We start from the raw sequence: 202127 nt of genomic DNA on the forward strand, positions 1-202127 counted from the left end.
ACATAATACTGTAACACCGGGAGCTGGCAGCATGTTCATGTAACTTTGTCTTACCATGTTTAATCTCTCGCCGTTTCCGTGGGGAGGAACACATGAATATATCCTAATTTTGAGGTTTCACTTTTTGTGTAGTATTCTTCGCAGTTAAAGAAGAACTGCTCTCTTGACATAAATTAGTTTTAGCATAACTCAACTCAACGCAAAAGTAGGGCGTCAATACAAATAAACGCAAGTTAATGGACGAGTCAAGTAACCATTAAGTCACGTGACTGGGCTAGCGTACTAAAGTTGAAGTGATTGTTGTCACTTGTAGTAACCATCTCTGAGAATAGTGTTCCTGCTAGCCTGTACCACGTTCATGTAGACGTGCTATTTATGACACTCATGTTTCACCTCAGATCGTATAAATCTTTCGCCTTTTACTAAAGATTTCCGTGGGGAGGAACACAATGAGTAGAACTTAATTTTTTGTTGTCCTGTATTATAACAGGGCTCACAATACAGTTAATAAAAGATATAGCAATTTGAATGTGTTTTTATATTAAAGCGAAAATATAAATACAATTTATACGAGAAACTTTAAACTTTAGTAATTTAAGCGTAATACGTTTTTGTAGTTTTAACTTCTTTTTTTTTTTTACTGTAGTACAGTTCAGTTCTACAAAGTACGGACGTTTCGATACCAATAAATAAACGTTGAACGCAGGGTAATTTAGTCACGTGTTAAAACCTAGGTATAAACACTTAAACAGATCCAGTATATAGGCTATGCAGCTACAATAAGATGATCTTGTCTACAAATCAGTCAGTTTTTGTTTTGAGTAATTGTTTTGAGAGCTGCCTGTGTTTGACTGGAAGTATAGTTAATGTGTGTTGATTTTTATTTAGTAGCCTATACCTGTACCCGGGATTACAATTAATCATGGAGATTCCTAAACTGACGTTTCAAACTGTACATTCCTAAACCCTGGGTTAACATTATTATTTGCAGTGTAAGTGTCATTGATTGGATATACGCAGTAAGCGCCGACCCGTTTACATAATAGCTCTAATATTGCAGATCCTCGTTTTGCCGACTTGGCAAGCATCCTGTTAAAGGGTTAGTTCACCCAAAAATGAAAATTCTGTCATTAATTACTCACCCTAATGTTGTTCCAAACCTGTAAGAGCTTCATTCATCTTCGGAACACAAATTAAGATACTTTTGACTCCTCAATAGACAGTACCACCACTGTCAAGGTGCAGAAAGGTATTAAAGACATCGTTAAAAGTCAATGTGACTACAGTGGTTCAACCTTAACTTTATGAAGCAACGAGAACACTTTTATGAATGCGACTTCATTCAACAATCTTTTCTCTTTCCTGTCATTTTCCTTGCGCAGTTGCCGCAGTAAGTACGGTGAAGGCTTCCGTGTTTATGTCTGAATGCTGGCTCAGTATTGGCCAATGCTGATCATGTGAGCAGCACGACACATGCGAGTGATGCTGACACAGGAGCTAGCCAATAATGATTCTGCGTTCTGATGTAGTACACGGAAACCCAATCCGATCTCACAGCAATTCATACGTATTTTACGAGGTGGCTAATTCGTACAAATTCATACGACCTCACTTGTACGAATTCATACGTTTTTTGCTAAATTGTACGCATTTTACGCATTGATGAATTAGTACGAATTCGTATGAATGACCTACCCCAAACCCCGCTCCTAAACCTACCCATCATTGGGGTTTAGACAAATCGTACAAATTCGTACCAGTGAGGTCACATGAATTAGCCACCTCGTAAAATACATACGAATTGGTCGTGAGATAGGGTTGGGAAACCTGCACTGTGCTTACTGCGGCAACTGCGCAAGGATATTGACAGGAAAGAGAAGAGATTGTTGAATGAAGTCACATTCGTAAAAGTATTCTCGTCGCTTCATAAAATTAAAGGGTCATAAACTGCCTTGTTTTATTGTTTTATAATGTTTCCTGGGGTTCACTTATAATGTATAATGAACGCTCCGTTTTAAGGGGCGTGTCTGCTGTGAGACTTCAGTGTAAACGCCCACTGCTGTGATTGGCTGACATCTTTGCATATCTAAATATCCAAGTATTACTCTCTCTTTTAGCGCGTTTTTACTATTACAGTTCTAAGGTTAACTAATCGTGAAAAGTGTTGCATTACATTTAGATCTATGACATTATATTCAGATCGTGGCATGAAAAGTTGCAGAGATGAACACTGTGTAGTCGATCACAGACATGTTGAGCGCATGAAAGCAGTGATCTCGTCATTGCAACTTAATTTCTGTACACTAACAAATGCTTTTATATTCACTAACAGTGCAAACGCGATATAACTAAGAGATTCGTTGAATAAAACTTTGAAAACTTTGACTCGTTGAAAAAAGTTTTGCGCGTCAGTCACTGATAAACTCACGCTGTTTGATTGACAGCTTCAGCACGCGCTGCTCCAACAATTGCAAAGGGGGCTTTCTTTGAGCTTTCTTTATATAATTTAATCATCGTTAAATAAGATTATTTTCATCCTACTAAGAGAAACAACGCAAGTTGACGTTTACTCAGGGGTTTGATTTACTGACACACAGACAAAGATCATCAGACTGTACATGAATCATTAATATCATGTTGTCGCATTACTGTCTAGTCCAGGCACTGCACAATATTTTGTAATCCTCAACGGCATGTTTATTGCTTTGTAGCTGTTACTTAGGCTATGTTACCTATTATATTGTGTGTCATGTGCGAATGGTGGGTGGGGCTAAACAGGCAGGGATGAAGTAGGCGTTGATCTTCCTCTGCGGAGGCGGTGCTTGCCTCCCTTTGACGTCATAGATCCCCACTTTGTAAATCTGGGTCTGGTGTCAATTAAAGCTTTTATTGGACTAACAAGGAAGTTTTCAGCTCTAAAACTTACAGGATATTCTTATAGTATGAAGACCTCTTATATGTCAAAAGCTCAAGGAAAATTTGATTTCTCAGTTCATCACCCCTTTAAAGTTGAACTACTGTAGTCACGTTGACTATTTTAACGATGTCTTTAGTACCTTTCTGGACCTTGACAATGCTTCTACAGATGTTAAGAGAGAGTAAGAACATGTGGTATTTTATATACAACTGGTTTCTAACTTGCCACTTTTATATAATTTTGAATGTAGCAGATAAGAAGTTTCAAATGTGTAAGCTAAATTTTCATTTAAACAGAAGTCATATAATGTGCTTTACTTTGTAATGTGTAAATACAGTATCTGCCAGTATTTTTTATTTTTAAGCAAAGATGGATTCACTATCATGTATTTATTAAAGCACCTGTGAAAATAACCACTCATCGTCCATATCAGCATGAAAACTGTGACTTTAAATATATTTGTGTCTATTGAAATTGACGTTTTATCAGACACATATGTGCCTCATTATTTGAATATCTCAGAATGAATGTCTTTTCTCTTTGTCCTGTAGATTCAAGTATAGCATTTAGGTATAAAATAGCCATACTTCCTTGCCAATGCAACAAAGCTTTTAAAATCGGTTCATGCACCCTTATTTTTCTGCTAGTCTATTTATGTTGTTGCTTCTCTTCTCTTCTCTTCTCTTCTCTTCTCTTCTCTTCTCTTCTCTTCTCTTCTCTTCTCTTCTCTTCTCTTCTCTTCTCTTCTCTTCTCTTCCCTTCCCTTCTCCTTTCTTCTGCTTCATGATCTTTTCTTTCTGCTGTGTCTTCAAGTGTCTTCAAAATGTCTTTCTTGGATTGGTCAGGTCTTCGACTGCTGAAGTTTAAAAGATTCTTTTGGAGCAGTGCAAGTATATATAACCCTTACTCTATCAAGTTTCTGAAAATGGCAGATACAGAGTGATTTTTAGTAGTGTGAATGTAGACAAAGGTGTGTCTATCTAGGGCGAAATTGTCTGATAAAGATTTATCAGAGTAGGCAGTGAATGTTGGACAGAGGTGAGCTTGCTGACACGAGTATGTGTCAAAACAGGAAATCGGCACACTTCAAAAAACTCAAATGACATTGACTATTTGACATTGGTAAAACACCAGCACTCTTAAGATCTTTTAAGCATGTGTCTTCTTTGATGTGACTGCAACAAAAAACAGAATTAAGTGTAGGGTTCTGCAGATCATTAGGTTCATATAGCTTTATTCATATTTCAAATGTACACAGTTCCAACTAAAAACAGTAAATTCAGATTGTTGTATACAAATTCAAATAGCACAGTGTTCATACATGTAATTTGCTGGGCAACCATGACGTTGCATTTTGGGTTGAAACCACAATGTTCAAAGCAGCCCTCTGTAATTCAGGACATCACAGCACTGCCCCCAAAGGGAGGTGCATGTACAAAGTTAAGGAATAGGGAGGAGGAGCCCAATGAGGTCAAAATAAAAACAGCAAAAAGAGTGAATAAGACATAGTAGTAGAAACAGAAGCAGAACAGACAAATAGAAAAGAAAGCAAGACATGGCTGAAAAAGACATGGCCACGGAAGGACATCAGAGTACAAAAGGAGAAGGACCAGTGGACACAAAACCCGGCCAATCTGGGTGGAAGGTAAGAGAGTGTCGAGAGGTTTGTTTAATTTTCTGAACGACTGTAGCTTAATATTCATGTATTGTCTTTTAACATTGAATAAAATTGTTTAGCGTTAATGTGGGTCTCTGTGTCAGTGTTTAATAGCTTGTAAAGTAGCTTGTAAATTTGTGCATAGCATTTGAATGTTGGTTCAGATCAATGTTCATGTGGTTGATAGCATGTAGACTGATAGTAACCAGATGTTCACCACACTTTGTGATACCAGGCCTGCATCTGCTGCATGGTTTACACAGAGATAGAAAGTTGTAAATTAGTTTTGTTGATTTTAGATGCATTTAGAAATGTGCTCAAAAGTATAGAATATCCTTTGAAAGCAACCACCTGGATTGAAAGAACCACGTGATGATTGTTTAACGGGAAATAGCTTGATAAATGACTTTCTGAAAAAAATCCACTTAAAGGTGCTACAGAGGATCTTTTCGTCGACCGAGAAATCAAAGACTGTTACTGAGTTTTTGAAATGAGTGCATGCGTAAGAACAACCTTTCGTGGGAACGCCTCCCAAAACTCGTGCATGAGTATTGGAACACGAGTGTTTACCACCGGCATTCGCTGTATCGTGTTATGTCGTGTCGTGTTATCGTGTTATTCATTATATCGGACTCACCGCAGGTAACTCATAATCTGCAGTTGTTACTCCTGTCTCCTGACAAAAACATTGCATGCAGCGCCTGTGGAGTGTGGAAAGTTACTGGAGCGCGCAGCTGCGCTCGTCTCTCACAAGGAACGTCACGGCAGTGATTGACAAGCCAGAGGGCCAATCCGCGCACGTCTCACACAAGGAACATCACGGCAATGATTGACAAGCCAGAGGGCCAATCGTTTACGCGATGATCGCGTAAACGATTGGCTGATGTTTTTAAGGACCTACCTCGTGCATAGATGATGTATATTAATATTATTCCTTTCAGTTCACCTAATAAATAGTCTTTTATCAGTTAGTAAAGACCGTTTCAAGTAATATTGCAAAAATGTATAAAACAAAACATCCTCTTTACCACCTTTAATATATTTCAAATTTAAAGGTTCTTTAAGCGATGGGCGGAGTAACTTCCTGTTGACATTCGAAGTGTTGTCAAACAAAACAGAGGCTAGCTAGACCCTCCCTCCTCCTCCTCCCCCCCTCCCCTCCTCCCCTCCGTGCTTCCTGAAACAGTCATGAACGCGCATTTAAAATCATTCTTGTTGGTTATTGGCTGGAGCGTGTTTAATATGTTTCATGGTCCAGGCTGCACCAGGTTGTTTTTGTTGCCGTTTTCGGAGCTTGTGGTGAGTACAGAGACCGCATTTTTTTTTACAGTGTGTTCAGGGGACAGGCAGCTAGCGGATAGTGAGATGTTTGCTGTATGTGACAAAAAATGTTTTGGCCTAAAAACGCGTGACATCATTTAGAGTGCCTTTAAGTTTTTTTTAAATCTATTTGTGTTGGGACTGCATGAATATTTTTTGTTAACAATAACTGGGCAGTGGATCTGTAATTCCTAGCATGTTAAAGCTAAAGTTTTGCTAAAGTTCATTGAAAGTAGAGGAATATTCTTTTTTCTGACCTTTCTGCTGTTACAGCAATTCCAATGTCCCATAGCAGATCCACACTTTCCCAGGGAAGATATGAAGCAGATATGGAAGGAATGTCAGTATGAGAGCTTCTGGTATCGAGGTAAATAAATATGTATTCATTTGCTATCCCTAAAGGTGATAGTTCACCCAAAAATGACAATGCCATCATCATTAACTCACCCTGATGTTGCTTCACACTTGTATGACTTTCTTTTTTTTTTTTTTTTTCTTCTGTGAAACACAAAAGTTTTGGTTACCATTGACTTTGTATGGGAAACCCAAAACTAGACATTTTTCAAAATATCGTCTTTTGTGTTGCACAGGAGAAAGAAAGGGTGAGTAAATGATGACAGAATTTGAATGAATTTTTTATGGAAATAGACCCGATATTATGTTTTTGCTCAGTTCAGTTAGACCATGTGTGTGATGTTTTAGGTGATGTGCATTATACTTTAAAAATGTGTATTTAGGTCAAAACATAGGAGAGGTTTCCCTCTGAATTATCTTCGCAGGTTGTTTGCTTTGGTAAAAAGAGACTTGACAGGTGTGTACATGTATTTCCAAGAATGTTTGTCCAAAAAAGGGCTAATGGAGTAAAACAGAGGTGCCTTTATTATCCAGTGCTTATGTTTTAACATGGCTGGAATTTGGTTTAACCATAGCAATGTTTGTGTTGGGGGAAACATAAGCCTCAAGTTTAGTCTGACAGTTGTTTGCCACTGACAGTGATCTGTGACCCAGTTGTCCAATGTAACCAAATGTGCATTAGAAGGTACAAATTTAAGATATAAGATATTGATCATTATCTTATAGTCTCATTTTCCATTGTCAGTGCACTTACAAGCACCATTTTATATTGTAGTAAGAGCAGAAATCATGGGTTTAGATTTGGTATGTTGAATCTGGAATTGTAATGAGTAGCCTTTTAACCTCTGACCTGTTAATGTCTCCACAGCTCTTCCGCTCTCTACCGGGAGCATGGCTGTGACTGGTGGCCTCATATACAGCGGTAAGATTCAGTCTACATAATGAGAAAAAGCATTCATTACACAAAGTGTTGAGTTTTAGCCATGTATAGAGTTCATTTTAGATGCTGAAAGGGTTAAGACTGTAATACTGACACATGTAGGCTAACAACCAGTGTTAGCCTATTATAGGTAACAAAAACTAAACCATAAAAAAAATACTTAAAATAAAAGTTAACTGAAAAGAAATAAAGTATATACAAAACTACACTTTTTTTGGATAGTGGCCAAGTAACTAATTATTTTTATTTTATAATTTTTTTTTTTATTATTTGAACAACTTTTACCAAAGATTTTAGCGCATACGCGAGGTGAAAAGACGCGAGTGTAACATTTCTGTCTAGCACATGCTTGCACAGAAAAACAATGGAAAAGCAGCGCAGTGGAATTGTAACATGCATTATATAAACAGCCCCTATAAAGTCTTTAAATAACTGATTTTATTTTGATGAATTTAAAGCAGAATCCAGTTTGTAATTTACTGTTTTTATAGGTATCTGGAAACAGTCCAAGCGATTTGGGTATTTCCCTAAACTGCTTTGTAAGTGCCTATTTAATAATAATGTAATTTCCCACCTCATATGGATGCTTTGTATCATCATTGACATAATATAGTGGCAATATAAAGTTGGAATACAAACCCAGCAATCCACTTTCCTTTGCAGTGGCGGGTATTGTGGGTTATGCAGTAGGCAAAGCTTCATATGTTGGGACCTGCAGAGAGAAGTTCAATAATAAACTGGGACCAGAGTTCACAAAAGGCTTTGGTCCTTCTGGATTTGGACCTGGTGGCTCTAGACATGGACATAAGTAAGTATCAAGTGGATTATTCATGTTATATACTTTTTGCATGCAGGGAACTGAAATCAATTGTTTGTTCATGTTTTCCTTTATACAGACACTGCATCCATGTGTGTGAAAAGTGCAAGCAACAAGAAGCACAAGCTGCAACAGCGCCTGATGCACCCACTCAGAGCTAAGGTGAAAAAAAAAAAACAGAACACGCCCAAACACACCCCTCTACCTAAACACAAAAGCTCCACCTGCACTCTACCAGCTGCTATTCATTTACATTTTAAACCACGCCCACAAAACGCTCCTTTAAGGTGCCCTAGATTCAAAAATTTAATTTACCTCAGAGTCGGCATAGTTAAATAACAAGAGTTCAGTACATGGAAATGACATACAGTGAGTCTCAAACTCCATTGTTTCCTCCATCTTATATAAATCTCATTTGTTTAAAAGACCTCTGAAGAACAGGCGAATCTCAACATAACACCCCCAATATTTGCATAAATGCCAGCCCATGTTCCCAACATTATGAAAGGCATTAGACAAGGGCGTCTGGATGTGCATAACTGAATCAACAGACTAGGTAAGCAAGCAAGGACAATAGCAAAAAATGGCAGATGGAGCAATAATAACTGACATGATCCATGATTGCATGATATTTTTAGTGATATTTGTGAATTGTCTCTCTAAATGTTTCATTAGCATGTTTGCTAATGTACTGTTAAATGTGGTTAAAGTTACCATCGTTTGTTACTGTATTCACGGAGACAAGAGCCGTCTGTATTTTCATTTTTAAACACTTGCAGTCTGTATAATTCATAAACACATCTTCATTCTTTATAAATCTCTCCAACAGTGTAGCATTAGCCGTTAGCCACGGAGCATAGCCTCAAAATCATTCAGAATCAATGTAAACATCAAAATAAACACTGTACTTGGGTGATACATGCTGCATGACAAACACTTTATAAAGATCCATTCTGAGGGTTATATTAGCTGTTTGAACTTTTTTATGTTGTTTAAGGCAACCCCGAGCTCTTGGGGCGTGGAGCACCAGATTTAAAGGGCCACACACCCTGAATCGGCTCATTTCTAATTATGCCCCAAAATTTAAAAAAATTAATTAAAAAAATCTATGGGGTATTTTGAGCTGAAACTTCACAGACATATTCAGGGGACACCTTAGACTTATATTACATCTTTTTTTAAAAAAAAGTTCTAGGGCACCTTTAATGTGGCGTTGTTCATGAGGACAAATATGTGTAATCATGGCTAAAGGTAAATCTCTTCGTTTTTCTGTTGCAGGGTTAGCAGGACACAGCTCATCACTCTATGTATATTTTATAATAAAAACAAATAAAAATAATTTTTTTCTCTTTTGAAAATGACGCAACAGAAATCAGCTGAAATTATCCTGAATGGACCTTAAAACTAACCAGCAGGGGGCGCCAAGACACTGCAATGGACAAATTTGACAACCTTTGTACACGGTTTATTTATTAAAATAAGCCATAGGTGTGTCAAATGGCAGGCAGCGGTGTTTTGGCACTAATAGTTGTGTTTGTGCATGAAGTGGATTTGAGGAAACAATGTAACAATAAGGAATGTATGCTGTTGTATATGTTATCAAGTAGTGTCAGATCTGGTACTAATGAATCCACCTCATAATAAGTATAACGCTCTTTAAGTTATTATACTTTTATATACCAATATTTGCTCAACTTTTCTGAGCTTTTGTTTATAATGTAGAGAGGGAGTGGAGGTTTCTGATCAATTTTATGACAGTAAACATATCTTTTATGAGCCGGATCATAATATTGTATCTCGCTCTTTAAAAAACAAATATATATATATATATATATTTACCTTCACAAACATGGATCAAAGTACAGTGAATGAATTACAGATGTCACAGGCTTTATTTGAAATTGAATAGCCGAATTTAATTAAAAAATTAAAAAAGAAAGACTTTAAACCTCAGAACAAGCATATCTCTATCTCTTATCTCCAGCTCAGAGGACATGACTGTAATAACTGTAACGTCAGTGAATGATGTCATTATCATCATGGGTCCAAGAATAAAAATCTCTACTGTCACAACCAACAACATGAACATAATCGTCACTTGTGACCAGACTGGATAATCAACCTCAATACTTTTATTACATGCCCATTTTCCTGGGTTTATATTAAAGGATATTATATTTAAAATACTTGTATTTATTAAATCTCAAGCGTATTTGGACAGAACTTCCTAATCAATAAAACACTGATGCTTTGTTAAAATGATTTAGCTTAAAGATAAACATTTGTTTCCAAACCACATATGCCATCAAAAGCAATTAGAGTAAATGTTTTTTTAATTCTAACAAGCTTGCATTCATTTGCCAAACTAAGTTTTGCTCCTTAAAATACATTCATCTTCAGTTCAGCATTTCATTGCAGCTTTTGGTCTGATCTGGCAGAATGAGGCATGACAACTTCACTGAAGTCACTGCGTATAGATCTTGAGCTCTTCAGAAAGTTGATTCTCCAGGTCACTCTTACTCATCCCAAGCATCTCCATACTTGTTCTTTTTAACTGGAGAGGAAAGAAAGAAACCGGTTTATGGTCTAAACGATACAAGACATTGAGATTATAAAATAACTGCTAACACTTTACAATAAGGTTCGATTAAAGGTGCTCTAAGCGATTTCACGCGTTTTTAGGCCAAAACATTTTTTGTCACATACAGCAAACATCTTCTCACTATCCGTTAGCTGCCTTTCCCCTGAACACACTGTAAAAAAAAAAAAAAAAAAAAAACAGTCTCTGTAGTCGCCACAAGCTCCAAAATCGACAACAAAAACTACCTGGTGCAGCCTGGACCACGAAACATAATAAACATGCTCCAGCCAATAACCAACAAGAATTATTTTAAATGCGCATTCATTACTGTTTCAGGAAGCACGGAGGGGAGGGGGAGGAGGAGAAGGAGGGAGGGTCTAGCTAGCCTAGTTGAGGAATTAACTAACATTAATAAGCAAAACATTTGTTACAGTATATATTAATTTTGTTAAAGTTAGTTAATAAAAATACAACTCTTCATTGTCAATTCATATTATCTCAGGTCTATTAAATAATATAGATACAAATTTTGATTTTGAATTATGTATTGGTAAATGTCTACATTTAGACGTATTGTTCATTGTTAGTTCATGTTAACTAATAAAGTGAAACCTTACTGAAAAGTCTACCAAATAATAATTAACGGCAATGTTCATATAGATGCCACATCATTATGCAACGCCTCAATGGTCATGTCAGTGGAAGTATCAACTATTGGCCATTCATCAATTGGCAACCCAACACAGTACATTATTTCAAGGATGCTTTGACATTTAAGTTAAATATTTAACAAGATAAGCCCAACATTTTTGCCCTCACAAATCATTGTTTCTATAGACTTATTAAAATTTTAGGGAAATCAGTTACTGAAGCTCACCTTCTTTAGGTGCCGCCACCTCTCTTTGTGGTTTCATCAGTGTTTCAGCTTTCTGTGTGAGAGTGACCTCATAGTTCTCTCTGTTTTTGTTACGCAGTTCCTCATACAACACCGGCCTTTTCTTGGGCACATCCTCATCTGGATAAAGCGCTTTGGGATAAATGCAAACTACTGGTTAAACATCTACCAATCAGATGACAAATCCTTATTCAATGACGAATGTCCTTTTTCTTGACCAATTGTACACAAACTTAAATTTGTTTAGCAATGTTTGTATGATTGTACATCTATACATCTACATATATATGTTGTTCTGGTCTTCATGTGCAAGAGTGGCAGTACCTTGAGGAGAAATATCATCCCTGATGTTAACAGGACCAGAATCGCTGAATCCAGAACTAAAAGGAGTGGGGTCATATGATTGTGAGGGGCTGCTGTAGGTATAGTCACTTGTGTAATTGCTGTAGTTTTCAGGCATAGAACTGACGTCCTTTGCAGGTTGAGAAACAGACTCAGACTGTTGAGATTCTGATGGGTTTTGATCTGCAAATTCTGACTGGTTTATCCTTTAAAAAAATAATTTTAATTTTATTATTATTATTATTATTATTATTGTTGTGTAAAAATTACTTGTCTTAAAAGTTAATTATTTAAAGGGTTAGTTCACCCAAAAATGAAAATAATGTCCTTTATTACTCACCCTCCTGCCATTCTACACCTGTAAGACCTCCATTAATCTTCAGGAACACAATTTTTTATTTTTGTTGAAATCCAATGGCTCCGTGAGGCCTCCATAGCCAGCAATGACATTTCCTCTCTCAAGATCCATAAAGGTACTAAAAACATATTTAAATCAGTTCATGTGAGTACAGTGGTTCAATATAAATATTATAAAGTGACAAGAATATTTTTGGTGCACCAAAAAAACAAAATAACGACTTGTATAGCAATGGGCGATTTCAAAACACTGCTTCAGGAAGCTTCAGAGCATTATGAATCTTTTGTGTCGAATCATGATTTGGATGATTTCATGATCATGAAATCAAACCGCCAAACTGCTGAAATCACGTGGCGCTCCGAACTGCAAATTCGATACAAAAGATTCATTACATCTTTGCTTTATAATATTAATATTGAACCACTGGAACCACATGAACTGATTTAAATGTTTTTAGTACATTAATGGATCTTGAGAGAGGAAATGTCATTGCTGGCTATGGAGGCCTCACTGAGTCATCGGATTTCAACAAAAATATCTTAATTTGTATTCTGAAGATTAACGAAGGTCTTACAGGTGTAAAACAACATGAGGGCGAGTAATAAATGACAGAATTTTCATTTTTGGGGTGAACTAACCCTTTAAATATTAATGTATATTTGTTTTAAAGGATATTTTAGATAAAATTATCTATTTACAGAAACAGCTAAAATACAAAAACAAGTTATATTATATAAAACTAAAAATATAGAAACTAATATATGTTAAGAAAAAAAGTGTGAAATGCTGTGCATGTATCATGTTCTTACACAGAAGGCATGTGACGTCCTTGTCGTAGTGCCTCTCCCAGTGGGGAGTTCTCCAGTTTCCTAAACTTTTCTTGACAGACCTTCATGTAAGACATTTTCCCACCAATGTATCCAAATATGCCAGCAACTGCATAAAAAAAACAACAACAAAAAAAACACATACATTAAGAAAATGTTGCCTCCATCTCCATAACCTTGGTTTTAGTTGTCTTACTAAAATTTGTGCTGTCTGTTGTTCTTGATACTCACTGGCAACTTTGGGAAGAGAGCCAAATCGGGGTGATGGACTAAGTATTCCTGGGGATAAACAACAAGATTTTTTTAATTTTATTTATTTATTTATTTATTTCACCTTTTTACAGTTTAAAGGGATTGTTCACGCAAAAATGAAAATACTGTCAATTTATTCACCCTCATGTCATTCCTAACCTTTGCTTCCATTTACCATTTTTGATGTGCTCAATGTATGTACGTTGAGCAATGTTTACTTTATATGTGAATAAAAACGTAAATCTGTTCATCATATAAAGAGATCGTGCCTCTGTAGAAGACTTGGAATTAGACCACTCAATTCATATTTGGGGTGGACGATCTGATGATTATATATTGTGATCTTGAATACGCCCACGATCTACCTTTCAAGCGAATCAGAGATCATGATCTGTTATGCCCTCCTAATAATGTTCCCCTGTGGTGAAAATCAAGTTTTTAAATGTTGTTTATATGTCTGTGAGACAACTGACTCCGACATGGCGGACAGGAACATGGTGTGTGTAACATTACACATTATTAGCCGTTTGATAACAGTCAAGCAAAAGGCATATCATATTAATTACAGTTATGTGTCTGACGTTGTAAAAAACGTTACCTTTGTGCAGCGTTTACCTCAATAAGTTGACCGAGTGGATCTCTGAGCTTGTGCAAGTGATCAGAGGTGGGGCTAGTTAGCATATTCAAAGACCCACGTATACTAAATGAGGCGAGGATGTAGAGTTACAGTACATTCAAGCTATTTTAAAGCATGAAGTATTTGCTTTTCACAGGATAAATGTTTAATTATGTAGTTTTGGTGATCAAAGATGAGTTTTAAGGGATAAAATTATTGACTACGGAGGACTTTAAAATACAGCAGTGACTGCCTACTACATGGCTGTGCAGACTGGCCAAATTTTATCATGTGTCTGTATCATGTGTCTTTCATGCGTGGTGGTGACACATTTGAAAAACAATTCAACAGCAGTAGGGCTGTGTGATGAATCAAATTTTAGTTTCGGTTTTGATTCTGGCTATGATAATTTTGTCGCATGCCGCTCCTTTCCTTTAAAGCGCGTGCTTTCACCCCTCCTTAAAATTCTAAACGTCACTTAACGTCTAAATCAGTCAAATCATGTAACACGACTGCTGTAAAATGCAGTCTACTGCGGGACATGCTTTATTTTAAAAAGAGTTATTAAAAGTGCATTAAACTGTTAAAGAGACTGATCCCCACATGCTTTCTGTGCACGAGCTGTGAGGCGGAGTGGAACACAGTTGAGCGAAGTACACTTGGGGTTTCAGGTGCACACCAAAACGGTCATACATATACACAAATATATGTCAAAATGTCTGCCTTGGTGCATATTTACATAAAGACAGTCAGTTATGTCTTAAGTGAATAACAGTTGGGAAAGAAATCAGATGTGTGTGCCATTATATTAGATCCATGCATTCAGTCTTAAAGCCTAATGCAAATACCTGCGCCTGTCTATGTCATTAAAGGGTTAGTTCACCCAAAAATGAAAGTAATGTCATTTATTTCTCACCCTCATGTCGTTCTACACCTGTAAGATCTTTGTTCATCTTCGGAGCACAAATTAATGGCTCAGTGAGGCCTCCATAGCCAGCAATGATATTTCCGCTCTCAAGATCCATAAAGGTACTAAAATCATATTTAAATCAGTTCATGCGAGTACAGTGGTTCTATCTTAATATTATAAAGCGACGAGAATATTTTTATGCGCCAAAAAAAACAAAACAACCCCCCGACTTGTTAACAATATCTAGTGATGGCCGATTTCAATACAGTACTTCGGAGCGTTATGAATCTTTTGAGTCAAATCAGTGATTCAGATGGCATATCAACCCGCCAAACTGCTGAAATCACGTGACTTTGGTGACTTTGGCGATTTGATTCGTAAAGCTTAGAAGCTTCATGGAGCAGTGTTATGAAGTCAGCCATCACTAGATATTGTTAAAAAGTCATTATTTTGTTTTTTTTGGCGCACAAAAAAGGTAGAACCACTGGACTCACATGAACTGATTTAAATATGTTTTTAGTACATTAGTACAAATGTCATTGCTGGCTATGGAGGCCTCACTGAGCCATCAGATTTAATAAAAATATCTTAATTTGTGTTCTGAAGATGAACGAAGGTCTTATGAGTGTTGAACAACATGAAGGTGAGTAATTACATTATTTTCATTTTTGGGTGAACTAACCCTTTAATGTTAAACAAAAGACAAAATCATTCACTTGACTGAATAACTTTAGTAGTTTTAATAAGAATCAATGTATATTTGATTCATACAGTGAAGACTATGCAGTGTTTTAAAGTTTAACTCAGGATTTAATTACTATTTTGAAAACTGTTTAATGCAATACTGCGTTTTAAATTTTGCAAATAGATAAGTCCACAATACATAGTCGCGATTTGTTATACGATCGTGATGTATAATTTTGGGAAGATCGTCCACCCCTAATTCATGTGGATTTCTTTATGGAATTTTCTTTATTCATATGGAAATCTTTATAAATATTTTGAAGCATCAAAGTTTTGGTGAAATTAACTTTTAATGTAGGGACAGAATTCCATCAGGTTTCATTAAAATATCTTAATTTGTGTTTTAAAGATGCATAAAATTTGGAACAACAAATATGAATGAGAATTTCAATTTTTTAGTTGAACTATCCCTTAAATTTCCATGACTTCTCCATAACTTCTATAGTTTTGCACGGCAATGGGAACCATGAGTAAAAAGAAACAAATATCGGACTTAAACTTACCTCTTGATACCATTACCTGAGTGATTCCAATTGCAATGGCAGAAAATGGCAAGGCTGCAAATAATAAGAGAGCAGACATGTTCATAAGACTCTTTCTAAAGTATTTTCTCATCAGAGACAAAGACAAAGCATCTTGAGACTATACCTTGCAAAGTGAATAAAATGAAGTAACTCTAAAATGGTTTGCAGATTAACAGTCAAGGTATACTACTCACATCTGTACCAGAAGCTTTCTGAATTGCACTCTCTGAAGACACGCCTCTCTTCTTCATTGGGAATATAGGCAGCCCCGAATGGACCCTAAAAACACAAAACTATGCGTGAGGAAAATCTCTAAAAGTTCCATATCAACGGTCTATTGATCCTGTAAACAGAAAACGGAACACACACTTTGCTTTTGAAGTACTTTTTCATGAGATACAGCAGCAGAGACGGAATATTTGGTTTATAAACAGTGTCAGGTGAATTTACTGCCTACCTTACTGGACCCATGTGGGACTTGAGCAGCCTGATTGAATCCAGACGATGCTTGCGACATGACTGATTCAAAAGGCACAGTGCGACAACTAAAACAATATTGTTTGTGCAGTATCCATAGGATTACGCGGATTACTAGTCAACAAGACCAACGACACACTTTATAACATGACCTCCAGTCGACTCTTATCAGCAACAAAGCTAACCCGGAAGTGCAGGAGTTAAGCCGGAAGCACCAAAACAAAAATCGCAAAACAACTCAAAATATTTGGAAAGATGTTGTTTATAACGTTTTTCATTTTATTTTTTGTTTTCTGTATAAATGTTCATTTGACGAAGAATACGTTATTGTAAATTCTACGTCAACAAATGCAAATATACTGTACGAACACAGTTTTTAACTAAATAAAAGATTATATAAGAACAATAGCATAATCTAAATATTTATTTTCCTGTGCGAGTGGATTTAACTGTATATGTTAACTGTTTTCATAAGATTTAATTAAGATTTTGTCTACATGTAATATCAAAGTGAATATTAACAAAATAAAACGTCTGTTCATGTTTATTATTATTATTATTATGAATAAAAGAGAGAAAAACAGGAAAAGTCTCAAAACATGTATGTAACGTTACATGTAAACGTGTAAAAGTAACTTATAAAAGTAATTTTAGCTTATCTGAATAAATACTAATATTGTATTCTGAACAGAGAAAGAAAAGAGATTAGATTGGAACTGAACAGACATAGATTTTTGCGAAATGATTTAGACAACTTGAGAGAAATCATAAAATTACCCTTAATATGAGTTTTAATCGCTTTTAGTGTTATGTCAATAGCCAATTGCATCACCAATGACTGACCTCAAAACGAAAAACCAAACCTCATAAACAACGAACAGCAAAGGGGTTTGATATAAAAGTATTGATTTTTCTAGTCTATGTACTTAAATACTCAGTGTACGAATTTTGACATTTTATATTTTGACAAACCGAGGGAATTATCACAGAATCTTGTGCTACAGCCAATCCAGTAGCAGTATGTATTGATTGATGGCTCAATCAGCGAATAGAATGGTGTATTTGTTAAGCATGTGAATACAGTGCATTCATCGCTTCGAGTGCGGGGCGGGGCTTAGCTCCGCAATCTTGACACCGCAGCTCCCCTATCAGAAGAGCGGATTGTCAAAGCCGTTAGCCAGCGCTGCTCCAATCTGATGGACAGGGAGGTGGGCACGTTGTCATTCGTCGAGTTTTTAGGTGTTTTGCGAAAAAAGACCGAGAAGATTAGCTATAAGATAGAACGTTAGAGGTCAGTGGATGTAAAATGTTGTTTTTGTAAGGCTCGAGTTGGTCTCGTCATCTTTTGGAGAGAAGAGTCATCGGGGTTTCAGTGCTAGCGCGAGCAGGCTAACTGACGAGGAAAAGCGCAGCTGCTCTAAAAAGGTAAGAAGGGCCGAATTCTCTTTGACTAACCTTAAATAACCGACGTCTAATTTAAGACCGAGAGAGCCAACTCTCACTTTCAACTCTCATCTGTTGTCTTAACAGATGCACTTTCCTTCGCGGGATATTATCAGTTGGTAGTCAAGTTATGTTATGTTGACCTGTATTTGAAGCGAAGATGAGTGGAGTCAGTGGCTGTGTCACAAAACCCAGTGAGTTGCCTACCTAGACAGTGTTTTTAGACATCATTGGTGACGTACATGAGTTAACCAAAGCATATGAAGCATAATGCACAGGCCACTATGGGACTTTTTGGAGTTTTGTGAGACAACACTGCGTTTAACCAATCAGAAAAACCTTGTCTTTTGGGAAACATGTATAAAAGCTTGACTGAAGGGAGACAGTTGCAAAATTGTAGTTTGGTGGAAACATCAGTCATCATGTAAAGATCTGCGGTATTCGTTACAGGATATTACTAAGCTGGGTTTAAAACCCACCAAGTCGTGTTCATTGACAACTCTCGACTTGTTTGAAACCACCAGATTAACATAAACGATCTTTTAATTTGCATTCTCTTTCATTTCCTTTAGTAGAACAAGTACGAAATTGTAGTTAAAACCCCCAAAAGCTGTAAGTGATGGAGTTATTCATCTGCAGAATTGGCTTTGTTCAGTACAGACTACCTCTTTTCTCTTTATCTTGTCCATCTAATAAAATCTGTCACTTGAAAGGCTCACTGATGTTTATTGCGTGCCTTATGCAAACATGTGCATGAGTCATAAATGATGTTAACAACTCTAGTGTCCCAGCCAGCCTCTCAGCATTTGGTGAGAGAGCAGCATGTTCAGCAGCGAGCAGAGAAGAGTTCACAGTCCTGATGATCACAGCTTTGAGAGGAGTGTGAACTCTTCCTGCTTAGTGGTGAACATGCTGCTCTGAGTGTCATGGCAGTAGTGTGTCTCATGTAAACAGTAGAGAGGATGTTGCACTGGTGTTAAATACTACTTCTTTCAGTTAATGTTTCTAAATCTTGATGCACAGAGATGTATTCTAATCTGAAATCTCTGCATGCTCCAAGTGAAATCTGGCATCAGAACTCTTTTAAATAAAGTTGTCACCATATAATTATAGTCCATACCAGTAGCAGTGAAATTTCATTATTTTTGATGCCAAAAAATAATAGAATTGAAAAAGTATTAGAATAAATATTTATAAATTAAATGTAAACAATGTTTTTTTTTTTTTTTTTTTTTTTTTTTAAAATTAAGTAATTATAATTAATTAATATAATAATACACACTTAGAAGTGGGGTCAGTAAGAATTTAAAAAAAGATTATTATGCTTTTATACAGTAAGGATGCATTGAATTGATTAAAAGTGGCGGTACTAAATTACAAAATGGCAGTTAAGACATTTACATTGTTACAATACAAAAGAAAAAGAAAATTCAGCTTTGCCATTACAGGAATTAATTGAATTTTAAAATAGGTAAAAATAGAAAACAGGCACATAAACTTTGGAAAAACAATATTTTTGGCAGTCAGACGGGTATGTCGCAGTTGTTTTGATAAAATAAAATAAAAACAAGAAACATTTCTAGTTTCAACATTACTTGTTCTTTAGCTGTTCCATTTTGAAAGGAAAAATATATCAGCTATATGAAAAGTGACCCACATTTGGTTTTTGACTACTGAAAATGTGTACTAATTAACAATTTACTACAATTTAGAGCCATATTGAGATCCTAGTATCTCTGCAATTGAACCACATACTGTAGGCCCTTAAATAAATTAAAAATGTATGCTTGCCAAATGAAAAGTGTTGAAAACCAAAATATAAAAGGATATTAATACTTCTTGAGTTACAGACATGCAAAAAACAAAAAGAAGCCTTTTCCCATTTCTGAACTGTCACCGTTGGCATATAATGCAACAAAGATTGCCAAAGTCAACGGATTGTACTAATAGACCTACCAATCTTAGTGTACACATAAAATGTTGCCATCTTTCTAAAGTAATTTTTACCCTCCTATAATTTGCATGAAAATTGTATTTTTTTTTTTACCCCCTTCTACAAAATAGTGGATTATTCAATAAATATTAATCCATGACAATTAATATTTTGAGTTTCATCCCTATTTATATCCGTCTTTCTTCAGAAACATTATTAACAAAATCAACGATTTGAGCCAAGGACGTTTTGGAAATTTGATTGATTTGACACAAAATGATCCAATAATATTTTACAATTTTGTTTTTACTGCATTTTTGATCAAACAAATGTAGCCTAGGTAAGCATAAGAGGCAAAAAAAAAAAAAAAAAAATCGTACTGACCCCAAACATCTGAACAGCAGCGTATATAATTGTGTGTGTGTGTGTGTGTGTGTGTATGTAATATATAGGTACATTTTGAAATATAAATATATTGTTACAAACCTTATCAGTAAATAATGGTAACCTAAATAATGTAAGAAAGTGAAATATTAGTTATAAAACCTTTGTTTTATATTTCCCCATAAAGATGCGTCATGTACCGCTCTGCGCTTTGCAAGGGATGTAGGACACGAGCAGGAAAGAAGAGAACATCTCTTTTCTCTTATCTTCATGTTCTCTACTGATTTTCCAAAGCAACTGACACTTGTTATAAAAGGTCTGAAGAGCAAATTTTATCTTCTGCTGGGTCAAGACATTTAGGCTGTTTGATTTTTGCACTGCCAGAGAAAGCGAAACTAAAATACTAACTGCTAACTGTACTTTGCTATTTGCATTGATAGCCTAGTAAATTACCTTGTTTAAGATGTGTTCTCAATAATTGCCTCTTTACTGTAACTAATGCCCCTTGCTAATTAGTTCCAAATAAATGACAGAGATATACAGTGCAAAATAATCATAATCCCATGGGATCATTTTGTCATTTAGGAGGGAGGGGAAAGGGATGAATTTGTTTACGGCGACTCCACCCTAATTTTAATCTAAATGTGCCTGAGGTGGCAGTGTATTTACGCCCTCATGAACACCCTCTTCTTGTTTAATACATTATTAAGGGCTTAATAACCGCAGCTGCAATTAGAAAACATGATATAGGCCAGTTTACACTACAGCCATGTTTTGCTTGTTTGCATGACATGTTCCTCACATCTTTTTCTCGTGAGAACCTTGTTGCTTTACTTTTTTGTCATGTAAGAATGAAACAAGAAACCAGAACAGTGATTCTTTTGATTTTCTAGTCATCTGTTGTTTGGTGCAGTATAAAGGGTCTTGTAGGAGTGTGGCCGGACAGTCTGGTGTAGGTGGCAAATTAATGCATGTGGGCATTTTGGAACTCAGACCTTACAGAGCTGGATTTTACCACAAATGAAAGGGGCATTTTAATGGCCCATCTTTTTTCCCAGTAGAAATGAAATAATCAGACATCTTTTTGCCCCTGGCCACTTGTGCCCTTCAGCAGTGTTACGTAACTGCATTTGCTAAGTGAACTTACACTGAGTCTTGTATTCGGCGGACCGGCGAATGCTGCGGATGACTGTCATGACCATATTTTCTATACGCCTACTGTGCTTAGAGCTCGCAGTTGTGACACCGCAGATCTGCTGTCAGCTGTCTTGCTGAGATTGCCAAGAAAATTAACACAGCATTCTTCTAGATAAAAGACTCTGTTATAAGTGCGGAAAAATGACGTTACGGTTATTTGTAAAAATGTAATCTGTTAGGGACAAATTCATAGATGGATAAGCTGGCAAGATTGACAGCTGGGTTTTGCATTGCACATGCACTTTACCATGTGATTATCTGCATGCATTTGCTCAGTTGAAAAAAAAAAAAAAATCTGCAGAAATTGGTCATAAAGTTCTGGTCTGATTTATCAGTTGGCCTGGAGCATCGGTCCACCTTATTGTTGAGCCCTGATGTGATATGCTGAAGTTTGCATTGGGTGCTGGTGTGAAGTACTGCAGTAGGGGAAACTCTATCAGCACGCAAAGGGGAACAGAGTGCATTATTAATGCCCAAGCTGCCGGTTCTGTCTGACCCTGACCAGTCATTTTCCTCTCTGCCAAACAGAGTGGCATCCCCCCCCCACCCCCCCATAATTAATCCCCGTGGCTCATGTTTTGATCTCATGCATGCTTGCATGATCTCTGCTGTCTGGTTCTTTCTCCATAGTTAAGACAAGGACATGGGATTACTCTTACTAATATCAGTATATGAGAGAGAGAGATTTACAAAGATAGATAAAAGCAGACTGAACTGTTTCTCTCCCTAATGCAGTCAGCAGTTGTTGCCAACCTATAATCTGTCTGTCAGTCTACATGTTTTTTGTTTTTGTTTTGTTAATCATAAAATGACTTGCACAACTCTCTGGCTAAAAGCAAAGCCGTAGCCATAGTCTAAATCAGAGAATCTAAAAGTTTAATCTTGGTATAGGAGAGTTTCAGGGTTGAAGGTCAGAGCAGTGACCTAGTTGGCTGGTTCATTTTCTTCAACCAGCTTGGCCTTAGCAACATAGCATTTTGTTTGCATATGCGTGTCTGAACGTTGGTCTATAAAGGTTTCTTATCAGCTCTTATGGGAAGAATGAGTTTGTTTTATGTTCTCTGGAGCTCATTTGCATTATCATTTAAGGTGCTGTATGGAAGAAAATGACTGATGTTGTCATTTATGAGCTCATTTTTATCTCCTGCAGATGTCTATTATTAAAGGGTTAGTTCAACCAAAAATGAAAAATCTGTCATTAATTACTCACCCTCATGTGGTTTCAAACCTACAAGACCTTCATTTATCTTCGGAACACAAATTAAGAATTTTTTGATGAAATCCGAGAGGTTTTTTTCTCCCATAGAAAGCAACGAAATGACCACATTCAAGGTCCAGAAATGTAGTTAAGACATTGTTAACATAGTCAACTTGACTACAGTGTTTTCACATTTGAGTCCTCTTTAAAAGGACCAAACTCAGACCCCTTTAAGTGGACCAAGTGGTAAACCAAGTGAAAAAGGAGCCAGTTGAACCATACTCAGACCACCTCCTGAAATGGTCTCGGTTCGGTTAGTTTTTAAGGGGTCTTAGATCGTTTGGAGTGTTCACTTATAGGCCAAAGATCATGCGAACCACGCTCAGACCCCTGAAAAGGACCAAGTGTGAAAACACCCTTAATGTTGTGAAGCGACGAGAATGCTTTTTGTGCACAAAAACAAAACAAAATTAATAACTTCATTCAACAATTTATTTTGTACCCAGTCAGTCTCCTGCACAGTTGACATAGCGAATGCAGTGCAAGCGCTTCCATGTTTGCGTCCGAACGCTGGCTCAGTATTGACATAGAACACGGAAGCTCTGCAGTGTTTTTTCAATGTAAACTGTGTGGGAGAATGACAGGGTAGAAAGGAAATTGTTGAATAAAATCATTATTTTTGTTAATTTTTGTTCCTGTTTTTTTATGCTTTGTGGAAAAAATAAATAGAATGTGCCCATCACTATTCACTGCATTCAGGAAAAAAGGAAATGACTAAAATTTAGCTGTCTGATCTCACATGTTTTGTCACACCTCTAAGTCAGTGTATATCTTAATCAACACTTCCTGTTCTGTCACCTCTTTAAAAACGGATAGACCTGTTTTTATTTGTCAGACACTGCTCTTCCCCATTCTTGGGCGCGTGTATAGATGGGAGTTTGACAGAAAGATTTCCCCTCTAGGCAGTGATCTGCTGTCCAGATCAGTCAGCGGGACTCTTGTCATTATTGCACCACATGCAGTCATCATTGAAATTTACATGCCCCTGAAAAAAAATAAAACAAACAACACTGTCTTTACTATGCTGTACTTGAGATTTTTATATCACTATAAAAATATTGATTGCTCTTGCATTTCCTTGTGTGCAGATATAACTTGTAATGTTACATTTATGTTGTGTATCTAGTATATCTGATTAATCTCATATAGGATGTGTCATTTATAACGGGGTTACAGTTTACTAGTATTCATTCACTCTTCAGCTTCACCTCATTCCTTTTTAGATGTTTATATTTTTCTAGTTATATTTTCATATTTTGATAGACATATTTTCATGTCATATTTTTATTTGTTAACATTAATTTTCAGAACAGTGTTTTAATTAAAATATTTTCATTATCACCATGATGGATATGCCCTCACCAAAATACTCGTTTTTGAGACCTCGAAATGAAAAATATACAAAAATGCCCATACCCTCAAACATTGTGTCTTCATGGCAGACTACTACCCAACAGCCCGTGCATCACTGCGTCACCAGAGTGTGGACTTGGAGGAGAACTGCAAGGCTTAGAATGGCATTTCACCCAAGGAAATAAAATCACCACCTTCCAAACTGGTATATTGTGGTTGTGTGTATATCTGTCTAGGCTAGCAGTCTATAGTCAAAAAGTGTGGATGAGTACACTTATTTTTAGGTGTTCCTACACTGTTGTTCTGTGGTGTGTGTTCTTTTCTTCAAGTTAACTCTCTGGACACTCTGTCTTTCCTCTGTTACTGCTTGGCTTCAGGCTCTGGCCCTTGGCCTTGCCAAAGAAAACAAGCCCCTCCTTGTCCTGGGAAAGTAGCTCTATGTGTCTGTGTGTTCTGTTGGGGTTTTTATCACTCATAAAGTCTGTCTTAATGACTTGAAAGAAAAGTGTATATGTAAGTGTGAGACGTGAATGCTTCTGTGTGAGAATATTTGCGGGGCTTAGACGTGAAGCCTTTTGTAAATATGTGTGTGTGTGTGTGTGTGTGTGTGTGTATGTGTATATATAGGCTATATATAGTGGGTATATGTGTATATATATATATATATAGTGAGATATTTGAAGGTGAAGCTTGGCGAGTGTCTAGTTCTTTTCTCTCTCTTTTTTTTTTTTTTGTGGCTGTTTTGGGTGTAACAGGAAGTTAGATGAACTATTCGTATCTCGCGTGTGTCCTAAGAAGGGGAAGATTGGTTGTGAGTGTGTGTGTGTGTGTGTCATTGTACTTGGCTGATAGTTGCTACTGCAGCCTGCTTTCTTTAATCATCTGCTTCAGGAAGTACTCTAATATAAATTAGTAATTGATTATTCAGATTAAACAAAGTTAAAAAGTTATGGCATCTTTTAGTAATTCACAATTTTATTGTTACTAGATGTAACAGATCTGGGGTCTCATTTGTAAAGCGTGCGTACACACAAAACGGGGGTGGAAACGTGCGTACGCCAATTCAGGATTTTTGCAGCCGGTATCGACTAACAATTTCTTATCATGATCGGCAGATGGCGATCCCAATCATTCAGGCTGTATATAAGTGATCGGGTATACTTCACTTTCTGCGCCTGGATGCATCGTGTCTGCTCATCTTTCAGCGTATACTCAACCGCGGATGACTGAGTTCGATACATGCGCAGTACAATTTTTTTCTATACTCTACCCAACATTCATGTCATCAATGGGACATTCGCTGGGCAGGATTGGAGAAGAAAAATAGTGCATCCACCATTGCAACATAGTTACACCAAGAGAACAAGAATCAAAAACGATGGAGAAATGATATGCTTCTAAGTTTACTCGTCTTGTTTTTGAATTGCTCTTTCCACACTCTTCTGACTGCTAAATCTGTGTCTTTGTTCATATGGACATCTGACAAAAGCGTGCACCCTTACTTTTCTGAGAAAAGCTCAGGAAAATATGGAAAATCTCCATATAAGTGCCTTTTGTGCATTTGCAAGTGTTTTTTTTTTTCTACTTGTTGTTTTGCAGTTTTTGTAAGCAAAGGTTTATTTATTATTTATTCAACATTAGGGCTGGGGGATATATCGCATGTGATTGTCATGCGCATTTTGTCAGTAAAGCCGGTTCCCTGATTACCGCTAAATCGCCATCACCTTCTTTCAAATGGAGCGGCATTTAATAGACAGAGCCGTAGTTCACTGACAAGCTGCGCAATACCGCGTTCATATCGCAGATGAATCGCTTTCGATAATGAACGCGATATTGCATGGCTTGTCAGTGATCTACGGCTCTGTCTATTAAATGCCGCTCCATTTGAAAGCAGGTGATGGTGATTTAGCGGTAATCAGGGAACCGGCTTTACTGACGAAATGCGTGTGACAATCGCATGCGATATATCCCCCAGCCCTATTCAACATTATTATTTTTTTGACACTTCAATTCCAATATCTAAATATTCTTAAGAGTTAAGTTCATTGTCATTTGAAAGTGTGTAGACCTACTTGCATTATTATGCTGTTATATTATGAATATATATTCAGTAGCATAAAATGGTCTTACAATGACAATAATATCGCATATCGCAATAATTTCTGGGGCAATGTATCGCAATATCGCTAGACATTGGAAAACACTGTGTCATTATCGCAACACAATCAAATCTACCGGAAGGCAAGCCTGCAACCTTTGGCCAAAAAAGCGTAACGCTAATGCTAACGCTCCGCCCCCGGCGGTGTACAGGGAAGGAGACCAGAGGCCGTTTTTTTGAATGGATGTCAATGGATGAGAGGCTTCACTGTGCTGATTAAACAGCTTTTGTGGGGAAATAGCTAATCATTTAATTAATCGACAGCCTGTTTGCTAATCAGCTTCAGCATGTTTTACACTAAACAGTACTTTCTTTGGGAGCTATATGTAGATTTTAGCTTGAATAAATATTTATTTTTTCAAGACAAGGCAGACTAGGGAATGTTGCAACTGATGTCACTGCAGTTACACGATAGGCTGAGAGGTGCCGCACGTGATAAAGTTAGCCGTTACGCTTTCTCCAGTGGTAAGAGATACAGACCCTCTTATCTCCAAATTATTATATACAATCTCTGACACAATCGAATCTCAAAAGTCCTATAACTTTAGCCAAGCAGCATGTCATGTCGCTCTGTCAGGATTTTCTTAATATGTTCTCATCGTTACGTTGTGTGTGGGCTCGTTTAAATGGAGACAACCTGCTCTAAATAAAGATGTGCAATTTACTATGGCTTACTAATGTTTTGCAGAGTAACAAAGAAGAACGTCATCTGTATACTGTTTACAAGTGTAGCATGTACTGGTGTCAGTCGATGGCGGTTTTACATAATCAGATTGCGATCGCATCATGAGATCGGCCAAATTTAGTGACTACCGATTGAGTCATAGTGCGATTATAGGCCGATCGATCGGAGCATCCCTAATTCTAATAAACACAGATGGTTATGTCATGAATGCCTGATTATGGCATGTGTATATGTGTGAGTGTTTGCAGAGATTCTCCACAAGATTGTTTCATATCATGGGTTTTAAAAGACAGACAGAGAAAAAGCACAAGTTGTTTCTCTTGGGTTTGCTGTGTGGTGTGTGTTTGGCTCTTTTAATGTACGGTGTAAATACGCACATTTATCCGCCCCAGTGATTGAGCCGTGGTGTCATTGAGCGCAGCAAGAGCCCTGAGTAGTAATTATAGCTAATGAGACGCAGGTAGTCTGCCTAACACTTAACACTCTTATAAATAAGTCTTTGGCAGCCCATGTGTTTTTTGTTTTAGCTGTGGCGGACCTTTCTGTGCTTGTGTATAGGGGATAGTGTGCAACCAAGTTTACGTAACCGCCGTTTGGACGAATGGATGAATGGCTGGGTGGAGGGAGGAATGGTGGAAGATAATCTGTAACTTACCACCTAGGAAGAGTCCTGCAGTCTTGGCTCAGGTTTAGTCAGATGCCGCCAGACCTGGTTTGGGTGGCCCATTGTCCTCAAGCACACATTTTTTATGTTTGAGAGGAAAAGACAGGAATGCAATTTCCATTTTCACATGTCTAAAATTGCTGTGCTGTACTATACTTGTCATGTAGCACATGTCCATGTGACACATTTGAGCAAGTGGGTTTGTTTCTGATCCCTTTATGCTTGTTGAATGTTTTTCCTGCTCATTTGCTGCCTAATGAACTAATAACAACTTTTTTTTTTTTTCCTTTTTTCCCCCCTCAGATTGACGTGACCCAACCTTGCTGGCTCACCGCTCAGTTTGACACAACCCTCCCTCCCTAAGCTCTATGGCCCTCGGGTATGTCTGCCCCACCTTTTCTTCTGGCTTTGTGTCTACTGACTGTATATTTTGTGTTCTCGGGCTGCTATTAACCTTGTCTTTCTCAATATTTCTGAAACTATAATATAAATATAAAATATTAAACCTGAATCCATTTCATTATCTCATAACTAATGACAAAGTACATGATTTCATTAGCAGCATTTGAAATAGGATATGCGGATGGTTACATGCTGGGAGTTTTTGTGGACTGTGGCTTGAGCAGAATCTTGTTGAGTAAAGTCAAAATTGCAGTATTACTGTTACATCATACTGCTTTACAGATTGCTTCATCAAAAAACACAATCGTCTGAGTCTGTGCAGATGGTCTCGCTGTAAAGAGCAGGACAAAAAAATTCCTTTGGGAAGTCTGAATAATCAAACAACGGTAGCCACAGTGCAGTTGTGTGGTGGTCATCATTAGTCAGATGTGAGTCAGAGGCTTGAGAACTGCTGGTCATAGCCTGGATTTTGAGGTTGGTTCCTTGACATTTGCAGGTTTGACCCCAGGTAGTGACGACCCATGGGCTGGAGTTAATAAGATCCCTCTCCAGTATTTTATCATTGAGCTCTTCTGTAAGGCCAGGCAACTGTCTGTCCGGTCAGGGGAATGCAGGTTTTAATAATGAAGATAATAACGATGGTTTAATAATGTAACGGTGTTGCGGTTGAACACCAGTAACACCGACGATCGCAGCAAGCCTAGTATCCAGTTGATGCCTGTTCATACCAAGAGTGTTTGGTGCAAAATTGGTGTGGTAACATTTAATTAGAATGAATGGCTGTTAATGCAACTGCTCAGACTCACACAAACATTTGCATACCATTAATGCAACAGAATTTATTGGTGTTCTTAGCTGTATTACATCGCACTGGGAAGAAGTCTGGACAACCAGTAAGATTTGTGCTTTTGGTCACATGCCCAGAATGCTGCTGTTACATAAAATTACGACTTGGTGGCGCTTACGAACAGACTGATTTGCTAAGCAACAGTGAATAGCAGAGGAAGAATCTGGAACCCGCTCTCTTGTCTCTGTAATTGGTTTGATAAACACCATAGTGAATACAAAAATTAAAAGAGCTGTTTGAAAATGTGTAAATACTGTTTGACTGTTCCTTTCTTCTCCATGACAAGTGAGTGTTAGAACTTGAGTGTCAGAGTGTCAGAAGCACTTTGTGTAATGGTGTAACAGGGGTATTTGCTGTGCCGGTAAACTTGACAACCATGTCACTGCGGTGGCTGAATAGCACCGGCGGTAATACGCCTAAACACTTTTTTTTTTTTTTTTTTTTTTTTTTTTTTTTTTGTATTTGAATGTTATTTTACGTGAATATTATGACATGAGTGAAGCACAAAACTTTGTTTACAAAAGAAATAATAGGTTAGCAATTGACTGTTACAGTGACGTCATGGAAAGATTTGGATTTATGATGAATGAGAGGTACGTGATCTCCTAATTATAAGCTTTGATGGCTTTGTATTCTGTTTTGCGATCTGGAAACTCTATTTTCAGCGAATTTAACAATATTCCAATAGTTATTTTACTGGACATTGAATCTCTTGTTTCATTTCCCAAATCTTCACTCACGTTTCTCCCATTTTCGCAGGGGATTATAAACGTTTCTTCTCTTGGTTCACTTTTAATTAGACCTATTATATTTGCATTCTTTACTGTAGTAAAGTAGAAAAAAATGTGCATGTTATTAGACTTGGTAAGGCACGTCAAGTTTATCTGTATAGCGCATTTCACACACGCCGGTGATTTTAGATATGCTTTCTCTTGCAGCGCAAAATCAAACATAGCCTAAATGTCTTGACCCTGCAGAAGATAAAATTCGCTCTTCATACCTTTTACAACAAGTGTCAGTTGCTTTGGAACCTAAGTAGAAAATATAAAGATATTAGAATAGGGAGATCTTTCCTGTTCGTGTGCTACATCCCTCTCAAAGCAGTAGGCTATATGACGCATCTTTGTAACGCATTATTTACTGATATTAATTTCAGTGTTTTACTGGCTGTAGTGTGTTGTTCCACTGACGGAAGTGCTAAAATAAATATACACCCCCAACCACTGTACCACCGCTGGTAGTTGGTTCATTACCATGGTGGTAAAAAAACTGCCACTGTTACAGCCTTATCATCTACCCTTTTTTTATGCATTGATCTGAAAATTCTCATTCGGACCAAATACATGTGCCTGACTATTCGTGTTGGTGTGAACAGGACTTTTTGTAATGTTAATGATGAAATGTGTAATTGCTCCACCAAAGATAATTGCAAAAATAATGGTTGATTTTTTTTTAGCAGGTTTTCAGAACACTGCGAGTCTACCATTGGTCAGACAAACAGATAATCCCACCACCAAACTCACATCTGTGATTCATTTTAATGAAGCTACACAGGCTAAATTTTTACACTTTTGGGGGGGGTCAACCTACAATTGGCTTATTCACAGTTGTCTTTGCAATCAAGAATATCACATCAATACTATTTAAAAAGCAATTTGTTGCAAGCTGGATGCCCCAGTAAGATACGGAAGCTAGAGATAGTTCTCATCAGTGTTGAAACTGTGTGGGATGTTTCACCAACAGATTAGCCCTGAGTCAGCCAGTGAGGTGAATGAGGTTAGTTTGTTTAGCGTTGAGTAAAGGCCTAGTTAGAAATACTCAGTGTGTGAGAGAACAGCAAGTAACAGCTTCCTGTCATCTGTTGAACATGCGAAAGTCATGTAAGACTGATGCTGGACTACTGTCAATCATTTGCTTCAAAGATGTCGGTGTTATATTTGGATGCACAGAGTTGTTCTACGTGTGTTTTCCTGTCTTGAGTAGTTCAGTTAATCCACTGTAAGTCACTTTGGGGTTAAGGGGATATACCGGTCTAACAAGTTTGATCCTTGACCTCTTATATGTATTTCTCACATTCTTGACTGATGACGACTCAGGCCCCTCAGAAAAAAACAAACAAAATGTCAATCAGCACCAAAACCAATAAGACCATGAACAGAGCTGCAGGTGAACAAGAAGAAACTGAGGGGGTGTAAATAAAACACAAAAGAAAAGAATCGTTAGATAACATTTTGTGGCCGAAAACTGCATCCTGTGCAAGACAGGAAACATGAATCAGGAACAGTCTGCAATGACACGGTTTTGAGCAAAAGCCTGTTTCCTAAGAAAAGAGATCTCGAGCAGAGATGCGTGTTCATACAATAGCAGGACTTGATGTGGTGCCTCGCTGGTGTAGATCGTAGATCACTGCATCGTCACACAGTTCGAAAGCTGATCCTGAACCAATCGATATCTAGAGAGAGTCTCAGTGTTGCCTCTTTCTGACGTTAAAGCACTGATTCAGGAGCAGTTTTGTATTCAGTTTACCGTGAAAGCTGGTTTTCCTGTTTAGCCCATATGGGTCTTTGTGTTGCTGTACCAGAGACGTGTTGAGCATTGTTCATGCTGTTTCCCCTCTGACATTCCTGTGCTGATTTGAATCTGGGGCCTCTGTCTTTCTTTCTCTCTCTCTCCCTCTCTCTCTTTTGTTTCCCCTCTCCAGCAAGCTCGGCTCGATTGCAGGCTCCTAAGGGCCGAGTACAAGCACATGGGTGCACTGTGACAGCCATCGGTGCTGACGTGAGCCTTGGTGAAGCTGGACTTCACTTTTGCCACCGTTTTCATATTTAAAGTGTTGTGACAGATCACTGTAGCATCTCAGTTCCAGCGGCATGTTGAACCGATCATCTTTTCCTCCTAGTAGTAAACATGAATTAACATTAGAAGATATGCTGTTTCAACCACAAAAAGACATCAATACATACCATTTGTCAAGTCCACCGGTTAATTTATTAACTCTGTCTGGTTTGTTTGTCGGACAGAATGACATGAATTCATTGTCATGATTTGTCAGATCGCCTGTCAATCAAACTTGCGGCAAAGGGTGAAATCGGATCTCTTTCGTGGCTTTTTGCGCTTAAATGGTCAAATACATACACAATTATTTCGAAATATCAGTCTTGGCATGTATTCATGTAAACATAGTCAGTTAAGCCTGAAGTGAACTTAAAGGGGTGGTTGCATGCGATTTCACTTTTTTAACTTTAGTTAGTGTGTAATGTTGCTGCTTGAGCATAAACAGTATCTGCAAAGTTACAGCGCTGAAAGTTCAATGCACACGGAGATATTGTCTTTTAAAGTTATGGCAGTTTATTGCCTACAAAAACGGGTGGTTTGGACTACAACGAGCTTCTTCCCGGGTTGGTGACATCATAAACCCTTGCTATTAACATAAACACTGCCCCTGGGAACACGCAACAAAGTGGGCGAGGCCATGTGGCACAGCATAATGAAAGCGGAAGAGTTGTTTACACCGAACGCGAGCTGTGCGACGCGACGCATCAAAAGATATAGAACCCATTATTATCTGTGATATTTTCTACACTGGATGCGGTGCTGAAGACAGCTTCCTGAATCTACACGAGTTTAATGCTGGATTTACACAAAGACTTTTACTGAAAGATGAAGCAGTTCCCACTTTAAAAGCAGAAGCTGCTGTTTATCAGCCCCAAACTGTAAGTACGTTTTATTGTTTGTCTTTTAAACGTAATGTTATAGTTCTGTTGCTATTTTTAATGCATCTAGGACGTATACAAAGAGCAACTCGTTTTTGCTAGCCAGTTAGCTAAATTCTAGTGCAACAAACTTCTATGTTCATAGACAGTTGTTCATGCTATAAATTAAACGCTACCTTTACAAAAATGCGACTACTCAGGCATGTATTTACTACAGTAAAGCTTTAATCAGGATAAAACTGTATATTGAAAGCTAACAAACAGCAGTGACAGCTTATCTAAACACTTTGACACAAATACTATACCATTCATAAACATCCTTCAAAAGCCGCGATTGCAGAGGTTCTACTTTTTCCTCTTCATCTGGGTCTGATTTGGCTCAATTTGATACAGCAATGTAGGCGCTATTATTTACTTTCCACCTAAGCGCGTAACTACGAATGGTAAGGGGCGTGGCGTTTCCAGACGCTTCAGCGAATCACGACAGACTGGGCCAGTAACCAACCTGCTGACCAATCTGAACACATTGCGTATGTCGGAGGGAGTGGCTTCATAGAAGCAGGAAGTCAAACGAGCCGTTCATATGACAGTGGAAACAGAGGTGTAGAATTAAGATAAAATATATGAAAAATACAGCATTTTTAAAAAAACGAAGCATTAAGACATGTTAAACTGTGCCCCCAAAACAGTCAAGCCTAGAAAAAAAGCATGTAACCACCCCTTTAAACAGTTGGGGGTGGGAGGGAGGGAATCTGACGTGAAACATTATATTGGATCTGTGCATTAGGTCTTATTGTAATAAACCTGCTGCTGTTTGTGTCACTAATGTTATTCAAACAGCAAAAGAAAATAGGTAATCACTCCCTTTTCGTGACTGAATAACTTTTGTAGCTTTAATAATTAATTTGTAATTAATACACTAAAGCCTATGCAGTGATTATTTTTACATTTGATTATTCAATTTCTGTATTATTTAACTGAATGCATCTGTTAAATAGATGTAAAAAAAAAAAAAAAATGTAAAGCAATGTTAATTTGATTTTGTTTCTTTCTTATATTGTATTTTTTCTACTGTTTGTTATTTGTGTCTTTGTTCTTATTTTTAATATTGTGATTTTTATTAATATAGTAATTTATTATTAAAATAATTTTTAATAATTGAATCGTTAACCTCTAAATCATAATCAAATCGAATTGTGAGGCAAGTGAAGATTCACACCTCTAATAACCATGCAATACAAAACATACGACCCCAGTGGATGAGGGTGTACTCACACTTGGCCCTCTGAACCGTGCCCGAGCCTGGTTCATTTGACAGGTGTGATCGCTCCATTCCGTGCCCGGGCGCTGTTTATTTAGCTGGCCCTGGCCTGCTTGGAACAGGTGGGTCAGAGTGTGGTTTGGTTGGGCTCGAGCGCGGATCGTATGCAGTGTGAGCGCTAACCGTGCTTGAACACAGAACAGCTACTACTTTTGTGTGTGCTACTGTTATCATTATGATGGCAAACAACTTTATTACTACTTTGATAGAAAACTTATCAATTCATGTAATTAATTCTAGTGTATTTGGGTTTATAACGGGACTGCTTCTCACCTTTGATGAACAGGAATTGTAGTTTGCGAGCAAGCTGTAAATTCCTCCATTAACGTCAACTGCCTTCATAATAATCCTCTGATATGTGCAAGAGAAAATCACTGCGCGGCATAAATGATAAATATATTAGGCAGTATCTTAGCAAAAGTGCATTTCTTTCTGTTTTCTTCCATTAAAAAAGTTGCATCGTATATGACGTAAGCGTAGGGTTGCAAAATTCCGGGAATTTTTAAACTTTCCTTTGGAATTAATGGGAATAAATGGGAATTAACAGGAATATATGGGAATTAATGGGAATAAACAGCAAATTTGCAAAATTGCAGGTTAGCCTATAACAGGGTACTTAAATGTAGTTGAAAAAACATCTTGCAGCATAAGTTTGGTTAAAACAACCAGATTTAATGCAATTTTTACCCTGACATTCACACAGCACACAACTTACTGCAGGGCAATTGAGGCCACACCCCCTGCATGTGCTGTGCATTGCCCCAGTCCATAATGTGCGCATTTTAACAAAAATACAGAAAAAACAGTAATATTGTGAAATATAACAAAAATTTATTTCTGTAATGCAAAGCTGAATTTTCAGCATCATTACTCCAGTCTTCAGTGTCACATGATACTTCAGAAGTTATTCTAATATGCTAATTTGATACTCAGTTATCAATGTTGGAAACAGTTGTGCTGCTTAATATTTTTTATAACCTGTGATACTTTTTTCAGGATTCTTTGATGAATAAAAATGTAAAGAACAGCATTTATTTAAAATAGAAATATTTTGTAACAATATACACTACCAGTCAAATTTTTGGGGTCAGTAATTTGTTCCCTTTTTTTTTTTTTTTTTTTTTTGAAAGAAATTAATACTTTTATTCAGCAAGGTTGTGTAAAATTGATTAAAAAAAAAGTGATATTGTTAGAAAAGATTTCTATTGTGAATAAATGCTGTACTTTTTAACTTTTTATTCATCATTGAATCCTTAAAGTATTACAGGTTCCAAAAAAATATTAAGCAGGACAAATGTTTCCAACATTGACAATAACTGAGTATCAAATCAGCATATTAGAATGATTTCTGAAGGATCATGTGACACTGCAATAAATAACACATAACAACTGCTGCAATAAAATATTTATTTTACATATTTGCTAAATTGGAATTAATTGAATGCGAAAAAGAAATTTCATGTTATGACCAAACAAAATGTTTATATTTATGTTTGTATATGATACATTTTATATATATATTATACATTTATATAAATTTCCCAAAATTTCGAATTAATTCCCATAAATTCCCGTAAATTCGTGTTAAGTTTCCAAATTGGAATATTTCCAAAATTCCCCAGGTTAAGTTCCCGTGGAAATGTTTCCGGAAATTTACCGGAAACTTTCCGCCCCTTTGCAACCCTACGTAAGCGTGCTCTTGCCCGGAACGTTAAAGGCAATGTGTGTGCAGGCCAGCAGGGGAGTTGGGAGGGGGGACAAACGTGCTCGGTTCAAGGCAATCGTGCCTTATGTGAGTACACCCTGAAGTAAAATGAGGTGTGTGTGTGTGTGTGTGTGTGTGTGTGTGTGTGTGAACTGTCAGCATGCTGTTAAAAAAAAATGTTGTGAAGCATGATGTAAGCGCATAATGAAACTCATGCGAAAGTGATGTAGAGGATGGTCACTTCTCACAAGAGTTTCACAATGCGTTTATGCTTTATAGTTTGTTTTTTTTTTCTCATCTATTTTTTCACTTCAGAAGACAATTCATCAACTGGGGCTGTGTGTATTACCCTTGTGTTAGCTTTGCATGGTTTTTGAAGCGTCCACTTTGATGGACCATCCACTTGCATTATATGGACTCAGATGGGTTATTTTTCTAAAAGTCTCTGTTTGTGTTCCACAGAAGATAGAAAGTTATATACATCTGGGGCAGCATGAGGGTGAGTAAATGGTGAGTGAATTTTCATTTTTGGGTGGAGTATCTATTTAAAGACAACATGTAAGCAATTCCTAATAGTTAACTTTTTAATGTGATCCATTTGTGGTGGAACCTATGGATGTCAGTTTACATAAATTCCCATAATTGATCTTTGTTTAAATTAACGATCAAGCTTAATGATCAGTCTTCAGTGATCAAGCTTAGGAGAGAATTGACTAACCCGGAAATGCAGAAGATGGAGCAAAACAAAACGGTGGTCATGAATTATAAGTCTAAAAGGAGGAGTTTTGTGAGCGAAATCCAGTCATTTTAATAGGAATTGGCGAGGTGAAGCATTATACATGATGGACTTCTGGTGGCAAAGACATTGGTAAAATCTGATGCATCATGCTTCTCTCTCTAATAATTTCTGAGCTTAGTTTTTAACACTCCATCAATATTTCTCCAAATGTGCATGCTTTTAAGCTAAAAACCCTGATGGATGTTGTTTTGTAAAAGGTACGTTTTTCATATTCATAAGTCCTGACACATAGGCTATTAACAAATTACGTTCACTATAAGAGTAAAACAGAGATCAAAATGTGAATCTTGATTCTTAGATCTTTTTAATGATGTATAGTTTGTCAACTGCACATTAGGTTATATTATATAACAAATATGAAAGCCTATATGAAATGCCATAGAGGTAACATAAATGTTCAGACGCTTTGCATCACAGAAATACATTATTTTAAAGTATATATTTTAAAATATTTTATATATTTTAAAAACATAATAGTAATGCGTCCAATCTTTTGACTGGTACTGTAATTTAAACTATAATAGGCCTATACAAAATTTTCATCACATGATGTGCAATAATACGTGCATGCATGAGATCACAAAATCATGTTGTTGTTTTTTTGTCAAGAGTGGACATTATATTTTCGTTAATACAGCTGACAGAGGGTTTTTTCACTTAGCCTACCTGACTGAAAGGGCTCATTATGCGTGTATTTATGCAGTTCATTATGCGGCTCTTTGTCTTTTCAGATGTGAATCACTGCATTATTCATGAAGATTCACACCTCCATGCATACTGTGTCTTGACAAAAAGTGTCTTACAAAATTTAAATCAATGTATTGTTTTAACGAGTAGGCAGGGTAATTTTTACATAATTTAAAGCAAAAATAGTCTATAACCTCCAATCCCCAGAAGTCTTGTGAACACACATCATATTAAAGCTGCAAGCAGTGATGAAAGGGCCTTCGCACCCGAGCAAACCGCCACCCGTTGGCCTTAGAAAAACAGTAAACCGTGGGCAACATGCAAGCGAGTAAACACAGGACAATTATGGCCAAGTCACTTCAAAGTGCCACACTTCCTGCTGCCAACAGGTGGCGCTTTGACCATAACCAAATATTGTGATATAGATGTGTTCAGGCCAGGACTTTTATCACACATGTGAAGTTTGGGGCAGATCGGACATTGTATGCCAGAGTTACAACAGCTTCCTCTTTCATGGCGAAACATCAGACTTTGTCAGGCCGCCACGGACACACGCTTCAGCGAAAACTCAAGATATTTAACATTGCTAAGGCCTTAAGATTAGACTGAAAAATTAAGCTCAGTATCGTTTCGAGAGAGAATTGCGATGCATTCAGAAAATCTCAGAATCGATCCAGAAGCATTTCTCAGTTTGTGATGCATCGATTTACTGTGGCAGCCCTAGATTTTAAGCAGACAGAAACCTTATAAAACAGTTTTGAAAAGTACATGTGATCTGGGAACTTTATACAGTGCATGCCTTTAGAAAGTCTATCCCTCGCAGCCTTGTTTTCCTCTGTGTCAAATTCAATATGGCGTCTAACCTGACTAAGGACACAATGCTCATTCTGGCAGTGTCTGCTCAGCCAGTTTTATATAACATTACAATTCAATTTTATAAAATGATGATGATCCATGAAAAAAAAGGAGTTTTGGAGAGCACTTATTTAGTATTGCATAGTAGCCAGCAGAATTGCTTTGGATGTCATTTGTCATTATTCCTGTAACATTCATCATATTTTGTCACATCCGGTCTTGCTTTCTTACACCTGGGAAATTGTGCAGAGCAGCAGTAAATGTGACCGTAACTTTACTGTCAACCACTGCCCTCTCTTTTCAGCTTAGTCATAATTCTCTAGTGTACTTCAGTGTGTATGTTTTCTTGATCAGATTGGGGTCACCAGCACACAGTGGCTTCATATCATCTATTGATAGGTGACCCATATTCATCAGTTCATATTTTCACTTCTCTCTTTAATATCCTGTCCCCTGTTGTCTTCTCTGTCCCAAATGGTGCCATTGGCCTTTACAATCCTCCTCAACGTTGACACTATGCTGCATGGACATTTGTGAAATTATGGGTACACTGTAAATTCTATCAAGTACAGTTTAATTAAAAAAAAAAAAATTTGGAAACTAATTTCCTTAATTTTGCAAAGCAAACTTAAAGGGTGGGTTGAAGATAAGCAATCAGCTATAAGTAAAGAAAGCAACATTTCTTCAAGTAAAGCAAAATTGTTTTAACTAGTACAGAAGGCAGTCAGCACAAGTTTGAAATTCTCAACTGTTTGTTTTAGTAGTAAAGTGTTTAAGTACATCACAATTATAAAACTGTTTCTATGAGACTCATATATTTATAGACCTGACTAAAGAGCTTCTGACTACAATTACAGCTTTGTCATAAAATAGACTTCATCCACAACTCTAGAATGATTGTCCTTGATGAGTCATGTTTTCAGTTAAAACAGGCCAACATCAATTTGACTGAAGTTTGCATCTGCATCCGAATCCCAAAAGAAACAAAAACAGGGAAAGTGTTAATTTGTTCTTCAATAAAATGACTGGAAATGTTTTAAATAATTCTATATTGAATGCATACAGTGATGAGGGGCTGTTGAGATAAAATACAAAAATGTCTTTTATAATTTCTTTTGCGTGATTCAAAACAAATTGATTCCTCTTTCGCGTCTCTGTGTCATTTAATTACTCACCCACATGTCATTTCAAACCTGTAAAATTTTATTCATCTTCGGAGCACAAATAAAAATCTTTTTAATGAAATCTAGAGCATGTCCCTCCATTGACAGTCTACGCATCTACCACTTTCAAGCCCAGAAAGGTAGTAAAGACATCATAAAAGTAATCCATGTGACTCCAGTGGTTTAACCTCAATTTTATGAAGCGACGTGAGTGCTTTTTTGCACCAAAAATGAAAAAAAATTACTTTTTCTTTTCTTTTTTTTTTTTTTATATTGATCTCCCGCGCATGTTCACAAGAGCATCATGACGCATGCTGTTGTGGTGACGTGAGAGCAGATGTTGTTGCGTGATTGCATGTTGGAAATTAATATTTTGTAAATGTTTTTTTTTTGTTTTTGTTTTTTGTTTTTTTGTTTTTGTGCAAACTACTTGCATTGCTTCATAATATTGAGGTTAAACAACTGGAGTCACAAATTTCTTTAGGGCTGTCACGATTCCTTGATTTAAATTTGAGTAATCGATTTAAAAAAAATCCTCGATTTGTAATTTAGCCCTGTCAAGTAACCAGCAAAATACTGGAAGTTGTGTATTCCATGAACGAGAATCCATAATTTGCATTATTAGACCATTTTCTAAGGCTGCACAATGTATTAAATTATATATATATATATATATATATATATATATATATATACATATATATATATATATATATATATATATATATATATATATATATATATATATACATACATACATACATACATAAATACATAAATAAATACATACATACATAAATACATACATACATACATAAATACATACATACAGACATACATATATACATACATACATACATACATACATACATACATACATACATACATATATGTATATATGTATGTATGTATATATATATATATATATATATATATATATATAATATATATAATATATATAATATATATATATATATTAACTGATTACTTGATTACCAAAATAATCATTAAAGACTGCTCTAGATTAATTGAATTATATCTTTACTACCTTTCTGAGGCTTGAAAGTGGTAGTTGCATGAGCTTTCAATGGAGTTACAGAAAGATCTCAGATTTCATTAAAAAGATATTCATTTGTGTTCCGAAGATGGATAAAAGTCCTACGGGTTTGGATTGACATGAAAGCGCATAATTAATGACAGAATTTTCATGTTTGGTGAACTAACCCTTTAAAGTGACAGCAGCTTATAAATAACTGCTGCTGTCTATGCCATTAATGTTAATCAAACAACAAAACACAGCTTTAACAAAGATAAATCTATAACTTATACAGTGAAAACTATAGTGTTATTTTATTTTACATTTTATTACATTTCTGTACCTAAATACTGTTAGACCTTACTTTATTTGTAACTTTGTTATATTTAGGGCTGGGTATCGTTCAAAAATTTGATACCGAGACGATACCGATACCTAAACGATACCTTTTTCGATACAAATTTTATAAAATCTGTTTAAACAAGATTACATAACCTCCAAAAAAATCTTGGTTTTATATTTTAACTTTTTTTCAGACTCAAAGACTCATCTCCTGAGCCACTGCGGGGAATAAAAAAAGAACAAATTAACAAAATTTACCCAACACAATAAATCAGTGCAAATAGTTTTAATAAAGTTTAGTTTTCAATTAAAAAATTCAGTATGTGAGGCTCTTTTTAAATCACTCAGCAATTGTTCTTCTTCAAAAAATTAATTATTATTAATAATTAATACCCCTTTTTCAGCCTTGTTCGCGTTCTGGAGCCAGAGGCAGAGCCTGTGCTCGTGCAGGCGAACGAGCCTGTCACGAACCGGTCGCGTGTTTCCATAGACTTGAGGGACGAACGCTGATGTAAAGCTGCTGTGTTGTACCTGTCCTGTGTTGTACCTGTACCTGCAGGCAGTGCGACACTTTTGTTTTCTGTTAACAGTATCTGTAGTGAACCGGCTGCTCACATAAACAGCCGTTTCTCACCCGTCCATTCAGAGATAAACTGAAAACGAAACCGTTGATTCAATCGCCCTCTCGCACATAGGGTCTCTCTCGCGCATATAGTTTTATATATTTAGATATAAATAATAATGTAGCACAACGTTACTTGCTCCTCAACGAGACGAGCGAAAGCTTCTCCGCTTCTCTACTCGGCTCCATTCTGAGGTACCGAAATTTGGTACCGAATGACAAGACACTTTTCGACACTCGATAGTATCGAGGCAGTTCGATCGGTACCTAAAAAGTATCGAGTTCGGTACCCAGCCCTAGTTATATTGTATTTATCTACGCTTGTAACTAGTGTATTTGTTCTTATTTTTTACTGACTGTTCACTTGTCTTTAATAATGTTTGAACTTTATCAGTTAATTGGTATCTTGCTCCATTTGGGACTGGGTCTTCTTCAGAATATCATCACTGTAAATGTAGGCGACTCTGTTTGAACTTGTTTTTATTTAACTTTATAATGCACACATAGACCTTTGACATTTCATGCAAACAGGACCTTGAGTTTAGTTCAGTGTTACGGTGAAAGGTCCTGCTTTGTGTTGTTTCATCATCGAGGTTGGCAGCGTTTTAGGGCCATCAGATATGGGTTTTCTGTTGTGTCAGTGACAGGGGGGGCGTGTTATGAAGTAATGAGTGAGTTAGTAACTTTCAAGAAAAATCTGATTCTCCTACATCACTGTTTAAGAACGGCTGTGTCGTCACCTGTTTGGTTTATCTCCTGTTTTCTACGTCTACGCTTCCCTGTTTATAGACCAAATTGGTTGTTTGATACTATCACTAGTTTATTTAGTTTGTCTACAGTTTCAAGCAATGTGTAAATATATGCATCAAAGAGTTTTATTTCTTTTGAAAGCCATGAACATTTTCATCAGATTTTTTTATAACACACATTTTTGCTGTGTTTAAAAGTATCATGTTTAAAAGCATTCTCAGGCTAATTTGACAGCAATCATTTTATGTAACTCATTTAAATACACACAAATAAATAATTTTCACACTTTTTGCATACTGTAGCTTGACTAGGAAATAATGTGCAATAGGAATATTTTGTACACATTTTTACTTTGATTTTTGGCCAACATCTCATCTCAAAGCATCTCATATTTCAACAATGGTAAAAGTTATATACAGTGGTCAGCGTAAATGAGTACACCCCCTTTGAAAAGTAACATTTTAAACAATATCTCAATGAACACAAAAACAATTTCCAAAATGTTGACAAGACTAAGTTTAATATAACATCTGTTTAACTTATAACATGAAAGTAATGTTAATAATATAACTTAGATTACACATTTTTCAGTTTTACTCAAATTAGGGTGATGCAAAAATGAGTACACCCCACAACAAAAACTACATCTAGTACTTTGTATGGCCTCCATGATTTTTAATAACAACACCAGGTCTTTTAGGCATGGAATTAACAAGTTGGCGACATTTTCTTCAAGAATGCCCTCTTTCAGAGACTGGATGCTGGATGGAGAGTGATGCTCAACTTGTCTCTTCAGCATCCCCATAGGTGTTAGATTGGGTTCAGATCAGGAGCCACTGAAATATTTTCACCCTGTTCTTCTTCAGAAATCCAACAGTGGCCTTAGATGAGTGTTTAGGATCTTTGTCATGTTGGAAAAGTGCACGACGACCAAGGGCCCGGAGTGATGGTAACAATTTCTCTTTCAGTAAAGAGCAGTACATCTGTGAATTCATGATGCCATCAATGAAATGCAGCTCCCGACACCAGCAGCACTCATGCAGCCCCACAAAAGGACTCTGCCACCACCATGTTTCAATGAAGGCACCATGCATTGCATGCATTTTTCACCTTTGTGACGCCATACAGTTTTGAAGCCATCAGTTCCAAAAACATTTATCTTGGTCTCATCATTCCAGAGTATAGAGTCACAGTAGTCTTCATCTTTGTCAGAATGGGCCCTGGCAAACTCTAGGCGGGCTTTTTTGTGCCTGGGCTTTTGGAGAGGCTTCTCTCGTGGACTGCACCAATGCATGCCATTCCTCTGCAGTGTACGCTGTGTTGTGTCATGGGAAATAGTCACCCCAGTTTGGCTTTCTACTTCTTTAGGTAACTGCAGTGAACTTGCATGCCGATTTTCTTCAGCCCTTCTCACCAGAAGATGCCGTGGACGACCTGGACGTCTCTGTGAGATGGTTGCGGTTCCATCTTTTAAATATGTTTGTACCACTTTTGATACAGTATTCTAAATGATAAGTAAAGCTTTGCTGATCTTCTTGTAGCCTTCAACTTTCTGGTGTAAAGAAATTATTTTCTTTCTCCGGTCTTGTGACATTTCGCTTCCATGTGGTGCCATTGCTGACAGCATGAAATGGGAAGGGGTTTTAACATCCTTTTATAGTCAACTGTCTGCTGGACACCTGTGTAATGAATAATTAGACTCACCTGTGGTTGAATTCTTGTTAAATTAGACATTTGTAGTCTAAAATTTAGCTTTGCTCCAGGGTCTTTCAGTGGGGTGTACTCATTTTTGCATCACCCTAATTTGAGTAAAACTTTTAAAATGTTGTTCTCTAATTTTTAAAAATTTGTTCTCTAAGTTATATTTTTAACCTTTCTTTCATCTTATAAGTTAAACAGATGTTATATTAAACTTAGTCTTGTCAACATTTTGGAAATTGTTTTTGTGTTCATTGAGATATTGTTAGTTACTTTTCAAAGGGGGTGTACTCATTTATGCTGAGCACTGTAATTATTAATTCATCAACAAAAGTAAATATTTCTTTCTTTTTTTAGATTATCATTATTTTTAAAATGTTATGATAGATTATTATATTTTAAGATTCATATTACGATTTAAATCTTAAAAATAAGCCCTTGGGAGATTAAAGTGCTCGTAGTTGAAGAAACTTTCCATTGTGAAGTAGCCTTGGGTTTTTGTTTTGTGGTTTGGAGAGACATGCACAGTAGAACCAGTGTTTCTTCTCTTTCTCACAAAATTATATACATCTCTATACATTTCAATTCAAGTCAATTTCAAGTCAAGAATTATTGCTCTATTGGCATGACTGTAAATTATACAATATTACCAAAGCTTTTATACATGGTATGCGTAAAAAAAAAAAAAAAGAAAAAAGAAAAAAAGTGCCACCCTGTACTGAGGTATTCCAGTATTGCTTTCGGCCTCCCCTAGAGGGCAGACTTGTAAAGATATCTGAAGTATGGACACACACACACACACACACACACACACACACACAAGGAGAGTTGGATCAGTCAGAACTTATTCTACTGCGTGCTACTTAAAGCTTATGTAACACTATTAATTTGTTGGTCACTAAATATCAAAAGGTGTTTTTGCCAGAAACATTGACAACACTAACATAGAGATTAAGAGACTATTTTGAGCCACTAATAACAATCTGTGTGCATTTGTTTTGTCTACTCGCACATTTAAGGAACTGAAACATTACATGGTTCGCTTGACATGTTCACACGGAGCTTAAGGGTGTGAGCGTTTCCTGAGAATCATTTGTGAACACTTTTTTTTGGTTCTGTCTATGTGAGCAATGAGTCTTATGAACGAATGAGGTTATATTAGGCCACAGTAGGAACAGAGAACTTTCTGTATGGTGCTGAGGTCATTTCCTCCTCCTGGAGCTCCTTTCCACCCTCCAGGTGGCACTGTAGATGTTTTGCATTTTGAGAATTGTTGTTATTTTGACTAGGGCTTAATTGTACTTCACATATAATATAATATAATATAATATAATATAATATAATATAATATAATATAATATAATATAATATAATATAATATAATATAATACACACTTTTACAGTTTGAACCAATTACAGCATTTATAATTTGTTTTGTTTTTGAATAAAGTCTCTTATTTTGACCTAGGCTGCATTTGTTTGATCAAAAATACATAAAACAATACCGTGAAATACTACAATTGAAAATATGTTTTTTGTTTTAATGTACTTTAAAATATTTCATGACCATGATGGTGTGTGTTATTATCTGATAATTTTAAAAGTTATTCAAACTATCATTCTTTTTACATATCAGGATCTCCCACAACTCCAAGCTCTTCCAAAAGTATGTTATAATGTCAGTGGTGCTGTCGGTGTATTGAATGGAGGTTCAAACAGTAAGAGTTACTGCCATTATTACGACGTCCATTGTCAGCAAAAGCAGCCTGCTCATTTGAATATGTTACAGTGAGTCAGCACAAAGGCCTGCCATATGCAAAATGCCTCCCAACATGAACATTTCCATTGATTTACCTCCGGACTCCTTACATTTGTCCAGCCAAGTAGAAAACTCTTGTATCTTGAATAATTCTCTTGAATCACTGCATACTTTTCCAATATGCACTTTATTTGTCCTAATACTCTTTATTATTATTAGCATGTCTGTGTTTTTATCAAAGTGAAGTTATATATGTGTGTATTGGTGAGCCATCAAGCAGATCAAACATGCCACATAAACTAGTTCACCCACTGCCCTGCTGCAAACTGGAAGTGAAACCAGCAGTCAGTGTGCGTGGGTGTGAGACACTTTGTCTGTTTGACAGCATGCCTTCTGAGCTATTTTTTTTTTTTTTTAAGGGAAATATGTAAGGGAAGTTATAGATAGTGCGTATGTGTGTGAGAGAAGGGGGTGTGAAGAGCAGCTCTAAAAGGTTTAAAACCGGATAAAACTTATCAGAGCACAGCAGCACACTGCCAGATGCCACGCCTTCTCATTTTTTGTTATGCACTCCCTCGCCATCACAGACGGATGAGTCTTCCTCCCTCCCTCCCTTCCTTAAGAAAGGAGAGATGTCTGGGCGTGGTTGTTAGCTGCTGTGTTTTGATTGGCCGCTCTCCCAGGCGTTCGTTATCTCCCGTTTGACACGTCCTGGCTCCGCCCAGATAATGCACTCTAGCTGAATGGCTCCACCTACTATCACCACATCAAAGTGTTCAGTCTATCCTGCATGAACAGACAGGTAGTAAGGTTGGTCTCTCGCTGTGTAAAAGCTCAAGTGAACTTTGGGTTTCATTTTTGAGAAGTACTCACAGCTGGCCTGTGGCATGTGGAGTACGGGCAGGTTGAAGAACACAGCGGCTGGATCTACAGGTGCTCGCTTGTACCTCATTCCAGGTTTTGTCGTCTTGGATCTACCACCAACAGCTTCTGTATCACGACAAGAGATCATATGCACTTCATCTGGGTGGCTGTGTATATAGACACTTGGTTTTAACTGACATGACAAAGAGGAACCTGCAGTGAAGTCAGAGTTTGACAAGCTGTGGTTTTGCCTGGGTGGAGACTTTCTACAGTCGTCTGTCCAGTCACAGACGGCCTGATTTCTCAGAGGTGATGGTGGGCGGCAGGGCCGTCACTGTGCACCCGCACAGGCGCCTGGAGTGAAAGTGTCACTGTGCAAACATGGAATTCCTCAAGAGCCTCGTTCCCACGGTCATCTCCGGGGACGGCGGACTGCCGGCGACGGACGCGGGGGGAGTTTGGCCGAGGGAGACGGGCCCTCGCTTGCTGAGGATGAAACGGCTGGTTTCGCAGGCCAATGAGGAGGAATATGACGGATCCACTCCAACCAGCCGACCGGCTGTCCGTCTTCAACGACATCGTGCCAAAGGTACCAACAGTAAAGATGAAGGGATGGGTATTTCAAACATGGTTCTAACTCTAGTAAAGAGAGGACTGTTTGATTAGGAGGTGTGTGCACGAGGTGTGTTTGTTTGCACTTTTTGTTTATAGTTGGACTCTGATATAAGATTAATCACAGACAAGAGAGAACAAGCAAATGCTTTGTGTAACCAAACCGTTTGCAAAGTCTTAAGTTGAATTAGTTGAGAATTATATAAAAGAGTTTGTACAAAATCAAAAATAGAAAATTGAAATCAAAATCAAAATTGAATACTATTGGAAATGTTTCAAGCATTACAAATGCAGAAAGAAAGTAAAATGCTGCTATTTATATCCCCATTATTCTGTCCTTTTTTTTTTTTTTTTTGCATCCAAATTGATCTGAAGCAGGGAGATCTAGATAACTGAGTGTTAAATTTCATGACTGCATTATTTCTTAATTTCATCACACTGACTTTACTGGCACAGAAACATGGTAGTGTTTTTTTTGTTTTTTTTTGTTTTTTACAACATGACTACAATGATGTATGTGTCAATGTGAGTCATTGTTAGTTTCAATTCCCAATCCTGAGCTATGACAGCAAGACTTAAAATAATGTTATGCATGAAGTCACCATATCATTACTTTTTGAAGATTTATACTACAAATAAATGCTTTTCTTTTGATGTTTATATTCCTTAAAAAAAATCTTAAAACCCAAAATATTTTTGCACAAAAATAATAAATAGCACAGCTGTTTTCAACATTGATAATAATAGGAAATGTTTATTTAGCACCAAATCAGAATATTAATGATGTCTGAAGGATCATGTGACCGTAAAAATTCAGATTTGCCATCAGAGGATGAAAAACACTTAAAAAAAAAAGTAGTATATATTCAATTAAAAAAACGTTATTTTAAATTGCAACAAAATGTTTAATCAATTAAAGGCAACTCTGTTGAGCATTTGAGACTTCTTTCAAAAACATTAAAATCTTACTGACCCCAAACTTTTGAACAGCAATGTTTGTAGATTAGTATTGATGTCTAGGTGTTGCTAACTTGAGAAATACAGTACAGTTAAAATTTTTCATTTCAAGTGCTGATAGCTATAATGAAAATATTTTAATTAAAACACTGTTATGAAAATTTGTTGACAAATAAAAATGACAATATGTATATCCAAATATGAAAATAAGACTAGAAATATAACACTGCTAGATTATCAATTATGTATCATTGTTTTTGAGGAAAAAAAAAAAATAGCTGCATGAGGTGAAGTTGAAGAGTGAATGAACACCACTTAACTGAAACTTGCACATCCTATATGAGATTAATCAGATACCCTAATACGCAACATAAACGTAACATTACAACTTGTATCTGCACAAGTGAATTTGAACTAAGTTATTTACTTTGTCTAAATGTGTAACTCCCCTTGTGGATGCGCTCTTCCTGTAACCACGCGCTAAAACACGGGGAACTAAAGCACAAAGAATTCACAACATTCTACTGTTCTCATTATAAAAATATGTATATGGCAGATTGGCTGCTCAACTTGCACGTAACTGTATTTTCATCTACTTTATCATATGATTCCAGACATCCCTGCATAAAGCCATGATGAGAAACGATTTTAATCATTGTCATTAAATTTAAACATTGTTGACAAAATATGAGGAGAAAAATAACATTGGTAGATTATTAATACTATCATCAATGTTTTTCAAAAAGAAACATCTAAAAGAAATATGACTGTCTCAGATAACCCAATCATAGTCAATAATGTTGAGTGTTGCACCTGAGCTGAAACTGAAAAGTTACTGAACACTGGTAAACTGAAGCTATCCGCTTAAGTCGTGACGTAAGGAACGCCATTTCTGGGTCCAAGCCTCAACTCGTTTCACTTGAGAATGTCATTGACGGCCATTTATGAGCGTTATTTATTCATATTAAACTTCAAACATTTTAAAAAGTTAAACATTTTAAATGCTTACAGTCTACACAACAGTTTCTGTGCTCACAGCATCACAGATGTTAATATTTTAACGATTTATTAAAGATGAATCACTGTCTGGCCATCTGGAATTTTGGTTATGATTATAATTTTTTTTTAGTAGTATTACACCACATTGTGTGTGTATATTAGCACCGTTTGTTGTTTTTCTTGTGGTATGAGATAGAGCGTTTTGAGCCGGAAGCGCTGCCGCGTGACGTCAGACTTGACTTAACCGGATTTGCTAAGCGTTTTAATAAGCTCAACCACACGCATCCTGTATGAGATTAATCAGATATATACAACAAAAAAGTGATATTACAATTCAAATCTGCACAAAAGGATGTGGATGCACATGTGAACTTGACCATGTTCGTCTGAATGTGTAACTCCCGTTGTGGATGCGCTTTTCCTGTAACAACAATGCGGAAACACTGGAAAATAAATCACAAAGAATTTACAACATTCTATTACAATAGTGTTCTCATTATAATGTTATGTGGGCTATATGGCGCATTGATGTTTCACATCTTGCATTTAACTGTATTTTCATGATCAAAGTGATTCCAGGCATCACTACACGCTTTCAAATCCATAGTTTCACTTTATTTCGCCCGTTTGAAAGGTATGCTATCCTAATGCTAACCAATCAGACCTCAGGTACCGCCCCAAAATGGTGCAATAAACAATCAGAAAAAATGAAAATGATAATTCTTTTTAGGGCTGAAACGATTCATCGAGTTACTCGATTAACTCGATTACAAAAATTCCTCGAGGCAAAAACTCTGCCTCGAAGCCTCGTTAAATTCCTATGACGCGCACTATACACGCAGGGATCTGATTCACACGGACCGTTGTTCAGTGTTCAGGAAGCACACCATAGAGCATGACATTTTGAATTTAGTTGGCGCGATGGCGGAGAGTAAAGATAGATATGATGTTTAGCTTTGATGTTTTTAAGTAGTAAACGTATTCACGTTTAATTGTAAGAGAGTATAGCCTAAAAAAAAGAACCCCTTCACACACACACGCATGCACCCTCGTCTCTCTCACGCACCAGTCAGACCAATCGCAGCAATGCATCACATATGCTTAAACTTTTTATGTAGCCACGCAACAATAATTTCAGCATGCATTCACTGTATACACAGGGACGTGATGTTGTGACGCGATTTTTTTGAACCGATGCTTCACCTAAAATGCACCGCAATGCAAGTGATGCAAGCCAAATGCACCGTTCTATTGAAAATGATTGTATGTAGGCTATTTCTGCCGTACCAAACTGCAATGAAGCAACTGGTCTGACTGGGGCGTCACTCTTCCTCACACACGGCATGTGTTTTTGTTCTCAGGTGGGTAATTTGCAGAAGGTGCAATCCTTTTTTTGTAATGTTGTATTAAGACGACAAAACTAAGGCCAAATGGCCTTTACTATTTAAGTTTGTATTCATAGTTTTACATGTTATACATGTTTTACAGTAAGTTGACTTAACTGTATTGTTATATAATTGTTGGCACTGGCACTTATAAACACTAAATGGGTAAAAAATTGCAATTAAAAGGCTTAGTTTTGGAGCCAAATGTTGGAGTTGGAATCAATACCTCTGTTTTTTTTTTTTGAAATAAAAGCCAAATGCTTGATCATTTTACAGCCACATAATTTTCACTATGCATTATTTGTTTTGGTTGTTAAAAAAAAATATTCGATTAATCGATCGATTAAGTGCTAGATTAATCAATTACAAAAAGAATCGATAGCTGCAGCCCTAATTCTTTTAAATTAATAAAGGTTTTCATGATCGCTTATTGCTGTCACGTTCGAGTACTCATGCACATCCCTACAGCATTTCAAATCATGTTATACATGATTCATTGTTGCATACTATTCTAAAGAAATATAGACTTATCTTTCATCTAAATGCAGCTGTAACCAAGCTCTTCCCACCAACCACCATGTCATATATAGACAACTTTTCATGGTTCTTTCATCTAGTCAATTCCCAATGGAGAAAGTCACACCCTATCTTTTTTCCCGTCACATATCCTGTTTAATTTGGACATCTATCAGATTATGAAGTAAAATTGCCAGTGTTGTTTCATTTTGACATTTTGAGCTATGTCGGCTGATTTACTAGAAGAGAAATCAAGGTTGACCCTAGACCCGGCCTGTGTTGAAAGGGAAGTTGTTTCTCCTGTGAAGAGAACTGATAGTTAAGTTGTCCTACAGTGCTGCATTTAATCAGGGAAGACTGTGTTTGTTTATGCTCTCATAACTTGGCTGCAGGAAGAAGATGAATGCATTTGTGACCATAAATGTATTGAAATGCCTCCCCTTCAGGGTCATGTGGGGATACATGAGGATCTTTGTGTGTCATTCATGGCTAATCCAGCTACGACCACTCTTCTTGGTATGTCAGCTTCTTGGCTACAGGAAAACAGTGTGGGGAGTGTGATGTTGCATCACTGCATGTGACTCTGCATTCAAAATGCAAATTGTCCACCACGCATTCAAATATGATGGAAAACACTAGTTCAAACTGGACTAAAAGGTTTTTTTTCTTCTCCCTGTATCCTTCGAAGGCTGAGATTCTCAGTGTGTGTTGATAAATGAAAATACAGAGGTAGTATTCTGTGTGTGTGTGTGTTAGTCTGTGTTTACATTGCAACCAAACCACACCTTGATCTCTCCAAATTGATGAGTCTTGAGTGTTCAGGCGAGGATTTGGGTAATGTTCCTGCCAGGACATGTTCATGTACCTGAGTTCCCTATATTTTTCAAAGTAAATAGGGCTGAAATTCAGTATCACTTAATCTGTTGAATTAATATTTGATGTTCTGCAGCTTTCTTAATGCTGCCCTTCAAAAAATGTGAAAATAAATATATATACTACCGTTTATATGTTTGGTGTTGGTAGGATTTGAAGAATTTTTTTTTTAAGAAGTTTCTTATGAACACCAGAGCTGCATCTATTTGATCAAAAATACAGTAAAAAAAAGTAATACTGTGAAGTATCATAAAATTTAACAACTGTTTTCTACTATAATATATTGTAAAATGTAATTTATTCCAGTGATGACAAAGCAGCCATTACTCGTCTTCAGTGTAATTCTAATATGCTAATTTACTGCTTAAGAATTTGTTTTTTATTACAAATATTAAAATAAAGTTGTGCTGCTAATATTTTTGTGGAAACTGATTTTTTTTTTTGATGAATAGAAAGTTGAAATCCTTTGTAACACTATAAATGTCTTTAAGTCTCTTTACTGTCTTTTAAAAGTATTTATTTCAAAAAAAAAAAAAAACTACTGACGCCAAAATGTAAAATTTAAAAATGTACAATTTACAGTAATTTATCAATTTAGGAAATTAATGTAAAAACAGTTAAAATAACTAAACATAAAAAGGTGTTGACTAGTTATTTTTCATTTTTTTATTGTAAATGACTGTTCTATAAATACATAATTAAGTTGCATTTAGGATTTCAAGTTTCATTTTGGTTATTTAAAACTTAAATTGGATGTTTAACAGTGATTATTGTTTTAATCATAATACACTCCCTTTCTGTGGTGCTGCATTTTTATGTACACACACACACACACACACACACACACACACACACACACACACACACACACACACACAAAGTATTTGCAGTTTAATGACTACAGTATTTAATCACTTGCTGTCAGGATGAGCTGTTTTGAAAATTGAGAATACAAGTTCTCTGCACAGTGCAAAGTCCTGATAATTGATTTTGAAATGGTGGCTTTGTCAGTCATTTTCATTAACAATTTTATTGAATTAGTTGTTACACAATCACCTCTGATTATTGTACCATGATGTAAGATGAACGAAGCACGGGTGTGGAACTAGATGTTGAGTAATTAATGACAGAATTTTCATTTTTGGATGAACTAACCCTTTAACCACCTGTAGTTGAACCCTAAAGCTGTAGAAGCATATTTTCATTAATCACTTTGAATGAATGGATTTTGAATAAGTCAGCATTACCATATATTTTTCTTTGGTTTAGCATTTTCTGTTTGGTTAGGTAGTGGCCGTCCCCAGCTCAACCTGTTTCTTCACCTGTAAAGCAGCTTTACAGACACAATCACAACTGCCCTGTTCAGTGCTCTTCTGCTGCTGCTAATATTATGGGTGTTTTGATTGTGCTTCTGTTTCTGTTTCTGCTCGTGATGTTGCTGTGTGCACATGAGCCGTATGCAGGAAGAGGAAAGATATGGCGACTCTGCAGTATGTTTATGTCTAATATTGGTCCCCTCAAGGGCTTTGCAGGGCTGGAATCTTTGATCACACACTCAAACAGACACAGTAGTACTTCAGCCACACACCTCCTCTCTCTACATCTCTCTATCACCGCAGTCATGTGATCAGACTTCACTTCATTAAACTACAATGGAAGTTTATCTTGGAAAAGTGAGTGTTTGTGCATGTGGTGTTTTCTTTCAGGCATGTGATTCATAATCAGGACTGGAAGAGCAGAAATTCAAGTTAAAAACAGGCCACACAACAGTTCATAAAGTTAAACACTGTAGTTGACAAAGCTGACAAAATATAAAAACTTTCATCAGCGCTGGATTGTATTTATCTCCCTCCTTTCATTTTGTCTTTCACTCTTGCACTCCCTTTTGATTGTTTGCTCTTTCACTCCCTTTTATTCATTTGTTCTGTTGCTTTGTGTTTATTTGTTTTTTTCAGTGCTGCTTTATTTCTTTCACTTTCTTGTTATTTTTTCACATTTTACTTTCTCTTTATATATTATTCATTCCCTTTAGGGAAATTCACTTTTCCTTTTTTGATTTTATTTATTTATTTATTTTTTTTGATCATTCCTTTTGATTTTTTTTCTTTCATTTCACATATTTGTTTGCTTTCTCTTTTGCTCCCTTTCGTTCATTAGCCCTCTTTCATTTGATTGTTAATTTTTTTAATGTCATATGTTAGTTCACTCTTCCCTTCTTTCATTTGCTCCCCTTTCACTTATTTGTTCTTTTGCTTGCTTTCGTTTGTCCGTTCATTGCTGTTTTTCTCTCGTTTTCTTGTTTTACTTTTGCTCATTCCTTCCTTCATTTGTTCCTACTTTCATCCGTTTGGTCTCACTTGTTTTTGTTTCTTTCCTTGTTCATTCTTCATTTTCTTTAATTTTCTCGTTCTTTTCTTGCGTGTCTCTTTTGTCCTTCTTTCCTTCCTTTGTTTCTTTTTGTTTGTTCTTTCTTTCTCTCTCATGACTCAGCATACTGTATTTAGCCGTGTTTTGTCAGTTTTTGGGATGGAGGGTGTTATGGAGATCTGGTGCTGATGTGTGTGAGTGTCTCTGCTGACTCAGAGGTGCGATCAGTGGAAATGTTAGGCTAGCACGCCCACTGTCCCTCTCTCTCTCTCTCTCTCTGAACACACTGGGTTTCACCACTTTGCAATAATGTCTCTTTCTCTGCGGAGTGTGTGTTTGTTGCTTTGGTGCTGACAGGTGCGCTTGTGCTTGGCAAGGTGTGTAGTGTCCTGCGGTCTTTAGCTTGCGCTGCTGATATGGTGTTGTGATTCAGCTAAAATGTTTTAGTTTGGGACTGACTTCTAAACACCCAGCAGTTCATGCGCAGACTTTAGTGCTAATTCATGAATACTCGAAAACAATGTACTTTTGTGGCAAAATCAGGTTTGGCAACATGTTGAAGTTAATAGAGTTAATAGAGTTTTCAGATAGGTCTAACATTCAGGTACAGCAATACTACAGCAATTAAATCAAATGTTTGATTGTATAAATTAAATACAGATTAAAGCTACTGAAGTTATTCTGTGAAGAGCAATGAGTGATTTTCGTGTTTTTTTTTTTTTTTTATTGTTTTTTTTTTGATTAAAATCAATGATACGAGGACACTCACTGAGATGGGCATTTTGACATAATTTTGTGCATTTTATAAGCCATGACCAGTTTGACAGGTGACTTTATATCAGTTGGCGTTCTGGATATGAATTCACAGAATACCGTCTCTAAGGCCCCGTTTACACTAGTGCAATTTTGTTTTAAAACGCCGCTTTAAAATGAAAACGATCCTCATCTACACTGGCATTTCCAGTGTTTCAGAAACAATCTCCGTCTACACTACATGGCCAAAAACACGTCACATGACTGTTAATGCACACTGGGCATGTGCGTACAAGTGTAAACAGTTGCCACTTGCGTATAGGCAGCTGCAGTATGAAAAAAAAAAAGTGTTTAACTGCACAATGGCTGCTAAAAATTACAATAAAGCCAGCAAAGATTGCAGTTCAGTTTCCATGTTATTGTTTACACGGTCGTCAAGGATACGCAGAGCGAACGCGGGCAACCACGCCATTCTTTTCAAAAGTCTCCGTTTGCAAAACGGAGCTAAAACGGGCTCTGCAGCGTTTTCCAAAGACTGGTCAACAACAGCCGTAACCGTGGCAAGACTTATGCGTTTTAAAACGAAAACGCACTAGTGTAAACAGGGTCTCAGAGAGCACGGGAGTTCTGAATGGATTGAAATGGCATGTCTTGCAAATGATAAACTTTAGTAACGATGCATCTCTGGCCCGATTGGGCAAGTGACAGTTCTCTCCCAAAACGTGAGGGAAGGTCCTGTAACGCAGTGTGCTGCTCGCTTGTACAGACGCGATGTGATTATGTGATGTCATTTGTGCATTTTGAAAGAAAGAGAATCTCTTGTCGATATTTGTGAAATTAAGTCTCACAAAAAAAATAGTGAAATGTTCTGATCATCAGTGTGGATCAATTTCCTCATTCAGCCCACAAGCAATAGTGTATAAATTTTTGCGGGAATTTCCTGCATTATAAGGGCAAAACTTGCGAGAATGAGTAAAAATATGCACAATACCCGCAATCCTGTGTCCGCATACTGTGATCACAGGTTTGGATAGACATTTTGACCAGAGAGAGCAATGTAGACCAACAGTACAACCCACTGATACCATTGACTGTATCACTACCTCATTTTCATTTATGAAAAATTTAATTTGGTGTCTGTGCTAAGTACATTACTCAAATGGACACCTTACAATTCATACACTTTTAATTACACAGTTTATTTTCATAGGCATCATTACACATAAGATGACCTTCAATTACAACATCTGAACATTGAATTGTTCCTTACAGGAATTGTACTGTTTGCCAAGGGATTCATTTCACCTCTAGTAAACCAACATAAACTTGTTAAGATCTTTAACAAGGAAATGTCTCAGACGATAATAAGCCTGGATAGGTTCATGTTCATGCTGTAGCTTTTTTGCCCAGCTGTCTTTTCTTTGTTGTCTGCACTTTGCATCATGGGTGATGCAGTTTTACACAAGGGAACCTTTTTTGCACTGCCTTCCACTAGAACCTTCAGCACATAGTATAACCTCAGATTGAATAACTGTTCATATTGATCGGTCTCTCTTTTTTCCTCATCCCTCTCTTTTTTTTTTCCCTCTTCATCACTTATCCTCTCTCCACCTTGTTCCTTTTTTGGCTTTCCTTTTCCCTATGCTGGGTGCTATAATTCACAGTACAGGAAATGCACTCTCACTGTGGCCTCAGGGGATTGAAGGGCCTTCACAGACTGTCTGTCTGTCAGCGTATGCCCTGCTCACGGTCCAAAAGCACTTACCGTTTGTGCTCTCCTGAAACATCAGCAGTTGATCTCTGAACAGAGTGCCTGTTTTATCTTGCCTTTATGCATTAGATTTAAATGAGGATGAATTTTGTTGATCTAGAGCAGAATCTGGTTTAGATACTGTATGTCTGGGGTTGAGTTTGTGTTGATGTGTTTCTGATCTGGATCAAAATATGGTGTAGTAGAGCTACACAATTAATCATTAAAATATTTCAATGTTGATTCAAACACTCACTTATTCCTAAATGACAACGATTCAACTGTCTTTTAAAGGGTTAGTTCACCCAAAAATGAAATTTCTGTCATTGAGTACCCACCCTCATGTTGTTCCAAACCCATAAGACCTTCGTTCATCTTCAGAACACAAATAAAAAAAGATATTTAAGATATTTTTGATGAAATCCGAGAGCTGACATAGAACCAGGAAGCGCTACACTGTGTGTACAATTTCAACAGCATAGGAGACCGACAGGGAAGAGAAGAAATTGTTGAATGAAGTCGTTATTTTTATTTTGTTTTTGCGCACAAAATAATCTTCCCACTTTATAACATTAAGGTTGAACCACTGTAGTCTCATGGACTATTTTAATGATGTCTTTACTACCTTTCTGGGCCTTGAAATTGGTTATGACATTGTTTTGTATAGGGAGGTCAGAAGCTATCAGTGTTTGAAACAACATGAGGGTGAATAATTAATGACAAAACATGTGAACTAGTGAACTAACCTTTTAAACCTTTGACAAAATTACATTTGAACATTCAAACCTGCATTTGCACTGCACAGAGAGAGCAGTTGTCATGTATAGGTATGAAACTGCTTCACAAACAACACAGTATTATGTAAATAACATAAAAGTTTGTCGTTTAGATATAAACACTTATGTCTAAGGTAGTGATCAAAATGGACCAAATCACCTTTTGAAAGTAACTTGACGCTTCAAATAAAAATTGTATTAATTGATTGTAACCATTTCATTGTAACACCAGTAGGTGGCGAAAAGTGACTAAAAAACACTGATTCATCCAGTAATTAATACAAGTGAAGTATTTATAAGTCAGTCATTGAATTGTTCATTCAATCCGATTTTGTTTTAATAATTCATTTAAATTAATTAAACATTTTAAATAGACTGCAGCAATTAACATTTTGTCAGAACTTCTATAATACATTCTTTTGTATAGTTGTCTGTTCAGAATCGTGGGAGAATTGTGATCTTTAGTTATTGTAGTTATTGTACAACTGGGATGCAGTTTGAGTATTAGGGCTGGGCGATGTATCGAATGCTTTTGTCACGCGCATTTCTTCAGTAAAGCCGGTTCCCTGATTACCGCTAAATCGCCATCACCTGCTTTCAAATGAAGCGGCATTTAATAGACAGAGCCGTAGTTCACTGATAAGGCACGCAATATCGCGTTCAATATCGACGGCGATACATATCGATATTGAACGCGATATTGCGTGTCTTATCAGTGAACTACGGCTCTGTCTATTAAATGCCGCTTCATTTGAAAGCAGGTGATGGCGATTTAGCGGTAATCAGGGAACCGGCTTTACTGAAGAAATGCGCGTGACAAAAGCATTCGATACATCGCCCAGCCCTATTGAGTATATTTCTGATCTGGATCAGAATCTGGTTTAGTTAAGGTATACCTGGGATGGGGTTTGAGTTTGTCTTTCTGATCTGAATCAGAAATTGCTTTAGCTACTGTAAATCTGATATTTGATTAGAATCATATGTGGTTCAGAATCAGTTACTGTAAGTCTAGGGTTTGTTTGAATGGATATATTTATGATCTTGATCAGAAGAGTTGTTTGACACCGCATGGTTTTTCTGTATATTAAAGTACTTGGTAACAGTCGCACCCTGTTGACAATAGATCAGCATTCCTGCTGTGTTGAGCAGGATCCTACTGTTTACCCTAAACTGTGTGTTTGTTTGAGAGAAAGAGAGAGATGGCAGTCTTTGGCCATCATGTGATTCTGGACTGACTTATTTAACTGGGTGTGGTGCATGCAGGAACAGCCAATTCGCAAACCTAGCTTACACAAAAGTGAAGAGATACGCTGCTTTGTTAATGCAGAGGGACAAAAACCGATAGTAGGCTATTAGTTGGAATGAGCATTACTTTAATGTCACGCAGCATTCTTGTTGCATTGCCATGTTCTGCCGTCATTCACCTGTTCTCAGATCAGATAGACAGTGAGGTCACTTTCACAGGAAGTTTTTAAAACAAACATTCCGATCAGTTTTTCCTGACTCTCAGCACCACAGATTTAAAGTCTATAAGATTGTGTGGAAATGGAAAACCGAGAACTGACCTTCTGAGATTTTACAAGTCTCTTTGGTCTTTTGATTTCTCACTTGTATGAAATCTTTTACTCATTCAGCCAGGATATTGGAGCAATTCTGATAAGCGTATCCATGAGAATAACTGCATATAATGTGTTTGTTTGTGCATGTGCGTATGTTTATGTTTGTGTGTGAGTGGAAACCCTGCGCTGCAGACACAATACGGGCTTTTGTACCCAGTGTTTGTTTACAATGCTGCCTTCTCGCTTTGCATAACTCCAGCAGGGAGGGACAGTCAAGTGATGGAGAGAGCGGGTGAAGGAGACGGATAGAGAGAAAGAGATATGGGGGGAGGGAGAGAAAGAGAGATTGTGAGTGGTATCAGTGGAATCTGTTTGTGTGCACTCTTTTATCTCGTCTCAGGCCTCTGGTCAGATGATGTCATGCACTAATGTCTTTATGAACGGAGGTGACGGGGCTTTGGAGGCAAGGACTTTTTTTTTTTAACTGGGTATCGCCAACTACCTTACATTACCTTTACACAATGTGGTGCTAATGACACAATTCGGTACTGCTGTCTCATAACTGGATCATGATTGAAACTGTGCCGAAAGCGCCGATATCTGGTATCAGTTTCAGTCTGTTTTTTCACTGTTGTCCCATATGGCACATCATAGAAGTGGCTCTGGGAAATGCAGGTTGCAGAGGTTCTGCTTATAGATGACCTTATTCTTCATTGAACTGCTCTTGAATGGATCTAAATTGCAATTCAGAGTTCTAAAAAAATGCATTTATTAGTATTACTGTGTACTGCAGTGGTATTTTAGCATTATTTTAATCCTCTTATAGTATTTGTTACTATTTAAGTTAGCTTTCATTTTTATATTTTCAGTTTTCATTTTAATTTTAAGTTTTAGTAATTATGTAATGTGCTTTAGACATTTTGTTAGTTTCTGTTTTTTAATATTTCTATTCAGCTTTTTATTTGTTTATTTCACTTTTTCATCCAAGTTATATTTTTTATGTTAGCTTTATTTCGATTTTTGAAAATGGTGTATAATTTTTATAATTGTTATTTAGCTTAAACAATATTTGTTAGTTAACAATAACACGAGTTCCATGCTGTTGGATGGATGTTTCACTTATTTCCATTTTATATCGCCAATATAACGATAACCAGGGTTATTATGTTTATTTTGCACTTCAACATTTGAATAATAGTATGTAACATGGACGAGACATTTGAAATGTGAAACATGGAGACATTTTAAGGTGATGATGCAAAGGAATTGTTGAATCAGTTTTGCATTGATTCATTGAAATTGTTTGAACTGATTCACAAAAATGTATCACTCAACTCTTGTAATTTTTTGTTTTAAATGTTGCTACTGAAGTTTAAATCACAGTTAGTAAAACCTGTCTTAGCACACTTTTGCTCATGAGTCATGAGAAATAATCTAATTTAAATTAGAACAAAATGACCCCATAAAAAAAATCATTGAAAGCATAGAGATATTCACAGTGTTGCATAATTTTCTACTGGCACCAAAATCAATGCAAGTATATTGTGAGAATTTAGTGTATCGCCCAGCTCAGGTAGCAGTGCAAAAACAAAGCAGTCAGTTTTGTCCATCATGATAGCTATATAATGTTTTTTTTTTTTTGTTTTTTTTTTAATGAAATTGTGTTATTGTGAAAGTATGATTAGCTTACACTATTTGTTTTAACCATGTCATGTAAGATCAGGATGTGAGTCAGCTCTGTCTGTCTGATCTCTCAGTGCTGCTCTCTCATTCTTCAATTAATAGACCCGGACTGCCGCACCCTCTTCTGCAAGCAGGGCATCGGTTACCTCATAGGTCAGGCATCGCTCACTCCAGCTGTGTGTGTGGATGTCAGTGCGTCAATGTAAATTGCAGGGGTATGATTTTTCCAAGCAGTCACACGCCTGCGTAATGTATACTTTTTGAACTTGGGGGAAAATTCCAGTATTTTTAGACGAGCAGTTTCCTTTTTGGAGTGGAACTGGATGTTTAATTGCCGTCTTACTGACAAACATAGCTATGTAAGCTGCGTCTGAAACTTATTGTAAAAGTGCCCAGTCGTTTTGTGAATGAAGGAACCACTAAAGCATGGTTTCCCAAATTGATTTGCAAGGGAACTGCAGGGGATTTGAGAGTTGTTGAAAAGCTAATAATTAATTAAACCAAATTAAACATTAAAATGAACAAATGGGGCTACACAATTAATTGAAGTAAAACTAAAATAGTGATATGTCTTCATCAAATCGTAATTATCAAATGTCTTATCCGAAGGACGGTGCTTGTTACAGTACTGTGTCCCTGTCACTATACTGGGGCGTTAGGACCCACACAGACCTCAGGGTGAGCACCCCCTGCTGGCCTCACTAACAACCTAGTTTTCCCAGGAGGCCTCCCATCCAGGCAGAGTCCTGCACGTGGGCAACTGCTAATATTCAATTTAACTGGTGGAAAAACATTTACGTGGTCATTTGCGTTCTCGGTGCAGGTCGGGAAACAATTGGCGCGGCCACGGGCAGACTGCAGGTCCAATACCCAAGACTATTTTGACTCAATTCGGGACCCACTGGTAGGCAGCTGCTTTCATATGGGTCCCGGGCTTATTTGTGTTCACGCTGTGTAGTCTAAAGAACGCCAAATGTTTCTAATTACAACGTGATTTACAGTGTTGAGAAAAGTCTTTGCACGCTGCAGCTGAAGTGATTGACAGCTTCAGTCATTAAGGGAGTGCTCTTTGCTCGCTTTCTGTATATCTATTTGTAATTTGAATAGGTTTTATTTTTTCATGAGGACCAACGGCCACGTATAGCCTACACTGCAGAGTTTCAGGATGGACAGCTGCATTTAAATGCAGAGTGAAATCCGCTGAAATATCACTGATATTATGACAGTAAAGGCTCATATTTGGTTATATGTTCTTTTTAATTTATGGAGACCTCTAAGCATCTGTATAGCCTGTGGTGTGATTTGAACAAATGTGCAGAATTATACACATTTGTTCAAAATAGCCTGTATGGGAAGAAAGTTTTATATTGTTTACACGACAGATGCACATTCTCATCTTTTTTTTTTTTCTTTTAATTATTACCATGTTAGGCTGTGTGTCTATTTTTCAACTCTGAATGCATAATGTTGGTTTGATTGCTTGTGTTACATGAGAAAATAAATAATTTTTATTACTACCTGATGTACTAGATTTAGTGCGGGTGCGGTTCGGATCGCAGCCTTTGTCAAATGGGTTGGGTCGGGTACGGAATTAAATTAGTGTTGCTGTCGGATAACAGTTCGGGTGTTCTGTTAAGTACTGCGGGTCTGGGTTTACCAAACGGGTAACATTCGGGAACCCTTGTCCTTAAGGTTCAGACTGGTTTCCAGGCACCATAACATTATGTCTTTATCTAAAACACAGTAAAGTGAGCTGTAGAGATTGCCAAACAAAGATTTTAATCAGTGGCGTGTTGAAGGATTGTTAGTACACATCGGCTGTGCCTTGTTTCCTTCCATATACTGCTTTTCAGCCGTAGTGTTTGAGTCAATGGTACCTACATCACCTCTGTCTCACACACCCCCTCTAGATTCCAGTCTCTCTCTCTTTGTCCCTCCCTCTCTCACTTTACTGCAGTTGGTGGTGACAAACAGGAAGTGTGCTTTTTCACAAGCCTCTGAGGAAAAGGATGGAGAAAGAGAGGAGAGAATGAGAAAGAGCAAGGCGGGAGTCGTAATGACATGTATTTGAAGCGCTGGAGTGGATCCAGAGCGGGCTAGCAGCGTGCTGATGACATCACCCTCCCCTCCTTATATTCTGCCATTGAAACAAACACTCTCTTCACAGAGCAAGAGAATAAGAGAGGGAGGGAGATTGAGAGAGAGAGCCAGTAGTGAGTGAATGAGAGCGGCTGTTTATCCGCTGGGCTCTAGGACCCAGCGCAGACAGGAAGAGTTACGCGAGCGAGAGAGCGTTGCTACTCTCTGCTGAGAGGCCATCCTCACCATTCCCTCTTTCACTCAGACACTCACACATTCCCGGAACAAAGTTTCCCCGTGCTGCATTTCAGGCTGGACGGAGCGGATGATACTGCCGCATGCTGTCTGAGGACACAACTTAGTCTGGTTTTTGTTGATTTTCTTGCCGCAGTTCATCTTACTGAGGTGCTTCCACTCTGCTGGATCCTTATGGGCCTCTCAGAGCCCCGCAGCTGATCTGAGAGTGTGTGTGTATGTACACACACACGTGTGTCGGTGCGCGTTCAGCAGCATGCGCTTCTTCACAAGCCCAGGCAGAGACTGAAACTTTGCCTGCCTGCAGGCGAGACGGGATGCGCGGGTGAGTGTGACGGACGTTTGGAGCACAGAGCCAGCGGGACTGGCTGGAGAAACCAGTGCCTTCTTTTTACCCACAGTCCTCTGGTGGCGTCATGCTGAGTCTGCAGGATTCTGTGTTCTTTGAGATCAGTATCAAGTCTCTGCTCAAGTCCTGGAGTGGGAACTGTGAGTAACACACACTGATGAATACACTGTGTGCTTTATGAAGATGAAGTGTCCAGCTTTTGCGTATATAGTCCAGGATATACGTGCATGATGGTTCCTTAAAAATGCTGCGACAGGCCCGCATACGCACCCTCCTTTCTGCATAGATGCAGATTAGTGCGGATCGATGTTGGTGAATGTTGCTAGTACCTGAAATTAGGTTCGCTTTTGAGTTGCGTGATTGGAGCGGAGCACATAATTGACTTAAAGGATGGGTCAACAAACATTTTACAGGGTCAATGATATGTTTTGACCTTTTTCAACGTGTAGCTTGAGCTGTACCACTTGATGTGGTCAAACACCATTCACATTTTTTCTTGGGTCCAAAGGCACTTCCCAATTGTGTGTGTGTGTGTGTGTGTGTGTGTGTGTGTGTGTGTGTGTGTGTGTGTGTGTGTGTGTGTGTGTGTGTGTGTGTGTGTGTGTGTGTGTGTGTGTGTGTGTGTGTGTGTGTGTGTGTGTGTGTGTGTGTGTGTGTGTGTGTGTGTGCGACTGCTGACTCTTGAGTTGTGCACTGTGGCTCCGTCATTGTCTCTTGCTCCTCGCCAGGTTCTTCACCTTGTTCTCTGTCCTCCCTTCATCTGAGGTCCTCTTTGAAGGTCTTGGGTTTCACATGATGATGGGCTGACCGCGTAGGAAGCTACGTGTAGGATAATGGTAGAAGAGCCAGTGAAGAGTCTGATCAATGAAAGGAAACATTAGCAGTCCCAATGGAGAAAAAGAGCAATGCGATCGTATTCATACACACATAATGATATAGACACACAAACATCTATATGCATACATAGGCACCTAATGTATTTCCTGGGTATATATTTTGTTTTGTTTGTTTTTAGGACTTTACTAGAGTCTACTGGACCTATTGAGATTTGATTTGTATACGAGTTTTGTATTATGAGAATATTAGAGAATTAGACCTACATGTTTAGTATGTCTGCAAAGTCATAAATTTGATTATTGTGAAATCAGATTATTGTTTTTGGAATTAAATATAATGATTTGCACAATCACATTAGTTATAGGCTATTCTAAATATTTCATTTTATTTTATTAATGAAATTAGACTTTAATTTTTCCACTTTGCCTCTATTATGAACACACAGTTCTCAATGTAGCATAATTTTCATTTTATTTTATTATTTTTAGTTTATTTTATCTCTAAAATTATTTTTTTCACTTTGCACCTGCTATGAACACGCACTTCTCAGTTTTATTTTAGTTCTTTTTATTTTAGAATTTTCATTTTTATTAATTTTTAGTTTATTTTATCCCTAACGTTGCCAGTTTTTTTTTCAATTTTTTTTTTTTCACTTTGTGTCTGTTATGAACACGCAGTTTTCCCACTTTGAATCACACACAGATGCCCAAGCAATCCATCAGTCCTTTTTGTGAGCTTTTGTTTTATAAAATGCAGATGCTTCATTTTATGATGTAGAGTTCTGTTGGTCACTGTTGACTAGGGTTAAGTACATCAGCTAGTAACGTCCAGCATTGTTGGAGAAATGTCACTCGGATTGGCATGCAGTAAGTCTCTCCCGCTTTCGCTCCCTCCTCTCTCCAGTCTTGTGTGTTGTTGCCAATTCCTGTGCGTTGGGCCTCTCTGTTCAAACAATGAGGAGCGAGACCTAGTTTCAAGAGCTGGCAACATCCAACTGAGTCAGTAGACTCTTCCAATCATCCCACTGCCCATCTCTGGTTAGAAGTCAAAGACATAACTTTGTCTCCAAATAACAGTTACTAAACAGAGTAAACTGCAGGTGAAATGTGTGTTATATGTAGGTCTGCAGATAGACTCGATTGGTGGAATCTGGGCATGTTGAGACACTGGCTCTAATAAAGTGTCAACATTATTCCTGCAAAGCAGATTAATCTCTGCCTCTTTCAAATACACAAACACAGCTCCTTTACACTCCACCATGCATGAAGCAGGTGGAAGCCCACCATGGAGAAAATAGGGAAAAGTTTCAGTTGAAACGGCTGCATTTTTTTATTTATTTATTTTGCATACAGAATGTGTCAGAACACATACATTTCTGTTGCATTCTCTGTGTTTCCACGAGGGCCGCTACTGTACTACTGTCAATGACGAAGTAAAGCCAACTGTCCACTATCTCTTACAAACAACAGAGTGGAAGTCATTCATTTCCACTGGAATTTTTGTCTGACTTGAGGTTTCTTCATTGTAAAAATTAAATATACATTTATCCTTATTAAAGTTACAAAAGTTAACAGTCAAGAGTAGTGAGCGATTTTTTTTATTATTTTTTTTATTATTATTATTATTATTTATTTTTTTTTTATTTATTTTGTTGTTGTTTGATTAACATTAAAACAAAACGGCAGCGGAGCAGGAATATTAGGCTGCTGTCACTTTAAGAGCTGCACAGGTCCAATATACAACTTTACATTAATTTAAGACTTAACTATGTTTACAAGGATACTTGCCAAGATGGGCATTTTGATGTCATTTTTTTGTGATTTAGAAGAAGTGAAAGAGAACTTGATTCAGTATTTGTGTGGTGTCTAAGACACTGCTTTCCAGGCGAACACTTTGGATGTGTGCACACAAAACTTCTCACACAGTGAGTACAAATGAGTTTTCTTTTGCGTCGTCTTCCGCTTGAATATTAAAATTAGCAAAGCTTAAAAACACATGACAAGAATAAAGTTTCATGAAGATGCACCACTGGCCTAATCGGGACAGTGACCGTTCCATCAGTTGTCCCAAGCGTCGTTCACGTCGTGCAGTCCTTATTGTTGAGCCCTTTTGTATTTTGTACAGATTTAATTTTAGCAATTATTTAATTATTTTTCCCAGAGAAGAATGATTGATCATGCAACAGACATTATACAACTCAGTGCCTTCATGCAGTTAATTAATAATCTGTTTGTTATATCGGCCTATTTCACGCTATAGCCGATATGCTTGATGGCCAATTAATATCGGTGGTTGATATAACGTTGCATCTCTATTTTAAATATTTGAACTTTTGCGGCAAGACCATATGTGACCACCTGAATGGATGTGATGTATCTAATCAAAACTAGTAGCACAAGGTGAAAATTACCAAAATTTTTCACTAAATGTTGTTCTTTAAACACTATTTTTGTAAAATGAACAATTATGTATAATTAGTTCAGAAATATTTTTTATAAATAAGTCATTATTTATGTTGGTTAGCCCTAGAAAATGTGCTATTTTTGGTCATTTTATTTTGTGTGGATATATTCATGCATTATTCATTCTTACCATGGTGAATAAGTGGAGGTCAATGGCTGAAAGTTCACTATGACTACCACTGTGGTGAGAAAAGCAGCAATCATATAAAAATGTTGGGGATTTACATGTTTATAGCTAACTACCTGAATCATAACACGTCTGGTTTAATGGGATATGATGGCAGACATTTGAAGGTAACTCTTTCTCCCTGTTGAGTGTTTATGACTGCATTAGTGCAAGAATGCAGGTTAAATATGTACAGCGCAGTGCATTGGACAAGCATTCATTTTCCTGTATTTGCATTCTTGTACTTTAGATTAATTTGGTCGTGTGGAGTGCAGAATACAGTATACACACTAGGGCTGCACGATTGGAAAAAAAAACTGACATTAGATTTATAGATTTTTTTTTTATTTTTTTTTTTAACTGCCTATTTTGGGGCATCATTATAAATGCGCCGATTCAGGCTGCTGGCCCTTTAATTGCTCGTGCTCCCCCACGCTCGCGCTTGCCTTGAACAGCATAAACAAAGTTTACACAGCTAATATAACCCTCAAAATGTATCTTTACAAAGTGTTCATCATGCAACATGTCTAATCGCGTAAGTATGGTATTTATTTGAATGTTTACATTTGATTCTGAATGAGTTTGAGGCTGTGCTCCGTGGCTAAAGCTAACATTACACACTGTTGGAGAGATTTATAAAGAATGAAGTTGTTTATGAATTATACAGACTGCAAGTGTTAAAAAATGAAAATAACGACGGCTCTTGTCTCCGTGAATACAGTAAGAAAGATGGTAACTTTAACCACATTTAACAGTACATTAGCAACATGCCAACGAAACATTTAGAACATTTAGTTACATAACAGTCGGTGTTATGTTGAGATTCGCCTGTTCCTCGGAGGTTGTTTAAACAAATGAGATTTATATAAGAAGGAGGAAACAATGGTGTTTAAAACTCACTGTATGTCATTTCCATGTACTGAACTCTTGTTATTTAACTATGCCAAGGTAAATTAAATTTTTCATTCGATGGCACCTTTAAATAATCAGTGCTTTATATATTTCATGTAAGTCTAACAGTACAGAAATTGAATAATCAATTAAGTAAAAAAACACTGCATAGTCTTCACTATATATAAATTAAATATAATTAATCTGTGTTAAAACTACAAAAGTGATTTTTCTCTTTGTCTTTTGTTGTTTGATAAACATTCATGACACAGAAAGCAGCAGGGGCTTCTGTCACTTTAAGACCGAATGCATGGATCCAAAATACTGTTACATAGCCGGTTTTCTTTCTCAATTGTTTAGTTCACCTAAGCCATAATCCATTGTGTTTACGAGGATAGGCAATCTTTTACATGCATTTTAACCATTTTTTTGCATGTATGTGTCCGTTCAGGCACAAATAGACGTGGAAGAGAACTGCATGCGGTGTTCACGTGCATCTGCATGGCTCTGGGTGCGCGCACTTAAAACAGCTGCACGTTCAGAATTGAGTTCTGTTTCGCGTCTCCATGCGCTCAAATGGTTTAAAAATCACTTGGATGTTTAAACTGACAAGACCTAAAACACGTTGAAATGATAAACTTTCATTGTATGATGGTCAAACTTTGCAATTAATCTGAGAATCAACGTGCATTTTAAACCGTGTATGTGCACATCGCGATTTCGCTGCAAAAACGATACATCGTGCAGCCCTAATACACACTGTATACATCTTCACAATTTGGAGCAAAAAAATGTACAACAGTCTTTGTGTGTATGTGGCGTGCAGGTTGCTCTGGCCTCACCTGTGATGATGCAGTAACTTTTCATTCTCGAGCCCAGTCTTTAAAACCTAAACTGCGTCAAGCACACCGTCACACACTGCAGTGAGTAAGTGTATCAAGACCAGTGATAGCTGCTGTCTGTGCAGATGATGATGTCATTCAATTTATTTGATCTCTGTGTGTGATCTGCCTGCTCTCTCTTAGACAGACCGCGTCCACATGACTCTCCTGGAAATCATATTCATGTGTGTGTGACTGTGTTTGTATCTCACTTACCCAATTAAAGCCATATTTGAATGGGACTAGTTTCCCTGAGGAGCACAGGTAAATTTTGTGTTTTGTAGACATAAAACTCCCAGATACATACTAAATTAGTTTAGAATTGTCTGGGTTTATTTTTGAGCAAGTTATTATTATCTTATTTAATTTATTTTTAGCTTATGAAACCAAAACATCCACAATGCGTTGAAAGAAATTATTTGCTAAATAATTTCAATTGTGAAAACAAAAAGTACGGCAAAATATTAGGTAAGGTTAATGTGCTTTTTTTTTTTTTTTTTTTTAGGTAGCTTTGACCTAAAATATATAGTTGGCTTAATTTTGATCTTTTGAGCAAATTGCTCTTATGACTTCCTTTTTTTTGTGTGTGTGTCATTATCAGTGTTGGGGGTAACGCATTATAAGTAACATGAGTTGCATAATCAGATTACTTTTTCCAAGTAACTAGTAAAGTAACACATTACTTTTAAATAGTTATTTTTCAAATAAGTAGTGCAAGTTACTTTGTTTTCATATTTATTGACTGACAGCTCTCCTGTCCCCATGTTGAGAGAAATCGGGAGTGAGGTGCAGAGGCATTTTGTGAACACTATTAGAGATCGACCGATATATTGATTTTACCGATATTTTCCCCAATATTCATATGCATTTTACCATAATTGGATATTGGTTTTGTAATATCGGATTTACCGATTACCGCCATCTTGTGGGTGTTTTGAGAATTGCGGGCAGGATCGCCATTACAGCGCATCTGAGGGGAGATGAGACAATAGCGTGCACAGGTAATGTATACTTACCTGCTTTGCTGTAATTAGTAAACTTTATTTAACATAACAGCCATTAATACACAAATTACAGTAGATGTGTTACATAAATGCCTGAAATGCCACCCACGTATAATAACAGCCGCCCAAGTATATTATTATTTTTATCCTCTTATACTTTTATATCCGCACAAGATAATGAAACCATCCACGATCGATAAACAAGTCGTTTCATACCTGCTCGTTATGTGTGCGTCAGAACTGTTTACTCCCGCTGACATTCCCACAGGCGCTGCATTTTGCAAAGTCACAAGGGGGCGCTGCTGCGCGTTCTACAAGCTTGTGCAACAGCGCTTCAGTCTGCTTCAAAGTGATTCTCAATCAATGAAAAGCGCAGATTTATGCCAAGCGATTGCTAATGAACTCAAGTTGATGAATTATTACAAAGTCTACTTTATGGCCTTTTATATAAAATGTTTTAGACGATTGTAAGAATTTGAAGGATCAGCCTGCAATTGTACAGACATTTCAAAATAAGAGTACCTGTGTATTTCGGACTTGTTTATAATTTAAAGTCACACGCTAAGTTTTTTTCTTTTTCTTTTGGGCATTATTGGTATTTTGGTTACACAATAAATTGTATTTAATTTGATTTCCATTTAATTCATAGTAAATTATTGTAGTCTCCCCCACAGGAAGAAAAGACTAAGAACATTATTTGACACATAATTATTCATTTTATAAATTTTACTAGTAAAATCTGTGTCCCATTCACTGAGAGAAACACTATATGACAGCAAGGAGAACATAGGAAAATGTGAACCATTTAAATGTTGTAATTTTGCATAATTTACAATGCATAATAATGCATAATATTAGTATGTAATTAAATGTAATATGTTATTTAATTAAAATTAATTTCAATAAATAAAAATACTATTAAAAATCACACATTATTTGTTTGTCACATGTAGTAGACCATTTTTGTGCCATGGGTAATAGGAGAATTTTTTCCGAGCTACCACCGCAAGTATATTTCAAACCTGTGAGAAGCACTGGGTATCGGTTCTAAAAATAAATCGATCGATCACTAAACATGATGGTTATTGTTAGGGGTGCAACGGATCAAAAAACTCACGGTTCGGATCGTTTCTCGGATCAGAGTCACGGATCGGATAATTTTTCGGATCAGCAAAAACAAAGACAAGACAAGACAAATAAACATAAGTTTTGTCTTTTTGTTTATTAACACTTTTAAATTATTAAATTAAAATATATAAATATATAAAAAATATATAAAATGTGATGAAGTGAGCGGTTATCGTCACATAGCTCTCCGTTCCCCTGGACGTCCACCCGTCTGTCGTGAGCGCAACAGAGGATGCTCGGGATAGTTCATCCACAACTTTTTTCTTCTCCTGCTCATAAAGATCTGGCACAATATTTTCGCTGAAGTGGGTGCGCGACGGGATGTTGTAACGTGGCTTAAGCACTTTCAGCATGTGTTTAAAGCCCTCGTTTTGCACAACCGAATATGGCCTCATGTCTGCACCTATAAACACACCGATAGCGTTTGTGATGGCTTTAGCCCGGTCTGATTGTGCAACAAGGGGCTGCTTAAATGCTGCGGTGATAAGCGGTTGTTGAGCAGCCTTCGTTTTCACTCCTGTCAGTGAAACACCGGTGTGATGTCGCTTCAAATGCGTGGCCATATGCTTGATGTGTTTCCACTGTGATATGGCTTTCTTGTGCCACAGTGCCTACACACTGTCACGGTTTTATCCACTAACCTCTTTCCTTCATCATTATATTTGACAGGGAAGCCAAAATGCTCCCATACAGGGGATTTAAATGACGCGGGGCAAAAGCTCCTCCGTTCCTCCGCTCGCCATGACCACGCTGTGTTTGGACTGAATATGCGCACAACTTTTTTTTTCATTAATCAATCCGCGGATCACGTGTGTGCCGAACCGAAGATATTGATCCGAACGGATCACGGATCAATGATGATCCGTTGCACCACTAGTTATTGTAGTTCTAGACTAAATGTGAACATGCATTTTCAAAATGAAAAATAAAAAAAACAGTAAAACACAAACTAATTACGCAATTACGCAAACCTGAACTAATTGACAACACATTGCTTTGTATTTAATCTCACTTTATTAACCATTGTCTTTGCTGCTGACCTTCGATGATCCAATTCAACCATACTAATCAAAAATTACTTTAGATAAACATCACATTTTTCTTTCTTTCTTTCTTGAAGAGTGCTGAACGTTCTTGTCTGTGCTGCACCCCCTCTACTGTACAGGTGTGAATTTGCATTTCTTTCAGCCTGAGGCTTATTCATTTCACTTGAAAGGACATTTACATTTGCTAAAAATAGAATAACTTTTTTTTCTTCTATTAAAAACAAGCAAGCAAGCCCAGATGAGAAAAACGAACGCAAAAGTAATGTAATGCATTACTTTCCATAAAAAGCCATAATGCAATAAGTTACTTTTTTATGGAGTAACGCAATATTGTAATACATTACAGTAACTTTCCCTAACACTGGTTATTATATTATACTAATCATTTTGTATTGTTATTAAATACAATACAAAAATATAGCTGCAAGCAGCGATGACGGGCCCGAGCCGGTTGCGCCACCAACCTGGTGGCTTCAGCGCAACTGTGCACAGCGGGCAATAGGCATTTAAAACGGGTAAACATAAAAGGACTATGTCAAAGTCATTTGAATACACCACTTTTGCTGCAGCAGTTGGTGCCCAAATGATCACAAACCACAACAGCCACATCCATGAGATCATTTAAATTTAGATTAATTTCATGTCATAGAATGTCATAGGTCAATTTCAATTTATAATTTTCATTTTATAATTTTATTTTTTCATCATATACCACACATATTTAAATAAAATTAAAGCATGCTTTTGGTGCATAAGATTGGTGCACAAACAATAGCTCAGGGAGATCAAGAAACACATGAAGAGAAATGTTAGGATAATACAACATCAGCATTAAAGGGTTAAATACCTTGATTTTAATATTTTTAAATACCTTGTTTTTAATGTTTTTAATACCTTTATGGATTCCTGAGAGGAGACGGTGACTTTGCTCTCAATAGAGGCCTCACTAAGACATCGGATTTCATCAAAAAATATCTTGATTTGTGTTCCGAAGATGACTAGAAATGTCATGAAAATTCAGAAAGTTTGACTCAAAGGTCATTTAGAAACTAATCTCATCCGAACGGTGGTTGGTTCAGGCAATTTTTGCAGCGAGTGGGAGTGCTAAAGCACTCAGTGCCCAGCTGTGTGAGTTCACATGCAGTCAGGGAATCATGTCTTGTGTAGCTCAGAGTATCAGAATGTCCTAGTGAACAACAAACAGACTCTGCATTAATGGATCCCTGTGTATGACTCCATTCCATGTGACTCTCTGCCTCACTCTGAGATACAAATGTGTGCTATGGGGTCAGCAATGCAGCCCAGTGTGTCACAAATTATCCGGCGTATCCACCAGAGGAATAAAGAGAAAGATGAACTGACCGAGACTTGCATTTTTCCTCCTCACTACTTTTGCTCATCCTTTCTGCATCACTGAGTGGAAAAGTACAAACAATGTTAGAGTGCCTGCCAGCAGGCCCTTCGGCCAATCAGATGTGGATCTGGGGACCCTGTTTCACTACTGGCCAATGAAAGCTGGCAGTGTGACATCATGGGGAGGCGTTGCTAAACAGGAAACAAAGAGTGAGTGTTTGTACATAGACAAACACACAAACAGCTCTGGGGACGGAGTTATGCATGCGTCCCTCTTTTATCCCCAGAGTGTGTGAATGTTTGTGTTTTATTATTGAGATGTGGGAGTTGCTAGGTGTGACTCTCTGTGAAATTTAATGAGTTTTTCAGAGGAGAACACAGATTTTTTTTAATTCATCCTCCTATTATTGTTTGAACTTCTCTTGCCTCATCATGGTTTCTCCAGCAACCTGTGGGAAGCAAGGGCAGGGATTTCCTGAGCGTGCTTGACATGTGACATGCGCGCACACACACACACACACACACACACACTTTTCCTGTCTTTCTGCATTTACGGCTGGATTGAAAAAAATGTGTGATGTACATTAATCCACAGGTGCAATCATCTTCAGTTTCTGGTTGCAATAGTTACCAATTCATTTTTTATTGGGAAGTTGTCAAAATATCCATAATGGCCTTAAATTTGGTGCACCATGACTTTCATCCTTTAACGAGCCAATAACTGCTTTGTCTTTTAATGCTAGTAGAATCACATTTTCTTTTCATATTTGTTAATGCCACTCTCTGCTTGAACACTTACTGAGTTATGCATTGAAAAAGCTTTTGTAATGCTACATAACTGTCTCTCTCTCTTTCCTGACAGCCTCTGTCCCTGTAAGCAACAGCAGTGTGAGTAGGCGAGGAACATCCCCCTCTGCCCCGCCCAGCTGGGAGAAGCGTAGCATCCACCCCGCCACCATGTCCAGCATCACCATCGACCCCGAGCTCAAGCCTGGGGAGTTTGTCATCAAGAGTCTTTTTGCAGAGTTCGCTGTGCTCGCCGAGAAGAAGATCGAGGTGGTCATGGCTGAACCGTTGGTTAGTACTGTCCACAAATTAATAACAGAAACTGAACATTTAATAAAAATAAAAACTCTAGCCAATATTAAAATGCGGTATTAAAAATTAAAAATGTATCATGTTTTAGTGTTGGGGCCAGTAACAATATTAGCTAGGCAAGTAAAATCCAGACTAGCAAGAAAAAAATCCTTACCTTTGAGCTCTGATAATATAAATTAATTGTATTGCATTTAATATAATGCAATTCTTTAATATAATTTTGAAAAGAAATTAATACTTTTATTCAACAGGGATGCATTAAATTGATCGTCACAGTAAAGACATTTATAATGTTACAAAAATTATTTCAAATTATTGTTGTCAAAAGTACCAACTGCGATACCAAGTTGGTACTGAAATTTAAAAAATGTGACGCTTTAATTGCTTTGAGCGGATTCGTAAATGCCTCTGATTGGCCTCTTTGTACACGCGCACATCAGATATGTTTGTGACTGGCTACAATGATCAACACACGGGAGTGTTTGAATTTGAAAGCTTGTGTATCTGTCTAAGCGCTCTGTGAAGAGCGTCATTGATATCTATCTATTTATGACATGTTTTTGAAGCATTGATCGTTGTAGCCAATCACAGACATATCTGATGAGCACTATTTCCATTCACAGGTGTTTACTCAACAGCGCTCAAAGCATCACATTTTTTAATTTTCAGTACCGACTTGGTATCGTGGTTGGTACTTTTGGCAACACTATTTCAAATAAATGCTGTTCTTTTGAACTTTGTTCATCAAAAAAAAAACGTTTTAGAGTTTCGACAAAAATATTAATCAGCACAACTGTTTTCTACTAATAAGAATTGTTTCTGGAACACCAAATCTTCATATTCGTATTATTTCTGAAGGATGTGACACTGAAGACTAGAGTAATGGCTGCTGAAAATCCAGCTTTGCCATCACAGGAATGAATTACTTTTTAAAATATATTCAAATAGAAAGTTATTTTAAATTGTAGTAATATTTATTAAAAAAAAAAAAAAAAAAAATCTAATAAATGCAGCCTTGGTGAGCATAAAAGACTTTTTTCAGAAACATTAAAAATCTTAACACCCCCAAACATTTGAAAGGGTATTGTAGGGTGTTGATATGGCACAGTAATATGACACTTCATGTCCAAAAGTTTGCTGACTCCTGATGAAGATGAGTTTTGTGTGGCTTGTTACCTCAGGGACTGAGTGAAAGTTCAGTTGTTTGAGTATGAGCATGTTGGTTTATTTAGAGGAAAATGAAAGGCTGTTGTGTGCATTTTCAATGCTTGTGGCTCAACAAAACACACACATGTCCTCATGTATTCCCAGAAACAGAAGCAGAGGTTTGGATTCTTGGAATGCTGTTATGTTGGATTCTTCTCAGAGCCCCCTGTGCTGAAACACACACACACACACACACACACACACACACACACACACACACACACACACACACACACACACACACACACACACACACACACACACACACACAGTCTATCTCATTCTCCAGACTTGTCCTTAAATGCTTCCTCTCTGTGTTCACTCCTCTCTCTCATTGTGTATTTACTCAGTGGTAGATTGAGCTCTCTCAGTTTACTCAGCAAGAGTTTAAACTGGTTATTACTGCATCTAGCATCTGCAGAGAGGAGCTGCTTCATAAAACAGCTCTCTGTCTTTTAACTTCTTCCTCATAATAAAGTGTTGGCTCAAATGTAAAACAAAAAAACAGAGCATTCAAAGTGTCTTCATACGAGTAAACAGGAGTTTTTGAGAGAGATTCATTTTCTCAGAGCCTGAAATTAATGTCTGAAAATTGGGGCAATTCCTTATGTAAATTACTTGCATCTGGGTATTAATTTACATTAGTAACACTAAGGCATCCACATTAAAATAACTATTTTACTCTTTCACTCATGCTGACCTGCTGTTTGTAGTACTTCTGCACTGAAAATGGCTAAAACCCTGTTAAACCACTTGTATAATGAAAGAAGTAATAATATTTTATGAATTAAATATTATATACACTACAGTTCAAAAGTTTGGGGTCAGTTAGATTTTTTACAAGAAATTAATTTTATTTATTTAAAATGTTACAAAAGATTTCTATTTCAAATAAATGCTGTTCTTTTGAACTTCATATTCATCAAAGAATCCTGAAAAAAAATCTCAAATTATTTAGCAGCGCAACCATTTTAAGCATCGATAATAATAATAATAATAATAAGTGTTTCTTGAACACCAAATCAGTTTATTAAGAATGATTTCTGAAGTATCATGCGACACTGAAGACTGGAATAATGATGCTGAAAACTTAGCTTTTCCATCACAGGAATAAATTGCATTTTAAAATATATTAAAGTAGAAAACTTTTTTTTTTTTTTAATTGTAATATTATTTCACAATATTGCTGTTTTTACTGTATTTTTGATCAAATAATTGCAGCCTTGGTGAACATGAGAGCCAGTACGGGTTCTAGAAAGAGATAAGACAAGTGTATTATGAGGATAATAAAGTGGGCCAAAGTATTTTTAAATGATTGACCATTGAATGTAATCTTTAGCAAATCTCAAAATTAATATCCATTTTCTTTCTGTACAATATAATGTTGTAATATGAATTTAAAATAGTTTTAAACTTTTTCCCATTAAACAGTTTGGAGATCCATCTTTTTTTCATTAATTTACACTGCATGTATCTTTTATTCTTTCAGGAGAAGCCCCTTTCCCGCTCACTGCAAAGAGGAGAAGATGCACAATTTGATCAGGTTAGTATCCGTGTGTGTCCTATTTCATGTTTGTATAGTATATCTCTCTCCCATCCTCTTGGATTTTCAATCATCCTCTCTCTCTTTCTCTTGCTCTCCATCACTCATTTCTGATTAGCACAGAACTTTTAACAGCAGAGCTGCGGCAAAGTGCTTTGTTTAGCAAAACACAAAGCAAATGAGACATCATCCTGCAATGGATCCAGTCAGTGCCATTAGGCCTGTGTGTGAGAAAGAATGAGCCAGTGAGAATGTGCTCTGTATGCAGAAAACCACAGCAATATGTGTCTGTGTGTCTCTATACTTTAGAGTGAACAGAGTTTTTGTGTGTGTGTGTGTGTGTGTGTGTGTGAGTGTGTGTGTGTGTGTGTGTGTGTGTGCTCGCTGGACGTTGCCAGGAGCAGAATCGCTGTGTCATCCGCAGCAGTAGATCAGCACAGGCTGCTGGGAGTATGTGCGTATGTATGTGTGTGTGTGAATATATCAGTTCAGGGTGTTGGAGTGTGTCTGCCAAGTGCCATGAGGGCCAGGAGAGCAGTTACATAACTCTCCTTAACCACATACATCATCCTGTCCCACACACACACTCACCTGATGCAGGCTGCATAATAAAGCATGGTCTAAAAGTCTGGAATTCAAAATCAAATTTGAACCTGGAAATAAATAAAATTTCTGGGACTTTGAAGCTTTTTAAACAAAGAAACATTGACATAAATTGAATAAGATGTATTTGAGATTCTGCACTAATTTAGGTCACTAATGAAATGAGTGAATTTGTGAGCATGTGACTCTTTGAACAGAGGGTCAGATGTTCTTTCTTCCATTGAAGCCCAAGATGTGCTTTGGATCATGCTGGAGAACATGATCACCAGGTCTGATGTTTTGCTTGTGATGTACCTCATTTGTAATTTGCTAAATGTCTGCTAAACTGTTATTTTAGTATTATTTATAAACTATTGTAGTATTTATTAAAGTTTTGGAATTGGCTTTTTTGTTTTAGTCATTTTGTTTTAGTACTTCAACTTTTTTACTTGAGTTAGTTGTATTTTAATTTTCATTTAAATGTTCAATTTTTAATATTTTATCTAATATTTATATTTTATTTCAGCTTCATTTCAGTTAACGAAACAATCATTTTATTTAATAATAGTTACACTGCTTCTAAATGAATAAAATGCAAATTTTTGATACAATTGTGTGGAGTTCAACAAGCAAGAGAGTTAAAACACAAGAGACAAACAGAATACTAACATTATGACATTCATGTTGATTTTTTTCAACTGTTTCAAATTATTGTCATTGTGATATATGCAATGAAAAAATTTATTAAATTAGCAAAATGTAAAAATAATAGAGGTATTTTCATTAGTGATCTCAGACTTTTGGATCCCAGTGTACCTCCAAACATCTCACTTTATTAACAAGCACACTTTTTCACTCACTCTGCACTTTTTTTCCCACATCGCTAGCACGCACACACTGATTTGACTATTGGATTTGGCTTTGCCGAGTCTCGGGAACTGCATGTTCAGTCAGTGACGTGTTGTGACTGCAGAGAGATCAGCTCTGCTGAATCACACCACAGTGAACTATACCATCCCTCACACACACACACACACACACACACACACACACATGTTTGTTTTTGTGAATTGTGGGGACTTTCCATAGACTTCAATGCATTTTACACTGAACAAACTGTACATTCTATCCCCCTACCCTGCCCCTACCCCTAAACCTAACCCTCACAGGAAACTGTGCAAACTTTTACTTTTTCACAAAAACTCATTCTATATGATTTATAAACCCATTTACATTGTGGGGACCGCTGGCTGGTCCCCACGATGTAGGTGAACTCAGGTTTATATTACATCATGGGGACATTTGGTCCCCACAATGTAATATAAACAAAAGCACACACACACACACACACACACACACACACACACACACACACACACACACACACACACACACATCTACTCTACTCTACTGCCATAGCCCAGTGTGTGTGTGTGTGTGTGCGTTCGTGAAGCTTGGTGCTGGGTTACTGCAGTAAAAGGTTGAGTAACCACTGGATGTATCATCCTACACCTATCCCGCCCTCACAATAGGACAGATCAATACCTGACTGCACGCAAAATTGCTGCCATCTCTCTTCATTCTCTTCTCTTTTCTTTCCTTCACTCATTTGTATATTGTTTTCTGTTTTAGATTTTTCTCTTAAATCAAGATTTTCTATCAAATTAGTTTTTAAAGACCAATAATTGTACATTTTAAAGACATAAAATAGCTTTCGCAATCAAACTTTGTGCCGCAAATAAAATATTTCGAAGGTGGAGAAACTTTGTACATTTTAAAGGGGACCTATTATGCCCTATTTAACAAGATGTAAAATTAGTCTCTGATGTTCCCAGAGTGTGTATGTGAAGTTTTAGCTACCCCACAGATCATTTTTTATTGCATGTTAAAATTGTTACTTTTAGTGGTTGAGCAAAAACGCGCCATTTCAGTGTGGGCCCTTTAAATGCAAATGAGCTGCTTCACTTTGCCTAAGAGGCCAGAGCTTCAAGAGCTCGTTCAGTGAGGATGCACTATAATGAAAGAAAATGCAAATATATGCTGCATGGAGATAGAACAGTTATAGTTTAGTTAAATTACTGTTATAACTTATATTGTATTCTTGTTTTTAATCTACTATATTAGTACAGGCCTGTTGTACCGTCCGAATGATGGCCAAAACTATACAGATGAGTTTTATGACGTTTATTGTACTTCACACAAAGAAGAAGCATCAGTATTCACTCTAGAAAATGTCTAAAAGCTTAATAAAACACTGCAAGTGTGCATTAAAATATTAAAACTCTCCCTCTTATCCTTGTATTATCACCAACAAACATTGCGAATTACACAGAAACTCTCGTTACAACTAACAGTAAACAAATATATGAAGACCTTATGCATTTCGGGTGGTGCTTAATAAACTTTATACCCGTAAATAAACTCCGATGAACTGTAATAAAGTGCTCTCACCTTCATTACTGCCATATAGTATCACTCTGTAATCTGGATCACAAACAGTTTTTCTTGTATATCCTTGAGTAGCACATTTTTAGCACAGTCTCTGTTTTGTATTGTCCCTTTGTATTTATATTCGTTCACAAAGCAGTCCGGTGTGAAATGATTCGCGCAGACATAAACGAATTTCAACAGAACTGAGGGAGCATTTTCCTGGAAAACCAAGTTAATCCACCTTGTTTTCAGCACCTCAGATTTCGGGAGTAAATGGAGCTACAGAACACCTAAAACGCTCGGGAGACATTATACTCAGTGCAGCAATGGTGGACTTGATGTAAACAATGCGCTCAGGGCGGTTCTAAGTTCAAACTTAAGTGTCAGTCAATACTGTGGGCAGCACTCTGTATGTGGTTAGGATGACAAAAAGGTTTAAAAGTTACATTTTTAGTCTGGTCTGCGTCAGCGGTCTAACAGCGCTCGTCATTGTCAAAATGATTGAGATGGCCGATCAAAGTAGGCAGGGTTTACGTTCTCTTTTGGCTCATGCACAGTCTTCACAGCACAGACGAGCGCATCAATCGATCTTGTAAAATTGCGTTGCAGAGACTCTGTTCTTTCCGGTGAAATCACAGAACAAAATCCACACAAATGTGCCCCTGTTCTTGATATACAGTACATTCATGACTGATGAACATCTTTGAATTTAATGAGGAAAAAAATGTGTCACGTGTCACGAGATCTCGCGAGATTAAATTGTGACGATATTTCTCGTCGAGGCGAAAAGCAGTCTCGTGATAATGTGAGGGTGAAATTAGGAAAGAATGTCACTGCTATGTTTACATTATGCCTCCACTGTTGTTTTGCTTTTTATAGAAAAAAAAACCCATTTAATTCAGTTGGGTAACGGTTGCCACCGCTCCCTATTCAGAGTACGCATGATCGCGAAAGTGAAAGTAAACGCGAGCGCGTATTCAAACGCGATGTCAATACCCCGCATTTTGAAAGTGGCTCCCTGATGTATGCAAATATGAAAGCTAACTTAGGCTGGACTGTGTAGTTGTAAGCATCTCTCAGCTCTGTATCATGCTTAATGAAAAATTTGGTCTCTATTTGCACTTTGAATATTGAGAGTGCTTTGATTATGGTTGCACTTATTGATTGCACTTAAGTCTAGAAAACTTATTTATTTTTATGGTAACACTTTACAATAAGGTTTCATTAGTTAACGTTAGTTAACTTTACATGCACTAAGGAAGAACAATACTTCTACACTATTTTAGTTAATGTTAATTTTGTTGTTAATGTTAATTTACTAATACATTGTTCAAATCAAAAGTTTAATTTGTTAACATTACTTAATGCACTATCATGAACTAACCAAGAATGACTATTTTTATGTTTAACTAACATTAACAAAGATTAATAAATACTGTAGCAAAGATATTGCTCATTGTTGATGTTGGTTAATACATTAATGTTAATAAATGAGACCTTATTGTAAAGTTTAACCCTTTTTAATTTATACTCTTTTTATTTCTATAAACAATTTGTGGAAAGGAGTTAGGAGGTCAAAAGTTGTAGAAGCTCATAAATCATGTACAGTAAGGTCTGAAGAGACTTTTATGAAATCATACAGGAGAGAAGCCAGTCAGTTGAGTCCATGGCAAAATGTTTTACAGTGCTTGAATATTGTTGTCTTTTACTGCACATGATACATACTCCAAAAGTAGAACTGAAATTACATTAATTACAAGATGATTAGTTAAAACAATTCAAATGCACCTGCAGATTATTTTTCTAATTATCTTTGAGGTTTTCTTCAAAATAGTGTGTAAAAATCTTGTCTTGTTCTCATGAACTCAATCTCGTGTCTCGTCTCGTGAGCTACCTGTCTCGTCACACCCCTAACACATTGTATTACAGATATAGATGTAAGAATGAAATCACATTTTAAACATGAGTTCTCAATGTACTATTAAAATTTATTTATAGACATCATAATATAATTTCTTTCTACAATTATTACTGTACATATCTGATCTAGCATTGTATTAGCAACCCCAACCCCTTTTAATCCACATGAATAGTGTTTTATTAAGCTGTATTATTATGCTTGTATGTTACAGTTAATAAGCTCTATGAGCTCTATAGCAGAACACTGTTTGCCTTCGCTGTTGCGGACGTTGTTTGACTGGTACAGAAGACAGAGCGGGACAGAAGACGAGTCGTACGAGTACAGACCTCGCTCCAGCACCAAGTCCAAAGGGTGGGGAGACATGAAATGATATATCTTAAACAAATACACAGTATTGTATGTTTCTCTTTTCAGCTGCAGATGTTGTGCTTCTTTCTTGTATATTTTTATTTGGAGTTAATGTGTTGTTAATCTTACTTGTGAATCCTGCTCTTTTAATCTCTCTTTAGAGATGAACAGCATCGGGATAAAGACTACCTACTGGAGCGAAGGGACTTAGCCATAGACTTCATTTTTTGTTTAGTTTCAGTGGAAGTTTTGAAACAGGTGAGGTTTGTGTGTTTCATTGCTTAGGTGTGGTGTCTCTAAAATCAGAGATAGGTGTGTTGTGGCATTAACATGCATAAACTTGCTAACAGTATATCAGGGATCCTGAAGTAAAGCATTGACCCTTGTATCATAGAGTTGATGCTGATGAAATATTTTCTATAGATTCCCCTTCATCCTGTGCCAGACGCCTTAGTACAAGAAGTCCTTAACCTGGCATTCAAGCACTTTAAACACAAAGAGGGGTGAGTACACATACACAAATACACACTTTTCTATGCAAATTCTACAGGTGTACTCTGGACAAATGCAAACCTGATGACCGATGCAGACAAGTAAACTACCTATAATTACATTATGTCATGTATTTAATAATTCTGTATGTATATACACTACCTTTCAAAAGTTTCGAGTCTGTAAAATGTTTTTTTTTTATCAATAATTGTGAAATAATTTTTTTTTTTTTTATATATATATTTGAATGTATTTTAATATATAATTTGTTCCTGTGATGCCAAATCTGAATTTTCAGCAGCCATTATGCCAGTCTTCAGTGTCACATGATCCTTCAGCAATCATTTTAATATGCTGATATGCTCCTTAAGAAAGATTTCTTATAATTATCACTGTTGAAAACGGTTAAAAAGAACAGCATTTATTTGAAATAAAAATCTTGTGTAACATTATAAATGTTTTTACTGGCACTTTTGATTGATTTCATGTGTCATTGCTTAATAAAAGTATTAATTTCTTTCAAAAAATGAAAATAATACTGCGTATGCAAATGTTTTTCTAATTAATGGAAATATGAACAAAGATGTTCTTAATTCTGTGTGGAATGGCTTGTGTTACTGATGTTGGTTGTGATGTTTGTTCAACAGGTACTCAGGCCCCAACACTGGTAACGTGCACATCATCGCTGACCTGTACGCTGAGGTCATCGGAGTCCTCGCCCAATCCAAGTGAGTCCATCCCAAAACCACACTGAGCTTACAGTATGCCTTCTGTAGTCTTGCACATTTTAAATATTCTCTAAGCAATTTGACAAAAACTTAACTAATATGTTTAAAATGATTTGCACTTAAACAATAAGTCCAGTCTTATCTGTGGCCTAAAAGCTGTTTTATTTGATGTAGTGTAAAGCAGAAGGATGAAGTTGATGCTAGCACATCCATTCAGACCTCCCATCAGAGTTAACAAAGCCCTCAAACCGCTCTCATTCTAACTCGCCTTGAGCTGAATACAGAGCCATCAATTGTTTGTACAGTCTTTGGACACTTTTACTGTTACTTTAATTCTCTCCTCGGCACATGTTAAGACTCCCTCACAGCTACATGAAACTGTCTGTTTAAGCTGTAATGTAATTTAGCCCGGTGCTGTAATAGTCAGGGCCTGAAATTGATTTACCATAGTACTCAACCTCCCCTTCAGTTTATGATTTCCTGTGCGGAGCCACTTTGCCCTGAGGACAGTGTTTGAAGAGGCTGTTTTACATTATATGATAAAAGCATGATGCGCTGACTGTTGTCCATGCTTTTTTCCAGACAGTTTGTATTGCTATAACAAGCTTTTGCATCTGGGATTTTGTTTTTTCCTTAAGGGAAACTTTAAATCTTTAAACTTTAAAAAAAATTCCCAAAGACAACAATAAGACTAATCTTTATTCAACCTGCTATGTGGAGTGTTTAGTTTTGGTTGAAGACAGCTACACAAATTTGTTGAGCACTTGAATGAAACTTGACGCTGCATTTTTTTTTTCATCAGTGGTTGTGCGTATTGACTTGGAGTAGGGAATTTGTTAAAGCCCTTGGTAAAATAAGAATAATAAATTATATTTGTGTGTTTGTGCAGGTTCCAGGCAGTGCGTAAGAAGTTCATCACAGAGCTGAAGGAACTGAGGCTGAAAGAGCAAAGTCCTCATGTGGTGCAGAGCATCATCAGCCTCATCATGGGCATGAAGTTCTTCAGAGTCAAAATGTATCCCGTTGAGGACTTTGAGGCTTCGTTCCAGTACATGCAGGTCGAGACACATACAAACACAGACATGTACTCTGCGTTCCTGTGGCTTTCTAATGAGCTACTGAGGGTTGTTGTAAAATGATTTATCCACTGAAAGGGTCTTTAAAATATTTACTTCACCCAAAAATGAAAATTCTGTCATCATTTACTCACCTGCATGTCATTTTAAACCCATAACACGTTAGTTCATCTTCAAAACACAATGAAGATATTTTAAGAGAGAAAGATTTTAATAGAGATTTCTGTCACTATTGAAAGTTCATGCAACCAAAAACTTTTTTAAAAGTTCATAAAGACATTGCAAAAGAAATCCATATGAATTGATCGGTTTATTCCAAGTCTCCTGAAGAGACATGCTTACTTTATATAGCTTTAATTAAGGTTTTTATTCATATATAAACACAGATAAATACATACATAGAGCACATCAAATATAGTCAACGGAAGCACAAATATGCTTGACTTTCAGTGGAGGGATATAAAGTTTCCAGGTGAAATTAAAAATAGCTTAATTTGCATTTCAAAGATGAATGAAAGTTTTATGGGTTCAGAACATCATAGTCATGACAGAATTTTTGGATGAACTAACCCTTTAATTTTAAACGAGATGTTTTAGTGTTACATGGTACTTCTTATGAATAGAGAACAAATGAATGTAGATTTAAATTTTAGAGGCAAAATGTCTTTTTTTCCTTAATCTGTTCAGTTTGTTAGATCAAATATTATCTATCATAAAAGAGGGCTTGACTTTTTCAACAATTAATCAATTTTAAAACAGCCTCATAAATTTTACATAATCTCTTGAATTTATATTCAGTTAATTGTAGTAAGTAATATTTTAATATAAACATATTTGGACCAAAAATGTAACTTTTAGCTATGTCCCAAACACTTACATGATATTGCTAGCGGCTTGCGGGCTTGCATAAATTGTGAACTTCATGTAAAATTAATTCAAAAAAAAAATTAAAATGGCCTAAATGTAGTTCTGATTCTGATGTTGATGATCAGGATTGTCTGACATCTCTTTTGAATGACCATTTGCTGAATATATATATATATATATATATATATATATATATATATATATATATATATATATATATATATATATATATATATATATATAAACAAATACACTATTCCAGTTTTGTAAAAAGTGCCACATCATCACTGTGTTTTGGGGGTCAATACATTTTGAGTCTCGTCTCCTCTGTTGTCAGTCAGACAGTACTTCTTTTGTTTTATTTGTGAGCTCTCTGTAGTTATGCCTCATAAAATCTCTTGGGTAACAGTCTCAGTGTGTTGGCTCTACCTTTGCCAACAGGACTGTGTGGAGCCATTTCTTTACATTAGCCAGTTATAGGCAGTGAAATCCTGCGTTCAATATGTGCTGCATTTAACAAGCACCATAATCCAGAGATTTTTATTGAGCCAATAGCTGCAAAGAGATGCTGTATTTTATAGTAGACCTCATATTTCTCCAACCACCGTGTTTGAGTGTACAGACCGTACGAAAGCTTTAATAGTCGTACATCCTTTTCAGTTACTAAAACTGTACATTTACAAGTTTCTCTTGAATAGTTAGTGTGAAGATTTGCATTTGATATATTATATGTTTTGTTTTGTGTGTCTGTGTTGGTGAGGCAGGAATGTGCTCAGTATTTCCTGGAGGTGAAGGATAAAGATATCAAACATGCACTGGCTGGCCTGTTTGTTGAGATCCTCATCCCTGTAGCTGCTGTAAGTACCGCAGAATTCTCCATTTATTAAAATCATATAATATCACCCATGCTTGTGCAGAAATCATTCCTATGAGCTAGATTTTATATGCATGCTGCAGAACTTTCATGCATTCTGGCTGAATTGCCATATTGCTAAATCAACTCTGATTCAAATTAGTGTAATTTCACAATTTTATGGCAGACACAGTAAGCAGAACATTACACAACTTTACATTAATTCAAATCAGAATGTTTGCGTGATCTGTTTTAGTCCCATTCCAGTTTTCTATTTTCTTCGTAGGAAAATGTACGACCAGATACTTATTTGTAATATCACAGAAGTCTAAGCATATATAAATTAATAAAATAAATAAAAGTTCATGCTGTAATTAAACCCTGAAATTGAGCCGTTATGTGTCTGATGGAGTATGATCAGTTGTGAATTTTTAAAAACCTACACCTCATCTTTAGGCAAAATCACAGAACTCTGCTTCCTACTCCATTTTTGCTTCACATCAATCACATACTATGTTTCAAATACAGATTGGTCCTTTGAAACTGTGCATTTGTATACATATCATTTGACAGAGGCTTGGTGACTCTTCTGCAGAGTTCGTGATGGTACATGTCTTGTCAAGTGGTTTGAGGTGGAGCTTGTGGTAGTTGCTACAGAAACACAATCGAAATGTATTTCATTTTGCATTGACAAGATGAATAACTCTTGAGTGATTTGTGTGCTGTTGGGCTCTGAGCGGGTGTAGCTCGGCATGAAGACTCATATGTTTGTGCTTGTGTGTTTTTGGAAGGCGGTGAAGAATGAAGTGAATGTGCCCTGCCTGAAGAACTTTGTGGAGATGCTCTACCAGACGACCTTTGACCTCAGCTCAAGAAAGAAGCACTCATTGGTACAGTCCTTTCTGCTTTGATGCATACTTTCCCACAATCCTCTGTAAACTAGAACATTCTGCCACCCAGAAGGCTTTTTTTCTTCTGTGGATCAGAAAAGGACAAGTTTAGCTTATCTATTGTACATCCTTTTCCATGCAATTGCGAAGCTTTGACGCTCCAAAAAGTACCATAAAACTATCTTTAAAGTGGTCCATAAGAGTTTGGGTATTGTATTTAAAACTCTTAAGTCTACTCAATCAAAAGCATTGAGTGAGATAAATAGTTATGTACTGTATATCTGCCCCAGTTCTACTTATGAAGAAGTCGCAATGTCCAATTTGTGGATGAATTATTCTTTTCAGTGACTTAGTTGATCCAGTTCACAAAAGCGATTAATTTTAAGTCTAACATCACTTCTTTTTCTTTCATAAACTCATGAACATCACATGGAGAACTAGGGTGGATGTCAGTGAATAAAAGGACATTAGAAGACTTAAATAGTGAATGTGTCACATGAAACTTTATTTATACTTTCATTTTTGGGTGAACTGTACCTTTTAATACGCATAAACACTACCGTTCAAAAGTTTGGGGTTGGTAAGATTTTTAATGTTTTTGAAAGAAGTCTCTTATGCTCACCAAGGCTGCATTTATTTGATTAAAAGTACAATAAAAACGGTAATAGTGTTAAGTATTATTACAAATTGAAATACATTTTAAAATGTAATTTATTTTGTAGTAAAGCTGAATTTTCAGCATCATTACTCCAGTCTTCAGTATCACACGATCCTTCATAAATCATTCTGATATACTGATATGCTGCTCAAGAAACATTTCTTATCAATGTTGAAAACTGCTGTGCTGCTTAATTTTTTTGTGTAAACTGTGATATTATTTTCAGGATTCTTTGATGAATAGAAAATTCAAAAGAACAGAATTTAGAAATGTTTTTTTAACATAATAAATGTCTTTAATGTCAGGTTTGATCAATTTAATGCATCTTTGCTAAGTAAAAGTGTTAATTTCTTTAATTTATTTCTCTCTCCCCAGGCATTGTATCCCTTGGTCACATGTCTGCTGTGTGTTAGTCAGAAGCAGTTCTTCCTCAATAATTGGCACATCTTCCTTCAGAACTGCCTTTCCCACCTAAAGGTAATGTTTTCTAACAGTAGCATGAATACAGAGTGTTTACTTTAGCTTAGTGACATTCTGCGAGAAAACTACTGCAGCTGAGTGTTTCACACAGATTGCACCATGGAAAATAGAGCTTAAAAGTAGCTATACAAAGTGCTGGTTACTAGTTTTGAGAGATTTATAGTAGTGGTAAATCTTACATTACTATCAAAAATGAAGAAGAAGAAAAAAAACCTGCAAAAAAAAAAAAGTGTGTTGTTGATAGATACAGATTCTGAAGCCTGGAGGCAGATTTGGTGATTCAGTTTGAAACTTCACTTTGTAAATGGGATGGTTCAGTTACATAATTTTGGAGAAAGTTGTGGCATTTCTGTTGACTTTTTTAAAATGCCTCTTGCTTGTATTGTTTCAATAATTATACCCGTGTCATCCACTCTTTCTCAATCATATCTCAAAAATGTGTGTTTGTGCTTGTCCTCGTTCTTTCATTGTCATTGGTTCAGCTACCAGGATGTGATCATTTTTGGTTTCCCTTTCCACAATGATTGCGTTTCCCTCCAATCTATGCAACCTTATCATGTGAATCTTGAGGAATGATCCGTGATGCTTTGATTTGGTGGTGGTGATTTTTATGAACGAGTGATTAAACTTAATGCAACTCCCTGCAATACCGATTAAATCCTCTCCTCACTTCCCTTTAATGTAGATCAGGACTGGATCAGAATCGGACTGTAGTGTGAATCTTACTCCTAATCCATTTTAGACTGCTTCTTGCACTTCTCAAAAAGTCATGTGAATGATTCAGTATCAGACTTGAAGTTTTCCTCAGTGGTCTGGTGTAATGTCTTTAGCCCATTGAGCCCAGGTTTATGGGATTTGTAGTCTCAGTGGTGGATAATTCCTCTCCTGATTGATCCATGGATTGCCTTTACAGTTCTGCTTGTCTGTCTGGTACCCTGTCTGTTCTAACCCTGCTGTAGTTTGTCTTCCCTGACCAACAGACTTTAGTCAGAGTGGACACTATATTTTATTTGAAGTGTTGTTTTCATTCGCATCAAGTCTACTCTGACTAACGTTTTCACAATCACCCTTGCTTGTAATCATGTATTTGCACACACTAATCCCGCTTCCCTTTTTTTTAAATTTATTTCAGTCCTGCTGTTTGTCTTCTCACCCATCTGAAGCTCTTCATCTGCACGTCACCTATATATAAATTAAAATTAAAATAATCTTCCTAGAATCTTTTCTCATTTTCATTCCTTAGGGAAGTATAGATAAATGTTGGAATACTTGTGTTGATTCTGTAGGGAATCTGACACTGAAGTATTAAATCCCATGCACCCTGCACTTTGTTTTTGCATGTTGTTGTAGCACAAAGCTTTGTTTTGTTCTTAAGTTTGTCTCTTGTTCTTTTTCTAACCTGCATGTCTTCCCCACCACCATCACCCCCTGTCCTTTGTCATCATTTTTGTTTCCCCTGCATGTTTATTGGCTCCAGATGCCGTCAAACAACAGCATCCGTAAGCAGATTGAGACCCTACAGGTGAGTTCCCGTGGTTACCCACAAGGAATCTAGCCCCGCCTCTGAGAGGTCATGTGATTGACCTGTATTCCACATGGGCTTCCTGAGACTTTTGGCTTTCGCCTGTCCATAGAGGAAACAATCCAAAGTAACTTAATTACCATCCTGCCGTCCTTAAGAATTCACACTGGAAAACCACCCAGTTCAGGGAGTAAATCAGGGGTGGGCAAACTCGGTCCTGGAGAGCCACTGTCCTGCAGAGTTTTGCTGCAGCCCTGATAAAACTCACCTGCTTGTAATCCTGAAGACTTTGATTAACTGGTTCAGGTGTGTTTCATTAGGGTTGGAGCAAAACTCTGCAGGGACAGCGGCCCTCCAGGACTGAGTTTGCTCACCCCTGGAGTAATTGATGGAAAAATAGACTTTATAACATCTGTGGTCACCATTAGGGGCGTCAGGGATGTTTTGTCTGAGGCAGAACTAGCTTCACTAATAGTGATTGGAAGTTCATTACGCAAAAAAGTTCCACAAAAGGTTATTTCGGACAGTTCTTTTCAATGAACCAGTTACAAAAAAAGAAAAACTGTCCTTTTGCATCATCACGTACTGGCATCACTAGACCGTATATCTAACAATTTAATTTTATGGTATGCCATGCTGAAACATTCAAATAAAGCCACATGTGAACACGTATTGCTGATTATAATATTACCTTTCATTATTACCTTAATTACCAATTATTACCTTTCAATATTATTAAGTTAATGGTGTTTGTTGTCATGTTTCTTTGTGATCCTGCATTAGTTGTGTTATACTACATGGCGTTTACTACGTTTTGCACCCAAAACACACAATACATAGGCTACATTGATGCACAAACATGGATATATTCTATAAAACATGGATAAGTCTATAAAAATAAGCGTATAATCTCCATGGTTTAGCTTATGTCTTATACCTTATATCCTGTAGTCATTCTCGGACTAGGTTCCTGCAATCTTTAGTTGAAAAAACAAGAATCAAAAAAGAATCAAAAACAACAGTGAGGAATTGATTCTTGGAATTCCAGAATGGTATCGTAATTGATTGCAACATTTTTGGAATCGAACAGCCCTAGGCAGAACTACTGAAAAACTTGCATAAGTACTTTTTTTTTTTAAATAAAAGCTTATTTTGTAGAACTATGTATTTTCCCAAAAAAAAAAAAAAAAAAAAAATTTAGTTGAAAAGAATTGTGTCAAATTTTGTCAATTATTAAAGTGTTTATTTAATAATTTAATTATAGGGTATTATTTCAGCTTGCATGGGGACTAGGCTCAAAACTCAACCTAAATTTCATGTTTTCAAAATTGTAGTTTGACAGCGATCATTTCTGGAAGATTATGGAAAAGGCTTAAATGTTGGCCATCAGTTTTCAATTGCCATGATGCCACTGATCTCCATCTTCCTCTGTAAAACTTTGAAGAGTTTAATTGTTTGTTGCATTTACAGTGATTTGCTTTGAATGCAAAATTATTTTAAATGTATCTCATTAGGCCAGACATAAAAAAAAAAAAAGGAATCCAGATAATTCCATATAAATATGGCATCTCTGTCACTGAAAGACACTAGGCAGTCCTCTCTATACAAGTCTGCTAATTTCTTATGTAGTTGATATTAGCTGCAAACCTTGCGATCATATCACCCCCTATGGTGAGTGTTGGCCATTACAACTTGCTTAATGCTCTTTACTGCAGTTTGATTATGTGTGTGTGTGTGTGTGTGTGAGAGAGAGAGAGAGAGAGAGAGAGAGAGAGAGAGAGAGCGAGAGAGCGAGAGAGAGAGGAACAGAGTAGCAGAAAGAGTGAGAGAGACAACTGCTTAGTCAGTGACTCGATTTGGACGAGCCATGATGTGTTAATCACAGATTCATTAGCAGAGTTTTTATGAATCCCTCTTTCATCATTCATTGCTTCTGCTGAACAGCCGATTTATGAGTCATCTCTCTGTGCATCGATGCAGTTAAAGCAGAAATTACAGCTCTTATTGGCTTGTAAATGGAGTCCAGTGCGTCATATTCCTTATTAGCTCGTCATGAGCAGCAAGTGAACTATTGATCACCCATCATGATACAGATGAAGCGGCAACTTTTTTATCATTGAATCTGGCATAATTTCTGGGTTGGATTAATTTATGAATTGTTGCCTTCAGAGGTCCTTTTTTGTTTGTTTGTTTGTTAAGCCACTTTAAAACAATATATTTCAGGGCTCAACAATAAACCAGTGTTGCTTGAAGTCCATTATACCTTTATAAACTGATTTCCAAAATCACAAAACTGTACTTTAGGTTTTTTTTTTCTATGGCTCATGTCATGAGTTCTTGTTGTCCAAGAGTTATGAGCATATTACCTGATTTTTTTGTGCCCTTCTTTGTAGAACAAAGACCCCAAAATGTCTCGTGTAGCACTGGAGTCTCTGTACCGGCTGCTCTGGGTTTACATCATCAGGATCAAGTGTGAGAGCAACACAACCACACAGAGGTGGGTCACATGATCCTTACACAATCAAACAGATTTACAAAAATAGCATGAATTTATGCCATATACACACACACTAGAATACATTTAACACACCTAACCACAGACATATCATTATTGGAGGAAGTAAGCCTCTCACAAATATATACAAAATTCTTGTAGACAAGAATATAACATCTCACATTATCTCTTTTCCCTCACAGTCGTCTCCTCAGTATTGTAACAGCACTTTTCCCAAAGGGCTCCCGCAGCGTGGTGCCCAGGGACACACCCCTCAACATCTTCGTTAAGATCATTCAGTTTATCGCTCAGGTAAAAAAAAAAAAAAAAATCCAGTTTTAGTTATGTCCCAATGTCCCATTCCCCTTCTCTATCTATTCCATCTACTCTCCATTATTATTATAACATGTTAAAGTAAAAAGCACATAATTCAATCAAGAAGGACACTTGGGCGTGTGGTTTAGGTTTATTGCACAGGTTTTCTTTTTTCTTTTTTTGGGGGGGAATGTGTTTGGCTTTTATAAGTGACTATTGTGTGGTGTGTTTTTCCTCTCTGAAGGAAAGGCTGGACTTTGCTATGAAAGAGATCATCTATGACCTGCTGTGTGTGGGCAAGTCCAACAAGACTTTCACCATTAATCCAGAGGTGTGTGAAGACACATACAGTACACATACTCACAAGACAAGCCATTAATTGTTTTAGTAACATTTAACACTTTACTTTAAAGTTCTATACATATTTAATATTAATAGAATATGAATTATGAAATTTAAATATGAAATTTGAATTTGAAATTCATATTTTTTACAGCATTTATTAGTCAAGGTTTATGTTTGTTTATAAACGTTATGCTATTCATTGTTAGGTGATATTAATATGCCTTGTTACACATTACAAGCAACTAACACTAAACCAAACCCTAAAAAAAAACCTAAACCTAAAGTAAATTCATGTCGTTAATTCATATGCAATTATTTATTAATATAATTTATTAATATTTAACTACTTATTTAATTACACTCTAAAATAAAATGTGACCATTAATTTAATTCAATTCAATTCAGTTCACATTTATTTGTATAGCACTTTTCATGATACATATATCGTTTCAAAGCAGCTTTACAGAGAATGCATGTCAACATTACAATTTAGAGAATCTGGTATCGGAGGTGTCGGTCCAATGTATGTGGTTTCAGAAATGTACATATAATCATGCAGTCGGCTAACAAAGTAATAATTTAGGCAATTTAATTTACAATCACTGTTAGCAGTTTAATTTTAAGGTAGAGGTAATGAGCTCCTGGAAATAATGAATTACATATTAAGAATAATTAGATATAGAAATTTGGGAATGTGCATTTTGGTGTCCTCGCAGGTGCCATCTCTTAAAAGGTGTTGGTCATCTGTGGTCTTAAGAGGCTGGATCCAAACTGATGTATTCATTCAATTAATTTAAATATAAATAACATAATTATTTCTATATTATTGCCGATATTAAACAAAATGTATGCTATTCTGTGTAAATAAGTAAACAATAAAACATTAAGAACTAAAGTCGTGTGTGTGTGTTTTATTTATATATATATATATATATATATATATTGGCTGTAGTCAACCAAAGAAATGCTTAGTCGACCAAAGTCCTGTCCTGCGCAACGATCAGTCGACAAAAAAAAAAGAAAAAAAAAGACGCAATGTCTTTTTTGATTGAACATTTATTAAACAAATATAATAGAGCATTTTTAAAACAACAACGAAAAACATCAATAATACATAAAACTATAATAATAATACAATTCTTTGAAAATTAGGTTATTTTTTAAACTGCAAAGTGAGGAGTTCTGTCCTAGGTCTATAGTGAGAGTCACAATCGTGCACCTGACCACACCACACGCTACAAAAAATATAACTGCTAAAACTGCCAAATAATGAAAAATCCTAACAAAAGCTCTCGATTATACAGGCTGTATATTCTTCTTTACTTTCAAAGCTATGGGTTAACTTTTGTCCAATCGATCTAGGCGTTTTAAAACAAACACAAACAAACCCAAAATAGCCTTAAAAAGACACTAATAATAATAGGCTGTATAGTAGGAAGGCCTATAGATTTATTTTCGCTTTGTTACATTTGTTACAAAATCTATTGAGTCAGCATAATAAAGCTGTTAAGGCTAACGTTACTTACAGATCTGCAGGCCTAGTCCACCTTTTTTTATGTTGTGGGCCAAAAACACTAACATGTCCACATTCTTGGGTAAAAGACAGCTCCTCGACTTGTTAACAATAAATCCTGCTTCGGAAAATATGCGCTCTGCAGGGATGTAGCGTTCTAACTGAATGAATACAGCAAAACTACCTAGGATATATTCCTTACTGAGCGCGAAGCAGCAGTGCAGCCAGCCACAGGAGCGGTTCCCGACTGTTCATGTGGTGCGCTAAACTGTGGCGCCGTTATAAAATAGCCTAAATTAAAGCATTTAAAGTTTGGTATAAAACATAGCCTAATTATATTTAGAATACAGTAATATATAACTGCTAATAAAGGAATAAATATCAAGGAGTAAATCAATGAAAATTTCTTTATTGGTAAAAAAAAAAAATAAACAATTTGCAACTGGTCGACCAATGAGAATGTCAGTCGACCAAAACAGCATCGACTGATTAGTCAACTAAACGACTAAAGTTGACAGCCCTAATAAATACAAAAGCTAATTATCTCTATCATTCTCTTTTTGTCTCAGAGGATGAATATCGGTCTGCGGGCCTTCCTGGTAATAGCTGACAGCCTACAACAAAAAGATGGCGAGCCACCCATGCCCACCACAGGCGTCATCTTACCCTCAGGCAACACACTGCGGGTCAAGAAGATCTTCCTCAACACCACCCTTACAGATGAGGAAGCCAAGGTCATCGGTACGAACCCTTACTGTTCCTACACAGTTCTCCATAAGGAAGATATTCTTGAGTACATCCTCCCCTACCCTAAAGCATTTGGTCAAATTGGATTAGTTGGTTTTTAATGGAATTGTGATTCCTTGAGCATTAGCTGTCCTCATTGAGTTTTCAGCATAAAGTAAGCTGTGACTTTTTTTTTTTTTTTTTTTTTTTAGTGAGAAAGTTTTAAATATTTTGGGAATGTATTTGTGGTCTATTCATCTGCTGCCTTTTGGCATTAGTCAGAATTTCTACAAATACCTAAATTTGCCTTTTGATTTTTACTAGTTTGTTTATCTTTTCCAATGAAACGTCCATTGTAACATTTTCCTTCTGTGTGATAACTAAGCTGTTCTCTTTCTGTTTGTGTTTGTCTTTCTAGGTATGTCTCTTTATTACCCTCAGGTTAGAAAGGCCCTGGATAACATCCTCAGGCACCTGGATAAAGAGGTGGGACGATCCATGAGTATGACGAACGTTCAGATGTCCAACAAAGAGCCAGAGGACATGATCACGTTAGTTTCTATAGATTTTATCGACTTAAATATGATATAAGCATCTTTAATTTTTAAATTGGTATGAAAATAAATAGCGTTGTTTAACTGACTTTTATCGTGTTTAATGCATTTGTGTCTTCTGCTTTAGTGGGGAGCGTAAACCGAAGATTGATCTGTTCCGGACATGTGTAGCTGCCATTCCCAGACTAATCCCAGACGGCATGAGCAGACAGGATCTCATCGAGCTACTGGCCAAGTAATGACCTGTGACCCTCACGTCAGCCCTCATTCATCAGCGCAAAAAAACTCCAGCCATTTCCCAATTCACTAGTTCTGTTGTTGTTAGAAAACAATTACATTTATACAAACTGATCATTCGCTTCAGCAGAAATGTCTTGACTAGTACGAATTTTATGATTTGAATCTGATTCACAAGCTTTCAATTTGATTCAGTATTGTCTGAGCCAATAGCCTTGGGTGTAGCCTTGTTTGTCATACATAAGTGTTTATTAAGTGTTTATTAAGAGTTTAGTTACATATTAAGCATTTAGTTACTGTAGGGATATGAGTAAAACACAGGAATAAAGATCACAATTATTCAGAAAGATACCCAGCCAAATGGACTAATATGACATTCCATATATTCATGACTTCCTGTACAACAACCACAATCTGAGTCAGACTTCCTGTTATGTTGTAATAGCATGTAGTCAGAACCTGTACATCACTATTATCCACTTGACCTCTCTGCGGTTGTGGTGACGCATGATGCTGTTATGAAGATGATTTATATCGTTTCTTTCTTGCATTTATTAAGCAATGACTCTTTCTTTCTCCTATCCGTCCAGACTGACCATCCATATGGATGAGGAGCTGCGTGGTCTGGCGTTCACCACTCTGCAGGCTCTGATGGTGGACTTCCCGGACTGGAGAGAAGACGTGTTGTCTGGTTTTGTGTATTTCATTGTGAGGGAGGTGACTGACGTTCACCCCACACTACTGGACAACGCTGTCAAGATGCTGCTGCAGCTTATCATACAATGGAGACAGGCGGTACAGAGCAGCAACCGTGGCCATGATTCACAGGTGCAGTCATACTCACAACAGAATTAAGTTTTAATATAATATAATGTAATATAATATAATATAATATAATATAATATAATATAATATAATATAATATAATATAATATAATATAATATAATATAATATAATATATACTCTACCTTGGTGAGTGTTAGAGAATTTTTTCAAAAACATAAAAAAAATCGTACCGACCCCAAACTTTTGAACGGTAGTGTGTGTATTTATATTATTTTTCTTGTAGTTTATTATACATTTTTAACTTGTAGTTTAACATGCTATTTATTTATTGTATATTTTTTAGAGCCCTTCTCTCCCTCTGGAGCGATCTCCTCTCTGGACAGTTCTGCATGTGGTGGAGGGTCTGGCTCTAGTCGTGCTCTGCAGCTGTCGACCTGCAACGCGCAGACTCGCTGTCAATGTACTCAAAGAGGTCCGATCACTGCACACGGCCCTCTGCATCGCTAAGGTAACCATTCGCTCTGAATGACTTCCTGTTGTTCACCTACTTCAGATGACCTTCTTTTTTGCTCTTCATATTCATTGCATTGTCTTGTTTTTCTCTCTCTCAGGGAGACGAGGAGTTGGCTATAGACGTGATGGACAGATTGAGTGCTTCAGTCCTCGAGAGCTTTATTCACCTTACTGGGGCCGATCAGGTGAGGAAATGTGGAACGTTATGTATTTTGGATATTGGTGTCCCCTCCAGACAGATGATTGGAAACCTTCTGCCCAAAAAATAAAAATGACTCACTATTTTTTTTTTTTTATCAAGATTATCATATTTTTTGCCCCTTTTTGCTGTAGACAAATCTGCTGTACTGTCCCAGTGGAATAGACCTTCAGACTCTGGCAGAGTGGAGCTCGTCTCCCATCAGCCATCAGTTTGATGTGGTAAGCCCCTCCCACATCTGGGTGTTTGCCCATGTGACACAAGGTCAGGACCCCTGGGTCATCAGCCTGTCTAGTTACCTGCGGCAAGAGCACCTGCCCAAGCACTGCCCCACTGCGCTGAGCTACGCTTGGCTCTTCGCGTCTACACGCCTTCAGCTGCTCTCCCCACAAGTCGACATCAAGTATGTTTTCACTTTCAGTTGTGTCTCTATTTGGGAAATGGGTTAAACATAACTATATCTTTATTAAACATATCTATAACATAACACAAAAACATAACTATATCTCGATATTTTCAGCCTGTATTTCATAGCCATTGTTGTCAAACAACTATTAACTAACTATTAACTATGACTTTTGCCTAAATAAACTTCTAATTACTGTTAATTAATAGTTAGTAAGGCAGTTGTTAAGTTTAGGTATTGGGTAGGATTATGGGATGTAGAATATGGTCTTGCAGAATAAGGCATTAATATGTGCTTTATTCTTTAAGTACTAATAAACAGCCAATATCCTAGTAAAATGCATGCTAATAAGCAACTAGTTAATAGTGAGAATTGGAGCCTAAATTAAAGTGTTACCCATAATTTAATATTCCTGTGTGACCTTTGACCTTGCAGCAGCCCGATCAACGCTAAGAAGGTGAACAGCATGAGCAGTAGCAGTGACTCATACGTAGGGCTTTGGAGGAACTACCTAATCCTCTGTTGCAGTTCTGCCACCTCTTCCTTATCTTCATCCTCATCTTCATCGGCCCCCGGCTCTGTCCGCTGCTCCCCACCTGAGACGCTGGCATCCACCCCAGACAGCGGATATAGTTACGACTCAAAGGTCAGAGGTCTCAGCACCCTACCAGCTCTAATGTCAGATGTAATGATTAGCACTGTTAAATGTGATATATTTGGGACACAATATTTTAAATGATAAACAAGTTTGTGTACATGAGTCTCTGTGTGTGTTTGTGCAGATCGTCAGCATTCCGTCCCCTTCCTCTTTGTTCAAGCATGTGGTTCCCATGATGCGCTCTGAGAGCATGGACATCACTGAGTCTCTTGTCCTGGGGCTTGGCCGGACCAACCCTATTGCCTTCAGGTGTGTTTTAGGATCACCTGACCTAGATCTTTTTACAAGGTGTAAAAGGCATATCGGGCTGACGCTTGGTATTGACTGAAATGCATCTGAAATTAACCTCCTGTGACCACTTGTGACTGGATTTCATGGCTACATGCATCACTTACTATGTCAGTCAAAAAAGTAGACAAAAATTAGACAAACAAGTAGAGATAAAGTGTGCAGAAAAACTACCAAATATGCTATAAGTATATGCTTAAATCCAGTGATATGTCTTGCAGAGAGCTGTTGGAGGAGTTAAACCCCATCATTAAAGAGGCGCTTGAGAGAAGGCCAGAGGTGAGTGAACGCCGTGACACATTGTGACACTTGACCATGAAGGAATCGCTGCTTACAAGGACTCATGGATAAATGTTCCACTTGACCTTTTAAATGCAAGCTTTTTTTGTCCATCTATTTATGATACAGTAGCAGATCTACACAAAATATCTGATCCTTCTTATTTTTTTATGTTCCTTTAGAATATGAAACGACGCCGGCGTCGTGACATTCTCAGAGTCCAGCTGGTCCGGATTTTTGAACTACTGGCCGATTCTGGAGTCATCAGTCAGACGTAAATCTCACACATATACACACTACAAGTACACTTCAAGTACACCATTGAAAAGTTTTGTTTTTGAAATAAAAGTATAATTTTTAAATAAATACTTCAGCAGGGATGCATTAAACTGGTCAAAATAGTAGATTTCTATTTGAAATAAATTCATTTTAACTTATTCATCTAAGAATCCTGAAATGTAATGTATCATAGTTTCCACAAAATTTAAAGCAGCACAACTGTTTTCAACACTGATAATAATTAATAAGAAATGCTTGAGCACAAAATCAGCATATTAGAATGATTTCATGAAGGATCATGTGACACTGAAGAGTAAGTAAACTTTTCCAGTGGAGTGGCACTTTTCTCCAGCATGCATCACATGAGATTTCTAAACATTTCCATCATATCTCAATGATGTATTATGTTCAACAGCATTCTGCGATGGAAATGTAATTAAACACATTTGGAATAAAATATTCGACTCCTTAGTTTTCTAAGGCTAACGTCATTGCTAGCACTTTATGTATCCTTAATGACAAGGTGTTTGTGCTAGAGGTGTTAATCATTACTTCATTGTCTCACGGTTTGATTCAATTACGATTCGATTATAAAACGATTCATAATGCATAATGATGCATCTTTTTCTTTTATTAATAATAATTATTATATTAATAATCACAATATAGTTCTTTTGTTATTTTAAATGTTATTTGTGAAAACGAAACATCAGACGCAAGTGCTTTGCTTACGAAGGACATATACGCAACTTTTTTTTTTATGAATATAGCTTAGAGTACTTTATTTACAATTAAAACATTACACTAATATGTATGATAGGCATATTTAATTAGATTTTTTATTTTTTTTTTATCTTGTTTTTATGCATCAATGTAGAATCGTTCACATCAGCATTACGATGCATTGTTAAAACGATTGTATTTCACAACTCTAGTTTGTGCTTTGTCTATGCAGTGCGAGTGGTGGTCTGGATGGGGAGTCTCACTCTCTGAACAGCGCTCTACTGGAGTACGTGGATCTCACCCGACAGCTTCTGGAGGCTGAAAACGACAAAGATTCAGACACACTGAGAGACATCCGCTCTCACTTCAGTGCCCTAGTGGCCAACATCATACAGAATGTACCAGGTACACATAAACGGCCTTTTCGCAGCAGGTCATAGTGTTAGTAGCCCTTGAAACAAGTAACTAAACTGAAATTGAACTTGAACTGACCTCATGACTGTGTTTCTGCAGTACACCAGAGGAGGAGTATATTCCCTCAGCAGTCACTGAGACACAGTCTGTTCATGCTCTTCAGTCATTGGGCTGGACCCTTCAGCATCATGTTCACACCATTGGACCGATACAGCGACCGCAACATGCAGATTAACAGACACCAGTACTGCGCGCTGAAGGTATGTTCTCACAAAATACACATTTGCATTTGCAGTGGTCTCAAATTTAACTTTCATCGAGTGAATATGGTCTATGATGTGTGTCTGCACAGGCCATGTCCGCAGTGCTGTGTTGTGGTCCGGTTGCTGATAACGTTGGCCTTTCTTCTGATGGCTATCTGTATAAGTGGCTGGACAACATTCTAGACTCTCAAGACCGCAAGGTAACCACAAGCCACTCATTAGCATCACTAACCAATCGACTTTTATGATGTGTGACGTCTGTGTATCTTTGTGCTCAGGTGCATCAGTTGGGTTGTGAGGCAGTGATGTTGTTGTTAGAGTTGAACCCAGATCAGAGCAATCTGATGTTCTGGGCGGTGGATCGCTGCTACACTGGCTCACGCAGGGTCGCGGCAGGCTGCTTCAGAGCAATCGCCAATGTCTTTCACAACAGGTACATATGACAATGTTCCTGTGATAATTGTGATTGAATTTGTGTCAGTAATTCAGATTAAATCAATACTGTGTGTTTGTTGTCTCTTGCAGGGATTACCAGTTTGACACTGTGGTTCTGCTGAATCTCATCTTGTTTAAAGCTGCCGACTCTTCCAGAGACATCTATGAAGTCGCCATGCAGCTACTGCAGGTCAATAAAGATACTTTTTTTCAGTCAAGGGGGAAAAAATGTAATTTCTATATGACAACATATCATAATATACAGATAGATACACAAAATCATTTATTTTTGCCCATGCTCTGCTTCCTGTAGAAAGAGTTACTCTACAGGTGTTGACAACAACCTGCTCATCCCTCTTTCTGTTGTGCCAAAAGTGAACAGTGAATGAATCTAGATTTGAAAGTGGTTTTAGAGCTTGTTTTTGTTTTTTGTTTTTGTTTTTTTTACCTAGTCAACTTCCAGTTCCCAATCACATTCTAAATTTCAATTTTGATTGCATTCAATGTAATTGTGAAAGGAAAGAGGAACTTTGAAAAACTTTTTTGCATAGCCAGAGTTAAGGCTTAAAAACACTACACGACTTTTAAAATCGACTTTTTACACTTGCCAACTTTACAGAGGAAAACATGGGCATCATACACTAAGTCTGAGGATCAAACACAACAAACATACACAGAAACATGCACCACATTGATAGAAGCATGACAAATTAAAACAAAATGGCTCAAATTATCAAAAATGTTTCATATCCTCCGACTGGATGGAATCGTAGTCTTAAGCCAAAAAGTCTTAAGCCCAGGATACACTGCAAGATTTTAGCAATCCGATAAGTTCATTACAAATCACACTGTGTGACATGGATCTATTAAACTTGGGTATGACAAGCATGTAGACTATACGATGATGACACCTGTTGACTAGTGAGCTACGATGCAAGTTTCTGTAGAAGAATAAAACGTCATCAGGATGCACTAGTGGTTAACAAAAAGACCATGATGAATCACACTTCGGCAGTTGTAGTTTGTATGTGTTCTGAAACAAAAGGAAGCGGCGAAAGAAGAAGGGAAAAGAGCTTGAGAAAAGCAGTTTTAAATTTTAGCACCACGTCGCATTGATTTCATGACGCATTTTCATTGGCTGGTCAGTAGACGTAGGTCGTAGCAGCAAGCACACTGTGCGTTGACCATGCTGAATTTCTGACACTGTCAGAAAATTATTGTAGGCTATCTTTGGTCTCAAGACCGGGAAAACGGCCATCTTTGTACCACTCTCACTGTACGACATAGGACGACCGATTAAGAGCCACGATCAAAGAAATCGCCACAATTGTTTCACGATGCCAATCTTTCGCCCGGGACAGCCAAAAATCGTGCAGTGTATCCCAGGCTTTAGGTCTGTGCCATCACACACTATGTGATTTTCTGTTATAGCTTTCAACTTCGACTGCCTAAAATCTGCAGACTGGCTCTGACTGTCAGCAACTAGCATTGACTCTTCCAAAAATCTGGACAAATGTCATTTAATGTATTTTAGCCTTTAGCATGTCCACATTACAGCTTATTTTGGCCAAGAACTGGCAGCGTAGGAAGTCTGGGCTTCACATCCGTACACTTGTAAAGTGACCAGCAACAGTTTGTGGTCAAACAAGTGCAGTTTGATTAAAGTTAAGTGCAACCAGCTCAATAACTTGTAGTAAATAATGTGTATGCATGTGTTGGTGTGTTAGATTCTAGAGCCCAAACTGTTCCGTTACGCCCATAAACTGGAGATCCAGCGTACTGATGGGGTCTTGTCTCCAGCATCTCCCCTCCCTCACCTGTACTCAGTGTCCTACTACCAACTCAGTGAAGAACTGGCACGGACTTACCCTGAACTCACCCTGCCCATCTTCTCAGGTACCTGTGTTATTCTTAACTGAAACTAAACATCACTTTCGTAATTTGAATAAAGCTGAAATAAAATAAAATATCGATAATGGCACAAATTTTCCCCTACATTCTTACTGTGTTTGTAATGGTATTTTGGCTGGTTTTATTCAGAGGTGAGTCAGAGAATACAGACAGCACACCCTGGTGGACGACAGGTGATGCTGCATTACCTCCTACCCTGGATGAACAACGTGGAGCTGGTGGACTTTAAGCCTTCAGCACGGCGTCAAGAGGAACCTTCGTCGACGGAGGAAGAGGAGGAGGCCCATGAGAGAGAGATGATGATGGTGAACAGCCGTCGCTGGTTGAAAGGAGAGGGCTGGGGTTCACCACATGCCACTACTATGATCCTCAACAACCTCATGTTCATGACTGCAAAGGTAAGCATTGATTAGGGTTGGAGCTAAACTCTGTAGGAAAGTGGACATTTAAGACCAGAGTTAAGAACTCCTGATGTAAATATATTATTTTAACACATTTATACCAAAGTTTTTAAGACGATCATTACATAAATGTTCATATGGTCTGATTTTACAGTATGGCGATGAGTTTGCATGGTCAGAGATTGAGAACGTCTGGACCACTTTAGCTGACAGCTGGCCCAAAAATCTGAAGATCATCCTGCACTTCCTCATCAGCATGTCTGGAGTCAACAGTGAACCAAGTCTCCTGCCTTATGTGAGTGACACCTGCCCTGGCCAGTCAAACACCAAATACTCAATACCTGAGCAGATGGGCTGCACTTGAGAGTTTGCCCATGTTACTTAACTAGTTAATTGGATACTATTGTGTTTCTGAACGTTTTTCCTAATATTTTGCAGGTCAAGCGTGTGGTGGTGTATCTGGGAAGGGATAAGACGATGCAGCTGCTGGAGGAGTTAATGTATGAGCTGGAGCTAACAGATCCTGTATCCTCAGCTGTCACTCATATGGATAACCCACCTTACTACCGCATTACTTCCTCTTACAAGATCCCTTCTGTTACATCAGGTATATATGTTTTAAACCACTCTGACTACTTATCTTTCTCAACATGACCTTTTTACAAATGATGTTTAGAATCATAAGACAAGGAATCTTGACTGTTCATGGGCTATCTTTATAGATACTTGAAAGAAAATTCACTGAAGTAGGAACAATTCAGGGAAACCAAAATATTAAAGAAAGCCTCCTGATAAACATGTGATCTAAAATCAGATGATCTAAGGAAACGGTCACATTTTCACTGTCATTTTGTTTAAATATTTGTTTTTTTCAGGAACAACGTCCAGTAGTAACACCATGGTACCTGGACCTGATGGACATCATGATAGCAAACTCAAAGATTCCAACATGGAGGACAGGTAAGAGTTTTAAGCAGAAAACATTTCTGTTGCATTTGTCCTCACTGTTTGCCCATAACAAAAAACATACAGCATGACCAGTGTTGTCCGAGTCATGAACAAATTAATTCGACATGCCTGTTCTTTTTAATGATTTGGTCAAAATAACACATTTCACCAAACTGCAAGTCATTTCTTTAACTCGTATCCTACTGAAAATAAACCAAGAACTGTTTATCAGCTATTACTGACTGGTTGTTCATTATTTGGTGCTTCCTCAATAGTACTTTGTTGAATTATGGAGATTTTAAGTGGTACCTGAATTCAACTTTCTGTATATCTGCACAGTTACACTCATTTGGACATCTACACTGGTCTGAACAGTAATCTGAACAGACAGCACCATCGACTGGAGTCCCGTTACAGCAGCAGCTCAGGAGGGTCCTATGAGGAGGAGAAGAGTGAGTACATTAACATTACTGTCATTCTTAAAATCAGCACTCCATCTAACTTCTTATGTTTCTCCTGTTCGGATCAACAAATACTTAGTCTGAAGACTGAGACAAAAAGACAAAAGACAAAAATGTGTGGATATAAAGGTAGAATCAGAAAAAATTTAATGGGTAGCATTTCAGTGATTTTTTTCCCTGTGTTTTTCTTTTACTGTATGTGAATTTCAATTCAAATGGTTGTGGTCTGGAATTTTTTATTTATATTTTGTTACTTGGTAACACTTTTCAATAAGGTTCATTAGTTATCTACATTAGTTAACATGAACTAATAATGAATTGCACTTATATAGCATTTATTAATCTTTTTTTATGTTAATTTCAACATTTACTAATACATTATTAAAATCTTGTTAAAATTAGTTAATGCTCTGTAAACTAACATGAACAAACAGTGAACAACTTATTTACATTAACTAATGTTAACGTAGATTAGTAAATACGGTAGCAAATGTATTGCTCAAGGTTAGTTCATCTTAGTTAACACATTAACTAATGTTTAACTAATGAATCTTATTGTAAAGTGTTACCAAATACTTTTATTCAGCAAAGATGTATAATGTGACAAATTTAATATTTATATATTAAATAAATGTTGTTCTTATGAACTTTCTATACATCAAAGAATCCTGAAAATGTATTGTATGTCTTCTGAAGGATCATGTGACACTGAAGACCAGAGTAATGGTTGCTGAAAATTCAGCTTTGCCATCACAGGAATAAATTACATTTTACAAATATATTAAAATAGATAAACAGTTATTTTAAATTATAATAGTATTTCACAATATTACTGTTTTTCTTGTATTTTTGATCAAATAAACAGCCTTTGTGAGCATAAGAGACTTCAAAAACATTAAAACTTTTGAACTGTAGTGAATGAACATGTTGTTTCTCTCTGTAGGTGACTCAATGCCTGTCTACGCTAACTGGCGTCTAAAGGTGATGGACCATAACCGGCCAGAGCCCCTCCCGTTTCCTCCCACTGGTGGCTGCTGGTCACCACTGGTTGATTACCTGCCTGAAACCACCACACCTGGAGTCTCCTTGCACAGGTAAAGGACATACTTGGTGTGTCCAACATCAGTGTCGTTCTCCTTGACCTTTGTCCACTAACAACACATTGTCATTTCTTTACAGGTGTAACATTGCCGTGATCTTGCTGACCGACCTCATTGTAGACCACGGGGTCAAAGTGGAATGGAGCTCGTACCTTCACCTGCTACTGCATGCAATCTTCATAGGTAACACACACACAACTTTATAATTTATTAAAAACATTAGCCCTGGAAAGTGCCACATTGTATACTCTGTGTTTGTTTGTGTGTGTAGGTTTTGACCATCAGCATCCAGAGGTCTATGAGCACTGCAAGCGTTTACTGCTCCACCTGCTGGTCGTCCAGGGTACCAACAGCAGTGTCCAGTCACTAGCATCTGTATTGCTCCGCAACCGCGAGCTGAATGAGCCCAGAGTTCTGACAGTCAAACCCACTCTTCAGGAGTTCAACCTCACAGGTACTTAAAAGCACAGGTGTTTTGCAAAATTTCTCTGCCACATTAGACATTTCTACCTAATCGACAATGATTAATTATAATAATAATGACCAATTGCAATATTAGCCATGTCCTAGTGTTTTTATACTAAGACTAAAATAATTGTGAATTGATTTGTCTCCAAGGTGTCGCAGAGCTAATGCCAGACTACCAGCCATCTCCAATGACTGACTCTGGCCTGAGCTCCAGCTCCACATCCTCTAGTATCAGTCTGGGCAGCTCAGTCCTGCCTCACCTCCCTCCTACTCTCCTTAATGAAGTAGACCTGTCTGCAGAGCAGGACGAGAAGGTCAAAAACCTCATCGAGTTCATCAGCTCCAGGTGAGGGGGTCACTGCATGCCACTATGTGATGCCAGTAATAAACTTTTCATGTAATTAGTTATTCGAGTAATTTTCAGTGTATGTAGTTTAATTTCACGTGTTTCTGTGTGAATGAGCAGCACGGTTTCGACTAATGCACATACTAACTACATGATGCTCGTGGTGTTTTTAGCATCTCCCTTCTCACTATATGAGACCACATGAATTTAATCTCCAGAGCTGCTCACACCATTTAATTTCATAAAAGTTATCATCCAATACACACTGGAACGTAAAGCTTTCCAAAAATGTGTAGACACTATTTTTGAGGATGAATTTGTTTTAAACACTTTTGTAAAACACAGAAAGAACAGGACACACTGAATTTAGGTAGGTTAAAAAATAAATAAATAAAATGAAATTTGTATTTCATTGGGCCCCAAATTAAGAGGTACAACTTAACTTATTTGTTTACAAGTAAACTCCAAAGGGTATGTGTACATTCATTCTTGAGGTCTAACAAACATATAGAATTCATTTGTTCCCTATTAATGATATGAAATGAATATCGAATAACGAGTATCTTGATAAATATTTATATCAAATGTTATTTAAAAAAAAAAATATTTGTAATGATATTTTTGGCCATATCACCCATCCCTTTTCAGAAGAGTTGTCTCTGTTCGAAGTTGAAGGAAAACTGCAAGTCCAGCTGGGGTCCATGATAGGGCACAATTGTTTATCAAATGACTTTCCTCATAGTTGTCTTGTCTCTGATGGGAAGGGAAAATGTTTTAATATCAAAAGCTTTAAATAATAATGCATTTCTGCAGTTTTATTACCAAACATTAATGCTGTTCCTGGCAAGTTTCCCTGGATACACACTGAATGTATATTTATTTTGTATTAAGTTGATGTTTTTTTCCCTCTGCCTGCAGCCATGTCTAACAGGAGAGGGTATTATTGCCTTGCATGCGTGTGTGTGTGTGTGTGTGTGTGTGTGTGTGTGTGTGTGTGTGTGTGTGTGTGTGTGCGTGTGCGTGTGTGTGTGTGTGTGTGCTCTGTCTCGTTTCTGTGTGAACGTTTGATTCAGAGTGTTTTTATACTTACGGTTTATTTGTTTACTGGGAGTTGTGTGAGCCTGCTTTGCCTTTGCTTTATGTTAGATATTTCCTGCTTTGTCACTTCCTCTAATTCTTTTCTTCTGATTGGTTGGCCCGTAGGAAGCGTGGTCCACTCTGGAACCATGAAGATGTCTCTCCTAAAAACCCCAACATCAAGAGTGCTGATCAGCTTAGTGTATTCCTTCGTCATGTTGTCAACGTCTTCAAACAGACACCGTCCGGTAAGACATGGCATGCTGATTTCATCACATTATGTAGTGGACCAATTTCCTTATGAAGGAATACTTACTTTTTACTTTAAGTGAATTTAAATGTTTATTCTGTGGTTGATTTTTGTGATGCATGTTTGATTAGGTTATCAGTTGGAGCAGGAGCTAAGTGAAGTGGCTTTGCAGACCGCCTTGTCCTGCTCATCACGACACTATGCGGGTCGCTCCTTCCAGATCTTCAGAGCGCTGAAACAGCCACTCACAGCCTCCACGCTGTCAGATGTGCTGTCTCGTCTGGTAGAGACTGTGGGAGATCCAGGGGAAGAGGCTCAGGTATATAGAAATGTCCCACTGTTCCAGAAGTACAGATAAAAAAGCAACAGCAGGGCTTTTTTTGTGCTGACTTGATCAGGGTCAGTACTTCAGATTTTCATTGACCCTGCTACAACAATATAAGTAGCAATTTTAGGCAAAATTTTTTCTATTAAACTTTCACTTTATATTTATGTATATTATACATTTAAATAAATAGAACATTAAAAAAAAACTTTTTATGATATATTTTTTGTCAGAAAAAGGTTTTTATTATTGATTAAAAGTTCTATTAAATAAATAGAACATTTATATTTAAATTGAAAAAAATATATATTTAAGTATAATATATATTTTTAATAAAGATAACATTTATTAAAAAAAAGAATTTATTATCTTTTTTTGTCAGGAAAAGTTTTATAAAATATTTATATGTAAACAAATAAATAATATTAATATAATATCCTTGAAACTTTCGAAAATTTATTGTTCAACAAGTCTTCAAAGCTTTGTGATATATTTTTGTCAGAAAAAAGATTTTATTTTAATTAAACTTTCTATTAAAGCTGCTGTCCGTAAGATTTGCCTCTTAGTCGCCATCTCTGTTTGAAACCTGCAGTTGCAGTTATATGTGAATATGCATAGTCTAGCTGGGACTCCTTCCTTTCTGTTTACGGACGTGACGTAATGACGCAAAGACGAACGGCTGCATGCTCGAATTTCCTACGGAAATCCACCAGTATCGATTTATCATAAAACATTATTACAAGCTTACTGTTGTGAATCGTAAGGAGGGAAGGAGATAGTTTTGAACACTGGCTGGTTATGTACTTGCTCAAAAATTTACGGTTACGGACTGCAGCTTTAAATAAATAAAATATATTTAAATTTATTTTTTAAATATAATATATATTTTTAATGAAAAGAACAGTTTATTTTAAAAAAATAATCTTTTTCTGACTTTTTGTCAGGAAAAGTTTTATACAGTATGCATGTACATGTAAACAAAATAAATAATTTTAATATAATATCCTTGAAACTTTCTAAGATTCGTTGTTCAACAAATTTTAGTTTTAAGATTTAATTTCAGCAAAACCTCATCTTTGTTAGCCATTTTGATTTACTTTAATTAGATTTTTAAATCAGTGTTCATGTTGGCCCAATTGTACATGTAGTATTCGTGTCAAATGGCCTTCCTAAGTGCTGATCCCTAAAAAAGTCATAATCAAACATTTCATCTGTCTTTTGCAGGGTTTTGTTATTGAGTTGCTGTTGACACTAGAGGCTGGTATAGACACTCTGGCTGAAACGATGAAGAGCTACGACCTGCTTACTGCACTCTCACAGTAAGACATGCTCTGCTACAGCAACACTTCCAAAAATTTCCATCGTATACAGCACATTACTAAAAATGCTGTCTCCATCTCTTTGTAGGGCATCTCATGATCCTCTGCAGGGCACCAAGTTTGCCAATAACAGGAAAAGTACCGGTCAGCTGAACCTCGGCAGTGGAAGTTTCTTGCATGTCCATTACAGCCACACTCGCAGCAACTCCCTCCGTGCCAGTCTGATGGGTGAGCGCCTCGGAGACCGTCGCCGCAGCAATACCCTTGATGTAGCCGACCGCTTGGGCGGCAGCCACGGCAACCTTGCTCGCACACGGAGCTTATCATCATTACGAGAGGGTGGTGTCAGTGGCGATGGAGGAGGCGTAGGTGGAGGAGGTGGAACTGGAGGATCTGGTGAGGTGGTGCCACCGACAGACCCCACTAATCTGATGGCGACGGTCTTCTGGATTGCTACGTCACTGCTAGAGTCCGATTATGAGTTTGAGTACTTGCTGGCACTCAGGCTGCTGAACCGCCTGCTGGCCCAGATGCCCCTGGAGAAGGTGGACAGCAGGGAGAAGCTGGAGAGAGTGCAGGCCAAACTAAAGTGGTACAACTTCCCTGGCCTGCTGACACTCTTCCTGAAGGGTTTCACTTCAGCTGCAACTCAGGAGCTCACAATTCACCTCCTCAGTAAACTCATCACTGTGTCCCGACACACACTCATAGACCCCTCACAGCTAGCAGGTGTGCCCATGGTTTCGGGAACATTTTAAAATCTAAAATCTTGTTGAGAATTGTCATTCCTGGGTCTTGAAAATAAATGAGAGGGTGTATCCATATATTTATTGTCTTATTTCCTGTTAGGTTTTCCTCTGAATATCCTATGCCTGCTGCCGCACCTGGTCCAGCACTTTGACAACCCCACAGGGTTCTGTAAGGAGACGGCTGATCGAATCGCCAAAGTGTGTGCTGAGGAAAAGTCAGCCACACTGGCCAACCTGGCCCACATGATGAGCCTGTACTCGACGCACAGCTACTCGCGAGACAGCACCAACTGGATCAATGTGGTGTGCCGCTACTTGCACGACTCCTTCTCTGAAATCACCTTCAACCTGGTCACGTACCTAGCTGAGGTGAGATTAACGTTACCGTAACGTTATTAACGTACATTGAGTAATACCATTGGAAATAAACTATTGGAAACAAATGCTTTCAGTATTTTGTTGCATCGACCTTGGTGTAAACAGGCCGTAGAACAAGTGGATGAATAATTTCATATATATATATATATATATATATATATATATATATATATATATATATATATATATATATATATATATATATATATATATATATATATATATATATACTGTATGTATGTATGTATGTATGTATATATATATATATATATATACTGTATGTATGTATGTATATATATATATATACTGTATGTATGTGTATATATATATATATATATATATATATATATACTGTATGTATGTATGTATATATATATATATATATATATATATATATATATATATATATACTGTATATGTGTATATATATACTGTATATGTGTATATATATACTGTATATGTGTATATATATACTGTATATGTGTATATATATACTGTATATGTGTATATATATACTGTATATGTGTATATATATATATATATATATACACATATACAGTATATATATATATATATATATATATATATACACATATACAGTATATATATATATATATATATATATATATATATATATATATATATATATATATATATATATATATATATATATATATTTAAAAAGTTATTTCTTAATATCAAAAGTTTAGGGTCAGTAAGATTGAAAGTATGCTGCATTTATTTGATCAATAATACAGCACAATCAGCAATATTGTGAAATATTATTAATGTATTCTATTTTAATATATTATAAAATGTAATTTATTCCTGTGATGGATGGCAAAGCTAAATTTGTGACAGTCATTACTCCCATCCTCAGTGCCACATTACCCTTCTGAAATCATTCTAATATGCTAAATTGCTGCTCAAGAAACATTTTTTTATTATTAATATGACTATTAGCAATGTTAAAAACAGTTGTGCTGCTTAATTTTTATTTTTATTTATTTGGAGACTGGTGCATTTTTTTTTTTTCAGGAATCTTTGATGAATAGAAAGTTAAAAAACTGTTTATTTGACAGAAATATTTTGTAAAAATGTAAAAGTCTTTACTGCCATTTTGATCAATTTAAAGTCTCCCTGAAATCAAAATTTAAGTTTTTTTAGCTTTAAGTATAAATATGTTTGCCTTAATGTTATTAATAAGCTGGTGTGTTCCAAAACAATGTCAAAAATCGCATTTAGGAGATATAAGCATTCAAAACTTCCGCTAAAATGGATCACGGATTTTCATGACATCACATCGCACTTCAGCTTCTCATCAAATCTTCTGTCCAATCAAATGCTCTCTAGAGTCTGAAGTCCCACCCCCTCCTACACTCTCAACAGACACTGAATCTGCGGCTGAAATTGGTAATTTGTTCACACATTTACTAGTTTCTACATGGTGAATGACACAGAGTGCACTATATAGAGAATAGGGAACGATTCAGACAGTGTAAATATGCTTTCCATTGACGCAAATGAAGTCCGTTTTCGCATTAGTATCACGTGAACTGCCACAGCGCGAGCACAGTCTGCTCTGGCCCAGGGACACGAGAGCACAGAGCGAATCATATCCGTGAGTCAGCTCAGAACATGAAAGGTATCTGACCCATTTAAATTCTGCACAGAATGCTGTATTTTAAAGTGATATAGGCTGTTCGATATATCGCCCCGTCTTCCTGTTTCAGTTGAAATTACGTCAACACATTGAATAATGCTGCGCATTCCAATACACTTCAGCGGGTCTGTAATGCCCCCTTCCTGAATAAAATCTTTGCTGACCCCAAACTTTTAAACGGCAATGTGTATGTTTATAAAAAAAATTATATATTATATGTTGTATGTTATTATTATTTACGTATTTATCTATAGTATTTGCTCCCGTAACAAGACTGTAAAAGAATGATTATTTCTCAAGGCACATTTTTCCAAGCTGAACTGTGCTGTCATGTAACTTGGTGCTCGAGTATATGTATATAATAATTTCTTGACCTTTTACCTCTTCCGTTTTAGTTGTTGGAGAAAGGACTGAACAGCATGCAACAGTCTTTACTACAGATCATCTACAGTCTACTGAGTCACATTGACCTGTCTGCTGCTCCTGTCAAACAGTTCAACCTGGAAATCATGAAGATTATTGGCAAATATGTACAGGTGTGTATAACTTACTTTTTCTGTCAACAACTAGAACATCAGTCCCTCCAATGATTTATTTTAGTATGCCTTTCCCATTTCAAGAGAATATGAATATTGAGTGATCCATGGGTATTTGAATTCCTTTCTTCATTCTCCCATGCCTGTGTGTAGTACTGGAGAGTGGACTTTGTTGTAGTGTGTATTTGTCTGTATGAATGGCCTGGGGGCTGTTTGCTTTGTGAGGTGCTTTTGAGGAACTATAAGCTACATCATCGCTTTCCTACTCTGTGGTCTTTATTGAAGCTTTTCATCTTCTGAGTCCCTCAAGGTTAAAGGGATATAGTAAAAAATGGCTCAAGAGTTTTGTTGTCTGTGTGTTGCCCCAGAGCCCATACTGGAAGGAGGCCCAGAACATTCTGAAGTTGGTTGTGTCCCGCTCAGCGAGTCTGGTGGTTCCTGATGAGGTGCAACGCTCCTACAGCACAGAGTCGACCGGCTCCCCAGAGATCGCTTTCACTCGCATATTCAACAACTCATCTAAAGAACTGCCAGGAAAAACATTGGACTTCCACTTTGACATCTCAGAGGTGCTTGGCCTGCCATCTTTTGTCTTTTATTTTGTTTGTTTGTTTGTCAGTGTATGTCTATTGTAATTACCTCATCATCATAGTATCTTTTTTTGACAGTATTTTTTAACCTTTGACCCACAGACACCTATCATAGGTCATAAGTATGGAGACCAGCGAAGTGCAGCGGGGCGTAACGGAAAACCCCAGGTAATCGCCGTGACAAGAAGCACCTCTTCTACTTCCTCTGGCTCCAACTCAAATGGGCTGGTGCCAGTCAGCTGGAAGAGACCACAGCTCTCACAGGTATTGTCAACTATTATGAAAACCTGTCAAATTTTAATTAACCAACTAGAGCTTTCAATGATTTTTTACCTCTAATTTTAATGGTAATGTTGTTATCTGCCTTTAGCGGAGAACTCGGGAGAAACTGATGAATGTCCTGTCTCTATGCGGCCCAGAGTCCGGCCTGCCTAAAAACCCATCTGTACGTTTTCTTTCTGTTTTTTCTTTTTTTCTTTTTTTTCTCTCCTCTATTCAGAATATTATAAGGTTGCATAATCTTTGCAATGGCTAATTACACCGCTTTTCTGCAGGTGGTGTTCTCTTCAAATGAGGATTTGGATGCAGGTGACCAGCAGACTAGTCTTATCCCCACTGTAGAGGAAGTGACACGGGAAGAGGAAGTGCAAGCAGAAGATGCAGGAAGTGAACAGCAGTTTGGTGTCTTCAAGGACTTTGACTTCCTGGATGTTGAGTTGGAGGATGGAGAGGTGAGCCCGGATGCTCTGGGCATGTTGCCTCATATTTTGATAGTTAGCAATCAATCCTCAATGTCTTTTATAGCAAACATCTCAGAACTGATAAATGATTCACCTTTAACAAAACAAAGAAAGTCTGCATGTGTAGTATGTGTATTTCTCTGACATCACCTGTGTCCGTTTGTGCACCTCCATATTATCACAGTGTCTTAACTCTCCCTAACACTCTTATTATCTTTTTTCCTCTTTTGCGTCCAGGAGCTTCAGGTAAGTTTTAAGCAGTGTTTAGGGAAAAGTTTGTGTTTTAATCTATAATTGTTTGGCCTCATCATTCATTTGAAAATTTGCACCCGTTCAGAAATGTCACAAAATCAAATGTGATTTCCTGCTAGCCAGACAAGTGTATTTGTTTTTATAATTGTAGCTAAAGGTTGTCACAAGTACATGGATGGTGCAAATTAAACAATTTATATTTAAAGTAGAGTATGAAGTATATTTTAAATGGTCAATGTTGAGTTCTCTGTGTTCCACGACCCCACTGTGTTCTGTGGTTGCGTTGCGCATATTGTCTTGTGTTTTGTATTGTGTATACATTAAATTTCTTATCCTTTTCCTTCTGTATAATTCACATAGCATGCAGTTTAAAGTTGATCTGCTTTCCTCTTATTGGTTTTCTCCTCTTCCACCTGCAGGGGGAGAGCATGGACAATTTCAACTGGGGTGTGCGGCGTCGCTCTCTGGATAGCATTGACAAAGGTGACACCCCGTCTCTACAGGACTGCCAGTATTCCGGCAGCACACCCAGTCTCATCCAGCCGGAGGACACCGATGAGTCATCTGAGGAGGAGGTACTGAGCGCTAGCCAGATTCTCACCCGCTCCAACCTCGTAAGTCCCCTCTCCTCTGGGCCCCCTCCACACAGGGGGCACCGGCATGGTGTGTCTGTGCGCCAGATTGGGCTTAGACGCTGCCGCGGCCTACCTAGGCGGGGTTAGAGGCTTGCTTTCTGCATAACCCGCACTTCCGGTGTATTTAGACAAGTGCTCTCCGCACTTCTCCCAGCCAAGCCAAATGTTGATTTTTAGCATTTCAAAGACCTTCTCAGCCTTTACTTCTATTTTGAATCCCTTTTTTTTATTTGATAGGGGTAATAAAAGGTGATGGGGACGCTTTTTTCAGTCTTTTTTACTGATCTATTAGCCAGAGAAACTTTTAATACAAGGATTTAGCTGTCTTACGTTCTTATACTAACTTTGCCATAATTGTTTAGACAGCATGACTATTTTAATGGCCACACAGAAGTTTTTGCAGATTTGCACAAAATTGAAACATCTATCATTCATATAGTTGCACATGGTCTTGTGTTTATTAATTATTTATATAATTTTATTATACTTTCAGTTAAAAACAAAAAGATATTACTGTCTAATTAAATCTGGAATTAACTGCACCAATTTTTAAATATGAACACAAACTCACATAAAAACATGTGCCTTGTTGCTGTGTTCTTAAATCTGCTTAAAATATCAAACTTGTTTGAAATCCTCCAACTGGATGGATTCATACTCCTGAAGCTAAAAAAATCAGACTCTGTGTCCATCATACACTACGTGATTTTCTGAGAAGTCTGCAAAAAAATCTGCATATTCCTTGTGGCCCCTCTCATTACTTAAAGTGCTCAAATAGTTTTTAGATGCAAGCTTAATATTTTTTTTACATTTCAAACTCTAATAAATGATTGCAGCCTTTTGCTTGTTAATGGGGCATGAGCTACTAAGCAGAGCTAAAGAAAACTGACCCTCTAAACGCTGCTGAGTGAAAGTCTTCTTTTTCCTGTTTTTGTCCTTTTCCTCCTACACTGTTTGAATAAGACTTGAATGCAGTTGGCCTTGCCAGGTTCATATAATTTTGTCTGGCATGCCGCATGATGTCATATAAAATATATAAAAAGTGCTGAACTCAGGAACTACTTTTCATTGATCCATTACGTGCATCATGCATCATAACACTTAGTCCAGTGTAGAGATTTCTACAGCAAATGCTATGTTATGCTACATTTTTTACAAAATATTGATCAACTTTCCTTTTTACGCAGCTTAATAGTGATTCTGCGACGGATGACGCCATATCCAATCACTTGGACTCGCTCCAGCAGTCGCAAGAGTCCTCCAGTAGTGTCCTGACTGAAGAGGCCACACCCACCCCACCGCTACCCCGCCCAGACAGCCCCACCCCCGAGACCGCCCACTCTGACAGCAATAGCAGCCAGCTGCCTGAGGTGGGATCAATCAGGAATCTCAATAAATTATGGTGCACGGGTGCTATTTAGCCATTTGCTTTTTGCTCTCTTGTGGAGTTAACTGGTGCTGTTTTCTTGTCTATCAAATTCCTCCTATCATCCAATGGTATCAATGTCAAGCTTTTGCTACTAGTGTTTCCAAAAAGTATTGTGTTTTACACACTGGGCATTGTCTGTTTCCTTTTGCCGAATACTGGCATATTCTCTTTTCCTCACACTGGGTTGCTTTATGGGACACTTGCCATCATTGACATTAGATAATGATTGACTGCTTTAAGGGTGGGGCTTGCTTGCCTGCTTGATATGTGATTGGTGAAGAGATTATCATCAGGGGCAATCATACACCTCAGGCCTGCTGTGCTAGAACTACCTCTAATTTGGTCCCAGAAAGGTTGAAAAATACAGACGTTAACACGCTTTAGGCTCTGATGACCACTCACTGCTATCCACGGACCTTCAACCTCACCGTAAGTATTGTAGAAAATTATCCCACCATTCTATGGGGTTTAAAAGGCAGTATCCTCAAACATGAGTTTTAAGCGCATTTTCTGACTGTTGATAATCCCTGACTGTTTTACATGGATTGATTATAGCTGTAGATATCAGTTTAAACATGTTTATCTATTTGCCAACCATCAGTTGTACTCCAGATAGCATCTGCAACAACTTACAGAAGCATGTGGAGTGTCTGTAAACACAGTTAGGGATGAGGTTAGGCAGACGGTGTAGAAAATGAGCAGAAACTCATGTATGTTGATATTGTCCTTTTTAAAGTAATAATTCACCCAGACATTGTCGTCATTAACTCACCCTCATGTTGTTTTTCAGTGGGACACAAATGAAAGAATTTTGAAGAATGTTCAATCAGATTTTTTTCCATACAATGATAGCATAGTCACTGTATGCTGTCAAGCTCCAAAACTACCAACAAAAAATGTTATCAAAGGTAGTTCATATTACTCATGCATTATATTTCAAGTCTTCTGAAGCAATGTAATAGCTTTATGTCATAGACTGAAATTTAAACTTAACCAGTGGCATTTGGTGTCACTGACATCGTTTGAATATGTACAAGTGTTAGAACTTAAACTTATTTATTTTAGTTAATTTCCAAAGCAACATTTCTCATTTATACATTTTCTAATTCTCATTTAAGTTTATCTAATATTCATATTTTATTTTATTTTTATTTCAACTACCAAAACAAACACTAACAACAACACTAGAAATGACATTTGAGAGCTACAGCAGAGGGGAGGTCTTTCAGTGAATATGACTTCAGAAGAATTTGAATATATCGCACAAATGGTTTTGACCACTTCTTTTTGGAGCGCTATTGTGTTCTTTTTGAAACTTTGCAACCCCTGGTCACTATATGTTTTCATTGTATGGAAAGAGCAGTGTGAAGATTCTTCAATGAACATTTTGTGTTTCATTGTTACACCAAGACATAAGGGTGAATAAGTGATGACAAAGTGTTAGTTTTTGGATAAGGAGCAGCCATTCTGTAGTGATCAAGTAAAAAAAGATGCACAGCCCGACTGAGAGACCACTAACAGGCTTTAGCCAGCCATGTTTCTAACACTGTAACTTAACTAACTGCTGATATCTGCATTATGTTTTTATTTTATTTTTTATTCCAGTTAATTTGGTTGATGTTTAATTGACACGCTTCTATCCTGGAACAATTATCTTTTTAGGATGTTCCCACAGTTCAGCCTTCATATGAACAACCATCACTGTTAAGATGATTTTCAGTCAAAATGAAATGACTATGTCCCCTAGTCACAATTCATAGCAGAATACTCCTCATGTTGATGTTAATGAATGAACAAGTTTTGTTCAATACTTACTCAGTCCAGCCAAGACCAGTTTAGTCCAGTCCAGTCATACCTCAATATCAGCTCAAGGGCATCTCGCCTGTCATTCTCCAGCTCTTAGCGTAATGAGTCCAGATAAAACCATCGATAGTCTTACTCATCTGCGTGGCCACCACAGCCAAGAATGCCTAAAAGCTTTCTCTAATACGCCTCTGCTTTGGCTCTACGCCACCCTCCCTTCTTCTGTTAATGCATTAGACTCATAAATAGAAAGGAGGAGGAGAAGAAAAAAGAAACTCAAGTTCGTTCATTTAGATTGTTTTTTTTCTTGGTTGTCTCTTTAAAGTAGGTTTGAATAAAACATGAGTCTTAGATGGAGCAGTTTGTTCCCAGAGATGTTTTACCATCATTCATGTTGTGCGCTGGAATTTATCATAATGACAAATCATCCATCATGCATCTCAAAGATTAGGAGTTTTACATGTTACATTGAGCTCATGTGACTTTGACACCCGTTGAATCCATTGTGTGATCTCTAAGAGTTTGAACTCGAAAGTTTTAAGTTGTGGTCAAAGATAAATCTTCGATATTTCAAATTTTTTTAAATTATTGCCGTAAACGTCTGGCAGATTAGTGTCAGAAGCAGGACTTTTATTTTGAGAGAGCACAGCAGCTTCCATTTCCCATATTCAATAGTTTACTGTCATTGTTATACAGTTCTAATAAATTATTTGATAGAAATAAATATTTAGGTATTATAGCATGCCTTATATTACGTATTATAGCTTTTTTTTTTTTTTGTATTTCTAGGAGTAATAGGCAAAAAAGTCAAATGCATATTGATTTATTCTCAAAGTATTTATTAATTTACTAAATTTTATGTAAAAACAATCTTTATATTATATACAGTCTTTCTATCTTTATATTAAATAGTTTAATATCTTGTATACCTGCATCCCTATAGAGGACAAGTGGTTTAAAGAATGGATGGATGAATATCTTGCATATTTCGGCTTTATATCGGCCACCTTACTCTCTAAGATACAGGTATCAGCTATCAAAAAATCCATATTGGCTGTCCACTAGTTTTATGCTACTGTTATTAAATGGTCTTTTCGTGCTGCTTCTGTTGTTTTTACGGTCTCATGATGTAGAAGACAGAATTAGTCATTCACTGCTGTAAGTATCTGTGGAGTCCTGATTGTGTGTCTCAGGGTAAAGATGTTTTCCCATGAGTTAGATTGATTTTATTAGTTAGCTGCTATTTAGCTTGGTGCTTCATGTGATTTATGAATGGAGATACAGTGGTCCATTTAATACAGATCCTCTGATGTCACAGGTTTATTCCTCTGCAGGTCACATTTGCATCGTAAGTCAATGGTGAAAGATTAGCCTGTACCATTATTGATTTTTTTTTTTCTCTCCTAATAGAAGCACTGAGAGCGTATAGCAAGGCCATTTTGTGAGTGCCGATGCTTAAGGGTCCCTTGGTGATGTTCTCTCTAAGTGTAATGTCCATGCTGCCCACCTGGACTAAATGTGGGCTCAAATAAATAGTTGTGTTTACAGCACAGTAAAAATAAATACAGTTTCTATCGCTTCAGTGTTGTGATATAGTACAGTAGGTCTGCTAGGTGCTTAATGCACACAAATTCACAGCAAAGCAGCCTTAATAATATACTCAAATAATACAGCTTTTTGTATTATTAGAGTATAAAGCACTCACAAGAACCATTTATTGTCCTCTAAAAAAACATTGCTCCATTTCCTGACTGCCCTTTACTGTCCATGTTCACATTTGCAGGATGCCAGTGTAAATGCAGCAGATGAATTAAGTAGCAGTGTCAGTGAGGATACGGGGTTTGGCAGTGCGCCTCCTCTACCCTCAGACCCCCCTGAATTATGTGACTTACCTGACTCCCAGGACCCTACCGACGACCTGGATCCAGCCCCCCCTCCTCCACCGGCTGTGGACAGCCCGCCTGGATCCCTCTTCGATGACGAGCCGGGGCTGCCACCCCCTGTCATAGACTCCGCCTTGGGCTCCATGTGTGAGGAGGAGACAGTTCTGCCCCTGGCTCTGGACTCGGCCCCCGATTCAGTATGTGAGGAGGATGTGACATTGGCTTTGAAAGAGCTAGATGATAGGTGTGAAGAAGAGGAGGCAGATTTTTTCGGCATGTCCAGGTTGGTTTGATTTCTGTTGTAAATGTAATCATTCATGGGGTTGAAAGTTCCCGAATCCCTGATACTTACATAGACAGCTACCTTCAAAGGCAGCATCCTAACCAAAAATGAAACCTCAAAGTAACTGATCGGAAATGCTCTTCATAGGCATCAAATCACTTGCAAGCAACACAACTAGCTTTTCTCACATGAAGTGCAGCATATGAAATTATAAATTATGAAAACACATTAAGTAAATTATGAAATTCACTCTCATATAGTTAAAGGCTAACCAAATGGCAATAATTCCCTATAATTTGTAACGGCTTTGGTCAGGAGGGCACCTAGGATGATGTTTAGTTAGGCCACTCACCGTGCTATAGAGTGTGGTAGAATTAAAATGGCAAAAAAAGCACTTTTTTTAGCAATCAAATTATGTACACTACTGTTAAATTTTTTTTTTATGTTTTTAAAGTCAGTTATGCCCACCAAGGCTGCATTTATTTGATTAAAAAATACAGTAAAAACAGTCATATTGTGAAATAGTATATGTAATTAAGTATCTTTTATACCATAAACAGACATCCCTTTTTAACATAACACATTATTTTCTGGGATGCATCAGGAAGGATTAGTGTTTACACTGCAGATGCGACATGGTCCCATGAATTTTTGATTACCTCCAAATAAAATTTGAGTGATTAGATCACAAAATGTTTTGGACCCCTGTGTACAACGGTTTTATTACTGTCCACTTTAGATCGGATCATCTAAGATCTTAATACCAGATGTAAACAGTGTCTATTTTTGCTCAGTACTGTACAATTTAATACCATTCACGTTGTGCTGTGAATAATAAGGATGAGTTTCATTAACGCTGTGAATGGTGATCTCATACTTGGCAATATTATTGCTCTTGAAGGTCAGGCATCTATACCTAAGCACATCAGAAAGTGCCCTCCACAAACTCACTTTATTCATTCTTATATACACGCACGCACACACTTCCTCTGCAGTGCTATATATATCATCCTCTAAGCCCTGATGTGTCCGGCTCTTCCATGATCGATTAATAAAAATTATAGGTAATGATTCAACAGAGGGATCTAATTGCATTTTTGCGCATACATTGCACCTATGAGGGCCTTTCCTTGCTCTTCCTGGCAACTTTCTGCAGCTGAGATTCATTTAACAGAAAGAGAGGATGCATTTGTGAATCCGTGCGTGTGGGAACCGCTCTGGTGCTGCACAGCAGCGAGTGGGGGAGGGATTGAGAGGGAAAAACAGAGAACGTCACAAACTCAGCGGGAGAATTTAGGCTAACACGTGAGGTGAAGAGCTCAGAGAGGGAACGGCGAGAAGAAAAAAAAAGCGTCAGAGCAGGAAGACATTGAAGGGAAGGATAAAAGCTGTTAGTGAGGATGAAGATGAAGACCATGTCCTCCACATCTTTCAGCAACACTGGTCTCAAATTCTTCTACTCTGTGTGCTTCATCAAGCTCTTCGGCCCTACAGTCCTGTAAGTGTGTGTTTATGTTGATTTTGTGCCTCTGCAGTAGATTTAGATTGTAACAATACTGCAGCACAGGACATCTGCAGTGAGAGAGAGAGAGAGAGAGAGAGGAGGGAGAGCTTAAGAGAAAGAACAGCATGTCTCTGTTTACGTTTTTCCTTCCTGAATGATGTAACGCTTTGTGTTGGTACTCGCATCTCTACGTGTCTGAGTCTTTCCATCTTTGTTTACAGTCAAGATGAGGGTGATGCAGACGGCTTTCCTGAACTCCAGGCCTCGCCACCTCCGTCGCCCTTTCTCTCGGCTATTTTGGCAGCATTCCAACCCGTAGCCTATGACGACGAGGAGGACGCCTGGCGTTGCCATGTCAACCAGATGTTATCGGACTCGGATGGGTCTTGTGCTGTGTACACCTTCCACGTGTTCTCACGACTCTTTCAGGTAAAATTAAGTGTTTGTGAGTATGTGCTTACACACATTGCATGAATATTAATATACCGTTTTCTGCAGATGACATTTAAAGACATTTCTAATGATAAAGAAGAATTCTATTTGAAATAAATGCTGAATTTTGTGTTCATCAAAAAATCCTGAAATAAATGCATCACATTTTCCACAAAAATATTAAGGAACAGCATCGGTTTTCAACATTGATAATAATAAGAAATGTTTCTTAAGCACCAAATCAGCATATTAGAGTGATTTCTGAAGGATCATGTAACACTGAAAACTGGAGTGAAGGCTGCTGGAAATAAGAATAAACTACATTTTAAAATAAATTAAAATGGAAAACAGTTATTTTAAATTGTAATAATATTTCACAATATTACTGTTTTTACTGTAATTTTATCAAATGAGTGCAGCCTTGGTGAGCAAAAGAGACTTCTTTCCAAAACATTAACCTTCATAATAGCTTGACTAATTCATAGCTTCTTGTGCCTGAGTTGATTCTCTGCTGTCTCTTTAGCACATTCAGAGGAAATTTGACACGATTACTCATGCCTCAGTACGCTTCCTTGGGGAGGGGCTCCAACGAATGGGAAACCAGTTCCTGAGCTCTCTAGAGGTCATGACCTCCTGCTCCCAGTGCCCTACAGTCCTGCTGGATGCTGAAACTGTGAGTTCATGCATTTAGAGTGTACACTTCCTCTGCACCTCACACCTGACTAATTACAATGCTTGGAATACTTTTAATACCTTACATCTGTTTACAAAGCTTATCTTAAATCATTTATCTATATGTGTGATAGTTTGACATCATTGGTATATTTAGTAAATTGTGTGTGTGTTTTAGCTGGTCTCCTGTGGGCTCTTGGAGACACTAAAGTTCAGTGTGTTGGAGTTACAAGAGCATCTGGACACTTACAACAGCAAGAGAGAAGCAGCTGAACAGGTGACACACTAATTTAAGCAATATCAAACACCTTAACTACAAACAGTCATTTGTAATGCTTTTTTAAGTCTTTAAACCTCTCATGAGATCACAACAATTAGCAAACAACAATGATCCAACCATCCAATCACAGTCATGTATGAAGGAGAAAGATTCTGAGAAAATGGCGCCCAGCACCACGTTATATACAGCACGTTCCCACCCCTAATTTGTGCGCTTGAATGAAATTTGATATTGCGATGCAGTGTCGTTATGTCAATCAAGCTTCACTATTCTAGGAGAAAGGTGTTTTCCCAAAGCGTCATTGATGGTGCAACGTTGAGAGAATGATATTGAAAGGGAACTCACATTACTGACCTTCATATCCTTACATAGCCATATCATTTATTCCTTAGTATTCCTTCAATGGAATACAAAAGCAGATGTTTGCTGATGATTTGCGATTTTTACCTTTTTTCCAAAAGGGACAATAAATGTAGTTCTTAAAAGCTCTTTTAAAATTACTCATTGAAATTCTTTACATTAATAAAAGAAGATCTTTGTTTGCATTAAGATAGAAGCAGTGCACTGATTTTCAGATGTACCCGATTCTGGTAGACATGGAAAGTATATAAATAACCTGGGCATTTTCTATGCAGTTTGTTTGTCAAAGCTTCATCTTTAAACCCATCTTTAAAGGGTTATTCAATGGAGGAGAGACAGCAGAAGAGAATGAGCTGACAGTGCAGGATCATAAAATGCTCCTTGACGTCTCTTTGCAGTTATTGTTGGCTACTAAATCATATCAGGATGCGAGTTGATTTAGCCAGCGCTTACTTCCGTTAGCACTCATCTAGAATCTGCAACAGCCAATTTCTCTTCATGCACGGTCACTAAGAATAGCCTCACAGAGCCCCTAAATCATTTAGCTGGGCGGACAGGCTGCAGGAAGGCGAGCCGAGGGGCCAGATGGGATAGTGGATGACTAGGGGACAGTAATTGGATGAGACACAGGCACTGCCTCTACAGCATTATGTCCCGAACCCCCTGTGTGCTTAAACAGACCCTCTTTAATTTGCTAAGTAGTTCACTCTTATTAAATTTACCTCACACACACTCCCATGCACACTAGTTGGCTTTCTCTATTTGTGTTTCACACTCACAGAAACATCATCTGTATTTACTCATAACATCTGGACTTCTCTGCTTTGTGGTTGACATGGTGTCTCCTCTCTTCTTCCCCTTGCAGTGGTTGGATAACTGCAGAAAGACCTTTGGTGATAAAGACAGTAACCAGCGACCCAACACTCAGGCTCAGGTATAAAAAAAACACTCATCTCACTGCATGTGTCTGCTTGAGCATTCAAACGTGAACATTTGTGCTCTGCACTTTTCTTTTTATCTCCGAGAAGTAAACAAGAATGTAAGAATCTCTGTAAGAATGTAAGCAGAGGTGATTCGTGGGCAACTGATTTTCACAGCTTTCTACTACTCATAACCAGGCCCACGCAGAATCAGTGCTTGCCAATCTCCTCACAGATTTCTACAGAATTGAAATGTCTTTTTTAAATGTTAAAAAGTTCTGCACATCCCTCTCATCCACATAATTTAGCAGATTTTCCCCCAATAGACTGGAGTTATGGCTCCTAAAAATTCTGCTTTGCCATCACTGGAATAAACTTTAAAACATATTGAAATAATAGTTTTTTTAAATTGTAATAATATTGCACAGTTTTAATGTATTTTAGATCAAATAAATGCAGCCTTGGTGAGCATAGAAGCAAAATCTTACCAGCCCCAAACTTTTGTATGGTGTCTGTTCCTGCTCATATCTAGTGTGAGAATTATGATTTTGGTAACTTTGGTATTCTTTTCAACTAGATTGAATCTAGGGCTGCACAACGATTAATCGCGATTAATCGTTTGCTAAATAAAAGTCTGTGTTACGTAATATATGTGTGTGTTCTGTGTATATTAATTATGTATATATAAATACATGCACATACATGTATATATTTAAGAAAAAAATTATATTTATATATAAAATATTTATATGTATATGTAATCTAAAATGTATGTAAATATGTATATTTATTTATACATGTATATAATTTTTAAATTTATACATGTATGTGCATGTATTTATATATACATAATTATTATACACAGAACACACACATATATTACGTAAACACACTTTTATTTTGCAAACGATTAATCACGATTAATCGTTGTGCAGCCCTAATTTAATCTGTTAACATTATTTAATACATTTAGGTATCATGAACTTACAATATCAACATTTTTTACAGCATTTATTAATCTAGATTAATGTTAATCTAGATCTTAAATTAGCTTTATGCTCTCCATTTGTTGGTTATTCATCTTTGTCACTACTGTCCCAGTGAACAGCATCTTTATTTTCTCTGCAATGCCAGAGCACTAAAGTATGGAAGCTTGTTTTTTCGCCACTGATACAGATATAAACTCGCAATTCTGACTTTTTTTTCTTGCAATTGCAAGTTTATATCTCACAATTCTGAGCAAAAAAAGATGTTTATATCTCACAATTCTGACTTTATAACTCGCAATTGCAAGTTTATACCACACAATTCAGAAATTGCGAGAAAAAAAGTCAGAATTGTGAGATAAAAAGTCGCAATTTCCTTTTTAATTTTTTATTCAGTGGCGGAAACGAGTCAGGTTTTGTGATGCAACAGTTGAAATGATTTCTGCCAGCATTTCTCTCTCTTACTATAACTTGCATTAGTCTCAATTGCTCTCACACTCCTTTTCTACCTGTTTTGCATATATTTAGGTATGTTACAAATGTTTGAGTGTGCATAAAAATAGTGAAAATATATTCAAAGTAGTTTCTCCATCCAGAATGCATTGCATGTGACTGCAACCTTTGTGTCATTGTTAAACAGACTGCAATATTTCTCTCTCTCTCTTATGGTGGTCTTGGGGTGTTGTGAGCGCACTAATTTTTGGTCTTTTTTTCTTATTTCCTGTGTTTCCTCTTTTTTGTGACCTGCTGTCCTTCTTGCTTAGCAAATGGAAATGCTAGCAGTAAGTTGTTTATTGTATTTTAGAGTCTGTCGCAATCTTTTCTATTCAGCCACGCACACTGAGCATTCATCCATTCTTCACTGATAAATCATTCTCAACCAATCAGAATTCAAAACAACCCCTACATCTGATCTCTTAACACCACTACAGATGTGTCCAATTCATGATCATTCATATATCACCACTACAAGCTTCATTAATGAACTTCATTATTTAATGGCTTAAATGATTTCTGCATACTTACGGTGTTAACCTGCTACCTAAATGCTAATTTGCTAATAGGTTATTAGCGTTTTAATGCTTCTAGAAATCATATGCATTCAGTGTGTGAATGGAGCGTGTCCACAGACACGAGTGGAGGATGGGAGAGAAAATTAGCTTGGATTCCTTGTTCCTGCACTTTTTTTGCATGCTCCATCTACCCCCCATCTGCTCACTGACATTTTGTATCACTCCATTCAGATCTGACATTTTTCATAAACATTGCTCTTTCAGGGTTTCGTTCTGATTAGGGAACCATACATAGTCCACTCTGCACAAAATGATTCACCAGGGTCTAACCCTTCCTCTCCATCTCAAATCCAGGACGTTCATCCTTCTCTCTATCTGTCCCTCCATTTGATTATTCATCTGGCCGTCCGTTCATCTGATCATGCTGTTTTGCTACTGACAGTGCAGATGATTAAAGCTGAAGATGTTGAGATGATTATGTCATGACCTTTCTTTCTCTCTCTGTCTCTCTATCTCTAGGAGCTGGAGTTGTGTCGGCGTTTGTATAAACTCCATTTCCAGCTCCTACTGCTCTTTCAGGCCTACTGCAAACTCATCAGCAGAGTGGACACCATCAAGAGAGAAGCAGAGGTTTGTATCTACGGAGTTTCCTTGTATTATTCAAAGCTGTTATAGTGTATTTTAAATTAGACATTTAAGTTTCATGTCGTTCTAAACCTATAAAACTTATAAACCTATAAAACCTCAATGGCAATTTACCTTTTTCATCTTTGAAACACAAATGAAGATACTTTTAATGAAATCTGAGATGTCAACACGCATACATAAAGCACATCAAATATGGAAGCTCAGCCATACTTGCTTACAAGCCTCATTGTTATTCCTCGCATACATACAGCAAGCACGTTTGAGCTACATATTTGAACAACATAGCTTCAGTTCAACATATTTGATGTCCTCTATATGTCCTCTAATATAAATTGATTGTGTCCACCTCAAAACCTGGAGTTGAATGGATTTCTTTTATGATGTCTTAATGAACTCTTTGAAGTAGAGCTGTCACGATTGCTCGATTAAATTCGAGTACTGGAGTTTAAAAAATCCTCGATTGCAATTTACCCGTGCCGAGTAACCGGCAAAATACCAGAAGTGCCGCATTCCACAGACGAGAATCCAAGAACCGCATTATTAGACCATTTTCTAAGGCTGCACAATGTATTAAAACCATTTAAAAACCATACTATAGCTGCTATACTATGAGAGTGCTATTGTGAATTCACAAAGGCTGTGATTAAATAAATATATGCCCTGCGTGTTTAATATTTACATGCATGTAGGTTACTCAAAGTGGCTCCGTTCATAGTAAACGCTGCTTCAGATGAACTGTTTTCATTTTCATACACGTAGCACATCTCTGCATATGCTGAGCATTTGGGTTGTTTATAACGTTCGTCTGGGAACACAATGGGCGCCATTTCATCAGATTTGTAAGGTAAATCATCTATAAACCTACACCAACACAGAACAATATAATCATCAAAATAATCGTTAGTGACTGCCCTACTTTGAAGCATCAAAGTTTGGTGGAAGGACTTTAAATGGAGGGACAGAAATCTCAGGTTTCATTAAAAATATCTTTGTGTGTTTTGAAAATGAATGAAAGCCTTATGAGTTTGGAATGACATGAGGGTGGGTAATTGATGACAGAATTTTCATTTTTGGGTGAACCATCCCTTAGGTTTTTATGTAGAATTACACTAGAAGAACATCTCGGACTATTACAACATATCACTGTTTTTTTCAGCATCTCTAGGCAAGATTGTTACAACTTTATAATGCTGTGTCAATAAATAAATGGATAGATAGAATATAGAAGATGTTGGCACATGCATTAACTTCTATTTAATTTAGCATGAAAAGTCCTATATAAATGTATTCACAAGAAATACTGATCCTGTGGCTTTTTCGAGTGCCACAAACATTGAGCATGCATATAGACAGATGATGTTTCATTTCCTCTCTGGATTTTGTGGTAGTTTGTGCTAATGTGTGCCAGTATGGACACATATAAAGGTCTGACTGCAAATAATGCTCTTAGTGCAGCGTAACTTTATTAAGCTCACTGAGGGAGACTGATATGCTTAACACAGACCAGAGAAAAGCCATTCAGCCTATCGCTCATCGATACTAACCCACTTACACTTTATAAAGCGTACACATACACACACACAGCAACCTCTGTTATGTAGAAAGCATATAAGCATATGTTCAGCTTGGTTTTTTATATTGTTGGTGAGGTGACTTAACAGCACTGCCTGAGGAATATCCATTTCAATTTGCAATGTGTTTATGCTTAATATGACGTGTGCTTTAATGGTGTGTCAGCTGATTGATTTTGTATTGACGATTCAAGACTGGTTTAATCTGTGTGAGAATATTGACTACACGTTTATTTAAAATGACATGATGCTTGTGTGTTTCTCAGGTGACTAACATGTCAGAGGAGCTGGCCATATTAGAGAGCTGTCTGAAGGAGGCGGAGTTAGTAGGTAATGGGCAGGAAGGAGTGGGCGAGTTTGAGGTGGACCAGTCGAGCACAGAGACGGCCATCCACTCACTCATTGAGAGTCTTAGAGCACGGGACTTCAGCACAGCCATCGCACAAGTTAAAGCCTTCAGGTATGTAAAACAAACTTTAAATTGAAGTAGCAACAGATCTTTTCTTCCGTATTGTGATGTATAGCCAGGGAAAATGGTTTATCTGTCAAAAAAATGTAGGACGGGACTTATTGCTGCGATATCAGAAAAAAATAATTATGTGCACAGATAAATGATTCAGCATGAACTGCAGTATTCCATAAAAATAAGAATTGTCCATTTTCAGTTCTTTTCTTCCATATTGGGATGTACATATTATTATCCAAAAAAAAAACTATTGTGCGTAGATTTGATTCTGTCCAACGATTGTAAGAAAGCAGCAGGGTTTAAGTGAACTAAAGTTCATCATACATTACCAGAAAGACGTCTGTTGTTCCACTGGATGAATAAATTGCATTTAGCAGCTCTGTCCTTTTATTCGTATTTTTTTGTCCTAACCAGTCTTGACAAGCGATGTGCCATATTGTCAGTCACTTGCCGTGTTTTTACGCTGAGTAACTCTATCCACAGTACAATCTCAGTGGTTCAAAATCTGGAACTGTCCCCAGGAACTAGGGACTTTGGGGTGGTACTTGTGTCTTTTGACCGCAGGAACCACGGTCTAAATTAAGTTCCGGGTAAACATTTCCCCCTCAGAAAGTCCCTGCTCGCTAGGTAGTACGTTCGGAGGTGGGACTTGGACGCTGAACATGCTGATTGGTTGAGTTCACGCATCATTTTGATTGGTTGACTCCACGCAGCTTTTAATTTCAACCACCATTTTTAAAATTCTGTTGCGGTGTGTGCAGTAAGAGTTGTTTGCTATTCGAATCAACAATGGCATTTAAAAATTACGACCGATGGACTGACAATGAGGTTCACGCTTTATTAAGCTTATGTGGAGGACGAAATCCAGTGGGAAATGGAAAGTCGCGCACAGTCCTATGTCACCGGACTAATCTTCACGGTACTTTAGACCGTGATGGAAATGCAGACAAATTGTTCCAGGTAATTTCGGTGGAAACGAGGCTATAGTTTGTTTGTTAAACATAAACCATATTCTGATAGGCCGGCTTTCAGAGTGGAAACATATATTACATCATATCCATAATCTAATTAACCATCTTGTTAACCACCTCAAGTTCTCTTTTGCATAAATCTGATAGGTTCCAGTATCGGTTTTCCTCTATAAACCGCCTTCTGTATCTTCTGTATTTCCCTTCATTCCCTCAGGTGCCTGTGGCCCAATGACATATTTGGCAGTGAGAGGGATGATGCCGTGCAGACGCTGCTGCACATTTACTTCAGGCACCAGACTCTGGGTCAGACGGGCTGTTTGGCTGTGGTGGGCCCCAGCAGGGATCTTTCTCAGGCCAGCGCTCGCCTCATGGAGCTCAATCTTCAGATCCGCGAAGCTCTCTGCCAGGCTCAGACGCACCCGCACACCCACCAGACGTGCGTCCTGTCACCGACCCCCGCGGCCCACATCCAGACACAAATCGACACTCAAAACACAGTCCTGAGCACTGGACTGTGAGAGCTTCACAAACTCAACTCTCTTCCTCCGGGGCGGCGGGTTTGGGGATTTTCACATAGACTTCACCTCAAAGGGCTAAAGAATGTGTGGACATTAGTTAACTCAAAACTTTACGCACGTACTGTGTTTTTTCGTCCCCCCTTTCTCCAAAATAGTTTAACCTCTCAAGATGTTGGAAAACGTACGAAGAACGGGAGCGGTCGAGAACCGTCAGGAGGGACACTGGGCGATAATGATGCTAAATTTGAAGCTTTTTGGCGGAATGACCTATGACCTCTGAGTGGTGTCCTTTTTAGACTGATCCACATCTGTCTGCCCCATTATGCACTGGGGCAGAGATGGGATTTGGAGCGTTATCGTGAGAATCCGAGTATCGCAATGGATCGGCGAGGCTGTCGCATCGTCGATTGTAAAAAAGCATGCTTGAAAGAGAAAAGCCTGCAACAAATATTTTTTTGAGAATTGTATTTTTTAACAGTCTTAGGTTGTAAATGTTAGGATATTTAACAAGTAATTGTAAGCTGGGGGGCCATGCCCTCCGTTTAAAGAGGTTTATCTGTTTAACTTTATTGACCTGCATCGGGGAGAACTTTCAGCTTTCACTGGGCCGCTCTTACAAAACCCTTAAACTATAACCAAATAAGTAGCTGCCTGTAGGAAACCATAGACTCTTGTGTACGCGTGCGAGGACGAGTGTGAGTGTGAGCGTGTGCGTGCGAGTGCGTTTGACATGGAGTGATATTTGCACACCCGTTCTCTCTCATACATGCACGTTAACAAACCGAAATGCACAGGTGAAGTGCAAACTGGCTGCAACTCATGGAAATATCAATAACTTATTTTACTCTGTATATATTTTAGAAAATGTATAGTGTAAAAGCAGTATTTTTCCTTGTACATTTGTGTAATGCACTGTTCAATCAGAGAAAGCTCAGTAGAGGGTAACGACTAATGCAAAAAAATAGCGAGTTGAATAGCTGTTGGGAAGTCACGGGCTGCCCTCTCCTTTATGATAATACGCCACCTTAATCTTCAATATTTCCCGACGAACGAGCTTGGCTTCTCGGTCGAGCTTTTGCCATATGCATTCCTTGATACCCACTGTGATCTCCGTGTTGGCTCAAAGTCCCCCACTGAGGCCCTGCTGGAGCCCCTGCTGAGGGGAAACTGGGGCTTGTGTTTGTCCATGTTGGCTCTGTCTTAACCCTAGACTCAGGGCTGCACTGAGGGTTTGTGGGCTCTGTGACGCTTCTGAAAGGCACTGCACTTCGCTTGCCGAACTCAAAGAGACAAAGCGGTGTCCTGAAAGCGGTATCCGCAAACGTAGGGAGGAACCGTTTAATCTGTCGTGGCACATTGAGAAATAAAACGTTATTCACTGTATTCATTCCTCTCAGAGATCTCTTCTGTTGCTTGTTTGGTACATTTTGAATGCTGTTCTTAATTATTTAATGGATATATTATTTACCTGGAAAAATATAGTTTTTATCTAGAGGTGCATTATCTTTTTTTTTTTTTTTCTGTTTCCCCTCCCTCACATTTCTCTTTGGTTTGTCTTTGTTTGTCATCTGATTTACCTGCTTTTCCCTGTACTGTTAAATAAAAACCTGATTATAAGCAACTCTTGCTTTTTGTCAATTCATTTTCTGATGGTTTTTAACAGTCACTGTTTTTAAATGTAGATATCCAGTTATTAACCCTTTCAGCTGTACGTTTGATTGAATACGCATTCCTATTTTTCAGCATCACTGGTCTTTTCTATTAAGGCTTGTTCAAACCATGTACAATATATATATTAGTGCCCATACCAATGGACGACAACATTGTTTATTGACAATGTAACTGCAGCACACGCTGCAGTTATTGGTGTGAATGGGTTTACAGGTTTTGTAGTGATTTTTTTGCGAACATACTGTACATCTGAGTAACCCTGTACATTGCATAAATACACAAATTACTGGTTTTGTGGTTTTTAAATTTCATAACCATGATGGTTAAACCACAATGATTTTTGCTTCTTACGGAGATGTGAAATGTGCACGCGTGTTCAAGTTCTTCAGACTACGCAGTAGAACCTACAGTAACAAAGTATAGTGTAATGGTTAGTGCCCTTCACTCTTTTGACTAATAAAAAATTACTTCATCTGAATGGTTAGAAACTTGGTAAAGGTTTTGGCACTGCTGTAAAAAAAAAAAAGACTCGAAGGTTAAATGGTCCTTTTAATGGCATGGTCACTTGTGCTCCTTGTGGTCAAATTACTATTGGAGATGAATTTCATCTAGTGAAAACTTTTTGGTACTGCTGCAAAACACTTACTGAAAGCTTAAATTTGGAACAAACTGCAAGAAAATCAAAGCCCTAAATCTAAAGTTGAGTAAAACGTGTTTGAAAAATATTCTATAAAAAAAATTAGCATTTTTCATAATGTAAAATTCTTTAACTTCCCACTAGTGTAAATATTTAGTACCATAAAATCCCCCAAAGACATTGAAATAAAGGCATTTGACTGACAGAGCACCAGAGGGGTTAAGGTTGAAAGTCAAAACACATTTAACTTCTTGACCATCAATCTCATCTTAACACTTGTAGGATATGCTCTTAATCTTGACTTTAATCAGAGCAAACATTGAGATCTATTCCCTCAGCAGTTTTGAGGTTAAAAATGGTCATTTGATGTCGATCTGTGAATGTTGTACACAGTCTGCTGGGTTTGTAGGCACAAAAAGGCTTTTAGATTTGTACAAATTGAGTGTTTACATGAACGATACCAAAAATTAAAAAAAAAACCTGCCATTTGAAACCCTAACTAAAAAGGGTAACTAAATTGTCAAAACAGTGTTCAAACAGCCAAAAGAAAAACTTTGGAACATTGTGTAAATATACCCTAAAAATCAGCTATTCACATTACCTTTCTGCAAAGCAGTTCATCTCAAACTTTGACTCCAGATGTGCTAGTAATTGCCATTTTTATTTTCATTTTTCAGAATTGGCATTTGCAGTTAGTACAAGTACTGTACAAATTAAAGCAAAACAAAAACAAATGAGACTGTAGTGATTGATGGACCCGCCTCCCCACTGCGGTCTTTGAGCAGTGAGGGAGCAGAGACTGAAGTGGACAATCCAGCTGGGCAACAACAAAGCCTGAGGGCCACACACAGAGGTGCTAGATGATGTATTTGAAGCTGAACGTGCTGTCACAGGACAGCCGCTTGCCTTTGCAGCGCCCACACAGATCCTGCCGGTGAGGTCTTTTGGGGTCCACATGACGCGATGTTACAGGACATGTACAGCGAGTCTTCTTACAAGTCTGAAAATTAATGCAAAATGCACCTTTAATACATCCATTAGGTACTTGTAAAACAGGGGTTCCCAATCCTGTTCCTGGAGATCTACCTAGAGAGTTCAGATCCAACCCACCGGTCTGGAATTATCAAGGGCTCCTCAAGATCTTAAAGGGTTATTCACCCAAAAATGAAAAGTCATGTCATTATTACTCGCCCTCATGTCGTTCTACACCCGTAAGGCCATCTTCGGAACACAAGATATTTTGATTAAATCCGATGGCTCAGTGAGAGCTGCATTCAAAGCAATCCATAAAGGTACTTAAAAAAAAAAACCCACAACACTTTAATATAGTGATGGGCCGATTTCAAAACACTGCTTTGGAGCTTTACAAATCAAATCAGTCACTCAGATCTCCTATCAAACGGCAAAATGCTGAAAATCACGATTCGATAAGCTCCAAAGCAGTGTTTTGAAATCGGCCCATCACTATATTGTTGAAATTCATTATTTTGGGTTTTTTTTTGGTGTACAAAAAATATATATATATACTCTTGTCACTTTATGATATTACGGTAGAACCACTGTAGTCACATGAATGGATTTAAATTTAGTACCTTTATGGATCGTGAGAGAAATGTCATTGCTTTGAATGTAGCCCTCACTGAGCCATCGGATTTAATCAAAATATCTTAATTTGTGTTCTGAAGATGAATGAAGGTCTTACGGGTGTAAAATGACATGAGGGTGAGTAATAAATGACTTTTAATTTTGGGGTGAACTAACCCTTTAATTAGCTTGTTCATTTGTGTTTAATTAGGGTTGGAGTTGACCTTTGCAGGAAGGTAGATCTCCAGGAGCAGGATTGGGCAGCCCTGTTGTGAACTCAACACTCCTAGTTTAGTTCAAGTTTCGAGGCTTTAGTAAAGTGGACCGTTGATGGACAAATTAAAGTCACTTGTAAGTTTGCTTGCGGTCCATTAGAAAGCCTCAGGCTCTCTGGTTGAGAACTTCTATGGCAGGACTGGCTTACCTGACAGGTTATGTCTTCAACCCGGTATGGATTGAACGATTTCTGACACGTTCTGCAAAACTGCTTGAAATACACCTTTAAAAGAGAAGGTAATATTTGAATCAGTAATTGTTAGATGAACACTTGCAAGAATAGGGGAGATCATCAGTGTGCCCGTTTAACATTTACTATGGTTTAATTTGCACAAAGCCCATCCATTACCTTGTTCGTGCCTTGGACACACCACACATAAGCACTTTCCCAGCGCAGGTTGCAGTCTTTGCAATGATAGTAGCCGTATTTCTGCTCCAAAAACTACATTAAAACAAGTTAATACACTCCTGAAAACTGAAACTGCTTTCCCACTTTTTTAGACGGTTCACTTCTACTTCTAACTTCATTTCTACATACAACAAACATGTTTTAGCGGCAAGGATAATCAGTTTCCCCTCACCTGGAATCTCACGCGAGCCTTGGACTTCGGTTCGTTTTGTACGGTTTTCACTGGCTCATTTCTGTTCTCATTCGTTTCAGTTTGTTTTATATCATTTTTTTCGGGACTAAGCGGTTCCTTCACGCTCTCCTCACTCCCTTTGCGCTCGTCTCTCTCAGCACTTTCCACCTTCTCTACGCGGTCCACCGTCTCAGGGGCCTCAAGCTCGGTGTCATTCTCTTCCTCCTCCTCCCTGAAGAGGGACACTAGTCTCCTGGACTCGACCGGAGAGTACACAGCTTGAGTGCGCGGGAAACGGACGCCGCCGCTGATGGGGCTCCCGGGGGTCTGGACCTCCTGCCGCCGCCGACGAATGGCATCACGCTTCTGGGCCAGGAGGGTCCGCGGGCCCAGAGCGCACTGGATGGACGCGTCGGTCTTCGGGTTGACCTGGACCGCGATGTCTTTGGTGTTGGCTTTCCTCAAACGCGGGGTGAGGTTCGGGTTGATCTGAGACAAGATGGACTTGAGCTGCGTCCTCTGGTAATTATCAAAGTAAGTATCGCCCTCACTGTAATTGGCGAAGTAAGCTTTCTGTCTCCAGCCCTTGAACCTGGGGTATTTATAGGAATAAGGATTGTAAGAAGAGTAAAGATAGTTGTCGACTGTCTCGTTACCATAAGTAGCCATTTTTTCGCTTAGCCGGTTGGCAAACACTTTGCAGCAGTTTAAGTAGAAGTAGAAGCACAAGGACACAGATTGGCATCAGGTGGGTAATTAACTCCAATTAACAGGATTCCCAAGGTTAGTAGAAATATCAGGGAATTTTCAAAAGGGGTTTTCCAGGCCTAGAAAAGTCATAAAAATGTAACATTCTTGTTGGAAAATACGACTTAAATTGTTAGCTGTTTTGGGAACAGTTAGTGTTGAGTTTGTTGACCCGTCACCATGTTTGTTTGTTGCTTGTTTATCCAAGCAGGTCTATACATTTTGAACAAATAACCTTTATTAGTCATGGACAGTTCTATATTATAGTTTTAAAATACATATTTAATTGAGTTTGAGAGATTTCGCGTATAACACATAATGTGCATGTTCCCAACATAGCTACATCAAATCTATCCTAACAAGTTATGTTGTGAATATAGAATGTATTTAGCATGCACATTTTTTTTTTTTTTTTTTTTTTTTTTATTAAATATTGTATTTTAAGAAGTTGTGTCCTCAAATTATCTGAGGTGTTAAACAATGGATGTCGCTCCTTTAAGAAAAGGGACAATTCTGTTTGGACTAGGTGTGAAGGTCATTGCAAATGATGGTTGATCTGAGGGGTGCATTGTGAGACTTAAGGATTTGACATATTTTCATCTAAATTTTGATAAATATTTTCTTATTAATATTTCCAAAATGTCCCCGTATCTTGAAAATATCATGATGGCAGCAGTCATTTTTAGAAAAGTCTGAATTTGTGTTCATTTGTTAGTGGTTTTACTGTCTTCCTGGTGGAAATACAGACACAAGTTTGCACTAGTGCTTATAAGCATAAGCACAGCATTTGACTAAAATTAATTAAATGTCATTAAGCTTCCATTTTACTGAATATAGCATAATAATCCAATTTTAAACACGGAAATACAGCACTAAATTATATATATATATATATATATATATATATATATATATATATATATATCAATTCTGTCTATCGTTTGTCACTTCAGTTGAAGATTGTCCTATTACTAAATAACAATTAATGTTAAATAAATATAGGCCTAATATAAAGTTTTTTTTTTTGTGTGGCAATGTCTATAAAAGATTTTTTTATGCCAGAGTCTGGCAGTGATATTGAAGGAACAAAAATAATAATATTAGATGCTTGTTAACATTTATTCATCTTGCAGGCATTTTCTTATATGCTGATAAACATTTTGATTACAGAGATGGATTGCATTTTTGGATATTTTCAGATGGAAATGATCACTTTTTGTCTAGAATCTTGGGTCTGACACTGACATGTTGTAGCCTTTGATATTGGTCATATCAAGCAGTGGTAATCCTGTAAAATTACACTACTTTGAAGCAATAAACAAAAAAACATTTCTTCCTTGTTTTGGAATCAGAAATAGACTGACAGTGGGTGATGCGCAATATAAGGGGTGGGATGTGAATCGGTCTTCTCATCCTCTGAGTCCACATAATCAAATAAGCCAATGTAATCCTTTTACTGCGGTAATAGCAGGAATCATTTACAAACAGCAGCATCAATCTATATTAATGTGGATTTGCATACATCCATGACTCTCTGAAAGTGTACAATTATTTGAATGAATGAATGAATGAATGAATGGTCAAATTTGCTCCGTAATAATGACAAAAAATAAAAATATAAAATTATATAGACAAACATTCTTTCTCTCTCTATATACATATACATATATACGGAAGAGGATTAGGGCCAAGCAATAAAAAAAAAAAAAAAAAAAAGCAGAGATTAAAGTTGTTACATTTCGAGAAAAAGGTTGAAATAAAATGTTGAGAATAAACTTGTTAAATTTCGAGAAAAAAGTCGAGATACAAATGTTGAGAATAAATTCATTAAATTACAAGAAAAAAGTCATTAGATTATGAGAACAAATTCGTTAAATTATGAGAAAAATTTCATTAAATTTTGAGAAAAAAGTCGAGATAACATGTTGAGAATAAAGTCATTAAATTACGAGAATAAACTAGTTAAATTTCAAGAAAAAAGTCTAGATAAAATGTTGAGAATAAACTTGTTAAATTATGAGAAAAAACTCGTTAAATTTCGAGAAAAAAGTCGAGATAAAAATGTTGAATAAAGTCATTAAATTACGAGAAAAAAGTTGTTAGATTATGAGAACAAATTCGTTAAATTATGAGAAAAATGTTGTTAAATTTCGAGAAAAAAGTCTAGATAAAATGTTGAGAATAAAGTCATTAAATTACGAGAATAAACTCATTAAATTACGAGAATAAACTCATTAAATTACGAGAAAAAAGTCGTTAAATTATGAGAACAAATTTGTTAAATTACGAGAATAAATTCTTATCTTAAATTCTCGACTTTATTCTCAACATTTTATCTCGACTTTTTTCTCGAAATTTAACAACATTTTTCTCATAATTTAACAAATTTGTTCTCGTAATTTAATGACTTTTTTCTCATAATTTAATGACTTTATTCACAACATTTTATTAACTTTTTTCTCGTAATTTACAACTTTAATATCGAGATGGTTTTATTTTTTTAATCCTCTAATCCCTAATCCTCTTCCATACATATATATATATATATATATATATATATTTATATATATATATATATATATATATATATATATATAGTGTATATAAGAGTTTTATTTTTATATATATAATATTTATATTTGTGTCTAAAAATGGTATTAAACATTTTTTACTGATAAATGTCACCTAACATGTGCGTTTTCTTTTGAATTTGGCATATATTTTATGCTAATTTCAGAAATTCGATTGAATTGTAATATCTGGCTAATGTGTTAGATAAAAATCTAAAACATTGGCTCGGATATTCAACTTTAGTATCGTGTGATGTCATGACATTAGTTTCCAAGTCTTGCTATCCTTTTTGGCACATACTAAGTAGAATGCTGGGATTAGTAAGAAATTTAACAGTGAGTGATGATATGAATAAATCCTAATGTAAATACGCAGGTCGGTCCAGTGTCTATAGTGAGTCTCAAGTCAGTTGTGTTTGTGCCCTTATACAGGTGTGGGGCTTCCAACTCCATCCTGTGACTCTAGCACAATGACATTGGGGTCGCTCACTGTTACCGCACCGTACGTAGAATCAAACGGCACATCTTCTTCCTTCATTCTCTTGTAGGATATGTTTGTATCATCATCATCATCCTCCTCCATGAGGTCCTGTTTATGTAATACCTCTTTCCTGTACATGCGGTAAACCAGAATGAAGATGCCAGCCTCTGCTGCCTGGAAGAGCGCGTACAGCAGAGGAAACATGTACATGCCTCCCATCAGCTGTGGAGGGAACGCCAGCTTCAGGATGGCTGTGCAGAGCTGCACGTTCTGACATCCGGTTTCTAAAGACACAGTCCTCCGACTGTTGGGGGCGAGATCGAAGAGCGTCGCCAGGCCGTATCCTGCCGCGTAGCCGGCCATGGGCATGAGCACGGCCACCAGGTAGACGGAGGCAGGGATGGTGGCCAGCAGCTCCGGGCCCAGCATAATTCCAGTCATGATGAAAAGCATCAGCAGAGTGACCAGAAGAGACCACAGAGACACCTGGAGCACAAGTACAAAGCATAGGTAAGTCTTCCAAACAGACGTTATACTGTCAAACAGACCTCACAGACCCCAAGTTTCTCACCAGAGTTTATACAGTCTGTTGATCCGTTTAGTTCATTTGAGTTATTTAGCAAATAAACTCTGCAATATTTTCTAGGTGTAATGGACATTTTCTCAAAACATTTTTATTTTATGGAGCTAATGGACATATTCTCACTTTTTTATTTTTTTATTTTATGGGTGTAATGGACATATTCTCACGATATTAATTTTAAGGGACATACTGTATTTGTTTAATGGGTGTAATGGACATATTCTTACACTAATTTTATTGCATTTTATGAGCGTAATGGACATTCTCACAATATTTTTACTTTATTTTCTTGGTGTAATGGAGTATAGTAAGTATTTTATTATATGGGTCTAATGAACATTCTCAAAATATATTTTATTATTTGGATCTATTGGACATATATCAATATTATTTTTCTAATGGATATACTGTATATTTTCACAGTATTTTTATTTTGTTTGATGGGTGTAATGGACATATTCTCACAATATTTTATTGTATTTTCTGGATGCAATTGATATATTCTCACAATATTTTTATTTTATATTCTTGATCTAAGAGAAACTTTCTCATAGTATTATTGTTTTATTTTATAGTATTGTTGACATATTTTCATAATATTGTAATTTTAATTTCTTAGTCCAATGAACATAATACTCACAATTTTTGTAAATATTTTAAACATTAAACTATCTTTAAACACCCCCCTTTTTTAAACAAGAGTCCTATCGTGGACTCTGACCAACTACCTGAGGTTCATCTCACCGTACCAAGGTTATTATAATTTTGCATTTTTAAAGTAGTTTTTATTTTAACATTGTTTTCAAATTTGCTATAAATTTCGGTTTAGTTTTAGTTCATTTCATTAATGGATTTATAACTTTTAGTTTAGTTTTTATTTTGTGAACACATTTCTAATTAGTTTTTATATCTTTAGTTTCAGTTTTAGTTTTAGTATTAGCCTGTACAACATAGTTTAACTATTGGGCAAGCCCAATAGTAAAAATAAAATAATGATTTGAGATTGAACAAAGAACCAAACAAATGCAACTTAAAAGTATAAAAGTAAGAATTATATAAAAAAGTGCAGTTGCAGTGTGTCCACTGCGCTGCTTTTCTATTGTTTTTCTATCTAAACATGCACTTGATGGACATGTTTGGCTGTTATGCCTGCATCTCGTGCATGAAACGTATTCTAAAAATGCTCAGCTCACGTTCAGCTCGCAGCTTATAACCTTGCGTTAATTTCACTGCTTGCGTCTTGTTTTTTTTATTATTATAATTTTTCGACGCAAAAATGCATTCTGTGTGAAGGGTTAGTTCACCCAAAAATGAAAATTCTGTAATTAATTACTCACCCTCATGTCGTTCTACACCTGTAAGATCTTCGTTCATCTTCTGAACACAAATTAAAATATTTTTGATAAAAGTCTGATGGCTCAGTGAGGCTTCTATTGACAGCAAGACGTTTAACACTTTCAGATGCCCAGAAAGCTACTAAAGACATATTTAAAACAGTTCATGTAACTACAGTGGTTCAACCTTAATGTTATGAACAAAACAAAATAATGACTTTATTCAACAATATCTAGTGATGGGCGATTTCAACACTGCTTCATGAAGCTTCGAAGCTTTACGAATCTTTTGTTTTGAATCAGTGGTTTGGAGCGTGTATCAAACTGCCAGAGTCATGTGATTTCAGTAAATGAGGCTTCGTTACATCATAAGTGTTTCGAAATTTCAATGGTTCACCACTGGGGGGCGTGACTTTGGCAGTTTGATGCACGCTCCGAACCACTGATTCGATAACAAAAGATTCGTAAAGCTTCAAACCTTCATAAAGCAGTGTTTTGAAATTGCCCATCACTAGATATTGTTGAATATATTGATATTGATATGATATTGAGATATTCTCTTAGCTTCGTAACATTAAGGTTGAACCACTGTAGTCACATGAACTGATTTAAATATGTCATTAGTAGCTTTCTGGGCATCTGAAAGTGTTAATTATCTTGCTGGCAATAGAGGCCTCACTGAGCCATCGGATTTTATCAAAAATGAACTAACCCTTTAAGCTCACGTGATTGAAGGGCCATCTACAGGTAGCCTATTTCCCCAAATCTGCCTGCAATACCGGAGGACCACATTTCTAGGACTGCAGTTCTAAGACTAGGATTGATTCAATTTAATTCATATATTGTCCTAACCAACCCTTAGCCCTAAACCTACCCATTGGTAACCCTGTTTAAATATTTAAACTAGAGGGCGGTGTCACAAAAACTAGGGTCTGAGAAAAGGGGCAGTTGTGGCCTAATGGTTAGTGAGTCTGACTGGTAACCCAATGGTTGCTGGTTCGATTCCAGCACCGACAGGATATGACTGAGGTGCACTTGAGCAAGGCATCAAACCCCCAATTGCTCCCAGGGCAGCCACAGCATAAGGGCTGCCCACTGTGTGTGTGTGTGTGTGTGTGTGTGTGTGTGTGTGTGTGTGTGTGTGTGTGTGTGTGTGTGTGTGTGTGTGTGTGTGTGTGTGTGTGTGTGTGTGTGTTCACTACTCTGCTCCTAATGTGTGTGCACTAACTTGGATGGGTTAAATGCAGTCCTGAATCTGCTGCGGTCCTAAAAGTGCAGCCTCGAGCCTCCGGTATTGTAATATTGCCCTAAATTGCCACAACTCAGTTGAGAGCTTATTAATTATGAAAAAAATTATTTATTTTTGCTAATTATTGTTTTATTTCAGTTAGTTTTTCAGTAACTGTTGTCGGTGTGTTTATTTTTTCATTTAATATGACATTTTTATTTTATTTCAATTTTCGAAAATATTTTCGACCAATCGTTTTTTAGTCTTATTATAGTTTCAGTTTCCATTTACGAAAATAACCTTGCACAGTATAAGTGTAATCCTGTGTGATGTACTGCTGAGAAAATGGCACTGTGTAACAGGACTCAGCGTGCAGCAATTAGCCATAAAGGGTTTTCATTAATAAAGTGACTGGGAACAATTGATGTAACATATTTAGCTCTGTATGGCCTGGGGAATGAATCCTGAAAAGAGAGAATGGCACATAGCCTAGAGACACATGATGATACTAGAGGAGAAAAGTGCAAGCCATGAGTGACAAATCAGCCCACTTTTATCCACTCCACTTTCCCGTCCCACCTACCCCTCCTTCCCCCAACAGACTCTATTGCTTTATCACACTCTCCGTCACCCCCACCCCTCCCTCCCCGCCTCACTAATCTCGCAGTCGCCACTGTGCCCTTACCAGGCTGTTCTTAGATAAGCTCAACTGAAAGGAGATGCGCGCATGTGACGCCACTTTGCCTTTGGGCACTTCAGTCTCCTTTCAGTGGCCAGAGATTGTGGACATAAGAAACCCATCACAACCAGTGATATCCAAGAAAAGACAGCACAAATCTAAATCATTTTATATTATGATGGTTATATTCCACTAGCGGCGACTCCTAATCAACTTTAAGTCTGAAATTTCATGCGCGCACTTGAACCACTGTTAGTTAGTTGTTGTTTTTTTTTTTGCATTAAGTCACCTTAATGATGATTTCGGCCACTCGAGCATAGCGATGTCTAAGCCAGACCCCGAGCCCGATGGGAATGAGGGTGCTGCAGAGGGTGAGAATGATCGCGCCGAAGGGCAAAAGGTTCACCACGGGTGTGTTGATCCATGCGCGACTGTACATCCACAAACACAGGGGCATGAGCACGAGCGCCAGGACAGTGGACGAGATTGTCATGACAATGCTGGAAAACAAAACCCATCAAAAGCAATGTATTACGCATTATTCTTTTTTTTTTTTTTTTGACATTCTTACAATAAAAATATATACAATATATATATTGTTACAATATATATATATATATATATATATATATATATATATATATATATATATATATATATATATATATATATATATATATATTATTCTGTGACGGGTTTTCACATTATTCACATATATTACATTGTATTTTATATGTGTAATATCATTTTTCTTTCTTTCATCAGCCTAACAATATTTTATATCTTCTTATACAAAACAAACATCACGGATGTTATGGATATCATCTACCTGAGGTTCATCTCGCCGTTGACCAGCAATGACATGATGTTGGAGAGGTTTCCTCCAGGGCAGCAGCCGCAAAGCAGCACAGCAATAGCGGCCACATCATTGAGGGAGAAGGCCAGGGCCAAGAGGAAGGCGATGAGGGGCATGATGACAAACTGGCACACCACCGCCAGCAGGACTCCTATGGGCTTTCGGATGTGCTCGCCCAGCTGACTGAGCTCCACCGTGCAGCCCAGCCCCAGCATGGTGAAGCACAAGACAAAGCCAACAAACACATTAATCCCGTGACTCAAGGGTGAATCCCAGAAAGCTACAATCAGGTGAGTGGGCTCTTTAGAGGGCGAGAATGGACCCGCCAGGAGCCCCGCTGGAGCCACACCAGTCCTGAAGCTGCTGACCACGAGAGACAGCGGGTCTTCTGTGGCGCGCAACCCTGCCATGGGAGGCTTCTCCGAGAAGCTGGCTGGATCCTCTGTGAAGTTCAGAAGTCGCGTGAGCGCGGCGGTGGACGCGTCGGTGTTTGGCACGCTGCTGGAAGTCTCCATCGCGTCTCCAGGGCACTGGAGCTCTCCAAAGGAAACTTAGGTGGTGTCTCCTCCCTGATGAAAAAGGCGCGCGGTCCCCTAGCGGCGCAGGATCATTGTACGTCTGTCAGCAGTGACTGAGGGACACTGGGCTGTCCAGCGCTGAGCGCGCGATGCCACCGGGAGGGGTTTGGCGTGGAGCGCGCGTCACCAAGAGCCATTACGGGCGCCATCCACAAAAATCTCAGAAACTGATCACGAAGACTGCAGAAATGCGTTAGATTTGGACTGTCCGAGCAAGAGAAATCGTGTTTTGGTAATAAGTTAACTAACATGTCCATCGTTTGTTATTCAGCACCAATATTTTAGGACCTTCATTTCTGTGTTTTAAAGGGTCACTTTTTTTTTGAGATGTAAACAGATATGTATAGGCTGCACATCATTGAAAACACTAAAGGTACTCATTAATGTTATTCATAAGTAAAAATAGTTATTTTTGCATTTTTCAGAGCGATTTCTGTCTTCCTGTTTGAAAAGCTGAGTCGGAGCAACGTCAGAAAATCTGACATCATCGTGTACTTTCGAACATGCTGACGTAGATTCTCGACATATTCATGACATAAAGCTCTTCAAACCTAGCTCTAGCTGCGTTCAAACACGTGAGCCGTAGGCTGTTTCTCTCAGCACAGCACACGTGTGTTTGTATTTTGCTCGCGATGCGGTCAGAACTGGAGTTTGAATATGAACACATGAAAAATACGATTGTTATTACGATATACAGGCGGAGCGCGCATATGCTCGGTTTCAGCGCGGAGCTCCACGATGAGTTTAATAACACTAGCCACGTGGCACATAGCTCATACAGAATAAAGTATCCGTGTTTAAAGTTTTTATTTCACACATTCTCCTGCACCAAACATTAACCAGCACGGTGTAGTTATGCACACATATTTCACCAAGTCTTCTTCAAATGAATTATATGTGCAAAGTGGACACTGATACAGTGTAGCCTATCTGAACAGGACGACATGATTATTCTAAAAGACTGATTTTGACACTCCAGTGCTCGTAAATGTAATCAAAGTAGCCTATTATTAGCCCTATTAAATATTATTTCGCATTTCTCCCTTGTGCTTGGGAGTTTGTTGTCATTCTCTCCGTGCTCATTAATATTCATTATTCTGTATAATGAGTTTGTTCTATGTCTGTGCTTCATTGGTTGTTCTCTCCCCTCTAACCCCCCATTGAAATTAAAAATTTAAGTTAATACAAATAAAGGTGATTGGCTTAATCAACAGAAACTCAAAATATTATGTTATCTGAAGCACATTAATTATTTAAGTTGATTAGTTCGTTTTTCCCCCCTGTTGAATATTCAATAAAAACAGCTCATGTAAGTATGAGACAACAACCTCATCAACAACAATAACCCAAGAACAAAACGTTAAAAGCTAAATTTCCTCAGTAACACCTTATAATAACGTAATCAAAAATAAACTGGTTAACCAATTATTATTATTAGTCCATTTGTGTAGAACATTTGTTGTGCAACCTCTTGTTCATTGTGCAATGCTGATGCTGCAGCCAAAACATCAATCATTTACATGTATTGATTTAATTCTTGACTCTTATGAAGCGTTTAGTATAAACAGTATAAACGTCCTCATTTTACACGCACATTTGACATTTTTACATATTACATAGCCTATTTATTTTCCACTTTTATTAATACAACAGACCGTGTAACCACAAACACTGTAGCTATTTGAAATAATGTTCTTTTAGGAAATGTTTTGTGTACTTTCACCCTTTAGTCATGTCCAGATGTTCTCACTATTTACATAAGTGACGGGGTTTCTCTGACTGTCCTACTTTCCTGTAAACAGTGCTCGAGTCACACACGGACAGTCTCTGTCGGGATATATATTTGAGGGGAATGAGCAGAATCTTAGAATTACTGGATTTCTAAGCAATAAAAGGTAAGATATCGTTTTGTCAATATTTGACCATTTTAGGGTTAGGGTACTTTGCTAATCTACATTTCTGTCTTTCCTTTTTCTTCGTTTTCTTCTTTTAGTAGCCAATAGCCTATTCATGAAATTATTTTTGTAAAAGATCTTTTCACAAAAACAAACGAGGAAACTCTAGGAATAAATCAGCAGCTTATGTTAAAAAAAGAAAAGAAGGCTAATTTGAACTTCACTTTTTAAGCTCGTGAAGATGAATTCCTGGCTCATGCGCGCGCTCGCGGTGATGGTCGTCTTCTGTTGCCGTGACGCCCTCTCGTGTCCAAAGCGATGCACGTGCCACTTCAGCGCCAAAACAACCGAGGTCGTGTGTCCTGATGCTGGCCTCTCTCATTTCCCTGGAGACGGTCTCCCAGGCAACACCACCTCCTTAACCATCCAGTTTACCAACATGAGCGTGCTGACCTCTCAACACTTGAAAGCCATCCCATTGCTAGAGGAGTTACACCTGCCTGGCAACAAACTGAGCAGCTTACCAGCAGATCTTCTGAAGGACCTTCATTACCTGCACACCATAGACCTTACGGGTGAGTGCCTATAAAAGCACCTTGTTTAAATATTAAGACTCTTCACATTTATTTTGTAGCTATGTGCGCGGAAGTCGCAATGTAGGGAAACGCTGTAAGCTTCAGCTTACACATCATGTAATTTTTATCACGATATTAAAACAACAAATGTCGTTTTGAGGCTCGTTTTGATGTCACTTCCTCTGCCAAGATCCATAAAGGTACTAAAAACATATTTAAATCAGTACATGTGAGTACAATATTAATATTATAAAGCGACTAGAATACTTTTGGTGCGGCAAAAAACAAAAACAAAATAACGACTTATTTAGTGATGACCGATTTCAAAACACTGCTTCAGAAAGAGTCGGAGCATAAATGAATCAGTGTATCGAATCATGAATCGAATCGCGGATCAAACCGCCAAACTGCTGAAATCACGTGACTATGGCGCTCCAAACTGCAGATTCGACACACAGATTCACAATACTCCGATGCTTCTTGAAGCATTGTTTTGAAATCGGCCATCACTAAATAAGTCGTTATTTTGTTTTGTTTTTGCCGAAGTTTGTTTTTAACGAAGTTCTTAAGGGTGTGAAACGACACGAGGGTAAGTAATAAATGACAGAATTTTCATTTTTGGGTGAACTAACCCTTTAAAGCACGAAAAGAAGGCACAACTTACAGACATTTGTCTCATATAATGTTTAAACCGCGGGAAAACGACATAAAAACAGCTTGTGTCGTACATTTACCTCAGTAGTCATTCAGTGTAAAGAAAGCTCGTTAGTTCGCTAGGAAATTAAATGTAGAGAGGAATTTATCCCTCAAACCGTAAATATATTAATATATAATATATTAGTATATATTAGTTGATGTAAAATGTGTACTGTTTGTATAATTCAAAAACATTTTCTTCAGAAGTTTTTATGACATCCTAAACGACTCAAATTGATGAAGCAGGTCACATATTGTTTTCCAACTCTTCTCATCCAAACTGTGCACAGATAATGAACTTCGAGAGCTACCTGCGTATGTTTTCCATCATGCTCCACTCCTCAACCTGGTGCTGAAAGACAACCGCATCTCCAGCATCCACCCAGACTGGTTGCCCAACAACAGTCATCTCACATGGTTGGATTTGTCCGGAAACCATCTTATGAAATTCCCAATGACCCAACTCCAAAGTCTGAGTCACCTAAAGGTCCTGCACCTCTCGGAGAACAAACTCGAAGAGCTTCCAGTTGGGTGTCTAGATGCTCACCTTGCTCTAGAGAGACTTCATCTGGATCAGAACAAAATCCAGTCACTTGATGTAAAAGCCTTTGGCCATTCTGCTAACCTGACTCACATCTTCCTGCAGAAGAATAGACTAGACAGCCTCCCGCCAACTGTATTTCAAGGGCTCAAGCGCTTGGAGTATGTTGACCTCAGTGAAAACAGGCTGCAGTTTCTGTCTCCTGGTGTATTAGATATTAATACCAGTTGGGTGGAGTTGACCTTTAACCCTTGGCATTGTGACACTAAAATAGAGTACCTGTGGAGGAAACTGACCATGGAGTCCCTGCAATCAGAGCCCAAATGTGCTGCACCAGAGAACCTGAAAGATCGTGTCATCGCAACACTCACCCGCAAAGAAATGGGCCTGCCGGAGTAAGAGAAACATCTAGTAGAGAAGTAGAGTAGAGTAAAAGAAAATAGGTTTAAAAAGGAAGGAGAGGGGACTTTAAAAGCAACTCGCCATAATGGATCTCACAAAAATGGATCAAGTGAATGTTTGCAAGCTGCATTGCAAATAAAAAAAAGATTAACTCTTCTCCCTTTTTTTTTTTTTTTTTTTTTTTTTTTTTACAAAATTTCAACAGCACATAATTGTCACATAGCCTTAATTTCTTTTTTAAAATTTAAAATCACATTTTAAAGTCTGGAGCTTCCAACATGAACACATTGTCAATTAAACATTATATATATATATATGTAACAACACTGAAGAAATGACACTTTGCTACAATGTAAAGTAGTGAGTGTACAGCTTGTATAACTGTGTAAATTTGATGCCCCCTTCAAAATATCTCAACACACAGCCATTAATGTCTAAACCGCTGGCCACAAAAGTCAGTACACCCCTAAGTGAAAATGTCCAAATTGGGCTCAAAGTGTCAATATTTTGTGTGGCCACTATTATTTTTTAGCACTGCCTTAACCCTGGAGTTCACCAGAGCTTACAGGTTGCCACTGAAGTCCTCTTCCACTCCTCCATGACGACATCACGGAACTGGTGGATGTTAGAGACCTTGTGCTCCTCCACCTTCCATTTGAGGATGCCCCACAGATGCTCAATAGGGTTTAGTTCTGCAGACATACTTGGCCACACCTTCACCTTTACCCTCAGCTTCTTTAGCAAGGCAGTGGTCGTCTTGGAGGTGTGTTTGGGGTCATTATCATGTTGGAATACTGCCCTGTGGCCCAGTCTCCAATAGGGGTGGGAATCGGAGGGTACCTCACGATACGATAAGATCACGATAAATGGCTCACGATAACGATAATATCGCGAGTCAGCGATTCTGCGATAATCGATATATCGCTAGACAATCCTATAATGATACATTGCGATATTGGTCTTAATATGAAAACAAAATGCACGTGAAAAGGTTAAGTGCAGGTTAACGGATAAATCCGATCTTATATGTACATTTAATAGAGTTCACGTCACCGAAAGCAAGAAATGAGGTGCATTTTATTGACCATCAGTTAATTTCAAAATCAAAGACTGCAATAGGAGAGAGCGGCAACAGCACTGGTATGAGGTCTCATTACTTTTAATGAAGATAATTGTGTGTTATGCGTCTGTGACTTACTTTCACTTTCATATGCGGCAGTTTGCGCGTCAGCTTGCTGAAGAGATCTGCGGCGATGTGTGATGCAGTAGCGTTGTCATATCTGACTCTCACATGTTTCAGTTTTAGTATTTTTGGGAGAAGTAAAATTTACATATGTAGTTTCAACAACCAGATGCATTTAGACTGATGCATAGACAGTTTTGACTGGAATGCGTCCCAGACCATCTCCTGAAGTGGTTTGAGCGATCAGATTTAAATCCGTCTCAAATGCGTTTTTAGGCATTTAGACCTGGTCTTTTCAGAGCATGAAGTCACCAGGTGCAAATAGACCCTTTGACGTTCTTCAAGCGCTTAGATATACACGGGAGCGTTCGAAAGCAGGCGTCTATCAGAGGATCCCTAATATATACTTTCGAATGCTCCCGTGTATATCTAAGCGCTCAGTGAAGAACATCAAAGATGTCTACGACTGTCACATCAATGGTATAAAAGTGCGTCAAGACTTTGAACTTAAACGTGGCTGGGGCATCTATTTTACTCACACTGCTGTCCGCCCATCCTGTTAATAACTTCTTTTTCTTAGGCTAGTTAACTTAAGTTCACGTTTCCCTCATTCATGTGTCAAGCACCGCCTTGAAGTAGGATGCTCTGAGCAAAGAAATCTATATATAGCGCTTTATTTTTTTTAATTAAAATATCGATATTTGGCGCAGCGATACGATTCTCGTATCGCACAGAGAAGGATGACGATATATCGCCATATCGATATTTTGGCCCACCCCTAGTCTCCAAAGGGAGGGGATCATGCTCTGCTCATTCATGGTTCCCTCAATGAACTGTAGCTCCCCAGTGCCAGCAGCACTCATGCAGCTCCAGACCATGACACTCCCACCACCGTGCTTGACAATAGGCAAGACACACTTGTCTTTGTACTCCTCACCTGGTTGTCGCCACACACGCTTGACACCATCTGAACCAAATAAGTTTATCTTGGTCTCATCAGACCAAAGGACATGGTTCCAGTAATTCATGTCCTAAGTCTGCTTGTCTTCAGCAAACTGTTTGCAGGCTTTCTTGTGCATCATCTTTGAAGAGGCTTCCTTCTGGGACAGCCACGCTGACCAATTTGATGCAGTGTGAGGCGTATGGTCTGAGCACTGACAGGCTGAACACCCACCCCTTTAACCTCTGCAGCAATGCAGGCAGCACTCATACGTCTATTTCCCAAACACAACCTCTGGATATGACGCTGAGCATGTGCACTTCTTTGGTCGACCATGGCGAGGCCTGTTCTGAGTGGAACCTGTCCTGTTAAACTGCTGTATGGTCTTGGCCACTGTGCTGCAGCTCAGTTTCAGGGTCTTGGCAATCTTCTCATAGCCTACGCCATCTTTATGTAGAGGAACAATTCTTTTTTTTCAGATATTCAGAGAGTTCTTTGTCATGAGGTGCCATGTTGAACTTCCACTGACAAGTATGAGAGAGTGAGAGCGATAACACCAAATTTAATAAACCTGCTCCCCATTCAAACCTGAGACCTTGTAACACTAACGAGTCACATGACACCAAGGAGAGAAAATGGTATATATAATAAAAAAAAATGGATCAAAACCTTTCATCAAAATTGTCCTAAAACCTTCTTCTTAGGACAACTTTGATGAACTTATATATATATATTTATATAAGAGAAAAACTGAAATATCACAAGGTCCTAAGTATTCAGACCCTTTGCTCAGTATTTAGTAGAAGCACCCTTTTGATCTAATACAGCCATGAGTCTTTTTGGGAAAGATGCAACAAGTTTTTCACACCTGGATTTGGGGATCCTCTGCCATTCCTCCTTGCAGATCCTCTCCAGTTCTGTCAGGTTGGATGGTAAACGTTGGTGGACAGACATTTTTCTCTCCAGAGATGCTCAATTGGGTTTAAGTCAGGGCTCTGGCTGGGCCATTCAAGAGCAGTCACAGAGTTGTTGTGAAGCAACTCCTTTGTTTTTTTAGCTGTGTGCTTAAGGTCATTGTCTTGTTGGAAGGTAAACCTTCGGCCCAGTCTGAGGTCCTGAGCACTCTAGAGAAGATTTTCCACCAGGATATCGCTGTACTTGGTCGCATTCATCTTTACCTTGATTGCAACCAGTCGTCCTGTCCCTGCAGCTGAAAAACACCCCCACAGCATGACGCTGCCACCACCATGCTTCACTGTTGGGACTGTATTGGACAGGTGATGAGCAGTGCCTGGTTTTCTCCACACATACCGCTTAGAATTAAGGCCGAAAAAGTTCTATCTTGGTCTCATCAGACCAGAGAATCTTAACTCACCATCTTGGAGTCCTTCATGTATTTTTTTAGCAAACTCCATGCAGGCTTTCATGTGTCAGTTTCTTTGACCTCATGATTCTCATTTGCTCTGACATGCACTGTGAGCTGTAAGGTCTAATATAGACAGGTGTGTGGCTTTCCTAATCAAGTCCAATCAGTATAATCAAACACAGCTGGACTCAAATGAAGGTGAGAACCATCTCAAGGATGATCAGAAGAAATGGACAGCACCTGTGTTAAATATATGAGTGTCACAGCAAAGGTTCTGAATACTTAGGACAATGTGATATTTCAGTTTTTCTTTTTTAATAAATCTGCAAAAATGTCAACAATTCTGTTTTTCTGTCAATTTGGGGTGCTGTGTGTACATTAATGAGGAAAAAATGATTTGACCAAATGGCTGCAATATAACAAAAGAGTGAAAAATTTAAGGGGGTGCAAATACTTTCCGTACCCACTGTACATATACATCATATACACACACACACACACACACACACACACATTCAGAGAAAGAGAGAAAAAATAATGAAAAAAAAAAAGACTGACACACATAATGAACACTTCTGGTTTTAAGTTTTGACCTAAGACTTTGTTATACCTTATAATCTAAGGACAGACAACTACAACCTACAATCAATTCATCGCAATACCAACATTTTCCACAATGGTCTTTGGTCAGCCGTCAAACACAATACAACGTCTTCTGACACTGAAGTTCTGGCACATGAATAAATTATGGACAAATAAGTGACAGACCACACAGATTTTTTTTTCCAACTTTTATTTGAAATGATTTAACGCAGGGGAAATGTTTGTGGAGATATAAAAGTCTTTACCAAAAAAAACAATCCACAAAATGTTTATGTCATGTATACATGACCATACTAGGCTCAAGCATCCCACTAACTCTATCTCAGCACACGGAGGCATCTCACCGTTTAATAAATAAGCCTCTTTTGTCAGCGCATAGTATTTAGTCATAAATATCAAGGGGCATTTATAACATACCTTTGTTACAAAAAAGCAAATATAAATGTTATCAAAGCAATTACAAAAATCAAACAAAACTTGAGCAAGAAATGCAAAGAACCCTGAAGTAAATAATATTGGCAAAATAAAGCAATTGGCACAAACCAAAAATAACATTTGTAGCAATTACAGAATTCATAAATTATAGGCACTCATTTTTAAACAAACTTGCGCAATCTCAATAGTATGCTAGTGTGCAGCAAGATGTTCAGGTGGCATTGCCATTCAGTTACCCCAGTAAGCGGCATTTTAATTCTTGGCCTTTTATCAATTATTTCACTCTGAGAATGACAACAAATTACATGACCAGGAATATTCCTAAATTAATAGTACATAAGCACTACACTTCACCCACACAACCACCACTTTTTATGACCCTTGCCACAGAGACATTATCACTGGGACATCATCCGATGAACAAAGTTTGACCACACAACAGTTCACCCAATTATATTCAATGAATTTCCCATTTTCCAGTTAGGACATACAAACACAATTCATGAAATTTGACTTGAATTTCTTACTGATCTGTGTTTCTTGTGAATGTTTCCTTTCGAAATGAGCAAAAGCATCAATCCTGTTGCGTATCTGAAGGCTCAAACTAAATCCGTTTGTTCAAAAGCTCTGAAATGCATCCATTATTCTGACATTTAAAATGCTTTGGAAACGTAGCTTTGCAGTTGAGGTTTCACAATGACATTCAGAAATAAAGATACATACATATATTTTTAAAGACCAAATACTGTGTGAATACTCTTTGAAAGAAATATTTTAAATAATGATTTCAAATAAATAAGAGGTCACATAGATATGAAAGACATTCAGACAGAATGAAATTGCCATGTGGACTCGATGTTGCCGTACAAACCTTTCCCACTTGAGCCAGAAGTTAAGGTCAGTTTGCACATCCTCACAAGGGATCGCCACTAATGTTATAACAGAGAAAACAAGTTATTCAATGTTTTCTGTGGTGGGTTTTGGGGGATTTGCAAGCAGGATTGTGTGTTCGAGCCGTTTGCAGTACAGGTGCTGTTTGGTTATATGAGGGCGAATCCCAGTCTGTTTCTTTGGCATTCTGTGGCGTCCAGTCTGCCTTCAACATTTATCCTGCTGGGATGAGAGCTCCACAATGTCAACTGAAAGAAGACAGAATCTTTTTTTTGGAAGAATGAGTCTCTTATTTGTGGGGGTATCTCTATAAAGTGCCTGGTTGAACAAAGCTCGTTTCTGCTGCTGGTTCTGGGCATGCTCAGTAGCAGCCTTCTCTCCAGCTCTCGTCTCTCATACCGCTGTACGTCCTTGGAGCTGGCAGAGACCTGCAGAGCAAACCACACACTCACTCAGTTTGTTGTACTTCAGCCACTTACTATTTGTTTGTATTGAGTCATGAGCAGTGTTGGGGGTAACGCATTACAAGTAACGCGAGTTACGTAATCAGATTACACTTTTCAAGTAACTAGTAAAGTAACGCATTATTTTTGAATTTACAACAGAATATCTGAGGTTCCTTTTCAAATAAGTAACGCAAGTTACTTTGATTTCCAATTTATTGACTCACAGCTCTCCTGTCCCCATGTTGAGAGAAATCACAAGAGTAAGTGCAGAGGCACTGTGTGAACATATTGGTTATTCTAGACTAAATATGAGAATGCATTTTCTCATTTATATCTTCTCCTGTATTCCAGAATGGCAGCAAGCTGAAAGGCTTGTTTGTTTTTAATGTGTTAAAATTTGTTTATAATGTCATTTATCACTCACCCTCATGCCATTCCACACCCGTAAGACCTTAGTTCATCTTTGGAACACAAATTAAGATATGTTTGTTGAAATCCGATGACTCAGTGAGGCCTCCATAGCCAGCAATGACATTTCCTCTCTCAAGATTCATTAATGTACTTCAAAACACTGCTTCAGAGCATTATGAATCAGCGTGTCGAATCATGATTCGGATTGCGTGTCAAACCGCCAAACTGCTGAAATCACGTGACTATGGCGCTCCGAACCGCTGATTCGACACGCTGATTCATTGTGCTCCGAAGCTTCCTGAAGCAGAGTTTTGACATCGGCCATCACTAAATAAGTCGTTATTTAGGTTTTTTTTGCCGCACCAAAAATATTCTCGTCATGTTATAATATTAATATTGAACCACTGTACTCACATGAACTGAACATGGCCTTTTTAGATGTGTTTTTAGTACCTTTATGGGTCTTGAGAGAGGAAATGTCATTGCTGGCTATGCAGGTTTCACTGAGTCATCAGATTTCAACAAAAATATCTCAATTTGCGTTCCAAAGATTAACAAAGGTCTTACAGGTGTGGAACGGCATGAGGGTGAGTAATAAATGACAGAATTTTCATTTTTGGGTGAACTAACCCTTTAACTGTGCCCTCTACTGTACAGGCATGAATGTGCATTTCCTTCAGCCTGAGGCTTATTCATTTCACTTTTGGTGTGAAAGGGCCTTTACATTTGCCAAAAAAATGTTTGTTGTTATAAAAAAAACAAACAGGCCAGCCCTGATGAGAAAAAGTAACAAAAGTAATGTAACGCATTACTTTCCATAAAAAGTAATGTAACTAGTTACTTTTTAATGGAGCGAGTAACACAATATTGTAATGCATTACTTTTAAAAGTAACTTTCCCCAACACTGGTTATGAGAACCTGAGAGTACCTGCGCACTGGCTGGACCAGTTTGCTGCGAGGCACTGGTAAACCTCCTCCAGCATTGGCAGCAGGGCGGGGCAGGCCACTGCGGGGTGGGGCCATAGAGCGTGTGGGCGTGGCTGTGCCTGAACCATGATTAGACATGACCTTCATTGGCTGACGGAGAGCCAAGGGAGATGGGGCAGCAGGAGTCCGCAACTTACTGGAAGAGGGCACTGGAAGAAAACAAATCAGGAAAATAAGTGGGAATGACGGTTACAGGAAAAGCATAAAGTCAACAGATGGAATGTAAAAAAAAAAAAACTGAAATGAAATCTATTTCATAAAAAGATAAAACATATTATAGACTGAATAAAAGAAAGTGCTTTTATTCAGTAGTTTATCTTCCATCTGTACACTACCTGATACAAGCCATTCAAGAGACCACAGTCATGAGTTAATGGGAATGGGGTTATATAATGACAAATAATAAAAAAAAAAAAAAAACGATTGACTCAACCCTAAAAGCCAAAATAATGCAGTTAGACAACTCCAATTCATAAAGCTACACATTAAAAATCACCACAATTGAAAAAACACGCTTCTATGTAACACGCAGAAGACCACTTTCCACATTCACAGAACACAAGTTCACTAGCATTAATGACATTCAACACAAAGCTGATAGAAAATAAACCACAATAAGGATGGATGGATTAAAACAGCCTTGATCAACTAGTGTTGTTCACAAACATTTTACACAATACTAGAAATGCAAATGTCCCCTTGTTGCAAAACACAATCACAGAACAAACACAATCTACCATTCACGCACACTTGCACAATCACAGCACTGAAAAGCTGCATTATCATCAGTGTATATACTCACTGAAATCTGCTTCCTCTCCAAAGCAACACGAGAGAGGAACTGGGTAAAAGATGGAAAAGAGAGGGTTTGGTTTGCATCCACTCCAAAAGCTGTCGAATTGCTTAAGACTCTTACCATGATGGATTTCTTTTCAAACTGCAAGTGTGTCTGACCAATTTTATGTAATCAAAGTGCATTAAATAAATATATAGTGCGCAAATAAAATTGCAGAGGCAGGTGGCTTCAGACTATTGGAACCTTTGGTTATGTGACAACTTTCGAGCAGTTCCATTTAAAAAAAAAAAGTACCAGAAGACATGGCACATTTGTACCAATAGTGGGCAGCAGACCCACAGCAAACCACAGCATCACTCACCATACTGCAAGGAAGCAGCAGCATTCACTATCACAGGTGAACAAACTATTCTTAAAAGGCCAATATACAACACAAAATTCAGTCCTGCACATACTTAAAAAAAATAAATAAAAAAAATAAAAACGATTTAATAAAAAATAAAAAAAATAAAAACGATTTTAATCTGGATTCAATGCTGTGAGATGGCATCTATAACTGCAGATTGACAGACATGGCCTTTTTATGACCAATATATATTATTTTTTTTGTTTGTGTGACCAGTAACTGATATCTGGACTTGTTTTTAATTTGTTTGATACAATAACTAAACTATCGTTAGACCATAATGAATAAAAACTATTTTATAAAAGTTTATAACTATATATAAAAGCTTATTATTATTAAAGGTGCGATGAACGTCTTTTTAAAAGATGTGATATAAGTCTAAGGTGTCCCCGGAATGTGTCTGTGAAGTTTCAGCTCAAAATACCCCATAGATTTTTTTTTAATTAATTTTTTTATCTGCCTTTTTTGGGGCATAATTAAATATGAGCTGATTTAGGCTGTGGCCCCTTTAAATGCTCACGCTCCCCGCCCACGGAGCTCGCGCTTGCCTTAAACAGTGCATAAAGTTCACACAGCTAATATAACCCTCAAAATGGATCTTTACAAAGTGTTCTTCATACAACATGTCTAATCGCGCAAGTATGGTATTTATTTGGATGTTTACATTTGATTCTGAATGAGTTTGAGATTTATAAAGAATGAAGTTGTGTTTATGAAATTATACAGACTGCAAGTGTTTAAAAAATGAAAATTACGACAGTCTTGTCTCTGTGAATACAGTAAGAAACGATGGTAACTTTAACCACATTTAACAATACATTAGCAACATGCTAACGAAACATTTAGAAAGACAGTTTACAAATATCACTAAAAATATGTTATCATGGATCATGTCAGTTATTATCGCTCCATCTGCCATTTTTCGCTGTTGTTCTTGCTTGCTTACCTAGTCTGATGATTCAGCTGTGCACAGATCCAGACGTTTTGCCCTTGTCTAATGGCTTGAACATGAGCTGGCATATGCAAATATTGGGGGCGTACATATTAATGATCCCGACTGTTACGTAACAGTCGGAGTTATGTTGAGATTCGCCTGTTTGTCAGAAGTCTTTTAAACAAATGAGATTTATATAAGAAGGAGGAAACAATGGAGTTTGAGACCCACTGTATGTCATTTCCATGTACTGAACTCTTGTTATTTAACTATGCTAAGATAAACTCAAATTTTAATTCTAGGGCACCTTTAATACTATTGTTCATGGAAAAATGATCAATAGTGGTTTGTTTCTTTAATTTAGGCGTTACTGATTTCACACCAAAAGAGTTCAACAAAAGTGTTTCAAAGCTTCATAACCTTTCCCAAACCTACCAGGATGGTAACATTCTTCTGTAACAGAAACATGGGGGGGGGGAACAACAATTTCAACAATCACTCAATTTGAACCATAACCCAGACCCCTCTTTTCAAGCACAACTGGATGTGATTTCTGAGGTCAGTAAACACCAGCTTCCACACCAACCAAACCGAATTCTACTGTTGGGTTCATAAAAGTGTCAAAACGGCATAAAATACTTCCAGCACTATCTGGTAACTTGTCTTCACAATGTTTTAGCCGTGTCTGGGTGACCTGCTCAGTGCATTACCTCGTAGAGACGTAGGGCTCTGGAGTCTCTCTTTTGGTTTTGGAGAGGAGCGCGCAGGTGCTGAGAGCCTTTGGTGCGACGCTGAGATGAGAAATAAGCAGACATTACGTTCTTTTTATTCAGGCTAATCTGAGTTCAGCCGTCCACCTGCAGGCACTTAACTTCCAAACAGATCTGATCCAGAATCAGCTTTAACCGAATAGTTTAGGGAACGCCAAGGAAAAGACAGCCAGCCAGGTTCGGGTTTAATTCAAGGCAGAGCCATTCCATGCATGGTTAAGACAGAAGACCGCTTCAAACTAGCCACCAGAGGGCGCCACAATTAAGAGAAAAATGAAGCCCCGGGTGAAGAACAGGCAGGAGCAGCACTAAGCCAAGAGCGAATCCAACTACATCCAGACAACCAGCACCTCAGCCAAAAACAAAGGGTGTGAGGAAGAGACAAAGGTGGAGAGAGAAGGGAAGAAGCAGAGCATGCTGGGCAGGAAGGACAGAAATAAAACAAGACTGTCCATGTTTCCAAGGGAAGGGAAGAAGCCTGAAGGCGCAATGTGTAAAATCACTTAAGCAAGCTAATGTCTCTGTCTGTGCTGTTTCAGAGATGGTCGTTTACCCCTGGGTACTGAAATGGATATTCATTCTTAACTTATTAAATAATCATATCCAGGGATTACCAGAGTTACTCCACCCTTGTTTGAGAGGCTTGATCAGATTAACTGACCACTGACAGAGAGAGATTCTTATTTGTTGAACTCGCATGGATAAAATAGTTCAGTAAGCTGTCATGCAATGTTCTGTTTAATAGGGCGTCAAAGTTTTAAAAATTGGTGGGGCCAGCTGCACTTTTTTCGCTTTCATGCTGGTAGTGATGTCATGAAATGGCAAATGGGTCAGCTCATGAATATTAAATTAGGTTACGCACAAAAAAAGAACATTAAGAACATTTGTCAAAATTTCCCATAGAATGCATGTGTAAGAAGAATTGTTAAAGGATTAGTTCACTTCAGAATTCAAATTTCCTGACAATTTACTCATCCCCATGTCATCCAAGATGTTTATGTCTTTCTTTCTTCAGTCGAAAAGAAATTCAGGCTTTGAGGAAAACATTCCAGGATTTTTCCCCATATAGTGGACTTCACTGGGGTACAACGGATTGAGGGTCCAAACTGGTTTCAGTGCAGCTTCAAAGCACTCTACACGATCCCAGACAAGGATTAAGGGTCTTATCTAGTGAAACGGTCGGCCATTTTCTAAAAAAATAAAAATGTATATACTTTTTAACCACAAAAGCTCGTCTTGCACCGCTCAGCGATGCGCCACACAATACGTAATCACGTTGGAAAGGTCACGCGTGACGTAGTAGCGATCCAACGAAGTACCGATGTATACAAAGCAAACATACAAAGAAATACTCTTTACAAAAAAAGGTAAAACAACGATGTCAGACATTTTTGATGTTGGAGAAAATGAGATTACATCATGCGTGACGCATTGCAGAGCTAGTGCAAGACAAGCATTTGTGGTTAAAAAGTATATACTTTTTTTTTTTTTTTTTTTTTTAGAAGATGACAGATCATTTCGTTAGATAAGACCCTTATTCCTCATCTGGGATCGTGCAGAGCACTTTGAAGCTGCACTGAAACTGCAATTTGGACCTTCAACCTGTTGTACCCCACTAAAGTGCATTAGTATATGGAGAAAAATCCTGGAACGTTTTCCTCAAAAACCTCAAATACTTTTTGACTGAAGAAAGAAAGAAAAACATATTGGATGACATGGGGGTGAGAAAATTATCAGGATATTTTAATTTTGAAGTGAACTAATCCTTTAATGGAACCAAATGTCATTCTATTTTTTATCTAAAAAAACTAAAGCTAAATAAGACGCCAACAGCTGTGTGCTGGAACATTGCCACCATCTCTTTCCACCACTAATGACACAAGCACTTAAAAATGATAAATTCTAGTACTGAATCACTAAACTATATAACATTTCCTATGTTATATACTATGTCAGATCAAAACTCCTGTTAAGAATTGGATAAATCCTTGCTGACAGCCATTTCATCCAGTGAAGGGGGGAAAAAAAGGCCATGGCAAAAATGACACTTATGCTTTTTTTAAAGCCTGATCACATAGGTGTAATGGCATATGATTAGTATAATCTGAAATGTTTTATCCTAAAATAAAATGACAAACTTTAGTGTTTCTGTGCCATATTAAACATGCCTTCAAGACCCATCATCTGAAGCTTTCCCTAAAAAAAATCAGCTTTGAATAGTAATTTACAAGGTCTTTGTTTGAAAGTCAGTCAGGCTGTTGGAGGGAATGCCAAGATGCCAATAAAATGTGATCTAAGAGAGAATGTGAGAAGATCAAAGAGCCTCATCCAGCAAGCCAAGACACCAGTGGTGCAGTTAAGAGCACAACGTGAACGTGTCAGAAGCACAGAACCCACAGCCAAGAAGTGCTCTATTTCTGACAGTCACAAAGAGTCAAATGTTACCATATATTAACATTTATGGACAAAATAACATTCATGATAAACACTCTGTGTGGGGGTGTGTGTGCCGTTTACTGAATGTAAAAAGTTGGTTGATGTGATGCATAGGCATTTATGTTTCTGCTGGTGGGTGCCCACACAAATACCACTGCCCATAACTGCTGGTCTAGATTCAGTATTCTCCATAACAGCATATTAGCGAAATAGATTTGGCAAACTATCTAGTGCGTATCTTTGTTTTGCAGCGTGGAGCAATGTAGCCAATCACAAACATACTTGATGATTTCTTGAAAGCAATGGCCAATCAGAGGTATTTAATTTAGCACTGAAAAGGGTTAGTTCTCACAAAAATGAAATTTCTGTCATTAAGTACTCACCCTCATTTCGTTCCAAACCTGTAAGACTTTTGTTCATCTTCGAAACCCAAATTAAGATCTTTTTGATGAAATCAGAGACATTTCTGAGTCCAAATTTTCTGAAGAGACTTGATCACGTTATATGATAAACAGATTTAATTTAGGCTTTTACTCGCATATAAACATTGATCAGCAAACAAACAGAAGCTCAACCGAACCTGACGCACGAGAATGAACCTCATTGGTTACACAGTGCGTTTGAGCTTCCGGAAGAAGTTTGTTGTCGTGTGTCAGCTTTTTTTTTTTTAGCTTTGGTCTAAACCACTCAATTCATATGGATTAGTTTTCCAATCTCTTTGTGAACTTTTTGAAGCGTCAAAGTTCTAGTTGTGAAGGCATTCTATGTAGGGACAGGTTGTTATGTTGTAATATAATGGCAGAATTGACTGTATTTACTCTCAAACGTTTTTTGATTGGATAAAACTAATGGAGAATATCTCGCTCGAGCACCAACAGTATTGGCGCCTATGATGTGATGTGTGTGTGCATGTATGAGCTGACTGATGTGTCTGTACACTCACTGGCAGACTGACTCTGGTGTCTAGGTGACCCTCCGTTTGGCACTTGCAGGTTTGACTCGCAGCTTCTGCTGTTTTTGACCGGCTCTGCAGTCGGTCCAGAGCTGGATCGTGTGAGGTTAGGGAGACTCCGCCTCAACTTTTCTGCCCACATAGACAGAAAGGATGGAGAAGCCAAAATTTAAACACACATTGTACAAAAGGTTCACAGAGTTTTAAAGAGAAATAGACACAATGTGACTGGATAAAGTTCTACCTTCATTCTTAATGGCATTGGTCTGGGTATCGTGGCCCTGCAAAGAGTGGCGGGGCTGCTGAAGGCGACTGATGATTGGTTGGGGAGATCCGCGGCTGTACTCTAAAGAGCGGGCAGGTGAGCGAGATCGGGGCGAGTTTCTGGGGGAGACGCGTGGCGAGTGCCGAGGGGAGGGGCTGAAGCGGTTGACGGGCGTATGGAAGGAATGGTGGACTGCCTCCTCATCATCATCCAGGCTCTGTGCGTCCAGCTCCTGGTCACTCAGAGTTCCTCGTCGCAACGACTGACATGATGAACCAGAGCTACGACGCGACGCCGTTGCAGCATATTCTTGCCTTAAACCTAAAAGAGGGAAACATAGATATACTTGAATCACATCTCCAAGTGCCCCATTTTTTATTCACTATTAGCACTGTTTATTATCCACTTCAGCAGCATAATAATCAAATATATAACAATAACTGTTCTTAGAACAGACTCAAAGGCAACATGACACATCAGTGCAACACAAAATGGCACTTGTTAGAAAAAAAACTACCACTCACTCTCCTCCTGCATGCGGGCGAGTATCTGCACGTCTGTGACGTCATTGAGTTTATACGTGGTTGATGAACCGACAGAGTCTTCGTCCATCTCTGATGTGCTTAACTCACTGTCCACTGAGGACTGGGGGCTCACTGCCTGTGCGTTTCTGTCACTCGATCCACGCTGATGACCTACACACACACACACACACACACAATATTTACATTCATAAATGGCAAAATAAAATAAAAAAATGGGAGTTTCTATGTGGTTATTCATAAGAAGATCTATAAAAACACTGGATAGCTGTTGTGTGTTTTCTGCTTAAGAGATATTGACTGTTAGGAATAAAATAGTAGTGTACTACTTACTGTATACTGCACATCAGTGGTTATGTTAACAAAATATTCCATCATTCACTACATTTTAAGAGCTCTCAGCCATACGACAATGAGAAAAGTGCTTTAATGGTGAAGTAAAAAATACATACAAAAGTAATGATTAGTATCGCACTAAAGTAAAATGTTAACATTAAAATACCATTTAATAACACAACTGCAAATGAATAAATTGAACTTGTTTCACCCATCTCACACTTGTTAGTCATCCATGAGTGACATATAATGACTGTAGTATAGTTTCTGAGACTAATGAACCATTTCTAAGTAGTATGTGAAAATACACAATATGTAACAGTAATATGCTAAACTGTAACCACTTAGTACATAGCATGTTAAAATGGTAATTTTTCATTTTCATCTGCTTTTTAATTCCATTTTGTCTTGCAGTCCATGTCAAGAAGGTACAATAAAATAAAAAATAAAGAAAAAAAATAAATAAATAAAATACACACATTTTAAAATAATTTGTCGCTTCTGAAATGGAAAGCGTGTTTACCTGCACTGCCAGGCAGAACGAGCTGCTTGACGATAGGCACTCTAGATGGGGTTGAGGACGGGGAGTTGAAGCCACTGCTGTAGGGACTGTTTGCCGTATTTGTGCCGTACGGGCTTCCGTAGCCCACTTGAGGACTGTAAGAACTGTTATACAGACTCCTCCGCTTGTTCGCTGCAAGAGAAACCAAAACATAGTAAGGGCACTAAAGAACTTCCTGTTGAACATGAAGAGAAAGCATTTTACATTCGCTTTCTTGTGTTGTTTGTTGTAACAAACACCATTCATTAAAAAGTAACATTTCAGACAACACCAGCTGTTATTGTTAGGAAAATTAAATAGGTCACTTATATGACATTCTCCAAAACAGAAAAACAACAAAAGGTCATATCCCTCCCCCTCAAGTACACTTACACAGATGCCGTTTTAATGCATGCATGTTTACGCAGACATACACAATATGGTTTACAGTGTATTATGAGTCAATTTAAGCATACGGCATGGCCAAGTCTAATACAGAGTGTCATTCTGCATCCTGGTGGAGTGCAGTTGATTGCATACAATGCAGTCTATTCACAGTCTAAGAGTACAATGATGCATATGAACACACACAAGAGCCTTACTCAGTAATTTAGTGGATGACAACACCATTAACATCCAGTCAGTTCTCTCTCCATCTCACAAACACACAGACTCAATGATGGCATTGTAGAGCAAAGCAGCACCATGAATCTACGGTCTGTGATTCAGTCATAAGGTCAAACTCTAGTTCAGCTGCAGCAGTCAGAATGTATTGCTGTTAAAGTTTTAACAACACCGATGGCTAGAGAATCTGAAGTCTAAATATCTGCCAAGAAAGAGACTATACTGTGTCTCTTAAAAGCAGAGCATAAATAGAAGCCACTTCAGCTGTTCTCCCTGTGGATATACTCTCACATGATTGCTCATCACTGGATCCTAGGTGTGTGTGTTTGGCCTGGAAAAATATGAAACTAAAAAAAAAATAATAATTCATATTAAATATTTTAAGTTAACCCTTAAACAGGCAAGACCGGAAAATGATCAGCAAAAAATCATTTCATTTCATTTTTTTTTTATATAATCTGGACTTAAAGGGGTGGTTCAATACGATTTCACTTTTTTAACTTTAGTTAGTGTGTAATGTTGCTGCTTGAGCATAAACAGTATCTGCAAAGTTACAGCGCTGAAAGTTCAATGCAAATGTTATGGCAGTTTAATGCCTACAAAAATGACTGGTTTGGACTACAACTAGCTTCTTCCCAGGTTGGTGACATCATAAACCCTGCAAAACACGCCCCCGGGAACACGCAACAAAGTGGGTGAGGCCATGCGAGACGGCATAATGGAAGCGGAAGACTTGTGTACACCGGACATGAGCGGCGCGACGCGTCAAAAGATAATAGAAACCATTATAATCTGTGATATTTTCTACACTGGATGCGGCACTGAAGACAGCTTCCAGAATCTACACGAGTTCAATGCTGGATTTGCACAAATGCTATTACTGAAAGAAGCAGTTCCCACTTTAAAAGCAGAACCTGTCGTTTATCGCCCCCAAACTGTAAGTACGTTTTATTGTTTGTACATGTCTTTTAAACATATAGTTCTGCTGCTATTTTTTGGTTGCATCAAGGACATATACAAAGACCAACGCGTTTTTGCTTCGTTAGCCAGTTAGCTGTATTATAGTGCATACTTCTCCAACAAACTTCTATGTTCATAGACAAACAGTTGTTCATGCTATAAATTAAATGTTACCTTTACAAAAATGCTACTACTCAGTCATGTATTCGGCTACAGTAAAGCTTTAATCAGGATAAAACTGTATATTGAAAGCTAACAAACAGCAGTTACAGCTTATCTAAACACTTTTACACAAATACTAAATGAAATACCATTCATAAACATCCTTTAAAAGCCGGGATTGCAGTTCATCTGGGTCTGATTCGGGCTCAATTTGATACAGCAATATAATTGCCATTATTTACATTTCCCCCGAAGCCCACGGAACCGGTAACAAATAAAATGGTGAGGGGTGTGGCGTTTCCAGACGCTTCAGCGAATCACGATGGCTCTGGATACACTGGGCCCGCTAACCAATCTGAGCACATTGCGTATTTCACAGGGAGTGGCTTCATAGAAGCAGGAAGTCAAACGAGCCGTTCGAATGACAATGGAAACAGAGGTGTAGAATAAAGGTAAAATATATGGAAAAATACGTTTTTTTTAAAAAAACGAAACATTAAGACATGTGCCCCAAAAACACAATCATGCCTAGAAAAAAACAAAAAAAAAACAAAACACTAAATCACCCCTTTAAGTAAAACATATTTGATAATAAATTATGTCACCTTATATAAATTGTTTACCTTCAATATACGAATATGTGAAGAAATGCCATATAGAGACTTTCATGAATATTCTTCATCATAATCCTAAATAAAAATCACATATATATACACATATACATATATACATATTTGTATTAAGATATGCCACACAGACTTCCATTGTCAAATCATCAAATCAGAGTTTTGAACCAAAGGCATGAAGATTAAATTTACCACTTTAATATTATTTTATATATATTTATTAGTATTAGTATTTTGAAGTTACTATTTGTAACACCATTTAGCTGCTGAAGTTTCAAATCATATATTATTATATCTTTTGATAATCTAGTGTAATAAAATTTAAACATTAAACATTAAAATGTGTGTGTGCATGTTTGTTCAGCTGGAGGCTCAAGAGGTCATTACAGCACATTTCCCCAGACCTACTCTTTCCTTGCCTCTTTCCATGGATCCATCCACCCTCTCTCTCTCTCTCTCTCTCTCCCTCATGACTCTCTTCCTCTCCATTCCTGCCATCACTCAGTGTGTGCTTTATTCAAAGAAAACAACAACATGCCCTCTCCACTTACTTCCTTACAGATCAGGCACTGAACTGCATTAACACCACACCATCAGCCATGCTTACACGCAAACATGCACAATGCTTGAAACAGGGATGCGTGTGCACACAGTTGTGATGATGGATGCAGAGAACGGCTGGTCTTGGATCGGGGCTGGTGTAGATGACCTCTGACTATTGACAGTTCTGCGTTTGTGTGTGTATGTGTTAAAAATGAAGCCAAGAGCGAGGTCTGTCCTCATTCAGCTGGGGCTAGAAGAAATGAGGATTGACACAAAGAGCCCGGATCAGTGATGCTTGAGACCGCTGTAAGCCACTAACACCAGAATGTAAGGACATTAGAATCAAGGACATTTACCATCAAAAGTCAACAAAACAGATCAGACACAACACTAACTACATGCAGACTAGACGTACGAGGTGGAGGATTGTTAATACATTACAACATAGGCACACAAAAGTGTCTAAAACCCATTACCTAAAACTGACTCAAAGTGTGTCATGCGAGTGTTTTTCAGACAAAAATAGATGTGTCCTTAAAACCTAGCCTGAAACAACCTAGTCTCACATTTCAGACTTTTGACTACAGGCTTTAAGTCTGGTCCACATTAAACTCATCCTTACCAGAATGCTGACTCTAGCCATCTTTTCACTATCTCGGACAAACAACAAACCAGAAGTCATTCATTTCTAATGAAGAGTAGCACAGGAGCTACATGCACTTTAGATCAAACCCGTATGCAGAATTCTGAGATCAAACTTTCCAGCTTTGGGAACTTTTGCAGCTAGACTTGTATGTGACCACATGACCAGATTTGACATATTCTAATCAAAGTTACAAACGCTTACCAAGGATTACCAATATTTTTGCACTTAAAGGATAAGTTCACTTTAAAATGAAAATTAGCCCAAGCTTTACTCAACCTCAAGCCATCCTGGGTGTATATGAGTTTCTTCTTTCTGATGAACACAATCAGAGTTATTTTCATTTTAAACCAATCCTTTAAATGTTCATCTTTAAACATTATCTCTGTATGAGTCAGTATAAATAATTAAGTCAGAAATAACTACTTTATGTAAATAATTATGTAATTATCAGGGATGTCCAGATCCGATCACATGATCGGAAATCGGGCCCGATCATGTGGTTTCAGACTCGATCGGAATCGGACATTACCTCCCGATCAGGACTCGGATATATATGTATTAGGGGTGCAACAGTTCTCGGTAAAAAAACGAACCATACGGTTCTCCACTTACGGACCGCACTTGCACTGCGGTCCATCTCGAATGACGACGCATCTATTGGTTAATATGGTTTGTTTAAAATAGCAAAAAAAAACAAAAAAAAAAACAGACAGAGTTCAGATAATGTATGTTTCAGTCGATAGATGCACAAAACGTTACAACAACGATAATCAGAAAGCGTGGACAAAACAGTCACTCTTTGTAAACTGTTAACTGCGAGTGCCGTCTGCTCTAATGTCCAGTCATTTATGCCGGCCACATTCATACAAAAATTATGTCAACATGCCCGTCCTAGCGAGTACCCTAGCAAACATAGTCGGTTATGTCTTAAGTGAACGTATATTAGTCGAGAAAGACAGCGCATGTGGAACAGTATATGTACTGGATCGTGCATGTCTTAAAGGGAAAACAACTATTCCTGCTGCCTGTATTTAATGTTAAATTAAACAAAGAAATCACTCACTGCTCTTGACTGAATAGTTTTTGTAACTTCAATAATGATTAATCTTTTTTTATTTTATACAGTAAAGATAATATGCAGTGATATTTTATATTTGATTACTATTTGAAAACTGAATACCTGAAAAACATGAAAAGCACTGTTCCTGGATCTGTTTTTTCGCTCTTCTTTATTCTTTTTTATGTAGGCTATTAAGTATCGGATCGGGACTCGGTATCGGCAGATACTCAAAATCAAATGACTTGGACTCGGACTCTAGGGCAAAAAAAAACGTGATCGGGACATCCCTAGTAATTATTATTTACATTGATTAGCCATAGCCAAACCTACAATGCTATTGTTTTCAACATATTGGCGGTAATTTACTTTGTGTGGATATATTCATGCACTCATTAATTTTACCAATGGTGAATAAACAGAAGGTAATGGCTGCTTTATGACCAATCTGAAAGTTCTGTGCAACTGCCACTAATGGACTAAGGTGGAATAATAACTGCAGTCTTTTTTAGAGAAGCAGAATTTCATTCTGTTTGCATCATTGATCATTATTTCCCTGTTTTTCACTGTAAAGCTGCTTTGAAACAATCTGTATTGTATAAAGCGCTATATAAATAAAGATGACACAATGTCAAAACCCTAGACATTTATCTAGGAAAGCTGCATCTCAGCCAGAAAAAGAAATACTCTCTGCCTTTTCCATCTTTCAAGATGTCATTAACTCCATATATGTGGCCGAAGTAAACCAATGGCCATTACGTTCCAGTCCATCAGATGGTTTGGCTCATCCACACTCTTTCCACCAGCAGCACACCACACAGAGTAGACTAATACTGGCTTTGTGTATCTCTAAGAGAGAAAAAGCCAAGAAAGAGAAGAGGGGGAAAATGAGGACAACTAATCTGTCATAACTCTGATGACTACATCCATAAACTGCAAGAAGACAAGTTAAACCCTAGAGATAATTCTGACATTGAAAAGATGCTTCACTAACTGTGCTTTTTATCTGGGCTAAATAAGGCTAACAAGACGGCAGGGCTTATTATATGAAACTTAGGCTGTCTGTCAAGAACATCATGTTCAGCACAATGGACAGTCTGCATGAAAATGAGGCTGTCCGTCAGGCCTTATGAATTTTTTTTCAGAGTAGGGGGTGGATGAGAGAAAGAGAATATGTGGGAGAGAGTCCTGTAGAAAGGAAAGGTCTTCAGAGCAACATCGGCTGTTTAAGGATAAACACAGACTCTAAGATACAATGAGAAATAACAGTTCATGAAACCAACAGCAGTATGAAGAGCCGCAGATGACAAGGAAGAGGAAAAACAGAATGAATGCAATGATGTTGAAAGTGTACAGGATAAGACCTGACAGATCTGTAGAGGAAAAGGGAAAAGACAGAGAAGAAAAGAAGATATGGCAATAACAACAACAAAAAGAAAAGAACAAAAAGAAAGATATCAACAGGGAAAGCGAGTGAACTCCAAACAGGTTGCAATAGCGGATTGGAGTGCAGGGGCAAGTTGAGGTTGCAGCTAGAGAAAAAGACACAGAGAGCAAGAAATAAATGTTCTTGGCTCAGGGGAAAGTGAATCTCAGGTCTACCCAGTCACAGGAAGCTCTAAAGACTGTACAGAACTTGCTGAATCACTGCATAACAATGTTCAAGAGTATAGACAGCACTTACTAATATAGTACACTTATGTTGTTTTTAAAACACAAAAAAGCATAAATTTAGAGGTACAAACGATGAAAAAACACGTTTTTCTTGAGATCTCTTGGATATGTTTGATAAACTTAGCTAGTTTCAAGCAAAATTATATAATAAAATCATTTTGACAATTTGTTGAGTAGAAATTAAGTTAAGCAGCTCTATTACCACATGATTTTCCCCATTATAAAAAAGAAATTACATTCTAACTGAAATTGAAATTCAAGATTAGAATAATTTTCTCAATTTTAGACAATTTATAGTGTTGACTGCATTTGATCAAACTGTATTTGTCAAATTCATCCTTCAACTCTATTACCAAAGTACTGTATGAAAGATCAAACATTTGTTCATTCTTTAGTTTATGTGGAAAATAATGAAAGAATATAATTGCAACCCATTCTGTCATTTTCCCCCCCAAAAAAATTCAAACATTTATTGCCCAAAAAAAAAAAAAAAAACTGCACAAATCAGCAAAACAAAGCAGTAGATATGTCAGAACTTTTGGTAACAGGACTGCAATGTTAAAAATATCCTTTTATCCTTTAAAATATCCATTTGCTGAAAAAGAAAAGATAACACTTAAGTTTTGAGGAGTTTTCGACAGCATCCTATTTCAATCAAAATAACTTGTGTATGCATATGTCCTGTTCTCTAAATTGAAGCAGATGTTTTAAACGATTTAGCAGAATGAATATTGGCAATAGTGTTTCTTCAAATAAGAAGAAAAAAAAAAAGAAAAAAAAAACTTGTTTTTCCCTGTCAATGGATCATGTGATTAAGTCCAAACACTAAGGAAAGATCACTTGTACTCTTATTTATCACATCTCAGCCTCTCCTTTTGTCCTCGTGTCCAGGGAGTTATGTAACCATGGTTATGACTACAACCTTATGGAACTGTTTGCATTTCTGAGGGAAGTGTAAAGCCCTGGAATGAGTTACCATGGCTTGACAAACAGACTCACCAAACAGCAAGCATACCATGATAGATCAGCCGTCTGTAAGTTTTACAATGCAAAAGCCAACCAATTTGTTATGACCAAATTGCTTATTCACAAGTTATAAAATTTACAGCAGCTGCATCCAAGCTCTGTTTCAAAACTTAGTGAGCTGCCTAGCCATCTACTGCCTTTTTACAAAGTGCGCATATAGCTTATAAGAGTGCTGAGTCAGACTCTTCAGCCTTCTGGATGGTATTCATTAATGTGTGCAAACATGTCCGTCACTATTTTACTTTCTCACAAACATGCAGATGCACTCCACAGGGGTAGCCAGTTCTGAAGAGGGCACAAGAGAGGCATAAAAGAAAGAAATGAGCAATAAGAGAGAGAGAGACAAAGAAGCTGAAAGGTGTGCCTAACGGGATAGAGATTTGACATGCATCCCATACATCTGCACTGGCTCTCTTCACTCTCTTGGCAATGGCTTTAGGGAATTACTGGTGCCTTAAGTAACCTGGAAACCACAATACACACCCTACAAAGTCAGCATGGGCTGCATGCCCGCTAACAATAAGCTTTACACAGTGGGGCAGTGAATGAGTTTTGTTGTTCTTTTTAATCGAGTGTTTTGAAAAATTACATAAAATGAAAAGGTAACAAAATTCTCTTATCATCTTAAGTGTCTCTTGCAAGTTGTTTATAGACAAAACAAATTGGTTTGTCAGTTGTTTGCATTTTTTTTATTGAATTACATGATATTCCTAAATCAAAAGAATAACAATTATGTATATTAATATTTGCCAAAAAGATGACATTATTGTGGCAGACAAAGGTTTAAATTACTAAAATAAATAATCATAAATAAAAATAATATTACTGTACAAAAGTTCAGGGTTGGAAAAGTTTATGTTTTTAAAAGAAATCTCTTATGCTCACCAAGGCAGCATTCATTCATCAACAATACAGTAAAAACAACAATATTGTGAAATATTACAATTTAAAATAACTCCTTTCTATTTTAATATATTTTTAAAATGTAATTCCAGTCTTCAGTCTTCTCTGTCACATGATCATTTTAAAAATCATTCTAATATACATTCTAATAAACATTTCTGATTATTAATGTTGAAAACGTACTGCTTAATATTTTTTGAGCAAACTGGAATACTTTTTTTTTTTCCCCCAGGATTCTTTGATTAAAAGAAAGTTCTAACAGCATTTAAAAAATGTTTTTTGTAACATTATAACAGTATTAACTGTCACTTTTGACCAATTTAATGTGTCTTTGCCGATTATTGATTAATTTCTTTTAAAAAAATAATAATAATAATAATAAAAATTGACTCCAAACTGATAAGATGAAGGGAACAATCAGTTAGGATTTGATTTTATCTTGGAAATGAGAGAAGAAAACCTTTCAAAAGGGTGATATTCTGCTGTCTGCTCTATGATGGCATTATGATGATTCCACTTAAAACAATGACATCATGCGCCCGTTTGTCTCACACAATGACAAGAGTGATTCACACCTGGCCCTGTTCCAAATGTTAAATCAAATACAGCCACTGCAGACCGGATCTTTTAATGGAAAACTCTGATCTATGAACCGGGAGTTCTCTGGAACGATTCCCATGTCACTCAAGGTGACAGTAGAGTGAACTGTAGGAGATGAGCCAGGAATGATCTTTGAGACAATCACTCAAAGGGGCTCTTAAGATCATTTTCTGTATCTCTAGAACTTTCCTCATTGAAACAATATAATAAAAGTAAAATATAAGAGTACATAAAAGTGTGATGTAACAGTATGTCAGTGGGTGTTGTAAAAGTCAGATAGTCACATGTCAGTAAAAGCATGGATAGTCAGTGCCCTTCTATAGAGAGCTGTTCAATTTAAGACATGTCACATGGGCATACCCGACTAAAAACAGCCTTCCTGACTATGAATAAGACTAAGGGGAATCGGCAATAACTCTTCTCTACCTATAATTAGAGGAGAGATGGACGGATAGTACACAGACACGGCCGAACGTACAAGGATTTATCCAAGTAAACTACTAGGCCACAAGTTGAAACACGGTGACAGACTGATCACAGCAAGGAAGTGGGGATGGGAGAGAACCAGAGCCAGAAATGGAGTTCAATGAATGGGTAGAGGGCAAAAGAGAGAGAGGAGAGGAAGAACTGAGATTAAAAAAGAGGAAGTGACAGGTTTGAATAAAATCAACACAGACAATCACAGGGTTCAAATAGAAGGATGGCCAAATAACAGTGTGACATTTTCAATCCAGCAATAATAATTAAAAAAAAAAATGTTTAAATGTGTATACATTTCAGATATGAATGCAAACTAAAAACCAACTTAAAGGAATAGTTCACCCAAAAATAAAAATTATCCCATCATTTACTCACCCTCAAACCATCCTAGGTGAGACTATCTTCTTTCAGCCAAACACAATCAGAGTTCTATTAAAAAATATTCTGGCTCTTCCCAGCTTTGTAATGGCTTTGAATAGTGTTTTTGAAGCACCAAATAGTGCATCCATCCATCCATCATAAAAGTAATCCATATGACACCTGTGGGTGCCTTCTGAAACGAAGCAATGGGTTTTTGTATCCATATCCATATTTAATATCCATATATCAATATTTAAAACTTTATAAACCATAATCACAGGCTTCCGGCAAAGGCTGAATGCACAATCATGAGAGAGTCGAGTTGTGGCAGAAAAGTGACCTCTGACCTGACGTATGATGTAGCTCATCTTCTCTTATATCGAAATCCTCCGACATTTTTCTTTAAAACTTCTTGTTTTAGACTTCTAATTCGTGACTGGTGTTTTGTTTTGCTCTATCCTCTGCTCTTCCGCATTTGTCAATTCTCACCAGAGCTTACACGACACTTACGTCATACGTCCTACGTAGGGTCAGAGGTCACCCTTCCGCCGGAACTCAACTCTCTCATGAACGTGTGTACGACCGTTGCCAGAAGCCAGTGATTATAGTTTATAACATTTTAAATATGGATATTGTTCTCAACAAAAACCCAACGCTTTACTTCAGAAAGCATTTATTAACCCACTGGAGTCGTTTGGATTACTTTTATGATGGATGGATGCTCTTTTTGGAGCTTCAAAAACTCAGGCACTATTCAATGCCATTACAAAGCTGGGAAGAGTATTATTGAATATAACTGAAAAAATAAAGTCATATATACCTAGGATGGCTTGAGGGTGTGGGATAATTGTTATTTTTGCGTGAACTGTTCCTTTAATGCAAAAGGTTTAAATGGCAAACTGTTAGTGTGTGAATGTGCATTTGTGTGCACACTCACACACTAAAATATATAAATATATTATACATTTTATATATATTTTTTAATATATTTTTATTTTTTTATATATATTTTGAGCCCTGTAGATATTCTAGACATCCTTGTAAGACAACAGTGGAAGATATTACATGAATGAAAATGATTTGCGTCTGGTACCTGACATGGTAAGGTCGAGTCTGTGTAAAAGAGAGCGTTTGGCAGACTCCATATCAGGACTGGGGTTATCCAGAGCCTGTCTGCACCACACAATGGGACTCAAGGCTTTCTGCAGAGGACTGTTCAATTTCGCCTCGTACAACCTGCAGAAACACAAGCTAGTGGTCAGTAACATGGAATAAACATACTCTCATTACATATCTGGCACATAAACATTTAATCAAAAAACATGCTGAGTGGTGAAGTTTTGAGATGCCTCGATTAACAGTGGCTTATTCAGCAAAAGTATGATTTCCCTTTAAATTAAGTCTTGCCTACAGGCAAACAACCCATTAAAATTTTCTGTAATCCTCAAGGTAAGGTGTAAGCTGCACTCTGTAATACTGTGCAGGCAGCTTTGCTTAGTCATTGAGACCTAAATTAATAGGGCCATATGAAAGCTTGGTAGAGAACTGTTCAGGTAGAAGCTTGTTTACTATCTGCTAAATACGGGTCATATGACAACCGATCATCTCAATATGAAAGCTGTAGTGGAGAGAACATTTGTTCATATTAGAGGGTGATATTATCAGTTAGAATAAATACATTTGAGTGTTTTTTGATTGGTGTACATGATTTCACATCCAGATGTGGACATTGTATCTTCTTATATTAAGCTGTTGCGCAATGAAATGCATCTGACTGGGGTTGGGTGATAACAAAACCCCCCCGACAAGCTAACTGACCCCTGATTTAGTGTTGAGTAATGAGCATCCCAAAACACATGAATGTTACTGCTTTAAAAGATTAAATTTAGTGCTGGTATTAAGGCAATGGTTAAAGATAAAATTGAAATGAGAAGGGAATAGAGAGAGTAGTGAATGAGGAGGGAACAGATATAACTGCACTGCATGACGCTTGTTTTCTGATCGCATACAGAAGCAGCTGTTACTCAGGATCACCTGACAGTAACAAGTGGTACCATTTTTTTTTTTTTTTTTACAGACAGTAAGGAAAATTGCTGGAGATTGCCATGTTGCTGTATTGTTTGTTGCTAGTAAGTGGTTCTATTTGAATGCAGTATCCAACTGTATCAGAGGGATCGATTACAATGGACAAAATAGTAGTGTAACATACATGCTATAAATTTAATAATCAAACAGCAAATGCCAACATATAGTATCGTTCAAATGCTTTGGTTCAGAAAGATTTTTTTAAACTTTCTTATGTACACCAGGCATTTATTTATATATATTTTAAGTACAGTAAAAACAGTAATATTTTAATAAAGTTTTACAATTTAAAATAACTTTTTTTCTATGAAAGATTGTTTCCACCATTAAAAAAAAAAAAAATTGAAAAAAGAGAAAAGTCAGAATTGCAAGATATAAAGATTATCTTGCAATTCTGACTTTATAGCATGCAATTGTGAATTTAAATCTCGCAATTCTGAGTTATAAAGTCAGAAATGCATGATATAAACTCGCAATTGCTTGTTATAATGTCCAATTGTGACGGGAAAAGACTGCCATTTTTTTTCAGAGAATTTCCTTTTTTCCTCTCACAATTGGACATTATAACAAACAATTGCGAGTTTATATCTCACAATTCTAAGAAAAAGTCAGTTTATATTGTGCAATTCTAACTTTTTATCACGCAATTCTGAGGAAAAAAAGTCAGGATTGTGAGATAAAAATTTGCAATTAGCTTTTTTATTTTAATGGTGGAAATAAGCTTCCATAGATTTCTAATTTAATATTAAAAAGTCATTTATTTTCAGCAGTTACTCCAGATTCAGTGTCACATGATCCTTCAGATATCATTCTAATATGCTGATTTAGTGCTCAAGAAACATTTCATATTATTAACAAATTACCAACGTTGAAAACAATTTTGATGCTTAATATTTTGTGGGAATAATTATAATTTTTTTTCATGATTCTTGGAAGAATAAAAAGTTGAAAAGCTAAAAACAGCATTTGTTTCAAACAGTTTTCTTTGTGACATGGTGGTGCATTATCCTGCTGGAAGTAGGTATTTACTGTCACTTTTGATTAGTTTAATGCATCACTACTTGCTGAATAAAAGCTAAACTTTTTCAAAAAGACCCCAAACTTTTGAATGGTAGTATACGGATATTCCAAAGTTCGGAGACAAACTTAAGCACTACGCATTCTGGACACATCTCAAATTAATGACTGATTTAATGGAGTTTGTCAAACTGACACAAACCATTTTGTTTATGGCACAGAACCAGAGTCAGATTTATTTATCAGGACTGATGGCAATGCAGGATTGCAGTCTTGGTGGCAGAATCTGGCACTTAGTATAATCCCTCACATAGAGACAGAGAGCATTTCTCATAACAAGCCCTTCTCTTGAGATACAACAGAAACTGAGATGATCTCCTGGTATACTTACAGTCTTCACAACACAAGATCACAGATCTGACTATGAGAGCTGTGCTGTGGCTGCTGCTTCATTGATTCAACACAATTCTAAACTCATTATCTTCTTATCTTGTCAACAGACTTGCTAACAGTGTGGTTTTAAATCATTTGTGATTTTAAACACCATTAAATCTACAATATAACAAGCAAACATGATCTCATCCTGCAATCATCGTAACTAAGAAGATTAAATCAATTATGTATCCTTGCTGTAATCATGCCTGACCTGTTTGGTTTGACAAGTAATCTTTCTGTCCTACCAAATATTTGTAGTGGTAAACAGGTGCTAAGCTCACTGATCTGCTGGACTCCAGCTGTTGAAGGGATTTTCCAGCATTTTGCTGCCACAGCAAGATATCCGACTAAACGGGATCGAGTGTCTGGATTACCGCATTCTGAGTCTGTGCAAATTGACCTAAACCACAGAATCTCACAAACACTGATTAAAGCAAAACACAAACAATGGATTACACACTGACATCAATCCAAACATGATCAAAAACTAATAAGAAGAAACAATATATGTCTATTTCAAATAAATGCTGTTCCTTTGAACTTTTTTAATTCAGAAAAAATGTTTCAGTGTTTATAAAAAAATATTAAGCAGTACACCTGTTTTCAATAATAAGAAGAAATGTTTCTTGAGCAGCAGATCAGCATATTAGAATGATTTCTGAAGGATCATGTGACACTGAAGACTGGATTCATAATGCCGAAAAATCACAGGAATAAATTACCTTTATTTTAAATTGTAATAATATTCCACATTCACGATATGCTATTTTTACTGTTTTTTTTTTATCAAACAGATGCAGCCTTGGTGAGCCTAAGAGACTGCTTTCAAAATCATTCAACAAAATGTGTGATCAAAGCTTAAGTGATCAAAGTGATCTTCTTTTAGATGAACACAATCTAAGATGTATTTAAAAAATATCCTTGCTCCTCCAACCTTTATAATAGTAATGAATGGGGGGCCTGTTTTGAATCATTCTTTATAAATCTCTCCAACAGTGTAGCATTAGCCGTTAGCCACAGAGCACTATCAAACTCATTCAGAATCATGTAAACATCCAAATAAATACAATACTTACACGATTAGACATGCTGCATGATGAACACTTTGTAAAGATCCATTTTGAGGGTTATATTAGCTGTGTGAACTTTGTTTATGCAATGATAGAGTCGAGAGCTTGGGAGGGGGTGGAGAGTGCGAGCAATTAAAGGGGCCGCAGCCTGAATCGGCGCATTTCTAATTATGCCTCAAAATAGGCAGTTAAAAAAAATTTATTAAAAAAAATCTATGGGGTATTTTGAGCTGCAACTTCACAGACACATTCAGGGGTCACCTTAGACTTATATTACATCTTGTAAAAAAACGTTCGATGGCACCTTTAAAGTATAATAATAACTAGCTTCCGATAGAGGGCCGAACGCATCGATTTGCGGCGGTAGAGTAACCCATCATTCGACACATGCCACAATGAGAAATGCGTAAGCACAGAGGACAGAGCAAAACAAAACTGCGGTCACGAATTAGAGGTCTAAAATGAGAAATTTTAAAGAGAAATGTCAGAGGATTTCGATATAAGAGTAGAAGAGCTTCGGTTTGTTGCAGCCCTATTTGTTTAAACCGCGAGAGGCGTCTAAGCTTTATGTTAAAATCACAAAAATTTTAAAGTAAAACTTAAAATAGACAAAAGCAGGCGACTCTTGTCTTTTCTTTCCTTTTAAATCTTTTTACAAGAAATCCCTCAGGTCAAAAAGAACTTTGTTTTTCCACCTTCATGAAGAGACGAGTGCTATCTTTATGTCTCCTTGTTCACCTAAATGCCAAGTAATGTGCCCGTTTCCTTGATTTACCCGAGGCAAAAAAGCCATATTGACTGTGTAACAGACATTAAATTATATGTATCTATGGTGAAATTACTAGTTTTTCGTGTCAATACATGTTTATTTTAATGCGAACAGTGCGCTATTGTTTTAATTCAGCATGCTGCAGCACAGCAAAAATAGACTGTGCGTAAATGATCGCTGCATGGTGTGCTTGTGGAACGCACTGCCGGAATCCATTAATATGGGCAAAGAAAAAAAATACACACCGCAAACATAGTAGGCCTATGCGCACAACGTTTGTAAACTTTAACCCCCTCCGAAGATAGTGGAGATCGCGCATCGTTATTTTGGGGGTCGTGGGCTGAAAAGTTTGGGAACCCCTGTATTAACCCCCTGTATTATATTTATATTTACCCCCGTTCACTACCATTATAAAGCTTGGTATAGCCAGGATATTTTTAAATATACCTCCGATTGTGTTTGTCTGAAAGAAGATAGTCACATACACCTAGCATGGCTTGAGGATGAGTAAAATCATGAAAACTATTTTCCTTTTGGGTGAACTATCACTTTAAGTGCTCATTATTTTCAAATAGTACAAACAACACTCCAGTTGTATCAGAACTGAGGCACACCAAGAGGTGACAACAACTACATGCACATTGTTTACATTTAGCTGGCTCTTATTCATTTCAACTGTTTTAGTGGTTTTGGACTTTAAACAGACACATATGAGCCTGACTGGACTGTTTGTCATCACAGTTTGTTTCATCACTCCAGGAGGGACTGCTAGTTTGGACACTACATTCTTCCACTTTTACTTGTTCTGTTTGGAACGGCAGATCGCACACATGCTGATCCACAACATCACTGCTGTTTCCGTGTGCTTGCTTGAAAGACCTATATAAATCATCACATTATTATTGTCATAATTAGCAGAAATAACGGTCAACTGCAACTGTCAGTTTCTCATGTGATTGCACATCTCTTGTATGGATATTTCTCAAAAGCACTATTAATGTATTGCTTATTTCTTTTAAAAAACCTGATTGCACTAGTAATATTCATGTTACATGAAACAAATACAACAATATAGGCTACAATGCAGATCATGCAAATCAAATCCTATGTACATTTTGTGCAGCTGATCTGCTCGAGCATATATGAGGCCTTATCAGAAGGACATCTAGATGCAAATGCATAATTTGTGTGTGATTTTAATGACATCATTGAAGCATGACACCAGGGCTGTCATTACGAGGATTTATAAGACACAACTTAGCACTTAAATAAGCTGAAGGGCAAATGTAAAGGACTCACACGTCAGAAGCAACTGCAAGACAGGCCGTGGTGCTAACTGAAATCATGCAGTCAGCAAACTGTTGCTCCCAAATGCTCAGACATAAGACACTAATCAACAGATGACAGTCGTATTGCAGTCAATGCATTGAATAAACTAACTCCTGCCCTTAGGCAAAGAGACATGGGAGCAACAATGTATCAAGCGCATTCCTCCAAATGCGCGTAATTGTCTGTGGCGTCTGCGCGCACCTGTCAAACACATGAAGGGTGTGTGTGTATGTGTGTGTGAGGAGGTTATTCCTCTGATCGGGGTTAACACCTATTCCAGGCAGCTTACTCACCAGCTGTCCTCCTCTTCGTTCAGGCAATCCATGTCCTCCAAATCGAGGATCTCCACCTCGTCCAGCACTGAAGTTTCTCCGTCCTCGATAAAATCCAGCGAATCGTTGTAATAAGACGCGAGACTCGTATTCGAGGCGGCACAAGAAGCGCTGTCACTGTCATACCCCCCTCCGTAACTGCTGCCGTGATATGAACGCCTGGGGCTCAGTCGGGAGTTTTCCAAAATCCCACCAAAACCCCTTGATCCGCCGAACCCCACCCCAGTGAACCCGGCGAGCCCCGCCGCCGCTCCCGGGGAATCATACCCGGCGCTCACGGGTCTGGTGTTCCCCGACAAACCGCCAGAGGAGGAGGAAGAGAGCAGACTGGATCGGCTCCGAAGCTGCTCGTTCTGCTGCTCGAGTTTCTTTACTAAGTCTTGGAGCTTCCGCACCTCCAAGTCCGCGTTTATGTTTGAGTTGATATCCTCCATAGCAAAACCAACGATATGTCCGCGCCCCGGTTGTGTCCGTTAGGTTTGTTCAACTACCGCCAAAGTCAGCAAGTTCGCGAGCCTTTGTCGCAGGGTCTTTAAAGGGAGCACTGTCAACGCCGCGGCTCGAAAGTTACTAATCTTATCGTCGTCATCTTCTCCGGGTACTCACACACACTGTAAGCTCCGTCGCCATCTTTACTGTCCGCCAGTCGCAAACTGGGAAATCTTTGAGAAGCTAGAGGTGAGACGTCATCACGTGTCTCAGCGGGGACGAGCACGTTTTGGGAGCGACCCTTCCCTGGAACCTGGCACGCGCACTTTAACTCATAACCCTCTCAATAATACACACTCGACTACGTGTACTTCAGTGCTGTACTTACGTATTATTGCGGGGATTTTGTACTTTACCTGGACACTATTGAAACAGAGTACTTGTACTCTAACTCAATTACATTTGTAAGGCATTATATAATACATTTATTCGTTAAGATTTTATTTAGACATTGTACAAATATTTTTGCAGGTCAATTTATGGCTACATTTCAAAAGCAACTGCTAAGAATTTTAGTGTAAACTATTTGGACACAAATATTGTCATTTTTACCTTGTGAAGGGATGTTCCCTCAGTCACTACAACAGTCTTTGACACAAAGCAATGTTTTATTTATAGAAATTGCTAAAGATGAATGACTTGCATGTAGGCTCAGTCTATAAACATCTATTTAAATGTCAAACAAGTATAAAATTAGCTGGTGAACTTTAATATAACAACTTCAGTCGACAGGTTTAAGTTTAACCTGTTTTCAGTGTGCCCTAGGCTAGAGAGGGCCGGGGCCCACTAGGGGGCCTCAGCAAACCTCCAAGGTGGGATCAAGGTGACTTAAAATGATTTAAAACCAAACAAAACAAAACATTGTTAAAAAAGGTAAAACAACTAAAAATGATTATCTTTATTTTAATAATACACTGTAATAATACGCTGTATTATTAAACAATAAACCTCAACAACTGTTTGTTTACTTTGAAGAACCAGGATTCTGGGATATATGAGGTAGCCAGTTTTAAAAGTGTGATTTAAAGACTTGGAATCTCAATTAATATAATCTTTAAAATCCTCTAAAAAAATTTTTTTATAATAAATACATATTTTACTTGATATGCCAAGCTCTAAAATGAAAGGAAAAGGAATTTTTACTTGAATCTTTTCATTTTTTTTTTTTCTTTTAAATGTTTAAGAAATTATTTCAATTATTTATTTTTCCATTAAAAAAGATACTTTTACTTTTGATTAGGTAAAACAGTACCTGAACAACACACAATATTAGGTTTAGACTAAATACAGTGCCCTCCACAAATATTGGCACCCTTAGTAAATATGAGCAAAGGTGGCTGTGAAAAAAAAAAAAATCTGCATTGTTTATCCTTTTGATCTTTCATTCAAAAAATTCACAAAATTCTAACCTTTCATTGAAGGAAAATAATTGAAAATGGGGGAAAAAGCTCATTATGAAATAAATGTTTTTCTACAATACATGTTTGCACACAATTATTGGCATCCCTAGAAATTCTTCTGAGTAAAATATCTCTGAAGTATATTCCCATTCACATTTAAATTTTTTAGCACACCAGGGTGACTAGGAGCATGAAATTGTGCAGCCATGACTTCCTGTTCCATAGGAGTACAAATATGAGGAAATACAAAGGCCAAATTCCCTAATCATTCATCACAATGAGAAAAAACAAAGAATATAGTTCTGATGTGCAGCAAAAGATCGTTGGACTTTACAAAATAGAAAATGGGCATAAGAAAAAAGCTAACGCATTGAAAATCCCCATTTCCACCATCAGGGAAATAATTAAGAAGTTTCAATCAACTAAAGATGTTACAAATCTGCCTGGAAGAGGACGTGTGTCTAAATCGTCCTAATGCGCGGTGAGGAGGAAAGTTTGAGTGGCCAAAGACTCTTCAAGGATCACAGCTGGAGAATTGCAGAAATTAGTTGAGTCTTGAGTCTCAGAAAGCCTAAAAAAATGACCAAACAGCACCTACATCCCCACAAGTTGTTCAGGAGGGTTTCAAGAAAAATCCTCCTCGCTCATCCAAAAACAAACTCCAGCATATTCAGTTGTCAGACAAGACTGGAACTTCAAATGGGACTGGCTTTTGTGGTAAGATTAAACTAAAAAAAAATAGCTTTTTGGCAGCAAACCCACCAGATGGGTTTGGTGCACACATGGATAAAAAGTGCCCCATGTCCACGGTTAAAAATGCTGCTGGATCTTTAATGCTGTGAGCCTATTTTTCTGCTGGAGGTCCTACACATCTTGTTCAGATACATGGCATCATGGATTCTATCAAATACTAACAGATAAAAAATCAAAACCTGACGCTTCTGCTAGAAATCCAATAATGGCCAGTGGTTGGATCGTCCATCAGGACAATGATCCAAAACAAACATCAAAATCAACACAAAAATGTGTCTCTGAGCACAAAATGAAGCTTCTGCCATGGCCATCCCAGTTCCCTGACCTGAAACCTAAAGAAAATGAGTGGAGTGAATTGAAGGGAAGAAGCACTAACATGGAGCTGGAATCTGAAGGATCTGGAGAGATTCTGCATGAAGGAATGGTCTCTGATCTCTCCTCAGGTGTTCTCCAAACTCATCAGGCATTATAGAAGAAGACTCAGAGCTGTTCTCTTGGGAAAATGACATTGCAATAATTGGGTGCCAATAATTGTGGCCAACATAAACTAGAGAAAAACATTTATTTCATAATGAGCTTTTCCACCCATTTTCAATTCTTTTCCTTCAATGAAAGGTTACAATTTTGTGATTTTTTTTAATGAAAGATCAAAAAGATAAACAATGCAGATTTATTTTCACAGCCGCCTTTGCTCATACTTACTAAGGGTGCCAATATTTGTGGAGGACACTGTATATCTTTGCATGTTGAAGGTTTTCATCTAAAATTTGCATTGGCTGTTTTTAAGATGCGTGCTAAAATTGTATAGTTTTTAAGTTTTTGTGATATGATATCACTTTCCAATTAAACTGAATTTCTTGACGTTTAATGGCTAAAACCAGCCATTTACATCATAACCATCTCTGACAGAAATCTTCTCACAGTTTGCATTAAGAAAATTGTCATTTAATTTGAAAATCATTTTTTAAATCTTTGACCTTGTGTGGACATGTACCATATTTCCTTACAGCTCATCAATCCAACACAGAATGGAGTCAGCCAATAGGGCCACTGGAGGCACTTCAGGATTTATCTTCTTGTACAGAGGGATAAATCTGGATTAGAACCTTAAAATGTTCTCTCAGTCCTACTCATGAGTCCCTGGCCTTGACTGAACTTCAAATTTTTCCAGTCATTTCAGTTCCAAGTGAGCAAACAGAAAGGCAGGGGTTTTCAACCTTTGCAGACCCAAGGGCCACCAACACAGACTCCAAACTAACCCAGGAACCCCCTATATAATAGTAAAAATAAATGTTTAATATCACATCAACTCGATCTACTCATATCAACAGGATAGAGTGCATCTGGAAGTATTTTGCCCATAGGGTTTTTGTGAAACCAACCAAATGTGAGGTGAATCACAACACTACAAACTTTGATTTGAAGCAAAAAAGTATTTGAAAGTCAGACAAAAAGGTACAGGACTGTGTACTTAACAGTTTTAAAGAGGGAAAGAACTACGCAATGCGAATGAGAGAAAAACAATGGAGAAATACTGTATAAAACTACTGATTTGAGGTTGTTGATTATATATAGAAACAATATACTGTATTTTACATTTATTACAAAATATGCATATTTTGCATACAAATATTTAAGTAGTTTGAGAGTGTAGGGAAGCTGACTCTACGACATTCAGAAGAGACACTGATACATTCAAGTTTTGATTGATACAACCCAATTTTTTTAACAGTAAATCCATTTATTTACAAATGAGAATGTGAAATCTTCATCTTTCTCACAAAATACTTTTTTAATATATAAAGAACATGACCAGGAATAGTAGAGGAGTCCATAGTTCAGCTGTGGAGAACATGTTTGATCTCAAGACAAAAAGAGTTCAAAGTGTATCTGATCCTGCAGTGTCATCCAAAATGTCTCCTGACCCTTGACCGGTCACCTGAGCATCCTCAGCCCCTCTCGCTCCATCTCCACCTTCCCCAGCTTCACTCTGACTAGTCATTGTGTCCTCAAGTCTGTCCTGGTCCGAGCTCATTTCCTGTGACTCATCAGCACGCTCTTCCTCCTCCTCTTCCTCCTCCGCATCCATTTCAAACACACGTACGTGTCTCAGATTGGCACTGAGCTGATGAGAGAAATGAGACAAGAGACTTATTTAACATTTACATGCTATTCCAGTTGAATTCTTGATTCTGATTACTAAATAATTATTTTGAAATAATTAAATTATTGAAATTAATGCACATTAATGCCAGCAATATAACATTCATTTTCAACAATTCAACAGTTTGTCATAAATTATTTCCTTATGTTAAAAAGACAGCTGTTTTATAATATATTTATACATCAGTTATCACTTCTCTCATGCATCAATCGGATACGTTTTCAGTATAAACTATTTTCCTAAATCGTTATCGAGTCTTACCACGCAGGCCACTTTGCGGATCCCGTTAACTGCCACAAACTGAGCCTTGATGTTGTCCATCTCTCTGCTCTGGTTTCCCCAGGCCAGACCCTGTACTGGAATCCCTTCTGTCTGCTGCTCCAGCCTAAAACGCACCACAACAAAGACGACACATCAAAAGAGTGCTAATTCAGGACATTCAATAGAGGCGAGCCAAGCTAAGCATAACCCTATTATATAATTCTAGTATGTTGCTGAAACTGGAACTACTGCAATATATGTATCATGCTACTTACAATTCTTTAACAATTCAACTAAAAGTGATTGGTGGAAATCAACAAGTGTGCTGTACCTGAGCGTAAGGTCCCAAGTGAACTCTTCGTCCCAACTCATAACAGAGTTTAGAGGAAGCTGAGCAAGGATACGCATCTTATTTTCATCATCTTCCACACTTCGCAATACCACCGACAATGTCTCGTCGTCATAAAAGCGGGCATCTAGGCAACTGTACGAGGAGTCACTGATAAACACGGTTTTATTCGGTCATTCACACATACAAAGATGGCAATATTGTCATAATATGGTATTTCCACAGATGAACTCACGTCGAAGATGGTGCAGGTGTTTCATCATCTATACTTGAATTGAGAGGAGTGCTGAGGTTCAGGGCCACCAGACCATTAGGGACAGACCTTATTCACACACACAAATTCAGTCAGTCAGTAATGAAAATTGATTCATTCCTCATAGCCCATCAGTCTAACTTTAAATATTTTTGAAAGAAGTCTCCTCTTGTGCTCATCAAGGCTTCATTTATTTTTAATAGTTAACAATAATATTGTGAAATATTGTTACAACTTAAAAGGTGCCCTAGAACTTTTTTTTAAAAAAAGATGTAATATAAGTCTAAGGTGTCCCCTGAATGTGTCTGTGAAGTTTCAGCTCAAAATACCCCATACATTTTTTTTTTAATTCATTTTTTTAACTGCCTATTTTGGGGCATCATTATAAATGAGCCGATTCAGGGCTACTGGCCCTTTAATTCTCGTGCGCCACGCCCAAGGAGCTCGCGCTTGCCTTGAACAGTGCATAAACAAAGTTTACACAGCTAATATATCCCTCAAATGGATCTTTACAAAGTGTTCGTCATGCATGCGTCGGATTATGTGAGTATTGTATACTGTTATATTGTTTACATTGATTCTGAATGAATTTGAGGCTGTGCTCCATGGCTAACGGCTAATGCTACACTGTTGGAGAGATTTATAAAGAATGAAGTTGTTTATGAATTATACAGACTGCAAGTGATTAATAATGAAAATAGCAACGGCTCTCTTGTCTCCGTGAATACAGTAAGAAACGATGTTAACTTTAACCTCATTTAACAGTACATTAGCAACATGCTAACGAAACATTTAGAAAGACAATTTACAAATATCACTAAAAATATCATGATATCATGGATCATGTCAGTTATTATTGCTCCATCTGCCATTTTTCACTATTATCCTTGCTTGCTTACCTAGTCTGATGATTCAGCCATTACTGGCTGCCCTTGTCTAATGCCTTTCATAATGTTGGGAACATGGGCTGGCATATGCAAATATTGGGGGCGTACATATTAATGATCCCGACTGTTACGTAACAGTTGGTGTTATGTTGAGATTCGCCTGTTCTTCGGAGGTCTTTGAAACAAATGAGATTTACATAAGGAGGAAACAATGGACTTTGAGACTCAGTGTATGTTTTTTTTCCATGTACTGAACTCTTGTTATTTGACTATGCCAAGATAAATTCAATTTTTCATTTGAGGGCACCTTTAATATAACTGATTAATATTTTAATATACTTAAAAATATAATTTATTTGTGTGATGGCAAAGCTGAATTTTCTGCAGCCATTACTCCAGTATTCATATGTGTCATATATTCCTTCAGAAATCATTCTAATATGCTGATTTGGTGTTCACGAAACATTGCTTATTATTTTGAATGTTGAAAACAGTTGTTTACATATGAATGCAAAAGGAGATGATGGAAAAACACGGAGACCAGCAGCTTTCGCTTCACATGGTGAGTGCGTGTTAGAAATCAGGAATGGTGAGAGAACATTGTGCTTGGTACATTTTTCGTCTTTAAACCAAACTTGGGTCTTCAGCCGACACAGTCTCATCTGACTAGTGCGCTTCCCATAATGTTTATGGATTATGTCAGTAGGCAGTCTTGCGGCTGTTTGAACACATTCGACCACATGAGCTTTCCACTATGAAAGCAATTTGGTTGAATGCATTTTCAACTACCTCTGGAAGTGGGCAGAATTGGACAGGCTCAAAACGTTTTAGACCCTGTTTACATCTGTATTTAGCGTTTGCCACTTGTAATCCAATCGACCAAACCGCATCTTAATACCAGGTGTGAACAGGGCCTTAATGAAAAAAGGTAGTTTTTTTTTTTTCACCAAAAAATATTAATGAGCCCAATCTTTTAAATGGTAATATACATACATTTAAAAAAAAAAGTTTTTCTTTACCTCAGAACAAAAGAGGTATGTGTACCTGTTGGGGTCTGTTGCTCTCCTCAGAATATAGATTTTAGAGGGTGAGATCTCAGGCATGCAGAACACTACATAATGCATACCGGCCTTCTTATCATTCCACCTGCATTAAAATACACTCATATCATTATCATCATCATCATCATCATCACCGTGTTTAGAAAAATGTTATTACACTGTAATTGCTCTATGAACCCTACATTATTGACAGACACTATAACCGCAGAATGGGTTACAAATGGGTTACAACAGGGATACAAGTAGTCCACTTACAGTGAAGGCAGCTCAAACAGCCTTGGTGTATTTTCTGAGCTATCAAAAAAAGCAAAAACAAACAAAAAAAACACGTAGAAATCATCATAATTCCAACAGCGAGACAAAATATGAATTTATATGTAAATCAAAATCAAACAATCTGTTATTTCCTGTCAAAATCCAGACCATGGATTACCTCTCAGGAACAGTGTACAAGCGTAAACACACAGCTTGTTTTACTGAATGCCCGATGACTTCCTGAAGAACACATACAGACATATGATTAGGAGTCAGACGCATTAGTGCTCAGGAAAAGAATGGTCAGCAGGAAGGGTGAAACAATCCAGTTAATGAAGTTAATGCTTCTGTTATATATGTGGTGGAGACCGTTAATGGATGGAGATTGTGTGTGAGAAGGCAAGTTAGAGCATCCTCTGGAAAAAAATAGAGGGTGAGATGCATGTCCATTTTGTGAAAGACAAAAGGTTGTAAATTTTTGAGGGGAGGTAATAATACGTCAAGCCTCTTTGTTGTCTATAAATATAATAGGCCCTCATATTGCAGCTTGTGTTTTTATTGTTATTCTGGTTGGCTGAATTTCATAAACACTCAAACAATCTCAACCCATAATAAAGAGCTGAAAACAAAAGTTGTTTTGCCCTAAATTATAAGGTTTCAAAGCAGAATATGTAAAACTGTTGTTGTCCTAGAGTTATTCAGTTGTGTCCAAGCACTCAGTCACCGTGTCAGTGTGACTTTGTTTACAGAGATACAGAAAGAGTAGGAAGGTTTGTATGTGTTTGTGTGTGTGTGTGTGTGTGTGTGTGTGTGTGTGTGTGTGTGTGTGTGTGTGTGTGTGTGTGTGTGTGTGTGTGTGCGCGTGCGTGTTTTTGTGATATATCAGGACACAAATTTGTATAATGGCATGGGTATGACATAGGTATTACAAGGAGAGGGTGACTTATGAGGACATTACCCCATGTCCCCATTTTTCAAAAGGTTTATAAATCATACAGAATGAGTTTTTGTGAGAAAGTAAAAATGTGCACAGTTTTCTGTGATGGGTAGGTTTGGGTGTAGGGGTATAGAAAATACAGTTTGTACAGTATAAAAACCATTATGCCAATGGAATGTCCCCACAATTCACAAAAACAAACATGTGTGTGTGTGTGTGTATATGTGTGTTAGAGACTCACGGCTGGTTTCTGTAAGCACAGATCAATGGACCCCTCCATCATCCTCTTGACAAAGTGCAAAGACTTATTTGGGTAAGTGGGGAAGAGCAGCGGACTGTCTGCAACACAAGAAGTATCAAACATATAAGTAATTAATTACATTTCTCATATTCAAATTTACTTTTTCCTCAAAACTTTAAGTTTACATTAGCAGTCTTGTGGTCTAATAAAGGAAGAAGGTGTTGTGATTTTACCTTTTAGATGAGTGCTCTGCTTTACAAATGTCACCCACTGATTGCCCTCCATGTTGGGTGGAGATACCAAGTCTTCATCTTCATCCTTCAAGTACTGTAAAACAACAAACAAACAAAACAACAGATCAAGTATGTTATAAAATGAGGAAAAGAATTCCCTTGAAGAAGAAGGCGCTTACCTGTCCGACACGCTCAACGTTGAAATACTTTCCTTTCCGATCAAACAGCTCCTCGTTCTGAAATGAGGAACAGAAAATGAGATGGGCTTTCACCAAATGTTTGTTTAGTGTTAAAATTACGTGTTTCTCATTAACTCACAGCACTGAAATGCTCAGATAGGAAGTCAGCCACAAAAGCCAGATCCTTCTGAGTCATCTGAAACACACAATCACATTTACATTTATAACAGCAGAAATATACACATTTTAAAAAAGGGCCTAATATTATATATATATAAAAATATATATAATTGTATATTATATATATATATATATATATATATATATATATATATATATATATATATATATATATATATATATATATATATATATATATATATATATATATATATATATATATATATATATATATATATATATATATATATATATATATATATATATATATATATACACATATATATATATATATATATATACACACACATATATATATATATACACATATATATATATATATATATACACATATATACATATATATATATATATATATATATATATATATATATATATATATATATATATATATATATATATATATATATATATATATATATATATATATATATATATATATAAAATGTTAAAGAGTTAGTTCACCCAAAAAAATACAATTCTGTCATTAATTACTTACCCTCATGTCGTTCCAATTCCATAAGACCTATGTTCATCTTCGGAACACAAATGAAGATAATTTACAAAGTGGTAGTTGCGTAGCTGTCTATGCAGGAACAGAAAGCTTTCCAGTTTCATCAAAAAGATCTTCATTTGTGTTCTGAAGATGAACTAAAATCTTACGGGTGTAGAACGACATGAGGGTGAGTAATTAATGACAGAATTTTCATTTTCATTTTTTTTGGGTGAACTAACCCTTTAACATTTATTATATATATTTATATTTTATACATACATTTTTTAGAAATTAAATAGTTTTATTTAAATTATTATTATTATTCATTTTCGCACCACCACCATTTTCTTCACCCACAATATGTCACAATCATGTCTGTTGATATCTCACCTTGTTAAGCTCAGGAGGAACGTGATCTTCTGACATTCGAAGCATTGCTGAGAAAAGCAAAAGCTGTTACAATACAATACAAAAAGACTAGTAAAAAAATCTAGTGAGTTGCCTAATGATGTATCATTTTAAGGCATTATAGATGCACTCCTGATACGCAGGCTGATACAAGTTCATAACAGCAATCACATTCCATAACACATTGTAACATGCTCAGTGAAAAAAAAAAAAAAAAAAATCCATTATGGCTAAAACAAGAATGTTGATTATAAAATAAACTTCATTCAATACTGAAAAGTAACAATAAAAATAATTCAGTATAATTGCACATTGCTTATTTCCTAAATCAGTCAACTTTGGAGTTTCATGGTGGTTAGAAAGCTCCCTTAAAAGTCTGCTGCCTATGTAAGAAGCAAGTAACAAGGCAACTTGTATTTGAATTTTTGACGAAATATTATCTCAAAAACAAAACTGTAGCTTACCAACATACAGCCATCTGAAAAAGGCTTTGAAGTTCTTCATACTCTTATCAATGACTCTGGAATCAAGACAAGCAGTTGAGAAAAGTTTAATAATGACATGTACAGAAAGGACATCCAGGATAAAGTGGATAGAATAAGATTAAACTCACTGTAAAAGTTCACTGGCCTTCAGGGTAAAAGATCCCACAGCTACGATGGCATCTAAAACATTAACAAAATTCTACTTGTTATTAATTACAGAAAATGTGTTAATTGAAATAAAGCTGAAATAAAATAAAATATAAATTTCTGATAAAACTTTATACAAAAAATAGAAATGTTGCCTTGCCAGAAATAAAACAATTTTAAGTTGAAGTACTAAAATTATTAAAAAAAAACAAAAAAAAAAAAAAAAACAACGAAAGCTATATAGAAATATATAGTATAAAAATAATCAACAACAAAAAAAAACATTACAAAATGACTAAAACAAACTAAAAATAAAACAAAAACCTAAAATATCAAAACAAAAATATTTATAAAGGCATATAATAGTATATAAATAATACTAAAATATCACTAGTCTATAAATAGTCAGTCTTATACCCTCAATGGCTGCAGGATCCAGGCCAAGAGGTTGAAACTTCTGCTTCCAGAGCGCCATTCCTTTGACCTCGCTCAGATGATACAGCAGCGCCTCAGAGCCACTGTGTGCACAGCAAACACTCAATGCACAGGCCGCTCTGTAACACTCTCTATCTAGTGCTGGTTAAAACACTAGTGACTGATACACACCTCTGCAAGTGACTGATAACAAGTTTCTGGATGCTAGAATACGAAGAATCAATGGACTGGCCCAACATCTTTAAGCCCTGAGCAGTTAAAATAAAAAGAAAAGAAAAGCATACAGTAATAATGAATGAAGTTGATAATAATTGCCCAACTAATGGCAGTAGGATAACTGAACCGAATTCCAGGTAGATTTACCTTGACTGTGAGTTGATTCATGAGAAGAGCTTGAAGTTCAGGGCTGAAAGAGAAACAGGAAACTCGATATATGCAGTTCTACAAAAGTAATCATTTGTCATGTAATCATCTGGTTTGGCTATGCTAATGAACACCCACAAATATAACAACAACACATTATCAGGTATGCTAAAAGTTTCCATCCAAGGCTGAGATCAGTAAGACCATACATTCTGTTCATCCACATCTTAACATATTCATTTGTATATCCTATAGTGTACGATTGTACATTTTCCTATTCTGACTGTTGTTGTAAGTTTACATTTCCAAGTTTATATTATCATATGGTGCCCTCTGTTGGCCATTTAGAGTAAACACATGCATGAGCTAATCTTGCATGCTTTTAAAACAATGTAAATAATATATATAAATAATATGAAATATATTTAATATAAAGGTAACACTTTATTGCCCTAGTTACACGTTACTACATGCAATTATTATAGTAATAACAGTAAATTATGCATAATTACAAGTAACTAAACCTAAACCAAACCCTAACTGTAACTCTATAGTAATTACATATAGTTAATTAATAGTATTCAGTACTTATTTGAGTAATTACAATGTAACTACGGCACTAAAATAAAGTGTAACCAATATAAAAATTACAGAATATATTACAATGTTATTATTTATAGCCTACATATTATTATATAATGCTATTATGTTATTATACAAATGTAAAGTTATATAAAATATTATGACTTTTAGATTATTTTACTTAAATATTATAATATTATATTATTACTCAAGAAGAAATAATTATGCAAACAGAATGAAGAAACATTAAACTTTAATATGCCCCCACAGTGGTAAGACAATGTGTGACTACCAACTGACTACCATTTGACTACCATTTATGAATTGTGTTTACCTTGCATGACCCCATAACAGTAGCTCCAGAAACTCATCCTGAACCTGAGTGCTTGTGTTCTTTTCCTATAAAAAAAACCCATCAACTCTAAAGAAAGAACAAACAATGGCTTCCATGGATCACAGTCCATTATTGCATTTATATGTATTTTCAGGATGAAGCGTTTAAATCTGATATCTTATATTTGCTTGTTTGTGACTGGCTGGCATGTGATGGTCTCCAACCTGGACAAACTTAGTGAGGCGGAGGTCCATCTGCATAAGAATGTCTTCCCATGCTTCACACATACAGGTGAGGGAGAGACGCAAATACTAAACGACAGAGAAAGAGAATGAAAGATACTCTGTGAGTACAAAGATAGAGTTACAGTATAACACGTGCTTCTATGAGTAAGACGCCCATGAAGACACTCACCTGTAGCAGTGTGGAAATGTGTGTAAACTTGCGTGCCATCTTGGTCAATTCAGGCAGACAGGAAGACAGCAGCCCAGTGTCCAGCTGAAACACAGTCAATCCTCTGATATTACGCTTATATATTCCACTCAATGCAGAGATGCCACATGTAACCTGACAGCTGTCATAATCTGTGACTCAACCTGTTTGCACTTTGTTTACTTGTAAACTGACTGCAGTCTCATCAACCTTCAATAAACAACAGTTACATACACATATGTAGTACATATATAATTACAAAGAGAGTTCAAGTGGTGTTGTTTCAGTAGGTATAGATGCACGCACACATTTGTATGACTTTGTTAGAACATTCTTTGATATAATCCAATCCCTTGTCCTTTACTTTAACCTTAAAGGGATAGTTCACCCAAAAATTCTGTAATTTATTACTCACTCTCATGCAGTTCCACACCCGTAAGACCTTCGTTAATCTTCTGAACGCAAATTAAGATATTTTTGTTGAAATCCGATGGCTCCGTGAGGCCTGCATAGGGAGCAATGACATTTCCTCTCTCAAGATCCATAAAGGTACTAAAAACATATTTAAATCAGTTCATGTGAGTACAGTGGTTCAATATTAATATTATAAAGCGACGAGAATATTTTTGGTGCGGCAAAAAAAAAAAAAAAAAACATTTCAAAACAATGCTTCAGGAAGCATCAGAGCATAATGAATCAGCGTGTTGAATCAGCGGCTCGGAGCGCCAAAGTCACATGATTTCAGCAGTTTGACATCCGAATCAATACACTGATTCATAATGCTCTGAAGCTTAATGAAGCAGTGTTTTGAAATCGGCCATCACTAAATAAGTCGTTATTTTGTTTTTTTGGCGCACCAAAAATATTCTCGTCGCTTTATAATATTAATATTGAACCACTGTACTCGCATGAACTGATTTAAATATGTTTTTATTTCATTAATGGATCTTGTTGGGAGGAAATGTCATTGCTGGCTATACAGGCCTCACGGAGACATCGGATTTCAACAAAAATATCTTAATTTGTGTTCCAAAGATTAACAAAGGTCTTACGGGTGTGGAACGGCATGAGGGTGAGTAATAAATGACAGAATTTTCATTTTTGGGTGAACTTTAACAATCACAACTAAGTGCCTAACCCAAACCGTAAACATAACCCTTAACAGAAAACTTTCTGCATTTTTACATTTTGGAGGGAGAAAAAAAACATCATGTAGTATGATTTATAAGCCGTTTTCCTCATGGAAATATATATTCCTACACTGTTTATGTTCAGAGCTTCTACGTTCTACGTCAGAACGCCGGCTCATTATTGGCCGGCTCCTGCGTCAGCATCACGCAAATGCGTCGTGCTGCTCACATGAACAGCGTCTGCCAATACTGAGCCGACGTTTGGACGTAGAACCTGGAAGCGCTGGACATAAACAGCGCAGGAGAATGACAGGGGAGAAGAAAATCATTATTTTTGTGCACAAAAAGTATTCTCATAAAGGTTGAACCACTGTAGTCACGTTGACTATTACTACTTTTCTTGCTTTCTATGTGGGGATAAAAAACCTGTTGGATTTCATCAAAAATAAAACTTAATTTGTGTTCCGAAGATGAACGAAGATCTTACGGGTTTGGAACGACATAAGGGTGAGTAATTAATGACAGAAAGTTCATTTTTGGGTGACCTTTACCCTTTAAAAATGGTATAAACCTTTCACAAAACCATTTGAAACCAACATGAATACAAAGAGTAAATTTTTAAGAATTTGGATTTTTAAATGATTTATATCTGTATCATGGACACTCTTATTTGTCATTAAGCACAGTGCTGACGATGACAATACTATAAATAAATTACAATATTTAAATTAGCATTTTCAGTCTTTACCTGTACGTAATGGATCTCAGTGTTGTCTTTTGTGGATCTCATCTCTGTAATGACAGAGAGGGACTTGAGGTCACTGGACAGTCCAAGACTACGGCACGTCCCCGAGATCTGAAGCAGACATACAATAATGGGCACAAATACACACGTTTACTTAGCTTTCTAAATGCATTCAATAGACTTCTATATACAGTTAATTATAAGTACTATAACCTAACCTTAATTCTGCATTTAATAAAAAAAAAAAAAAAAAAAAATTTACTTTATTTTTATATCATTTTTTATTAATGAGCATATCCCCAAAAGGATGATTTGGGGATGTAATGACTTTGTCTACAAATTTGTCCCAAAATATAGTTATATGCAAGTATACACACACACACACAAACAGGCGCACCTATCTTAGTGGGGTCTCTCCATAGGCGTAATGGTTTTTATACTGTACAAACCGTACTTCCTATCCCCCTACCCTACCCCTATCCCTAAACCTAACCATCACAGGAAACATTCTGCATTTTTACATTTTCAAAAAAACATCTTTTAGTATGTTTATTAATCCATTTCCCTCGTGGGGACCGCTGGCTGGACCCCACAATGTAGGTGATCTCAGGTTTTTATTACATTGTGGGGCCATTTACACACACCAAAAATGTGCTAAGAAATAGAATGAATGAAAAGAAAAAAAATGTGTGAGGTCAAAATAAAAGCAAGTTTGAGGTTTTATATCTTACTCCACTAAGCGTGGCGATCTTATACAGGCCATACGCGTACAGCTCGACAAATCCAGATGGTCCTCCCACCACCAAGATATTGAGCCTGCAAATAAACATCACACATCAATCACAATACAACATCAGAAAGTCTCAAGCTTAACCAATCAGGTCTAAGGCATACAATACTGACCTCACTTCCCCCAAAAGGTTTGTGACTTCATCTGATTTCTCTTCACTGCAAGAGACAAAATAACACATAGGAACAAACCAGAGCTGGACACACATTAGCACATGCCACATGCAGATGACCAATTAAAAAGAGTATGACAAAGAAAAAGATAAATAATCAGCAAATTAAGCACATAAAATGTCCTCTTACCTAAAAATCTTTGATGTGGTGCTGTAGCTGAACACAATCACAGCACAAAGGAAAATGGCCATAAAACAATTAGAAAATATAAAAACAAAAGGAGTGATCCAAGCACTTGTCATTCAGGCAAACCAGAGCTTTCCATAATGCGTGAAGCTCAGAGTCTCACCTCTTAGGTAAAGTGGGTAACTTTGGAAGGAAACGGCTGGACTCATCTTCAGACTCACTGAATGAGGACAGTGTGCTAGAGAAAAAAATAAAACAGATTAAACCAAGCAGTCAATAGAGAAAGAAACTGGATCTTCTCTACTGAAAAAACTCACACCTGCTGTCATCATGCACCTCCATCCAGTGCATGCAGGACGCTGGGTAATCCACAGGGAACAGGTGGAGGATTTCTGCCTTTTCTGCATCACACAGAACCACCTGCTTTGTGTCTCCCACACTGAATGCCAGGACTGCAGACAACAATGCAATGTTACTAATCATAACATGACAATGGCAGCTTATTTATACTTCAGTATGTGACTGGTATTTATTTTTTTATTTACTGTACTGCAAAAAAGAGTGCATTAAATATTGCTTTAAAGTTTGGGATTATTTGTCAAATCTGCAATGAATCAGCAGCAGCATTTTTTGACAGTGAATGTGTTGTTCTACAAGCCCACCGTAAAAGGTTAGATAGAAATAATTTATGTAAAAATATTAGTTAAAAGACCAATAACAAGTACAAGACTATAAGAAACATATATATATACATATATAGCAATATATAAAAGTGTACATTAAGATGAATAAATTATATGAATGAGTAAAGTACACTTCAGTAAGGTTTCAAAAACTAACAGTGATCTGTCCATGTCATTTTAGTATCATATATTAGTTTTTGGTGCCTCCAAAATGGTCAATATTCATATTCATGCATTTTATTCATATTTCATGTTAATCATTTTATCAATTATGGCTTATGATTTGTCAACATTGTCTTTGATTTTATATAACCATGCACTCCTACTCCTACTCCATATATTAATCCTCATCATATTGTCAAGTATTTACTCTTTAATATACTCCTTTATGGTTATTCTTCTTTTATCTTTAAGAATATGTATGTGATAATTCATGTGCATGTGATAATGCAAGATCTGCAATATTTTCTTAAGGGTGTCAAAACAACACCTTCTTTACCTATTTTCATCTTTGACATTTGACCAGTCACTCTGACCTAGCCGTTACACCAACTATGACACAATGGATAAGTTTGTTTGACCTTTTCTTATTAGACCAAAACATAAGTTTGAGTGGGATGTAAGTTTTCCTATGCTTATGGTATAAAACGGACTGGGTCTTTGATAGTTTAGCTTTCTCCTTTGCTTTTTTTGCTTCTCCCATCTCTTCTGCGTCTTCTACTTCTGGCTGCTTCTGCTTCTTCTCTTCTACCTCTCATTTCATTCAACAAATATCTTAATTTTGTTCCTTCTTTCTCTATATTCTGATCTTCATCTATTAAATACAATACTCTGGATTTTATTATCAACTATTAATTACTAAATTAATCTTTTTGTCTCTATAATTCTTAATTAATACATTTGTTATTTCTTATTCAAATGTGATCTCTGACATAATCATTGCTGGGCTGCCTGGATCTCATTGCCTCAAGTTTTTGCATAAAGTTTTATTAATATTTTTAATTAGCTTTAATTTTTATATTTTCCATTTCAGTTACTTTTAGTCATTTTGTTTAGCTTTTCTCATTTTTATTAGTTTGTCAAATGTCAAAATAGGTTTTCAGGTTTAGTTATTATAGTACATCGTTTTTTAAATTTAATTGTATTTACATTTATTGCATTTTTAAAGTAACAAATATAAGACAAATAAGGCAGTGAAATATTATTTGAGTTTACTTTTCCCATCAGGTCTCCAGGCCAGTGATGTGATCTCTTTTCCTGTATTCTCATTGGGCGGTAAACTCCACACCCGCTGAAAGTTGGCAAGCCGATGCAAGAGAAGCTGTAATGACAGAACAGTCTAATGAACACCCATTATAATCCTACAGAACAGGATCTATTGACATTAACAGTACGGTTTAACTGAAGACAGGTATGTGTATGTGTAGAAAAAAAAGGATTTAACCTCTCCTGCAGTGTTAGCCAGGGCTATCAGATCTCTCTTAGGAGACCAGGCCATGTACAGAATGGGGTTGGGGAGCTGTTTCTCCCCGACCTGGCGAAAAGCAGGCATTGTTGAACCCTGCGGAAGTAAAAAGGTCTATTAATACAGACAGCAACAACACTTCAGTCAGTCTTACATAGCATTGATCAAACGAGGGCCGCAGACTGCTGTCATTTGCTGCAGGACATAAGTGACAGCAGTTATGATGAACACAGAATTATACAGTAAACTGAAAACTTTTCATGCACTACAGCCCTTTATGACAGAAAATAGTTCACTAGAGTGACTGCTGTTCCTGAAATGCTCCACAACATTAGCCTGATTTTAAGACTTCACGCACTTACTAGATAAACGACGACTAACGATAAACTCCACAATCCAGCTCTTCCTCTAAATTCCTTTCAAACGTATAGAGAAACTGATTTATTACATTAATATTACTATTTGTACGTAACTAGATTCATATTCATAAACCTCATGATAGAGTGTGGCAATGCGACCAATGAAACATGACTCTGAACCGCCAATGAAATGATGACTACGGAAATGCCAATGGGCCAAAAAACATTTTAAAAACGCGAAACGACCTGGCCAGGGTGAATATCAAGAAACTTGTCAACTAGGACTACGTGTTCGGTTAAATTTATCCGCAAAATTAATATATAGATTTCGCATAAATCTTGATTTTCAGCCTACATAACATATTTCATATTAAGCTCTTGAACAACATATGTGTATCGGACAAAATATAGAAAGTTATGTTTGGGTTTTGTTGACACAGCATTGCTAAAACAGGGCAGGAGCTCTCCAATTCCCAGCATGATTGAAATAGTAAATCATAATTTTTTATGAAATTATTTTTTATCTCTCTCTCTTATTTTTTTATTTTTTTAGCACAAGATGAAAAAAGGGTGGGGTTGGTTTAGTATTCTGTTGTTTTGGGATTTAGAAGAGTTTCTGTTAGTTCAGTTTTTTTATATATAATTTATGATTTTGGGGGGGTTACCATTATGGTAAACTTTGGAGCTTGTGCTAAGGAGGGGAAATGTGGAAATTTGTCATTCACAGATACACATGTTTACAGTACTATTATAAGTTGTTTGAGCTTAAAGGTGCTAAAGAGGATCTTTTTGTCGACTGAGAAACCAAAGACATGAGCGCATGCGTAAGATCAACCCCCTCCTTCACAGCTAATTTCGAGGGAACGCCTCCCAAAACTCGTGCACGAGTATTGGAACACGAGTGTTTACCACCGGCATTCGCTGTGTCATGTTAGTGGATTCATTATGTCGGACTCACCGCAGGTGACTCATAATCTGCAGTTGTTACTCCTGTCTCCGGACAAAAACATTGCATGCGGCGCCTGTGGAGTATGGAAAGTTACTGGAGCGCGCAGCCGCGCTCGTCTCTCACAAGGAAAGTCACGGCACTTTTATCAGTTAGTAAAGACAGTTTCAAGTAATTTTGCAAAAATGTATAAAACAAAACATCCTCTTTAGCACCTTTAATGCACACAAAGCTAGCATATCTTTAATATGGTTGATTTTACACATCTTTAAAGACCACCAGCAGCACATAACTGTTGTTTATTTTTACCAATCTGACTCTTAACTAGAAACAAAATCTTGACAGCAAAGTCATGGTTGACACAGCAAGTGCCATTGAACATGAAATCATCTGTGGATTTGCTAAAGTTTACCAGGTTAGTGACATCAGATCTAATATGTATAGTTTTGTTTAGATACACTTTGTATAATTTAGTATTAAAGTTAATTATTTGCAAGGATATTTGCTTTATGTCTGTGAAATAGTCTGTGTTTACTTTTCATGTCACTAAGATGACTCTTCCTGTCTAAGTGGTTGCTTCGTGACCTAAAATAAGCTACAGTATGGACCAGAGCTGTGTTGTCCAGTCTAAGGCCTGGATACAGACTGTATGTTGCTTTACTCAAAATGCCATTAGTGTGCAAATTCGAGAAATATTTCCTAGCTTTTTATTTGTCCTTCATTTAACAAAATGAAAAAAATGAAACAGAAAGAGGATCTTTCCCATACAATCTTTCACTCATTGATGCAGCGGACTGAGACTATCACTCAGTGGTCTAAATGTTTGCACTGTCACCACACTGAGTGATAGATCTTTTTGTTCCTCTCACTGAGGCTCACTGTAATCAGTGCATTGATTGTTGAGAAACGGGAATAGCTCTGCGCTGTCAGTGTTTATGAAGTGAATGTGATAAGTGCCTTGAAATAGACTCTTACTGCAGCTTTCACGGCCACATCTGCCGTCCATCTCAAACACCTCTCTTAAACCACATAGAGGCTCGCCTTTTCCATGTTAAAGAAACAGAAAATTCTGTTATTTACTCACCCTCATGTCATCCCATACCCGTATTAATTTCTTTTTATTCCTTCAAACACTAAAGGAGAAATTACAGTCCTGGTTGCTGTTTTGAACTGGAGCTCTCAGACTTCAAAAAGGCTTTAAAAGAACTATAAAAGTGTTTATGCGACGACTATTTTATTCCAAGAAATAGAGATGTTGAAGTCTCAGATCAGATTCACATGCCTTTTTTGAAAATAAAAATTAGTGCCCTTGTTTTTGCTGTGTGATCCTAGTTTTTAAGCATATTTCTTTCTTTCTTTCTTTCTTTCTTTCTTTCTTTCTTTCTTTCTTTCTTTCTTTCTTTCTTTCTTTCTTTCTTTCTTTCTTTCTTTCTTTCTTTCTTTCTTTCTTTCTTTCTTTCTTTCTTTCAAAGAACATGAAGCTGCTTATCTTGCTGTATCATCAAGTATAGACAGTAAGAGGTGTTAATAGTCTACCAATGTAGCTTTGTGACAGGAAACTTTGTTGTGTACTCGTTCCTATATAAAGCTCTCTGTTAATGGCAGGGTGTCTTAATGGGATAAAAGTATATTTAGGTACTGAGCTATTGATA

General features: G+C 37.3%; 8 protein-coding genes and 1 non-coding gene across 26 annotated transcripts; 4 read left to right on the forward strand and 5 right to left on the reverse strand.

The window, feature by feature from the left end:
• Positions 1 to 378: 378 nt before the first annotated feature.
• LOC137019544 (U5 spliceosomal RNA) lies at positions 379 to 494 on the forward strand. The gene has a single exon (XR_010895087.1). It is a non-coding gene; the product is annotated as a U5 spliceosomal RNA (small nuclear RNA).
• A 3432-nt stretch (positions 495 to 3926) lies between these two features.
• Positions 3927 to 9422, forward strand: ociad2 (OCIA domain containing 2). Of its 2 annotated transcripts, none has more exons than XM_067383705.1 (7): positions 3927 to 4562; positions 6168 to 6261; positions 7117 to 7170; positions 7680 to 7727; positions 7852 to 7996; positions 8085 to 8167; positions 8432 to 9267. In XM_067383705.1, exons 1-6 carry the CDS (start codon positions 4473 to 4475, stop codon positions 8164 to 8166), a joined length of 513 nt encoding a protein of 170 aa, XP_067239806.1. In that variant the 5' UTR covers positions 3927 to 4472; the 3' UTR covers position 8167; positions 8432 to 9267. The 2 variants fall into 2 exon arrangements, with proteins under 2 accessions (XP_067239806.1, XP_067239805.1); XM_067383704.1 differs by lacking the exon at positions 8432 to 9267 and adding an exon at positions 9284 to 9422 and having other exon boundaries at positions 3929 to 4562.
• Positions 9423 to 10420: 998 nt separating this feature from the next.
• On the reverse strand, positions 10421 to 16731 carry ociad1 (OCIA domain containing 1). The gene is made up of 8 exons (XM_067383703.1): positions 16512 to 16731; positions 16249 to 16333; positions 16034 to 16087; positions 13240 to 13287; positions 12991 to 13117; positions 11806 to 12029; positions 11464 to 11613; positions 10421 to 10559 (listed from the first exon to the last, which is right to left on the reverse strand). The coding sequence occupies exons 1-8, from the start codon at positions 16569 to 16571 to the stop codon at positions 10522 to 10524; spliced, it is 786 nt and encodes a 261-aa protein (XP_067239804.1). The 5' UTR covers positions 16572 to 16731; the 3' UTR covers positions 10421 to 10521.
• Positions 16732 to 17698: 967 nt separating this feature from the next.
• On the forward strand, positions 17699 to 132498 carry fryl (furry homolog, like). Of its 14 annotated transcripts, none has more exons than XM_067383714.1 (64): positions 17699 to 17956; positions 27910 to 27985; positions 36057 to 36104; positions 73713 to 73927; positions 76644 to 76697; positions 81842 to 81981; positions 82140 to 82236; positions 82402 to 82481; positions 83118 to 83198; positions 84088 to 84256; positions 85906 to 85998; positions 86786 to 86884; positions 87918 to 88019; positions 89500 to 89544; positions 91938 to 92041; positions 92242 to 92350; positions 92598 to 92684; positions 94781 to 94952; positions 95356 to 95488; positions 95619 to 95726; positions 96319 to 96556; positions 96859 to 97023; positions 97127 to 97213; positions 97362 to 97630; positions 98069 to 98279; positions 98416 to 98540; positions 98801 to 98858; positions 99041 to 99132; positions 100093 to 100265; positions 100374 to 100534; positions 100627 to 100737; positions 100816 to 100970; positions 101063 to 101162; positions 102700 to 102868; positions 103013 to 103281; positions 103439 to 103579; positions 103723 to 103891; positions 104160 to 104244; positions 104572 to 104684; positions 105637 to 105787; positions 105873 to 105976; positions 106065 to 106247; positions 106412 to 106607; positions 107811 to 107932; positions 108066 to 108253; positions 109484 to 109578; positions 109667 to 110307; positions 110428 to 110696; positions 112764 to 112904; positions 113273 to 113473; positions 113597 to 113758; positions 113865 to 113939; positions 114049 to 114225; positions 114906 to 115100; positions 116309 to 116491; positions 120137 to 120519; positions 122245 to 122452; positions 122979 to 123128; positions 123306 to 123404; positions 124633 to 124701; positions 126438 to 126455; positions 127206 to 127316; positions 129172 to 129365; positions 130557 to 132498. In XM_067383714.1, the coding sequence occupies exons 4-64, from the start codon at positions 73808 to 73810 to the stop codon at positions 130858 to 130860; spliced, it is 9303 nt and encodes a 3100-aa protein (XP_067239815.1). In that variant the 5' UTR covers positions 17699 to 17956; positions 27910 to 27985; positions 36057 to 36104; positions 73713 to 73807; the 3' UTR covers positions 130861 to 132498. The 14 variants fall into 14 exon arrangements, with proteins under 14 accessions (XP_067239815.1, XP_067239818.1, XP_067239814.1 ...); XM_067383717.1 differs by having other exon boundaries at positions 36057 to 36093; XM_067383713.1 differs by lacking the exon at positions 36057 to 36104.
• A 1323-nt stretch (positions 132499 to 133821) lies between these two features.
• zar1 (zygote arrest 1) lies at positions 133822 to 137178 on the reverse strand. Its single transcript, XM_067383722.1, has 4 exons — positions 135610 to 137178; positions 135378 to 135470; positions 135177 to 135251; positions 133822 to 134168 (listed from the first exon to the last, which is right to left on the reverse strand). The coding sequence occupies exons 1-4, from the start codon at positions 136276 to 136278 to the stop codon at positions 134025 to 134027; spliced, it is 981 nt and encodes a 326-aa protein (XP_067239823.1). The 5' UTR covers positions 136279 to 137178; the 3' UTR covers positions 133822 to 134024.
• Positions 137179 to 138915: 1737 nt separating this feature from the next.
• On the reverse strand, positions 138916 to 144728 carry slc10a4 (solute carrier family 10 member 4). Its single transcript, XM_067383721.1, has 3 exons — positions 144061 to 144728; positions 143521 to 143731; positions 138916 to 139893 (listed from the first exon to the last, which is right to left on the reverse strand). The coding sequence occupies exons 1-3, from the start codon at positions 144600 to 144602 to the stop codon at positions 139351 to 139353; spliced, it is 1296 nt and encodes a 431-aa protein (XP_067239822.1). The 5' UTR covers positions 144603 to 144728; the 3' UTR covers positions 138916 to 139350.
• Positions 144729 to 146413: 1685 nt separating this feature from the next.
• Positions 146414 to 148911, forward strand: si:dkey-90m5.4 (leucine-rich alpha-2-glycoprotein). The gene is made up of 3 exons (XM_067383727.1): positions 146414 to 146560; positions 146793 to 147135; positions 148122 to 148911. The coding sequence occupies exons 2-3, from the start codon at positions 146802 to 146804 to the stop codon at positions 148769 to 148771; spliced, it is 984 nt and encodes a 327-aa protein (XP_067239828.1). The 5' UTR covers positions 146414 to 146560; positions 146793 to 146801; the 3' UTR covers positions 148772 to 148911.
• Positions 148912 to 149051: 140 nt separating this feature from the next.
• Positions 149052 to 181382, reverse strand: slain2 (SLAIN motif family, member 2). Of its 4 annotated transcripts, XM_067383723.1 has the most exons (10): positions 180675 to 181382; positions 174770 to 174912; positions 163998 to 164168; positions 163121 to 163291; positions 162576 to 162917; positions 162323 to 162463; positions 158884 to 158964; positions 156840 to 156878; positions 155979 to 156186; positions 149052 to 154620 (listed from the first exon to the last, which is right to left on the reverse strand). In XM_067383723.1, the coding sequence occupies exons 1-10, from the start codon at positions 181145 to 181147 to the stop codon at positions 154554 to 154556; spliced, it is 1836 nt and encodes a 611-aa protein (XP_067239824.1). In that variant the 5' UTR covers positions 181148 to 181382; the 3' UTR covers positions 149052 to 154553. The 4 variants fall into 4 exon arrangements, with proteins under 4 accessions (XP_067239824.1, XP_067239826.1, XP_067239825.1 ...); XM_067383725.1 differs by lacking the exon at positions 158884 to 158964; XM_067383724.1 differs by lacking the exon at positions 156840 to 156878.
• A 3246-nt stretch (positions 181383 to 184628) lies between these two features.
• anapc4 (anaphase promoting complex subunit 4) lies at positions 184629 to 199696 on the reverse strand. The gene is made up of 29 exons (XM_067382960.1): positions 199533 to 199696; positions 199150 to 199266; positions 198921 to 199026; positions 197342 to 197474; positions 197186 to 197260; positions 197026 to 197052; positions 196837 to 196881; positions 196665 to 196749; positions 195937 to 196044; positions 194041 to 194124; positions 193851 to 193937; positions 193627 to 193691; positions 192711 to 192753; positions 192519 to 192595; positions 192330 to 192430; positions 191894 to 191945; positions 191745 to 191800; positions 191263 to 191309; positions 190315 to 190371; positions 190176 to 190232; positions 189997 to 190090; positions 189764 to 189861; positions 188764 to 188825; positions 188586 to 188624; positions 188314 to 188415; positions 186365 to 186451; positions 186112 to 186279; positions 185781 to 185904; positions 184629 to 185480 (listed from the first exon to the last, which is right to left on the reverse strand). The coding sequence occupies exons 2-29, from the start codon at positions 199255 to 199257 to the stop codon at positions 185235 to 185237; spliced, it is 2433 nt and encodes an 810-aa protein (XP_067239061.1). The 5' UTR covers positions 199258 to 199266; positions 199533 to 199696; the 3' UTR covers positions 184629 to 185234.
• Between the last annotated feature and the right edge of the window lie 2431 nt (positions 199697 to 202127).

This window comes from Chanodichthys erythropterus, chromosome 4, assembly GCF_024489055.1.
Source record: "Chanodichthys erythropterus isolate Z2021 chromosome 4, ASM2448905v1, whole genome shotgun sequence".
NCBI lineage: Eukaryota > Metazoa > Chordata > Actinopteri > Cypriniformes > Xenocyprididae > Chanodichthys > Chanodichthys erythropterus.

Coding starts and splice junctions, on each gene's coding strand:
- ociad2 (XM_067383705.1), top strand. CDS start 4,473: ATGGCTGAAAAAGACATGGCCACGGAAGGACATCAGAGTACAAAAGGA. Junction 6,262..7,116: donor TGAGAGCTTCTGGTATCGAG/GTAAATAAATAT, acceptor ATGTCTCCACAG/CTCTTCCGCTCTCTACCGGG. Junction 7,997..8,084: donor GGCTCTAGACATGGACATAA/GTAAGTATCAAG, acceptor TCCTTTATACAG/ACACTGCATCCATGTGTGTG.
- ociad1 (XM_067383703.1), bottom strand. CDS start 16,571: ATGTCGCAAGCATCGTCTGGATTCAATCAGGCTGCTCAAGTCCCACAT. Junction 13,288..16,033: donor TCAGGTAATGGTATCAAGAG/GTAAGTTTAAGT, acceptor GTTTATCCCCAG/GAATACTTAGTCCATCACCC. Junction 13,118..13,239: donor CTCTCTTCCCAAAGTTGCCA/GTGAGTATCAAG, acceptor TTTTTTATGCAG/TTGCTGGCATATTTGGATAC.
- fryl (XM_067383706.1), top strand. CDS start 46,551: ATGGAATTCCTCAAGAGCCTCGTTCCCACGGTCATCTCCGGGGACGGC. Junction 76,698..81,841: donor AAGATGCACAATTTGATCAG/GTTAGTATCCGT, acceptor TGTATGTTACAG/TTAATAAGCTCTATGAGCTC. Junction 110,697..112,763: donor TGGTCACGTACCTAGCTGAG/GTGAGATTAACG, acceptor CTTCCGTTTTAG/TTGTTGGAGAAAGGACTGAA.
- zar1 (XM_067383722.1), bottom strand. CDS start 136,278: ATGGCTACTTATGGTAACGAGACAGTCGACAACTATCTTTACTCTTCT. Junction 135,471..135,609: donor AGGCTCGCGTGAGATTCCAG/GTGAGGGGAAAC, acceptor GTTTTAATGTAG/TTTTTGGAGCAGAAATACGG. Junction 134,169..135,176: donor TTGAAGACATAACCTGTCAG/GTAAGCCAGTCC, acceptor ATTAATTTTCAG/ACTTGTAAGAAGACTCGCTG.
- slc10a4 (XM_067383721.1), bottom strand. CDS start 144,602: ATGGAGACTTCCAGCAGCGTGCCAAACACCGACGCGTCCACCGCCGCG. Junction 143,732..144,060: donor AACGGCGAGATGAACCTCAG/GTAGATGATATC, acceptor TTTGTTTTCCAG/CATTGTCATGACAATCTCGT. Junction 139,894..143,520: donor TGGCCGAAATCATCATTAAG/GTGACTTAATGC, acceptor CTTGTGCTCCAG/GTGTCTCTGTGGTCTCTTCT.
- si:dkey-90m5.4 (XM_067383727.1), top strand. CDS start 146,802: ATGAATTCCTGGCTCATGCGCGCGCTCGCGGTGATGGTCGTCTTCTGT. Junction 147,136..148,121: donor GCACACCATAGACCTTACGG/GTGAGTGCCTAT, acceptor AACTGTGCACAG/ATAATGAACTTCGAGAGCTA.
- slain2 (XM_067383723.1), bottom strand. CDS start 181,147: ATGGAGGATATCAACTCAAACATAAACGCGGACTTGGAGGTGCGGAAG. Junction 162,918..163,120: donor CGCCCGCATGCAGGAGGAGA/GTGAGTGGTAGT, acceptor TCCCTCTTTTAG/GTTTAAGGCAAGAATATGCT. Junction 162,464..162,575: donor CAATGCCATTAAGAATGAAG/GTAGAACTTTAT, acceptor CTATGTGGGCAG/AAAAGTTGAGGCGGAGTCTC.
- anapc4 (XM_067382960.1), bottom strand. CDS start 199,257: ATGCCTGCTTTTCGCCAGGTCGGGGAGAAACAGCTCCCCAACCCCATT. Junction 197,475..198,920: donor CTGGAGACCTGATGGGAAAA/GTAAACTCAAAT, acceptor TGTTGTCTGCAG/TCCTGGCATTCAGTGTGGGA. Junction 196,045..196,664: donor AGATCGCCACGCTTAGTGGA/GTAAGATATAAA, acceptor TGTCTGCTTCAG/ATCTCGGGGACGTGCCGTAG.